Source organism: Miniopterus natalensis, chromosome 17 (genome assembly GCF_054644295.1).
Source record: "Miniopterus natalensis isolate mMinNat1 chromosome 17, mMinNat1.hap1, whole genome shotgun sequence".
Classification (NCBI taxonomy): domain Eukaryota; kingdom Metazoa; phylum Chordata; class Mammalia; order Chiroptera; family Miniopteridae; genus Miniopterus; species Miniopterus natalensis.
Genome location: NC_142097.1, coordinates 43,180,304 through 43,459,042, shown reverse-complemented (window position 1 = coordinate 43,459,042; position 278,739 = coordinate 43,180,304). Strand labels below are relative to the sequence as shown.

The 278,739-nt window shown below is 54.2% G+C and overlaps 10 protein-coding genes, 2 long non-coding RNA genes and 3 other non-coding genes across 25 annotated transcripts; 6 read left to right on the top strand and 9 right to left on the bottom strand.

Annotated features, from left to right (window-relative positions):
• Positions 1–12,582: 12,582 nt before the first annotated feature.
• On the bottom strand, positions 12,583–47,219 carry SEC14L1 (SEC14 like lipid binding 1). Of its 2 annotated transcripts, XM_087826374.1 has the most exons (18): positions 47,080–47,218; positions 45,836–45,936; positions 45,487–45,652; positions 44,915–45,007; positions 29,948–30,097; positions 29,710–29,841; positions 28,486–28,614; positions 27,440–27,674; positions 25,937–26,046; positions 25,130–25,319; positions 23,346–23,434; positions 22,195–22,265; positions 21,137–21,308; positions 20,687–20,821; positions 18,626–18,760; positions 16,358–16,609; positions 15,079–15,257; positions 12,583–14,781 (listed from the first exon to the last, which is right to left on the bottom strand). In XM_087826374.1, exons 4-18 carry the CDS (start codon positions 44,975–44,977, stop codon positions 14,676–14,678), a joined length of 2,148 nt encoding a protein of 715 aa, XP_087682500.1. In that variant the 5' UTR covers positions 44,978–45,007; positions 45,487–45,652; positions 45,836–45,936; positions 47,080–47,218; the 3' UTR covers positions 12,583–14,675. The 2 variants fall into 2 exon arrangements, with proteins under 2 accessions (XP_087682500.1, XP_087682501.1); XM_087826375.1 differs by lacking the exon at positions 45,487–45,652 and having other exon boundaries at positions 47,080–47,219.
• Positions 47,220–67,525: 20,306 nt separating this feature from the next.
• LOC107536612 (uncharacterized) lies at positions 67,526–69,017 on the bottom strand. Its single transcript, XR_001603165.2, has 2 exons — positions 68,770–69,017; positions 67,526–67,750 (listed from the first exon to the last, which is right to left on the bottom strand). It is a non-coding gene; the product is annotated as an uncharacterized LOC107536612 (long non-coding RNA).
• Positions 68,547–68,733, bottom strand: LOC148091316 (small Cajal body-specific RNA 16). The gene has a single exon (XR_015715939.1).
• Positions 69,018–95,699: 26,682 nt separating the features above from the next.
• On the bottom strand, positions 95,700–132,654 carry MGAT5B (alpha-1,6-mannosylglycoprotein 6-beta-N-acetylglucosaminyltransferase B). The gene is made up of 17 exons (XM_087826373.1): positions 132,436–132,654; positions 128,933–129,045; positions 125,409–125,556; positions 119,127–119,242; positions 118,517–118,590; positions 117,456–117,626; positions 116,580–116,744; positions 115,250–115,419; positions 107,493–107,624; positions 106,126–106,259; positions 101,291–101,421; positions 99,716–99,871; positions 98,927–99,073; positions 98,634–98,750; positions 97,262–97,336; positions 96,649–96,905; positions 95,700–96,193 (listed from the first exon to the last, which is right to left on the bottom strand). The coding sequence occupies exons 1-17, from the start codon at positions 132,501–132,503 to the stop codon at positions 95,995–95,997; spliced, it is 2,373 nt and encodes a 790-aa protein (XP_087682499.1). The 5' UTR covers positions 132,504–132,654; the 3' UTR covers positions 95,700–95,994.
• A 17,136-nt stretch (positions 132,655–149,790) lies between these two features.
• On the bottom strand, positions 149,791–162,828 carry MFSD11 (major facilitator superfamily domain containing 11). Its single transcript, XM_016212392.2, has 13 exons — positions 162,682–162,828; positions 162,123–162,178; positions 160,434–160,541; positions 159,750–159,829; positions 159,531–159,627; positions 158,396–158,454; positions 157,741–157,885; positions 156,796–156,836; positions 155,561–155,626; positions 154,528–154,653; positions 153,364–153,538; positions 152,575–152,710; positions 149,791–151,441 (listed from the first exon to the last, which is right to left on the bottom strand). The coding sequence occupies exons 1-13, from the start codon at positions 162,775–162,777 to the stop codon at positions 151,277–151,279; spliced, it is 1,350 nt and encodes a 449-aa protein (XP_016067878.2). The 5' UTR covers positions 162,778–162,828; the 3' UTR covers positions 149,791–151,276.
• Positions 162,829–163,735: 907 nt separating this feature from the next.
• On the top strand, positions 163,736–166,925 carry SRSF2 (serine and arginine rich splicing factor 2). Its single transcript, XM_016212387.2, has 3 exons — positions 163,736–164,336; positions 164,521–164,831; positions 165,868–166,925. The coding sequence occupies exons 1-2, from the start codon at positions 163,975–163,977 to the stop codon at positions 164,822–164,824; spliced, it is 666 nt and encodes a 221-aa protein (XP_016067873.1). The 5' UTR covers positions 163,736–163,974; the 3' UTR covers positions 164,825–164,831; positions 165,868–166,925.
• Positions 166,926–167,154: 229 nt separating this feature from the next.
• On the bottom strand, positions 167,155–171,570 carry METTL23 (methyltransferase 23, arginine). Of its 2 annotated transcripts, XM_016212389.2 has the most exons (5): positions 171,241–171,570; positions 169,318–169,422; positions 167,803–168,040; positions 167,640–167,724; positions 167,155–167,487 (listed from the first exon to the last, which is right to left on the bottom strand). In XM_016212389.2, exons 2-5 carry the CDS (start codon positions 169,399–169,401, stop codon positions 167,322–167,324), a joined length of 573 nt encoding a protein of 190 aa, XP_016067875.2. In that variant the 5' UTR covers positions 169,402–169,422; positions 171,241–171,570; the 3' UTR covers positions 167,155–167,321. The 2 variants fall into 2 exon arrangements, with proteins under 2 accessions (XP_016067875.2, XP_016067874.2); XM_016212388.2 differs by lacking the exon at positions 171,241–171,570 and having other exon boundaries at positions 169,318–169,522.
• Positions 171,571–171,915: 345 nt separating this feature from the next.
• Positions 171,916–177,225, top strand: JMJD6 (jumonji domain containing 6, arginine demethylase and lysine hydroxylase). Of its 3 annotated transcripts, XM_087826372.1 has the most exons (7): positions 171,916–172,107; positions 172,544–172,932; positions 173,397–173,683; positions 174,533–174,630; positions 175,141–175,229; positions 175,914–176,052; positions 176,818–177,225. In XM_087826372.1, the coding sequence occupies exons 1-7, from the start codon at positions 171,979–171,981 to the stop codon at positions 176,947–176,949; spliced, it is 1,263 nt and encodes a 420-aa protein (XP_087682498.1). In that variant the 5' UTR covers positions 171,916–171,978; the 3' UTR covers positions 176,950–177,225. The 3 variants fall into 3 exon arrangements, with proteins under 3 accessions (XP_087682498.1, XP_087682496.1, XP_087682497.1); XM_087826371.1 differs by lacking the exon at positions 175,141–175,229 and having other exon boundaries at positions 171,949–172,107; positions 174,533–174,668; XM_087826370.1 differs by lacking the exons at positions 175,141–175,229; positions 176,818–177,225 and having other exon boundaries at positions 171,928–172,107; positions 173,397–173,757; positions 174,533–174,668; positions 175,914–175,999.
• A 4,623-nt stretch (positions 177,226–181,848) lies between these two features.
• On the top strand, positions 181,849–205,680 carry MXRA7 (matrix remodeling associated 7). 2 transcript variants are annotated; one of them, XM_087826368.1, is made up of 4 exons: positions 181,849–182,118; positions 194,315–194,378; positions 197,784–197,874; positions 204,532–205,680. In XM_087826368.1, the coding sequence occupies exons 1-4, from the start codon at positions 181,849–181,851 to the stop codon at positions 204,644–204,646; spliced, it is 540 nt and encodes a 179-aa protein (XP_087682494.1). In that variant the 3' UTR covers positions 204,647–205,680. The 2 variants fall into 2 exon arrangements, 1 of the variants encoding a protein (XP_087682494.1); XR_015715891.1 differs by lacking the exons at positions 181,849–182,118; positions 194,315–194,378; positions 204,532–205,680 and adding an exon at positions 201,764–203,022.
• On the bottom strand, positions 205,641–267,088 carry LOC107536600 (uncharacterized). 6 transcript variants are annotated; one of them, XR_015715894.1, is made up of 7 exons: positions 266,955–267,088; positions 266,462–266,539; positions 265,894–265,992; positions 264,579–264,641; positions 264,338–264,408; positions 206,997–208,090; positions 205,641–206,515 (listed from the first exon to the last, which is right to left on the bottom strand). It is a non-coding gene; the product is annotated as an uncharacterized LOC107536600 (long non-coding RNA). The 6 variants fall into 6 exon arrangements; XR_015715893.1 differs by having other exon boundaries at positions 205,641–208,090; positions 266,955–267,082; XR_015715895.1 differs by lacking the exons at positions 205,641–206,515; positions 206,997–208,090 and adding an exon at positions 257,261–257,281 and having other exon boundaries at positions 266,955–267,082.
• Positions 219,366–229,299, top strand: ST6GALNAC1 (ST6 N-acetylgalactosaminide alpha-2,6-sialyltransferase 1). Its single transcript, XM_087826462.1, has 10 exons — positions 219,366–219,496; positions 225,627–225,906; positions 226,453–226,815; positions 227,345–227,513; positions 227,648–227,819; positions 228,002–228,140; positions 228,385–228,488; positions 228,599–228,688; positions 228,770–228,869; positions 229,129–229,299. The coding sequence occupies exons 1-10, from the start codon at positions 219,366–219,368 to the stop codon at positions 229,297–229,299; spliced, it is 1,719 nt and encodes a 572-aa protein (XP_087682588.1).
• ST6GALNAC2 (ST6 N-acetylgalactosaminide alpha-2,6-sialyltransferase 2) lies at positions 247,365–262,710 on the top strand. The gene is made up of 9 exons (XM_087826366.1): positions 247,365–247,515; positions 250,958–251,018; positions 253,610–253,784; positions 254,652–254,817; positions 255,220–255,358; positions 256,843–256,946; positions 258,678–258,761; positions 260,323–260,422; positions 261,101–262,710. The coding sequence occupies exons 1-9, from the start codon at positions 247,391–247,393 to the stop codon at positions 261,308–261,310; spliced, it is 1,164 nt and encodes a 387-aa protein (XP_087682492.1). The 5' UTR covers positions 247,365–247,390; the 3' UTR covers positions 261,311–262,710.
• On the top strand, positions 257,615–258,678 carry LOC148091315 (testis-specific serine/proline-rich protein). Its single transcript, XM_087826367.1, has one exon. It carries the CDS (start codon positions 257,823–257,825, stop codon positions 258,675–258,677), a length of 855 nt encoding a protein of 284 aa, XP_087682493.1. The 5' UTR covers positions 257,615–257,822; the 3' UTR covers position 258,678.
• Positions 264,738–264,821, bottom strand: LOC148091314 (small nucleolar RNA R38). Its single transcript, XR_015715925.1, has one exon. It is a non-coding gene; the product is annotated as a small nucleolar RNA R38 (small nucleolar RNA).
• Positions 266,080–266,157, bottom strand: LOC148091313 (small nucleolar RNA R38). Its single transcript, XR_015715923.1, has one exon. It is a non-coding gene; the product is annotated as a small nucleolar RNA R38 (small nucleolar RNA).
• Positions 267,089–278,739: the final 11,651 nt, after the last annotated feature.

Genomic DNA, 278,739 nt, shown 5'->3' with positions numbered 1-278,739 from the left:
GACGGTGGCCTGGTTTCTTTGTTACATGTTTCTGTGCTTTTTCTGTATAAACATACGTTGCTTTCACAATCTGAAAGAAACAGACATACGTGCCACGTTTACACACAGGGAGAGGAGCACAGCAAGGGGCAATGTTATTCTTACCCATGGACGCCGATTTTTGAGGTTAATGTAGGTATATTTTAAAGCCTCCGGTTTATCCTGAAATCTTTTACAATTCACTTGTCATTAGGGCCTGAAGCAAGTCCCTTCTTTCTGGGTTGGGGCGGTCTGGCTGCCACTTTTCAAAGCTGAACATTCGTCCCGGGTGGGCAGTCTTCATGTGAGCGGGCATTACTCGGCCTGTGTGACACGGAGCCCGGGGTTGCCCAGCACACACACTGGGACCCCATCCACGAGGCAGGGCTCCGGACCTGTCACTAACTGAGGCCCACAGAGGTCTGAGCTGCTCCCAAGACCACGAGATCAGAGAGCCGGGGCTGCCCCCAAACCCTGAGAATCAGAACCTGTTTCCAGACGAGGCCTCAGACAGTGGGGGAGCCTGCTCTAGAGAGACACCTGTCCTGGTTCATGCAAAGTGCTTCCCCAGAGAAGGCAGAGGCTTTCCCCCCTCAGGGCAGCCTGGGGAAGGGGTGGCTCCTCCCCAGGCTGCCCTGGACCTCACAGGTCCTAATGGCACCCGCCTTTCCCAGCTTTGTTAGAGAATCACTCAGTGGGGCTCCCAGGACCCTTGGGGGGCTACTGCCTCTTTCTGGGGTGTAATCCATAATGCCCACTGTTTTCATGGTTATGCTGAGAACCGGGCTCTGGAGTCACAAAGTGGCAACACTTAGAGTCAGTAAAGCTTACTAGGCTTCTCTGTTGCAGGACTTTTCAGAGCCTTTACCATGCTCACGGGTGCTGCAAGCGTCCCACAGGGGCATAGTGTGCCCCGTTTCCCAAAGTTTTTGACTCCAGGACTCTTTCCTCCCGAGGCACCTTGCAGTTCACGGGCACTCAGTCAGGTGGGGGCGGGGAGGGGCACGCAGCAGCCAGGACTAGACTTGCACGGTGCCCTCTGGCTCGGCACGCTCTGCTCAGGCCCCGTGTCCTGACAGTGTCCCTCGGCCAAGCTGCTAGATAAAGCACAGGATGCCAGCTCAGATCTGAACTTCAGATACGCAACAATGACTGCTGTAGTATAAGTATGCCCCATGGGCATTTGGGATATACTTACACTAAAAAAATAAAAATTAAAAATAATTGTTGGTCTGAAATTAGAGTTTAACTGGGCACCCTGTAGTTTTACTTGCTAAATCGGGACTCCAGCGGCCACAGCCCCCAGACCTCGACCGGTCCTCCTGGAGAGGAGCTCGACCTCCCTCCACTCAGAGTCACAAACTCCAGGCTGGGGACTGGGCCAGCCCGTGACAAGCCCTCACCTGTCAGAGGCAAAGCGAGGCAAGTGAGGGCAACGCAAACAGTGGGGTTTCTTATTTGCGTTGTATGTACAACGCCAAACACATTCCAAGGACTGCTCCTTGTTCTCAGGTTTCCACTTCTTACACGTATAAAGGCCCCATGTGAGAAAATGTCCCTAAAAGTAAAACAGTGGTGATGGCAAGTGTGTGTCGTTTAAAATATATCTTTTTGGCAAAATTAAAACATAACCACCCATCGTAAACTCTCCATTAAACAGACAGACAGAACTGTACTGTGACACCCCAGAGCCTGGGGCAGGACGATGGCTGTCCCCACACCGCGGTCAGAGTGAGTGGCGAGGGGGCGCAGGGGCGAGCGGGAGGGAGGGGTGAACTCACAGCCCCCCTGCTCCCACACCCTCCCGGGTCCCTTCTCACCTCCGTGTTTCTGGCTCAGCCGCTCATTTCTCTGCTCCCAGCTGGCACTTCCATCTTCCCAGCCTCCACGCCCCCCACCCTAACCCCTCAGCCCCCCACTTGCAGCCCCCAGCCTCTCAGGCCCGGCGCCTGGCTGCACCTCCCCGCTGTGTCTCTGCCCAGCCGTCCCATCTTCCCTCTCCTCTCCGTGGGAGGGAGACATCGGCCACCCGGGACGCGGGGTCGCCCCCTATCGGGTGTGTCCACGCGTGGACGTTCGTCCGGCTGCACACTTATAACTCGTGCGCTTTCCTGTGTCAGTGTCATAATGCAATAAAACAGTTTATCACAAGTGAACAGCTCAGTCCAGCTGGCAGAGGGGCTTCCGGCAGAGAGAAGCGGACTCAATTTGTCCCCCAAGGAAACGTAGCTGGCTCCCACTTTTAAGTGGGGACAGGAATTTATTATTTGTCGCCGGCACGCAGCCTGCAGAGCCCACCACTGGGGGAGGGAAATGTTTGGTGGAGCTCACATTTGGGCCGGTTTGATGAGGTTTTATTTCTTAAGATTAACCTTCAAACCCATTACATTCCCGGAAACGGAAAATTTACACTGGTTTTCTGTTTTTAATGGGCTCACAATAAAAGGAAATATTTAAAGCTTAAAACATAGATGGCTCTTTAAAGTTCAGTCATCCCATGGAGCAAAGACAAATAAACTATAAAAAGAGAAACTTAAAAGACATCGCCGTAATAAAAAAATAAGATAGCCATCTCTGCGTAACAGGCACTAAAACAAACGGGGCAAGACGGGGAGCCCCGCTCTGCAGAGGGACTGGGGCGGGCTCCCGGCTGTGCGCCTGGGCGAGTGGGAGGGAGCAACTATGACCCCGAGCCTTGACCCCCAGGGACTCGATGAAAGGGTCCCCAATACCCCCAATACTCCCCCAGGAGACGGGTGCTCTGAGCCAACAGCTAACAACTTCATTTTTCTGGGGTGGAGCCACCAGGAGGCCAAGTGGAGGCAGCTGGAAAAGAGGCTGGGGGGGGAGGGAAAGAGGGGAGACTGAGGGGAGAAACACCGACTCAGGGTGAACCTACCAACCTGACCCCCAAACACGAGCAGCGCCCCTGCCAATACAGACAATCAAGGAAAACCAACCAGGGAGCCGTGAAATCAGTCCAGATGCAACGGAAACGATAGAGGAACCTGAAAATCATTTTCAGATAAAAATGCTTAGGATTGTCAAAGAAAATCAAAATTACGAAAGCCGAACTGGCTGAAATGAAACAAGCACAGATGGTCATTGAAGGGGTCCGGTAGAAACCCGGAACCGAAAGGCGCGATTATTGGAATTAGAGACGCGGCAGGCAGAGCGCGGCTGGCTGGACACACGGAGAACAGGACTAGGTGGGGGAGGTGGGACTGAGCGCGCGGCCCAGGCACCGACGGGGAAGCAGACGCAAGCAGGAGGTCACGGCCGACTCGCGGCCGGGCCGGCGGGGGAATGGCGGCAAGAGGCAAAGGTGCGTCCTGGAAGGCGACAGCCGGAGTCTCTCCGCCGCTAAAGGGACATGCAGGTCCTCAAAGCAAAGCTCCGCGGGCCGCGCAGACAGCAGTCCCTACCTGCGCTGCACTTCACGGGGACACCGCGTCACCTCCGAGGAGAGAGAACCTGGGAAACTGAGGCGGAAGACAGGCGATCCACAGAGAACTTCTTGGCGCCTGGAGCAGGATGCTGAGGGCTAAAGGAACACAGCGTCCCCCGGGAACTCTGGGGCCAGCGACACCGGCTCAAGAGCGAGCCCGCATGCGGGGTCCAGCGCGGGGGAGAGGCCCCTCCGACAGCCGCCCCGAAAGGTTACCCAAGGGGGGCCTCGAGAGGCAGGGGCCCGGCAGGGGAGGCTGCCAGGACAGGCGCCGGCCATCTAGCCGACAGCGCCTGTGAAAACCGCAACCAACTCCGAGCGTGAGGGACAGCGGGGCCGACGGTCCAAACGCAGTCACAAAGACGGGGTGCGCTCAGGGGAAGGAGGCTACAAACACCGAGCCACGTCCGACTTTGTGGTTGCACTTCATGGCTAAGTATCTGTATTTCAACACCTGCCGAGAGGACGCGTCCCGCAGCTTCCCGACCAACAGACGAAAGGCGCTGGAGCCCCCGCCAGCCCAGCGGGAGCCAGAGGCCGGGGAACGGTGAACAGGGACCTCGAACCGCAGCAGAGGGGGCCCGGCACCCGGCGCTGCGGGCAGTGTGCGGGGCGGACTCGCACGCGTTCTGGGGGCTGCTCGCGGGCCTTTCCCCACGGGAAAGGGTGCAGATTACAGGTGTAAGGGCTGGAGGAAAGGACTCGCTCTGGGGGAGGGGTGCTGGCGAGTCCTGCGGGCGGGCGAGGGGGCTGCAACAGTGGTCAACCCCTGTCCGGACCGTCTGGTTTAAAGGCTTATTCACAGGCAAGGCCTCCCGGGAACGGGTCTCCGGGCTGCTCAGCGCCGGGTGCGGGCCCGCAGCTCCCTTCCCTGCCCGCCCGCGCCCGACGGCTCCTGACCCGCTCCAGCCGCCCGCAGTGACTCAGCCCGAGAAGATTACAGGCTTCCAGGCCCGTGGGCGCCTGTCAGAGGGGTTGGCCCACAAGGGCCCCGAGTACACTTTTGGGGCAGGAGAGCAGGCGGCGCTGGTAGCAAGCCAGACGTGGGGGGGGGGGGGGCAGGGCCTCTGCCTAGGGTGACCAGGTCACACCTCCCAGGAGCCACAGACAGGCCCCAGCAGAAGGGGGGAAAGCGGACAGACAGGCCCCGGGAGGTAGGAGGCTGGGGGTCCAGCGCGGGCCCCAGAAGTGTAGGAGGGGAACTGTCAGCTGTGACTTTTAAACCTGGAGAAACTGTCCTTCAGGAGCGAAGGGAAGAAAGACGCCCTGTGACGAAGGCAGGCAGAGGAGTTTTGCGAGCTGACACTTCCTTAAGGAGCAGCGAGAGGAAGTTCTTAGCACAGAAAGGAAGTCATAAAAGAAGGGGCTGGAGCGGCAGGCGCAGGACGCAGGGCGCAGGAGGGAACAGAGCAAACGGAGGGCGCGGAGATGCGGGCTCGTAGGAGCGACCCTCCTCCCGGGTTTTCCAGACCGCACGTGATGACCCAAGCAGGCTCTAGCACGTCCTGTGCTCAAGGCACTTAAAAGAGGCCAGCGGCAGGAACTGCCAGAGGCCGTCCCGGCGGGAAAGGCCACGCCAACCCCGGGTGCGGCGCTGGGGTGGTCCGGCAGGTGGCGCTGTCGCCTGTCAGAACAGGCCTGTCGGGCGGCTTGGGCCACGTCCCCATCTGAAAAGTGGGAGGAGTGATCCTTTCCTGTTCCCCAGGCCACGGAGGAGGGAGGAGGGAGGAGGGCCAACAGTACTCAGCGGTGGGGGCAGGGGGCAGCAAGGGGACCACATGGAGAGCAGTTATCCTGGGTCACCTTGGCCCTGTGTCCCAAAGCCATCTGCTGCCAGACACACACACATATATGTGCACGCGTGCACACACACACTCGCATACACACCCCAGACCAGAGCACCAAGCAGGTCCCTCCAGGCCCACAATCACCCTTCCTGGGTGCCAAAGGACCTTGATGACCCATCGTCACCTCCACTCAACTGCTCCCACCTGTCACACGTTCCTCTGGGCCTACAGCACTGAACATAGCATGCACGTGAGGCCCCTGAGCTCATGGGGTGCGAAACAGGCGGGGTAAGACCTGGTCACTGCAGAGGAGAGTGTCACTGGGAGGCAGGTGCTGTTTAGACAAGGTGGTCAGAGAAGGAGCCATCATGCCAAGACCTACAGGCAAAGAGATGGCAGGTGCAAAGGCCCTGGGGCAGGGACCAGCCTGACTTGCTCCAGAGGGAAGGGAGGCAGGGGAGAGACTCTGAGAGGATGCTGAGCTGATGGGCAGGGCTGGTGGGTATGAGCTGCTCACAAACCAAGTTCTAGAACAGATCAGACATTGGCAAGTATCATCTTCCACCTCAGCGCTGGGCAGTGAGCACTGTTGCCTCCACTCCGCAGGTCAGGGGCACGAGCTTCTGAGAAATTCACTTCCCCAAGGCCTTCACCTCAAAATATTAAAAATGGAACTGCCTTAGGACTCAGTGATTCCACTTCTGGGTATTTATCGGAAGAAATCCAAAACACCAATTCAAAAAGAGATGCACCCCTATATTCACTGCAGTGTTATATACAGTAGCCAAGCTATGGGAGCAACCCAAGTGCCCATCAACAGACGCATGGATAAAGAAAAGGTGGGACATTTATACAATGGAACATTACTCGGCCATAAAAAAGAGTGAAATTTACCATTTGCGACAACACGGATGGACCTAGAGGGTATTATGCTCAGTGAAATAAGTCAGACAGAGAAAGACAGATACCACATGGTTTCACTTAAATGCAATATCTAAAAAACAAAACAAACAAACAAAAACAAACAAAGTCATCGATACACAGAAAAAGTTGATGGTTGCCCAATGAGAGGGGCATTGGGGGCCTGGGTGAAAAAGGGGAAGGGATTAAGGAGTACAGATCGGCAGTTACGATACAGCCTCGGGGATGTAAAGTACAGCACAGGGAACAGGGTCAGCAATACTGTAAACACTGCATGTTATCAGATGGGTATTTGATTGATCAGAGTGACCACTTCGTAAATTACACAAATATTTAATCGCTATGCTGTACACCTGAAACTAATATAATATTGTATGTGAACTGTAACTGGAATTTTTTTTTTTAATCTATCTTTATTGATTTCAGAGAGAGGAAAGTAGAGGGAGAGAGAGAGAAACATCAATGATGAGAGAGTCATTGATCGGCTGCAGCCCGCAACCCGGGCATGTGCCCTGCCCAGGAATCGAACCCTGATCTCCTGGATCCTAGGTCGACGCTCAACTGCTGAGCCACGCCCGGCCGGGCTGGAAATTTTTTAAATTGGGGGTTAAAAAAACACACCACCATCCTGTAACCCTGAATGAAATGATCAATTCCAGCTCATGTCATCAGCAGAGACTGGTGACAGATTAGATGGCAACTTGGGAGGCGGATCGAGTCCTAGGCGACAGGAGACCTAACAGTCTTAACAGCCGACTACAAGGCACCGTCCTTAACCGGATCCTGGTGTGGACAGGCCAGCTGCCAACAGACGCGAGGCTGAGTAGAGACTGGCCGTTGACTGACAGGGAACTGCTGTTACTTTGTGAGCCGTGATTGTGGTACTGTATTAACTAGGAAAATGGGCTGTTGTAAAGATACACAGTCAGATACTTTGGGCGGAAATGTCACGAAGATGGTAATTTACTTTAAAATAACTTGGGAAAAGCCAGATGAAGCCAATATGGTTAAATATAGACGATGGATACACAGGCATCCCTCACACTGCTCTCTGTACTTTTCCATATGTTTGAGATTTTTCACATTAGGGCTTTTTTTAACTTTTAATAAAAACCGAATAGAGAGCCCATGAAGGACGTGGGCCTCAGAGGACACACTGTACAGAAAGTAGGGTGGCACCTACAGAGGGCGGTTTGCGGCTCTTATGTAAGGGAGGGAGGGCTGTGTTGGGAGTTCCACGTGAGGGCCTGGGGGACCGTGGGCTCTCAGAGGACAAAGCCCTTGAGACCTCGGGAGTCCCTTTCTCCACGCCCAGGACTCACCCACTGCGCGGGCTGCCCAGGGTCTGGGGACCTGGAATGGCTCAGAGCAGGGCCCAGGCCCTGGAGCAGCCCAGAGGACTCTGGAACTGTGGGGGAGGCCCCTGACCTTGGCCAGCCACCCCTCCCCCCGAGACCTCTGCTCCCTGCATCTGTCCGCTGCACGCACTGTGGGGCCAGCCAGGTGCAGTCCACCTGCGGAGGCTCCTGGCAGCGTTCAAGGCCTTCCTCAAGTCGCATGGCCCTGCGGACCAGTCCTGAGCCCTGCTGGTCACCCCAACTCACCTCCGGGCTCACAGGAGGACTTGCTCCATTTCTGGAGAGAAACCATCATTTGAGGGCACAGCATGGGCACTGCAGACGCTCCCTGAGCGACTTCCACTGAAGAGGTGTTTAGGTGCCAGTTAGGTGCCAAAGGGCCGAGGTGTGGGAGCCTTGCTAGAAGTACAGACAAGCTGTTGCCTCTGGGAAAGTCGCTGGGCCGGTGCACAGCAGTCTCATCCGCAGGAGCAGGCACGGCAAGCTGCCCCCCGCCGGCCCAGGCTCACAGAAGTACCGTGGGCACACGGGCAAGCTGCCCCCCGCTGGCCCAGGCTCACAGACGTACAGTGGGCACACGGGCTGACACCCTGGCTCAGGGCGGTTCATCTTCTGAAGTTCTCCCGAAGGCTCAGACATGCTGGCGGCTGAGAAGTCTGGCGCTGGCCCTTCGCAAGTGCCCAAGGCATAAATCAAGGGGGGCCGGCCTATGGGGCGGGTTCGATGATTTTCAGTGGCCTAATGTAATTCGGAGATAGACGCCGGAGAGTGCAGTTTAACATTGTTATTGGGTTCTGTAGCTGGTCTCTCAAATATCAGGCGACCGGAGCCCCTGGCCTGGAGGAGCCCACCTGTGCTGGGCCCCGAGGGGTTACAAGGCTGCACGCGTGGGCACTGGGCCACGTTCCCATCCCATGGCCTGTCCAGGACCACGGCCGCTGGACCAATGGACTCTCCGGGATGCGTGGCCAGGCTGAATGCCTCATCCAGTGTTCTGTCCTTCCTCCCTGGGCCATGAAGGCTGGAGCGAGTGGGACAGCACAGCAGACAACTGTGACCACACCCAGTGGGGCTGGAACTGCAGGACCAAAGCAGCTTGGGCCTGGCGGATGGATCGGCGCGATCACCACCGAGGTAGGAGCTGAACCCCGAGCATGTGATCGGAAGGGCTGGGCACAGCCATGACTCACGGGCATTATCTGTCTCATCACAGCGGCTAATGCTTATAGAACAATTGCTATGCGGGTCCCAGGCTTGGTGCTAACACGCTGAGCACACCAGCTCCTGTCACCAGCGAATCACCCTCTTCAGATTTAAAGAGCTGATAGCTTCCCCAAGGCTGTGCCACTAACCAATGCAGAGCTGAGGACTGGAGCCCCGTGCCCAGCATTGGCCCCTGGCAGGGAGTCAGCCAACAGCCAGGTCACCTGCGTCTTGGTCTGCAGATGCCCAGCCTGGCTTCCAGGACAGCTGCACTCCAGGGGCAAATCACAGCACTGACCTCGGCGCTCAGGACGCACTGGGATGGAGAAAGAAACCCAGCTGGCTCTGTCAGATGCCACCCCTGGGAGGCAGAACGGGCTGAAAATAGAGCCAAAGTTCCGCTCATTTGCATGCAGTTTCCATCCGATTTGCATATCGTGTGCCAGAGTCGCTAACTCCAGGATTATAAAATCAAATGCATGAATGAACTCGTGTACCCTGTTCCAGGACAGACAAGACATAAAACCTAGAAGCTATTAAGGAAAAGAGAGTAAGTTTGACCTCATGAAGATTTAAATTTTCAGTGCAAAAAAAAAAATAAAGTCAGAGCCAAATGACCTGCCCACCCATGGCCAGCGCACGTTACGTCATTGTCAGGCCTCTGAGCTAGAGCTACAGCTCCCTGAGGACAAGGCTTTCCTTTGGTGGCCCATCTGAAATCCCAGAGCCCGAGGCCCGTGGGAACATCAGTAGTCGACAAGGAGTGAGTCATGGGGAGCCGAGAAAATATCTGCCATCTAGGAGGGCCAAGGGGCACTTTCCCTAAGACGTAGAGTTTTCAAGTTGAAAAGGTTGATGGCCAAATCAAGAAATGGACTGAAAAAAGAAATGATTTGAATCCCCCCACCCAGAAAAAGAAATCGGAGGAGATGGACAGGCAGTAAAGCACACAGGTGGGAAGACGCTGAGACCCCGGGGAGGGAGCGAAGCAGGGGCAGGCCAGCCGCCCGGAGAAAAGTGCGTCACTATACACACGAATGTGCCTCTGTGTGACTAGGAAGGGTCCAGGAGGAGCACCTGACATGTCCCTGTAGATGTCTCTCAGGAGTAGGATGGGTTATGGGGGGAGGGAGAAGAGTGGGAGGGAACGTTTATTTCAACTTTATTTTTTAAAAATATGTTTGTATTGATTTTTAGAGAGAGGAAGGGAGAGGGGGAGAGAGAGGAACATCAATGAGAGAGAAACATCATCGATCAGCTGCCTCCTGCACGCCCCTCCTGGGGACCGAGCCTGCAACCCGGGCATGCGCCCTGGCCAGGAATCGAACACATGACCTCTTGGTTCTTGAGTCAATGCTCAACCGCCGAGCCACACCGGCCGGTCTACTTTACTCCCTTCTCTTCTGTTTGAAATTTCACCATGAAGAAGTATTTTCTTATGATGAAAACCAGTTATTTTTTAAAAGTGGCTCTAGTTCACGAAATCTGTGTTCACTGCGCGGCCCAGTGAAATTCACACATCAGATTAACCAGCCCGCCCCTCCCGAGGCGAGGCTTCAGCACACACGAGGGCTGGAGAACTTCCTCCCGGGGCTCTGACTCCAAGGACTGAGCTGAAGGGACCCTCTGACCAGCTGGTGAGGGGTATGCACATCCCCAAGGAGGCCACGAGGGAGCGGGCTGGGCAGGCAGAGCTCGCCCGTGCTCGTGTCCCTCCACCAGGCTAGCATCTGCGGCCTGCAGTGCATCCTCAGGAAGGGCTTGTGGCAACATTCCCCCCGACCTGCTGCACACTGGCACCTCCATGGGCGCCCTTTGCTCTGCAGAGTCAGTTTTGCTGGATTCAGTTCCTTGCACAACAGAAAATCTTAATTATTCCATTTCCTCCCATCTAAAGCCCAGCCTTTGAAAAGCATGATTTGCCCCCATAGATACCTCAAGGGCTTTTTCCTCTAAAATCTGGTATTTTTACTACAATGTTCCCTGGTGTTGGTCACTCTCAGGTACTTGCCCCTTGCAATGCGACCGTGTGTTTGGTCTTCTCTGATTTAATCTTTTTCATTCCTCTTATACCACCATCTGCTGTGTGTTTCGCTGTGTTCCTTCTGATTTAGTCTTAATTCCCAAGGTGGTTTTTTCATTAATTTCTAATCCTTTGGGTTCTGTCACCTCATCTCTGAGTTTTCCTAAGTCTGTGCTTTTCTTCAGGTCTTGGTTATTTCTGCCTGTTTTGCAGGCACATCTCTGGCTTTTTCTCACTGTCTGCAAGCTATTCTCAGCTTTGTATGAACTCAACTTTGATACCTTTCTGATGCTTATTGTTTAAAAAACATGTCCCCTTGCTTCAGCCTGGGTCTTCTTTCCTTCCTGTCTCCTGTCCTGCTTAATTCTCTTCCAAGTTTTTCTTTCACTGGAGGGGAGCCCCGGCAGGTCAGTTTGGGGACTTTGGAAGAGCTAGGCTGCTCCCACCACTCAGACCTCCCACCGGAAGGCGACAGCCCCGACCTACCCAGCCAGCAGGCTGACTGGCCATCCTGCCCCCCAGTGGGCACCTGCCAGCTGTGCCGGGGCCCCAAGCTCTGCTGTTTCACATGTGGGTCCTGTGACTACTGCCATCTGTCCTCTGCTTGGAGCGTATGGGACACACTATCGCCTAGTTTTGCTGGTGGAACACATGTAACGTAACTGCTATTTTCACCGTTTTACACACACAGCTCAGCCGTCCACAGGCCACAGGTTTTGCAATCAAGTTGCTGTTTCCATGTGGGGACGCCACCATCACCTTCCCAGAGTCCCCAGCTGTGCAAAGCCCCAGCTTTTCCAAACACACTGACTCACTGGTGTGCTCACAGCATTTTAATGAGAACTGCTGCCTGACCCGGGACCAAGACACCCCGTGGCTTGGGCTCTGTCAACGTTTCGTAGAGACCCGCTGGGAAACATCAGGTATTTAAGGATAAAGGTGTATTAGAGGCTTGATGGCCCCATGTGGAGACACAATGACCATCTGGGACACTCCATCTCACTGCAACACTCTTGGGCCGTCAAGAAATGCACAATAGGTAACAGACCTGTTCTTCAGGCTGCCTCTGCTGCCACCACGAGAACCTGATGCTGACCCGAGGCTTGGGGAAGCAAGCCTAACGGAATGACAGGCGAGAGACACTAGAGCACGAGGGATTCGCGTAAGAGACGCTTCCCTTCGGGACAGATCGGCTACGTCACCCGTGGGTCATTTCAGTGCCAAGTAGGAATGCAGCCCGTTAGCTCTCTAGATTCCTGGTGGACAAACTCCTAGCACAGGCTGAGCCGGACATGCGGGCACACTCAAGGCATCACCTGCTCCCTGCCCCAAGTCCCGGCCGGTCTCCTCAGCCAGTCCCCCACCAAGGACAGATGCTGACTAGGAGAGCAGATGAGCTCACAGCTCCTGATGGGAGGCAGGCAGGGTGCCCTGTGCTCTGCCCCATGGCCACCCCACCCCTGCAGGCCCAGTGGGGGGCTGGGGAGAAGGGGCACTCAGCCCATCTGATCTGCTCTGAGGCCCCCTGATTAAAGGAGCCATTGTGTCACTGAAAAAATATCACAGCGGGCATCAAGCCATGATTCGTGTTGACTCTGATCGTGCATTTAAGAAAAACTAAGCAAGTCTCTGGCACCACGGGAAGAGGCCCCGGCTTCACTTCCTGCTGGGCAGTCTGAGCCGGTGAACCATCCACCCAGGCGACCTCACCTGAACTTCTAGAACACCAGCAAACACTCGGGCCCCAGGGTCTTGCCTTCCTTCAATCTCTAGTCTCTAAAGAACGACACTCTTCCACGGAGACTCCACAGTAAGAAAAAGACATTTTTTCTTTAAACAGTTCACATTTATTATTGATAACAATAAAAAAATCTTGTAAAGACTATCAGTATTGTATTACCAAGAGTGAGGTAATATGTTTACAAAACATTTACAGAATCTGATATGTAAATAATGCATTTAGGGAAAAGAGAGAATTAAGAAACTAGTAATAGAGGGAAACCAAAGGATCATTAGTGCTGGAAAAGGCAGGGGGACAGCAGCTTAGAAGGACATAGGGCATCGAGAGGGGACGGGACGTGGTGTCACCGAGGCACAGGCCCACGGCTCCACATAGGAGAGCAGGCGTCACTCGGGAGCAGCTGCAAGCACGTGCCAGGCCTGCGCTCTGGGCGCTTACAGATGCACTCAACCCTCCAGGGGTGAAACACTGCCTCTTCCCAATCAACTTAAAAAGAACAGATCTGCAGATAGGGGAGGAGGGAAATGGCTGTGATTCAAATAGGTCTACAAACATCCCTGGGCTGCTGTGGACTGGTGCCTGGAGCGTTTTCTTGGCAGCTGTCAGCAAAATCGCCATCTGAGACACAAAGAGAGAGAGAGAGAGAGAGAGAGAGAAAGAAGGGACCATCTTCAGGTCCTTATAACTTGGAAGCAAGAAGCCCCGACTGGAAGCAGCACTAACCCTACTCTGCATTCTGGGAAGAAGCCTTTAGGTGCCACTGACTACAGTCAGGAGCTTCCCCTTCAGAGGAAATGCACAGCTGTTCGGAGGGCCAGCGACCACGAGGAGCCCACGGCCCCGGCTGGCAGTGTGAGCAGGTGGGAGGGCTGCTCACTGCTTCTGCACCCTCCCGATGCCTCCACAAAGCTCTCTAGCCCCTCGGACGTCCAGAGCAGACTGAAACCCACGTAGCCCCGGAGGTGTGTGCCCCTCACACAATGGCATCATCTGTGGGCTCCAGCACCCAGCTTCAAGGGCACAGCATGTGCCGCACCCATCACCACACAGCATGTCTTTACTAACTGCTCTTCCCATAAAAAGCCAAAAACCGAGGGCAAATATAAGATAGGCTAGTCATCATGAGTGGGCCTAGAAAGAAAGCGTGAGACAAACCAAGCTCCTACCTGCTTTGCTTCTATGAAGAACCTGTTACATGGACAAGGTCCTATGCACCCAGCCCAGCAGGCCCCACACTGCCACACGTACTCCCACAAGTCCTTTGAGAGACGCAGGGCTCCTACACGCCACACAGTACCCTGAAGGGGCCCACCGTGAGGTTGCTGGTGAGCAAAAGCGCACATTGGACAGTTTCAAAATGGCAAATGCGACCGTCTTCCAAATGCCCTTCTAGAGACTAGCAGGACCACCTGGGCTTGAATGCTACGACGCTCTGAGGAGTGTGGGCAAGACAAGTCTGCAACGAGCTCAGAACTAATGTGCAAGCAGGAAGAGCCACACGCCAGGAGAGAAAGGATGCCCGGAGCTCACTCATGCACAGGGAAGTCCTGCTCGGAGAGTACCAATGAGATTAGAATGGAGAGAAGCAATCGTGTTTAACGATGGCGGTGTTTTCCTGATGTCACAGGAGCCCGGACCCACCAGCGCCCACTTGAGAACCATGGATCCATGTGGCCCAGGGGCCGGGCTGTGGTTCCCACAGGCTGCCTCTCAGTCCTTGAGAGTTAAGCAGCATCTGCTCTTAGGGAGCCAGCAGCTTCACGGTCACGGACCAGGCCGACTGGCAGCAGGGAGGTAAGGACCGCGGTGTGGGAACAAGATGCAGCTCCGCTCCAGCAGGAAGGTGGGTCACCTCTGAAGGACGGTGTAGGGTTCACGGACAGTGCGAAGGTAACTCGAGACTTTCTGCATCAACATCTGAGACAAAGTCAGCCTCTTAACTGGTATATAAACTACTTTCCTCATGACAGCCCTTGTGCTCTGGTTTGATTTTGTGCACGCTGTATACAAAATCTATGGCTATTGAGTTAGAGTTAAAACTACCTGCCGAGAGAGTTCAGGATCAATGGCTACATTTACCATCTCGAGAGCTATCTGCTACCTAGGGGCGAGAGGAGTCTGCACACTGTGGCCGCCGGTGGAGCTCGGGCTGTCCGAGGAGGATGGCGTCGCGGCACTACCTGGAAATCATGGAGCTGGAGTGGGACTGGCTGGAGGAGGTGGTGGCGGCGCTCAGCTGGGAGAACCCGCTGTGGCTGGACTCCAGGCTGGTCATAGAACCTCTGCAAACAGACAGCGAGGGGACAAGGCATGAGGAACCAGAGTCACCCAGCTTCCCTTGCTGTCTGCTAACTTCCCGCCAGTCCTGCTCTCTACACCCCCCCTTCAGCAACCTCCCTCCCTGGCAGCACTTACAAAGCAGGACAGCTGGGCAGGGTCCCCCAGGATGAGGTTCCCCAAAGCCTTGCTCACAGATGGCATCAGGAACTTCAATGATACATGGCACAGAGGCCACTTCCACCTGCCCCCGAGCCCTGCTGTCCTCACTGAGCTTACCCCTGCTGCACCAGGAGCAGTACCTGAAATCCTCGGACCCTATCACTTCGGTGTAGTACATCACTTTGCACTTGTGCGAGGAGACCTGCAGGGAGGCCAGCACGTCGTCCACGCGGGGCAGGTTGGTGGCAGCGCACGCCGGCATGCTGTGGAACTTCCACTGCAGGATGTAGAAGCCCGGCCACCGTGTCACATGGGAGCCCTGGAACGGGTCAAGCAGTGCCAGCTGAGGAGGTCTCCCTTCCAAGTGCCTGCCTACAGGGGGTCTTCTGACAGAGCCGAGGAAGCTGTCTCAGGTCTGCGCAGATTCAGCTGTGGTCACTGACCATCTGGATGAAGGACCTACTACTCTGGTTCATTACCAGGGTTGGTCCCAGCCAGGCCTCTGCTAGGGGCTGGGAAGGCCATGGGGAGCAACACCCTGAGTCTGTCAGCCCCAAGCACCTGCCTCGGCCTTATGAGGAGGAAGGCCAGGATGGATGACTTCAAGCGGGCCCCTTCACTCGGCCTTGAGGGGGTCAAGGTCATATGGACCAGGCAATGATCTCAGACACCTTCCAATGATCTTACTACTTACTGTATTCTGTGTTAAAAGGATATCCATCTAAAACCAAGTGTCAAGCTGTGAAAATTACCGCCTCCATTAATTGTGGAATTAAATATTTTGATGTAGATTAAAATGCCCATTAATTTAAAGCTGAGTAAGATATTCTCCCGTACTCTTCTCCTAGACCACGAAGACACTGATATGAAAGGCTTATCCCCAAAAACTGTAAAGGGGGCAAAATCACACATCTGTTATGAAAGCCCAAAGCACCAAGAACTACCGATCTGGACACAATTCTCACAATAACTGGATAAAATTTCCTGATGAACTGGCAGAGCATTTTAAATAAACTAGAATGCCCAGTAAGGACAGTTTTAGTCACTTCCCTTCAGGGTGGTCTTCCTTGGAAGGAAACCAATGGCACGCGGTCAAAGGCACGTCGGGGGAAGCCTCTGAACCCCGCTGTGGAGCACATTCACTTTTTCCTTCCTCCCAAGAGCGTCTGTGAATATTCTTCTAAAGGAAACTCACACTCCTTAGACATTAAGCCACAGACCCTGCCCCAAACCACTGCTCAGGCCTGGGCCCTTTGTCTGCTAAGACTCACTTGGATCCCTGAGTCATTCTGATTGGAACTAGAACCAGACACACCTATCTGGTCCTGCAGACAGTACCGGCCATGCAGGGCAGGAATGAGGTGACAGACTCCCTTCTCGAGACCAAACCACCGAGCTTAGAGTCAACGACAATTTTACCTGCACACTCTCTCCTTCCTTGCAGATCAGAGGCGACTCCACCATGCTGTAGTCCCGGCCCAGCTGCCAAACTCTATCTATCAGCTGCACGTTGTTTCCTCCCGGGGAAGTAATGCTGTGTGCCCCCAATGAATCCTTTTTGGGAGGCTGTGGCGACCTCTTCGAGTGATAGATGTTAAAGACAATGTCCCCTTTGCACACGTCAAAATCCCACGTAATCACCGAAGAGGCATCCACAATCTGGACGAGAATCTGGAGGAAGGAGAGATGGCGTCAACAACCAATGTAATGAGGGCCCCATGCCACCCCTGTGCTGCCGCTCGGCCCAGGAGCTGCGTCCTATCAGCGGGTCTCACAGATTCACAATCGACCATCTGGGTTCCCACTCACCCCTTTCGTTCCTTCAACCCCTGGTTCCTGCTACGTGCCATGGGCCCTGTCTGTGGACTTGGTCAGCTAGACCTATAGCCCAAGATTTCCCATTACACCATCCTCAGACAGTGCTCTAAAATACTGGGTCCTGGATGTAAAACATGTCTCAACAATACAAGATGGACCTAAGTGAAAATGGTACACAAGTGGGTGGGTGGATTGCACTGGGCTGACAAGCTCAGGGAAGGCTCAGAGCAGGTGGAAGTTAAACAAAGAGCACATGGAGGAGGGAGGAAGGTCCCGCCAGGCAGGCTCCTCTGCTCACAGTGGGACAGTGGCAGCTGGGTGGGAGGAGGGGAGCTATGTGGCATGGGGGTGGGAGAAGAGCCGGGGGCTGAGTGACAGTCTAAAATCTGAACTGTATACGGCACCCATATAAAGCTTCTCAGCAGGGAATGATCAAGTTATAGTTTCAAAAGATTACTGAAAGAGGGACGTGAAAATTAACACCAGCTGTGGAAAGTTATGTATTCACTAAAAAATTCCAGCAGAAGCCGGGGCCTGTGCTCCCCTCCCCGAGCGCCTGGGGGCCCACGCTCCGCCTGGTCTCCAGCACTCTGCTTTGTCCAGCAGGCTTCTTCTACCGCACCACAGCCCCCCTTGCTGCAGAAACCACTGTGGAAGGTCTTGAAGAACAGGCCCAGAAAGCACAAGGGTCTAACAGCTAAGAACAGCAGAGCCCTAATGGCTTGGCCCTCTTTCTCCTCTGCAAAGTGCTCCTAGGACGAAGCTCTCCTGAGACGTTAACCCCTCAGCTGGCAGGCACCTCTTTCCTGCCTTCACAGTGGGGACATTTATTCAGCCTTTATTTTATATGTATCACTGTCCTTGATCTGTGATTTACCTAACACCCAAAGCAGAAATGAAGTTTTCACTGTTCTGATATAAAAAACCAGGCTACCCATTTTCACAGATACCCTGTGACTCAAGGGAAACATTATGCACTAAGTTCTCTACCCTGCACAAAGCGACTGCAACCTCAGGAAGGACAAACAAGAGCTCGGCCTCCTTGAGCTGCCTCTAAACAAGAAATACACTAATCCTCAAGACAGGTCGAAAATCAGAGATCCCGACAATCTGCCTGAGGCACAGCACATTTCTATCCCCACCTGTTCAAACCACGGCTACGGTATCCACCTGCCCACAAGTAATGGGCAGACCGTACCAGGAGACCCAGCAGCAAGGACGAACAGCGGTGGCCAAGCAGGACAGCTGCTGCGGCTGAAGGCAGCAAGGGCTCAGCTCCTGGCCACCGCCACAGCCCAAGCCAGCAGCCCGCTCTCTGAACACGCAGAATGCCGCTGTCCTCTCCACAGCGGAGCCACCACCCCTGCGCTGGGGTCAGGAAAGGGCAAGTCGGCTGTGAGTCCCTCACCTCAGACCACCCATGACGACACAGGACACACAGTGCATGTAAAAACACAGGAGCACCCTTGCTCCTGCACCACAATGTGACAGCAAAAGGGCAAATTTCTCCTCACTCTATTAGACTAACAAAAATGGGGAAATTCCTTTGAAAATATAAACAGCCAAAGCCCAGTCAACAAGAAAAAAAATGAAACTAGTCTTGTGTAATTATTTAAAAAAACTAAACCTAAGCATCAGCTTGCTACGCACACCTCCACGTCCAGGCCTGTGAACTGAAGGCGAGACCGCACCTCCTGCCCAGGCACTGACTGGGCGCAGCTCCCCCAATCCCAAGATGCCTGCTCAATGAAAGTCTAAAGAAAAGCCCAGTGCACACATTTGGTTCTACACTAACTCCTGCTGGGAAGACCCGTGATGATCTTCGTGGGGAGAGGAGAGCCCGCACCCGTGCTTGTCCCAAGGGCGCACCTCATGTGGGGCTCCTTTGAAAACGCTGGCGGACTGGTAGATGGTCTCGGTCCAAAGCTTGAGGTCCTCGTTTTCTAGCTCCTCTGCTGTCCGGTACAGGGACTTGGGCACCAGTCCACCCTCTGGCACTTCACACTACAAATGGAAACAGGGAGATGAAAGCTATGCAAACACAGTCCCTGAGAATCCAACGCTATGCCAACACCCGCCCGGCAGGCCGCCTCCCCAAAGCTGCTGAGGAAACGGAAACACTGGCGATGTCATCAGACACGGCAGCACTGACAGCGTGACTCGTAAGGCCCACTCAAATACACGCGCTCGCTTTACAGACATGGGAACGAGCTGAAGCTGGTTTACCGCAGAATTCACACTAGTGTATGAGGTACTGGGCTCAATTACTAAAGCTGGTTTACATAAGAATTACAAGCATTTACACTGCACTGTAAAGGGAAAACATTAACGTTAGAAAAGGGTTTTACTCTCAGCAACTACAGGCATTATTTTTACTACCTGGAATTACGTAATCAATTGCGAAAGCTTCATGTCTACCTCAAGTCAAGTGATCGGCCGCAACATCAGCCAAACAACGGTAAAGGGGAGCTTCTCCTGAACTGGCCTGAAACAGGCTATACGGAATCAGCCGCTGTGCATTTCACAAATTTCCTGACTGACCGTGAGACCACAGCTTGTAACATCCAGGTGCTTCCTGTGTTATCAGCCCTGCGAGGCGACCACACAGAAAGCAGACATGACGGACACCTGTCACAGTGGTGACGTCATGTCAGAAGACTGCACACGGACGTGTGAGCCGCCTCTTCCACCCCAGCCTGGACAGCAGTTCAGAGGGCGGAGAGGAAGCCTCGAAGGCCAGAGTGGGGCAACCTCCATCAGTTACAAGGACCCTCCCATCGTGAACACATCTCAGGGGTCAGAGTGACCAACTCGGCACCTCCGGCCATGAGTCATGTCTTTTGCTCCAGCGTGATTCTTCCCATCATTACGAATGACCGCCTGGATGGTTCTCTTATGCAGCACAAACTGTTTGGGCTTCTACAAATCTGACCTCAGGGTAAGGTCATGGGCACTTGGGAAGTTAGGGGTGTATAATTTACTTGCTCCTTTGCACAGCACTGTGATACACCTGCAATTCCTTACAGCACAACTGATGAACCTGGAGCTGAATCTAAATGCTATTTAAATTCCTCTAACCATCCCAAGAGACTTTCCTAAAAACCCAATTCGTTAACTAAATACACAAGTCAAATCCATGTGTACACATTTTAAGAAGGTAACTACTTACTATGAAGACTGAGAGAGAGACTTTCTCTAATAAGAACCCAACTTACAAAGCCACGACTCCCCGTGGGCTCCAGCAGGCGCTCCGACAGGTCGCCGGGCCTCTGCAGGCATGGGCTCCTTCCACCCTCCCATCAGGCAGGCGAGCGCCCAAGGCTGTAAGGTCCTCGGGGACTACACTTCTCTGATTCCCTCATCACAGTGCAGGGTACAGAAGTGGAGGCATTTCCCCTATAATCTAGCAAGTCAATGTGCTAAAAATTCCAAGTTCATAGAAGAGAATGGCGTCCCTAACATATCACCTTTACAATGTTACCTGACTTACTGTCAATGGTGAAATGTTTTTGAGAATCACTTTGATGTTTTAATGGTGTTTTTAAAACATGCACAGCTCTTCCAAAACAGCTAGAGCATCTGATTCGGGGGACAAGCACTGTATGATCTCACTTACATGTGGAATCTAACAAACAAAGTAAACTAACAGATATCTGACTCTCACAAAGCTGAGTGGATAAAGCAAGCTGCAATTAGATTAGACTAAAACAAGTTCTCATCAGCATTTAACAGTGAGGAAATGGCATGTTATAAAAAATTACCTTTTGATTAAATTACCTCTCTAGCCATGGAGGACTAGAGAGAGGGCAGCCAAAAACAATAGAAATAAAAACAAAAACTCTAACCCCGAAGTTCTGAAACTCACTCGTGCAAACCAACATCCTCTCCTCCCTGGTGAGCAGCCAACGTGCAGGATCCCTGGGTACATACCATGCACTCCCCGCCCAGGAAGTCGGGAATGACCTCCTTGTCTATGTAGTCCAGCAGGCCCCCTGGGCCCTGGTAGTCGTTCCCAGCATAGATAAGGAACTTCCTCCTGGTGTTGTCATCAATGAATGGACTGACCTGCAAGTAAGAGAGATGCCCACAGTCATCTTTGCTTGGCTGCCTGATTTTCAGAGATTAAATTGCAACGTGGTATTATGAGTGGGGGAAAGGGAGTGTGTTTGACATGCTTTTTTTGTAAATTCCATTTGCATGACATTAAGACACTCAGGAATTCTTTCTTCCCTTAAACAATCTAAGAAATGTTATGTCTTCCCATGCTAATTTTGTTGTTTCCTAACTAGCTAGGACTTACAGCCACAGGCACAAGGATATGAATACAATTGTGTGTGCCTCACAGATGCTAACAGCTGCTGGAAAGAGCATCCAACCCACCAGTGTCCAGAGGACGGGAAACACCCGGGGAGCGCGCAGTATCAGCAGGCGGCCCAGCGTCTCGGGGTAGTTGGCCTCCACCACCTCGATGATGCGCAGCAGGGCCTTGACACCAGGTCTCCACAGGTGGCGCATGTTCAGTCCCTCCAGGTCCACCAGGCAGGTCCAAGAACTGCAGGTGCACAGACATGTTACTGCACAGATGGCACACTTAGCAAACTAGGTCCCATAGCTATTTTTTTTTATATATATTATAAAAGTCATTTATATCCCTTTCTGGAAAATATTCATTTTTAATATCACAGTGTTATGAACCAGACTTACGTCTGCTTGCACAGGCATGTAGGATCAGGGTGGCGGGAACCCCTGCACTCCCAGAATGAACAGAGCTAATGGACAATGAACAAAGCCTTCAGTCTAACACGCTCAGTGGTCCAGCAGGTAAGGCGTGCGCTGTGCTCACAGGCCAAGCCGCTTCCACTGACCCCAGGGTGGTAGCACTCAGACTTGAAGCCAGACTGAACCACAATAAGCTCTCCAACAAGTGTTCACTGAGTCAAGCGCTGTCTAGGGAGCTGAGGCTACTGCACGAACAAACCCTCAAAACCCTGCCCTCAGGGACTCCGCTCCAGTGACCCACCGCACGCACCTTCCAGGTCAACCTGACTCACTGCGCGTTTTCAAAACAGTTCCCCATAATCAGAAGTATGATTTAGGAACACAATTTTTTCCCCACCCTCCCCACCAATAAAATAAAACAGACACACCAAAATCTGCAACCCTGGGCTCCCAAGGGCCAAGCAGACCAGATAAGCCAACCCACTTGGCCTGAGGGATGGCAACGCCGAGGGTCCAGAAGTAGCAAAACCTACCAGCATCCCTCATAACTACCACTTACATGCTTATCTGCCTTCTACCCTTTAGAACACTATGAAAAACAGTCAAATATTTAGACTTGGTTCTAAAAATCAGACCAGATTTGGGTTCTCAGAATCAACTAGAAATATTTAGGTTATAGTCTCAATAAGCTGGAAGAAAGAGCAAAATTGCATGTCTACCTGATGGGCCGGCCGAAGACTTTCGTGTTTTCTTCACACCGCCTTAGCCCTTCCTCATTGATGGAGAGGACCTACGTGCAAGAGGCCACAGAAACCCTGTGTTAGTCCAGATGGTGACGCTGCAGCCGTAACACAGCACACACTGTAGGGTGAGCAGGCAAACCAAAGCCATCTGCTTAGATTTCCTGACATACACAAAACATAACTCCAACAGAGAACATCTCGCTCTGAAGAGAGTACTTCCTCTGTGGCAAAAGGGATGTTGAGTGGGGTCACAGGAGGCGGTGGTGCTGGGGGAGGGGAGAGGGGGCATGGCCTGCTGCCATGTCTTCCGAAAGAGTACCTCTGGATCAGCCGAAGGTAAGTGTCTGCTGAGCAGGGGACACTGTGACACCACATGTACCCACCCAGAGAAAGGGCGGCGTCAGAATGATCTGAAGCATGGCTGGAGGGAGCACTGTTTGAAGACAAACCTCCCCTTACGCGCTCTGCCCACACTTTTGTATTTCGTTCTGTGCACGTGTATGTACATGCTTGCACGCACGCATAACCACACACAGTGACAGGGGCTCATGGAGTCCACAGCAAAATGCCAACAGTGGATATTGTAGGATGACTGGATTATAGCTGTGCCTTTTAAAGTTTTGTTTTTTAATTTAAGGAATGCATTCTCCTCACAACTGCCCACCGTGGAGGAGGCAGCAGACAGGGTAAGCCTCAAGTAGGGACGGGGAAAGAGAGATTTATCTCGTCCAGATCAAAGATGCTGGGAGCCTGGAGCAAGGAAGTGCCGGCGGAAAGAATACCATGAAGAGGTCTGCTGTCAGAAACAGCTGAAAAGGAGAGTTAGGGTGGCAGGGGAGGGACCAAGTCCATGTGGGCGTGAAGGTCAAAGATGACTCGGAATCAACTCCCAGGTGGTCATCCTGAGTGGCTATAGTGATTTTGGTTGATGCTTCCCCGTGAAAAACATTTTTATAACTTCTGTGCACACTTTTGAGGTTTTTCACATATACTAATAGATTCTCCTTTCTGATTACAAAAGCAACGCATGCTTGTTATACTGGACAATTATAACATCCCAACCCCGCTGGCAGAGAAAGGACATGTGAGGCCTAAACGCCCCTGGCGCCTGGGCCACGAGCACTTACGTATCTCAGCAGGGCCTCCTCCCCGAGGGCTCTCACCAGGCCTTTGGTGTCCATCTGCCCCAGCCTGAGCACATAGAGGGGCCGCCCGTCTGCAGGAGAGATGAAGGAAGCTATTATCACCAGCACCAGTGCTGCCATGAGGCCGACAGGAAAACATGTCTTATACCCCAGACGAGCTTCAAGCCCTTTCCTACTGAGAAGCAGCAGCTGGCTTGCGTGTGTGTGCAGGAGGCCCCCCCAAATTCTTCCCCAAAAAACTGTAAAAGGGAAAAACAAAAGCCAACAACAGAGCAGCTTAGGGTGGTGGGGACACCTCTGCACAGATGAGGGGCCAGGGAGCCCCACCTCTGTCTGCTCTAACCACCCGCACCGCCTGCCGCGCTGGGCTCGCTCCTCACTTGCACACCGGGCCGAGCAGAGCTCCGCCTTCCAGCGGCGGGTGTCAGAGCACCCACAGCAGCTTTCCTGTGAACAGTGTATTGTTCCTCGCCTCACAGGCTACCAAAAATGTCATGTCAGGATTTGCAAAAAGCCAGCTTCCCTTAATTCTCACCCCCAGAACCAAGACAAATGAGGACTTTGAAGAAACCTTAAACCCACAGCAACCGGCACATGCTGACTCTGCTTCTTTATAGCCGGGACCTAACGGGTGGAGCCTGGGAGGACCTAACTCATCGTGAGCCAGCTGCAGAGGGAAACCACCTTGATGGCCAGTGTGTCCCAGAGTGAGTGGTTCCTAGACCCTGCCTCTCGGTGCCGGAGGAGAGCAGCGGAAAGGACACGCATGGATGCCGCTGTTGAAAGGACACTAAGACGCCAGAGGGTCAGTGCTGCCATCCTGACACGGGCCCACCTGCTCCTTGTATCTACTACCTGGTGAACTCCGCCTCCTAGGCCCTAGGAGAAGGTGGGTCTAGAGCTGTCCTACTTAAGCAGAAAGGGCTTTTCTGTGCTCCCAAACCTTGTTGAAAATAAGATTTACAGAAAGTCTCTCCCAACACTGGTAAGATACATTTGTTACTGTCTTACTACCAAACTTTTTAATCATCTGAGGATCACAAAGTGGAATATATGCTTCTAGTAAAAATTAATAAACAATTAATCTGGAGAGGTACGAAAGATAAAAGCCACGAAAAGGGGCACATCAGAGCTGCTCGGTTGTGAAGGGACCGGTCTGGAGGTGGGAGGGATTCCTGTGGTCTCTCCAGGTTTGGGATTCCCTCTGCCCACTGTCACTCTGAGTCAGGAAACAGGGAGCGTGCCTGGGACAATGCAGGCTGTCCCACACAGCGTGACATATAAAGCAATAGAATGAACCGCCCACACGCCATCCTTGGCTTCAGCTGTCACTGTCTGTGGCTTATGTCTGTGCTCATCCCACAGACAGAGCTGCTGTTCTCCCTGTTCTGGTGCAGAAACTCCGGCTCCATTTTCACAGCTACGTGTAGAAAGAAGTCTCTGAAAAGCTCTTCTCCTAGCACTGCGCTCCTGAAAAAACTGCCTTCAGCATTTTGGTTTTTTAAGTATTTCCAAAAAGTCCACGTAATCAAAAAAGGAGCTGAAGGAATTTTCCTGAGGGCAACATGAGCCATGAGGAAGCAGCAAGGGCCTCAGCCCTTCCTCACCCTGGGTGGGGGAGGGGGTATTTCCCAGTGGGTTAGGAGTGCAGTGCTGGCAGTGATGAACTGGACATCACTTGTTTAGGCTGCGAGAGGGAGGGACAGTGCCCACAGTTCTGTGAAAGGGGGTCTCCGGGCATATCCTGAGTGCAGAGCTCACACTACCTTTGTCGTGATGGTGCCAGCCTCCCGCATAGTAGTCCTGTAGGACCTGGGGAGGGTTCCAGGTATCGAGGATGTAGTCCACCTGGTGCTGCTTGCGCCAGGTCAACGACTGACACATGATCTCCCTGGCTTTGTCGATGTTGAAGTCCCGGGCTCGCAAGAACCGGAGAATGTGCTCATCTTTGGGGATCTATTGGGAGACAGAGACGTTCCTAAGCAATGTTAAAAGTTGCTAACGGAAAAACAAGTTACCAAGGGACTAAGACTTTCCTCCTCTCACTTCTTATCAAGAGTGGGCTGCTTTATGGCACTGTTTAAAATCAGCCCTCCTAAACTTCAGAAAACCAGCATTGCGAGTCCAAATATCTCTACAGTATTCCATTTAGTTTAGTAATGCCGGGAATGAACGAGACACACAAATATGCCTCTGCTCGCTGCTAGTCCCCATTAGTCTGAGGCTTATTATAAAAACCTGATTCCTTATGAGGCTAAAATTCTACTAAAAACCTCAAAATCAAAGCTCAAACAGTTCTAATTTCTCAACAATCTGTGAACTCCTTCAAACCTTCTAGACATGTAACTGTTGTCAAGTGAGATCATTCTCTGTAAAACTCCAGAAAAACACAGCTAACTATACACAGAACAGCACCTGCCACGAGGGACTTGGTGCCACACAGATACAGATGCAGCAACTTTTAGATCCGGGCAGTCCCAGCTATGGCAATCAGGGCCAGGGACTCTGAGGAAATGTGGACGGGACCAGGCCCTCGGCTCCCACAGCAGCATGCTCGTGGGGCTGACTCTCACTTTGCCCTTGTGTGTTTCCTGGAGCCACTGGCGAAGCCGGATCAGGCAGCTCTCCTGCAGTGGGGTCAGGTCACCCAGGTATCTCTTGATGTAGTCTGCGTCCAGTTTGTCTGGAATAGAAGTCACACGATATCATTTACAAAAGCACACAGGACCCGCAAGTACTCCAGAGCCCTGCTCAGTGAAGCTGACATGGTCCAATCTCAGAACTCAGTGACTCTACAGGGACCACAGATAGAAACCGGCCACCACAGGACACCTCAAAGACAGCCTTTAGCATAAAACCACTGACCACGCCACAGGTAAACGTGCTGGATCTATTCTATTCCCTAACTGCCAGCAGGTCCCCTCTATGTGCAAAATCTCAATACTGTTCATGACACAACAGCCATAACAGTTATTTAATGACTTTCAATTCAAAGTTATGTAAAGAACTTGTGTGATATAAAACTATGAAATGAAACAAATGGACCTAAACCTGTTCTGAATATAGCTGTGTTCAAGAATACAAGAAATCTTTTCCACGATAAAGTAACATAAACTGCAAAAATTAGGTAGGAAATTAAGTAGAGCAAAGAAAACTGACAAGGTACAAAAACAGAGCGTATCCTCAAACCAATGAAACACCGGCCACCTGCCTCCTGTTGAAAGCAGCGAATGGCACAGGTCAGCTCTGAAGGAGGAACATGGGGAAAGAAACACCAAAGGTTTAACACAGCTCCTGTGGGAAAGTTTTCTTGTTTTATTTTACAATGGGCATCACTCTGAGAACTGAAAAAGGGGGGGGGGGGGGGGGGGGGGTGTGTGTGTGTGTGTGTGTGTGTGTGTGTGTGTGTGTGTGTGTGTGTGTGTGTGTGTGTGTGTGTGTGTGTGTGTGTGTGTGTGTGTAACACACACGAAAGGCAGTGCAGTGCAGCAGCTGGAAGCAGACTCTGGAGCCAGCCCTGCGTGTGTGTGTGTGTGTGTGTGTGCGTGCGTGCGTGTGTGTGTAACACACACGAAAGGCAGTGCAGTGCAGCAGCTGGAAGCAGACTCTGGAGCCAGCCCTGCCCTGAACAACTGTGTGACTCTACGCAAGTGACTCAGGTTCTCTGTGCCTCAGTGAAGCATTTCCTACCCCACAGGAACCATGATTAGATGAGTGTTCACAGAGGCCTAGAACAGTGCCTGACACAGTGAGCATGAAAGAGGTGATGACAGTGTGTTAAAAACATTAGTTGCTACCCTACATTCAAGAAAGATGCCTTCAACTGAAATAAATGGAAAACACTTCCTGGTGTCATAACTTCACATAAGCCTTCCTGCCCAATAAAAAAAATTCTAGGTCTCTTCATTCTGAGAAAACATCAAATGAGCGTGTTACATAAGCTAGAGGCAGAGGCCAGCACTGAGCTCCTGTTTCTTACGTAAGATCTAATGTCCTAAGGGACCCAGAGCGGGCAGAGTAACCAGGGAGGAAGCGACTGCAGGCACTGGCTGGTCCTGCTCTCAGAATGAACCCACCGTCGGGGGTTCCCGCGGTGGCAGGCTCAGAGGCCCCGCTCGGGGTGCTGAGAGCCTCGCTGCTCAGCCCTTCCTTCTGCGCAGCTTCTGGGACCACAACAGCCAGCGACGCTCGTTTCCTGCACGAGGCGGCCATCTCTGCTGAGGGCGCGAGGGCGGGAGGGGTCCAGCGAGGCACAGATGTGATGCCCTCATCTTCTAGCTGACGGAGGTAGTACTCAATTATCTCCTTTCCCTTTAGACAAACCAATTTGAAGGTGAGTATATATGCAACATTCCAGTTTCTCATCCCTCACAGGTTTTTGTAACACTAATAAAACCTGAACTGTGGAATAAATAGGGGAAAGTCAAATGCTTGTGTGTTTTTGTTTTTTTATTTCACTTCCTCCTCTCCAAAGGTCTAGGAAATACTACCTGGAGAGAGAATCTTGATGACTGACTAAAAGCACTGCTTTACCACACTTGCACTCGATATGTGCTGGGTCTCAATCCAAACTCTTTCCAAAGCCCCCAAAATAAAACAAGCCTTCAAAAAGCACTCATAATCCCAAGCAGAGACGTTTCAAACCCAAAATCCCACAACAACCACAGCAGCAGCAGCAGCAGCAGGAGGAAAGCTCTCCCACGGCAGATGGGCAGCCGAGCCGAGGCTGGGCCCGAGTGGGTTGCCTGTATGCGCCTCCTCCCAAAGCAGCGCCTTCAGCAGCAGGTCCTGAGCAGGCACCTCGGGCTGCTGCTGTAAGCGAGTGGCTCCTGCCTCACCCCAACTGTCACCTTCCCGGCAAGTCCAAGCCAAGAACCCATGGCCCTGGCCTGTGGCTACACGCTCCTCCTCACCTCATTGGCAACCAGCATTCTCTGAACCCGAACCTAAGCCTTCTGCTCCCTGGGATCTAAGGCACGGGAGAAGGTCAGAGCAGTTCCCCTCGTAGAAATGGCTGGGATCCCTGCCTACCCCATCCCCAGCCTCCCAGAAAGACCACCAGCTGCAACTGTCCCAGGGACACCTGACCATCCTTTCCCATAAAATCCTAAGATAGACTCACTTTCTTAATGTTGCTGGTATATTGTTTCATTGCAATTTTCTCCACTGTACTTTCAAAACCAAAGAACGATTTAATATCTAAACTTGCAGACTGTTCAAAACAAGTCCAATCTTCATTTTCGGGGTGAACCTGCAGATAAATGAGAAAACAGTCCATTAACTCACTGACAACCAAGAATATGATCTGCTCCGTCCACTGGTCACAAGACACATACTTTACTGATAATATGATCACCAAATGGAAACACTACAAAGAGGTTCAAAGTCAGGAAAAGAGCAAAATAAGATTTCTAAAATATTCTATGAATTACTTTACAATGAAAGCGTCACTGTCATTCTTGGTTCACTCATTTATTCACCGTATTTACTGAGCAGCGTTCTCTGTGGTAAACAAGACAAAGATCCCTGGCTTCTGAAGCTGACAGTCTCACAGAAGAAGAAAGACAATTGGCCACAACGTAACAGGCAAGAAACTATCACTGCTGGAGAATAAGTGTTATGGGGAAAGAAAAGATGGAACAGGGTTGAAACTGGCGGGGTGCAGGCTGCAGAGTTACACGGGGTGTTCGGGGCTCTTCGTCAAGGGGAGATCTGAGCAAGGATGAAGGAGGTGGGGGCGGGAGCCAAGCAGAGGACTGGGGCAGAAGCTCCTGGCAGAGGGAGCACCTGGGGCGAAGGTCCCCAGGGAGCACGCCTATGTGACCAGGACAGCCAGAGGTGCGGGCTTGTACACAAGGCAGGCCGGCTGGCAGAGGTATGACCTCTGAGTGCAATGCGGAGCCACTGCTGGCTCTGAGACAGAGACATGATCTGACACAGTCGGGGGATCGCTCAGGACTCAGTGTGGATATTCTGCAGGAGGGTTAGGGAGAAGCAGAGACCTGGGAAGTTATTCTAACAATCTGGTAGGAGAAGTTCTGGAAACGCTGGTAAGAGTGCAGCTGTAGGCAGATTAATGCTCTCGGCACCCTGCTCAGAGGTCACGGTTTCGTGGGTCCTTCAATACGTCTCTAAAGTGTGGGCAGGGGCCAGCAACGCAGCAGCACAGTGAAGCAATCTTCACTCACAGCTCAAGGCACCACTTGGCCGCCTCCACTCTGAGTAAACCACGCCTGCTGCCTGCTGCCCCGCTGCGGGAAGATGAGTGAGTGTCTGACGAAGAAGCCCCCAGATTCAGTGCGCGGCGTGGAGCGAGGCAAGGGTGCTCGCCGACGGCGGTACTCACGGTGTAGCAGCAGTGCTCCTTAATGATGACCCGATTCGCAAACGTCTCGTTATGAGCCTCAATGTGCAAAGTACGTTCCCGAGAATTCAGTGAGTTCTTCTGGATGAAATAAACATAGTCAACTCCTGCGATCTTTAAAAAAGAAAGAGAAAGGACATATTAGTACCACCTGACTACAGGAGCAGCCGTATGCAGGGTTCTCTTTGGCTGGGCGCCTCCTCGGGCCTGGGTCACCTACCTTTTTCAGCAGCCTGGGTGCGTCTATGTCCAGCTTGCAGCGTCTTTCTATGACGTGAATTGCCCCGTCCTCACTCCGGAACTCATTCACAGTGTCACTGTCCACAAACATCGGGATCAGTGGACACGTAGGAAACCTCCTTTCGTAGGCCTGGGGACAGTGGGGAAAAGAGGAACTGACAGTTTCTCACGGACATTCTCCCATGTAAAAGCATCTCTTACGCCTCCATCTTCACACCCTCAGCTTCCACTAAGAAAGAGGGACTATCCGTTTTCTCTGGTCAGGGACTGGATGCTCAGCACAGTGAAGAGGCCAGTTCTCCCCATGTGGATACAGAGGTTTCACATAAGTCCATCCAAATCCCAGCTAGGCTGTTATTTGTAACTACAGACACGGTTATTTTAAAATTTATATGGAAAGGCGAAAAAGCTAGAACAATTCTGAAAAGGAGTGAACTGGGAGGAATCGCTGTGTCCGGTACTCAGGCTCACTCTACAAGCCACAGCGAGGCAGACCGTGCGGAGCTCAGAGACACTCGCAGACCAGTGGGCAGCGCGGAGTTATACACGGACTCTGACAAAGGTGCAGAAGCCATTCAAGGGCGGAAGAATAGCCCCTTCAACAGCAGGGGTGGGGAGGAGGGAACTCGGCCATGTGACTAGAGGCACCTTTCTAGAAACTTCACGTGAGAATCAGTACACAATGGTCTCGAGGGGGTTGCAAAACCCATGTGGAGACAATTATACTTATTTTCACAATGTTTTTACTATGGGAGTTGAACTCCCTTCCTCCACTCAAACAGTATACTCTGGATCCCATGACTGCTATAACCTGGATAAATCAAACAATATCTGTCTCTTAATGCATTTTATAATAAACAACATTTAAGAAGTTTATTCAGTTGCTCAGATCGCACCACGGATAAGTCTCCATGAGGCCCTCAGACGCAGGAGTGCGCAGCACTGCGCAGGAGGACGATCACAGGGAAAACTCTGACTAGCGCTTGTCCTGACACCGAACACTGAAAACTGCCTAAACGGACTTCTCAATTGTACTACATAAAACCCTGACTTTTACATTCCAGCACTATGACGCACTAAGAAACTGAGAGTACAGGGCTTCAAACAAAACAATTCTTTCTAAGTTACACAAGGACAAGCAAGCACTTACCAAAAAACAACCTCAGCTAGGCTCTCTCCTATCTAAGTACCTACTGGATCATTTTCAAAATACCCACAACATCCTTTAAATCCCCAAAAGACAGAGAGCACAGGCATCACTCACACAGCCTAGCCCTGAATCCAAAACACAGTAAAAACTTTCCATTCCCTGCAGATGGAGCCGTCCCTGTAGACTCACATTCACGGACACTCGCTTCTGCCTTGGCTGCCCCCACCAGGTGGCACCTAAGGTATGCAGGCTACTGAGCAATTGGCCCAGGGAACCAGCAAGTTTCTCTCCAAAACTCTGTGAGTATAAAAGGTGGTCAGCAAGCCGCTGCATTCCTCCCGCTTGCTCCTGTGCCTGCCACCAGGGGCATTATCCAGAGTCCTGTATCCCCAGGAGAACAAGGACCTTCCCCGAGGCCTGAAACAAGAATGCTGTTCTTAACATCTGTTGGAATATGGCGTAAAAGGTTACTAAGTAAACCAGGAACCAGCCTGCTTCTGCGCTCACGCTCACTTGCCGCGCTGTCTTTCAGAGACCTGTAGGGCTAATGAATTCCGCACACTGTCAGCACAGAAAACCCTCCCTTCCTAGAGAGCTACGGAAAAGGAAGGCTGTGCAGAGCTGACCTCACTCTAATCTTTGAAATCCTTATCGGTACCACTCCCCTCGATTTCCAGCAGGCACTACAATGTATGAAGTTTCTGCAGCCTCTGAAAACAGAAACATCCCAATCATATTAGAAACATTAATACACATTCCGGCTCTTTCCATAGGAAGGACCAAGGCGCAGCACCACCTCAGCAGCATCCAGATCTTGGTTTCTGAATACCACTCTCTACTAAGAAGGACCCTCTTGGAGAAACGGCTGATTACAAGTCTGGAGCAAGGAAAGGTCGAGGGGAGCCTGAAGTGTCTGTTACCAGAAAACGACATGTCCAAGGCCACAGGAACCAACCTGAATGGGGCTCCACTCACCAATTCTGGGATAATTCGAGCACCAGAGAGAAAAAAGGTGGTAAAGCCCTACAAACCATAGTGATACTCCAGGAAAATGGGCGGGAGGAGGTTTTGCAGAAACTGTTCCCTAATGGCCAAAGGAGCAACAGAACCGGGAAGTCACTGTTCACAAGTGGTCCAGACAAGGGTCAGCTACGGCTGCTGCTGAACTGAACGGTGGCTATGGAGGAGACGCCACCATTTCCAATCACCACCCTGCATATTATGACAAAGAAAAGGGGCAGTTACAAAGGGACACAGGTGCCTCTATAATGGAAAGATCTAGCAGACATCACCTTCATCAAACGGCAGGCTTTAGGACAACTGACAGCCTGATGTGAGGTCACGGGACCACACACAACCGATGTCCTCACAGCAAAAGTGAGGAGATAATCAGACAAATCCAGGTTACGGAACATTCCGCAAAACAACCAGCTGGGGCTCTCAGAAAAGAGTGTCAGTATCTCGGAGATGAACTAAAAGCAGGAACGGTCTAGAATGAAGGCAGTGAAGGCAACAGAGCTAGCAAATGAGATGCTGCACGGCTCTTGCGGCGAAATAAAAATCACCACAAAGAACGTTCACAGAGATGCGAGCGTGCGTCACACAGTGAATAGTTTAGTCTATTGGTGTGAAACTTCTTGGGTGTGGCAATGACTTATCCAGGAGAGAGTTATGATAACAGCAGGTTACTTTCAAATGGTTCTGCAAAGAAATGGGGTGTGTGTGGGTGTGTGTGTGTGAGAGAGAGAGAAAGAGAGAGAGAGAGAGAAAGCAATGTGGTAATTCAACTGGCATGTAGACAGGAGCTCACTCCGTCAACTTTTTATAAATAGAAATTTCTCAAAATAAAAAGTTGGGGAAAATGTTAAGAAAAGGTAACCCAGGGGAGGGGAGAAGTCCACACATAAACTAATTAACTGATTAAATATGACACTGTCACATTTTATACATGAAAATTTATACAGATTTTAGTTTCACGAAGCTCTGAGACCAAGGGGGCCAGCCAGGTGTGCCGTTCAGCAGGGACCTGCACCTTCTCGCAGGGCCACCTGCCAGCCAGCTCACTGTAGCTCTGAGGAGGTGCCAGCCAAGAGTCCAAGCTTCTGGGTTTTTAAGAGAAGCCAGCAACCTGGGTTTTTAGGTGAAGCTTCCCTATTTTGCAAACTCTGTTTGGGCCACAGAGCGCACATCAGCAGGCCTCGCAATTTTACCTCTGCGCTGAGAACTCTCTAAAAGAGGAGCCCATGTTCAACTCCTACAGGATCCAATCACAGCATCAGGAGATAATTTCCAAACGTCTTCTCATTTTTCACAAACTATCTGCAGTGTTATCACGTCATTTCCTAATCATGCTCAACATTTATGAAATCAAGAAAAGGCCAAACACAATGAACTCGCCCAGGAGTGATTTGGTCAGCGGGGAAATGTTCTTTGCTTGGAGTCATTTGCTCAGTCTCTCTCTGCAGCACAGCGAGTGTCTCAACAGTAAGAACGAGACTAGGGCTCCCCACCTGCGCAGAGAGGAGAGCGGCCTTCTGGGTAACTCGCTTCCTCCCACCTTCCTTCGCCCACTCTTCCTCTTTCAAAAGGGATCTCTGAACTGGCAATTTGGAAGCTTGGCAACAGTGCCTTCAGTTTTTTGCCAACCTTTGCATGTAACTTTGACATTAAAAGCTTGTACTGTGCGAAAAAAACCCATCTTTTAGCAAAGACATTTCAACTTCAGAATTACTGAGCTTAATACGCATCCTGCCAGGAAAACCCATTTAGAAGTAGTTCCATTTAAAGAACCTACCTTTAAACTGAACTATGTTCACATCAATTTAGCCAACAAGCTAAGCCAGCTGCTTTCCATATAACCACCCGGAGAGTCTAGGGCACTAGACATGACCATCAACTCACTTATAAGCCACTCTGGCTTTGCTCTGGGAAATCAGTACATGAAAAGCTAGCAATGTCTTCAGTCTCTCTTACAAGTTGCCAGTGGCTCAAAGAAACAATACAACATATCAAGAAAATGTGGCAAGTTGACAAAAGTCTCAGTTAAAATTCTGTAATTTGTTTTGTATTTTAAATTAAGTAATACATGCACATGACCAAGACAATCATAATTTATGAAAAAAACACACAAGAAAAAACAACACACTTCTGGCATCAGTAAATTTGTTAAAAAAAAAAAAAAAAAGAGCGGCCTCTGTCTGGGCTCACAGCAATCCTAAAGCTAATTTAAGAGTAACCATTAGTTAATTTTCTCAAGGACAGCTTACTGAGGTGGCTCAAAGGCTCTTTGAAGAGATTCTGGTGGCAGAGGGGCCACCATCAGGCCACACACACATCCCTGCCTCTGGAAGCCCTACCCCACACCCCACAGGCAAGCTCCCTTCCTGTACAACTCTCTCTACTCATCCCTCCCCTCTCTTGGATCCAAAATTCACAGATCTAGTTTTGTTTTCTGCTGGAATATAACTTTAGTAACTGCTTTTCTTTTCTGACAGTCTGAAAAGTATCCATTTATTTTCTAGTTTACAAATATTAATACAGATTTTAAAATAAATTATAGATTTTACTCAATTCTAACAGATCCAAAATCTTAGAAATGAAATCTACAGAATGAAAAAGTATTACCTTTTTTTAAAAGCCAATGTTTTCTGCTGCAATATATATAAATAAATCATGGTATATCCAGCCAATGGAACGTTCGTTAGCGATACAACATAACGAACTATGTATTCATGCACACATGAATGAATCCAAAATAACTATGGTGAATCGGAGAGACTAGGCAAAGAGAAAGAGAGGACGTATGATTCTATTTCGGTAAAATTCTAAGACAAACTAACGTATAGTAAGAGAAATCACTGGTTGCCTACAGGTGGAGGTGTATTAGGAGTAGGTAGAAGAAAGTACAATGGGGCAGAAAGAACTTTTGGGGTGGCCCTGGCCAGTGTGGCTCAGTAGTTAGAGCGTCGGCCTGCATACCAAAGGCTCGAAAGGTCAATTCCCAGTCAAGGGCACGTACCTGGGTTGTAGGCTGGATCCCTGGCCCTGGTCAGGGCGCGTGCAGGAGGCAACCGATCGATGCGTCTCTCTCATCCGTGTTTCTCTCTCTCCCCCTCCCCCTCTCCCTCCCTCTCTCTCTAAAAATCAATGGAAAAAACTTCCTCGGGGAGGAGTAGCAACATAAGTGTGGCCACTGTTCCATGAGCACATGAGCTTCTCAGGGGGAAAAAGGGACAAAGGCTAAAGACACTGCCACTCACAGTCCAGGAACCAATGAGGCTACGCACAGAACAGAAAGGGAAACTTCCTAAAAGAAACAGCTTCAGAAACTAACATTTTTCATTTGATGTTTATCTTTTTTACTATACTTTGAAAATGCACCCCCAAAAAATGCATGTGTTCACCAGACTAAAATGATAATTACATTCCTCATGGCCCTAAAAACATGAGATATAAGCCTCATGAGGCTTTGCTGGAAACCAATTATTTTGTTTATTATTAGCCAACTTAAAAAAAAAGGAACTAGTTGTAAATAATATCATAGAGGTCTCCTTCCTTCTATACGGGAAAGAAAAGAGACAGACATAGAAATGACCTTATTTCAACTTAGGTATTAAAAGTAAAATATTCCCTTTGTAGTATGAAATAAATACAAGAAATGTATGACTGGTTCGTTACGTAACTGTCAGTCAGCTGCGTGCTCAGTGCTGGGAGCAGACAGCATGGCCCCGGAGCCCTCACAATGAGGGGGGCTGAGTGACCACTGGCCTGACAGGTTCCGGTTGCAGGCAGCCTGTGGGCTTCATGCTAATGGTATTAACATTTTCCACAGAGAGGAGAAACAATACACTGGGAAGGGAAAGACCTCCTGTCAGGAAACTAATCGCTCGGCTCCCATCCTGGCCGGAATACATGTAAACATTAGCCTGCTGTTCCCACAGGCCTGGGAGCTCAGCTACTGTTCTAAGGACAAAGCCTTCCCGGGTGACCTCGCTGGCGGCCCACCACGGCCGCACCCTGCACCAGCCCCTAGACGGGCCAGTGCAAGCTCAGCCTGCGGGGCTGGCCCCCCCGTTAGCACGCCTGATTCAACAGTGTCCTTCCCTCCACTCCCGGAGCACTGTCACTTAGGGCTAAGGCACAATTAGGCACAGAGCAGAGCCACGGGAGAGCCCGAGTGCCAAGAGGCCTGGCCTCACCTTGAACGCCAGGCTCCCATCCAACCCTTCTGTGAGCCACCAAAGATGGGGTACTGCGGGGGAAGGTCTTCTCCCCAGCAGGCAACCAGGTCACAGGCAGATCAGCGGGAGAGTGGGGTTGGGGAAGAGAAATGGGGAGAATTCTAAAGCGAAGGCTACAAACTGGCCCTGTCCAGTTAGGAAACCAGGTCTGAGCGCAGCTGGCTGACTGCAACGATCGGTGTGTCTGGAGGCGGGAAGCCGCAGGCGGGCTGTGGGACCCGGGCAGTCTGCGCCGTTGAGCAGGTGAGGCGGCAGGTCAGGGACGGTCACTGCATCGGCAATTCAAACCTGTTTCCTCATTTGTAAAGCAGGCAAGACAGAAGTCTACAAAAGGGTCAAGCTTACAGTTACAAGTAAGTCCTGGGGATGTGATGTACAGCATGGTGACTACAGTCAACAATACTGTACATTTGAAAGTTGCTAAGAATAAATCTTGAAAGTTATCACACACACGCAAATGTGTACCTATGTGCGGTGATGATGGTGTTAACTAAATTCGTGGTGATCGTTTCACAACACGTCAAATCATTATGTTGTACACCTTAAACTAATCCAAACTTACATGTCGACTGTATCTCAATAAAGCTGGGGAGAGAGCCCACCCCACAGTCGGTGCGCGCAGTGAGTGAGACACTGGCACGGAAGCACTCCATGAGTGCTCGCCATTCCCAGACCTTTAGAAGTTCTCTAAGTGTTTCGTAAATCGTGGCTCCCCAGCAGGACCCATCTATCCCCAGGGGCCTGGGGCACCAGGCCTCCCACTGGACTGCATGCTGGGCAAGAGCAGAGCCCACAGGCACGGTTCGGTTGCAGCAAGCTGATGCCCCAGAAAGCCGCTCCAGGAGGTAAGGCCTCTGAAGGCAGAACCTGTTAATTTAGAATCATTTCCCACCCCCTATGGCATCCAGACCTACTCTGCTTCCTGTGTACACGACCAACATTTTCAAACTGAATGGCTCTACAAGTTCTACACTGTTAAAGACCCGATACAGTTGTATTTAAGGACTATTTACAAAGGACTCAAAAATTTCCTTCACGAAAAGAAACCAAGACCAGGAGAATCACAAACGTAAAAGACTTTTCCACTACTGAAAAAGCAGTCAGCGTGTGTGCACTGTGTTAATCTCCAAGGATCAGCCAGACCTGGAAGCTGAAAACAGACATCCCTACTTTCCACTCTCACTTCACCATCAAAGCTCAATGAAAACGACTATAAGGCTATCCCTGCTCATTCACGGAACAGAAGGGTTGCCCATTAAATCAGCTGAGCCAACCAGCCTCTCAAGAGAAGCACAGAGAGTAACACGAGAACCTTTATCTCTTCCCCCGACCTCTGGTTGGGTTTCAAACAGAACCTGATCTAAGGACCTGGCTGACTAGGGCTAATCAAAGCAAGCAAATCCTCTAACTCAGAGAAACTGCTTATAAAGCTTGACCACCACACAAACCCCTTTCAAAAGAGAAGTTTTCTTGGACCTTTAGTGTTGACCAGTTATTTTTATTATAAATTTAAACAGACTAGGTAAAACTCATACAACGGTAAAACGAACAGCACACATTTAACGGGAAGGATGAGTTTGCTGAAGACGAGTCGTCACCGTGTACAGAGCTGATGGGCCTCACAGCTGCTCTCAGGCTTGGCAGGCCCAGGCCAAGACAGGCGCCACTGACTCACTCGCCCACCTCTTCTCTGTTTAAACCTTCATTTGTACAGTTCCCTGTGTGCAAAGTAACTCAGCCTATACTTGCCCAGCACAACATTTATATATCAACTCCACCTCTACTCTCCTTGCATTCACTTTCAACCATTAAAGTGGTATCATTTGGTGGCCAAAAAATAAACATGAAAGCAAACCACATACTGTCTGATGGCTTAGCTCTAAATATGATAGGCGTCCAGATCTCCACGTGTCTATATATGTTTTCTATTGCAAAAATAAAAGCATTAACCCACCCCCATCAGAGAAGTCAAGGACACTAGCTGGAAAACCCAGAGGCATGCACATCTCTAAGGAGATCTTGATACTTAAGACACCTTGTCAATAAGCCTCGAAGGTCAAATCTTTCAGGCCAGTTTCTTAAAGCCCCAGGCAAACAAGACAGTTGGGAGTGCTTTGAAAGGTCTGTCTTCTCTGAGCTTTTCATAGGCTTGTGTCTTTAAAGCAACTATAGAACTGACCCAGGATCCAATGAGATCCACAACATGCCATGATTTTCCAAAACCGTTCCTTACCCATAAAATTTTTTGTCTAATAAAGAGCAAACTTCATGTGACAACACACACAGCAGTTTCACATACTCCTCTTCACATCGAGTGGAGTTGGAAGAGAGCTGTTTTACTTTCCAGTGTAAAAAATAAACTCGTGGACTTCAGAAGAGCATTTGGTGTCCCAGGGAATTGCAGCTGTCAGCTCTTAAAGCTGTCATGTGTTTGCCCACAGAAAAGAATGTAATGAGCTATGGCAATATTATCTGGCTTTGTGAAACAGAATAAAAACTGCACTGTCAATGGGCTGACAGTGGGAGTTGGTTTAACCCATGAGGAAAATATCGATCATGTACCACTGTTTCACCACCTCATATATAAACTGTACCTCAGACCATGAGGCGCTGGTTCTACTTCCTCTGCCACTGCCCTTCCCAGGTGGCAGAAGCCCACATTTGGCTCCAGCGGATCACCCCTTAGCACTCATTCTATACCTGCCTTTAGATGCTGTTCTCTTTATTAAGAAACACGGCAATTATGAGATGTAAATTAAAGATATATTCTGACTAGATGGAATAAAATACATGGTTGAATTCCTCAAGGAATATGTCTTTTAGATCTGAAATCTATCAAAAAAATAAATAAATAAACCTAAAGAAATATGCAATAATTTTTGGTTGGCATTATAGTTAAAAACTAGATGTTAAAAATGTATAGTAAACATAATGGCCCCCAAAGTGGACGCAACCCAGGTGTCTACTGACCGATGAATAGATACACAAAATGTGATAAACACATACAAAATGAATTATTCAGCCTTTAAAAAAGAAGGGACTTCTGACACACACAACATGAACAGGAAAGACATTACGCTAAGTGGAGTAAGCACGTCACAAAGGATAAATATTGTGTGATTCCTCTTTCATAAGGAACAGTCACAGTCATAGTCAGAGACAGAGGAGAAAAGGGGGGGAGGTGTTTGCTGGGGGCAGGGGGATGGGAATTGGTGTTCAGTGGGGACAGGCTTTCTGTTTGGGAAGGTGATAATATCCTGGAGATGGAAGGCGGCGACAGTTGCACAGTCATGTGAATGTATTTGTTAACACTGAACTGTACACTTAGAAATGGTTAAAATTGTAAATTTTATTCTATGTATATTTTATAACAATAAAAAAATAGAATACAAACCTACTCCACCTGAAAATGAGGGAATGAAGTCACACAAATAATTGAGATAAGTCCAAGGACACACAGACTTGTGCGTATAGCGTTGGTATCACCAACTAAACTCAAGAATAGCAGTCTGGAGAAGCACAGAAAACAAGCCAACCGACTCCTTCAGTAGATGGTAAACCCTTCGAAAGGAAGCACAATGTAAAGAATCTGTTCTTTTCAAACACTTTTTAAGAAGCTCTAACTGAAACTAACCTCCTTTCTTCCTATTCCATCAGCCACAAATTCAAATTGAGGTGAACTGAACTCGTGGTCTCAGACCTGAGGAGGCACCGGGCTCACGGGGGGCTGAGAAACCGAACTGCTAGGTGCACCCCAAGAAATCCCATTCAGCGAGAAGCAGAGTTCAGGACTGCTGGAAGGTGCGTCCTAAACCAGCTCTGTGCGTAACAAAAGTAAATGACGGTAACAGGTGTCTGGGGCAGAGCTTTCTAATTTTAACAGCATAAACCCTGCAATACAGCCAGCGAGCTCTTAAATCAATGTACTCCTTAAAATATGCACCTTGCGGATTTTAGTCTGCACTTGGTTTTTAAAACATACACAGGCATTGAACTAGGGGAAGGAAAAGAAACACATATTTTATGATTAGGACTACCTGGTATCTGGTGGGATAACTTACTCATTAAGACAAGAGAGTCATGTAACAACCAGCCTCTCGGGTTTAAACCTACAGACACCTCAAAAAGAAAAATTAGGAAGGATACTATCCTATCAGAGTGAAAATTTTCAATGAACTTTATGTAGCATAGGAGAACCAGGAAAACCGAATTTTTAAACCCTAGCTATTCATTACCATGGGAGAAGAGCCCCTCACAGCACCCGGTGGCACATAAGCCAGGCCCGTTTTTCAGTCAGCTGGAGTCCCAGTTCACGGGACAAAAATGTGCTTCACTCACAAAACATCATCTGCAGCAGATTCCTTCCCAGCACGATTTAACTGCAAGTAGGAAAAACCTCTAACCGAAAGGGTACATTCCAGCGAGACCCTCCGCCAAATCATCATGGTCAGAAGTGAGGTGCGGGGAACAAAGGCACACACTCCGACATTCACTGGCTCTGTAGACTATTTTTCAGGGCTTACTAAGTGCCCAGGTAAAAGCAAGACGGTTTGATCCCTACCCTCCAGACACTTGCACGGAGGGCAAGTCAACAAGCCTAGCGACCTCGACGAGGCAGTGACAGTGAGCAGCAGAGCACAGAGCGAGAATTCCAACTAGGAGAACGGACCTGACCAGGTAATCTGAGCAGTTAGACAGGTGAGCAAGAGGGGAAGGTATCCCCAGCAGGTTGGTGTAAAGACATGGAGGCCACGAGAAATCATGGTGAACTCAGGACACTGCCCGGAATCCCACATAACTAGGTGGTGGAGCAGGCGGGGGGCCCTGCAGGTGGTCTGCAGTAGTAGAGAAAGGTGGGAGGCAGATGGGAAGGGACCTGGGGACCAAGCCCAAGAATCTGAACTTCATCTTGAAGGTAAGGTGTAGCCACCTAAGAATTTTAAAGGAGCAAGTGGCATGTTCAGATTTACCATGGAGAGCCTCTGGGGCAGCAGCTGAGAAAGAATGGGCGGGTGAGGTGAGGCTGGGGCTCAGAGTCCAGGGGCTGCTCCAGGGACAGGAGCCATGAGGGGCCACCTGAGACAGCAACACCTTCAGAGGGGCCGGGCCAATTCAAGGACAATCCAGAGGACATTCTGGCCGCCACTGCAGCTGAGGGTCAGGAGGGACGGCTGCCAAGGAAGCCAGGTTTCCGATCTGAGGGCAGCCACGTGATGGAGGCCTCTGTCAGAAGGGGCAGCTTAGAGAAGATGGAGCTTGTGAGTGGCATCTTATTGGTTTTTGTTTTTGTGTTTGTTCTCTGCTAAGGTGTGTTCTTTGTGCGGGCAGGAGGGGCGGAACCCTTTCAGATGTACTCAGTCTGCCTCGGAGCAGTCTAATGGAGATGTCCTTGCAGGCAGCTAGATAGGAGTCTGGAAGACCCGAAGACCATAGGCTGAGGAAAAAGCTCTGAGATCCTCACTGCATAAAGCGACAGCTGAAGCTGCAGGTTTGAATGAGGCAGCCCAGGAAGTGAGGCAGGTGAGAGCGCAGAGTTATTTCTAAAATAGCATGAACTACCCATTACAACATCTCTTACGGCCAGAAAACACAAAATATACACCCGGAGGTCCCAAAACAGCAGCAGTCATCAGAGAAAGTCCACCTGTACCCAAGGCAAGGAGGCAGGTGGGCAGAGAAAGGAAAGCAAGAGCAATCAGAGGGGAGGCAGAGGCCTGAGAGGAGGCGAGCTACCGTGCAGCCATCTAATCAAACACGTACATTTACAAACTGGATGCTTATTGCATCCAGAGCTGAAAATGTGCACAATGGACATGCTAGTGCACAACCACGCGGGAGATCTTTGAAACACAGATGGCAGGCTTTTTAGTGGAAAGGGGACTCAGTACATATCAAGATACATATAACAACTATCTTATATGGAGAAATAATGCCACATACATAAAAACTTTTCTAAAAAAAAAGGCTAGCAGTCTTAACATTAAATTGTACCTCTCAAGAGAATTACAATGCAACTTATGCATTGTTATAACTGTAAAATTACTCCCCTAGAAATATACGAAACACTGTTTCACTCTTGTACAGGTTAAAAATCAAGAAAGAAGGGATCGATTATGACCATGGCCAACCAAAACCCGCTCTTCAGGGAACCATGTGGGAGCCTCCGTGGGAGCCAGACATCCCCACGGGCCGTGACTGGCTGAGCGAAGGAATGGAAGACAGTGCCAGAGTCGCTCTATTATACCATTGCCCCTCCTCAATGAAAAAAAATAAAGCAATGTGAAGTAAACACTGGGACTTCCTGTCATACAAGCACATCGGAAAAGTGGCAAATGACACCACACAGCAATCACTGAAGACTTAACAAGGGCTCTGGGTTCTTTCTGATTCTGGAACAAAAAAGATTACATCATTTTCAGATTACAAATACTTTCTAACAATGCAAAAAAAAAGTATACTGCCTTAAAACAAAGCAACTTAAAACTGAGTTCGTTTTAAAAGATTGGGGGAGTGGTTTTGAATTTCAGATTCTTCTGAAATCCATGCATAAAATCAGCAGGGCAAACGTCACCATTCTGAAAATAGTAATGTAAGAAAAATACGGAAGTCCAACAGCAATCAAATGCCTCTTTATTAAGCCTAGTCCCTGCAGAGGAGGCCGTCCCAACCTTGGCTGCAAACTACAGAGGTTGCATCAAGCTCTGAAAATCAGAGCGAACATTTTGGGAAACACAACGTACCAGTGATGGTGCCCCCCACGCTGCCCCTCAACCCCGCCCCACGCCAGCTGCCTTTCTGCCTCCACTGCCAGGCAAGTCATTCCCAGACTGGCCAGTAACCTGGATCCTAGATCCAGGGGAGAGATGACCAGATCGTCTCTCTAGAAGCTGAACTAGGAAACATGACAAGAACTGGCCACTTAGAAACTGAAAGAATGCAAACAAGAAATGCCACAAAGTTGAACTGGGGCCACAGGGCTTGACCAGCTAGCTGACAGGGCACGTGGGCTGACACCCCAGGGGAGGGAACACCAGGAGTGAGCAGAGCGGCCAGCTCGTGGTGGGGAGAGAGGCTCGGACAGACACATAGAGGCCCAAGAGGTGAAGTTCCAGGGACAGCTGCTGCAAGGCCCCAGCACTGCAGGAACCCAGCCCATCCCAGCTGCATTCCTGCATTTCTGCACCAGTCTTATCCCTGTTCCAACAAGAGGCCTCCCCGGGCTGAGCTCACTGGAGTGGTCTTTGCTCCTACAGCCAAAAGCCAAACCAGCACACGGGACCGTGCAAACAGGAAACAAGCTGCTCAATGCGCCATTACCGTAAAACACTGAACAGTTCTGGCATTTAAGGGAAATAGAGAACTAAAAACCACCACCTCACAAAGAAACAAAGAAACAAACAAAAGCCTCACCCTGACAGAGGGGCACAGGGGAACTCTCTGAGGGGACTGGACGAGCAGAGAGGGTCTGATCCTGGCAGAGGTGTGGTCACTCTGTTGTCAAAACAGATCAAACTGTACACCTACCACATGACCACTTCACTCCAAGTAAATTATACCTCAATTAAAAAAAACAAGCTCCCTAAATCTAAATTATTCCCTTGAGAGCGCTTGAGTTTTTGTTTTGTGTTTTTAAAACTAGATTGATCTGGATAAACCTCACAAACGATGAAGAGCAGAGGCCAGATACTAAAACACCTGAGTTTCAACTTATATAGAACAAAGAGAGAATATCCATCCAGGTGCTCAAAGTCGGGGGGGGGGGGGCTGAAAGGGGCCTAGTGGACTTCTTCTGGGGCCCATATGTTGTGACTCCTGACTGTGGTTCAATCTGACTCTTTCCTCCGGGTGCATGTTCATGACGGAAGCATTTCCTGTGTGTGTTATACAATAACAGTAACACAGAAGAGAAAGGAAGGGCAAGAATACCCTAAGGTAATCTAAAAGTGACTGGAAATGGGTTTGTTTTGTTTTGCATCTAAGTGAAATACTTATTTTCAGCCAAACTCTTTGGGTAAATAACAAAGACTTTAGTGACCCCGTTATTGGAATTCTAATATGACTCATGAATTTGATATTAAGGGCAAAAACTAATTCAGCAGAATTACCAGAATAACATAAATTAAGCTCCATCCTATGGTGCCCAGTTCTAGGTAAAATGAATCACCCATGGCCACAGCTCTTCCAAAAGGGCAACAGAGGGGAAAACCACACTCCATACCCCTGTTCTACTCTAACAATCACAAAACAGAGCAAAATCCAGAAGAAGAGCATTAGTCAGAATCCCACTTCTGTGTTTTCAAAAGGAGAATTAACTCAAACTCAGACATCACCCTGAGGGGCATGTTTAAAAAAACAAACATGCAAATTTTGATTTTCAGAGACTTAAGAGTTTCAAAACATTTCACAGAATCTAGACACAGTTCATAAGCATAAAAAAAAAGTCTGAATGGAGCAATGGAGACAAATAATAAAATAAACATCAATTTATAGATCATCAAATCCAAATACTCAAAATACATAAGAAGCCAAAGAGTAAACTGGAAAGTTAAGTACTTACAGCCATAATTAACTCAAAGGGGTGTTTATACACCCTCACTGGGGACTGGTATTTTTGCACCATGATTGTAATATAACTGCAATCTTCTCACACCTGCAAAACACAAACATATGTGACAAATAACCATGACGAGGAAAAAATTACGTCTGCATATACACATCACACTATAGTCCAAGGGTAGAGAGAAACCTCAATAGGCCACAATTCTATGCACACGAAAACCAAAAGATGACAGCCAAGGGCAGGGGGAGGTAGTAAGACAGTAAGAGAAGGTGAAGGAAGCCCAAGTGGAATGAGGGGAAGAGCCCTGGTCTGAGGCCTGAAGGGCTCCGTTCCTATCTCGCCTTGCAGGGCCTCTCCAAGGCCTGCCCTGGGTTAGAGTAATTTCCAGCAGTGAAATGTTATGATCTGATTATTCTGATAACCGATACAAATAGTTCTTGAATTGTTTTCTCTTAGACAACTTCTACTAGAAGCCAAATAAAAATGGTGGCCCTTTAAGATATTAAGTGGGGGAGGGGGAGAGCACACAGAAATTTAAGGGTGGGAAACAAAATTTTAAAAATATATACCACTGTTATCTCAAATAGAGGAGCACTCTTCAAGAGCTAGCTTCACGGGAAACCTGTCAATCCCCACTTTCGAGGCGCACAGACGACTTCAGAGACCTGTCTTCAAATGGCAGACACACCAAGAGCTCTGGCCACAGGCTCCTCTGACGTTTCCAGCCCCAAACAGCTGTAACATCGGTAAGTAATCAAGTAAATGCTGGCACCTACTTCACACGTCAAGAAATTCAGGCTCCCGTTCCCGGGCCCGCAGGGGTTTTCCTGAAAGCACACTTTTCATCTGGAGTCCCTCAGTTGTGGCTTTACTCCCCTATTCAACAGCGAGAAAGAAAAATAAACCCAAAGCACCTACCTGTCCAGCAGAGGATGATCATTAAGAATGTTTTTTTTACGCTGGGTATGGCAAGAGGATATTCAAAAGCAGAGAGGGAATATCCTCAAGGAGCCCAAAGTCTAGATGCAAAAAAAAAAAAAAAAATTGAATTACAAAGACTTCATTTCGGAAGATTCCTATCTACGATATTGCACTTAAACGGGTCTGGACCGTCCTCTGGTACGTTTGTCCGGCATCCCCCGTGGCAGGAACCGGCTAGGCTCTGGTAGAAACGGGCACGATCCATCCCACACCCCGAAAACTGCTCAAGATTAATGAGTGACCTCAGGCAAGTCATTTGACTTCCCTCGGATGCAGTTTCACCCCCATAAAATGAGGTTTGTGGTGAGATAATCTTGAAAGATTTCCAGTTCTAAAATCACGAGACTCGGGGCCAAACTCCTCGAGTCTCCACCACGCTCGGGGGGCAGCGTCGTGACCCCCAGCGCGGGGCTGGCGGGTCGGGGCGCTGGCAGCGCGTTCTATTCAGCTGGTGCACAGCTGGGATTCCATCACCTTCTTAAAATGGAACCGGGGGGATTATTTTAGGGTGCCTCCGGACGAGGAGGAGGGTGCTATCGGGGGTAAAAATCAGTGCGGGGGTGAAAAGAGCAGAGCGCTCGGCTGAGGCACTGTGACATCCACCGGGACCCCCGGCGACTGCCCAGGGCCCTGCCAGCTCCCAGGCTTCTGAGCTGCTGCCAGGACGCAGCGCCCGATGCCCGGGTCCAGGGGCACGTCCGACGTGGGAGTCCGGAGGTACCTCGGCCAAGCGGCATCCCGGCCCCGGGCAGCCTCTGGAGCACGACCATTGGGTCCTTAAAAAACGAGCCAACGGCCTGACCCGGCGAGTCCATCCCGACCGGGCGCGAAGGGCCCCGGGCCCTGGGTCAAGGGCTGCAGCGCGGCGGCCCCGGCAGGCCCGGGAGGTGCGCCAGGGACGGGCTTGGCCCCCCAACTCTGCGGCCCGCAAGGAGGGGTCGCGGCCAGGCCCGGCGGGCGGGGTGGGGGCGGGGAGGGAGCGGCCTGGACGGAGGGAGCGGCGAGGGCCCCGGACGAGGGGCGGCGGGCCGGGAGGAGGGCCGGCTCGGGGCCGAGGGGGGCCGAGGGGGGCCGAGGGGAGCTAGGGGCCGGGAGGGCGGGCCGGGCGCGGAGGCGGCCGCCGGGGGGAGGGGGTCGCGCCGGGGACGCCCTCGGAGCCCGCCGCGGCGCCGCGCGCCTACCTCTGTCAGAAGGGCCGAGCCCAGGACGCGAGGCGGCGGGAGGCGCTCATCCCGGCTGCTCCGCGGGTCCGTCGCCGCTCCTCTGCTCGCCGCCCGAGCTCCGCCACCGGTTCCGGGGAGTGGGCGGGCGCGGGCGGGGCGCGGCGCGGCGCGGCTCCAGTGGTTGTTACGGGTGACGGGGAGGGCGGGGCCGAGCGGCCGGAAGCGGCGCGCGTGCGCGAGCGCGGCCGGCGGAGGTGGGGGAGGCGGGCGTGACCACGGTTGCTAGGGAGGGGGTGGGGGGCGGGGAGAAACGAGCGCGGTCGGGCCGAACTGCGCAGGCGCCAACCACTGGCCGGCGGGCGTGGGAGGAGCTCCGAGCGGGGTCTGCTCCGAGGTCCGGCCGGCCTCGCCCGGGGACGCTGGCCCCGCCCAGTTTACGTAGGGGGCGGGCCCAGCGCGAGGGGCGGGGCGAGGCGCAGCGGGCGGCTTGGCGGCGCTGGAACCCGGGCGTCCGCGATCCGGCCCGTCGGCTCCGAGCCCCCGGCCCCGTCCGGCCCGAGCAGCCGGTCCCCTCGCGCTTCCTCCTTCCTCGTTGGCCCGCCAGGAGCTGCAGGCTCCCGGTGCAGCGCCCGGACCACATTCTGGGCCGTGAGGCCGACGCCGGCGCCGGGGAGGGGCCCGCAGCCGCCCGCCCGCCCGCCCGCACCTGGGCTGCACGTCGGGGCTGAGCCGCGGGCCGGGTCGGCCCTGCGGGACCTGAGCGCCGCCTTGCAGCGCGGGAGCCGTGGCTGCAGCTCCGGCTCTGAGACGCCGGTGCGATGCGCGCTGGGCCGTGTCGGGGCCTCGCGCGGGGCCGGCTCCTGCCCCGAGCGCGACCCCGCGGCGAGGCTGGTCCCGCAGCCCGCGTGCGGTTTCCCGTCGGTGTCGCTGTGGCTGCACCCGCATCAGGCAGCCTGGGCACAGAATATTTTTGGAATCTCGTCCAGGGACAGTTGGCCGACCTCACAAGAAAATCATTCATTGCTTGTCCCCACCTTTTCGGCTCGAACCACCGTGTTCCAGCCCCACCCACCCGCACCGCGCACCAGACCGCGCGGCCTGGCTTCGGCCTGGTGTCACCCTGGGAAGGTGCTTTGGGGAAAGGGGCATCCTGGGCACCGCGGGCCTGCCGATGGGCGTGAGCACAGCATCTGCCAAGCGGCCGCGCCGAAAGCCGACCCGATCAGATAAGCCCCGCGACGCCACCGCCGGTGCGCAGGAAAGAGCAGGGGCATGTGCCAAGTGATACCGCGGACAGACAGCCGGCCGTGGGCCGTGGGAAACCACCTGGCAAACAGAGTCTTTACCAAATAAATTCCAGAGGGAGAAAAGAGGCTAAGCACCAGACCTGTCGATTAAAAAAGATTGGGAAATGCATTGAGCCATGCACTTGCGATTCGTAGGCTTTTTTCTTTATGTTAAAAATTTTAAAGAAAAACAGACCTGAGACATCAGCCAATTGCAACGTGAACTTTATTCCCACCTTGATTTTAAATAAAATAGTAAAAAAATAAATTTAAAAAAATTATGGAATAGGAAAGTTAAAATGCAATTTGATCGTATAATGATGTTAAGAAATTATTGTTAATTTTTAGGTGGGATAATGGGATTATGGCTAATATTTTTTTAAAGACGCTTTATCTTTTGGGATAGCTGGAATATTTCTGAGTGAAAAAATGTGATCTCTGGGATTAGCTTAAAAGCAATCCAGATGGAAAAAGGAAGTATTAAGGGCCTGGATGAAATAAGATTTGTCTGAAGTTGATAACTGCAAAGTATTATTCTGTCCACTTTTGTATCTGTTTGAAATGACCCATGATAAAAAGTTCTTCACAAAAAGATGATTTGTCACCACTGAGGATGGGAAATCAAGACGTAATTACAAAAGAGGTTTTCAAATGTGTCTCAAGCAATAGCTGCATCATTAAGATACGTGAGCAGAGTCCCAAGGTGGGTAATTTGAAGGAAACAACACTTGTTTAGATATAAAAGTTATGATGTGTTTGAGTGTTTTTAAAACTGTTTTATCAGGCAGGTGTCCAAAGTCTACAAGACACTACTGAGCACCATACGGCACAAACAGAGCTCTTAGCATGTGTCAGACACTGTGTGAGGCAGAAAAATGAGCATGGTATGGGGGGTGGAAGGGGAGGAAGAGTGCACTGGGCCAGGTTTGGCTGCCAGAAGCCCAAAGTAAAAGTGCCATCACAAAACGGAGATATATGCCCCTCTCGTGTGGATAAAGTCTGGGGCTGGTACGGTGACTCCATGATCACAGTCAACTGCCAACTTCCCCAAAAGACCACCAGAAAAACCTACCAATGACCCAAAGCTCGGGTGATTAACCCAGCTGCAGCAGAGAGAGCACAGCCTTGACCAGAGTCAGCCTGAAGACACTCCCGGTGGTCGGAAGGGGGAGGTCGAGAGGGGGTGTGGGGGGGTCTCAGCTCTAGTGTTCAAGGCGGGTCTCAAGGCTGGGATCTAAGAAGGACCAGGCCAAGTTTGTGATGTAGCAGTTTAGGCCGGGTGGACATCTCATCATCAGGGACAGAGATGCCTTCTGTCCAGCCGCTTAGCCATTCCCACAACGTATCTCCTACTTCCAGGCAGCCAGTCTGTCCCGCTGGGGAAGGGACGGCTTTCTCATTTGGTGCTAAAGGGTAAAAGCCAGTCTCGCAAGACACAGCACGTTCCCCTGACATGGGCCCTGTGGCAAAGTTTCCAGCTGCAAAAGTACCGAAAATGTAGGTGACCGGACAGGCACAGTGTCCTCACTGAGCTCTGGCAGTTACCCAGTGGCCTGAGGTAGGACCCATTCATCATTCCCAGCCTGGGAAACATCCGGCCAAGAAGCCCGATCTGCAAACGTTACCATCCAGGCTTACATATTTCTAAAATATTCCATTTCAGTCTGGAGAGGCCAAGCTCCCCGTATCTTATTTGGTTTCCCTGCCTGAAAGTCTTCCCTCTTGCAGGGCCCTTTGCACCCTGCTGGTGGGGTTCTCTTTCAAAAACACAAACACAAACTCGCTCCTTTGCCTGAAAACTACGCTGACGGTGAAAATCAGTGGAAGCTTCCAAGCCCGCCACCTGAGGGCTTCTTTAACTCTCCTTCCCAGCTTTCCTCTGTCTAGGATGATTTTATTTTCATCTCCACTTTGTCCATTCACTTATTTGTTCCCTTGTTAGCTCAGCACACATTTACGTAGCCCCTCCGTTGAAGTAGACACCATATCAAGCCAGGAGTGCAGGGAGATAAGCTGTATAACGTAGATTTTCCTCCAGGTGCTCAGCCCACCGCACAGGTCGGTAAACAGTGAAAACGCAGCCTGTGAAGTTCGTGCCCTGCCCCCAGTCTTTCCTCACCGCCTCTTTCCACGTGCCTGTGTGCCGGGCACTCCTATTATAAGACAGCTTCCTTAAATGAGATGGTAAAAAAATCAGGTCTGTGTAAGCTGCTTACCACACCCACTCATTTTCTTCTACCCATAGCAGCACTTGGCATTTTTCCAGAACACTAGTCAACACTGACTATTAGTTGGGCTGAAGTGATGAGCCTGAGATTAGGCCTTTATTCTGAATGCACTGAACAGGTCTCTCCATCCCATGGACTGAGCTGAAACATCCTTGGGGGTGACACTCTCACCCCCTCTGCTCTGTCCCGTGTCACCATGCTAGGAGGACACTGAGCCTAGGGAAGTGGCCGGGATTAGGGGGCGACTGGCTGCAGCACACATCCCAGGAGATCTGGGACGACCAAGGGTGACCTGAGGCCTTTCAGCTTCCGGCTCAGAGAAATAAAAATAGCCAACCCCATAGTCATGCTGCTTTGTGGCTGGTTTGTTTCACGAAACACAGCCCTGCTTCCACTACGAGGGCGCAGCTGTGTGGCACTTTGCAGGCCGGATAGGGACTCGGGTTAGCAAGTCAGCAGTTGGTCCCCAGCTGCTCCCCTGCCAGTCACGCAAGCTGGAGGTGGGGTGACCTGCAGAAGGAATGGAGCACTAACAAGGGACAGACCAACGGCCACATTGGAATGAGGAACAGGGAGCCCTAAATCTGATCAGTAAAGCAATTTCCCCACCAGTAAACATTGACCGAAACGTCCTCTGTCACCTTCGGTCCTGTGGGCACGGCCTGGACCATGCGGGGGACAGACAGGGGCCCTTAGAGCCCTGAGCTCCCCCACTTTCTTCTTGACACGGGTGATAGGGAGGGTCACCTCCGACCTCAAATCTCCTGGGTTCAATCTCCTGGGTTCAGTTCAATTCCTTATTTAGGGTACATCCCACAGCCAGGCATCCTGCAGCTTGGCCTCTGGAATGTTCTGTAAGTGTTCCGTCTCCGCCTCTGGTTGGCAACCAGCACCCTTCTCTATCTATGTAGACAAGTCCTTCCCCATCTTAAATTTCCTCTAAACAGAAAAGTAATAGGAGACTTGATCCAAAACCCAGCCCACACTTGGACAGCTGTACACACAGACCCACTGAATAAACACAGGGCCTTTCCTGGTAAACCACCTGCTATAACTACAAGCTACACAGGACAGGACTGGAAGGGGTCGGGGAACGCACGCAGGGAGGGCCACCTTGCTTAGCTGGGCACAGCAGCCTCTGCCACCCTCCCAGTTCAGAAAGCTCACTCGGCTCTACATGCTGAAGGCTGAGGGGCATGGCCTGCCAGCCCTGCCTCCCACAGTGGCCTCTGCTGGGCACTGTGCTCGTACCCAGGCATGACCACCGCTGCCTCCGGGACATTAGCTGGGGTGCTACCGCTCCCAGAAATGTGCCACCACTCTGACCTAAGACCAGGAGCCTGCACAACCCTCTCCACACGCCCCGGGAACAGGGAGCACCTCTGAACCTGACACAACAGGGAGACTTTGCAGCACCCAGGCTCAGGCAGCACCCACGCTGGCGGCTTCGTTTCCTGGGGCTGCCGTAACAAACTGAGTGCCTTAACGCAGCAGAAATGTGACCTCTCCCAGTTCTGGAGGCCAGTTCTAACGGTGAAATCCAGGTGTGGGCAGGGCCGCATCCCCCCTGAGGCTCTAGAGGAGGGTCCTTCCTGCCTCTTCTGGTTTCTGAGGGCTCCAGGCATCACCCCAGGATGTGCAGGTGCCGTGGTGACAAGCCCGTCACCCATAAGCACAGAAGGTGTGGGGAGCGCCCAGGTGATGCCCAGTCGGCTGGGCGCGGGCACCTGATAAACGCAGGTGCCTGCGCATCCTCGGACCCCGCTCAGCACGCAAACCGGGGACGCACCTGGTATATTTCCATACGGCCGCTGTGAAAAGGTTGAATCGGCTTGACTCATAAATTCTTTAAATAGCAAGTGGCAATAACCCGTGTGACTTTTTAATGGCCCATCTACTCTTTCATCCGTTGACGGTTCTGAGACTTAGGATAATGGAGCCCCCCCTTGCCCGGCACGTGGCATAATGGAGGGAAAACCCTGAAACTTCGAAAGCCGGGGACCAGGGTCAAGTTCTAGAACAATGAATTCTATTAAAGGTAGCCTGAGCTTGGTGGAAACAATGAAGTTGGGGGGGGGGGTCTTTCTTTTTCTTTAAATCCACTTATGGTTACGTCCTGGCAGCCAAGACAGCGAGGTCAATTTGGGGCTAAACACAAAGTAACGCTAATTCTCTGATGGAGACACTGAACCCACTGTCTTAATCTCTGTGTTCCTTGCTCTAGACAGTTGCCAACCGTACAGCCGCTGAAAGGAGCCAATGCATTCCCTGCGGCTGGTCCCGACTTTGCCAGGAGGAAAGCGGAGGAAGTCTAGGGACTCAGGAGAACCCGAGGTGCCTCCAGGTGGCTTCCCTGCCCCCCACCCCCCTTCAGAGCTGCAACACTGGGACCGGAGTCACCTTCAAGAGCATTTCTCTCTCTCTCTTTTTTGTTTAGCTAATACTCACCTGAGGATATGTTTTCCATTGATTTTTAGAGAGAGTGGCAGGGAGAGAGGGAGAGAAACGTGGATGTGAAGGAGGCACGTGGATGGGTTGCCTCCCGCACACGCCCCAACTGCGGCCCAAGATCGAACCTGGGACCCAGGTACGTGTCCTTGACCGGGAATCGAACCCTTGAAACTTTGGCGCACAGGCCGACGCTCTAACCACTGAGTCACGCCGGCCAGGGCTCAAGACCATTTCATTCATCCTGGCCAAGCCCTTGAGTGTGTAAGAATCTACATCAAGTCATGTCTGACAAAAGCTCGGCACCCTCCATGGCTAAGGACAGAACTTAACTTTGAGCCACGACGGCTGAAGAAAGGAGCTCACTGGCCGAGGCAGGGAGCCCTGTCAGCGGTCTGGCTCCTACGACCCATGGGACAGATGTACCTAAAGAGTGTGGGCCCCGTGGCTGCCAGGTGAGACCCATTCGGCTCCTGCTGTTTCCCAGAGATAAAACCAAACCCCACGGCAGAAGCGGGACGGGTTTTGCCCCGCTTGGCCACGTTTATTTCCCATCAGGAGCAGGGAGTTTTCGTGAGTGAAGGAGACCCACCCGTCAAGGCAGCTCCCATCAAAGCCCTCACCTGTAGCTCTAAAAGTACCACAAACGGTACTTTTTCAAGGTTTAAATTATAAAATAATATACGCACAGCAGGCTGTCTGCATGGCACCCCTTTCCCCACACCTTCCCCCTCCCTAAGCCCCGACGTTGTTCAGATGCCCACCCGCCTCACAGGCCGAGGGCTCCGGAGAAAGCCGGCCCTGCCCCAGCTCCAGCAGGTGGCCCAGGTGAGCCTAAGGCACCCTTCTCCCAGGGACCGTCAGGTGTGGCTGTGAGGCCCGCAGGGGCTTCTGGAAGGGTTCCTGACGTCTGAAAGAGGAGACACCGAGAAAGAAGGCACCACGTCCGTGTCTGGGCGCTGCGTGCCCACTGACTCCTGGGACCGCGCAGGTGTGGGTGCCTACGAGGGGACCCGGCGTGCCTGGGGGGCAGTGCTGGGGTGCAGAGAGGAGAGGTGGAGGGAGTGGGGCGGTCTTTGTGACATCTCATCCCGACACACCTGGGGCCTCCTCTGCTGGCCCCCGCCGTGTGAACTCCGTCCGCGTTGTGTAATCCAGTTTGAGGAAGGACTGTGTGTTCCTTGTAGCCTGAAGCAGCCTGAGCACATGCTCATTTTAGAAATGCTGAAAAGAGGAAACTCTTAAAGAGGAAACCTCTGCTCCCATCGTCCAGTAATAACCACAGTTTAGTTTGTTGCTTTTCTATCCTTTTAAACCACTGGCTTGGTGGTGCTTAGTGTGATACGTAGTCACTGTAAAAATTCGAACGCACGACTGCTGAGTGTAGAAAGGATCCCTCCCCGCAGCGCAGAGCGGCCTCTGCACACCCGGGCACCTGCCCAGAGATGCCCACTCTATTGGTGTTTCTACCGTGTAGGCTGCTCCTGACTGATGATGAATGACCGCATAACCTTCTAAGCTCAAAAACAGGTAACCTGTCGTGTGACTCAGACCAGCTAGACGTCTGCGAAGGGAAGCCGAGAGGAATGGGGAAGGAAGTCTCCACTCCCACTGCAAGCCTGGCTGGCCTGGCCAGGGCCACAACGGGCAGAGACCCTGGGCCTTGAACACAAAGCACCTGGGTTTGAATTCCCGGTTCACCACTGAAGGCCGCGTGGCCTTGGGCAGGCCCCCTAACCATTCTGAGCCTATTTGCCCATCTGTGCAATGGGAAGAGTGATGGTGAACAGGGTCGTTGTAAGGGTTATAGATAGTGCCCCAGGTACGGCCTCGATAAATGGTAGCCATGATTCAAAATATTTGCCAACCTCCCACATCTCTTTCTGGACTCTTCTACCGCTTCCTGAGTGCCCCTTCCCCCGTCCCGTGTCCTGGCTCCCTCTGCACTAGCCAGGGGGTTCCTAGCTGCAGACAGTAGGATCCCTGGGAGCTAGTTTGTGCCACAGTGGGTTAGGAAGGGGTGGCGCTCACAGACGCAGGCCCTGGTCAGGCTTCCAGGAACCGGGACAGAACTGGCTCCCGGAGGGACCTGCCACCTCACCGGGGTCAGGAAGCTGCCAGGTCAGGATGTTGCCGCCTAGGCCCCCGCGTCCAGACCCGAGCTCACTCTGGCATGGCCCGCGCCGACAAAGCGGTGCCCTGTTGCCCGAGTCTGTCTCGCGGACGTCGGCTCTGAGTCAGTCTCCTGCAGGAGCGTGGGATCAGTTGAATCTAAATCGTACATCTGACCCCAGCGGGTCTTCCGTTTCCACGGTGGAAAGGGGACACCCACAATCTGGACATCCGATTACAACCAGAGTGTGGAAGGAAGGGTTGAAACCTCCAGGGCAGCCCCAGGCTGTGGGTGGGAGCAGTCGGGGCATGCAGGTGCGCCCCTCAGTCCTTGCCCAGCAGAGACGGCCTGCGACTTGCTCCAGCGACTGCCTAGCCGAGCTCGGAAGGGAGGCCACAAGCCATCCCTCCCAGGGGCACCCGTGTGGTGTGTCCTTCACATTTGACTTTCAAGAAGATGCGTGGGATGGGGATCAGGGCGCGCTACCCCCAAATATGGCACCTGGCATACTGAGTACTTCAAGCTGAAGGAGTTTGGCAGACGGCACAGACGGAAGGTCACGCTGACCTTCCCTCCCAACCCCCTGAAACAGGTCGAAAAACCCTCAAGGGAGAGGTGCCCTCCCTACGCCCCGAGGAAAGGAGCATCTTTATTTCCAAAGACGAAGGGACCCAAGAACCCAAACAGGCCTTGCTCGGTTTCCCCGCCGACTGCGCGTGGCTCCTGCTCTCTGACCTCGGATTCCTCGGGCCGCGCACCCCACCAGCCCAGCAGGGAAGCCCGGGGTTAGCTGCCCCTTCCCGTCTTCACTTCCTTCTGAAGGCTCCCTGTCACCTAAGGCTTACATTACATAAATCTGTGTGCTTTCCTCTCGTTACCCTCTCCTTGCCAGTTTAGTTTTCAGACCCAGCCGAGGGCCGGCGTGGCCTGGAGAAGCGCCCGTGGTCAGGCTCCTGAAGCTGTCCCGGGTTTTCTAAGCTGCCCCTTTTCTCCGCGCGGGATCTGAACGCACCTGCACGGGCTCCGGTTTCCCCACCATCCCCGCCCTTGCCCTGAAGTGAGGGGCCAGCAGGTGCGAGCCCGGGTGGGTGTGTGGGACCTGCGGGTGACACACCTACTGGAAGCCTGAACTAGAGGGAAGGCCCTCGGAGACAGGCCAGGCCACAGGCTCTTCCTCCGGACGAGACGCTGATGCCCTGCGACTGCAGGCGCTCTGTTGCAGTCACCGCGCCTCCGGGATTCCATGGAAGACTCACCGCATTAACGCTTTATACAGATACAGATAAAAGAAATGGTGCTTCTTGCCTGCCAGAGGGCCAGCGTCCTTGCCAACACCCCAGCCCGCTGCCTCAGGGGCGCCGGCGCCATTGGGAGCTTTTCCTGCAGCGACTGCTGTGACCTGACCCAGCACCTCCTGGAGGAAGCAGGTACTCTCTGCCCAGAGCCCTGAGGACCAAAGCCTAGTGACCTCCCCGGTCACTGTGTGCAGAGTCCCCTCCTCCTGAGGTTGAGCTGGCTCTTGGGACCTACATTGGAAGCAGCAGAGCCAGGCTGCCTTCGACGGCCCGGGGTGGTGGGCCGGTTACTGGAAGGTCCTGTTACTTCTTTCCCCCCTCAGCCCCCTGGGATCCCCTTGCCAGTCAGGCTGTGCTCCCTGCGGAACGAGACAGGAATGCGGAGCGGAGGCGACACCGAAGGCAGCTAAGGATAGTCACAGCTTCCGGGCCACTGCCCTGGCCCGCCCGCCCCCCACCCAGCATCACGACAGTCACGGGAAGGAGGCGCAATTATGACACTGGCCTGGGAAAGGCAGAGCTCCGGCGGGGCCAGGGCTCTCCTTAGGTGAGTGACATTCCCAGGCTGGCGGCTGGAAATGCTCGGTCCCCTTGTTACCTTTGGACTTGGTGGCGCCCAGACTGTATTACATAACAGAGAAGTGTCCACTGTGAGTTGGAACGTGTGGGGCTCAGGGGACAGTCCCACGCGGGTGTGGATTCACAGGCCTCCCTCATGAGTCACATTCCTTTCCTTCGCCATCCCTTTTAATTAAGGTGACAGACACGCCAGGTGGCCCGGGACAGTTTCGGTTTATGCCTGTTGGGCCAAGATGCTTATTAACAACCCTCTTCTCACTCTCAGACTGGGGGCTGGTGGTAAATTCTCGGGGCTCTGGTTTGTAACGCGGGAGGGTGAGGAAGACAGAGCGCCTCCGCGGGCGTGGACCCCGAGAACCCACCGGGCTCAAAGGGGAAGCAGGAACAGGGGGACGCCACATGCCACGCCCTCGAGAGGGCTGACTGCTGGGCCACCTTAGGGGCGCCGAGCAGCCACACGCCCGCAGTTGCGGGGCCCTGGGTCAACCAGCCGGAGCCAGGTGGACCTGTAGGCCACTCAGGATGGCGCGACTGATAAACTCAAATTTCTTTCTGCATCCGGTTGACCCTGAAGCTGACTGAGACGAAGCACTTGCCTCGCTGCCCTGGCCTCCAAGCCTTAGGCCTCCTGGTCGTTGGTTTGAGAGAATGGCAGTAGCAGCCTGGGCAGGGGCCCCACCATCGGCCAGGCTGGCCTTGTTATCAGGGTCCTCTCACCACTAGAGGCCGTTCCACATAGCTGCCCACCTGCAGTGACAGGAAAGAAGAGGGAAGCACTGGGCCATAGTCTTAAGGAAGCCTCAAAGATCTGATGCCCCCAAATTAAACCCGCTCCCTCCAAGTCCGCTGTAAATAAAAGGGCTTTCTAAATCCCTCAGCCCTGCCGAACATTTCTGCCTGCACATGGCCAGGGCCACTACAGGGCTGGGTTTTCTTGAGCAATTTGTTGGTGACAGGCCAGCTCCCGGGAAAACTCTTACCCAGGACTTGCTCTGGGAAGTCATTCCATAATCCATCAGCTCTGTCTGAAAGCTGCGGACCTCATCGATCACCATTAGGCTGTCAAAACAAGTCACTCAGCCAGTGAGAATAGCTTCTTGGAGCTTTTAAAATTACCAATCTTTTGCAAAGATGCCGGTTGGGTTTCTGCATTACCCCCAAAGTGCCTGTGCATACAGACTCCTTCAGTGGCATTTACCGCAGAGGACAGAGGAAGACTCGGAACCGCTGGGTAGAGGGCCCTCGACAGACCCAGAGGTAACCAGTTATGGCAGATGAAGAAGATGCGTAAGACTTAATTTTGTCAAGATGGGGCACTGGCCTGGAATCCCTGTCCAGAGATTCCCAACGCCGAGCCCAGCCCCCACACACATCCACGGTGGGTGGGTGAGCAGGGGGACGAGCCTTACAGTCGGCGACTGAGGGCCCTGCTGGGTGGCTCCTTGGAGACGAGAAGAGGCTACGGGAAGCCTGTGAACTCCGAGATCATTGGAACACGCTGTTACCGACAAAAGGGTCCCTTCAAATTCTAAATCGAAAGCCCTGACTTTTTAGCAAATTTATGGCTGTGCTAGTTCTCAGACTTGTAAACACGATGTAGGAACGGTGGTAAAAATATGAGATTTTCGTTTTACTGGGGCCCAGGAACCATGGGCCGAAGACCAGGCCCATCAGGCAGCCACCCGAGGACTCGGTGTCCTGGACACACGAGCCTCTCTTGCTCGCCTCCAGAGCTTTGAGCTGCTTCCACCTGGAATGTCTTTCCCCAGCGTCCACCCTCTGGAATCCTGCCCCATCCCTACTTGTTAAGTTGTACTGGATGCAAAAGTCAGCAGGAATTCCTTCCTCCGGTTCGGGGGCCAGGTTTGCTCAGGCTGTGACTACAGCTCCCATTACTGCATGGTGCAGGGGTCCCTCGGGCGCACCAATTCCCTCCAGCAGAGCCCCCAAATGCATCCTGCAAGTTGTTACAGGGCTTAAGAACATGTAAGGTCGAAATGTCTTCATTCCTTTCTGTTACTTTTCTTTGCCACCCAATGAGCCGACCCCCACGCAGGCCTTGATTGAGGATTTCAAATCCAGTGTTCTGCTCCATCTGCCAAGGACGCTCAGATACTTGGAAAGTGTCTCCTGGGCCCTCCCCACCGGGATTTTGTTCCTTTTTACTTAGGAAACAAGGGCTGACTTTCTGGGTTTTGGGAAGAGGACACACTGCTTTGGTTGCAACAACAGGCAGGGTCATCAGAGCGGACCATGTCCCTTTTCTTGGAGGTGGGCAGCCTCAGTGAAGGGCTGTAGCTCCCTAGAGTGAAGGCCCCGAGACCCCTCGACACGCACACACTCAGCCAAGGACAAGGGTGTGATCCTCAAAGGGGCCTGAAACAAGCAGGGCCACCGATGAGCTTGCCCTGATGCAAATATAGCTGCCAAAGGCCAACCCAAGGGACCTGGAGCTCTAGGGAAATCACACAGCTGTGCATACACCCTGCCTGCCGTTCCCGATGGAAAAAACCCACATTCACATTTACCAGTTTATGTGTAGCTGGTGGACGGTCAGACGTGGGAAGGAGCTGGGAGGGGGCAGTGTTCTGGAGTGAATGACTAAAATAAGTGACAATGGGCAAAGCAGGAAAGCAGCTCCGCACCTCCACGGTGTGTGGCTGTGAGCCCGAGACGGCTGCAGGGACTCGCTGGTGTGTCTGAAGTCGGAGCCTGACTTCTGGAGGGGGCGGCTTCTGGGATGGCTGTGACAGTGTCATTTACCACAGATATTCAGGTGGCCACACAACCAGCGTGGTAAAAAGCTCTCTCAGTGAGATGGCCCGACACACGCATCTACCTCCTTGGAAGGGCTTTTGCCAATTTTATCTGCACCCACACTTAGCAGCCAGGACTCTCTCCTGGAACCAGGGAGCTTGTGCCCAGAGCGTTGCAGGCCTATGGGGAGCAGAGGTTGTGTTTACAGCAGAGCCAGGGGCAACCGTGGCATAAATAAAAATACAGTAGAAGAATGTCTCATGTTTCACTCTGCTGCTCTCACAGGAAGCACGGGGGCCTTAAGCATCTTCATTTTCATGTTGGTTTTTTTAAATCTTCATTTTTTAATTAGTTTGTCCCAAACACAGCAGCCACCTCGGCCCGGCAGGACGTCAGGGGTGGGCGAGTGCAGAACGCTCGGGTGTCCCTCTGCTTCCAGATCCAGCCTATGACCCAGAAGGCGCCCCCCGGAGAGCTGGGGGGGAGGCGAAGGGGCAGGGAGAGAAGCTGGCGCGGTTTCCCAGCTGCGTCCCATGGGCAGGGGCGGCGCTGGCCTCTCAAGGACACTGGGAAGGTGACGGGGAAACCCTGCTGGGAGAGGCAACGATAGCTGGCAAGTCGCCCGTACCATTCCCAAAACATAACTCGTTTGTTTCACGTATTTTTAAAATTCCAACATAAAGCCTCCTTCTATGTCAAAACTTAAAGTGTGCTGAGGTTTAAGCACCAATTTTAGGCCTGTTTTTACACATGTAGACACCGATATCCACCCTGTGGATAGAGATAAGGACCTCTCCCCAGAGCTCCCGTACCCCTGCCCCACCTGCGTCCCAGTTCCCAAAGAACCCATTTTCTGACCTCTGTCACCAGTAACCTTGGCCTGATTTTGACTGTATAAACGAAATCACAGTACGCCAAAACCTGCTTCTCCCTCGCTCATCAAAACATCACAAGCTCCTTTCCACTGTACCGTAATTTATTGATTTACCCTTTTTGTCTCTGATTACTTCCAGTTTGGGCTAATTTTGAGAATTAAATATCAAGGACACAGCAGGTTTGCTGCTGGCTCCCCACACACCATCCTGTCCTCACTGGCCACTTTCATAACCAACTGTGCGTGATCAGGGCTCTCTGACAGGAAACCGAACACTGTCCCCACCGAGACAATTGTTTTCTTACAGTCCCATGATACAGGCCACTTCCTCTCCCTGCAGTCTGGCCACCAAAAGGTATTTCCTCTTGGAGCTCAGTCAAGGGTCTAATTACCCCCACAGCCCAGCGGTCCGGAGCGCCGTGTTCTCATACAGGAACCCTTCTTCGGTCCTCCTTGGAAGACAAAGAATGTTCCTCAGTGGGAGCCAAGTAAACAAGTCCACTCCTCTATTCTGGGTAGCACGACAGGAGTTAAAAGGCGAGGCAGTTTGCAGGAGCCAGTTCCAGCTATTGTGCTGTTTGTACAGGAAGTTCGGGACCGAGGAGCACAGGGTACGCCAAGGAAAATATCTGCAAGCTGACGAATGGTGAATTACGAGACCACTTTCCAAAAATGTGCAGGTTAGGATACCAGTATTTTATGCACTTGGTTAATACAGTGGCTGACAATCTGCTGACCCACAGTGAAACTGGGGACTCTGAGGGCTGGGAATGAGCAGTGCTAGAAAATCAAACAGGCCAAAATGGAGCCCCTTTTGCTCAGCCACGTCAGCAAACCAAAGCTTCATAACCAAGCTAACTGCTATTGCAGCCTCTCCCAGGAGTGGAATTCCTAACCAATTAGTCTGGAATTTCTTGATCAATACTAGTTAGGTGACCTGCCTGACAAGGCCCCTGCCATTCCCTTCCCTGAAGACCTGGCCTAAAAAGATATCCTTTCTTTGCTTTTGCTAATAACTCCTCTGCCCCACTCTCTGCCTATAAAAACCTTCCAGTTGTCTAACCCTCAGAGCTCTTCCCAGCTGTTGGATGGGATGCTGCCCAGTTCATGAATCACTTAATAAAGCCAATCAGAGCTCCAAATTTACTTGGTTGAATTTTGTCTTTAACAGTAGACACTAAAAAAACAAACATAAAAAAAAAAAAACAGTAGACACTAAGTACTTGTGGATTACTGTTCCTTTTAGAATACGCCACGTGGCAGCATCCACTTCCAAGGCCAGGTACAAAAAATAAATGCTACAGGAAGTAAACAGAAAGCAGGCTTTCAGCAGTTAGTCTCAGCTCGCTCTCCTTCAAAGGGAAGCAGAGAAACAATCTGATTAAACATCCTTTACTTCAGTGTCATTTTTTTCTTGGGATGATCATGGTTTGGACAGAATGGAGATAAAATGTCATTTGGAATGTGAAACGACACCTCTATATAATAATCTCCTAAAACTGGGGCCCCAGGCCTCTGACCCTGCTTGATTTCACTCACCTGTGTGTGTGCAGGCAGGAGTATGTGGGGCAGAGGAGTGAAAACAATGACATGAGTGTCAACCCCAAGCTGTCAGGTTCAGAGGTTGTGGAATGAAACCGATCAGCAAAGGCCCTTTCTCAAAGGGCCTTCCAGGTGTCACTGACACAGCTGGAATGCTCCAAAGAAAAGCTTGAAAACCAACTCAACTGTCTGCACATATAAGACCTTTATAAATACTGCAAATTAGCCTGTATGCTGCTAGCAAGGAAGTAAAGAGCAGCACCTTTAATTCCTGGAGTCACCCAAGACCCTCAGTACGAGGTCACGGCTGAATCCCACAGCACTGGGAGGGCTTCTGGCCTGGTTTACAGAGCTGTGTTTCCCTCTCTCTCCTTCTATGTCTTTACTAACTGGGCATTACAGAGAGTGGAAACATATACTCTGTATTTTAAATACTTTAATATTTTTATGTGTTGTTAACTTAAAACCAGCTGAACAAGACTCATTTCATTTTATGTGGTTGTAAGAGTCAGGCATGGCCACATTCAAACGCAGCACTCTCTGGCTGCGGGACTCTGGCAGACTGTCCCTATGCCTGGCCCTCTCTACCTGTGAGGTGCTGAAAAGAATGACAGCGGCCGAGACACCTGTTCTGAGCAAATGCAGTGGAAGTGAAGTACCGGGCCTCACCTTGCCCGGTGTGGGTTAGGTGGTCTTTAGGGAAAGCTAATTTTTTTTTTAACCCTCACCTGAGGACACGTTCACTGATTTTTAGAGAGAGAAGGGAGAGAGAAACATCGACCCGCTGCCTCCTGGACCCACCTGGGGCAATGCTTCAACCACCGAGCAACACTGGCCAGGACTGGAACCTGATTTTTTTGGTAACTCTGCCCCCCCACCCCCACCCCCGGGGGTCTACAGCTCAAGTGGCTGAGTAAATTGAGTCTTCATCCTGCCCCAGAATCTGGTCATTAAAACTTGCCACACCAGCTGCTTTCCCGAAAACACAGGTGAGGACTCCCTGGTGGGTACTTACAGGCCTGGGGGATTCAGGAACTCGCAAGTGATGCGAAACCACCTGCTGGCTGGACAGAGTACTCACAGGGGACCGCCGCTGCCCGGAGGCGAGGGCGGAGCGGGAAGCTCAGGACTGAGGGGAAGTGGGGTGGAAGCTCAGGACCGAGGCCGGAGCCTACTTCTCCCGACTCGGGCCGGATCTGAGTCATTTCAGCTTCCCCTTCTTTGGGTGATTCCCTTTCTAAACTTAGATTTAAAAAGGCAGGTAACAGGCTCCAGAACGAGGTCTTCTTGTTTTGTCTTCTGAACTCCCCTTATCTTCCTAAAAAGCAGAACCTCCCCAAAGAACTCAATGTCATAAATCCCCTCTGGGAGGACTGACGCGCCTCACTGGAGAAGACACAGGTACCGTCACAGAACAGCCCGCACCTAAGCCCACCACCTGAGAAATGTCCAGAGCAGAAAGTGCCCGTCCTCACTCCTCGGTGTGGTCCCCAGACCAGCAGTGCTGGAGCTGGTGAGAGATGCAGAGTCCCAGGCCCCGGCCTAGCCTTGCAACCCCAGAACCTGCACCTGATAAATCCAGGGGATTCATGTGTACTGCCTGGGAAAGCAATGAACTCGGCAACAGTTTCATTTATGTTCTTAAAACAAAATGCAATAGGACGGGCCTTCTCGACCAAGTCAGATGGGACATAGGTCAAAAAGAGGGGCCATAAAATAAAAATGTCTAAACCAGGCTTGGGACAGCCCTTTTTGCTTGACATAATTCATACCCTCCTTCTGGCATGAGACTGGCATCCCTGATACAATCTGTAAGTTTTCTGGGAAATGAGTTACCCACCTGCCCAGAGGACTGTCAGGATCTTTAGCCAGCAGTTCTTTCTGTTTAGCCTGACAATGATAATCCAGCCTTTATTTTCCTATAAAACATCCCTACCTAAAAATGAACTTCTGGGTTCGCCTACTGGGGCCTTTCCCCTGACACTCGAGATCAGAACAAAACTTTAACATATACTCCTAACTAAATGCTCCAAAGTCCTCTCTCCCTCATAGAAGGAAAAACTGGGTTAGATTGCTCACTGTGGTGGACTCAAGAGCAGTTACGCCGAGGCTACCAGGACATGTGGGAAGAATTAGTGGGAGGTTCAAAGAAAGCCCAGCCAAGAAACAGCAAGACAACTGAGGGTAACAAGAAGGAAACGCAGAGAAGCTGCCGCGCCAGGTGCTGGGGGTCCTGCTGGATGCACAACATAAACACTGACTGCAACTGAAACAGACACAGTTGGAGGCTGTACTGGGAGGATGGGGAGGGGAGGCAGAGGGAGGCCAGTGGAGCCCAGCCTGAATCCACCAGAAGGCAAGTCAGCAGGCAAAGGTGAGATGAGTCAAAGGGAGCAGCACATAGCCTGCTGCTTGGAAACGGGAAAAACAGTGAACTTGGAGACTGAGCTAGCGAGCTGAAAACGACTCCCTGCGGGGAGGACTGCAGGACACGGGGTGGGTGGAGCAGGCGACTGTTCACTGTCAGGCTCTGCATCCTACGAACTTTTAGCACTAGTGCAGTGTTACTTTAGGAAAAAATTATAAACAACAAGCAGTGGTTTACAGTTAAAACCACCAGAGGAAGTGTTTCCTTCTGACTTAATATCTTTTTACCTCCCTCATTACCTTTCAAAGGGCTGGAGAAACTTGGAACAGAGATTGCACATTCGTGAAGGCCACTTACAGAGCTCTGCCCGTAATTCACAGGGACGCAGGCCAGAAGTTTCACTTAAAAAACTCACTGGGGACAGACAGCCTCCAGTGGAAATCAGCATTAAAAACCGACTCTTGGTTTTGTTAACAAGGTTCTGTTGTTCAAAAGAAGTGTGCATCTTATTTTAAGTCCGTGCAACATCTAAATGTTTTGCTGAGAGTGGATACAGGGTTTCGTAACCACCACACAGCTGCATGGGCCAACAGGCCCGAGGGACACGTGACCTTCCAGCGACTCATGCGGCTCCACTTTAATTTGCAATGAAAGGACTAGTTTTCTGCTGGAGCTGCATAATTCATCTGAAAAAACATTAGGACGAATAATTGTTTTAAATGCATTCATTATGTGTGACCACATAAAACTGAAACAGGCTTCTACCTTGTAAGGGTTATAGGAGAATGTACTTCTTCTCTAGTCCTTGGATAGCAGTTTAAATAGTGACTTCAAAAAAACTTATCTACTCTGTTGGAATGACAAGCAAACACATGGTTCCTCCGAGGTGGACAAAGGCAGGAATACAAACAGTGCAGGAGGTGTTCATGGCACCACGGGGCTGAGGTCCCTGCCACTCTGAGGCAGGTAGGCACTCAGCAATCTCTCTGGCTTCACCTACAAGGTGAAGGGCACAAGTCTGCAGGAACTTTACCTATCATGCCTAAGTGTTGTTTTTCCATGTCATTCACCCAAGTTAGGATTCAACAGAGCCAAGAATAAGCCTCCTACAGCTGCCAAGGGAAAAAACACACTCCCTATGCAGAAATCTGGGACTGGCTCAATGGGCAAATCTGTCAGCACAGACAGAAAATCTTTCTAATGTAACCTACACTGTCAGGGGGAAAAATGGCCCTAAAAGATGAAAAAATGAGCTGACACTACTCATTGTAAAAGTCAAACTTTCCTACAAGGCCCTGCAAGACCTGGTCCCGTCCCCTCCAACCTTCCTTACAAACATCTCTTGCTCACACTCCTCTGTATTGGCTGGACTGGCTGCCTTGCACTGGCTGTTCCCTCGACCTAAAATACTTTCAAGCTGTCACATGACTTACTCCCTCACCTTAGGCTTTGGGGCCTTTCCTGACTACCCTACCTACAACTGTACACTCCACTGCGCCCCACCCTAGCCCTATGGTTTCCTTTTTCCCAGAGCACCCATCGTGTCACCTTCCCTGCACTGGAAGGGAAGCCCAATGGGGCTTCAATTTGACATCTGTTTAATCCATCAGAAAGCTGTCACCCAGGCTCGTAAACCAGAGAACTCTGAGCACTCCACTAAAAGTACACTTTCAGAGTCATAACCCTTTTTCCAGATCAACAGCACTTTCCTAACGTACGGCAATCAGGATTCTAAACAGTGCTGGCTTGAACAAACTTTGCTCGGTGTTGATACGTACCTTTCAAGTCCAAGTATGAGCAATGTCCTGGCCACCCTTAAGCCCTCTTAAACCCTTAACATGCTGGCCAGGACTTCAAATACCGGTATGTGTTGCATCGGACTCCTTACTCTCTACTCAAGCCGCACTGAGTGAAACCAGCTGTCGCCACCGGCAAAGAATCTCAATGAAAAGCTGCATTAGAACGTGCTCTCATCCCCCAGTGCCATGTCCCGGCCACGTCCCATGACCACATTTGGTTCACATGACACAATATGAACCATATGACACAATAAACACTTCTCAAGAACTGTATGCCACTGAGACACCCTGGCAGGTTCCAAAGAAAGAGCCCAACCCTGCAGATTAACTTCCTGCATAACTTTCCAGTGAAATAAGATCTTGGCTAAATTACCAATAAAAACCAAAAATCTTTGTACCAAGTTACAAGAGAGAACAGTCTGGTAACACTGCACCCTCTGATGGACAAAGAGAGAAGTTCAAGATTTTGACTTGTTATAGCTATCCTTTAAAATTTCACGTTTTCTACTCCAGGCTTTGTGTGTCCCATAGCAAATTTTTAACATTAAAAAGACTACTTCTGCCCAGCCGGTGTGGCTCAGTTGGCTGAGTGTCGTCCCACACACCAGGAGGTCACTGGTTTGATTCCTGGTAGGGGCACATGTCCGGGTTGTGGGCTCAATCCCCAGTAGGACTCATGCGGGAGGCGGCTGACCCATGTTTCTCTCTCATCGATGTTTCTCTCCTGCTCCCTTCCTCTCTCTAAAATAATACGAACATTTTTTAAAATTACTTCTTAGGGACCACACATTTCATTACCCGTTGCTACCACTTCTTTGAGAGACGACTCCTGTGTGCCTCAACCCTCCAACATAATCCAGAGGAACAAACATCATAAATGCTATGGCCCATTCATGATACACTGCAGCCTATTTTAACATGTGGTCTTTGGGGAAAACAAGTATGCCATCACCACACCCACACCAGTCAGGGAACATTCCAGGAGCCACACTTAGTGGCATCAGCCACATGAAAGATTCCCACGAGTCTCCTCCTGTGGGTTTTAGCTTCCCACCCACCACCCAGGAAGGAACCCAGCACATTGCCTTAGTGTGCAGGCAAATCAATGAAGACTGTGTCTTGGGGTGTGGTCCCGGAGAAAAGGGGTGGAGGTCAGATACTGGGCACAGAAAACATAGTGTGTACAAAGTCTCCTTAGAGTCTGACTCCATTTATTCATAGCCATACAAAACAGGGTCTTATGTAGGTCAGCCTTCAAAAATTATGTGGTCAGTGATTAAACCAAACAAACCTGGAAGGTGCTAAAACAAAACAATGACAGTTCAGGCCCAGAGGACCAGGCAGAATTGAAATTGGCAGATTTTCACCCAGTGCACAGGCCAATCTTCCAGTAAACTCACCTGCAAAGAAAGTACCCTTTGTCAGTCTTCATCCCACTTTGGAGTAGCCCAAACACTCAGAGAATGTACCAGTTAGTGCCACAAAGTACCCTCCAAAATCTAAACTCTGCTTTCCACCCAGAATACGATGTGGAAGGTGCCCTGTGGTGACCCTGCTTCCACCAGCCCCTTTTTTGCAAACATTGTTCTTTTGAAACTACAGATTTTCCCATGTCATTCTCATTTAAAACCCATGACCTCCCGTATATCCTTAGGAAAAAAACAAAATGCTCACGTGAGCCACAGGCCCTGTGCGACCCAGGCCCTTCCCTACCTTCCTTTTCAGCTTCTTTCCACACTGTTCTCCACCCTGCTTTCTCCCCAACCGTGGCCTTCTCTCAGTTCCTCCACCAGCCACACTTGCTAGACCACCGGGCCTTTGCACGTGCTGCCCCCTGGCCTTCCCGCCAAACTCCTATTCATCCTTCAGAGTCTAGCTCAAGGATCCCATCCTCAGGAATGCTTTCCCGTCTCCATCAGGCTCCTGGTGAGACCTGTTCTCATGGAAAACTGTGCCTTCCTTCAGAGGGTTCTCCTCACCCTCTAGAGCGCGGTAACCTACCCTCCTCTCTCCAACTGGGCGTAGCTCCGAGAACAAGGGACCGCAGGGCTTTTGTTCATCCGTATCCCTAACAGTTACTGGGGTGCCTGGCCAAAATACCCATCAACGTTTATTAAGGCCAACTCTGTTGGCAGATTTTTGGAAGCCACCTGCTCACTGGGACGGGCTACACCAGCCTCCGCCTCCCGGCGCCGGCCTTGTTTGCAGTATCATACATGATCATCAAACTGCTGCTAGGATGTTCACACCTGTTACTGCAAATTCAAACCCAGGAGGAGCTTCTCCCGGGGATTTGCTTTAGGTCAGGGGAGGGCTGCCTGGTACGAGGCCGCACCCGCGGCTGGGCAGGTTCAGCAACACAGGCGCCTTTCCCCCAGACCACGCGCCTCACGACACCCCGTCCCCAAGCCTCGCATACCTGGCTCCCCCAACCTGCGGCCACTTGGAAGGCTGTCACCGACCAGGAGTAGGACGCATTCGCGGTCGCACGCCTCGGCCCGGCGACTTCTCATCGCCTGAGGACCCCCTGCGGAAAGAAAGTCGTAGGAAGACGAGTCTCCTTCGATGTTTACACGCTCCCGGGGACCCGAGGCCTTTCTGGCGGCTGCGGCGCCTCCTGCAGCCGCTCACCTCAAACCTGGGGCCCCCCGCGGTCCCCGCCCCGCCCCAAGCGCTCAGCGGGCAGCCGGCCCTGAGGGCCCGGGCCCCACGCTGGGGCCTCCAGCCCCCGGCGGAGTTTCGCTGCCAGCCCGGGGCGGGGCCCGAGGCCGCCGGCCAGCGCCGGGGACAGCGACAGCCCCGCGTCAACCTGCGCGCCGGGACCCGGGACACGCGACCCGCCTCAGCCGAGCTCGAACATCCTCTCAGATTCAGTGACCACGCGACTCCCCATCCCGCCCACCGCCGGGCTCCTGGCGGGGAACACGCGCACTTCCGGCCGGAAGTGACGACTCACCATAGACGCAGCAAGCTAGAGGGTCGCTCGCCGCTTGGAAGCTGGGTCCTCCAAGGCCGTCTTAAAGGGCCGCAGCCCTCGAGATACTGGTTCATGGAGATGAACCCCTAGGCTGAGGGGAGAATCCTAGAGCACGAGAAGCAGCAGGGAGACGCGGTCTGTCGAAAGCCTGCTCGGTGCATGCATCAGAAATAAGAGGCAGGGAGGGAGGGACAGATGGACAGATGGAGCAAGAGCAGTAAATGTTAATGGTAGAATCTAAGTGGTAGGGATATGAGTGTTCCCTGTGCATTTTCCCCAAGTTTGCTGTATATTTGAGAATGTTCATAACAAAATGTTGGGGGGGAAAGAGTGCGGGAGGGGGGGCGGGTAGGCTTGAGCCCTGAAGGCTTAGTGAGCCTCATGGGCGTAGTAGAGGGAGCAGGACTGGTTGGGCTGATTTGGGCTGGTTCTGATCGCCTCCAGGTTTGGTCCGTGAGCTGCAGGGAGCTCCTGATGGGGAGGACAACATTTTAATCTTGCAAAAATATTTCACAGCAACTTAAATTGCCTATATTATGTCCACTCGGAGGTAAAAGAAAGAATGAAAAACTGGTCTGCACTCACACAGATCCAATTTCAGCCTCGGCCCTATGACTTGGGAGCTGAGCTGCCTTAGGCTTGTCGCCGAACCTCTCTGTTCCAGTCTCAGCTTCCTCACGTGTAGAGTGGGCGCAGCTGTGCTCGTTTCATAAGTAGGAATGAACGGGATTCTGCGCCTGGTACAAGGGAGTTCGCCGTAAAGGGCAGTTTTATTCCTCTGCACAGGTGAGCAAAGGCCTACGCTTGCCGGGAAGCATAGGCTTTATCTGGAACAGCATTCAGGAGAACAGTAATTGTAGGGGTTTGAACCCAGAAGACCTCTCGTCCAGAGCAACACTTCTGACATGTGATTTTTTTTCAAAGACCCTCCACGTCCACTGTTTCACAGTTTCTTTGATTTTCAATGGAGCTTGAAAAGAAAATCTACCCCAAGTGGCCACGTCCTACAAACACGCCAGCGTCGCCATATCGGTCGCTACATTTCTATTCTTCTCACATCTTCCCTTCAAAGCAGCAGCTACCGAACGAGTGGCTGGTACGTGTTTTATAAATTCTCCCTCCCTCCCGTGGATCTCTTGGCAAGCCTCCGATTCCACCGTGGCACGGAGAACCAGCCTGGGGCGGCCGGAGGCCAGCTGAGCCGCCGTAATGCCTGGGCATTTATTCCTGGTCCTGTCCCAGGCTGTCGCTCAGCACAACAGCCTGTCACTCAGCACAACAGACACTCCCCGGGCTTCACAATTCACAACCATGGCGGGGGGGGGGGGGGGGGGGGCTGCTCTGGCCGCCCTGGAGGGGCTGGGCGCTCAAACGTCTTCCCCTTGTCAGCTCATCCCTGGCCACCAGGTGTCATCTTCCCCGAGGCTCCGGACCGCCTGGGCAAAACATTTCTCTAACATACTAAAAGGCTGGCCACTCCACCCAGGAAGGCCTGGCTTTCCAGAGTATTCCTTGACACCCAGAACAACTGGACGCTGCACAGCATCATCTTGAAAGCCGGTGGCATTCTGGTCTCGGCGCCGAAACACTCCTCCTGGGCTGAGTTGGGAGCCACTAGATGGCAGTAAAGACCGAGCCTGGACCAAGCCTGTAATCGTGAGGGGATGGAAGGGGGGGCCCAGAAGACCCACAGCAGGAGATGGGAGGGCACTGCAGCCACCTGTCTCCATGAGAGACCATCGGAAGGGGGACCAGAGGGTCAGCATGCGGCGAGGATGGGCTGGGAGCCCGATGTTCCGATGCACAGGATCCTCTGGTAAGAAGGACCCTTGGGGAGTCGGGCTGGGCCCTCCATTTAGAAGTAGATGGTTTTCCAGCACCCCAGGGGGTCCTCATGGGTGTCATAGGGCCAGTTCTTAAAAAAATAAATACCACCATAACAGCTAACGTTGATCACGTGTGCCGGCTGATGCAGGCGTTCCGTGTGCATTACCTAGTTAACGAAGGCCCTCTGAAAGAGGAAACGAAATGGCAACACCCATCTCACCGAGGAAGAGACCGAGGGTCGGAGAGGCTGAGCCGTACGCAGAGCCACAGTCAGAAAGTCTTGGAAGCAAAATAAAGAGAGACCCATAGAGCAGGCGGACGGCTCTGGTTGGGGCAGGGCGGGGGGGTTGGAAAGGTTGAGCAAAAAGAGAGACATGTCCTGGGCATGGACGACAGTGTGCTGACGGGGGGGCGCGAGGGGGAAGAAGGCCCAGCTGGGATCAGTGGTGATGGAAAAGATAAAATAAAAAGGAAGTCTTGGAGCCGGGGCTGAAAGCGGGCCCTGGCTCTGCCGAGCCCGCTCCGTACGGAAAGGTGCTCACCCAGGGCCAAGGCCCGCGTCAGGCCGGCGGGGGAGGCGTCCGCCTTGTCGTGAGGATGGAGCCAGAAGGAAGGCTTTGGGTTGCGGAGGCTGCAGGAGATGGCATAAGGAGGGCCCCGTGGGCATGACAGCTGGGGCAACGCTGGGCTGCGTGAAGGGCGCGGGCTTCTGGGCCGCAGGATCCCCAGGCTTCCGTCAAAGCCCACGTGGTCTCTGAGAAAGGAGGGCCAGAGGAACCTCGGCTCCCAAAGCAGTCTGGCCAAAGAACCCCAGCACAGGTGCCTCACCACCACCCGCCTGATGGGGCCTGGGTTCCAGACGACACGCTTTGGGAAACGCTGCCGCACTGGAATCTGGAGGCCGACCTCACGGGTTGGCAGAGTGGTGGCCCCCGAAGATGCCCACCACCTCTCCCAGACCTGGTACATGGTGGGCAGTCGATGAATCTCAGCCAACAAGAGCCTCGGTCTTTGCCCTCCGCTCCTGGGAGGTCCCCCCGAGCCCTCGGAAGGGCCTGCCTGATACGAGTGTCTTCGTTTACCTGGGGGCCTTGGGCCGCCCCGACAGTCTGTGCTAACGGTGTGATTTAGGGCCGGCCGGGGGGCCACTGAGCCACGTGTACCAGCGGGACCTCTGGAGGGGCTGCAGACCGAGGTCAGCCGCCTGGGTGGTCAGTGATCTCTACCTGACCGAGACCCAATAAAAGCTCTGGCCACCGAGGCTCAGGTGCGCGACCCTGGCTGGCGATGCTCTGTGGTGGTGGTGTCCATTGTTGCTGGGAGCACTGTCCACACCTGTCCACCCGGAGAGGACACCCGGAGGCTCACGCCTGTCTCTCCTGGCCCCTGCCCCCCGCACCGCCTCCCTTTGCTGATTTACTCTTTGCCCTTTCACTGTAGTAAATCATGACTGTGAGTATAACAGAATTTTGTCCCGAGTTCCGTGAGTCTTTCCAGTGAATTATCAGACCTGACGGTGGTCTTGGGGACGTGCAAACTTTGCATATGGCAAAAGGGCCTTTGCAGATATACCCAAAGTTAGAAATCTTAAACTAAGGATCTTATTTGGGATTATTGGTGGTGGGTGGGGGATCTAATCACACGAGCCCCTGTATGGGGAGAACTTTTTCCAGCTGACGTGAGAAGAGAGAGCAGAGAAGTCTGAAGCGTGAGGCCTCCGCCTGCCATCGTGGGAGGGGGCACGTGGGAAGCATGACAAGAAAAGTCAGCCCACCTGAGTGACCTTGGAAATGGGCTCTTTCCGGAGCCTTCTGACGGGGCCCAGCCTGGTGGGCCCCTTGGCTTTGCCTGTGTGAAATCCGGAGCAGGGAGACCAGGAGAGCGCAGCTGGGCGTCTGACCTGTGAGCTGAGACGTTCCAGCTGCGCGAAGCTGCTGCATTTGTGGCCATGTGTCACCGCGGCCACAGGGAATGAATGCACGGGCTCATCCCGCATCTTTCCACCCCGTCTCCTAGCCCACATCGCATGACCTCTGGCCCTCAGCAGCAGGTCCCATCCTGCAGGGTCTGTCGCTTTCCCGCATTGCCAAGGGTGAGGCCCCCGTGCCAGAGCGCAGAGTCCTTTTGAAGTCCTCTGAATAAAACAGGGTCTTTGAAGCCAGGCGGGAGAGGCAGGGAGGCGGGGAAGACGTGCCGGCCCAACAAAAGCTAATTCTGAATTCCAACACAAAGATGCCGCATGTAGCAGCCTTCTCCGGCACACAGACTGCATGAAATTAAAGTCGCTTAAATGCAATTATCTGGCTCTATGCTGACTTCAAGAAGCCAGACACAAAGGAGCTCATTCTGCGTGATCCGACTTTGGTGGCGGTCTAGAATAGGGGAACCTAATCTGTGGTGACAGAAGTGAGAATAGCCTCTGGGGCTGGGAGGTGGGGACGGTCTGAGAAAGGGCTTGGGGGAACTTTCTGGAGTGAGAGAAATGTTGTATATTTTCATAAGAGAATGGGCGACACTGGGGTATGCGTTTATCAAGTCATCCAATTTATACTAAAGATATCTACATTTCGGTGTATATAAATTATGCTTCCGTTAGAAATTAGAAGAAAATTGCTTAGAAAAAAATAATTGAGTACTGTGACCGAGCCTTTTAGACACCAGTCCTTTCCTAGTTGGCAGCCTGTTTTTTCCACTGGACTTTCACTGTAAGCTTCTCAAGGGCTGGGATGGTGGCTTCTTCACCCGTCCCCCCGAAGCCTGGGTTATATCAGGGACTTGGCACAGAGGAGGAGGTCAGTGTTTGATGAATGAATGTTTGAGTGAATGAACTAATATGAGTCACGTCTCAGGCTTGGTTGCACAGTTGAACACCAAAGGGAGTTTTTAAACCTTCTATACCACGCAGGGAGCCTTTTAACCTGGGTTTTGATACTGCTGGTCTGGGGACCCCACTTTGAGAACCACGGGTCACTGTGATCCTGGGAACCCTGTTTCCAGGACCAGCGATTGGCCCAGGAATGAGCGCTTACTCCATTCTGACAAATGAGTGCGGGGAGGAGCCTGCTGAGCGCTGGGCCAGGCCCTCAGGGCTCGTCCTTCGAATGCTGTTTCCCCGGGTTGGGTGCCTGGAGCTGTCCCGGCCACCTAAGGGCCCTGGGGGGAGCGAGCCCGGGGCCACAGCCAGCACCCCGGGGAGGGCAGAGCAGCGGGGAAGAAGCTGGGTGCTTGTGACACTGCTGCTCAGCTGACACCCGCCTGCTCCCTGCCCTTCCCCCACAGCGCCCGCTCCGGGACAGCAACACCCGAACGATAAAGCCAAACGGATTCAGGGTCTCCGTCGCTGCAGCTAAAAGCACCCAATGGGAGCTGCCTAAGCACTTGCCTGCACAGTGTGGCAGATGCCAGGCTGGAGCCGGGCACGGCGCCCAGCCGGCTCACCGGGGGCCTTCATGCAGCTCTCCGTGGCCGGAGCGGGCTGACGTCGGGGCTGCTGCCGGTGTCGGGGTGCAGATGTAGGCGTGAGGGAGGGAGAGAATGCTAACCTCCCCCTCGTTTCAAGGTCAGGGCGACGGGACGCGGGGACTGCTTGACAGGCAATGTTAGGAGTGTCGTGTGCACCAGCGGTGACCAGCAGTGGGACCGACCGGAGCTCTGGCTTCCCAGTAACCAAGACCCCTGTTACTCAGAGATGGAGGGGAGGGCTGGCGAGGGGGGCTCCCCAAGCTCTTCGGAGCACTGTGGGGGGCTGGAGGAGGTGGGCTGCTTCCTAACGAATTTCACGTGGGATTCTACAGTCTCCAAGGAGACTTAAAAGGGATTTACGCTCCCGGGCTGGCTTAAGGAGACAAACCCTCGGTTGTTGGAAGGTGTATCCAACTTTCCTTCAGGGGCTCCCAGAGCAGGACAGAAGTCGCAGAAGCACTGGCCATTGTCCAAACCTTGCCCCAGGCTGCTTGTTCCTTTTGGGCACGGTCTAAAAATAAAAAAGAGGGTCCAAAGTCCTCCGCACAGGTCATCCCAATCCCACATTGTGACTGCCATCCATTCTCTGGCACATACAGGTCCCAGAACTGAGGGGGCGGGGGGAGGGGGGAGAACAGGACCATGGAGCCAGTGTCTGCAAAACAGGCATCTTCAGATACACAAGGTCAAAGCCCCAGCTGCCCAAGGTCAGAGCCTCAGCTGCCCAAGGTCAGAGCCTCAGCTGCCCAAGGTCAGAGCCTCTGCTGCAGGCCTCTGGGAAATGGGCAGCAAAACCAGAAGGAGCGTTTGACTACAAAAGGGTAACTTGTGTGAGTCAGGCTTGAAAGGAGTTATTAGTGTGACATTTTTAAAAAATTGAGGTGAAATTCACGACATAAAATGACTATTTTAAAGTGAACATTTCAGTGGCATTTTGTACACTCACCATGTTGTGCAACCTCTATCGGATTCCAAAGTCTTTGAAAATAAACCCCATCCCCTTAGCAGTCACCCTCATTCCTCCTCCCCACTCCAAGCGCCAGTCCTCTCTCTGTGGACTTACCCCGGACATTTCATATACATGGAATCATGCGACGTGTGGCCTTTCGTGCCTGGCTTCATTAATTTATAATGATGTTTTCGAGTTCATTCCTGTTGTAGCATGTGTCAGTACGTCACTCTTTCTGTAGCTGAGTACCCTTCTGCTGTCTGTGTGTCCGTCATCAGCTGATGGACACTTGGGTGCTTTCCACCTTTTGGTTATTGTGAAAATGCTGATTGAACATTCATACACATGTATTTGCTTGAATGCCTGTTTTAAATTCTTCTGAGCATATTCCTAGGAAGTGTAAGTTCTTCTAGGGTAAGTCTAAGCATGTGGGTGCACGCATGTTCACACATGTGCCTGCACACCTGTGTAAACACACGCTTCTGAGATGCCCACACATGGGGCTTTGGGCAAATGTTACTGCTCTTACACCCCCCAGTTGATAGACAAGCAGCTAAAGGGCTGGAGCAAGCGAACCCCATGAGTTGGCTCCCACGCTGGGTAAAAACAGAATTTTCCCCAAGAAGGGTCAAGTGATGGTGCATCTGGCAGATGGAATACTATGCAGCCACTGAGGCTGCCCCCGGGACTAATGGCCTCGGGTCACGAGCCGATGTGCAGCAGAGCAGGCGCTCCGGGCACCAGCTGGTCAAGAATCCAGGTGACAGGTGAGGCGCCGGGGAAAGTGCTGTGGGACGGTGAGCTTTCTTTTCCCTCCTTGAAAGTTTGCATCTTAGGAATTTTTTACATTGTGTTAGGAAGACTCAATGAGTCAATGTACCTAAAAGACCTAGGACAGGAATGGTTGCATTCAAAGGTACTTGCTCTCATTACAATGATTTCTGCTTACAATCAGGGGATGTCTAAAGAAACAAATATTTCCTTCTTTCTGCTCTTCCTCAGGATTGGGGCCTGTGCCGGTGAGCCAAGGGGGCCCTGCCGGGCACCGGAGGGCAGGGGCTGGCCGCAGGGACAGAGTGGGAGAGGCAGCACTTCCTGTCCCAGCAACTGTCCCAGGGTGGAGTGAGAACCCCCACCCCCCACCGAGATCCCCCTCGGCTCCAGGAATTCTGCAGAGGGCTTTGAAGTGCTCGGGGCAGATTGTTGCTAAGAAAGGTATAGAATAGCACCTGGCTGGAGTCCAGGATGACACCTGAGGATGGCTTTTGTCCTCGCGGAGCTACTATTTCCAGGTATTCAAGGGCCTCTGCCTGTGAAAAGCACTGCACTCAAATTCGGGTTTCTTCCCCATCGCCCAGGCCTCTAGGGGGAGGGGGAGGGCCAGCGCTGTCCCCCCTCCCAGTCCCCCCCCTGCAGGTGTCAGGAAGGCACCTGGACCCCAGGTGTCCGGATGCTGCGCCTGCGCAACTTTGCCACAAGGGGGAGCTCCGGGCACCCCTAGGAGTGAATGGCCTGGGAAAGGGGGATCATCTTGTCCTGGGGAGGGCCCCAGTGGGCAGCGGTGGGTCTGTCCTCCCCGCCCTGGCGCTCAGGGCTGAGGGGGGCTGGGAGCAGGTCGGGAATAATTTCCCTGCCTGTTCAGGACAGGACCCCAGGCGCGAGGCTGGCTTTCCCGAGACAGCAGGGCCTGTGGGGCTGCGGGCGCTGGGAGGCGGGAGGCAGAGGCTTCAGGCACCCAGGGGGGCTGCAGTGAGCCCAGAGGGTCAGAGCCGACCCCTCCCAGCCTCCCAGCCTCCCAGCCTCCCAGCCCCGCTGCCCCGAGGCTCCCTGAGGGCAGCAGCTTGGGGGTGGGGTGGGGCCTGAATACCTGCTGGAGTGGAGGCCTGTCTGCTGGGGCTCCCAGAGCCTATGTCACATGGCACTGAATACCCAGCTGTATGCGTGCGTGTGTCAGAGTGTGAGTGAGTGAGTGTGCGTGGCTCTGCGTGGCTGTGCGTGCATGGCTTGAGTCCTACCCACCGAATGCCCGGCTGGTGGCCAGGGTGGAATGTCCCTGCCCTGAGCTTTTCGAGGTGAAACCTGATCTCATCCCTACTATCAGATACCCAGGCTACAGCCCAGAGCGTGTGAACACACACGCACACACACAGCCATGCGCACACACGGATGCACACACACAGGCACACGCACACACTGACACAGATACACACACCTCACCACTGGTTGGAGATGATGCGACGAGACACTCCAGATTTACAAAAAAATTCCGAGGCTGGTACAGCCAAACCTCCAGGCTCCCGGTCACCTGGAGGAGCTCTGCGGAGCCGTGACTGAGGCCGAGTCCCAGCGACCTGCCGCGGCCCTGCTGCCGAAGCGCCCCTCGCGCCAAGTGCTCCTAAGCGGGGCTGGCTGTGCTTTTCTGGTGACTGAGCAAAGGTGGCAGTGGGGGGGTGGCCCCCTGGAGGAAAGCAGGGGGGCGGTTAAGAAGGGAGGGGCTGGGCTAGGGCAGGCTGACTGTGCTGGAGATCCTGGCACAGCGGTGAAGTCCAAGCCACCGCCCAGGGAGGTGACAGGGAAGCAGCATTACCTCCTGAGGGCCTGCAGAGCTGTGACCTCTGCCGGGTTCTGCGTCATGACCTTTTGACCTTGAAAACAGAGCCGGGAGTTTTCTGTTTCCACTCTGCATGCTACGGGGCCACCCCCCTACCCCACCGCCTGGGGAAGCTGCTGTGCTCACCAGCCTCTTGGTCGGTGGGTTTTGGAGAAAAGCCTACTTTATTTAGCCTTAGCCAAAGCACTTCCCAACCTGGGCCCCCCACCGCCCCTTCCAGTTCCGCTCTCCAGCCCCTACACACCCTGTGATGTCCCTCTCGGACTCTTCCGCCCCTCCCCATCCCAGAGTCCTTCCCTGTCCCCTCCGATCCCTCAAAGTGCTGCCCTCCTACATTTTTCGTAAAGAGCCTTTTTTTGCTGTTGTTAATCTTCATCAGAGTATATTTTTCCATTAATTTTTAGAGAGACTGGAAGGGGAGGGGGGAGAGAGAAACATCTATGTGAGAGAGACGTCTCCACCGGCTGTCTCCCACACATGCCCTGACCAGGGAGGGCCAGGGATCGAGCCTGCAACCCAGGTACGTTCCCTTGTTGGGGAATCAAACCCAAGACCCTTTGGTGCTCGGGCAGACACTCTAACCACCGAGCAACACCAGCCAGGGCAAGAACCTTTTTTAAAAAAAATTAATTTTTTGGAGACCCCTCTTTTTGCTCTGACCCGGAGCCATCCTTTCAATCATGCTTCCCTTCGCCATCGTCCTGAGACCTCCTCTCACTGTTTTCCTGTGCTTGGAGCGCCCATACCTCGGATCCTATGTTTTGGTGTAACTTGGTTTATGTTCTCATTTTGCTGGGGCACATCCTCCAGCAGCTTCCACAGAAGGGGTGAGTGGGAGGTGAGGTCCTGGTGGCTCTTAAATCCTTCTACATAAAAGGTCCTACTTGGTTCAGTCCTGAGATTGGCCCCATCCAAGATCCAAAGAGACAAAGTCGTCCAGAACCAGATCCCAGGCCAGAGCCAGGTGAGCTCCAGGTGTCACAAGAGGAGAACAAGCTGTGGGTCATCAGCCTCCAGAGGAGCCGGCCTCCTGCCTCTGCCCGGGGATCGCCCCAGCGGGTCTGGTCTGGCCGGGGGACCCCGCTCTCCCAACCCACCCGCTCAAATGCCGAAGTCTGATGTCATGATTTGTAACCTCTGCGGGACCATCCGGAAGGGGCTCCAGGTTTGGCTACCAGCCTGGGTGTCCAGCCTTGGGTGAGTCTCCTACACTCGGTGGCCACAGGTTTGCCCCAAGTCCTGGTGCTCTTTTTCTGCAGAAAAGAACACCCGCTCCTGCCCCCATGCAGCCTAGTCCCCTCCCCGGACCGTCTACCGTGTGTCATAAGGCAGTTCGGGTGGAAAGGCCCAGAGCTCAGTCAGAGATTTGAACCCCAATCCCAGCAACCACGAGCGAGTCGCTCGGCCCCATTTGCAGATGAGGGAGTAGACACTCAGGATCCACAAATGCTTCCCTGTGGCCGCGTTCAAGTGAGAACATGTACCGAAGGGTCCGCGTGGGGTTTCAACGCACCAGAGTCTGGAGTGATTATTATTTGCGAAGAAAATGAAGCCACTCCTAGGGGCCCAGTCTATCGGGTAACTTGCCAAGCTGCTGAGATCTTCAGGGTTAGTTTTGACCGTGTGCAGATGCTATGCCAAACTGAGCCGCTTCCTTAAAGTCGGGGAGGGGAGGCAGGGTTTCCAGGGGCTCATTGTAAAGCAAAAAGATAAAAAATGTTTAGAGCAATGTTTCAGCCTTGGCTGAACATCAGACTCACCTGGGGAGCTTTTAAAAATCCTGCTGCCCATGGCCGGCCAGTGTGGCTCAGTGGTTGAGTGTCAGTCCATGCACCAGAAGGTCGCAGGTTCGCTTCCCGCTCAAACCCCAGTGGGGGGCAATAGGAGGCAGTCTATCGATGTTTCTCTTCCTCCCCCTTCCTCTCTCTCTAAAATCAATAAAAACATATATTTTTTAAAAAAATCCTGCTGCCCAGGCTGCCCCCAGGCCTGTTAAATCGGGATTCCTGGAGCGGGCTCCTGGCATCAGTACTATTTAAAGCTCCCAGAGGATTCCCACTGCAGCCGGAGTTGAGAAACCCCTGCACCATAGGTCCCCTTAAAGAGATGATTCTGGCCTTTGGGGCCACCCCGCCCCCCACCCCCAGTGCCCTGCCACCTGGAGCCAGGACCAGGCTCAACAGGAGGCAGGGGCATTCTGCTGGTGCCTTCAGTCCCTCTCCGTTGACATCAGACTTCACGGGTGGTGGTTTTCTCTCCTGTCAAATGGGGTAATAGCTGCTTCAGGGGGACTTTGTGAGGCTCAAATGTGATAATGTGAGTGAACTGGCTTTGGAACACACTTGCAAGGCATACAAGCAGAAGGGATTAGAGGGCGAGGTCCCCGCGGCTGGGGGGAGCTGTGAAGCCGAGTGCACAGCCCCGGGTCCCTTGCGGCGTCGGGGCCTGTGGAGTTCATCGCCCTTGGGGGCTCCATTCGCTGTGCGGGAGCAGGGCCTGGCCGCTTCCTTCGCAGGCAGTCGGAGAACCTGAGCCCCCCAAAGCCATCATCCTCGGAAAGCTTTTTATAGTCTTTCAAAACTTATTCCAGCTCACACATCACAGGCACGCGGCTAGACGGGGCTCCTTAAATCCTGAGCTGAGGCGGGGCCTAATCAAATGCTGCTGACACTTGTCCCCGTCGGCCGGGCCGGCCGAGTCTGCGAGGCCTGTGCGCCTCCGAGAGCCTCGGTCCCCGCCGCCCTGGGGCTGCGGCGGCGAGTTCGCGCCCCAGGAAAGGGAAACGCTATCAGAAGGTGGATTCGATCCTTAGCTGATTTCCAATTTAAGACACAAGCTGTGGGGATTACTACAAAATTACTGCAGTTAATTTAAAAAGGGGGAAAGCTCCGAAGTAATTTACTGGTGTTTATGCATTTTTGTCCGCGAGTGCTCTCTGTGGATATGCTGGATTCTGGGGCTGCCCTTTTCACTGCCTGCAGCAAGGAGTCCGGGAGATTAATTATTGACATTGATTTTCTTTGTCATCCGATGAATCCCTCAGTAACTCGAGCATCTTGGTGAGCCAGGCTTGGAAAGCTGATCAGCTGGTTTCTCTAGAGGAGCCCCTCTCCGCCTCCATTAAACACGTGACACGTCCATTTTCACGGTTGACGGGAGATGACTTCTCATTACGTCCCTCCAATGTCCTGTTTCTCTCCAGCTGCAGCCTAAGCCTTTCCCGTTAATTGATTTTCATGTTTGGATTACGTTCCAGGAGAAAGGAACCAGAAACCTTTTATTCAGAAACAGTGATGTGTCACTCTAGTGAGGTGCCTACTTTTCCCTTAATAATTTTTTTTAAAAATATATCTTTATTGATTTCAGAGAGAGGAAAGGAGAGGGAGAGAGAGAGAGAGAGAAACATCAATGGTGAGAGAGTCATTGATCGGCTGCCTCCTGCATGCCCCCGACTGGGGACCGCGCCCGAAACCCGGGCATGTGCCCTGACCTGGAATTGAACCCCGACCTCCTGGTTCATAGGTTGACACTCAACCACTGAGCCACGTCAGCCAGGCTCCTTAATAATTTTAAGGGCTCTTGATGTAGCCCAGACACGGCTTCCTTGTCACATGTATGTACTGCACACACATCTCCTTCCACTCGGCGGGTTGCCAATCCTTAATAAGCAATCAACAGCTGCCAGTCTTCCGAGAGAGAGACGGGGGCAGGCATTACAGACCACGGACGAGGACCACTTAGAAAGTAGTCTCACCAGCACATCAAGCCCGAGCCTCACCGAGCTGCCTAACTACTAATCAGTAGGAAATAGGAGGGAGGGAGGAACACAGTCAGTGGCACCACCATGAGTGAGTCAGCTCAGGGGGATCTCGACAGCACAGATAGTCTCCTTTCAGCAAGGACACTTGGTAGATTAAAAGGAAGCTAACATAAAAAATAAAATAAAATAGAGACATTTAAGAAAATTTAAAAAATAAAGCAACACAACTTAAAAAAAAATAAAAATAGAAGGAGCCTAAGAACCATCCCTACCAATGACAATGTCTGGAACTTATTTGGATCCTGATTAAACTAAAACTGTGAAAAAAAAAATTATGACATAGGGAGACAGTTAAACACACTGGATAGTTGATGTTTTGAAGAAATTAAGGTTAATTTCTTGAAAGAGAGAAAATAGTGTTTTTTTTTTGGTTTTGCTTTTTAAGAGCCCTTCCCTGCCAGGGACGCCCACTGACATACCTGTGCACGATGCCGGGTTTGCTTAAATACAGTCCCACGGCGGGGGTGGAGCAGCGGGTGAGAGATGAGATCAAACTGAATCCACCGATAATTATAGAAGCCTGGTGATGGGCCCATGGCTGTTCATTATAGTGCCTCTCTGTATAAATATTTAAAATGTTCTACTAAAAAGAATGTGGTTTGCTTCAAGCCCAGGGCGTGGGAGGAACCGTCACTAAAGTCTTGAAAACGGCAGAACCCTGCGATTGGGTTCCCCGGTTTTACAGGCCGAGGACCCTCCGGGAGGGCCCCTGTTCGCAGCTCCTCCCGTCGCCCGAGGGTGGTGTGAAGGCTTCCAGTTGCCTAGCAATGGCTGGCAGCAAAATCGACCCGCTCTTCTGTAGCGCAGTGGTCAAAAATTGATTATCTGGGCGATTTGGAGATTTGACGCCGGGTGAACCATTTTCCCTCCTGGGTAATTGATCTGGTCTGTGGTAGGGGGCGAGCGGGAGACGTGGGAGAGAGAGACTGGGCTGGGTGGCGACACAGGCAAGGGAAGGGCAGAGGCCAGAGCCGGGAGAGCAGCGGCTGAGCCCCAGCCGGCAGCCCTGCGCTCGGGGCCTGCTCGCCACTCAGCAGCTCTGACGCCGGACAGCGCCCCCAGGAGGCCCGGCTGCTGCACCCGGCGTTCCCTGAGTGGGCTGGGACGGTCCCTGTCACAGTGGACAAGTTCAGTCGGTTAGCACGTGAGGTTAAGGGGGACAAGGCCCCAGCCTGGAGCCTGGCACTGACCAATTGGCTTGAGCAGCTGAGCTAGCTTTGCTCTATTTATAACCACATCGATAAGTAATGGGGGGGGGTGTCCTGGGACAGTTTGCTGGGGAGCCTGGCCAAGATAACAGATCTGACTCCATGTAAGACGACCTCCACTCCTGGCAAATCTACTCCAACTTCATACCCTTCTTTGGGGCATATAATCAGCAGTGACAATTTTATAGTCAAAAGAACAACTAGAGAGAATGTGGAAGGAAAGGAGGCCTGTCCCCTAGAGAGAGTCCACAATTCTTGCTTAACAACCAACCGCAAAACCCAACGGCATCTGTTACCTGCTCGTTTGTTGCCCAGTGGGGATTTTGCTGATCTGGTTTGGGCTCAGCTGGAATCGGCTCCGAGGTGTGAGGGGGTCTGGACCTGCTCTGTGCGCTCCCACCCTTACCGGACCTTGGGTTACTCGGGCACATGCCAGTCACAGGGGAAGGCAGGTGGGCAGGAGGGCGAGCCGGCTCCCACAAGCATGCCTCAACCCACTGCTCCTCTCGTGTCCGCTAACATCTCATTGGTCAAAACAAGTCCCACGGTCAAGCTCAGTATCAGAGGGGCAGGGAAGAGTGCTGTGCCCACAGGGCGCATAGAGAATATTTGCCGAACAGGAATGTGTCACACCCCACCCCCACCCCCACCCCCACGCCCACGCCCACGCCTGGAAGGTGGTCAGTGTCCTAACTGGAATAGTCCTGAGAGAGGCCTTGCTGGGAGGGGACACTCAACAGCACCAGTTAGCAGTTGCATAGCCAGGGCCTGGCTCTGGACCTCCTGCCCTCCATAGGCCCTTGAAGGTGGTGTAAAATAGATAATTGATATTATATAGGAGCCCAGGGGCTGCTGGCTGCTGTCCTGGGGACGAAGGGAACCCTGGAGGCTGGGGAAATGCATCTGCAGTTTTTTTTTGAGCTCAACAGTTTTGCAGCATTAAAGTTCTGTGTGTGTGTGTGTGTGTGTGTGTGTCTCCCTCTATTTATAGACTCCCAAGAGGGGCAGGGATAAGTGAGGCCTCCATCACCACCAGGCAAAGAAGGCAAAGGGACTGTCAAGCCTGTCAAAGGTGTATGGAAGATGTGGTTGTGTTTGTGCAGAAATCTCCGGCGCGTTCATAAACGGCTGGGAAGAGCAGAGACTGAAACTAAAACACAGGCCTGCTAGTTACTAAATACAGTGTTTCCGGGGAGGTGTAAGCAGCTGTTTAAATTGCAGAGCATGAAATAGCATGTGATTCTGTTTTACTTACATGGCAAGTACACAGGGCTCTGTCTGGAAACTGACGCGGGGTGACTGGGAGGCAAAGGCGCTGGCATCTCACGGACTCCGAGGTGGGTGCACAGGACGGGGGGCCCGCAGAGCCCCCGGCTGGTTCCCTCGGCTGAACCTCAGGGAGTGGGTGACAGTCGCCTTCCGCCTTCCACGAAGGGGGTGAGGAAATGACCGCTGGTGGGGCGTGCAGGCCAGGCAACGTGAGCAGCCGGGACAGGCCTCTTGGGCTCCAGCTTGGGGAGTGCGGGCACTGAACCCCTCCTGAGACGCCAGGTGGAGGTGCTGATCTGAGGAGGAACAGCGGTGTTCACTTCAGCGTGACCGTGCCCAGGCGTCCGGCCTTCTTGAAGGGAGCCGGCCGCTGGCAGAGGAGCACCGTGGGGACCCCTGCCTTGTCCCCCCTGGACTCAGTGCCTCACGCTGTGGCCGGTACCCTACAGCCACTCAGGACGCAAATGTGGCTGGGCTCTGAGTCTGGAATTCAGGGGGGACCCTGGCCTGGAGCCACAGTGTGGGAGCCATCCAGACCCGGGTGGGCATACAACTCCTCCGTGGCATCTGTCTGCCTGATCATTGTGATCGCCGTGATCACTGCTGGTTATTGTTTTTCTTCCAAGTGTTTTTCCCCACGTGGAGAGTCCCCATTCCTCCGGCGTGGCACTCCTGGCCCTCTGCAAGCTGCGTCCTCCCACCTTCCCAGCCCCTCCCTCACCACCATCCCCTCTCCACACCAGTGGCCTTTCCCCGCGCGGGGGACTCTCAAGCCCTGCCTCCCCCAGGCCTCCCCCACGAAGGTCCCACACCTTGCGTGCCCTCTCTTTCACTTTGCAGGAGCTGAAACGCCGCTCATCCCTCACGGCCAGCCTCGAATGCCACCTGCTCCATGGAGCCTGCGGCACCTCACTGCTCATGGTTCCCACCTCTCCTCACCTCCCGCGGTTAAGGCTTGGACTGAACCTGCCGTATTAAATGCTGCCTTGACCTTGGAGCCCCCCAGGACCCCAAAGGCCTAACGGAGCGCCGCTGCTCTCACCAGATGTCCCCTCACCCGGCAGAAAGGGTTCCCCCGCCTGCCACCCAGACTAGCTGCACCCCACCCCCGCCTGGTTCTCAGACTTGTGGATTTTTCCTCCCTGCCACCTGCAGAATTATTCAATTACATTCTCCAATGGGAACTGGGGTCACCTCACCCTCTTGTTACTACAGAGCCGCCTCCCGCAGATCCCGGTGTCTCTCTCTGCTCCCGGGTGCAACCCCTTGTGGCCTCACCTGGCACATGGCGGCTTCCTTCCCCAGGCTGTGACTGTCTGTTTCCTATAAACTGCCGATGAGCTCGCCTGTCCAGTGTCGGTGTCAGGCGCTCAGCCGTCTCATACTATTTAATGTGGGGTTCCCTCCCCACCAACAGGGTGGAGAGGAAGGACCCCCTCCCTCCTGCTCTTGTCAGCCCTCTGCCCTCTTTCCCTCAAGGTCAGGGACAGTGTGGCCCCCTCTTGGTGGCCCCAGAACCTTGCTTGGCCCATGGAATTGGCTCGGGAAATGTGCGGGGACTAGAAGCTTCCTTCACCTCCCCCTGCCCCACCCCACCCTCACCCCAGCTCTCCCAATGCCCCTCTTCCACGTTCCCCATCCTTCCCGGCACCAAATAAATGCTGTTAAATTGGGGACCATATCTCGCTTCCCAAGTCTTCTTTGTTCCGCGCCTGTGCTGAGTTTAGGAATTCTGGACAACGATTCATAGACCACCGTGAATCTTTGCAAAGATTTCCTCCTGAATCAATACCCCAGGGCCATTTAAATGCTGTCTGAAACCAGGCCAGTCCGCCGCTCATCCCCATGCTCGGCTCCAAATGATGTTTAATTTTTCTGTAAATTAACTTGCGCGGTGTCACACCGCATTAACGCACCTCGGAGCCTCTCTGCTCCGATCCGTGAGCAGCGACATGCCGAGTGACGCGGCGATTCTCTGGGGACGCTCCCGTAATGCAGCTGATTAAAATGTAGCCAACTGCGGGGAGCGGCAGGCGCCGCGGGGGGCCGGCCGAGCCGGGGTAATGGGTAATGGTTTGTGGCAAACCTGATGGTGCGCCCGCTATTACATCGACCGGGGCTGCGGCTTCAGTTGATGGTGCGAAATTGCCATGCTGGAGCTGCGCTCTGCCCGAGGACTGGCTGCCACCATCCTCTTCTGAAGATGTCCCTTCGTCTGCAGCAGGTCCTTGTTTCTCCCTCTGGAGCTCCATTCAAATGGGATGGCGATTTTTGCCGGCGGCCACCCGTGGGAGTGCATCGGACTAGGGGCTTCTTCCCAACGGGGGCTCGTGCCCCCCAGAAGCTTGCTGCCCAGGGCAGGCGACAGACACCCCACCTGCAGTTTGGGTGCTGCCTTTTAAGGGCGATGTGTTCAGCTCCGTGTCCAGTCTAGGAGTCAGTTCCAATCCCGCCTCCTCTATTTTCTAGCCATGCGACCTTGAACCTCAGCCCCAGTCTAGAAAGTAGTGACCCTCCGGTACCCACTTCAGAGAGTCCTGGCATTAAACGGACTTGAACAGCCTACAGATGGTGCTGTGGTGAGTGGCGCTGTGACCCGCCTCTGCCCAGTGCAGGGAGCAGGAGCCCAGCCCCGGGACAGGGCCTCTGCAGGGGACGCCCCCTTGAGCTGTGCAGCCGGCTGCCCACCTCTCTTCGCCCAGCCCTGCCACGGGCGATGGCCCCGAGTGAAGGAGCAGCTGCCCAGCCGTGATTTCCCCGGGGCCTTAGCGATTAGTCATCCCCTTCGCGGCCCGGAGCCATGGATGGCTCACAGCCAGCTCTGCACAATGCTGCTCGGCCCTGAAGCCCTGACCCCAGGGAGAGGGTGCCCCTGGAGCGGGCCTGCGCCCCGGAACTGCCCCTCTTGGAGCCCACCGTCTCTTCCTGGCCCTCCGCTCCCCCACCCAGGCCAGGGAGCGGGTCCCAATGGCCCAGGCTCGATCCTGCTCAGAAAGGTGACACTCTCAAGGGGGCACTCGGGTGACCCAGAGGATTCTCCCAGGGCTCCTTTGCCAGGGCCTGTGCGAGCTTTGAGGCTCTGCTGCCGCGGATCTGAAATCCTTAATCATTGTTGAACAAGGGGCCCCGCATGTCCATGGGCCACCAGGGTCTGAAAATCACGTAGCTGGTGCTGCTCTTCCAGTATCAGAATTTTCCGCTTTCTCCTTCGTCTCGCCTTCCGACTGCAGACACGTAACCCTCAGCCTGTTGCGTTTGCGCCGGTTTCCAGGAGGAACCTGCTCTGTCGCAGACCTGTAAGCGTAGCGGGACAGACAAGCTGTCCGACCAGCTGAGAGCAACCAGCAGAGGCCGGACGGGTGGTCACAGTCGGCTCTGTCTTCTGGCTCCAGGCCAGCTGGTCATGGGAACGCCACTCCTGGGGGAGGGCTTCACAGCTGGGTTGGCATTTAAATACCCTAAAATTGCTACTAGGAGACTGGTCCAGGGTGGATTCTCATGAATGCAAATGAACGTTACTTTGCTCACGGAGAGAGCTTGGCAGGCTGGTGTTTGGGGAGCAAACTGGGGGGCATGCGGGAGAGTGGAGCTGATCCAGAGGCCCCTGGCCCAGCAGGAGCAGCCCTGTGTCCCCTCCTTTGGCAGGTGGGGCAGGGCCTGCTTTTCAGATACAAACCAACCAGTCCAGATCCCACTCCCCAACGACCTCCCTAGCCAGGCTCACACTCCCGGCCACTAAATCACTCACTATATTAATTCCCTTAATCACCCCAGGATTAAGGACCAGACGACTAGGGGAGCCCCTATACCTAGAGCACACGGAACTGATTCAAAGCAGCCGATCCAGACCCGCTTACCCTCGCCCGCCCACTCCTTCCTTCAAAAACCATAATACAGGCGCTTTCCCACAGTTCTCTCCCCTCCCTTGGGCTCGTGACCCACCCTGGTGCCTCCCCATGTGCCCCCGCCCGTGGCATGGTAGGCCCTCCCTGTCTTGGGAGCTGTAACAGCTTTTCAATGGCAGTCATCTCAGATCTGTTGTCCTCACCGTACCTCACATTTTCTATTAATACACTCTATTTTAAAACAGTAACAAACACCAGGCTTTCTGCCCATTGCTGGGATAGGCACAAGAATTAAACAAATGCAAATACCTCTCTCGTCACCCACTCATTCCCCCTCCCTCCCTCCCTCTATCCATCCATCCCTCTATCCATCCATCCATCTATCCATCCATCTATCCCTCCGTCCATCCAATATTTATTGAGCAATATGGTGATTTTAAAGCATCTCCCAGAGCGAAGCTTGTCTTTGTACTTTGTTACCTTTTCAGTTTAGGGGCTTTACATTTTACTGTTGTCAAATATACTAATTCTGCATAATTTGTGCTTTTTGGATCTTAAGAAGTCTTTTTCTAGCTAAATGTTATAAAGAAATTCACCTCTATTTTCTTCTAAAAGACATGAAGTTTTGCTTTTTCATGTCTAGGCCTTTAATCCATCTGGAGCTTATTGTCACATGTTATAGAGGCAAGTGCTAATTTTATGGATCCTACCCGGATAAGCTGGTACCATGACTGTGTGGCTCTCTCTTTCCCGCCACTGATTTGCACTGATCCCTCTGCCGTTGCCACATTTCCACACACTGGTCGCCTGCGTCTGGTGTCCCTGGCCGGGGGAGCTCAGCTGGTTGGAGCGTCACCCCAGTGCACCAGGGCTGCAGGTTCAGCCCCCAGTCAGGGCACATTCAGTGGGGACATGGATGGGCGAAACAGCCAATCGGTCTCTCTCAAAGTCAATCAATCAATAAAAAGAAATACCCATTTTGTGGAAGTCACTCTTGATTTGCATTTATATCAGTTAAACGCAGCCAAATATTTACCCTCAGTAATATTTTTTTCTTATTACGGCAGCTGAAGATCTTGTTTAAAAATTGAATCAGAATGATAGAGCAGGCATCCTAATCGTGTTGGCTTTGAGGAAGATAATTTTGGTTTTACCATTAAGTACGATGCTTTTTCGAGGAGGTGTTTCTTACCAGTTTAAGAAAATTCCTATCTATTCTCAGTTTGCTGAGAATTTTCCTTAAGAAATCATGAGTGGACACTGCACTTTATCGAATGCCTTTTCTGCATCTAATAGATGATCATATATATGGACTCTCTCTCCCTTAATCTTTTATTTATTTATTTATTTAATCCTTACCCAAGGATGTATTTTTATTGATTTTTAGAGAGAGAGGAAGGAGGGGGGGGGGAGAGAGAGAGAGAGAGAGAGGAAAACACTGATCGACTGCCTATTGTCTGCGCCCCGACTGGCGATCAAACCCAAAACTGGGCATGTGCCCCGGCCAGGAATCTAACCCCCCACCTTTGGGTGTACGAGACGACCCTCCAACAAACTGAGCGGCCTCCCGGGCTCTCCTTTAATCCTTCAATGCGGTGAATTACTCTGGCAGATATTTTAGTGTTAAACTGCCTTCGTGTCCCTGCGGTAGGCTCCGTGCTTGGGATGGAGCAGTTATATATAGACGCTGGATTTGGTTTGCTAATTCGGGTGCATCTGTTTGTGTTTTCCTGCGGGGCGCTGTTCACGCCTGCGTTTGGCATCCAAGTTCTGCGCCCGTATCAAGGGAGCTGGGGGCCCCTCCTCCCGCCGCCCTCCCGGGTTTCCATGGCTCCGAGATGGTTCGGCAGCCCTGGCCCGTCCCTCGTCCAGTCTGCTGTCCTTTCTGTAGGTAGATTTGGGGTCTAGTGTCCTTAAGGCTCACAGGTTTTCCATTCCTTTTTGAGATAGTTTGATCATTTCTATTTTTTTCTATGCATTTGTCTGTATCATCTTTTAAAAACTTAAAAAACATTTGCTCATGAAATTGTTCCCCCTGCTCTTTTCATCGAGCTCCCCCCCAGCACCCCTCGCAGGGGCGGGAACCGGAGAAGCCGAGCCTGAGACGGTGGGAGGGAAAAATCCACCCTCACTGCCTGTCCCCAGGGCCCTGGGTTACCCGCGGCCACTGCTGTGTGTGGCATCCACAAAGCGCCCCTCGCCCGGCCTGGCGACTTCCCGAACACCCCTCAGTTAGCAGCCTTCCGTCCCTGCAGTGGAGTCCGGGTCTCTCGTCAACTGAACTGTCCTGGAGACAAAGGTCCCTCCGTCCACGTGTCTGGAGGAGAGTTCACTGAACGGCACTCAGAAGAATTCCACGCCTTGGTCACAAAAGCACTGGGGACTGGTTGCTATAGCGACCAGGGATGGGCCGCTCTGTTCATTTGCGGAGGATCAGTGATGGATGTCGCTGACCCGACCCTCCACCCTCGGCGGGAAGCCTGAGGCTGAAAGGGCTCCGGTGTCTCCATTCCCCTCCCATCTGCTCCATGAGGCAGAAGCAACCAGCGAGGGGGGCCAGAGCAGGGTGAGAAAATTGCCCGAGACCGCTCGACGCCCCAGCGTGGCCATGCTCCCGGCTCCCGGATCTTTCCAACAGGAGAGTCACCAGTCTGTCTCCCCCCGTGGGTCGGTCGAGAGCTCTCTGAGGTCAGGCCTGCCTTTGGGAAGCTCGTAGCCTGGCTGGGTTGGGGGCAGGGGCTGGGGCCCTTGGCCTTCCTGTTCACCCCACTTTCCTAGATTCCCTGTTATGCAACTTTCCTCTCCTCACCCACCCCTGCGGCTTAGAGAGGCTCCTGTGAGGTTCCTCTCACACTTTCATTAATTTCTATTGAATAATTAAAACCAGGAAATTAATACTTTCAACCTAAACCCAAATTGCAATGTGCACACTTTTCATAATTGAAGTTCCACTGGAGCATTAAACTTTCCAGGGAGCCCTCCCTCTCCAGAGGCAGAGGGGCCCAGCTATGTCCTGAGGGCTTAGAATACGGGGCTGGGCTCGGGCTGTGCATTCTGCCAGGGCTGTTTATTAATGGGTGGGTGGTGCGTGGATGTGGGTGGATGGATGGATGGATGGACAGGTCGGTGGTGGGTGGATGGGTGGATGGATGGATGGATGGACAGGTCGGTGGTGGGTGGATGGGTGGATGGATGGACAGGTAGGTGGTGGGTGGATGGGTGGATGGATGGATGGATGGATGGACAGGTCGGTGGTGGGTGGATGGGTGGGTGGATGGATGGATGGATGGATGGATGGATGGATGGATGGACAGGTAGATGGTGGGTGGATAGATGGATGGATGAGTGGGTGATGGATAGGTGGAAGTGGATGGGTGGATGGATGGTTGGATGGATGGATGAGTGGGTGATGGGTGGCTGGATAGATGACTGGCTGGTTGATAGATGGGTGGATGGATGGATGGAAACAAGGACCCCAAAGATCAAGTCATCTTTTTTGGAAGCTTCCAAAGTTTAGGGATGACTCCTATTGCTTTCTGGGCTAGAGCCAACTTTGTTTCTTTTATCAAAATGAAATGGAAATTGCAGAATACTAAGAGGCCAAGAACCTGGCAAAAAGGTTTGCTTTTCCTTTGTTTCCAATCCAATGCCAGGTCCCCTCACACCTAGACATTGCCTGCCTTGCTTCCAGCCGTCCCCCAAAGGTTGGATTCTTAGAACAGCAGCACCACACTGGGCCCCAGAGCATGCTTACGATGAGGGGCGGCAGGGAGGTCTGCTCTGCACCCTCAGCGTGGCCCCCAGGAGGACCCCTCCAGCAGGCGTGGACACCCTTCAACTCCCTTTACCACTTCTCCCGCTCAGGGCCAGGCACTGCACTGCAGTTTAAGACTCTGTAGAGAGACTAGAGGGATCACAACTCTCCCTCCCTGTCTTTGCTCCACCCACACTGGCCTCCTTCCTCACCTGTTGCACCTGCCTCAGGGCTTTTGCACAGGCTGTTCCCTTTGCCTAAGCTGTTCCCTTTGCCGGGATTGCTCTTCCTTTTGGCTTACTTCCTCCAGCTTCCTGCCCAAATGCCATCTCAGTGAGAATCTCCCTATAAATCAATAACCACTGTTCCACCACCCACACTCCCTCTCCTCCTTGCTACGGTCACCTGCTTATGGGCCATCTGGTTCCCTCCCTGCTGGTGGCCACAGCTGCAACAGCCTTCTCAGACGTAAAGGTCCACCCTGATCTTCAGGTAGCCACTCCCCAGGGCCCCACCCACACTTTCCCTCGATACACCCTACCCCCCCCCCAGAGGCCCCTCTGCCCACCTTCTCAGGCCCCACCCATGAAGCTGGAGTCAGAGGGCAGTGTGGGGCCACCTGCCCTGGGCAACAGCTTTGTGCTTCAAAGTTTAAAAGAGGCCACTTTTAATTACATTTGAGTGCCTGTAGCCTGAGGCTTTCTGTGGTAAACGGCTCTGAATAAATACAGATTATTCATTAATTATTATTAATTATTTCCTTGAGCTGTGGCTAGGGGAGGAGGGGCCCACACAGCCCACAGGAAGTTGTATGCCCACGGTCAAACCCCAGGAAGATGGGGCTCCAAGGGCCTGGAGGGGTAAGGGAGCGGAACGAAGGCAGAGGGGCAGGGTGAGGGCCACGCTGTGAAAAGCAAAACCTCCCACGTGGGCAAGATGCCTCAGGCCAGCCCCCAGCCCGAAGCTCTCCCAGCACTCAGAAACCCAAAGGCCCAATCCCACCGCAGCCCTGGGACCCTCCCTGGAGAAGACCCCCCCCCCAAGGCTCTCCAGGGAAGCGGTGGCAGGGGTCGGGCTGGGCCGCTGGGAATTCCCCCGGGGAGGGCGGGCGTCCCCGTTCCCTTTGCTTGTCCCCAGCGCGGGGGAGCCAGCTGCACTGTTTCTCCATATTGAAGAGTCTCTGGAGCCCAATATTCAAATACATGTAGAAGCCGGGGCCGGGTTATTTTTAGCAGAGTCAAAGGGAGGTGCTGGAGGCTGAACCCAGCAGGGGGTGCTGTCCCGGAGCTAGGGCAGGGCTTTTGAACACCCCTGATGTGGGCCTTACTCGGAAAGGCTGGTTGAGCGGGTCTGGGGGCAGCCAGGGTGGGGGATGGCTCAGGCGCCCAGGTGTTTCCAAAGGCTGGCAGGGCTTCATCAGGGTGTCTCCTCCCTGGAAGCGGGGAGAAGTCACCCTGCAGGATGATGGAGACCGCCCCCCCGCCTGGATTTCCTCGGCTGGGGGTGGGGGGTGCTGGGGCGGGGAGGCCACCTCGGTTTAGGCAGGAAGGGCTGGAGGACCCCCTCCGCCACCATCTGGGCTGCAGGTGGCCCATCTCCTGCTACCAGCCTGCCCCCCCGCCCCCACCTCGTTAGGATTCAAAAGTAGGCTCCCCTACGAAGAACTCCTAAAACTCAGCCTGGCCAGTGTGGCTCAGTTGGTTGCAGCATCACCCTGAACACGGGAAGGTTGAGAGTTTGATTCCCAGTCAGGGCACATACCTAGGTTGCGGGTTGCAGGCTCAGTCCCCGGTTGGGGTGTGTAAGAGAGGCAACCAATTGATGTTTCTCCCTCTCTCTCCCCCTTCCTCTCTCTAAAATTGATAAACATATCCTCAGGTGGGGATTAAAAAATAAAGAAGTCTTAAAACTCACCAATAAGAAAACAAACCTATTTAAAAATGAACAAAGACCGGACCAGACACCTCACCAAGCAGGCAGACGCAAGTAAGCACAGGAGATGTTTCACGTCCTATGTCACGAGGGAATTATAAATTAAGAGTCAATTAAAACCAGCTGAAGCACCTACCGGTAGCTGCGTGGTCCAGCCCAGCGGTGTGCGCCCTGGGCCCCAGAAGCAGCACCCTTATTAAAGACCCAAACCCCAGGCCCCGCCCAGACCTGCTGACTCAGAGCCTGGGGTGGGGCCAGCCACCTGGGCTTAACAAGCTCAGCACCATGTGACTGCTGCCGCCAACACCTGAGACCCTCGACCCAGAACAGTTTCTCCACCTTGACTGCCGACACTGGGCCGGATGGTCCGTGTGGGTGGGGACCGGCCTGTGCGCTGTGGGGTTGACCAGCATCCCGGGCCTTCCCACGAGAGGCCAGCAGCAAGCCACTTCCTCACCTCCCAGGTGTGACAATCAAAACTGCCTCCAGACAGTGCCACCTGTCTTCTGGCTAAAAGGAAGCCCCTGGTTGTGGAGCTTCTCAGACACAGGATCACCTAACAAAGTGGAGCAGGGGCCTGGGGGCCCCAGGTACCTGCCCCCACGGCTCCCACCTGACTGCTTACAACTCCTCGCTCCTCCAGCCCTGGGCATCCCAGAAAAGATGAAAAATAGCGCGGCTCCTTCTCTGCACCTCACATCCCAATAAAATATTTATTATTTCAAGAAATAAATCTTTAAAAAAGAGAGAGAAAAGAGAGTCTCTATTGCTTTCCCCCGAAGGTCAGGTCCTTGGTGACTGTTGAGTTTTTGCGGCTGCAGGGGTGGCCCCGGCCAGAGAGGGTGGGAGGCATCCTGCCTTTAGCCCCGAGCGGGCTACCTCCTCCTGACTCTCAGGGCCCAGGGGCTGGCTCCCTGGAAGGGTGGGGGGGCAGCCCAGGAGGGCGCTGGGGTTGCCCAGGGAGGGAGTGGGTTATAGAACAGGACGGGGTGGCAGTGTTTGTGGGGGCCTGACCTCACTCAGGCGGGACTCTGGGTGGGGGCGGGAAGGGGCGTCTGGGGCGGGGCAGGCATGCCACAAGGGTGCACAGTTGGATCCAGAGGTGGTTTGAAGCTGGAGGGACACGGACGCAGCATCGATGGGGTGGGGGTACCTGGGGGCTAGCGGGCCTGGGCAGCCAGGAACCGGGCCAGGGGTGCAGTGGGGCAGAAGCTCCGCCCCAGGCCTTTGCCTACAATAGATGCTGGGAAGGGATCCAGGGCCTGTTCTCAGAGGCTTAGGATGTGGGTGGGGAAACTGAGGCTTTGGGAACAATCCATGGTCTGGAATCGCAGTCATGCCAGGATGGGGTTCGGGAGAAGTCCAAAGCGAAGAGAGTTGAACAAGCAGGAGACAGACACAGTTCAGCCATGGGTCAGGTGGTCCCTGCGCCTCCATCCATGGGCCCAGTGCAGCAGGGAGGCGAGTGTGGGAAACGGGAGGGGCACAGCTAAGAGGGAGCATGAATGGGGTCCCTCAGCCTGGCCTTCCCCCAGTCCCTGCCTCTCCTGGCCACACCCCTAACAACTCTAGAGGGACAAAGCTGACCCCTCCCTGCCCAGGCTCCGCAGTGAGCCATCCAGCAGGCATCGCCCCTACTCCCGATCTTGTGCAGTAAGAGGCCCCATCCTGGGCCCAGGAAGGATTGGACCATCTGGTCCAGGTGTGGCTTCGCACAAAGCAAGGGGCCTCTGACCACCTGGTCCTGGGCCAATGGGACCCTCGGACAGACCCTCGGACAACCCCACAGCTGCTCAGCCCCGCCGTTGCCATGAGCCCCCAGGATGAGGGGAGCTGCCCTCCCCGCAAACTGGGCAGGTGCCTGTTCTGCTGGCTTCCTGGCCCAGGAAGGAAGCTCCAGCTTGGGTGTCAGGGGAGGGCGGGTTGCTGGAGCTCGGGACCTGTTGGTGCCCTCTCCTCCCGCGCACGGAGGGCCAGCGGGCGGGCGCCCTCACAGACAATCCTGGCACAAGGCCACCTGGCCCTTGCGGAAGTCCCGGCAGGGACAGAGCCGGCGGTACTTGGCGCTGGAGCCAGCGCAGCTGAAGAGCAGGGGCTCCTTCTGCAGGAGGCACTCCTGGCCCAGCTGGGCGAAGGCTGGGTACAGGTGGTTCATCTCCGACTCGGTGCTGTCACAGGGCACCTGCAGCCTTGGGGGGCACCACGGGCAGCAGTCACACAGCGGGCAGGGCCCAGGCTGCTCCAGCCAGGTCCTGCCTGTTCCCCCACCCTGGCTGGCCCGGCCCGGCCCAGCCCAGCCCAAACTGGGGGAATTTTCTAGGAGGCTCCAGGACAAACCCTGGCCTGCAGCTCCTTCTCCCACCTGCTGTGTGAGAGGAGAAGGGAGAGGCCAGGAGGGTGGGGCCTCCTGGGGAAGATGCTGGGGGAGGGATGGAAGGCAGGGACCTTCCCTCAGTGGTTTGGGGCTGAGGCTTTGCTGAGAGTGGATACCTGCCTGGCAGGTCCCTTCTGATATTTCCTGACTCACCAGAAAGCATCCCCCACCCCCCACTGCCGGCAGGGCTGGGCCCGGTGTTTGGGAGTGAGAGGCGACAGGAGGCCTGGCTGGGCCAGCTGAGGAGTGGGGGCCGGGGGGCTCACTCACTTCCGGAAGGCGTCCTGGCTGTTGAGGAAGGGAAAGAAGGAGGGCTCGCAGACCAGCCCGTGGTCCAGGCAGGCGTCGGTGCAGGCCCTCCCCGCAGCCGCCAGCCAGGCCCGGAGGGAGCGTGCCGGGGGCCAGGCCCCAGGGGCCAGGCTGGAGTTCAGGGCCCACTGGAGGTGGGTGGCATTGGGGGCCAGCACGAAGGGGCTCTGTGGGGCTTGGGCCCCGGGGGGAGCGGGGCCTGGGGCTGCGCAGAAGTCCTGCAGGGAGGAGAGCAGTGTGAGAAGGGGAAGGGAGCCACTGGCTGACCGTGGGACCAGGCAAACCAATCACCGTAATCGCATCACCGTCGGGAGCTTCCCGATGCCGGTGGCCTTCCAGGCATCATTTCATTTATTCCTCACAGCAGCCCCACCAGGTAGATACTGATAGGCCTCCAGCTGGTTTATGAGGGAGGAACGGAGGGAGGCCCTGGAGGTCAGGAACCCGCCCAGGGCCTCAGGACTGGCCGACAGAGGCCGGACTGGGACCAGGGCCTGTCTCCGCGATGCCCACCCTGCTCTGTGTGGGTAGGGCCCACCCCTGGGGAGGAGAGGAGAGGAGAGGGCCCGCCTACCTGGTGCTGGATGTAGGCATGGATGCGCTCCAGCATCCCCTCACAGGTGTACTCGTAGGGCAGGTAGGGGTCTACCTGAGGGAGAGACAGGCAGACACAGGGGCAGACACCTTGGAGGAAACGGTCAGCCGGGTGAGGACACGGGGTGGCCCATGGGGAACTCAGAGGAAGGCCTGTCTTAGCCTTCGACCTCCCAGCCCAACATGTGTGTGCTGGGGCCGCACCCAGCCCAGTGCATCCATCTCGATGCGGCTGTGGCCCTGCCGCGGCTCCAGGAGCCCAGCAGGGTCAGCCCAGGCAGTTCAAGGCAACAGTGCCGCCCAAGCCTGCTGGCCTCTCCTCCTCCTCAGAGGCGGGTGGTGTCAGACGTCAGGGCCTCGCCGTGTGGGGCGTGCTTCCTACAGACCCCGCCTTGAAGGGCTGGAGGCCTGTCCTGGGCCCTCTGGTCAGCGGGACACCCCCAACACTCATGCTAGGAGGGTCCCAAGGGAGCAGAAGCTGCCGCTGTCCTTGAAGCTGGTCCTGGCCACCAGATGACAAGACCCCAGCCATCAAACCTTGTCCCTGGTTCTAACTTCACTTGCGCTGCGGGGGGGGGGGGTTCCACATCCCCAGAAGGCCCCAGATCCTGAATCCAGCTTCCACATCACAGCCCATCAGCGGGGGCAGCCTCCAGCCCTAAGCTCAGCACAGCTGGCTCCACCCGGCCCACGCAGGCGCCCACGCGGGCCCCGGCAGTTCCAGGATGCCTCTGGGGGACGTCTCTTGGGGACAAGGCTTCAAGCCCTGGTTATAAATAAAAAACCCCGAAGAGACTCTGCCTCCACATGTCACTCTGTCTGCTCCACACAAACCCACGTCACATGGCGATTCAAAGGCCCCCGCAGGAGGAGTGCGCTCAGCCAGCAGGGCCCACCTGCCACCGATCTCCCGCCAGAGGCGGCCGCCCGCCTGGAAAGTACCCACATTAGCTCTCATTACAGGTGCGCACAGTGACCGGTCTCGACCGAATGGCAGGCGCGGGTCCTGCCAGGAATGTGCGGCTGAGTGGAGGCAGCCGGAGGTGCCCGTGTGGCCCCCTCTCCTCTCACCTTGAACGGCCTCCCCCTGGACAGACAGGTGCCAGTGGGCAAACCCACTGAGGCTGAGAGGTGACTGAAAGAGCCCCCACCCCGGAGCTGGGGGACAGCTGGGCTGGTGCATTAGGCATCCCTCACGTGTCCTCACCTTTCACACGCGTGCTGGTGAGGGGGATCCGTGGCCAAACCTGCCAAGCCAGGCCTGGGAGTCCACCAGGAAGGGCATCTTTTCCTAATTACAGCGAAGGCCCACAGCACGGGCTGGTGGTGTCCCAGCTGGCCCTGAGCCTCACCTGGGTCCTCATGATGGCCTGGATGGCCGCCTCAAACTCCTCCGAGTTGTTGTAGTCCACGGTCCACACGTGGGGCTTGCCGATGAACTTCTCCGCGTAGGGATGCTGGGAGAATACCTGGGGGCAGACGCAGGCGACTCCTCCCAGTGCGGGCCAGGCGGCTGGGCTAAGGCGAGGCGCCCCCCATGTGTCCCACCTCTCCCTTCGCTCCATGCCTCGGTTTCCCTCTTCCAGGACCTGTGATAGCCCCATCCCAGGCCCTCCGGATCCGGGTGGGGGTCCTGCCCACTCACCTCTCTGGAGGTGGGCTTGCCTCGGAAGAACTCGTGGTTGAGGGAGCTGTGGGGCGGGCTGAAGCGGGACTGCAGGAAGACGCAGCCGTTGGCGATGGCCTCCAGGGGCGCGGGGCCCTCGTAGGGGAAGCCGAACCCTATGAAGAGCTGAAGAGGCGAGGCGGCGATGGTCGGTGGGTGGTCAGGGAGGGCTAGGACCACACAGCAGCCCCAGGAAGCCAGGGGCAAGGTGGGGTTGGGACATTCACCCACAGGAGGCAGTGGGCGTGGGGGGTGGGGGCAGGAGAGACGGCCCAGCCCAGCTGGGTGCCACAGCCAGAGCTTCTCCCTCTAGGCCTCAGTTTCCCCATTTGTGACATGAGACTGGTTAGGTCATATCAACGGCCTCTCCTGCTCTATCCTGCTAGGATTCAGGCGGGGAGGGAAAAAGAGAGGCTCTCAAGTTCAGGCTTCAGACCCCACCTCAGCTGACCTCAAAGGACTCGACTCATTCATCCCACAGACATGAACTCAGCACCGGACTTGTGCCAGGAGCGCTCACGGGGCTGACTCCGGGCAGGTGCTCAGCAGATGCCTGAGTCCACCCAGGGCGGCCATGGGAGGTGTCCAAGTTGCTCAGTGTGCAAAGGGGCCCTTTCCCCCAACACACACACATGAACAGCAGAGCACTGCACCTGTCCACACGTGGAAGGGCCACCAGTGGTGCTGGCAGGAAGGGCAGGCACGGAGGGCCACCTCCCCGGTGTCCTGGCGGGAGGCTGGGGGGAGGCGGGGGGGGGGCGGGCTCACCTTCGCCCTGCGCAGCAGCTGCTGGAACTCAGGCTGCGGCAAGAGGCCGTGGTTCTTCACAAAGGCGGGGACCTCGGGGGGCCGCTGGCTCTCGTAGTACACGGTGCCGTGGATCTCCATGTACTTGCTCAGGATGCTCAGGAACTTCTCCTTCCCCTGGAAGGCGAGCAGGAGGGGGTGGGAGCCTCGCCCCAACCATGGAAGGCAGAGCCAGCAGGAGAGGGGGCCCTGGTCTGGAGTCGGAAGGCGTGGGGCCGGTCTCGGGTCAGCCGTTAACCAGCTGTGTGACCCTGGGCGAAGCCCCTCTCCTCTCTGACCCTCAGTTTCCTCATCTGTGTGCTGTCCAGGTTGGACTAGACCAGAGGCTTCAGGACTGTTTTTATCCATAGAACTGTTCTTTCCAAAGGGACCCTTCGGGGCCAACATTTAAATGCATCCCGGTGGGGCTGCTTGGCCTCCGCTGAACCCCTGACGACCACCAAGGACCTCTGAGGAAGTGTGGAACTCTCTGGAGGCCAGATCGTCCGCCTGTCTATCCATCGCTCACCCACCCATCCTTCGTTCTTCCCTCTACCCACCCATGGATCTGCCCATCGACCCTCGGTCCCCTCATCCCGGCTCCCCTCCACCCTCCCGCCCTAAACGTGGCCCCCTCGGCCCCCCCTCGCTGCTGGGTGCACGTGGCGTGGCTGAAGTGTTTGTGGCCATCCTGAACCACGAGGCAGGACTGGCGGGTCAGCGAGGCGAGGAGGCGCGGGGAGGTCGCTCGGGCCCTGGCCTGACACCTTGAGTTTGCGAATGGGAGGAAAATAGATGCCGTCTTGTCCAAGCTCCTGCTCGCTGACCCTAACCCAACCACTACAGTGTGAGGACCGTCACATAAGACGACCCCGTGACAACAGGCCCGACACAGGGTACAGGTGCTGCTCAGCCCGTGATTCCCACGGTCAGCGTCTTCATGATGACCCTGCACCCCTGCACCCGGGCAGTCAGTGGCCTGCCCTAGGAGCCGGCCCGAACCACGCCCAGGCGGCCGCACCACCCTCCCGCCACCTCAGTCCATCCACAGGAGCCACGGACCCCAGCGAGCACATGGGGAGACAGAACAAGGGGGTGGGGGCAGGAGGGGGCACAAAGCAAACAGTCGCCATACCTGGAGCTGCCTCGTTGCCAGGGGGGCAGAGAACAGAGGAGAGAGAACAGGTCAGTGACCCGGTGGGCAGGCAACCCCCCACGGGCAGCACTTCCCTGGGACCCCCCCTGAAGGTAGGGTTCCAATCCCTGGTCCTCTCCTGCCGTCTCCACGGCCTCCTGAGCCACGGAACCCCCACGTCCAGCCTAACCCCCCTTCGCCAGGCTTACGGCGTCTGTTGACCCATCCTGGGGGGGGTTACGTCACAGTCTCCATAAAGGACACTTGAGTTTGGGGCAGAGTGTGGGCAGGGAGGGGGCAAGTTACCCGCCCCCAGGCTGGTATCTCCTACGGCAGCGGGGGACCTCCTTTCTGACCCATGAGTGGGGGCGTAGGTGGGGCAGGGCCCTGCAGGTGGCAGTTCGCGGCCGGGAGGGGCTCACCTTCCAGATACTCGCCTCCTTGCCGTACACCACGGCCATGTTGCCGGCCTTGCCGCCTCTGATGAGCTGCTTCTCCGTCTCGCTGAGCTCCTCGGACGCGAAGCCCATGAAGGAGTTGTCCGGGGTGTGAGCTGCAGCCAGACCCGGGCCCCGAGGGAGTCACCAGCCAGCCAAGGACACACCCGGGTCCCCCGGCCGGCCCCACGGGAGGGCTCCCCGTTCGGCAGGAACGGGAAGGGGGCTGGGGGGGGACGGGTCTCGCGGGGAGAGGGGACATATTTCCCATCCGTGCCCTGGGCATCTCCCTCTCCCAGAGACGGTCACAAAGCCTCGGGGCGGAAGGAAACCCAAGAGGGTGCCTAGTCCCGTTGGCTTGTTTTCAGACAAGGAAACTGAGGCACAGGACGGGCACAGCCAAGGGCCCGAGTGACCTGGACAGGGCCCTGTTCTCCCCCGTCCCCTTTCCTCAGTTTGCTCCGGCCTGAAGCTTAGGCTCCTCCGTTTCTCTCACTCCACGTGCTCCCGTCAGCGGAGCCTGCTAGCCCGGGGGGATCCCTCCCGTCACCTCCATCCCGGCCACCCTGGACCGGACCACTGTGGCCGCTGCCCCCCATTTCCATGGTTCTCTCAGCATCGTCCTTTCTCCTGAGAGAGCCTTTCAGATTCAGAGGCGATCGGGTCCCCGCTCTGCACAAAACCCCGCAGCGCCCAGAAGCCCGCGTACCCCCGACTGTCTATAGCATCTCACCCGCCCCACCTGGGCCCTGCCAGCTCCCCCTCGGCAGCCCTCTGCTCACGCGGCCCGGATGAGAGGTCTTTGCTGGCCCCATCGCTCTCTGTCCCTTACCTGTATTTTTCGTCATGGCTGCTGACCAGACAGTGTATTATACCGAGTGTCCCAGAAAAACATATACACACCTTAACAGCTGATAACTCGCTTAATTTCCACTCCTTTTCAGGTTCAACTAATTTGAAATAATGGGTGAAGCCAGACTAAGTTCTGAACAAAGAAAATTTATCCTAAAGTGACCCTAGACTTTTTTATGGGGATACATAAAAGATAGAGTTCCCGGTACAAAACTGGCAACAGCCGACGAATTGAGGGCACGCAAGTATCGAATGAAATGATTCCTGACGTTTGCGATTCCATCGCTTCGCATTATCAGCAGGGCCTAGACCAGAACCGTCATCAGTTTGAAAACAGGCATTGACAAAAAATTATTCATTTCTGTAGGTTCTTTTACATTTTGAAAATGAGCTGTATGTTAACAAACACTGACTTTATAATTCAAAGTGCGTATACATTTGGGGGGGGGACACCCTGTATATTTATTTGTTTATGTATTATTGTCAGAATATAAGCCCCAGGAGGACTGGAGCTCTGTTTTGTTTACTTCTGTGTCCCGGGCACCTGGGAGCACCGAGCCCGCTGGTTCACGGATGTGGACACATCTCCCCTTCACACCTGCCGTCACCTGCCCCTGCTGGTCCCTCCGCCTGGGGTGCCCACCTCCCCTGTCTGGGGTGAGAAAACCCTACTCAGCCTTCAGGGCCCCGCTCACAGGACCCCCTCTCTTCCTGGAGCCTCCTCTGGGGCCCTCGCTTCTCAGCCCAACCTCTGTGGTCATGTGGTCCGGTCTCTAGAGAGAGGAGTGAGCTCTGGCTTCTGTGTCCCCGGAGCCCAGCGCCCCAGGGCAGGACACTGGTTCTAGCTCCTGATCCAATTTCCCGGCCGGGCTGAGTGCTGCCCTGACTAGCGCCTGCCGTGCCAGCGGTGGCCATGTGGGCACAGCGCCATCATTCACAGGTCCTGGGGTCCCTCCCTCCCGCGTAGAGGACCTTGAGTAGAGTATTTCTTGCAGCCCATTAAGTCTCTTCTACCTTCCAGGAGGCGGAGGCCGTGGCGAGTAGGTTGGTGGCAGCCACACAGCCTTCCCAGAGCAGCCCTGACTCCAAACACCCAATCCCTTCAGTTCAGACGCATGTTTTCCCCATTCGGGCACTTCCGAAACTGGGACGTATACTTTAATCAAACGTGTAGATTTCATGTAGTATTTCTAACCCCACCCCGACACCCACAAAGAGCCGTAATCAATACTTGTTGCATCTGAAAAGAGGTGATGGTTTCCTGTCGAAGTGCCCAGAGCCCACGCTCCTTGGGACTGACAATCCGACCACAGTAGGGTAGGGGGGTGCTGGTCACAGGACAACAGATCTCTTCTCTAGAGCTTCAGAGATACAAGGAGGCGCCCCGGAGGCCTGGAGCTATTTCTGTGATGGTCAGGGCACCCGCAGCTCCCCCGTCTCAGGAGGCTCTGCCCAGGCCGAGAGAGGCCCCAGGAGGGTGGACCGGACCCTCCGGACCCCATTTGCCTGCCCAGGGCCCAGCCTCTCCCCCTCCTCTGGCCCCGGCTGGGGCTGCCATCCAGGCCTCTTTCCTGATTGCTGTTTCCTCTCTATTCTTAGAGCTGAAGAATCCCTCACTCCTCCAGCTCCACCAGAAGGGCCGGGTTTGGGACACAATCAGCTGAACGAGTGGGCACGGGACCCGAAGTACTGCAACCAATTAAAATAACAGGGACCATTAAGCAGAGAGCTCCTGGGGCAGGGCAGGGGTAAGGCTGGCCAAGGGTAAGACCGAGCCAGGGTAAGGCAGGGAGAGGCAGCCAGCCTCCCGGTCAGCTCACTGGGAAACCGACGGACTAGATGGGGAAGGAGGTCTGCTTGTGAGTTCCTTCCTCCACTTGGCATATCCTTAAAACCCACAAGCCTCTCTGGTTTTTGTTTTTTCTTTCTTTAATTTATTCAACCAATTAACATTTTCTAGGCTTAGGGAAATAAAGATAAATTAGCCAGTGGCTCCTTTTTCAGTGATTCATAATCTATTGGCGGAAGTAAGTGTATTAGCAAATAACTCTCATGTAATTCAATATATGCTTTCACAGAATTAGGTGTATTTAAGAGTTATAAAAACATTGTGCCTGGAATAGGAGATGAGAAGATCGGTGAAAGTGATGGCAACGAAGAAAGATTTGACTTGGGGTTTTGGAGGATGCGTAGGAGTTTGCCAGGTTTCGACCTCCACATGTGCAGGGCTCCACCCCAGGACAAGTCCTCGTTTTCTCGATGTAGATTATGACAGAAGCCTCTTAACCTACCTCCTGCCTCCCCCTCCTCTACCACTGCCCCTGTGGTCTTTGGCAGTTGGCCAGAATAACGAATAAGCCTCAAAAACCCTTTTCTCCATGACACTTCCTAGCTCAAGAACCTACAGTGAACCTTGAATTACAGTATCCAACGTAAACTCAGGAACCTCTGCTAGAAGCCCCCACCCCTCTGCTCCCAGGGCCTCCCCCTCCCTCTTACCAGCCTTGAAGCTCATTGCTTCCCTCTAAGGGAGGAAACTACCCGGGGCTCTCAACTCTGTGGTTTTCCTCTCTGCCATCACATACGCTATTTCAGCAGCTGGAGCACCGCCACTTCCTTTCCCTCCAGAAATCTGTTCCTTGGGGCCCACCCCCCTCCAGTCACTCTCCTGGGAGCCCAATGTCGCCACATGACCTTGGAGAAGCCTCATGCAGCCTTGCCATGGCCCCTGGGAGAGGAGTCTGGTCCCTACAGAGCAATGTGACCGCAGCTGCGACGCCCTACCTCTCTGGGCCTCAGTTTCCCTATCTGGGCTGCAAGGAGCATTCCTGCCTTCCCAGCCTTCTGGGATCCAATCGAACCATGACCTATGTACCCAGAAACCACATCTAACAACAAAGCCTAGAACCGGAGAGCAAGTCAAAAGAAGACCAGAAGCACCCAGAAGAGACGTATTCATTGGACAGGCAGAGTAAAGATCAGCTGCTCTCCTTCTAGCAAGTTCCTCAGGACCCTGCTCAGAGCCGGGTTTGCTCTTAATTTAGATGCAGCCCCGGTGAGGGTGCTTATCTGGCTTCCTGACCCAGCGCCTTCAAAGAGCCGCAAATTAGACGAGGGAGCTGCTGCTGGAGGCAGACACACTGACGCCAATTCAAAGTGACAGCTGATGGCCTCCCAACAAGGGGCAAGAGCAGGGCTTCTAACGGCGGCAGGAGGGGCGGCTGAGCCAGGGACACAGCTCCCTCACCTTGGCAGCCCCAGGGGGCAGGCCCCACGCCAGGGAGGCAGAGGCCTGGCCCTGAGCTGTCCAGAGAAGGTTAATTCCGTTTCAGCGCGCTGCGTTTAAGAGGGAAACTCTGTCTGTCTGTATTTCAGTCTCACTCAAAACGGCTCAGCTCGGCTCTAACTGCGTCGGTTGCCTGAAGCCCAGATCGGAGGATTTCCACACACAGGGGCCCCAGCCTCTAGCCCTGGCCTCGGTCCCCACCATGCCCAATGTCTGAGCTCTTGCATTTCCAGAACCTTCCAGTTCTTTCCATGTCTGTTTCACTGCATCTGCTCCCTTCGAGTAGGAAAGCCTGCCTGCCTGTCCCTTCACCACCCAGTCCACCTGTGGCCTCCCTCTCTGGAAGGCCCTGGAGGGCAAAGGCCAGGCCCTGCGGGTGTTGGAAAAGGCACCGCAGCTCTCCAAAGCCAGGCTGGGAGCTCCACCAGGCTGCCCCTCCGTGCTCCCTGCTCCCCAGGCACCGGCAGGGGCGTCCTTTCTGGCTCACACGTTTGCTGGAGGGGGAGCGAGGCTTTCCTGGAGGAGGCCAAAGCCTCCGTGTCCCACCCCGCACACTGGGGGAAGGGAAGAGAGGGAGGCTGAGAGCCTGCCTCCTCCAGTGCCGCCCCTGGGAACCACGAGAGACCCCATCTGTCCCGCCCCCGCCCCGCCCACGCCCACGCCCTGCAGCCGGGACACTCACGGAACATGGTCATGAACTGCTTGGGGTTGAGGTTCCAGTAGCCCCAGTTGGTGCGGTAGCCGTGCAGCGTGGCGTATTCCTCGTGGTTGTACGCAGGCTCTGTCCCGAAGGTGTCGATGACCCGGATGCGGCACCTGCCCGGGGGACCAGGAACCAGTCAGCAGGATGTCCCTGGGCTGGGGTTGCCCCAGCCGTGGGTGCTGTGACCGGCCAGGGGCTGGTCAGGTTAGTACAGTGTGAGGTCAGAGCGTGGGCCAGACACCACCTCGCTGTGTGACCACAGGCAGGCACCTTAACCTCTCTGGGTAGCTTCCCCGTCTATCAAGTGGGGATAAACAGCCCAACTACCTTGGGGCTGTGTGGACACACCCAAACCATGGGCCACTAACTCAGAAATTGTCAGTTATTATGGCTCCCCAGAGGGAGCCTAGGAGGGGAGGCCTTGCCTGGGGTGAGGTCCCTCCCCGCTGCCCCAGGGATCCCCTGTACAATTTATACTTTCCAGGGAGGAGCAGTCGCTCGAGTCTACAGCTCCTCTGCCCAGGAGCGCCCCCCCCCCAGGATGTGCCTGGCCTACCCCAGCTGAGATGCACAAGGGCAGGGCCCTGGGGACAGCCACTGCTGTGGGCACCCCTTTGGGCAGGCAGTGCCTCCAGGTCCCCTCTGCGAGTCTGGCCACTTCAGGTGGACCTGCCAGCTCGCAGGCCCTCCATCTATCCCACCCCCGGGAGCGGGCACCTGACACTCAGAAGCCCCACAAGGAGCTCCCTCACCGGCCTCCCTCCAGGGGACCCAGACTTGTCCAGACTTGTCCAGACTGCTGAGATCGGCACTATTCCCCCGGAGAAGGGACAGGGGGGAGGCACCGGGTGTGTGGAGAACACACATTAATAATAAAAGCAATAACGCTGCCTGTCACTTCTTTTTCCTAATAAAAATCATGTGGGACAGTCATTGAGACTGGAGCAAATGTAATGAATAGCCGGCTCCCGGCGCTAAATTAAATCCGCGGCCCACTGTCTGCAGAGACCAGAGCAGCGGCACTGGCCTTCCTCCAGGGGGCAGTGCTGAGCCCCCTCACAGCCGCAGCCCACTGTCCCCTTCCCTTCCCCCCTCCCTGCAACTCCTCTCTGCCCCCCACGCCCCCCCTGCAGCCTGCCAGGCAGCGGGGGGCTATCAGCGCCCCCCGGGTTGGCCAGGAGGCAGAGCTCCTTGGGGGGGGGGCAGAGGACAGGAGATAGGGAGGCCTTCTCTCCGCAGCAGAACCTGGGTGCAGGCACTGTCCAGGCACGCTCCCAGCCGGCCAGCTGGCAGCCAGGCGTGGGCAGGGCATGGGGGCTCTGCGCCTGCCACCCGCTGCCCCTCACCGGTACTTCCTGAAGGACAGGCCCATGTGCTGCTTCATCTGCTGCAGCCCGTGGTAGTCGGTGTAGATGAGGTCGAAGGTCAGCGGCACGGTGAGGGGGCAGCTCCCCCGGCCCGGCGGCACCCCTAAGTGACTGAGAGAAGAGCCTTCAGGGCCGGAGCCCCACAGGCCCCACAGGCCGCACAAACCGCCTTCCCGGCCAGCCCCGTGTCCCGAGGACCCAGAACCCACCCAGCCCGGGATAAACACGGGGGTGAGGGGGCACCGTGGGGACGGGGCTGGCACAGGAGCACTGGCCAACCCTGGGACGTGAACAGGGTGGCTGCGCACAGGGGTGCGGGCTCTTCACCGCACAGAGGGGCAGGTGGGGCTGAGATCCAGTCCGGCCACCTGCCAGGAGGAAGGGGCACCTCTTGCTAATTCCCACAAACGTGCTCCCTGCAGGACTGTGTCCACCCAGAGGGGCACCTTTAATGTTCCGAAGGAGCCATAGCCCCGCTTGTTTGGAGCTGGAGCATCCTGAACACACACACACACACACACACACACCCGTCCGCCTCAGAAGTATAATTCTGCTCTGCTGACTGGCACCTCGCCCCGGAGATGCCCGGCCCTGCCCCCCAGGAGCATCTGTCTGCCAGACATTCATTCACATGAGCATTTTTATCTGGGACAGAACTGCCTCTGGTGCCAGAGCCTTAGGGTCATCTCGCTGGAGCCTGAAGGACACGGCCACAGCTGCCGCTTAAGCTCCTTTTGCAGGACCCCCGGCTGGCTATGCCGACACCCCACCCGCACCCCCCGCAGGGGATGACCAGGCCTAGACCACTCCCTCAGAAAGTCTGCCCCGATCCCTGCGCAGGGGGGAGTGGTGTCAGCCCCTATGGAAAACCCCCTTCTCTGGGGGTCCCACAGCAGCCGCCCATCTCCCCCTATTCCCATGCCCCCGGTTTCTTAGTCCAGAAGCCGAGCTGGAAGGCAGCCATGAGACCCCCGGGGAGCCCCTCGGGGACGCGTGCCCGGAGCACTCGGGTGGGAGGGGAGCCTGGCACCGGGAAAAGCATTCCTGGGCAGGAGCTCGGGCGCGGACTTGCTGGCGGCCTTACACAGACACGCAATGTCCTGGTGCCGCCTCCACTCCCACGTGCGGTGCCCGGGCGGCTTTCTACGGTCCCTTCTCGGCTAAACATCCTTCAGCTTTATTTCTCCCTGTGCCTTTGGTCCGAGGCTGGAAATAACCTCTCCAGGTAGAGCTCAAAGCCTGAAACAAACGATCCCCCCCTTCTCTGTGGGAAGGACCTAATTAAAAAGACTTGTTACAAAATGCTCCGAGATCCCTGGCTCCGGGTGCTAAAGCGTCCCCGTCCGGCTCATTACAGCGCAGGCTGCTGTCCCTCTGCCCATCCGGGGCCCAGCCCAGCACAGTGGCCCTGCCCCGCTCTCCCAGGGCCCATCACTACGGCAGAGCACTGCCTCTTCGACGACAGCAGAGGGGACACAAATAAAGCCGGCAGCCAGGGAGTTAGCTGGGCCTTGAATGAGCTGCTTGGGGAAGGGCGTGGGGTCACTAACGAGGCCTTGAAATGATGCAGTTTCTTTAGGTTTTGCTCACGAGCCATTTTTCCTATCACTGGGCAACGTCATGGACGCCTGAGCTCAGGTGCCATCGGCTGCCCAGGTGCTGTCTCCATCCTGAGCCCCGGGCCCGTCCCCCAGCTGCCTCCACAGGGGCACCTCTAATTCAATGCTGTCTGAACCCAAATTCAAGGTCTTCCTTCCGCGGCGCTTCTCCCCCCTCCCGCGCTCAGGGGGTGGCCTCCCCGTCGCGCAGTGGGCGCTCTGAGCTTGCTTCAGCCCGGGCCAGGCCTGTGCGGGCCGGTCCCGGTGGGATCCGAGTGGGTGCCAACCCCGAGGCCCGGCCTCGCGGGCTCCTCGGAGGGTTTAGCCGATGCAGCGTGGGCGAGCCGGGCTCAGCAGGATGGGGTCCCTGCCTCGGTCGTTCTCTAGGGACCCTCGCCGGTATCGCCCTCAAACATTGAACCAGGAAAAAGCCAGGACGCCGATTTCCACCAGGGCTGCGTGCTGGACAGCCGAGAGGTTCCGCTCCTTGTCCCCCTCACTTAAACAGTCTCCTCTCCAGCCCGGGCCTGTGTGCTCAGTGGCTAGAGCATCGGCCCTCGGACTGAAGGGTCCCGGGTTGGAGTCCGGCCAAGGGCACGAATCGATCAGGGCACATTCGGGAGGCAACCCACCGATGTCTCTCTCACATCGATGTTTCTCTCTCTCCCCCCTTCCACTCTCTCTGACAAGAAATGGAAAAAATACACTTGGGTGAAGATTTAAAGCGGAAAAAAAAATCTAAAACAAAAAAATTAAACACGCTCCTCTCCAGCTTCCATCATTTGCCAGTTAAGTCAACTAATTTTCTACCCAACCCAATTTCACTCATGGATGGAGGAAGAGCTCAGTCATCTCCCCTCGCGCCGAGGACCATTAATGATGCTGGTAATTATGCAAACAACGTGGATGGGCAGAGCCAACTCCGGGCGGCGGGACCCAAAGAAAGGCTTAACGTGCCCGCTGTGGATGGGGCGTCGTGAGGGCGGCCTGGGGTGCAGCAGCTGGGGGCCCTGGCGTCGCCCCTCCTCCCACCTCGAGCACCAGAGAGGGCTCTGGCCTCACCTCTCCCAGCCCGAAGCCCCTGCGGCGGCAGAGCCGCGCGGAGTCTGCACTGGCCCCGACATCCCTCCGGCGCGGCTGATTAAACGCCGAAGCGCGAGGGCAGCCCACAGCCCCTTTCCGGGTCAAACGGTCACCATCTCGCTGCGGGCTGCAGTGTTCCCCCCTCAAATCCGTATGTTGGAGTCCTAAACCTCAGCACCCCAGAATGTGACCTTATTTGGAGATAGGTCTTTACAGAGGTCGACATGTTGGCATGAGGTCACTAGGGTGGGCCTCATGCAACACGATGGGAGTCCTTATAAGAAGAGGGAATTTGCCCAGCCGGTGTGGCTCAGTTGATTGGGCATCAACCCACGTGCCAGGAGGTCACCAGTTCGATTCCGGGTTAAGGCACATGCCTGGGTTTCGGGCTTGATCCCCAGTAGGCGGTGCACAGGAGGTGGCCAATCTATGGTTCACTCTCACATCCATGCTTTTCTCTCTCTCCCTCTCCCTTCCTCTCTCTGAAATCCATAAAAAATTTTTTTTTAATTTTAAAAAAGAGGAGTCCACAGGCATGGGTCACCGGTTGAGCGTCAACCTAGGATCCCAGTTCAATTCCCAGTCAGGGCACATGCTCGGGTTGTGGGCTCGATCCTCGGTGGGGGGCGTGCAGGAGGCAGCGGATCAACGACTCTCATCATTGATGTTTCTCTCTCCCTCCCTCTCCCTTCCTCTCTCTGAAAAGCCGTGGAAAAAATATGCTCAGGTGAGAAATTAAAAAAGGGAGTTTGGACACAGGCACACACAGGGAGAGGCCATGTGAAGAGGAAGGCAGAGATCGGGTGACGCTTCTACAGAATGAACCCCAAAGGCCACCAGCACACCCCCAGAGCGGGGGGGGCTGAGACAGAGCCCCCGCACCGCCTCGGAAGGAACCGACCCTGTCGACACCTTGATCTCGGGCTTCACCTCCAGAACCGTGAGACAGTAAACACTGTTGTCTGAGCCACCAGCCGGTGGTACTCGGTTCCAGCAACCATCGCAAACGCACACACATCTGCACTGGAACCTCCACCGCGAGGAAAGGGTTGGCCCTGGCAAAGAATCAGGCTGAGGAGCCCCCAGCCCCGGCCTACACCTGTCACAGGACAAAAGGACACCCGAGGAGGGTGTGGCACAAAGCACACGCCAGGTCAGCAGGTGCCTGCCTGATGCCCTGGGAGGGGCTTGAGAGGCCCGTTATCCAGGCACCTCCCAGGGGCGGCCCCACCCCTACAAACAAGGGGATCCTGAATGCTTTGGGGTGTGCGCATGCGGGCTGGGGAGGAATCTGCACACTCTTTCTACACGTCTTCTGGGGCCCTGAATCCCTACCCCAGGCCCCAGGCCTGTCCCTCAGGACCTGCACTGGGGACATGGAGAACAGCTCTTTTGGTTTTTTGGTGTTTTTTTAAGGGGGAGAGAGAGAGAAACATTGATTTTTTGCCCTACTTAATTGTGCATCCCCTGTTGGTTCTTGTATGTGCCCTGACCAGGGACTGAACCCGAAGCCTTGGCATATCAGGACGATGCTCTAACCAACTGAGCTACCAGCTCTTTGAATAAGCCATGGGGACTAGTTCACACATTCTCCAGTGTCCCAGCCCCACAGCTATCCCCCCACCGGACGAGTATGTGGGGGAGGGGTGCTGAAAGAAGCCACAGCCTGGACTTCTCCAGTCTCAACCCTCCCTGCTCATTAGATCACCCAGGGAGCTTTGGAAACTGGATACTTGGGTCCCACCCCAAACCAATTAAATCAGAGACACTGAGAGTGGGGACCAAACGTGGGTGTTTTTGCAAGGCGGCTCTGCGGCAGCTGGGCTTAGCATCCCCACCTAACACGTGCTCCAACCACAGCTGATGCTGTTAATTTTGTAGACATAGCTGTTTAAAGTCCTCCAGGGAAGGTGGTTTTCTTTCATTTTTTTCCTTTTTGTTACTTTAGTTGTTTTAAAATGATATCTGATAACCCATTGTGAAAGCACCTTCCTGAGGCTGTTCCCGAGGCGGCTGAGCTGTTCACACAGTCCTGCCCTGTCTGAGCAAAGCCTTCGTTTGTTCCTACACCTCACAGAGGACCAGGGGCAGTGCCGCCTGGGCCCAGCCCCGCGCCTGCCCATCTAACAAGCCGCAGGCCAGAGATGGGATGGCCTCCCCCGGAGCCCCGGCTTCTGGGAATTTCTGATCCACACAAGCCTGGCAGGAAGTGAGGCGCTGGCAGGAAGACACAGATCCTCGTGGGGGGTGCTGCGTGCACAAGTGCAGTGTGGTGCGTGTCACACACGGGGGGGGGTTATGTGTGTAGAGCTGTGCATGGATGTGCCTGTGTGTACATGCATGGGGCAGGCACAGCATGTACATGCACATACATGTGTGAATGCATGTGCGGTTGTGCACAGGTGTGCATGCATGTGCATGTGTGCGTGCCCGTGGGTGCCCGTGTGTCGTGAAAGAAATGGCAGCAGGGAGTATTTCGGGTCTTGGGACTTTCACCAGGGCCTCACTTTCGGGGGCTCCCGAGCGCAGCGGGACCGTGTTCGCTGCTCTGGCCCCGGGATGGGCAATGGCAGCCTGGCCCACGGCTGCCCACAGCCCCTGGCTGTGCCACCCACAGCTGCCCACGGCTTCTTTGGCTCCCTCACGCTCACCCACTTGACCTCCCCGCAGGAAGCGTGAGGCCAGGGGAAGATGCCTCTGCCCGAGGTTCGCAGGCGCCAGCGGCCCCGCAGCGCCCGCCCGCAGCGTGGCCTCCCCGCTCGGCGCAGTGAGCAGCGGTGCCGCTGGCGGGCGGGCGGCGAGTGGGCGAGCCTGGCTCCGAGCGGCCACCGGGGTGAGAGCCAGAGTGAGCGACGGGCGGGTTCCCTCTCCCGGCCCCGGGGAGCCAGGCTGCAGGGCACAGCTCCCTGCCCAGGTCCTTCCAGCCCAGGTGACATTCAGCCAGAGGGGGGAGGTGCTATTTCAAGGTGGCCCTTTGTCCCCCAGAACCTGGGACTGTGCTTCCCAAAGCTGCCGCAACAGCGCAGCCCCCTCAGACCCTGTCGCCACCCTCACATGTGAAGACCACGGGAGACCAGTGACTCCAGGGGTGTGAATTTCAAGCCACGGGAATGAAAACCTTCATGTCACCAGGTCAGTTAGGGCCTCAGAGCACAGCCCAGTCTCAGCCTCCTCTGGCCCGGCTCGATCTGGCTGTTTGGTCCTGGCACCTCCCTCTGACTGAGGTCACGAGTTCTACCGAAGTGACCGAAGTGACCGGCTCTGTCCCCATCAGCACCCCCTCCCCCAGAGCATCCACCTTGTGGCCAGGACAAAACGCTGATCAGAAAGGGAGAGAAACCTAGAACTGACAGACCATCAGGATGGCGGGTGGGCTCCGGACACAAATCACATTTCAGCTTGAAAACCACCCGAGTTATCTTAATGGGCTGATGAAGAAAAGTCGTTTCACAGGCCAGCGACTCGGGGCCTTCCTCAGTTAGGCCCTGGGGCAAAGTTAGAACACAGTCCTCTAAACGCCAAGGAAAGGGGGAGCAGAAGTCCACCGAGCACCAAATCCCTGACCATACAGAAAAAGAGGGAGAACTCTGGTGGCGTGAAAATTAAGTCCATCTGTTCCTCCAAACCAAAATAAAAAAATAAAGACAAAAACACCACCATAAAGAGATGACCAAGACACTCCACAAGTCTGAAGGCTTTTAAACGCATTTAACTCGCACAGGATTTATACCCATGATATAAAAAGAGGTCCTGCAACTCCACCAGCACACAGTGCTCAGCCTCACTGGCTGCCAGGGCCTCCATCGGGGGCCTCCTAAGGCTGACCGCGGGCGAGACTGGGGCCCACGGGGAACCCACGCGTGGTGGGCCTGAATTAGTGCAAGCTCTTAGGGAAACGATGGCCTTATCGGGTGAGGCTGAATTTTCACACGCCCGACAAATGTTCACCTGCGTTTATACCCAAGCGAAACCCTGACTCGGGTACCCCAGGTAACACACGCAAGAACGTCCGCCAGAGGATCACCCGAGTAACTTGTGAAACCAGGACACAGCGTCCACGGGCAGGAAAAACTAGCACATAGTTACAGCAGAGTCACCCACGGGGATACCGGGTGGCGGCGCAGATGCGTGAAAGGGAGCTACACGCAGCAACACGGGCGAATCTTGGGGATATGATCACGGGTAAGAAAAGCAAGTCTCAGGGGGGACGTACAGTAGGTGCCGTTTTTACAAAGCTCAAGAGCTCAGCACCAAACCACGACACAGCCAAACCGAATGCTACTCATGGGTGCATGAGTATGTTACAGGCAAACACAAAATCCAAGGTCCAGTTTCCCCCAGGCGGAGGCGGAGGGAAAGGGGAGAGAGGCGCCCCCAGGCGAGCAGGCGTCCTGGTTATTCCCTCGCTCTTAGGCCGCGTGGTGCAGTCATGGGACGTCACCTGTTCTCCTGCTTCCTGTGTTACAGATTTCTTCGTATGTATCAAATTATAAACATTAATAAATAAAAGAAAAAATCATACGTATTCTGCATCCCACAGACCTAGTAGTTAGAAATAAACCTAATCCCACTGGCTCAGGCACACACAACCCCACCCTCGCTAATCGCCAGTGTCCTGCCCCCAGCAGCAGCAGAGGGACCCGGAGAGGCAAGCGCTGGGGAAGGGGCGGGCGCCAGCAGCCCAGCTCACCACCCTCCAGCCTTACGGGCCGCCAGCCCCGAGACAGGCCCAGGAAAGAGCCCAGTTCCGGGAGAGAAACGGCGAAGCTGCTCTCAGGCCACCAGGATGGCAGGCAGAGCGGGGACCCCACTTCTATGACATTCCACAAGCCAGTTATTTGTCAGCCTTGCCCACAAACACCGGGGAGCCAGCCAGCCCAGAGATGGAGGACTTGACTGGAGAATCAATGCTGTGAACAGCAAGGTGTGGATATGCTTCCTTGGTGCATCTCAAACGTGACCAGGTGTCCCCATGGGGGAGGAGGGCTGGGTGGCAGATTGAGCACGTGGAGCAGGAGCTCCAGGGGGTGGGCCCCCCCCTCCCCTGGCACTCACCTCTGCAGCTCCTTCAGGGACACTGTGATCCGCAGGCCGTGGCCCAGGACGTAAAGAGCCGCCAGGATATCTGCCCACTGCACCATCTCCCCCAGAGGCCCGCCCTTCAGCACCCTGGGGCTGAACACGTCTCCGGACTCCTCCGTCAGGAAGCCAATGTGGACAAGGATCTGTGGGGGGGGACACAGGGGTCAGCACGGAGGAGCACTCAGCCCTCAGCACTCAGCCCTGCCACCCCAGGGAGACCTGGCCAGCAGCAAACGCTGTCTCCAAGCTGGGCCTGGGCAGATGCTTTCTGGCACAGAGGGGGAACCAAGAGTCCAAGTGACCGCACTAGGGACTGGACAAGACAGTCACATCCTGTCCTCATGGCGCTTACGTTTCAGATGGAAGAGGAGACAACAGTGAACACAGACAAGAGAGAATTTCATGAAATGAGAGGGACTCTGAAAGAAACAGACAGGTGATGGGAGAGTCAGGTAAGTATTTACTAGATGGATGGATAATGGGTGGATGGATGGATGATGGATGGATGGATGGATGGATGGATGGATGGATGGATGGATGGACGGATGGACGGATGGATGGATGGATGGACGGATGATGGATGGATGGATAGATGGATGGATGATGGATGGATGGATGGATGATGGATGGATGGATGGATGGATGGATGGATGGATGGATGATGGATCGATGATGGGTGGATAGATGGGTGGATAATGGATAGATGGATGGATGGATGGATGGATGGATGGATGGATGGATGGATGATGGATGGATGATGGATGGATGGATGGATGGATGGATGGATGATGGATGGATGGGTGGATAATGGATGGATGGATGGATGGATGGATGGATGGATGGATGGATGGGTGGATGGATGATGGATGGATGGATGGATGATGGATGGATGGATGGATGGATGGGTGGATGGATGGATGGATGGATGATGGATGGATGGGTGGATAATGGATAGATGGATGGATGGATGGATGGATGGATGATGGATGGATGGACCAATGAACCCTCCCAGAACAGGCTACATTCTTCCCAACCTTCCAGAGAAAGGCCATGACATTCTGCTCAATAAGAACTAGATGTCTAAAGAATGCAGGACCTTTAAGGGGTGAGGGTGAGAGCCCAGGGCCACTACATACCTCCAACCTGACTTTGCCTCCCCTCCCCCTTCTGGCTCAAATTCAAATAAATTCTATAAAACTCTTTTGAGGGCAGACCCAGTGTCCACTTGGAAGCCTGCGGCCCTGTGCTCACTTCCTAAACTCTCTGAGCTCAGCTCCCTGAACGCACAGAGAGGGTGATGTACCTGTTTCTGGTCCCTCTGGATGTCCCCCAGCTTCCGCTCCAGGCGCTGGGCAGCCAGTGCCCACTGGGCCATGAGCCGCCGGGTCCGTTTCTTCATGAAGATTAGAGACTCCTTCCCGCTGCCCATCAGCTCCAGGAGGTGGGACAGGTTGCTCCGGAAAACTGCCTGGAGGAGAGTCCAGTCCTCGGCTCTCTAACCCTCAGACCTGCAGCTGCTGCCCTGAGGACAGGGGCTGGCACCCTCCCTGTGAGGCTGGGGCCCGCTCTAGCTCCCCTTGCCCTTTCTAAGAGGCCCACCGGCCCCCACAGTGGGGATCCCTGCTCTCCCTCCCCAGCCAAGTTGGCCTGTCCCGAGCCCTCCAGGAGGTGCTCAGCTGTGACAGTCCCGAGGGATCCCAAGTGCTGCCAGAGGGCAGGGAAGGTAGTGCTCAGGGCAGGGGCTCACATGCCAGGGGGGCTGGGCTGCCTTCCAGTGGAGCCAGAGTAACTGCACCTTGAACTAGCTCAGCTCAACAGACCTCCCATCCATCATCTGCTAAACATGATTACATAAGGACTGCTGGGAAGTTCAAGTACAAACAAAGTATCTGGCACACAGGAAGCCCGCAAGATGTAACAGCTATTGTTACTGTTACTCTCGTCCATTAAGGGAGCGCCTCCAGGGCCCCAGCCGCCCCTCAGGTAGGCCCAGATCTGCAGCATCCCCAGAAGGCGGAACGGGCACTGTCAGGACGGCTTCCCGTCCAGCAGGCAAGCTGGGGCCTGCCCACCCCCCAGGCAGGGCCGGCTGGCCTCACTGTCCCGGGGGCAGAGGGGTGTCCAGCCTGGGGAGGCCAGGTGATCCCCCCCCACGGACCCACCCGCCTCTCCGGCCTACCTGGACTTTGGGGAGGGGTTTGGGGGCCATCTGGGTGGCCGTCTGGTTCCTCCAGGGCAGCGGGGGACAGAACCACTCGACCTCGCTGAGGTAGATGAGGAAGGAGCACTCTGTGCCGTCCACCCCGAAGAAGGCGTAGCAGGGGTCAGAGGTCCAGCGGGCACGCATCCACTGCAAAGAGGGAGGCCTGGGCCAGGGGGCCGGTGCCAGCCAGCCCTCACCCTCCAAGGTTCCCCTGCTTGCATGACCCTGGGGAGCCCAAGGTCCCCTAGGACGGGGCTTCTGGGGCTCACTCTAGAGACGCAGCAAGGGATAGAAACAGGGAAGAAGAGACCCTGTCCTGGCCACTGAGAGCCTCAGGGAAGGCCAGACTGGACCACTGTCCTCCAGGCTCAGAGAGAGGAGGGCAGGGAACATAAAGCCAGGTCAGGTCACAGAGGGAGGTGACAGCTCAGGGCCTGGCTGGAGTCGCCTGCGGCCAAGGTCAGGTGCAGCCTCAGAGGAGGCAAGGGCTGGGGCTAGGGCAGGACCACCCACAGAGATCCCGCGTGGCTGCCGAGGAAGGGAAGGGTCCGCAGGGCCGCCGCCCGACCCCCTTGGGGAGTCCAGGACCAGCGAGGAGCTGCCTTTTATGGCCACACACTGGCCCCGATGGACAGGCTTCCTGCAGCCACAGGTCCTGGGAGGTGGGGCCTGAGGGGCTCTCGGTCCAGCCGGTTAAACCACCAGGGGTGAGGAAGGAGACTCCTCGTCTGAATTTGTTGGGAATCAGGCGCTGGCACACGAATACTTAACAGCTCGTGTGTTATAAAAAGCACTGAAATGAGCATCTGCCTGGGAATGTGGGCTGGAGGGCCAGGCAGATGGCCACGCAGAGGAGCAGTTTCCCTGAGGTTGGCCTCTGCCAGCCAGTGCCAGGGTCAGGGGCCTGGGCACAGAGGCCCTAGCTAGCTGCCAGCCCTGCCAGCAGCGGAATCCCAGAGTTAGCCTGGGGCACAGCCCCCGTGGAGGAGCCCCCTCTCCTGGTCACCCGCACCCCCAGCCTCAGCCCCAGGCCTCACCTCCACCTTCCCTGAGCAGTCAGGGAACTTGGGGTCACTGGGCGCCTCACACTGGTCCCGCCGGCCTTCAGACACTGGGGACAGAAGGTCACATTGCTTAGGGCCTGGGTCCGGGGCAGAGCCCGGTAGAGAGAGGCGTGAGGAGTGGAGGGCCTGGGGAGGAAGGGTCGGGCTGGAGCTGGAGCTCAAAGGCCTTTAGCCTGTTTTCTCACCTGAAGGGCCACCTGCTAGGAGGTGCCCAGGCCTGGGCTGCCCTCCTCTGCCACCATCCCACCCTCCTTAGGGGGTTCAGGCCCAGTGAGGAGGTAGCTTAAATGGCTGTGGACCAGCTGCCTGGACAGGCAGACCTCATGCACCCACTCAAATGTACCTTCACGTCTTTCAGGGGGCAGTGGTTGGGTCTGTAGCCCCAGACTGCTGCTCCCACATCAAGGGGAATGGAAGGGGCCACCTGAGTCTCTAGAAACCTCAGCTGCTGTCCTTAGCACACCCTCACACCAGGTCGGGATGGCTGAACCTTGAGCCACCCTGCTGTGGGAGAAGTCAGGGCCCCACCCCGGGTGTCCAGTCCGTACACTGGCCCTGGGGTTGGAGGGTGCCCCCGGCCCACCCTTGCTGTGCAGGAGCAGGCTGTGGTGCAGGATCTGGTCCACCTTCACAGCAATGTCCGAGACGTTCTGGGCGATGGCCTGGATCCGCTCCATGAGGTTCGCCCCAGGGGGCAACCTGCTGGGAGAAACCAGGGCTGAGCAGCGGAGCCTGCCGGGGTGACCTTCCCAGGAGGGCCTCCACCCACGAGCAAAGCAGCAAGACTTCGGGGCTCCCAGTACCCACAGGCTGCCACCCTGCAATGAAGGGAAACGCAATAATGGACACGGCCGGGCCAGGGGGTGGAGGCATCCGCCCACCCTGGCCTGGGCTGGAGGGGCTCTCTAACCACCAACACAGACGTTACACCACACGCTGAGCCCCATCGGCAGGCGCCAGTGTGTGCACGTGTGTCAGAGGGCAGTGCCCGAGGCCAGAGCAGCCTGAGAAATTCCTTCAGGAAGCAGGACAGGGTCAGTCCCAGGACCTCCAGGTGGCAGAGGCCCTCTTCCCAGGCTGCCCCGAGTCTGTTTCTCTATTTCCTTCCAGAAGGACTACATCATGGCAAAATAAATTCCCCGCAAAGCAGCCTGGGGACTTGCCAACTATTAAACCTCTAGTAAATTATGGTTGTGTTCCGGGAATGAATTCTTCCCAGGATCCTAAATGTATTTACTGCCACCAGCATCACAGCCCTCCACCCTGCCATCAATACTTGCCCGGCCTTTATTTTGGGAGAATTTATTTCCTCGCGTAGATGACTATGAACTGTGGGAAGTGTACCAGACAGACACCACGCAGCGTTTATCTCATTGCAAACGCTCCTGCTGAGACAGTCCTCACTCTGCGGGCACCCGGGTCGAGGTGCCGGGAAGACCCTGAGGCCCTCCTCCGGGAAGCTGGCTGCTGTTCTGAGCACGTTAATTCCTTCCCTTTATTCTCACCCTGTCCTCTGGCTTTGGAGGCCCCGTTTAAGCTCCACTTATCCCTTTACAAGAACCAGGTCTTTATTGCCACACATAATGGGAATTACATACGTATACAAAGGACTCGTCCAGCCTGGGCTCCTCTCGGCTCTGGACACCCCCTTCCCCTCCTCCTCTGGGCTGGAGACCTGCCCACCAGGGGAGGCCAGGAGCCTGAGGTCAAGGTGTGGGCAGGACTGGTTCCTTCTGGAGGCTGCCGGAGAGGATCAGCTCCAGGCCTCCCTCCAGGCTCCTGGTGGGGGCGCCTGCAGTGCTTGGAGACCCTTGGCTGTGGCTGCATCAATCCAATCTCTCTGCCTCTGTCTTCACTTGGCCGCCTCTGTCTGTCCAAAGTGCCTCCTCTTCTAAGGACACCAGTCACCCGGGTCAGGCCCACCCGAGCCAGTACAGCCTCATCTTAACTGAGTGACACCTGCGAGGACCCTATTTCCGAGTAAGGTCACGCTCCTAGGTGTCAGGCGTTAGGACTTCAACGGGTCTTTCTGGAAGACACAATTCAATCCACGATAGTCTCCTACGAGACTGCAAATAGGAACGAGACTGGAGTTAAAAGACAAACGCTCCTTTCGCTCAAAAGGTCCCCAGGCAGGAGGAAGGAAGAGTCTTTCCCCTGGGTCTGCAGCTGCATCAGGAGAAGCGCCGCCTGCCTTCGACTCACAGGAACACACGGGGCCGGCTCCGGTGAATCCCAACAACCCCAACGGCCCCGCGGAGCGGCTGTCGGATCAGACGTCGGGCTGAGTGTAAGATGCTCCGCACACAGTAGGCCCTCGATAAGTGCCTGAGATGCCGTCACTCCCCACCTGCAGGCGTCCCCCGGTCCCCGAGAGGAAGGGTCAGGAGTCTAACCGCAGAGCCAAGCACTTTGCTTTTCGGGGGATTCAGCATTTTTCAAGCATTTCTGCATGAAACATATCGCTGGCTCGGGCTTTAAATAGTGCAGGTGGCATCTGTCTGATTTCACAAGTTCATCTTGTTCGAAACAGCTCCCGGCGTCACTATTATTATACTGGACTTAGCATTCGGGCACATTTTCTATTTTCAAATAAAATATGACCTTGCTTCTCTCTCTCTGAGAAGCTTTTTTTACAGAATGAGAATAGAAGTCGATGCCGTGAGACCTCAAGCCTTAGCGCATCCATGACTGGGAAGAGCCTCGCGGGAAAGATAAGTGGGGGGACCGGTGAATGCTGCCAGCGAGGGGGCGCTGCAGCCGGAGAGCCCCCGGGCCCAGGAGGGAGCGCTCCCAAACCCCAGGGCCCGCCCCTACATTAAGGAGGGGAAGCTGGCCAGCGGGTAAGCCAAGGCCCACGGCGCCAGCCCTCGCCCAGCCCGCTGCATCTGCAAAGCAGTTCCATGTTCTCCGGGCACGAGGCCTGGGCCTGGATGTTTTCTGCACACCTACTAAGCACCAGAAATTCCACCACAGTGATTACGTCTTATTTGGAAAGTAAACGAAGGCCAAGCCAGGCTCTGGTCAGCCCACTCCCCACCGGGGACCACCCTGGGGTATCCTAAGTATCCATGGTTTTCCCAGTTCTCCTGCCGGAACATCCCTCACCTCACGCCCACAGACCACAGTGGCCTCCTGGAGCCGGCTGGCCCCCAAGGCTGACCTGGTGTGGCCAGCATCTGGGCACTGCCCCAGCACCCCCCAAAGAGGCAGCCAATGCCACAGGCCCCCCTCCGGCCACAGGACACTCTGGTCCCAACCCAGGACCAGGGGCTATGACCCAGAGGCCATGGGCCAGGGCCGAGCAGGGAATTCTAGCTCCTGTCAGTGGCCAGTGGCCACTTCCTCTCCCAACACCGGGCTACAGGCTGAGGCCCTGTCCCCCCAGCCCCTCGAGGCAATCGCCAATTCCAGCCCTCACTCCCCGAACCCCTTGAGGAGCTCTCCAGGACACCTGGGGGGAGGGGGGGAGTTTAATTCCAAGCTCCTCCCATGATTTATGAGGGTTACATTCAATTAACGGGGGTATCGATTTCCACACAGCTGGCCAGCGTGCTTACCGGGAGTTGTTATTTTATTAGGAAACCGGATGCTTTCCTTTAAAAACACGGAGACTCCCGCACGCAGGTGCCCGCAGACCCGCTTACCGAGAGACAAGAGCACCTACAGCCAGAGACGGGGCGGCGCAGACGGGACACGTGCTCTCTCTGGGTGTCCGTCTGTCTGTCTCTCACACACACTACACAGGACACAGGGAACCCCCACCCTGCACTTTCACTGCTCCCTTCTCAGGCCTTTTCACCCCCATCTCTGAAGAGGTGACCATGACCTGCCCATCCCTCCCCAGCAAACAATATCCATATGCACAGCCATACCTGTCTATTTACGACAGAGAGACGACTGATAGGTAGACAGATGATAGATATCTTTCCACTACTGACAGGAACAGAGCTGGAGCTGGGCTGAAGACGGCTAGAAGCATTTTTGAGTTTTTAAATAAAGCTTCTTTTGAAAACAAACATTTTGGGGGGGGGACCCTTATCTCCTTGCCCACAGACAAGAACTGTGATGTGTCTCCTTTCTGCCACCTTTTCTGCAGCAGTTTATTTCGATTAAGTTTTACACGCTATGTAACCCAGCTCTGTAATTACAAAATTGCTTTTTTCACATTTCTCCTCGCCATTAAAATCCCTGCGTTTCTGCCCTGGCCAGACGGCTCAGTAGGTTGGAGCGTCGTCCTGTGCACCGAAAGGTCATGGGTTCGATTGCCAGTCCGGGCACAGGCCAGGTTGGGGGCTTGATCCCTGGTCAAGGTGCATATAGGAGGCAACCGATAGATGTTTCTCTCTCACAGCGATGTTTCTCTCTCTCTCCCTTCCTCTCTCTCTAAAATCAATTAAAAAAAAAAAATCCCGCATTTCCCCGCAGTGACAACACACTTGTCAATGGCTCCCTGAGCCGCTGAGTGGAGGTGCCGCCCTGAGCCTCGCCGCTTCCTCACCAGCGGGCACTGACATCGTCGCTCCAACTTCCTAACACTATTAAAAAGGCCACAGTGACCGCCATGGCAAACCCACGGTAGCCAGGGCCCGGGGGCTGAGGCGCGCGGGGTCCCAGGGGCGGCCCAGCACCAGCGGGGGGCGGTGGGGCGCACCGTGGCCATGCCCACCACGCCTCTCTCTGGGACAGAAGCATCACTGGTTCTGAAATTTATGGCTCTGCCTGCGGGGCTTGATGGGCTCCGTTGGTCATGATGGATGGTTGCTGCTTCCCGGGATGGAGCTGGGAGGCGGCGTGTGCTCCCCCAGGAGGAGACGGAGGGCAGGGCAGGGGCGGGGGGGACAGGCCGGAGCCGGAAGCCATCCAGACGCGCACTGCATGTGCTGGCGATAGCACCCGGAGCCCAGGTACGCCTGACCCTCCGCCCTGCTGCCCACGGCAGGGTGCTCAGCGACAGCCAGCTGGGTCCTCTGCCCTCTCCCCAGTGACCAGACCTGTGGACAGCGGCTGGGGCAGTAGCCCAGAGAGGTGGCCACGCAGCTGGGCTCTCCATTCCCAGGCTCTAAGGCTGCACTTTTAGTGTCTACATTTTCCAAACCAGAAAATCAGAGCATAGGTCTAACAAAGGGTTTTCTTCCTGAGTTGTGCATTAATTGATATGAAAAGTCTTGCTAAGAAATAAAAAACTAACCAATGAACGGCCACCAAGGGTGCAGGTGGACTCTGGAGCCAGGCCCAGGCCCTTCAGAGCTGTGCAATTCTGAGCAAGCTCCTGCACGGCTCTGTGCCTCAGCTCCTTGCTGGAGGTCATCAAGAGGACATGACCACGGCTGACCTGAGAGCTGGATTCGGGCTCCCCGCTGCTCCCCTGCCCTCGGCATGTACACTTTGCCCGTTCCCACGGTGGGAGCTGTTTCAAGGACACGGAGCCTTGAGAGAGCCACGTGTTGCTGAGACCATCTGGACGGCCTCTACATAAACCTCCAAGATCCTGGTGGGCGGCGGGGGGTGGGGGGACCTGCTTGTCGCACCGCCCAAGACAAGCCTCCTAGGCTCCCCGGCTCCTTCAACCTGCCGCCTTGCAGGCTGAGTGGCTGCTTCTTTCTTCGGAAACACCCGGAGCTTTGGCTTTTGCATCACATACACTGGCCGAGATACAGCTTTTCTGCAAATTGTCTCAAAGTGCGGATTTCAAACATATTTTGTAGCAAGAGAACACTTTTAGCAAATCACACTGGCTGAGGTTAGCTTTCCCCAGACTGTGTCAAAGTGTGGGTTTCCAACAAATTCTTCAGCAGTGACAACACACTGAGCAAATGCACCTCGTAACGGACCCCAGCGCCGCAAAGGTCAGGGGCCGCTCGTCTCCCAGGGGTGGCGGGCCCAAGCCCCTCCGCCATAGCCATGTCGTCATCGGGGGGGACTCCCAATCCGGACACCCCGATTTCATTCTCTGGGACCCGGAGACCATGGACGATTTGGCTGTTCACCACCTGGGTTCCTGGGGACTCCGCTGCGGTCCGTGGGACGGGGCGCAAACTCTCAGGAATCTTTGCACTCTGACCTCAGCAGGAGAAATACTTAGAATGAAGAAACCCAAAAATTATTTTTGGCAAAGGCGGTGCAGGTCCACTGGTGGAGGACAGGTGGCCATCGCAGTCCATGTGGGCGCCCACACAGGCCCCTCAAAACGGACAGAGCTCCCAACCGCCACGCTGAGCGAAAAGAGCGGCTGGGAGGCCCCCTACGGGACACCGCACACACCGCACGCTATGCACGTAGGACTCGTGCGTGCACAGGACGCGGGCGGGAAGTACTCAGAGGGGACCGAGAGAACGTACTCCAAGCTCAGGAAAGCACCTGCCGCCAGGAGAAGCAGTTAGAGGACCCCTCGGCTTTCATCTGTGATGTTTCATTGCAAAGGAGAAAAGAAAGACAGGCCACCAACGTTAACGGCTGTTGAACCTGAGGGTAGAAAGGAGCCCTGGGCTGTATTACCCTGTGGCTCTGTGTAGTCTTCTTTTGTTTTTAATATGTTCTTATTGATTTCAGAGAGAGGAAGGGAGGGGGGAGAAAGGGAGAAACACTGAGGAGACATCAACGGGCTGCCTCCTGCAGGCCCCCTGCTGGGAACCGAGCCAGCAGCCTGGGCGGGGCCCTGACTGGGAATCGAACCGTGACCTCTTGGTTTTAGGTCGACCCTCAACCACGGAGCCACGCCGGCCGGGCTGGCTCTCTGTATTCTTCAAGTTTTCTCCAGAATAACAAAAAAGGGGGTGACGGACGCACCACCTCGCCGAGCCCTAGGAGTGCATTTTGAGGCTGCATACCTGGGGCACCGCCCCCGCCACCCCGTACCCCTCACCTGTCCAGGGCCAAGTGCCCGTGCCCGGCAGCCCGGTGCAGCTCGCTGCTGTTCTCCAGTCTGGCCAGCGCGTCCATGCGTTTCACCATCAGCTCCAACAGGTCACTCATCTTGCGGAGGACGCCTCGGGACTCCAGCCCACCCGTCACTGCGGGCAGAGCGTGGCCACAGTCAGGCAAGGCCCCAGCAGCTGGAGGCCACCTGGTCTCCAGGCCAGGTGGCTCCGACCCCAGCCCCGCTCCTATCTTCCAAGGAAGAGGAGGGGTCAGGAAAGGGAGCCTGTCCCACCCACCACCGCAAGACAGGGATCCAGGGAGCGAGCCAACCCTGCTCCCTACCAGCTGTGTGGCACCGGGAAAATCTTTCAACCTCTCTGGGCCTCAGTTTGGTCGCCTGCCAAATCGAGCTTTAGATGTAATCTCTGGTCTGTGAGATGACAGAGAAGGCCCAGCAGTGGGACACCCCCTACTAGGAACCGAGCCAGCAACCTGGGCCTGGGCCCTGACCGGGAATCAAACCGTGACCTCTTGGTTTATAGGTCGAACCTCAACCACGGAGCCATTCTCTCTAAAAAAAAAAATCAATGGAAAAATATCCTCAGGTGAGGATTACCAACGACTATGAATAACAATAATAATAAAATGAAAAGTTAAAAAAAAAAAAGAGGTGCCCAAGGAAACATAAGCCTGAGAGTCTGGGGAGACTTTGGGCTCTGGATTGCCCTTCAGAGGCAGGATTAAGCCAGGTCTTAAAAATGTCAACAGAGCGAGTGGCTCCCGAAGACTAGGGGCTTACGGATGAGCTAAGGAGACAGATCCCCCTCTCCCGCAGATGGGTCCACACGGCCACCTCCATCAGACTGGACCAAGACCCCAGGACACCTCCCCAGCTGCGGAGACCCAGGGGCCACTCTCGTTATATGCGGGGTGGGTCCCTGGGAGGGAAGCCGGCCTTCCACAGCCAGCCTGGCCACCCTTCCCGCGTGACGTGCTCCCTGGGCGCACGGCTAGCGGAACTGTCAGCAGAGCAAGCTCCTGACGTGCCTGCCCAGAGTCACCTCGCCGCGCTTGGCGGCAGCTAAATTGAAATTGTACTTAATGTGAGGCCCCGGTGACACATCTCAGAGCTCACACATGCTCCCTCCACATTTCCATATAAATACAGCAGCTGGGACCCGAGGGACAAATGGCTCCTCATGTTTACTGACAGGGTGTTTTACTGCCCACCGAGGCCCCATCCCCTCTGCAGACAGGAGCTCTGTTCCTCCCTCCCCTTCCTTTCCTGTCCCCACCTCCACCCTGGAAGCTAAAGGAGCCCCTGGAACCCTCCCCTGCTCCCCCTCCCCCCGCAACTCCGCTCCTAGGGATGCCCAGCAGACACCCAGCAGGCGCCCACCGGACGGCTCACCAGGGAACGAGCACAGCAGTGAAAACAGTGTCAGCCACACCGCGGGACGACGCATCTCACGGATGTGACACCGAGAAGGAAGGGCACGAACAAAGGTCACCCGCCACATGACCCCATTCTCATACAGTCTGAAAAGGGGCACAGCCCTCTGCGCTATTACAGGCGCGGTCCTGACGGTCTCGGGGAGGCAGTGAGTGGGTGGGGGTGGGAGGGCACTTCTGGGGCGGGTCACGTTCAATATTTCCTGATCTGGGTCCCTGGGTGCCTGGGCATGTTCAGGTTGTGCATATTATACTCCGATGGACAGTTCGGGCACACCCGTGCACACACACACGCACACGCACACACCCCCCCCTCCAGTCTAACTGCATGACCTTGGCAAGTCCTCTCCCCTCTCTCACTCTGTCCGCCCCATAAGACCTAAGATCGAGGTTAGAGGTGGGCTCCTGCCCCTGCTACCAGGCAAAACCGCAGAGTGCAGTGCTGGGCAGGGCTCCCACACGCCTCTTGTACTCTGGGCCGCTGGGCCCACCCCTGCCAAGATGGGGCCCCAACCCCTCAGGGAGACGAGCAGAGGAGCCCAAACACCCAGTCACGCACCCCTCCTCCCCCGGCCCCTGACTGCCAGCTCTTGGGCCCCTGACCTTTCTGGAGGTCCAGCTTCCTCAAGCCCTTTACAACATGCCTCCCTCCCCAGGGATGGCACCAGGTAGCTAGAGCATCACTCCCTACACCCCATCTCCCCATGACCCCCAGTATGCCACCCAGCTTCCCCTCCAGGGCACCTTCACACCTGGCCCAGCCGCCCGTCCAACCTCAGTCCCCAAGCCTCGGGCATCTCCTACGTAGAAATCCCAGAACCTCCTGGGCTCTTTTCCCTTCTCTGCAACGTCCCCATCTCACTCGACACCCCCAGCAAATACCGATGGGGCTTGTCCTAGTTGCCAGGTGCTGCCGAGGCCCTTCGTGTACGTCCTGAATCCCTCCCCATGACCACGCTGGGAAGCAGCCGCTACTGACCCGCCTATCAGAGGAGAAGGCGCCGGCTCGGAGACTGCGCAGTCCCCGCGAGCCAGACATGGGGTAAATTAACTTACATCCAGGCGTCAATGGCTAATACATGTGAGATCCTGCTGGGAGCCTTTGCAAGTTTAAAGAAGTGTGAAACCAAAGGCATGAATCTAACGGTGGGACACAGGTGGCACAGTAAGTGCCCCCCCGGAGCACCCCGCTAGATGACAACCATGGACAGGGGAGCCAGTCAGCTGAGTCCAGGGGGCTCAACAGGGTGGGCTTCCAAGAGAGACTTCCCAGAGGGGCAGGGAAAGCCCACGGAGCCAGCCCCTGGACAGTTCCAGAAACCCCATTTGCCCCAGTTTCCCCACTACCCTGTGTTCCCCTTCCCGTGTTGACCAGAAGCGCCTCTGTGACACACTGGGCCGGATGCAGTACTATTCCCCAGCCCCCCTGGAGCAGGGGGGGAGCAGGACCCGCCTTCAGAAGGAGGTTGCCCGGGTCACCACCCATCACACCCACATGCCGTGTGAGCTCATCCAACCCCACCCTGGATGTGGTCACTACTCTCCTTCCCTGTATGTGGGTTCAGTGGCCCGGCCAATGGCACACAGCTGGGAGACAAGGAGCCAGGGTCCATCTTGTCCCCATGCCCATGCTCTGAACCTCCGCTCCACTGCCTGGAAAGCATCATGTGGGCAAAGAGCCGTGAAGACCAGACTGTCCCAGGAGCTCCAAGATGAGGCCGGTGAGCTCACAGACAGGCCTGAACTCTGCGCCCTGCTGTGGCCACAGCCTGGACCAAAGGCACAGAATACATGGGTCTCAAAGAGATCGGTGTCATATTCAGACACACACACACACACACACACCCCGACTTCCACTAAAGAAGCAACACAGGGAGACCCTCCCCTGGCCTGAGAGCCCAGGCGAGAGGAGCCCTGGAGACCACGGCCAGGACTGAAGCCAAAGCAGCCCACGCCCAGGCCCCTCTCCACACACATGTCCACTGGCGAGGGGCCGGGATGCCCGCAACAGGGCCTCCCTACCCTCACCCACAAACTCCTGCGCTGCTTCCGACTCCCCTTCCCCCAGCGAGATACCTTCCGTCCGGATGGTGAAGGGGGAGTCCCCGGGGCGCCGGGCGGAGAACTGGCCTCCCAGAGACGTCATCAGGAAGCAGAGTGAGAAGAAGCCGATGCCCAAGATGAAAAGCCTGCGGAGACAACAGGGCGGGTCAGGGCCGTCAGCGGCACACACCGTCCAGTGAGTCTCGCGGAGGACTGGGTGGAAAAGGGGTGGGTGGACGGGAGAGGGAGAGGGAGAGGGAGAGTCGGGGGGCTGAGCGCGGCAGGGCTGCCATGGGCGCAGGAGAAAGACAGATGCACTGCGAGGAACCGGCCGCGACAGGACCGCGGGGCGCAAGGACGCACACCTAAGTGTGAGCTGCTGGCCCCGTCAGCCGAGGTCCCCCAAGTGTGGTCCCGGACCAGCAGCGTGGGCATCCCTGTGGAAACGCTGGGGTGTAAACCCCCGAGCCCTGCCCTGGGGCTACCGGATCAGACACTCGGGGGGTGGGGCAAGCACTGTTTTCACGCGGCCTCCAGCAGTGCTGGGACACACTAAAGTTTGAGGACCGTTCGTGTGGATGGAGTCAGCGGGACCCGATGCCAGCTGGAGGGCGAGACGAAACCCACCTGGCTCCCGCCCATCCCCAGCCTGCTCTGCGCTGTGGGCACAGGCCTCGCCTCGGCAACAGCCATGGGTGTGCTCGGCCGCCTCCCTACCATGTTCGGGTGGAGGGGGGGTGTATCTGTCGCTACCAGATGGTAAGATCTACAAGGGCAGGGTCGTGTGGCGGCCCTCTGTGCCCAGACTCTCCCTAACCCACATCTTCACCAGGTGGGCACACGGTGGGCTGTCGGCCTGTGCCATGGACTGGTCACTGTGAGTCAACACCTGTTCGTGGGGTGTCATACAGGTGTGTGCCGTCACAGTGGTCAGGAGAGCTGGCCAAAAAAATGACTGTTGTTCTTTATTTCGATACAGTTACTGATTATTTACCAGGTGCCAGGCACTAAAGTAGCCCCAGGGGGACAGTAGGGAACCACCCTCAAGTCCCCAGCCTCAAACGCCTGCTGCTTCTGTACTAGATCCTGGGCCCCAAACGGGGGAACTGGGCTCCCCAGCATGGTCTTGAGGCGGCCAGAGGTGGCAGCTGTCCTGGGACTATTAAGTGATCAGAGAACTTAATGAGCCAGCAGAGCTGAAAGGGGATCCCTTCCAGGTCAGGGTGAGGAACCCCATCTGACAAGGAGCCAGGCTCACCAGGCCCCACAAGTCATGCCAGAGACCTCCAGCCCTCTCCCCGCCACCCCCTTCTCAAAGCCCCCATTTGTTTGTCTCTCCATGCAAGACTTGCTTTATGCATTTTAATCTTCACTATTTGAAACTGCCAGAGCAGTATTTAATTAAAATCTGGTCCATTAAAGAAAACACATAATTGCAGAAGAAAATAAAAGCACAACAAAATTCCCAGCCCATATTTAACCAAGGCTGTTAGAGATTAGATCAGGGAGGGGGCAGAACCCAGAAGCAGAGCTTCCTCCAGGAGGTGGCAGGGAAGATGGGTGAGATGGCACAGGGACACAGCTCCCTCGCCTTCCCGGGGCCCCTCTCTGAATTCCACCAAGCCCAGGGTGGGGCTCAGGCCCTGGGACCCCCGAGGTGAAGTCAGGCTGGTCTCAGTCAGGACAGCAGCCAGAGGGACAGTGTGAGAGGAGGTGGCCACACACCCGGGAGGGCCCTGGGGACAAGGGTGGACCCCTCCAGTTCCCGCCCGTCACTTCCCCCCTCCCTTCCCCAGCTGTGGGGTTACACACAGAGCGGGGAACCAGGGGCAGCTGCCAGGGTCCAAAGACCTGCCACTTGGAGGTATCTAAGCCTTTAGCCCAGAACCTGAAGTCCCCAGCACACCTGGCCTGCATGACTCCCGGTCCTGGGGCCATTCCCCCTGCCCTTGAGGACTTGGAGGAAGAGTGACCTGGGTGGAGGCCTGTCCCCAACCCCATCTGAAGGGGACGCAAAGCCTCCACCGAAGCCTGTTGGCCTCCGGCCGAGGGAGAGCCTGAGGGGAAGTTCTACAACTTGGGGGGAGGGAAACCTACGCAACCCCGGAGCCTGAAAGACCCGGGGCGGGACCCCAGAGCGCGGGGCCGGGCGCTGTCCGTGGTGCTGGAGCCCCGCCGGGCGCCGGCTGCGCTCGGAACCGTCGGGCTACGCTCCGGTCGGCGGCGGGGCCCCTGCGGCCTGGACGGCAGGTCCCCGCAGGTCCCCACGGCGTGGGTGACACAGGGTGAGGACCCTCTCAACGGGGGGCCGTCTGGAGACTAGAGGGTTCCCTGCAGGGGCAAGACCCGCTTCCTTCGGGAAGCTTATGTCGGGCCCCCCCCCAGCGCCTCCCTCCCAGGCACCAGCTCGGGGTCAGGCCCGGGGTCCCCAGCGCGAGGCTCCTCCCGCATCCAGGCGGCTGGAGGGGCTGGACGTGCTGCGAGGCGGGAGCCGCCTGAGCCAAGGTCTCCTTGCCGGGAGAAGGGGGAGACGGGGGGGGCGCCCCCGACGGAGGCCTCGAGGGGAGGGGCTCAAACTCGGCCCCGCCCACAGCCCGAGCCTCGGGAACGTCCCCCTGCCCAGTTCCTGCCCCTTCGGGCCGAGTCTGGAGTGGCCCCCGCCCCCCGCCTTGCGCCCCGCCGCTGCTCCGCCTGCGCCCCCGCCCGCGCTCCTCGGGAGAGGGGCCCTCGGACCCGCTGGGCACCCTTCGCGCAGCACCTGTTCCGCGACCCCACCTGCAGGCCCCGGCGCTGGGGGGGCTCTTGGGAGAGGAGGGAGCTGCGCCGCACCCCAGGCTCTGGGGGCCTCGGGGTGGCTCCAGCAGAGCCCGACCGGCCCCACGCGGCCCCAGCACCGCCTGGCCTTGGCCGTCGGAAGTTGGGGCAGGGGGATGAGTCTTCGCCTCCGTCCTGCCTCCAGGCTCCCGCCGCGTTCCCGGCTCGCGCCTCCCCCCCCCCCCCCCCCCCCCCCCGCCTCTCCGTCCAGTTGAATCCCCAGCAGAGGGGGTCCTGGCCCCGATCTCGGACACCACCCCCAGGTGGAGACAGCCCGCACCCCGACGCGAGAGGGGCAGTGCTGACAAGGGGGCGGGGAGGGGTGGCACAGGAGGGGGTGCGCGGGCTGACCCGGGGCCCCACGGGCGGCCGGGGTGAGGCGGGGTCCCACTGAGTTTGACGCCGGGGTGGGTCCGTCCCCGAGGACGGGAGGGACCCAGAGGGGCAGGGAAGGGGCCCCCTGTCGGGCGACTTCCGGAGCCCAGGACTCCAGCCCGGGTGCTTCCTGCCCCCCATCGCCCCCTCCGCACCCGGGGTCCTCTCCAAACTACGCCAACTTGGGACAGGTCTCAGAATTGCACACCCCTCTCCACGGGAACCGAACCCCCAGCTTCCATCGGCTCCTCCAGCCCCGCGGGCCCTGGGGGGGGGCGCACGACCCGCCCCCTCGGCCTCCGGCGCGCCCCCTGCCCCGCGCCCCCGCCAACCCGAGAGAACTTTACCGAAACGGTCTCAGGGTGACCAGGCATCTCCTGACCATGATCTTCCCATCGGGGTTGACGGCGATCATTGTTCAAACTTGTCGGGGCGCCGACCGCGGGCGAGGCCGGGCGCACCTCCCGGGGCCTGGCGCCCGCGGGCGGGCCGAGGACCCTCCAGGGGCCGAGTCCGAGACCGAGTCCGAGTCCGGGTCCGGGTCCGGGTCCGAGTCCGAGTCCGAGTCCGAGCGCGGCGGGGGGCGCGGGGCGCGGCGGCTTCCTGCTCCGGCCGCGGCCCGCGGGGTCGGCGCGGCCTCGGGCGCGGGGAAGTGGGGCGCGCGGCTGCCGGAGGGCGGCGAGGGCGGCGAGGGCGGCGAGGGCGCCCGGCCGGCCGGCTCTGCGTCTCCGCCTCCCCGCTTCACATCTTGGGGGCCGGGCGGCGGCGCGCCCCCAGACCGCCGGCTGCGCGGCTCGCTGCTCCGGCTCGCTCGCTGGGCGGGACGGCGCCGCGGGGCGCAGACGGGCTCCCCGCCGCGGGCGCCCTCATCGCCGGGCCCGCGCCCTCGGTCCAGCTAGAGGCGGCCCCGGGCCCGCGCCCCGGCCCCCCGCGCCGCCCGCCCGCGCCGCTCCCCGCCCCGGCGCCGCGCGGCGCCCATGGCTCTCGCTGGGGCGCCCTGCGCCCCGCTGCCGCCCGCTCGCTCGGGTGCCCGGGTCCGGCCGCGCCGCGCTACGCGGGGAGGCGCCGCATTGTTTCCTCCGAGGCGGCGGCGGAGCCCGAGTCGCGCGGCTCCGGGGCCGCTGCCCGGCTTCCTCGGCGCGTCGGCGCCACCTCGCGGCGGAGGCCCGGCCGCGCACCCTCCCGGCCAGGGCGGGGCGCGGGGACCCGCGGGTGGGGGTCCCCGCGCCTCCCTCCAACTTCACCTGGCCGGCCTTTGCGAGCGTCCCTCGGCCTCCTGCGGAGCACAGAGGAGGTCAGCGCTGGGAAGGGACACCCCTCCTGCGGGTGCCGGGACCCCCCTCCGCCTCCGCCGCCCGTGGGCTTCTGCACGCCCCGCGCACCCCCTGATTCTGCCCCGCACCCCTCACCATCCCCCGCTCTCTCTGCTCAGAGGCTGCCAGCGGCTCCCGCGCGCTTACTGCTCTGAGTTCAAGCTCGGTCTGTGACGCGCAGGTTCTCCCACGGAGCCCGGGAGGGGACCGCGCAGCGTGGGCCCGAGCTCCAGTCTCAGCTCCTCCGAAAGCCAGTGGGTGACGGGTGCAGGTCATGGGCCGCGGTTTCTCCACTAAGAAGTGAGTGACCAGCATTCGCCAAGGCCCGTTCCAACTCTATAAAGCGCTTATGTGCCCTCCTCCCACCCACCCCTCCACCTCTTCCTTTTGGGGGACTGGGAAGCCCCACGCTGGGAAGAGCCCAGGGCCTCTGGCCGTGTGTCAAATGACAGGGACGACCCTAAGGGCCTTGCATCCCAGGCAGTGACTCTCCAGCCTGGCTTAGGAGAGGGGGAAGCCTTTATTATCGCCCTCCCAGCCCTGGCCCGGCCAACCAGGCCCGGCCGCAGCCCCTGTGCCGCCCCGAGCCCACCGCCCAGCCCTGCCCGGAGCCCTGTCCCACCGCGGGGACTCCCGCTCCCGCATTCCTGCTTCATCAAAATCCACGTCCCGCGCTCCAGGCGCTGGTCACCGCGCCCTGTGGATGCGAAAGCCGATGATGAATTGGTGCTGGCGGACTAATGTCCTCCTCCAGCAGGTAACAAATTCTCTCTGCACAAGGACAGGCTGACCAGGCCTCTGTGCGGAAGAGTGACGGGCGGTGGCGGGAAAGGGGAGCCTCGTGGCAGGCTGGCCAAGGAGCTCTCCGAGGGCAGGGGACCCGCCGGGCTCTCAGTCATACTATGTGCCTGGGCGCCTGCATCTGCCACACGGCTGCGGCAAGCATTCCACCCGCGGATGGCAGGGCAAAAGCCACGTCTACACCGAGGGGCGAAATGGCCCCTCCAGTTGTGTGTGTCGCTCATGAAAGCTCAGGGGGTCACATTTAGGATATGTTTTTATTGATTTCAGAGAGAGAAAGGGAGAGGGAGAGAGAGATTAGAAACATCAGTGATGAGTCATTGATCGGCTGCCTCCTGCACGCCCCTTACTGGGAATGGAGCCCGCAACCCGGGCATGTGCCCTGACTGGGAATTAAACTGTGGCCTCCTGGTTCATGGGTCGACCCCTGAGCCACACTGGCGGAGCAGGGGGTCGCATTTACACCTGGTTGGTTGGCGTTTTAGACCAAAGGGGAGGGGAGAAGATGGGTCTCCCCCAAAGTCATGGCCACCTGCAGTGCGGCTCATCTGGGGAGGTGGCCTTCCCTCCCCTGGAGGCCAGAATTCAGAAGGTGGGAGGGGGTTCTCCCCACCCCCTCTGGGCCTTGCCGTCTGGGATGTGGGCTTTGAGGTGGACAGGGGAGACCGCAGGCTGCCATCTGACCACAAGCTCGGGCCAGGCAGGGACGGTGAAAGCCACCTTCTGAACCAGCCTCCTCCCTGCCCCCCACCCCGCCCCGCCGTCCCCTCTCCGAGTCCATTTCCTTTAGCATCCTCTGGCCTGTTGCAGAGTTCACACCTGCTCGCTCTCCACTGTGCGTAGATATTAGGAGGAAAATTGAGAATCCTGTGTCATGCGGCCTTGGGTACCACCTCCCCGTGCCTCAGTTTCCTTGGCTGTAAATCGGGCTGGTTATAGCCCCCCTCACACGGGGGTTATGAGAATGGAGCCTGGAAATGCATGTAAACCGTCTCCTGCCTGCACCTGTGGGCCCTCGCAGCACGGCGGGGCTGGCTTGGCTTGTTTTTGTCTACCTGCGGCAGATGCCGTGGGTGCCCGCCTGGCTCCCAGGGCATCTCCTCCGCGTGCCAAAGGCAGATGACTGAGAACACATGGGACACGCCTGAGGCTTATGTTTCTGGCTGCGGGAATGTGCTCGAACACGCGGGGGCAAGACAGAAGTGCCAAGGAATTAATGGCCTGGAAGCAGGCCTCGAGGAATGAATAAATACCCACCTCCCTCCCTTTGGTGGAGACTCTGGCATGTTCCACGCCGGCTCCCAGAGCTGCCCTGCGACAGCCCAGCTGCCTGCGTGTGACCGGCTCTGGAATCCGCCGCATGTTGGCTTCCTTCCCTTCCCTGCCTCATTCCCCCTCCTCTGCCCATGTGCCTGGGCTCACCTTCCACATAAGCTCCCGGCACTTCAGTCCTTGTCTCAGAATCCACTCCTGGGGAACTCAAACCAACACCCTACGCCACAGGCTAGTGGTCTCAGCCCAGGCTCACAGCACAATCGCCCGCAGAGCGTAACAAAACAGTCTCTACCTTGATTCGGTACCTAAGGGGAGGCCTGGGCACGTTTGCTTTTGACTGGCCAGAGCGGAGACCCACTGTTCTAGGTGAACCCCGTTGCCGTCTGACATGGAAGCGGAGTCAGCCAGGGGAAGGTAGAGGAGAGCAGGGAGCAGGGGCCGGGGGCACTCCTGCCCCGGGGTGCGTCCAAGGGCCGGTGGCATCAGGTCACACCAGGTTCCAAAACCTCCCCTTTCGTGGTTTTTCTCTTTTGAGGCTATAAACAGAGCAACAGGCCAGGCGCTCTGAACGTGGCACAGCCTGGCTCTCTCTGCTGCCCACAATGGACCTGCTGGCCTGGCCGAGGGGTCAGGAGAAGCCCAGAGCCAGCAGGAGCCCTGGCTGAGCAGTGCAGGCCTCTGTCCAAAACGAGGGAGAGGATCCCCAGGGAAAGGTTTTGGAGGAAGTGGGAAATACACAGCTATCCAGGGGTGTCGCACTCAAAACGCCCAGAGGGCAGGCCAAGGAAGGGGGCTATGGCAGTGTCTTGGGGCTGCCCTGAGAAACTGCAACAGACTGAGAGACTCCAGACAACAGAAATGGATCCTCCCCCCAGTCTGGAGGCCAGAAGTCCGAAATCAAGGTGTAAGCAGAGCTGGTTCCGCCTAGAGGCTCTGAGAGAGAATCCATCCCACCTCCTCTCCCGGCTTCCCGTGGGGGCCGGCGGTCCTTGGTGTCCCTTGGCTCGTGACCCGTGGCCTTCTCCCTGTGTGCATCTCTCTCTGTGCCCTCTCCTCTTCTTATAAGGACACCAGTCATTGGATCAGGCCCACCCTAATCTAGAATGATTTCCTCTTAACTAATTACATCTGCAAAGACCCTATTTCCAGATAGACACAAATTTGGGGGTGGTTCCCCCTAGGGACCTGCTGGAAAGGGATCAGAGTAGTTAGCAACATGTGAGGACAGGACACACTTTTTATTTTATTTTTTATTGATTTCAGAGAGAAGAAGGGAAAGGGAGAGATAGAAACATCAATAATGAGAGTCATTGCTCGGCTGCCTCCTGCACGCCCCCGACTGGGGATCGAGCCCACAACCCGGGCATGTGCCCTGACCGGGAATGGAACCGCAATCTCCTGGATCCTAGGTCGATGCTCAACCACTGAGCCACGCGGGCCGGGCCAGGACACGCTTTGAGTGAATGTGAGCCCAGGTATTTCCAGGGAGTCGGAAATCTAGGCCTCTCATGTGCAGTCACCTAATTTTTAAACGGAGGCTCAATTTTTTAAGCTATTGTGCAAGATAATAACATCCATGGGCAAGTCAGGCATCCGGGTCCCCTGTGGGTGTCACCAGAGGGCACAGCAGGGAGCCCACCAGCCCTGCCCACCCAGCAAGTCCAGCTTTCCTGACGCACACCCCCTTCCCCTTCCACTGCACAGACACCTCCCACAGCGGGGAGGTCAACACTCCCGGGTGCGCTCTGGGGGCTCCCTGGGGCCTCCTGGTCCCTCGCTGTCCCCCTCCCCCGGCCTCCCTGGGCACCGGAGCCTTGGCTGCCACCCCTGCCTTCCCAAGGCTGCAAGGTGGCTCCTGGAGCTCACAGATGGAGCCTGGGGGGGCGCAGAGGCAGGAAAGAAACAAGCAGTTTGACGGTGTTTGAAATCCTCATTTAATGTGCTCGACTCCGGCAGCAGACAGCACATTAAGAGGCAATAGGCCATCGTCCTTTGCTGGAGTGCGGAGCATTAATAATGTCACAACAGCGTTTACTGACACCACGCACAAATCATCAACAGCCTTGCGGGGTGGGAACCAGCAGCCCCAGCAGGAGCCGCCGCCTCCAGCCGCGGGGAGGCCGGGGCGGGCAGGGCGGCTTCTCCCGTGCATATTTCATGCTTCTGTTTCACAACATTGAGGCTAATCCTCCGACTGGAAGGCAGCGGCTGGGGTTTATTTCTATTTATGCCAGAAGGCCATTCTGCTGCACAGCTTGTGGGTGCCGGGAGCACAGCCAAGGCACTTGCCCTGCTCTGTCGGGAAGCTGCTGTCAGACACTGTGCCGCTCGCTGCCCCCCATGAATGGGCCCGTACCTCCCCTCCCCAGATGAGGACACTGAGGTGCACCGGTGAGTGTCTCACGCAAGGGCTCACCCAGATCCAGGCTCCGGACTCAGGCCCCGCAGGCCTCAGGGCCGCGCTCTTACCTGCTGTCACTCATTAGCTTCGAAACCCTGGTCCCGGGGTCAGAGGGGCAGACACCAGCAGGCATCCCCTGGGGAGTCTGGGTCCCCAAACCTGGTTCCTTTCTGCAAGTCCCCACGCACTGTGGGCGCCGCCGGCCTGTGAGGGGATGGGCAGCTCAGAGGCAGCAGGGTGCCCACCCGTGCACCGGACCGGCCGCGGCCGGGGAGGGGCCTTGTCCGCTGCTGGAGCCTGGAGTCCGAGGGGCCTGTGGCCAACCCTGCCTCCCCCTCCTGCCTGTGGCTTGCGCCCAATTACTCCTGTAGCCTCAGTTTACTTATCTCTAAAGTGGTGATGGCACCTGAGGGCTTCTTGCAGGGCCTGAGATGCAATGAGTGCTGATTTTTTTTTTTTTGTCTGTCTTATTTTGTCTGCTAAATTATAAGGTCCTGGAGGACTAGCTTCAGGCAGAGAGAAAGACAGAACCCACTCGCACCAGGCACCAATCTCATCCATTTGTCCTAAACCTGTGAGATCACGACTCCTGTTTCACAAACAAACGCCGAGACCCAAAGGACAAGCAATTTCGCTCTTAGGCCTGTGCCGGAGGCTCGGCCACACGAAGCCCGTATGCGGGGCTCACAGAAGCGTGATTCAGAGGGGCCAGGAGGGGAAAGCAACCGGCCGTTCATGGTGGATGAACAGAGAAACAAAATGCGGTTTGTCGTAGGATGGAGTGCTAGTCAGCCTTACAAAAAAGGAATGGTCCTCAAAAAATTAAAAACAGAATGGCCCTACGATCCAGCAGTTCCACCGCTGGGTAGGTGTCCCTAAGAATGGAAAGCACAGTCTCAGGAGGCCCCTGCACGGCCACGTTCCTACAGCGTTGCTCACAGTAGCCACGCAGGTGATGGGTGAGCAAAATGTGGCCCATCCATGCAATGGAATAATATCCAGCCAATAATATTCCGAAGGAAGAAAAGCCCGGCCGGCGTGGCTCACGGGCTGGGCGTCGTCCCAGGCACCAAGGGGTCCCCCACCCGTTCCATTCCCAGTCAGGGCACGTTCCCCGGGGGGCGGCTCGGTCCCCAGCAGGGGCAGTCGATCAATGACTCTCATCATTGATGTTTCTCTCTCTCCTTCTCCCTCTCCCTCTCCCAAATCCATAAAAACATATTAAAAAAAAAAAAAGGGAAGGAAAGAGAGCCTGACACGTGTTACAACATGAATGAACCTCGACACGGACACTATGCTCAGTGACATAAACTAGACACAAAAGGACAAATACTGTGCGATTCCACTCACACGAGGTCCCCAGAGGAGTCAAATCCATAGAGACAGAAAGTAGGAGGGAGGCTGTCGGGCTGGGGCGGAGGGGAGCCGTTTACCGCGTAGAGTTTCCATTCTGCAAGACGAGGAGGGTCCTGAAGGTGGGGGCGGTGACGGCTGCACAGGAATCCGAATGTGCTGCCCGCCGCTGAGCTGCCCGTCTGAAAACGGTTACGGCCGCAACGGTTATATTATGATGAGTATTTTTCCACAATTAAAATTTTTTAAAAAGAAAGGGATATTGCTATCTGCCATAAACATAGATGAAAATATTATGCTCGGTAAAAGGAGCCGGTCCCCGAAGGCCACACGCGGTCCGATCCCCTTGCTGAGAAATGCCCAGAACAGGCGGCCCGCACGGGCGGGAAGCGGACTCGCAGCCGCGGGCCGAGCGGGATGAGCGCGCTGCCCTCCGGAGGGTGAAAACGCCTGGGGCTGGATAACGGGGGTGTTTGCCCGACCTTAGGAATATACTAAAACCCACTGAATTGTACACTCTGAAGGGGTACATTTTATGGGAATTTTATCTCGAAAATGAAGAAACTTGCCCAGGAATACGTGCACAGTCAGTGCGGAGGAGACCCGGGATTTGAACCCGGGTCCTGCCCCCGAGCCCGGCCTCCCTGGTTGCCCTGTGCTCTCGCATATTCGCACACGGGGCACCGAGGACGCCCGGTGGCCCAGCCCTGGATGGATGCCGCCCGTCTGACTGGTGAACCCTTCAAGGAGAGAAAACGCTTAAGGGGCACAGGACGGGGCCCGCCCCGGGGTTCCCACGCGAAGACCACCCTGTTCCAGCCTGCGACCCGTCACGCCCGGGGAGGGCTCTCACGTGTTATTTCGGGCATTAAAAACCTTCCCCCTAGAATACGGTTACCAGCCCTCTCTCCCCATCTTCTCTCCTCCGACTGATGAGAAAAAATCTTAATTAAGTGTCCCTGGCTGCTGGTTTAATTTGATAAATATAAAGTTGAAGCGTGCTAATACAGCCATCCATCATCCCCGGTCTCAGCAGTTCTTCAGCTGAGGGCTCTTTTTGTAAATCAGTTTTTAGGATGATAATGAATTGGGTCTTGTTCGGGAATATCAGCAAAAAGCGGCGGCTCAGTGAGGTGACACCGAGGGAAAGGGGACACCTCCAGGGATGTGTCACCTCTGCACCAACTCTCTTACAGGACAGGGCCTCAGGGTGCCCACCTGACCCCATCCCCTCTGCCTGCTTCTCTCCCACCTCCTGGGGGCTCCAGAGCGGCACCCCGTCTTTCTCCCCCACTTCATGGGAGTGGGGGGTATTCTGTGTCACTTTCCAGGAACGCGCTGAAAAACCGGTGGATCAATAAAGAAAATATGGTCTATATACTGTATCTGCGCATACCGTGGAATACCACTCAGCCCTGAAAAAGGAAGGAAATCCTGCCATTTGCAGCAACGTGAACAAAAGTGGAGGGCATCATGCCAAGTGAAATAAGCCAGACAGAAAAAGACAAGCCCTGCGCGGCATCACTTCTGTGTGGCATCGAAACACAAAGTGGAACTCGGAGCGACAGAGCAGAAGGGGCCGGGGAAACAGGGAGAGGTCGGGAGGGGGGGACAGACTCCCAGATAAATGGTGAATTGTTATTCGAGGTGGAAGTTCGCTGAGAACAGAGGCTCAGCGTTCTCTCAAGGAAAGGTGACCATGAGGCGATGGATCCACTCATTAGACGTGGGAAACTTCCCAGTGCATCCGTATATCAACTCACCACGATGTACACTTTAAAATATTGCCATTTTGTTTGCCAATTTCCCCCCGGTAAGGCTAGAAAACGGTGCCTTGTGTCTTGATTACGGTGTTGGTGGCAGGTGAATACATTGGCTGTTACACTTAAAACGTGCATTTTCATTCTGAAAACTATACTTCAATAAAGCCGATTTTTTTTAAAGGAAGGGCCTGCTGCGTGCGCCGTGGGGCGGAGGGGAATTCAGCCCGAGGCCGAGCCTGAGGGGTCTTCCCCGGCTGTGGGCACACTGGCTCCACACGCCCGCCGGCCAGGCCCAGCCCCCAGGAGGTCGCCTGAAGTTCCTGCACCTTGAGGCCCGAGAAGGCTCAGCTCCACTTGGCCGGCGCCGCAGGTCCTGGGGCCTGACCCCTCCTAGGTGAGCCGTCTGGGGGGCAGGAGTGTTGGTCCTGCTGTGGGGCAATGGCACCGGGAATCTCCCTGGCCGAGGGCATCAGGGCTGCCGTGAAAATGCCACAGGCTGGGCGGCTTGACCGACAGAAAGATGCTTTCTCACAGTCCTGGAGGCTAGAGGTCCGAGGTCAAGGCGTGGACAGGGTCTGTTTCTTCTGAGGCCTCGCTCCTGGGCGTGTGGGGCTTCACGTGGTCGCCCCTCTGTGTCTGCCTGTGTCCCAATTCCCTCCAGTCACACTGGCTCAGGGCCCACCCCACGACCCCAATTTACCTTAATTACCTCTTATAAAGACCTATCTTCAGATAGTCACATCCTGAGGCCCTGGGGTTAACGCTTCAATGTGAGAACCTGCGGAAGGGGCACAAGTCAGCCCACCACAGGTGCCCACTCAGAAAACTGCCCCCTCGAAGCCCCGGCCGGGTAGCTCAGTTGGTTAGAGTCTCGACTGGAGACACCAACTGTTAATCCGTCAGGGCACATACAAGACTCAACCAATGATGCACGAATACGTGGAACAACAAATTGACCCGTCTCTCTCTCTTTAAAATCAATAAATAAAAATTTAAAAAGAAACAAAGAAAACCTACCCCCTAACTTTAAAGGGGTTAAAGTTAGAAGCCAGGGTGTGGGGGGAGGGGGAGGGTGCGTCTGCATTAAGCAGATTAAGGGGGCAGCCGCTGCTGGGGTGTCAGCTATAATTAGCGAAACTGAAGTGGGGCTGGGGAGGGAGGAGCCGGTTCTCCTGCCTGATAATTAGGGTGGGCTGTGCTCTCGCAGGGCCCCGAGGTTTCTTTGGCTTTGAGGCTGCAGCTCAGTGATAAGAAGAGGGGACAGTGGCAATAGGCCAACTCCAGCCACGGTCCTCACATTTGGCTCAGGACACACCTGGTCAAGGCAGGACTGTACTGAAGTCCCTGGATGGCCCCCGGTCAAAGGCACCCCCAAGTCTCCCCTCCGCCCTCTGACAGAGCAGAGCTGGCCGCCAGCTCCTACCTGGCGAGGGCAGTGGGCCCCTCTCCCGGGGAACAGCTTAATTAACCAGGAGGAGGTGTTTGTTTGAGACGCCAAGGCGCCGAAGGGCCCACTGGGTCCAACAGGAAATATTCCTGAAGATTCTTCTGGTGGGGGTGGGGCCAGGCCACGGGAGGGAGCATAGAGGGGGACCCCCTGTGGGGCTCAGCATGAGCACCCAGCCCCGAATTCAGCTTGGGGCCCATCATGTGATGCCGGCTTCTCTGGCTCCGGAATTCTGGTTTCCCAATTCCTTCTACCTTTCGCCCAAAGACGGGAACCAGGGGAGACAAAGGGAGTGTGGGGGTGGGTGGCAGTGAGGGCAGAACCAAGGACAGACGGAACACAGCCTGCTACACGGACAGACGACACTGTCTGTGGGAGAAAGGCCTTGTCTTACCTCTGAGCACATCTCTTTCCTCTCTGGCTGAGGTGACTCCGGCCAGAGTCCCATGTCTGTCTCTGCATGTGGCCAGTTTTCACGGAGCCTCATGGGACCCCACTTTGAGCAACGCTGGCTTACAGGGAGCCCGCCGCTGTCTCCCTCCAGCACAAACAGGCTCTGGATAAATGCGCTTTCCTTCCCGCGAACAGGGCCGGGAGGTGCCTATTTTGGGTTCTCCAGGAACACAGGACGGTGCAGGGCCTGTTGCTAACTGGGCACCACAGGGGTGGAAGCCACAGGTTGGGAGGTAGTGATGAGAGGGGACAGGATCGACCCAAAAGACAAAACCTCGATTTGCTAAAAACATCTGTAAGTTAGGCAAGTGCTCCCCCCCCCAGCACCCCTCCCAATTCAAATCTGCAAAAAAACAAGTGCTGGGCGCCAAGTCGGGATTGGTGTCCGGCAATTAGAGCGTTCAAGGCGAGAACTGAGGGTTCAAGACGAGCTTTCAGAGCCCAGGCTCCAGATGCTCAACTGCACAAAGAAACCGTGAGCCCTGTGGACACAATGAGAGCAAATCGTTTTCCATTTCTGTTCCCTGCTCCGCCCCGGCTCAGACAAGCGATGGGCGAAAATAGGCTTCATTCAGTGCAGATAAGACGAGAAAATCAGCTTAGCAACTAAGGGGACATGTTTTAGGGGGTGCAGAGCTGATGCGGCTGTGGGGTGGGGAGCAATGCCTCCCCCCTGCTCGGGTACAGCAGGCTGGGGGCCGCCTGGCCCCTGAGTCCACTGAGGCCCTGCGATGGCAGGGGCTGGGCTGGGCAGGGGGAGGTGGCCCTGGCCCTGCTCGACGGGGGAGGGGGGGTGCCTAAGGTAACCCACTGGGCAGAGAGACCTCTCTCTCTGGTGGTCCTTGCTGCAGCCACAGGGATCAGTGAGAAGGGTCGACACCCTCAGGTATCAGAGATGAGGGTCTGTCCACCACCCCCGACCTCTGCTAAAGGACAGGCAACCTCTCCCTAAGAAGGGTGCCTCTCGTCCACCCGAGGGCATGGAGGTCATCCAGCCCACTCATTTAGAACAGAAACGTCCTCAAACACGCGTAAGGCACACAGAGGGGGACCCCAGGCTTCCCACGCCTTCCTGCCGCGTCCCCGCATCCCCTCCTCCTGAGCCGGTCACCTCGCCCTAATATCCAGGCTCAGACTCAGTGGGGTGCACCCCTTGGCCCCCCTCCTCCTCCTCCTCTGTGCCTCTTTCCAGGACCCAGGGCCAAGAGGGTGACCCTTTGGGGTGGTCCAGCGACAGGACCGTTTTCAGCTGCAGAAAAGGAGAGACCGAACCAGACGATTTCAAAGGTCCCGTGCGGCTCAGACGTAAGTAAGCTGCCTGGCTGTAGACTGAGCTGTGCCCAAGGTCACAGGGCTTGAATGTCCTGTAAAGTGATGCTGAGTGGGAGGCACCGGAAAATGGGCCCCACGCCAGAACCGGAACAGGGCCTCCTACGGATCGGATCGTCTGCTGGATCCCCAGCTGTGGGGCGGCCCGGTGACCCCACCACCTTTCTCATCCCGACGCCAGCCCTTCCCCACCCGCCTCAGATCCAGAGGCAAAGCCCACTCTGGGGAAAGATCGACGGCATTTCCACTTGGCCAGCACTTGTCCACATGCCCCCCGGGGACAGCGGGGACCCCGGGCTCAGTATTAAATGGCTCTGAGACAGAATACACGCCTTCCCGGCCTACCGAGCGCTCTAGGGATTCCGCGCCGGGGAAAAGGCCTCCCGGTGAAGAGTGACTCTATACATTGGTTTCAGCTGCTCTTCCCGGGCTCCGGCCTGTGTTCTTAGGTCGAGGGCAACAGGAGCTAAGTGGATCCCCGGCTGGAACTGCACGTTACGTTTCTCGGCAAAACCACCCTCAGAAGACTGAGGCCTGGCAAGGTTTTCACTTTTCCGCCAGCTGAGTGCTCAGTGCGTTTCAGGAAAGGACAATCTGTGAACTCGGGTCTAAGTAGGCACATCAGCACCTAGGCCTCGGCCCCGGGACAGTGGCGATGCCTCCACACCGAGGAGGGGCCGAGCTGAAGCTTAAACCGCATTCGAACTGACTGCCCCAGTTTTGTTGGTCTTCCACCCCCGCCCTCCCTCGGTGTGGGCGGCACCAAGAGGAGGCAGCTACCGCCAGATGCCCACAAATCCACCGTCGAGAGGGCGCCCTCTGCAGGGCGCGGAAGGACGGGCGCTCGCTTCCTGCGTTCCTGGGATTCTTTCCCGCAAGACTCCAAAACCAGTGCAGTAATTCCCACACTCCCCGCGGCTGGGGAAACAGAGCTGAACAACCTGGCCCAGCAATTTACAGCCAGATACAGAAGGTCACCTCCCCAGAGATAACATCTAGGGCTCGGTTGTATTTCAGCTCCATGCCCAGAAAAGCAGCAAAGCCAGGTGGCTGATGTCAGGACCAGCTGCAATGACTAACGACCCCTGAGGGCACACACCTGGGAAACTGATGCCTGTTCTGCGGAGACCCTCCCCATTTTTCTTTGCATGAAATAGAATTCACTCTGCAGCCCCCCTCCAGGTCATTTCCCCTCCCCGGTGACGCGGGTGCAGAGAGGGCCACGAGACCCTTCTGTGCCAGGCTCTGCCAGTTTTCCCATTCCCAAGCCTAAGTGTTAATATTTGCAGGCTCGGCTGGGTTTAAATTGGCTTTACTGTGGACACCTTGCAGCTTCCAATAACAGAGAGACAAGCGATAAAAAAAAAAAAATCTGCACAGAGAGCATAATTCGGGAGAGAGGGACAAACGAGGCTGAGTCAGCAGATGCCAGACCTTCGGGCCGATCTGACCGGCTCTGGTCTCAGCCCTGGGCTTTAGTCCAGAAGCCCTTGGCCACTGTCAACAGCGGACTCCCTCCTGGGTGCTTCCGAATCGCCCTAACCCCCTCTCCTCTTCTGCTGATTAATATCCCAAAGTCTGCGGGCCCTTCAATGAAACCTCACCGTGGGGATCTGTGGCGATCTACTCACTGTGTCCTGATAAGAGCAGGGCCTCCCCAAGCTTCTCCCAGGGGCTCAGGAACTCAGTCCTCTTGGACTAGGTCATAGGAAAAATATGCCATGTGCTCGGAATATGACTTCTAAAATTCTAGTTAACCCAACCGTTTAATGAACACCTAGGCCACGGCTATGGCGAGAGGCAACTAGGCCACGTGCGGTGGAGAGAAGGCTGTTCCCAGCTGGCCGGGCGCCTCCCTGCCCTCCCTGCCACGTCCCTATTTCTCTGCCCTCAGCTGAGCCATATGTGGGGGTGCTAATCCCTCTCTAACTTCTGTGCTGAGCACTTGGGAGGCTCACGTAAAACCCACTTGAAAGGGCTCTGCAAAGTCAGGTTATATAAACCCCACAGGTCAGGAGGCAGGAGAGGAATTTTCACGCAAAAGCACAGGCAACAGGGAGCCTCAGGGCCGGACCCACGAAGGATCCAGGGAGAGGGTTCTGCCCAAACCTGAGCTGGCCTGAGGTCTAACTGCAGTTTTGCCAACTTGCTCTTTTTTAAAAAATATGTTTTCATTTTTTTTTTTTTTTTTTTAAGAGAGGATTGGAGAGGGGGAGAAACATCGATCTGTTGTCTCCCCCACACACCCAGACCTGGGATCAAATCTGCAACCAGGGTATGTGCCCTAGACCGGGAATCGAACCAGTGACCTTTTGGTGCCCTGGTCAAAGCTCCAACTGAGCCACACTGGCCAGGGCCAACTTGCTCTAACTTGGGTATTTGTCTGTTTTAAATATGTTTTATTGATTTCAGATGGAGGAAGAAAGCGGGAGAGAGAAACATCAATGATGAGAGTCATTGATGGGCTGCCTCCTGCACGCCCCCTACTGGGGATCAAGCCTGCAACTGGGGCCTGTGCCCTGGCCGGAAATTGAACTGTGACCTCCTGGTTCACAGGGCGATGCTCAACCGCTGAGCCACGCCGGCCAGGCAGCCTTTGTGTCCTCGCGTGGTAACAGGAACAGGAGCTGCCCCTCGCAGTTGGGGTGAGGCAGGCCCGCTGAGCGCAGTTGCAGCACTGCGCCAGGGTGAGCAGGCAGGTCCCTCATATGTCACCTGGCCAGAGCCCAGGTCCTGCCCACTTAGCCCGTGGGGGTGAGCCTTCCTCTCCCCTCATTACCAATATCCACGCATGATGAGTCAAGAGCTGACGCCCGGGTTTCCTCGGGTTATTCGTGGTTTGGCCCAGGAGCTGCTGCATGTTTACAGGTCTGGGTCAAGCCTGTCCGAGGAAGGAGAACCAGCCTGCGGCTGAACATGAGAGCTGGAGGGGGGAGATGGGGAAAACAAGTCACATCTGCATCCACAGATGAGCACTTAATGGCCCAGCACGGAGTCCATCAGCACACACAGTGCTCATTCCCTCCCCTGCGGGGAATCCATCCCGGTGCCCTGAATTCCATTTTCTGTAAACATTCTAACAAAAGGGACAGAAAAGTACTTGTTTAGGACAATCTGTCAGAGGCAGTCGTAAAAGCATCTCAAGTATCTAACAGCTCCTCCTTTAAAACAATTTTTTTATTGATTTTTAGAGAAAGGGAGGGAGGGAAAGACACACCTCTGTGAGAGAAACGTCGATCGGCTGCCTCCTGCACGGTGCCTCCTGGGGGTCGAGCCCGCAACCCGGGCACGTGCCCTGACTGGGAATTGAACCTGTAACCTTTGGGTGCACAGGGTGACACCCAACCCACTGAGCCGTACCGGCTGGGGCCAGCCCCTCCTTTTTACTTTTATTTTTTTAAATCCTCACCAGAGGATATTTTTACGGTCGTTTTTTTCCAGAGAGGCTGGCCAGAATGGTCGCTAAGTCAAAGGGCCTGCTGCTGCCAAGGCGACAACCTTCGGTCTCAAGCCAGTGTTGGGCCCAGAACAAGTCATTTCCCGCAGCGTGGAGCACGCAGGGTAGCTGTGGGCCCAGGCCGCCCTGCGCGCCTCCTCTGACAGTGTCACTGAGGCGGCGGGAGGCCTTCCCAACCCCACTGAGAACGTTCGTCTGCTCCGTGTCTATTTAACTGCTTGTAAGCGCACAGGAGGGGGAAAGGCGTCGGCCGGCCCCTCAGTGCTCGGCCCACGTGACAGATGACCTCATTGGTGTTGACCAGAAAGTTCCAGGCCGGCTGATTAGGGTCCTGGGAGAGGTTGGAAAGCAGCTAGGTCAGGTATTAAAACTAGGTTTGGGGTCACAGGCGAGTAGCAGGAGTGACGCCACTGGGGGCCTGTGGGTTTTCTCTTCAGCTCCCCCCTTTCCATTCCTACTCTGTTTAACCGAGAGATGCAACCTCAAATGAAGGGCTCGGCGTCCTCGGTTCCCCGGGCAGCCCCTTGGATCCTCGGTTTCGCTCGATCTCTGTGACCTTCACTGGTCAGGGTTCCAGGCTCACAGTCCTTAAAGCCAGCCAGCCACTCTCTCCCTCCCCTTTCGACTTCCCAGGGAGATCGTCTGCTCGGCAGTTGGCAGATGCAGACATGAATTTAGAGCTTTCGAGGGAATACAATGCTGGGGAAGATTATTACGACGTGGACGCGAGGAACGTCCAACCTGTCGCATTTTTGTGAGCGCACTGGAGCCAGACTGAGGACAACTGCTGGGAAGCACAACCTCAGAGGACCGAAAAAAATGCTCCAGAGAACGGCGGTTTGGCAGCTTATTTTATACATTAGAATAAAGGAGACAGGAGGGGGGTCACGTGAAACCCACTAGCGGTAGATTAAGGGCTGAGAGGAAGCAAAGCAGGGAATCCGAAATGAACGTGGAGACACGTGTGCTTGACGTTTACGGCACATGGAGACGGTACGTGCGGAAAGGTAACTACCTGGTCCCGGCTCTGGCTCGGGGGGAGGCGGTGCCTCCCAGGGCGCTGGAAACGAAGATTATGCCGACACGTGAAGGTGTGTTCTCTCAGACGCACACAGACAAGGGACAACTTCCACGGTAAAGGCTGACCTTTGTCAAGGAAGCTACGGGCCTAGGACAGGACTACCTGCCATGACCCATGTTGAGTTAGGCACTTTTACATTCAGATCGCCCTGTGTGGTTACTGTCCGTCTGAGTTTGAAGGCCCATCTGCGGGCCTCCCTGGGCTTGTCGGGTTTGGCGTGTGGGCCCTTTCGTCCACACTGAAACCCTAAGCAGGATAATGCCCAGTGTTTGGAGTGCAACTTGGAGCCACAGTCCCCAAGACCCAACACCATCCAGCAAAGACCCCATTGAAGGAGTCCCCCTTTAAGCCAAATGGCTTCCTTGGATTAAAGTGTCCAGTGTCACTAACAGGCTATCAACCCCTTGCTGCCAGCCTAGGTCTGCAGATCCATTAGGAGCCCACGAGCAAGGGCCTGGGAGTGAGTGACGTGGGAGCGCAGGACCCGGTTCTCAGCTTAAATGTGGAACCGGTGAGCCTGGCGTGATGAGTAGCCTTGTATGACCGCCCCAAGGGGCCCCGACCCTGGCACCCACTCCCTTGGGCAGTCCTGACCCTCGAGTGTGGGGATCACTTTGGAGATTGAATTATGAGACTGGGACTCCTGTCTTGCTAGCGCTCCCTCTTTTCATGCTTGCTTTCCTGGGTGAAGACAGTTGCCATGTCCTAAGCTGCCCTGAGGACAAACAGCTCCATGTAGCAAGGGACAGATGGTGGCCTTCAGCCAACTGCCCTGAGATGCTTAGTCCAACAGCATGTGAGGACCCAGCTCCCGCCAACAGCCACAGGAGTGGACAAGTGGGTCCACCCCCCACCCAATTGAACCCCAGCCAACACCTGGACCACAGCCTTGTGACAGGCCCAGCTCGGCCCAGATTCCTGACCCAGGGAAAGTCTGAGATGACAACTGTGTGTTGTTCCAAGCAGCCAAGTTTTAGGCTACTTTGTTATATGGTGATAAAAGCTCATACGCCTGTGTGAACAATAATGTGCTTATTAAATGGGTAATAAAATCATTTAATTATTTCTGAAATAGCATCACAAATCTTTCCAAAGGATCAACTAAGCCAAATGAGCTTATCTCAACTTCAAGAAAGAAAACCTAAACTCTAGAACATGGAATAAGAGTTCAGTGCCCCACATACATGGAACTCTCGAAGGGTTCTGGCCACTCCAGGGGCCCCTGACTCCCTGCACTTACCCGCGAGTCTGAAAATCACGCTTTATTGTATTTCCTCAGGTTTGTAAACCAAGTATACCGTTTCTAGCAGATTTAAAAACAACAATGGAAAACATGGTATGTTTGTCCTCTTGGCTTAATGTACTTTGCCATAAACTTCATTTGTACAGTTAAAAATCACATTTAAAAGCAATCTCTCCCATTTATATTTTTGTCCAGAACAGACAAGTCCATAGAGACAGAAAGTGGATCAATGGTTGCCAGGGCAGGACAGACACTGGGGCATCTGCTAACAGGCATAGGTTCTTCTTGGAGTGATGAAATATTCTAGAATTTAAAAAAGAAAGCACACAAAAACCCCGCCAAATTGTACACATTAAAAATTATGAATTTCATGGTTTCTGAGTTATATGTAAATTTCAAAAAAAAAAATGTTAAGCAAGCTCTTATGGAAGAAAGTTAACATTTCCACGTAAACATCTACCCTGAGTAGTCACACTGCAGCCCCAGACTCCAGATGTGTGGAATGGCGCCAGCTCCATGGAGCAGCCTGCCACTGGCTCAGAGCCCACTTTTTTTTTGTATTATATTTTCTAGAAGAATTACCAGCAAACATCTTCCTCCAATAACTGTGTGTGTGTTTTGGTGTTTTTGTTCATTTACAAATGTTAGATTCCTGTTTTAAGACTGAGGACAATTTTTATCTCACTCTACAATCATTAGCTGGCCACTCCTCACTATGAACTGCAAGGTAAGAACACTTACCAAACAAAACATTTAAAGAGGAAGACCGTGCAGATCGTTTCAGAGATAAGATTCCACTCCAGCATCTTGCCATTTATTCGACTGTCACGCCCAGACACACATGCGGGGCAGCATATGCTCCCTGTTACTACGTAGAAACACACACTCGATGCCCAGCGAGAATCTCTACTTGACATATGGCCTTGTATTTGCATCCAGGCAAGATCTTTCAAGGAAACAGGAGGGTAGGAGAGGAAAACATTTACATTCGATAACATGATTATAAAGAACTTGAGATAGACGAGTTAAAAACAACATCTTTGAGCAATTATAAGTGACAGGACAAGTTTCCCTTTTCCCACTTGTTTCAAAGAGCGAATGTCTGTAAACTTGAGTACCGGCTCCAGCAGGTGTAGGATCCTGCTTCCGATTTTTCCACACTGAACACCATCCACACACTGAAAATGAAAGGTGGCGTCTCCGCCACGCTGTCCTTGGGCCCCGCTGCCCGCTGCAGAGGCTCGGCCTCCCTCCTCTCGCTGGCTCCCTGGATCAAATGCTTCGGTAGTCAGAGCCCCGGGCGACAATGGCGGCAGCTTCCCACTCCACAGTGAAGAATGACACAGTTCCAAAAAACCCAAAGATCACCATGAGCAGCAGTTGCCAGTGGAGCAGAAGGTAGTTACTGTAGAAAAAGGCCACGGCCGCACAGATGGACTAGGAAAAGAAGACAAGTCACGGCAGGCGCACAGGTGCCGAGCTCCGTCATGAGCCCCATGCGCTGACCCACAGCAATCTGTGCCTGGCAGGGCGCTCTGTTCTCCCTGTGTCTAGACAACACTTCACGGGTCACCAGCTCACAAACATGCACCAGAAACCCCCGCCCAGAGCCGGTGACCATCAAGTAAGCTAGTCTGTGGTTTAAAACAGTAATCTGTGAAAAACTGGAGTAGCAATGTGCACACAGTGAGGACTGTCCACACTGTGAGTGAATCCAGGCCTCTAAGAAAGTGTCTAACCTGAGTCATAGAGGCCAGAACATAAAATTGTGGGAGGCAGTTACACAGACATGAGCAGAGCAAGGACCGGGGGGCCAGGCATAGAAGGTCACCAGGGTGGAAAGCTCCAGGTACCTAGCAGCGGACAACTGCATGATGGGACCGCGCCCCCAGGGTGGCGTTTCCTCCCCTAGCATATCTCTGGTCATTCGGTTTGGACCCCGTGACCTTTCCTCCCTAGAGATAACATCTAGGCCTCAGTTGTGTTTCAGATCCAGGCCCAAAAAACAAGAAAACAAGACCATAGGCCCCACAGCTGCCCTCAGGACCAGCGGCATTGACTGATGACCCCCTGCCCTGGCACTGACCAATCAATCAGTGGAGACCCAGGCCCTGAAAGGACACGCCTGGAAAGCTGTTGAATATTCTATTGAGCTCTTCTCTGGCGACCTGCCCAAAATCTCCTCCCTTAAAACCCTCAGGACGGCTCTCCCTCCTGGGAGCACGCCCTTGTCTTTCCCTTTCCCTTCCTCCTCCCTCTCCCGCCGAAGGCAGGCGACCATTAGCTTCCCAAATACATGTCTCTTACAGTTCGGGTCTTGGCTCTGAATTCTTTTAGCCAGAACTCAAGTACCGAGGTTGCAGAACCCCGGTCCGGTCAGACCCCAGGGGTCTAGCACCTGGTGCCGTGCCCGCCATTCCCCCGCCTACAACAAAACCCCTTACACAAGTGTGCGGGGAACCACACTGCGCACTGCTTCCTGATTCTAATCTCAAATCCCTTTAGAGGGCGTCCCTCACGTTCCTGAGAAAGCACTCAAACAAAGGATGCACAATTTGCAGGCGAGTTACCTGGACAAACTTAAAGACTGCAAACGCGGGGGCACTGTCTTCGGAGTAGAGAAAGCCCAGAATACTGAGCAGCTGTGTATTGAAGCAGCTGTCTCCGAGACCCAGCAGGAAGCTGCACAAGATGGCCACTTCTTTGCTGAAGACAAGAAAAGTTAATTTAGGGTGAGAACCAGCAGTACCTGCCAGAGCCACTTAAAACGTAAAAGCAACTCACCCACAAGGGCATTTAACCCTCCAAGTTTTAAACACTGTGAAACCACACACACCGGAATTTCCAAAGGAAGGATTTGTGCTCAAAGGCACTCGGTTCACAGCCTGGCAGCCTCTAGGCTGTGGCGTGCTGGGCAGTAAGCGCTGCTAGTGTCAGGCGCCGGGCAGCGCAGAGGCTGCTCTGGGCTAAAGGCCGCGTCCCGCGAGGCTCTCAGGTCAGCACAGTACACGCGCAGCGGGGCCAGAGGACCGGCTGCCCCTCGCGGCGGCCGCACCCCTGCGTCCTGGCTGTTCTTCCCCGAGGCCCTAACTAGGCTTCACTGCTCAAAAAGCAAAAGTGAAAATTCAAGCCAGGTACTTCCGTGCTCCTTCCCAGATGGAAAAAAAGATTTTGTTGGGGGAAAGGTTAAAACCAACTATAAAAATAACTCCACTTTCGACAGATTTCCATCTAAACTCACTGTGGCCCCATGCACACCTGTAGAGATAACGGCCTGCCCAGGAAAGGACTAGCAGCTCCCCTTTGAAAATCTCTGACCCGACGCCCCCCCAAAATCCTAGAGAATCGAGTCTCTGTACCTGGGCTTGATGTACGCACTGCTGTCGGTCCCCTCCAGGGGAGCAATAGGGGCGTCCCCGGGCATGTTGAGGAATATCAAGTAAAAAGCCACGAAGTGTACCAGGATGCCCAACAGCACAACTGGATTTCTACCAAAACGGTTATTCTTGCTCAGCAGGCCAAAGAGGCTCCCACCTACAAAACCAAAGAAGTCGAGAACAGAAAGCCCCAGATCAAGTTAGCAAACCAAAATCTTGATTTGAAAAAAGAAAATGGACAAATAGCTCATTTAAACAAGAAAAAAAGAAAGCTCAAACATAAAAAAATAAATAACTACTGAAACAGAAGAAATACTACAAATCAGAACAGACTTCTAGGTAAGATGGGATAACAGGAATTGGCTTTACTCTCTGCCTTAAAAAATGCACAAAAAACATGAAGCAATGGATTTGACGGCGGGACGGGTACCAGGCATCAAAGGGCAGCAATCCCCGGGACAGGAAACGAAGACGTGGGCCCAACTGCCCCGATGGCCAGAGGGGAAGGCAGGTGGAGGCGCTGCCCTGAGCCGAGGAGACAGAGCTGAGAGTCTGGGGACACCCAGCTCTCGAGTTCCCAGGAAAGGGTGTCAGACAGACAGCTGCTCAGAAACAATTCCGGACATCTGCAGGGGTCCCCTTGGTCTCTACTGAGCACTGACCAGCACATAATTTGAGGAAATTAGCAGAGACCTGGGAAAGAGGCCACCCAAAAGGATTAGAGGCATTTGTGCCCTGCCCTGAGGGCTGGGGGAGACCCTCGAATTCGTAGCCCAGTAAGACAGAAGTAGAGGTAGTCTGGGGAACTGGAACTTACTACTGGCATATGAAGTAAGGACAGACGCCCCTGAATCTATGGAGTGTGACGCTAACTCTGCAGGCGGTGTCAGAATTGGACTGGACTGTTGGACACCCAGCTGGTGTCAGAGAGAGATGAGGCAAGTGCTGGATCCCAAGACACTTTCCCTGAGTATTTTAAGAGGCCCTGTGTTTTCCCATTTACAGTTTTGTCTGTGAATTTTTTGGCAAGTGTCTTGTAACTTAGTTATCTTAGAATAGTGATAATAAAAACACAAAGACATAGCCATTTGGGTAAAAATAAGCAGAGAAACGGATTTAATGCCAAACCTTTTTTTTCAAACTAACCTAAAATTTCTCCAATTCCGATGAAAATGCCAGAAAGCCCAATGAGGCTCTTCTCTTCTGTCCCAAACTTATTGACGGCGCCGATACAGGTTCCGTACACACCAGAGAAGAAAGTCAGTTCCAGACCTGCAGAAAAAAAAATCAGATTTAAATGAGACCCTCCCTCCCTACCTCCCTCCCTCCCTCCCCTAGGTTTTCTTCATGTCTAGCAGTATTTGAGCTGTGTACGTATCAAACACACACACACAGCAAAAACTCATTTGGGCTGACATGTTCCTCCCAAGCAGAGCCTAAGTCTACACTACATAACTGATGAAATGGAATTAGCCACAAGGTGGCAGATGTTACGTATTTCAGATAAAAATATACAACTCAGAGGAGAGGCTTTCTTTTGTTAAAAACAGTCACTCTGTGTATAGGCAGGGGACAGGCAAGGACATACTTAACACAGTCTGTAATAGCTTTCCAAGAAAATAGGAGCACACATTTGGAAAATCAATACATACTATTGGACAATAACATTTTAATTAAACCCTTTTTCCCAGGAAAAAAAAATTCAAAAAGTTAGTGCCGCAGTTTCAAGCCTGTGGGTGGAACTGTCCCACACTGAACGTGGGCTGGCCCTGTGTGCAGTGGAGGTGACGCCGGGCAGGTGCCAGGCTAGCTTTAGAGTCTGCTCGTTTCTGCTTTTGCCCTTTTCGGAGCCCAGGCCACTAAGAAGTCTGGCTACCCGCTGTGAGGGAAGGAGGGGCTCACGGGGGAGGACCTGCAGCTGGCCAGACACACCAGGAGAGGGACCCCGCCTGAAAGCCTGGATCGGGCCCCTTCAGACAAGCAAGTGAAACCATCTGGACTATCCCAGCCCCGGCTGCCCTCTAACAGCACCCACAAGAGACCTCCGAGGACATCAGAGGCACCCCGCAGCTGAGCCCCGTCAATGCCCAGAACTGAGAGACGGAACAACGTGGTTGCTGCTGTCATTTTTCAGCAACGGGAAACCAAGAAAATGACTGAATCCCTTACAAGCACTTACCTGTATAAGCAGTCGTAATGCTAAGAAGGAGCATCTCCTTGGTGACACATAATTTAAGAGACCTTTCTGTAAAAAAAAGAAGACAATTTGGGAGTACTTAACTCGATGTCAATTAATCAAACAAAAACTCTAAAACATTTATTCACCGAAACACCCCTTGGTCAATAATGCCAGTAAACAAATACACTGGGACAGAGGCTAGTGATGCAGATTAAAAGGCTGCAGGTATGAACTATCTGCTCCATAAATAAAATGCTTATTTCAGCTGTTCGAATATATTCCAGAGTCGTGTTTTTCCAACACGTTCTCCAGCTCTAATTAAAAAACAAACAAACATGAAACGGAGAATAGAAATAGAATCAAACAAGCAATAGAACAGGCTTGACGAAAGGTTAGGCTATTAAGAGCCAACAGCCGGCCCAGTGCAAGCTCCCCGAAGAAGCGATCATCGCGGAGCAGCTCTAAGGCTGGACTCGGGTCAGAGTCCCCGGAGCTTTCTGGCCGCACAGCAGCTGGAACACACTTCCTGAGCTCTCCCCACATCTGAGGATGAAACTAGTTCTGCACACTTGTTTATGATCACTGTAGTGTTTGTTTTCCTGCTGCTCAATTTAGTTAAAATCTACAAATCTACAATGGGAAATGCATTTCTAAAGTACATATATAAAATATATATAACTTGTTAATTCAACCCGGCTACATGTGCTTGACCAGGAATCGAACCCTCAACCCTCAGTTTTCTCTTCCATAAAATGGAGAGATGGATAGGTCATATCTGCAGGTCATATCACACACATTCTACAATATACCTGAGTATGTTGTGAGAATAAAATGAAACACAGAAAGAGGGTTAGCCAGGGAGAACCCTCAACAGATGAGCTCGACTGTTCTTACAAACTACTGGGGCTCCAGAGCCCCCACTCCGTTCTGAGCAGAAGGGGTGCCTGAGGAAATGGTCTGTGTCCTCGCTTTCCCATGTAAACTCCCAGCTCCCGAGTTCTCCGCAGCCCCCTCATGCCTCCCAGCGTGGGCGGGGCTGTGGGATCCTCACCCCTCCCTGGCATCCCCACGGGACAGAGGTATCTATGGAGAAGACTCATGGCTTCAGAGCGGCATTCCTGGAAGAATGAAAATCCTGGGGTACTGTCAATGCAGTTACCAGGGAAAGGGAGGGACAAAGGCTGGCGTGGTTCCTGAACAGTTAGTTCCTGCACTTCAGATAGGAAAACACTCACTGAACGCATCCACTGCCTTTGTCATGTTGCTCCGGGCAGACCTGGTAAAAGAAAAAAATGTTTTTACCCCCTGGGGACTGAAAAGCAAACAAAAATACGATCACATTTTTACTGAAGCTTGTAAAAGTTCTGTCGCCCACGTGGTCTGGCAAACATTCCCAGTGCCCCTCGGTGCTCCCTGCTCCTGGAGGTCCCTCACGACCCATGTCCTTGCTGCAGAACGTGTGGTTCAAGTGTCACCTGGGTGGCTCTTTATTAACAATGGTACACAATTCTTTCACTCAATTTACTGAACATGTTCATGCATGTGTGTTTCAGATAAGACAGCTTAGGCAGGACAGGAATCTCCTCTGCCCTATTTTCCCCCATAAAAACAATTTGTGGTAACTCAATTTTCTGACACTCCTACTATGTAAAATGTCAGCGTTAAAACTCTTCAGAAGCAACACCACCACCTGTGGTTCATGGTTGGAGGCAGTATAATCTATTGATTAAAAATGTGGGCCGGCCAGCCGGTGTGGCTCAGTGGTTGAGCGTCGACCTAGGAACCAGGATGTCGCGGTTTGATTCTCGGTCAGGGCCCGTGCTTGCGCTGCGGGCTCGATCCCCAGTAGGGGGCGTGCAGGAGGCAGCCTATCAATGACTCATCATTGATGTTTCTCTCTCTCCCTTCCTCTCTCTGAAATCAATAAAAAATAAAAATAAAAATAAACGTGGCCATTTCTAGCACAAGAATTCTGAAATAAGCCCCCCGGTCCTGTAGGTGTGGGGTGGGGCAAAGCTATCTCCCATTCCTTTTCCTTCTTCCTCCCCTTACTTGCTTTAAAACCTTCCCCTCACGTCTGCCTAGTATCAGGTATCAGGCTATAAAAAGGCTGGTAACCTCCAGACTAGATCCACTCAAAATATATTTTCAAATAAAAAGGAACATTTCCAACTTCTTACTCGTTGACTTCCAGGTCCTGGTCATCAGAAGACTCATCTTCTCCCAGGATGTTTTCGGAATCTGGTTTCCGAATGAGAAAGAAAAGAACTGTGCCCACCAGGCTAATCACTGTCAGGGCAATGAACACGGTCCTCCGGTCACTCTCTGGGGAGAAAGGAGAGTAGACAGCACTGGCCACATAGACAACTGCACAGTTAGCACGATGCCCGGAGCTTGTTTATAACATCGAAACACTTCCTGGTTAAATTTTTACTCTACTGCATCAGTAAAATAGGATATCTCAGTTTTTCTGTTTTTCAGTTCGAAAAATACTAATAAGCAAAAAAACAAACAAAAAAACAGCACAGGAAGTTAATCACATTCTTTTAATCAAAGAAGCATATAAAACAATTAGGTTCAAAACTCCGACAACTGACTCACATGCTCACACACAGCATAACCCCTTCCCACACCAGGGTGCCACTTGGAGTCATTAGCTATAATCCCAGCTTAATAACCTCATGCAAGGGGAGAAGTTACTAAAGCTAAAATCTGAGAGGACTTAAGGTGCTAAGGTGCATCAGAACAATTCTGAGCAAAGCAACAAGGGTACTTTAGTGAAATGGCTATGGTGCTTTGTGCAGACTGGAGTAAAGCAAAAGTAACAGAACCAACCTGAGATCTGCGTTTTCCCTTGCCAAGCGAAATATATGTAGAGGTTTCCAAAGAACAAGCTGGGGTAAAGAAAAAAAAAGGAAGGAAACAATGTTGGGAAGTTATTTTCATATTTCTAGTTTTTTAAACAATTTTTCCATTGCTTGTTAAATAGACAGAAAGCAGAAGGCATATCTAATTTTAAAAGTATCCACCTGCCCTAGATGATCCACCTGCCCTAGATGTTGACACTCCACCCTGACTCTTTCTGAAAAACGTAGCTGCCTTGGCTGGAGTTCCACCTCCCTCCACGTGACAGTAACCTGACTCAGAACCGCCCTTCACAGAAGCCTTGACTCACGCCGAAACATGTGATTTATTATTGGAACTCTGGAGATGACTCTTTGGAAACAAGTGTATGCTACTTCTAGAATCATAAATTTCAAAGAATCTATGAAAATATCCATGACTTCGTTATCTGCATCTGATCAGATATTTTATGTTTCAAACTCTCCTAGAGAAGAAATCACTCATACTCCAGTTTCTTAATATCCAGCCCCTTAAAACTAAACGTTTGCACTTATTAAGCCTTATCAGTGCCAAAAATTTAGGCAAGATCCATGAGGGTAAATCCTCAGGACAAATGCCAGGACAGAATGACTGTGGTTACTTTTAGAAAATATATAACATGCTGTATTGTTCAGTGTTGATAGTCTCACTTTTGAACTTAAATACGTAATTGTTAATACCTATCCGGTAGGTAGGATACCTTGGTCAGAAGGATGTGGCCTTTGGAATCCAGATAATGATGGTTTAAATCATTTCAGTTACTTAACTTTTAAGCCTGTTTATCTGTATGTTACCTCAGGAGGTTGTGAGGATTACTGAAATGAAGTAATGAACTCAATAGTCCCTGAAGTATAGCCAATACTAAATATATTATGGTTAATATTGGTTTCTATTTATTAATCACAAGTTCCAATGCATTTGAGGTAGATTTATGCATTTTAAATAATTCTATAAAAGTTTTAATCTATATACAGTTAGGAACTTAAGTCATACGATATGGAAGATCTGAGTTTTCAATACAATAAAGATCTAAAAATATGATCTGACAAAAGTTGCAGGAAAGACTGAGCTCCAAAAGAATTATTACCTCGACTGTAAGAGTGCCCAAAAAATTCCACTGTTTCTCCCAATAGTGTGCTCATCTGAATTTATTGTGAGGCAGTTTCCTTGTGCTGTCCAAAGTACTAAAATTCAAACCAAAAGGTTAGCAGGGAAATGAAATCACTCAGCTTTACATATTAAACGCACAAATGCTACTCTTAGATACGCCCCAGAACACAAAGAAAACAAGCATCGAAATGCTCACCAGCAGCTGCAATTCCGATGAAAACAGAGGCTGTGTAGAAGGACCATGTGAAAGGCTGGATAAAAACGGCAATGTACATGCTAAAATATAACAGGTCAACGTATTACAGTCAAACAACACCTGAAACAGAATGCCAATTATGCCTTCTAGGAATCAGTGCTGAGGAGTCTCCTCTTTTAAAATTCAACCTGTAAAGGACTCCTCCAGTGTTGAAAACAAAATAATAAATGGGGACAGATGTGACCTACTGGTTTCTTAATTGACCAGTTCAAATTTGTGAAATCAGACACTGAATGAAGGTTTGCAGTTGGTCTTTGCCAATTGCTTAGCCCACGATGGGACCATAGTTCTACAGCCCACGAGAAAAGTTTAGTTATTTCATTTGAATTCCTGTTAGTAAACTTGATATAAAATAAGATTCTTTCCCAGGAAGTTCTTTTCAAGTCTTGTGGAAAGAGATATTTGAATGCTGTTTTTATTAATAGTAAAACAAAAGCAAGTATACACAGGTCCAATTTCATTAAAACTACATGGTGTCCCTGAGCACCAAGACGACCACCAATCCCTAAAATATCACCTCTATTCTATTCAAGTTGGCAAGTTCCTGTTAGAAGTCTACTATGTGCCTGAAAGATGCTGAAGGCATTGTAAATCAAATGAATGAAAGAAAATTACGCTACTCACCTGTAAAACAAACCACTAGCAAACATAGAGAGTGGAGGTCCTACAATGGCAACCACTGATGGCGTGATCAAATTTGAAGCAGAGAACACTCCATAAATAATTGCCATGCTGTACACATAACACACAAAAACAAAACAAAACAAAACTGTCTCAAAAGTCCACTTTTTCAAATGTGAAAAACATCTACTTAGTCTATAGGTGTTTTACAATAAGCACTCACATTCTTTAAGTCAGCATTTGTGATAATTATATCCTTAAACTGAACGCCACCTTAAAGTTTTCACTTGCACAAAATATTGAAGTCTCATCAAATGTTTCTTTGAATAAGTTTGCCTTGAACGATATGGCTTTTGATGTACTGGTAAATTATAATAACAGCCAACACATAACATGTAACAGGCACTGTGCTGAGTACTTGACACATGTTTTTACTCTTAATCCTAAAAGCTCTGTGAAGAAGGTATTGTTATTTGTCCTTGTTTTACAAAAAAGAAAACAAACACAGAAGGGCTAACTAACCTGCCCAAAGTCCACCTGGACACCTGGTGAATGGTGGAGCCAGGATCCCATACCTGGTAATCCAACTCCAGAGGCCCTAGTCAACCAGTCTGTCCTACAAACTTAGTCTACAACTCCTGGCAACTGCATGCAATTTCACTGCTATAAATAACAAGGCCCACAGTTATAACTTGCTTAAACCTGAGTGTATTTAGCTCAACCTCATGGTCTCACTGAACATTATTCAGCTACTATAGACCCAGCCCTACCTAGTATGCATGTCTTGTGACTAAAAGTATTTCGAAGGTTCTGAATTCATTTACTACTTATAAGTCCAATGTAAATTATTCTTTGGCTTTTATGACTCTCAAACATCAAATATGTCCTTTCACTTACTCTTTAGGATGTGCAAGAATACCAAGCACTGCAAGGAGTTGTAGCAATCCCTTAAAATGATGCGCATAAACATCCCTTTACTCTCGAACATCATATACAAGGGCAGGCTGAGGACAGGTAATAACCAAGTAAGACGTGGTGGGGAGGGGTGGGGAGAGATGACGAGAGGGACTGGTGTTGGCCACGATCTAATACCTGACTATAGTGAAATTAAGAAACCTACTTGTGATTAGATAACTGCGCATATTACATTCCCAGCTCCAGGCCCAGGGCACTAGTGACTTATGAAGGTCTTCCCACTTCATTTTCTCTATGTGCAAAACTGGGACCAAACGCCTTAATAAAAATCTAAAAGCTCCTGATGACAGCATATGAATCATTGTGAAATTACAAAAACAGAAAGACCAAACGTTTCAGGAGTCATATAAAACGCCCTTGGTTTAAGATCGGGAAGATGTAACGTGACAACACTTTAGTGCTCACTAAATGCCAAGTACTGTGCCAAGCACTTCACAGGCATTAGCTGAGCAAGGAAACCGGGCTCATGGGAGCAACTTGCATAAGACAACGCAGCAGCGAGTTGTGAAGCCAGGCGCTCACGTGCGGGGTCTAATTGTACGTGAAACCTAACCCATCACCTTCATTCTATTACATTCTCCGAAATAGTCTAGATACAGAGAAAAAGAAAGCAGTCGCTACTAATTCACTCGTGGTATATTTACAGCCCATGACTTTGACGGCGATTTAAGCAACCACTGTAACACATAAAGTAAAACCGACCGTACGGTACCGTACCTGGTGTATCCACTGCCGTGGAAATCAGTGCTGTTTAAGCTCCTGATGACAGTTTGCTGTGTGGAAGACAAAACTAATCAACAGAAGGAAACGTTTTTTCCAACCCCTCTACCCCCTGGACAGTCTCCAAGCCAAGTACTGAGAATAAAGAAATAACTGAAGGAGCTCAAGACTTAACACTGAAAGTGACTATGAAAGAAGAAAGAAGAATTACGGGACAGAAGAAAAACCAGTGACAGGGAAGGGGAGGGAGCGACCTGCTGAAACGATGCCTTAACTCTCCAAGTATCATGCAGACCTTCATACAGACAGGCAATAAAAACAAAACAAGGTCAACATCCGAACCCCAAGTCAAATCACAGACACGCACGGCCATGCTCCACACCCCCGTGTGTCCAGAAGAAATGCCCGGTACAGGAACTCAAACCTAATCCTAAGAAAGCGAGGACGACTGAGAAGCTCCAAGGCGCAGACCGCAGCGCGCGCTTGGACACAATGAACGTGTATTCTCATCCCTCGGAGGGGCGCTGCGGGGGAGGGACGGCGGACCCCAACTCACCGCCACATTCCCACAAGTTTGAAAGGCGGTGAACATGAACATAAAGGCAACGCCTAAGACAATGATGTTGAAAAGCTTTTTAGATTCCGGGGACATTTTGGCTCAACTCTGCCGGAGGTCAGCGGCGGCGGCGGCCCAGGGCAGTCGGCTCTCCTCGGGGCGCACCCACGGCCAGTCCTGGGGGCGGGAGAGGGGGTGAGAGGAGGCAGATCCCGGAGCAGGGCAGCCAGGCTGTCAACTTCCACGGCGCGGATCCGAGTCGCGGGCTGAGGGTGAAGTTCTCCCCGCGGGCACAGTTAGGACATTCCCAGGATGAGATCCGAGTAGGGACGAGTCCGACACCCAGAGAAGCGCCAAGAACTTGTCGCCCCAGGTGGAGGGGCCCGCGGGAGGGGGGAGATTAGGGGCCAAGGGCGAGCTGCAGAGGCCAGCGCGGCCCCGCCCGCCCGCCGGGCCCTGACTCAATGCTGGTCATGCGACCCAGTCACGTGACCGCGGCGCGGCCCAGGCCGTTCAGACCGCTGGGAAATGTAGTCCCCGCGCTGCCCGAGACTGGCAGGCGCACCGCGAGAGCTCGCTCGACCCGAAGGGAGCGGGGACAGGCCGGCGGGGGGCTGAAAGCGGAACCCAAAGGGACAGTGGGGAATTCCGGGAGGGGACCTGGAGGCTACGTCGCGGGGTCTGAGGCGGCTGGAGTCACAGAGGCGCAAGTGGGGGAAGGAGTGTGCCCTCTGACCGAGGCGGGGCTGACGTCCACGCTGGAAAGCTGCGTGGAACCCGGGTACTGGCGCGGAAAAGAGGGCGGAGCCCAGCAGGGGAGCACCTCCTCTTCCTCCTGCCCGAGAGGCCCCCGCCGGAAGAAGCGTTTCGCGGGCTTTCCAACTGCCGGCAAACGCCTCTCCCTCCGCCCAGCCGCAGTGACTCCGCGCTTTTCGGGGCTCTGCGCAGGCGCGCCGTACACGGGCGGGGCACGCGTCGGGGACGTTGCGGGAGGAGCCAATCAGAGGGTTCATTTCTGGGTGGCGCGGGCGCCATTTTGTGAGGAGGAATATAAATGGGCACTGGGGCCCGACTCTCGCCCAGTTGGTTCTGTGCTGTGGGGGCCGGTCGTTCCGTCCGTCTGTCGGCCTTTCGGGACCGTTTCCACGCGGGAGCCAACTGCCAGAGGAGAGGCGCGGCGTGGGGCCGAGCTAGTCTGAGGGAACCGCCGCCGCCTCTGCGGAACGCGCCGGCCCGCCCAGGGCGTTCGTTTTTCGGCGCGCAGTCGCAGGGCCCGGCCGACCGACTGCGGCCATGAGTTACGGTCGCCCGCCTCCCGATGTGGAGGGCATGACCTCCCTCAAGGTGGACAACCTGACCTACCGCACCTCGCCCGACACCCTAAGGCGCGTCTTTGAGAAGTACGGGCGCGTTGGCGACGTGTACATCCCGCGGGACCGCTACACCAAGGAGTCGCGCGGCTTCGCCTTCGTGCGCTTCCACGACAAGCGTGACGCGGAGGACGCCATGGACGCCATGGACGGGGCCGTCCTGGACGGCCGCGAGCTGCGCGTGCAGATGGCGCGCTACGGCCGTCCACCAGACTCGCACCACAGCCGCCGGGGACCGCCACCCCGCAGGTACGGGGGTGGCGGCTATGGACGCCGGAGCCGCAGGTAAACGGGGAGGGGCCCCGGGCTGAATCACAAAGGTCCGCGGGGACACGTGGTGGCGGGCGGCCCCGGGCCTGGGCAACCCCGGCTCGCGACAGGGAAATGGCGGCGGCGGCGAGATAATGGCGGGCGGGCGGGGCGCGGCCGGATCGCGGGGGCCTGACGCTACTCTCTCTTCCGCCCGCAGCCCTAGGCGGCGGCGCCGCAGCCGATCGCGGAGTCGGAGCCGGTCCCGGTCCCGGAGTCGGTCTCGCTACAGTCGCTCCAAGTCTCGGTCTCGCACTCGCTCGAGATCGCGGTCAACGTCCAAGTCCAGGTCGGCGCGAAGATCCAAGTCCAAGTCGTCCTCGGTCTCCAGGTCCCGCTCGCGCTCCAGGTCCAGGTCTAGGTCCAGGAGTCCGCCGCCCGTGTCCAAGAGGGAGTCCAAGTCCAGGTCGCGATCCAAGAGCCCCCCCAAGTCTCCTGAAGAGGAGGGAGCCGTGTCCTCTTAAGCAAACGGTAATGTCCGCGGGGATCCGAGACACACGGCCCGAATTCAGAAATGGGGTGTGGAGTAGCTTTTCTGATCCGTATTAGTAGGAAAGTGGCTCCTCGTGTCGGGAGCGCTGCTCTGAGCTAACTCAGCTTTGGGAGTAATTCTGAAGAGGGGTCTGCAGAAAGGATGTGTGTAAAGCTTAGATAATAATGGCTGTTTCGTAAACTTGTTTGAGACCTATTAATGAAAATGACTATTTCTTGCTGTTTTTATCCAACGTCTGCATTTTCCCCTTTAAAGCTGCGGTCTCCTGTTTGATAAAAGAATATTGGCCAGTATTGCAGATTTTAACTGATTTGGCTGATCCTCCAGGGACCAGTTTCTGTGGGCGTGTATTGGAGCAGGTTTGTCTTTAAATGTTAAAGATGCACTATCCTCTTAGAGAAAACAATCAGTTCAACTATTGTTGTACTGACTGGGACTTCACTATTCTAATGGATGTGGCAAAAGAATTGCAAAAAGAAGCAATGAACTTTTGGAACCCAAAAAAAGTTTGCAGGTATTGCACTGGGTGGGGAAAGGATAGTGTGTCTTTAACTCTAAAATTGTTTGGTCCTATTTTTTAAAAGGAAGGGCCCTAAGTAGCTCAGATATTAAAGCACTATTCTCAGTTGCCAAATGTTTTGTTTGAAAACGAAATTTATCTCAAAATATAGGCTAATTATCTGATTTCAAGTTTTTTGTTTGGACATTTGGATACAGCCCTTTTTTTTTTTTTTCTTTCCTTTTTTTTCCCTTCCCCCTTTTCTTTTTTCTTCCCTTTACCATTTTTCACCTTGGTTATTTGGCCAAGAATGCACAAATTTGTAAATGCTGATGTGGACATTTTCTAATTTGGGCCTTTAAAAAATTGTGAGAATGGCTGGGTGGAACCTTTCTGTAACCTACTTGTTTCACCAGAGCCTTAGTAAGTACATGCCTGAAATTGAAACCATGTGCACTTTGGGCGACCTCACAGTAATGGAGGGCAAACTGAACTTAATTTCTTTTCAAACCTAGATGTGTCGACAAGCAACATAACAGAAAACATGGAGGAAAAGGACCACATGCTCAGTCCATCAAAGAGTCCTTGGAACAAGCAACTGGCTATTGAAAAGGTTATTTTGTAACATTTTGTCTAACTTTTTACTTGTTTTAAGCTTTGCCTCAGGTGGCAAATTCCTTTTATGTGCCATTTTGTTGCTGTTATTCAAATTTCTTGTAATTTAGTGAGGTGAACGACATCAGATTTCATTATTGGCTTGGATATTTGAGGTAAAATTTCCTTTTTGTTTATATAGTGCTGACTTTTTTTGTTTGAAATTAAACAGATTGGTAACCTAATTTGTGGCCTCCTGACTTTTAAGGAAACGTGCAGCCATTACGCACAGCCTAAAGCTGTCAAGAGATTGACTCAGCATTGCCTTCATTCCTTAGAATTAAAAACCTACAAAAGTTGGTGTAAATTTGTGTATGCTATATATCTTCAGATCTAAATGGTAATCTGAACCTAAATTTGTGTAAAGACTTTTCAGATGAAAAGACTTGATTTTTTATTTTTTTTTTGAAAGGATTGTTTACCAAACACAATTCTAATCTCTTCTCTTATGTATTTTTGTGCACTAGGCGCAGTTGTGTAGCAGTTGAGTAATGCTGGTTAGCTGTTAAGGTGGCGTGTTGCAGTGCAGAGTGCTTGGCTGTTTCCTGTTTTCTCCCGATTGCTCCTGTGTAAAGATGCCTTGTCGTGCAGAAACAAATGGCTGTCCAGTTTATTAAAATGCCTGACAACTGCACTTCCAGTCACCCGGGCCTTGCATATAAATAACGGAGCATACAGTGAGCACATCTAGCTGATGATAAATACACCTTTTTTTTTCTACCCCCACTCCACCAAATGGTAAAAATGATCATCTTCGCGTATGAACTTAAAATATGAAAAATGTTAAGGAAGCAAATGGTTTGTAACTTTGTAAGTACTTAAAACATGGTGTATCTTTTTTGCTCATAAATATTCTGTACTATAACCATTGTTTCTATAGTTTAATTAAAATGTTCCTTGGTGTTAGCTTTTCTCAGAATATGTCTTGGTCTTTTTTCCTCCCTTTATTTGAAAGACCTGTGCAATTTTCTTGTGAATGTTACTGACTGTATAGTATGAAAGTGAAATGCTTAGCTGACTTTTTAAAGTGGAAAATGCCAGTTCAGCACCCACTCTCTCTAAAATTGATGCTCTGTGGTAGCACTTTGAGGTTGTGGGTACTCCTTTCATAACCTAACTTATGCCCTATTTTAATGACTTAGGAACAATTTTAGTCCTTTTCTTAATAGGTGTTTTAATTTTTGTTTTCATGGCTGTGTAGTCTCCATGAACATTGTCTAGGTTACTCATCACAGTCTTAAGGCCAACAGATCTGACCATCTTCAAATCCACTGCTTGTACTCTCAAGCTGAGGTGGTCAGCTTGTAGGTATAATTCAGAGAGTGTCCTTTGCCAAGGAAATGACCAGCATTTCAACAGTATGTCTTCCTGGAAGGGCAGATTCTGCTATATCTTCCTTGTCTGCATCAAAAGACGCCAGAGGAATGTGGACACATTTCATGTCCCACTTGTAGAGCAAAGCTTCAAGTGACCAGTCAGCACTGAAAAAAATAAACTTTTTTAAAATTATGATTTTCCTGTTTTGCTTTAGGTATTTTTTTTTTTTCCCCCTCCATTTTATCCTTTGGCATTGCGTTAGTAAGGCTTAATTTAACTTAATAAAGTTGAGTAAACCAGGATTAGTTGGTCTTACCTTCTTACCTGGTAAGTAGACCACAACTGGACCTTGGGATTCTTCTGCATCAAAAAGTACACTGTAGTTAAAATGTCTTCAAAATCTGGGAAGGAAGGGCTTATTAATAGCTTCCTACTTACATTGCATCTGGCTAAATTTACTATTAAGCAAAAAAAGTTACCTTCTGGTTCAAAGAACACATCAGATGCAAGAATAATATCTTGTGGTGGCAAAGCCAGAAGGTCCAGAGGTAGGTGACCCCACGTTAGTCCTACAACACGCACCTGTGGCAGGTGGTTCATGTGGCAGCTCTGCTGACAGATTTCTAGACAGTGCGGCAGCTCTGAACTATCTGACAGGATTACTTCAGCGCCACATTTTGCAGCTATAATTCCTGGAAGGCTCACTCCAGCTCCAATCTAGTAAATTTGAAAGGTGAAAATTTTTTAGTTTCTGCCTAGAATTGCAAAGAATTTGGATCTTAGCAGATAGTTCCCCATTTCATCCTCATGAGTAGAGACTCAACATGTATGTTCTTGAGCTTATGTCTATAAAACGTGTCATTAAAATGCCTTAACCTGTAGGAACCTTGGGCTTTGAATTTGTGACAAGAGTTCTTGTGATTTCTCTTAATTGGGTCAAAGTGCAGTTAGTCCCATACAGGGCCTGTATTCTGCAACCAGCTGCTTCCAAGCTCAATGTGTGTTAGGCCATTTCATTGCTTACTATGTCCAGAGAAGTAGTCTTGGGACACTTGTTCTGTCATTTTTAGTTCTCATAAAGGAGTTAGTCATAGGGTACAAGTCTCTAGAAGCACCATGGGGGACTTAACATACACAGCCAGTTGCTGATTTTAACTGTGAATAAAGCCTGACGGGTTTATAACGTGGCTCTCTATGAAGAGATTTTCCAGTGGTTTAAAGTGGCATGGCACTTCATAAGGAGTAACCAAGGAACGCCTGTGTTAACATTGATGGGACCAAAAGCTTCCCTTGTCCAGTTTGAGGATAGGATGGGCACTGAGTCTCAACCTTTTCTGAATGCCTAACAGTTGCCACTATTAGGGGGCAGAAGTCTGCCAAATGCCTTCCCTACCCTTCATTGATAGGTTTTGCAAAAATGAGGTTCTTAAGCTTCTGATTTGTGTTTAGCCTTCGGGTTTAAGCATAGTACTGCAAGTTCTGCAAACTTGACAAGTTTATTTCTCCAGGCCTCCAGCAGTCTCAAATCCAGCAATGATGAGAAAGAGCCTGGGACACATTTTAAATGTAATCTCAAGATTATGTAAAAAATGTAAAGCCTACTTTGTGAGAAAGACAAGTGTTAGAGCCCAAATGACCCTATTGGGACACCCTAGGAAAGTGGCCTTAATTACTGCTTCTGTGCCAAATTAGTCAATGGGCTTCATTCACTTAGAGTAAGGGCTTCAGCAACAAACTGTAAATGGCCAGACAGTAAATATTTTGGTCTTGGTGGGCCACTTTAACACTTTACAAATGTAAAAATCATTCTAAGCTCTCATGCCTGAATAAGCTGGCCACGTTACCCAATTTTAAAATACAGTATGGGCAAAAAGTGGATTTACACTAACTGTAAACCTACCTTAGGCCCCACCCTGTATTTAACAAAAGCCAATAGCAAGCATGTAGACTTATATCTGAACACCGGGGATTTGAAGCATCAAGGGCACATGTACCTCTAAGATAGCCTTGCCTGGTAGAGATCTTCTGTGAAACCACAGGTACTGGGCCAGGACCACAGCACAGGGCCAAACATACATTCCATACTGAAGATGCAGGACCTGAAAAGAATTTTTGTATACCATAAATATCTACTGGAAGTGGAATGCTTAAACTTGGCAATTACTGAGTGCCTGGCGCTGGTATCCATTACAAAAGTGACAGTTCCCTGCTCCAATCCACATCCTATGGGGGGATATGAAACTGCTATACCATGTGGTAAGCACTGTGCAAACATTTCATTCAACAAGCACTTATTGAGGGACTCAATGGCTTAATAGCTATTCTAGGCTGAGGCTGTAACTCTAACGGAACAAATATACCCTACTGGGGAGAGACAGGCAACAGGCAAGCAAGTGATATTTTTGGTTCGTGATAATGCTATAAACAATACAATGGGGTAATGTGAGAGTAGTGGGGGGGGGGTAGGGGACAATGACCACAAGGTGGCTGCACTAGATATGGGGAGAGGGTGATTCAGACAAAGGCCCTAAAGCAGGAACTGAAGCCTCTTGGTGGACAACAGCACAGACATAAGGGTTGGAGGCAGGTTTGTGTCCTGCAAGCAGAGCACACAGGAAAAGGGGGCCAGACATGAGGGCTTACAGGCCACAGGAGGTTTAATGCAAGAAGATATTGGAGGGTTTTAAGCACAACCATAACTTGGTATGCTAATGGGGAAACAATGGTCCTAGGAAGACATCCTAGAAGAGGTGTGAGTGGACCTGAATCCTGAAGGAGTTAGGAAGGCAGGCAGACAAAGACTTTGGAAAGGCAGGTAATTGAGAGTGTGTGGTAATTAGTGAGGCAAGATAACATAGCTCACAACTCCGGAATGAGCCTATTCGAGTTAAAGCTCCAGATCTGGAATTTACTAATTGTGTGACCAAGTTATATAAATCTGTGCTCAGTTTCCTCAATTGCAAAATAGTATCTCAGAGTGATTAGGAAGAGTCAATGCCAACTACTTAGTATAAGGCACAAAATACGCATAATTATTAAACAAACTGCAAAATCACAAATCTTTGTTTTCTAGAGCAAAGGGTGCCCCTAGTGAGGTGGTAGAAAGGCGCTGAAGTTACAAAAATAACAAAGGTGAAGGAACTGAGGTCTGAACTTAATCCATTCAACAAAACTATTAGTGCCTAAAATATGCTACGTTCTGTTCTACCTGTAGAGGGCGCAGCGTGAATGAAAGACAAATGCCTGCCCTGGTGTTTTACCCAGGAGGACAGAGGATTTCTGACCAGAGTTGTGCAGATTTGGGTGTAAAGAAAAGGGGCCTCTATTCTCACAGGGAATATCTTCACTCCCTAAGTTTGGGAAGAAATCCAAATGGGTATTTCAACAGGAAGACATTAGAAACTATCAGAAATGGGTTCCATTTAAGGTGTTTTTCATCCTTAAGCTGCTATTACTAATGCCTACGTCACAGGCTGCTGTTAAAACCAAATGAAGCGCTGCAACGTGAAAGTGCTTTGAGAAACTGGGCGCATATTAGGTACAATTATTGAGCTCTGAGGCAGCCATGAGCTGAAAGGAAGAAGTGTCAACCCAAAGACTTTATTTCGCAGTGAGAAGGGTTGGAAGCCCCAGTCCCAAATCAAGCTTAATTAAGAAGCCCTTCAGCAACATCAAAGAAAATATTAGGCATCAAGAATGCCACTTTTCTGGCAGGAAATACTCCGTGTGGGGAAGCTCCCTTCCCGGTGGGGTCCTCGCTGAAAGACATGTAATAGGCCAAAGACTTCGTACCAAACCCCTCGCTCTGCGGTCCATCCTAAGGCAGGGAGCCGGACCCCATCCCCCCCCCCCCCCACAGGTGGGCTGAGCGCCGCTCCCGCGCTAGGGGGCTTCCGGGCGGGTGCAGCTGCACGCACCTGCGGGACGCAGACTTCCAGCACGGCCCCCTCCGCTCCCAGGCCCGGCTCCTCCGTGAACCGAAAGCGCTGGGCCCGGAACACATACCCTCGGAGGCCACGGCCGCCCAGAGGAGAATCGGTGGCCCCCGGGAGGGCGGGCAGCAGCGGAGGGCGCCGGGCCGCCAGGCTGCGCGGGGACCCTGGGCCAGCTGAAGCCGCTTCCCCGGCGCCACGTGGCTCTCGCGGGCCCGTCCGCCCTACAGCAAGGGGGAAAGCACCCCTCGGGCGACCGAGTGGCAGCACGCGGGCAACAGACCCGAAGCCAGGCCTCCGAGACGCAGAACAGGTGGCCGCACCGCTCGCCAGCGGAAGTTGGCTGCGGAAGAGCGGCGCAGCCGGAAGTGACGCGCCGGAAGCAGGCGTGGGAGTGCGGGCCGCAGGGAGGCGGCTTCCAGCTGGCGGGACCTTCTCAACATGGCAGAAACCCGGCGTCAGTGAAGGAGGACCCTGCAGGCGCCGAGGCCAATGGCTGGCCGCGCGAGGCCGGGGGCCGGTGACGACGGCAGCCGCACGCCCAACCCGAGGCCCGGGAGGCGGCCGGGGAGTGAATTTTCTGGAAGGCGGCTTTAAAGGCGCCGGGCTCGAGCGAGAGGGCGTTGCAGCGCGGCGGTCGCCGGGGCCGGGCCGGGGGCGCGTTGGTGGCAGGAAGCGGGCTGCGCCGAGGTCGTTGCGGAACTGGCCGGTGACCCTCGCAGGATGAACCACAAGAGCAAGAAGCGGATCCGCGAGGCCAAGCGGAGCGCGCGCCCGGAGCTGAAGGACTCGCTGGACTGGACCCGGCACAACTACTACGAGAGCTTCTCCCTGAACCCGGCGGCCGTGGCGGTGAGCGCGCGGGGCCGCGGGCGCGCACCTCTCCCGGGGCCCCGGCCGCCGCGCCCCGCGGAGGGAGGTCGGGGTCCTCGGGGCCGGGATTCCACGGAGGGCCTCCTCCCCCTCCTGCCCGGGCAGCTGGACTCTCGCGCCTTTGGCGCCCTCAAAGAGGCGGCCTGTCGCCCCTTGATCCCCTTGGACGGCTGCGGGGCCCTCGGGGACCTGGCTGTCAAAGGCCGCAAGTGGGAGATGCGGAGCCACCCTTGGAGGGGTGGCTCGGGCGCGACGTGCCTGCGCGCACGCGGGGCCTGCCCCGCCCCCACCCCGATCGAGCCAGAACAAAAACCTGGCTCTTTAGGCACGTCCTTGCTCACTGGCCCTGAGGACACCCTCATTCGCCTGATTTTTTAATTTTTTTAACTGGATAGGTCTTTTTTGGTCCCCTCAGGATAACGTGGAGAGGGCAGACGCCTTACAGCTGTCGGTGGAAGAATTTGTGGAGCGATACGAAAGACCGTACAAGCCCGTGGTTCTGCTGAATGCCCAGGAGGGCTGGTCCGCGCAGGAGAAGTGGACTCTGGAGCGCCTGAAAAGGAAGTACCGGAACCAGAAGTTCAAGTGCGGGGAGGACAACGACGGCTACTCGGTGAAGATGAAGATGAAGTACTACATCGAGTACATGGAGAGCACTCGCGATGACAGCCCCCTGTACATCTTTGACAGCAGCTACGGGGAACATCCCAAAAGGAGGAAACTTTTGGAAGACTACAAGGTGCCCAAGTTCTTCACTGACGACCTTTTCCAGTACGCGGGGGAGAAGCGCAGGCCCCCTTACAGGTAAAGCGCCGCCACAGTCTTCTCCACAGCAGCACGTGTCAGCCGGCTCAGCGAGCTACCCTTTTATGGAACAGTCAGTGGTTTTCCCTTGGCTGCACCGGGGACTGACTTTGGGGGCTGCTGGTGCCTGCCTGGGTCCAGAGACTGTGCTTTAATTGGTCTGGGTGCCCCCTGGGCATCAGGATTTCTGAAAGCTCCCCAGGTGATTCAAATGTGCAACCGAAGTTGAACCACCGACCATGTTAAGGGAAGTTTTTTAAGTCGAGCACTGGGCCATGTCAGTGGTTTCCTTTTTTCTATTAGGGATCAGTCCACAATTCATGCACAGTTCACTCTGTGTCCCAAAATGTGTGTAGTCTTTGAAACAAAGATGACACAATGTAGTGTGTGAAACCACAAACTTGTTATTTTGTGATGTGTGTGTGTAAGTTACTCCTCATATCTTGGGTGTTTCTGCCCTGTAGGTGGTTTGTGATGGGGCCCCCACGCTCTGGAACCGGAATTCACATTGACCCTCTGGGAACCAGCGCCTGGAACGCCTTGGTGCAGGGCCACAAGCGCTGGTGCCTGTTCCCCACCAGCACGCCCAGGGAGCTCATCAAGGTGACCCGCGAAGAAGGGGGGAACCAGCAAGATGAGGCTATTACTTGGTTCAGTATCATCTATCCCCGGACACAGCTTCCGACCTGGCCACCCGAATTCAGACCCCTAGAAATCTTACAAAAACCAGGAGAGACTGTCTTTGTGCCAGGTACAGATGAACTGAAACACAGTACTCTCTTTGAATTTAGTAATTTGTCGTTTTGGAGCAGAACTACATATAAAGTGAGTCAAAGAAATCCCTCCGCATGCCGGCTTCTTGAGCTGCCCTGTGCCCACCTCTGACAGTGGAATGTACTGTACTGTCAGGTGCTTAGGGGGCTGTTGTCCTCATTTCTTATATAAGGACCTCAGTATATAAGGACTATTGGGGAACTTTCTGTATGTAAAGATTCTATTCATTTTTGTCCTTAGTTTCCCTAGTGACTTGTGTATGTTCTGTGACTTGTGCATATTTCTATAACTTGGGGTTTTGATACAATGTAGCACTAGGTGGGCTGAGTCAGGAAATAGTGACTTAGAGCCTAGAGGCCAGAAATCAATCCTACCCCCTGATGCCTCTGAGAGGTTAAGTGTTGGGAATAGGTGTCTTCCTCCTAGAAGCTAAAGAACTTGCACCCTTTAGTTTGGGTCACAGCTGTGGATTAGCAGGAGAGGACACACTTTCTCTGTAAAGGGCCAGAGAGTAAATATGTCAGGCACTGTGGCCAGACAGCCTGCTCAGTTGCTCAGCTCTGCCCTTGTAGCAGGAAAGCAGCCATAGATGACCCAGAAGTGAGCAGGCACAGCAGTACTCCAGTAAATCTTCACCTAGACAGGTCCTCCGGGACTCCTGGATCAGGGGAAGCATGCCTGCTCTGGGTCCTGTCTCCGCAGCTCTCCCTGTGGATAGGAGTCCCCTGCTTCCGAAGTTCATGTGAAATGTTAGATGAAGTTGACGTTGTAGAGCGATTGGGTATGGAACCCAACCCTACTCAACTATTTACTTGTTGGATTTCAGGAGGCTGGTGGCATGTTGTTCTCAATCTTGATACCACCATTGCCATCACCCAGAATTTTGCCAGCAGCACCAATTTCCCTGTTGTGTGGCACAAGACGGTAAGAGGGAGACCAAAGTTGTCCAGGAAATGGTATAGGTGAGAGCTGTTTTTTTCTTATTTTTGCCTTGTTTCAATGTCTGCCAGAGAGATAAAACGTACAGAGCCCACCACTGCAATGGCGTGCACTGAGCTCAGACGGACCTGGCAAAAGCTGGGGCTGCCAGAGCGCTCGAGTACAGGAGAGTGGGTCAAGGTCAGGGCTCGCTCTCAGGATGCTCGCCAGCCTGGAGGTGGCAGGGTAACTGCATGTTCCGATCAGAGCGTCCGTCAAAACATGCTCATCATTGGGGTCGTTTCTCGTTTTGTTTCTTTGTTTTTTGTTTTTGTTCTCCCAGCCCCCACCCCCAGAGCTAGCACTAGCAAAGGAAGCCATTTGGTTTGGGTTTTATTTTGCTTATTTCTTTTTCTTACCCAGAAGCATTAGTCCCGTTTGCACTTACTACCTTCAGTTCTTGTGAGTGAGGTCACTGCCCTGGAGTCTTAGCTCCTCTGTTTATCCGCAGAACAGATACAGCACGGGCAGCGGCAGTGCCAGCCACCCCCAGCCACCCCGTGCCACTGGGTCCCAACCCTGACCTGGAGGGACCGGCTCTCGGGGTAAGAGGGATTCTGGCTTGTTCAGTGCTCAGCCCCCTGCTGAGGGCCAGCAAGGGTGGTGGCTCCATTCTCCAGACTCCCGGCATCTGAGGCCCACTGCTGCCCTCCCGCAGGCTGCTGTGTGCTCCGCTGGCCGCTCTGAAGGCCTTACCTCGGGGCAGGGCTGTTCCCGTCCCAGCGGATGCCAGGTCAGGTGCCTAGGCGAGGGCAGGGCTGCTGCCGCTGATGGCCCAGTTCAGCTTGATCCTCGGCACTTCTTACTTCTTACAGATCTAATTATTTTTACTCTGACAAATAGAATTTCGCCAAGTGCAACTCCAGTCATTAGGTGCTGTGCTGTGGACAGGAAGGTTCAAAAAAAATCAGCTAGGAAAAGTGCAGGGAACAAATTAGGAAGAGAAGCTGTTTCTCCTGAGGGGACAAAACTGAGACTAAGTCAAAGAAATGGTGCCTCGCGGTGGTGGGAGCTCATGTGGGGCTCGTGTTCCCCCCAGAGAAGCCTGAGCAGCAGGCAGGGCTCCTGCTCCCGCCGGTGGATCCGCGTCCTTGCCACTCGACAGCCCTCGCTCCCAGTGGGCTCCGCCATCCCTGGATGCCTCTGAGAGGGACAGGTCTGAGCTCCATGACTGTGTGTGGCTGTTGTTGCCCATCCTGGCACTGAGAACAGCGTTTCTTGTCTCCCAGGATCTTGAAGCAAGAGCACCCTGAGCTAGCAGTCCTAGCTGACTCCGTTGACCTCCAGGAATCCACAGGGATCGCCTCCGACAGCTCCAGTGACTCCTCCAGTTCCTCCAGCTCCAGCTCGTCCGACTCGGACTCAGAGGTGAGGCCCTGCTCCCCTGCAGGAGGGAGAAGGAGGACATTTTCACTCCCTTCTAAAAACTGCCACTGCCACCGTCCTGCTGTGGCAGGACTCTTTCCCGTTTTATAGCTTTATGTGCATGTGAATCGTCCCAGTAACCTTGAGAGGTTAGAGGAGTACCTGGGGGTTTCAGTAAGTAATGGCCCAGGATCATGCGGCTGGCAGACTGTGGTGTCGGAGATTCAGACTCCGGGCATTCAGACCTCACAGACCAGGTTGCATTTTCCCTGTGGGTGGCAAACTGTGAGCCTAGAAACCCAGCAAATTCAGTGACTTGCTAAAAGCTAACATAATAATAATATTGGGTGAAAGGGTTCTACGCCCTTAGCAGATGAAATTTATGTCCCATAACTGCACACCGCACTGATTTCACCTTTCCTGGTGGCGGGAGGTGGTGTGTTCTACGTATGTTAAGTGCTGTGCCCACCTTCACGCATCAGGTGAAATTCTACAATGCGGCCTCAGAACGATGACTAACTTCTCAGGGTGGGCGTCCTGATTTCAAGTATCTTTCCCGTAGAGAACATGGTGGGGGGGGGACAGTGCCACCTGCAGGAAGGTGGTGATTCTTTGGAAGCCAGAAACGTCTGCGCTGGATACTCGGGCTGCACTGTGGAGCCGTCACATGTGGCTGCTTTGCTCCTGGGGGAGTGGATGGTACGTGTGCTGTCTCCCGGGGGCAGAGGCTCCATCTGGCTGAATTCTTGTTTTCTGTCCCATGTCCAGTGTGAGTCCGGTTCTGAAGGGGATGGGACGATGCACCGCAGGAAGAAGCGGAGGACCTGCAGCATGATGGGAAACGGGGACACCACCTCCCAGGACGACTGCGTGAGCAAAGAGCGCAGCTCCTCCAGGTGACCATGGCTCTTGTCTGTGTCGGAGGACATCCCGCAGCCAGGGGCAGGGCCCAGTGAGGGTAGCCTGCTGGATCTGCGGACACGGGGAGGGCTGGCGAGAGCCGAGAATGAGGACAGTCCCGAAATGAGTCCACTCACTTAGCATTTGCTACAGTAGCTTTTTTGCCTGCTACCAACGCAAATTAATGTGGCTTGTTTTATGCATAAAGGCAAGAATCGATGTGGATGGTGCCAAGGAAACCCTTTACATTATTTAATAAAAATTAAATGCATTTTATATATTTGAAATTTTTTTCTTTGAGAATACCAGAACTTCCCTGTGTCACTCCTCTTGTCTTGGTCTTGGGGGAAAGTAGTGACTGCATGGCACAGTGTACCTTTGATGGAGAAGACATAACAGCAGGGGAAGTGCTGGGAACTCCCGAGCATCATCTGCAGAGCCTGAGGCCTGGCCCCCTTTCTCCCACTTGGCCATGGCTGCTTTGACGGGCAAGGCCGGACAGAAGCAGGGAATTTAAATTTTTTATAAAATCTTAATCATGTCTTCAGTTTTTTAAAAACCAGATTTGATTTAAATAAGTTAAAACTTAAAATCACTAAGAATCTGCAAGCACCTGCCCTAGCAGACTCCCCATGGAGCCCGGTGACTGACTGGGGCACCCAGGTCTTTAGATCCCAGAGCCCTTTCTTCGACATGTCAGCATGAGGGGTGAGGGTTTGGGAAGACAGTGAGATACTGGCATTTGTAGGATTATAAGCGTCTGAAGTCCTTAGCCGCTCAATAAGTAATGTTTCTGTTAGGTTCTCCGTGTCTGTGAGCATCTGAGTGTTTTCTTAAATGTGTCATAAAAGTTCAGGGCCCACATTCCTCCTCTCATTTCCTCTCACTCTGTGGTCCGCCTGGAATTCCATGGGGAAACTTGGGTGTCTTCCTCAAGTGAGTGTATTGGACCAGAATGTGCGTATCTCCACTCGAGATGTCCTTTCCACAGCCAGACTTAGTCTCTGTTGTTATAGACTTGTGTCTGCCCTTGAGGTGTGACTTTGTAATTTGTACAAAAATCTCTTGAGGAAGCCCAGCTGCTGCTTCAACATGGGGGCCTGGGGCTCTGCTTTAGCATCTCCGCCCTGCTCTGCACGCAGCCACGCTGTCTACGTGCCAGTCCCAGGCAGGTGTACTTTCCTTGGCAGGATTAGGGACACTGGCAGAGGCTGCGCTCACCCTGAGTGGATAGGGACACCCTGAGGTGGCTCTCATGTCGACAGCTGGCAGCCACACCACTCAGTTCCACGTCTTGTGCGCCTTTGAATTTGTATCACCCTTTTCTGGTCCGAGCTGCTGTCTTCGGTCAAATGCTGTTTTAACTGCTCACTAATAATTGATTGCCGAGAAGTTCAAACGCTCGGCAAGCTCCGGGAGCCACTGAAACCCAGAAGGGGCCGTGAGGCCAGGTGAGAAGGCTCTGTGCCTCTCCTCTAAACTGAGCTGGTGGACCACAGGCCGGAGGGTGTGATGTGAGCGTCTCGCTGCATCATCTGTCACTCACTGATGCTGGTGAGGAACCTGCACTGTCCCCAGCTGGCAGCGTACGCACAGACACTGACGGGCGAGTGGACTTGGATTCATGGGTGAGCCAGTTACGTGTGAGGCGTGCGGTGGGTGCTACCTCCCAGCATATGTCAGTCACCATTCGTCCAACGCACCCAGTGGCAGTAACAGATCGATTAGCGTTCCTCACGCTGGGTTGATCATGAGACTTTTCTCCACGAGGCCTGTCCCTATTACATCTTAGTCCAGTTTTCTGTGCCTTAAAATGCCAACCTAAATACATGGCTGGGTTGGGTGGAGAGCTGCTCCCTTCCTGGCATCTGTACCTGGCACTCTGCCTCCCACGGTGCTGCTCTCCCCTCCCCCACCAGCCAGGGTGGCCAGACCCACCTTTGGGCGAGAGGGAAGCCAAACCCTGCAGCCATGATCTCTCCTGTTAATATCTGAATGGTGTTCCTTCCCCTCCTTTTTAAAGAACTTTCCTTGCCGTCCTCAAAATGCTTTTATCTTTCCCCAGTGTTGCTACTGGGCATGCTAACTGCTCCTCGCTAGACATCAGTCTGAAGAAAACAAAACCCAAAGCAAAAGGCTATTTCCCACCAGGGGGCGCGGTGAGGTCGCTGGGATGGCCCAGCAGCAATGTGAACTTGAGAGAATTGCCACCCCACGTCCTTTCCCCAGGCGCCAAAAGTGATTCCTGTTTGGTAAACAGTATCCAGAAATAAGGGGTCAGGGATGAGGTGGGAGACAGAGGCGAGGGAGTGGAGCGGGGGCAGGGTGATCAGGACCAGGTAGGACCGGGAGCCGCCTGTTCTACCCGCCCAGCTTGAGCTGCTCCTTTGGGGCCAGCAACAGCGAGTGGAGGTACAATGTCAAGCTACTTTTAAGGATTATTCTCCAGCTAATTTTAAAACCAACAAGCTGGGTCGTGAGAGAAGGGATGTCAGACTAAAGCACTATTGGGGAGGAGCAGTGGGGTGTGGCAGGAGTGGGGGGCCCAGGACAGCAGGACATCCAGAGGGCTCTGGTCTTGGGAAATGAGAGAGGCACCAACGGCTTTTCCATCAGCCTGAAGAACACAGGTGCCTCCGGGGTCTTCAGTAGACTGCGATGTCTAAGGTGACACCTCTGAGAAGAGTCACCAAAAACAAGGAACACTGTTCACACTCGGCTCACGCTTGCAGATGCCCGTTTACTAATCGAGTGTTCAACACACGTCTGAGTGCCAGGCACTGTCCTACGGGCTGGAGATCCTGACCTGACAGAGCCGCGTGGGCAGCGAGGATGCTCTGCTCACAGGGGCCTCTGGTCAGGGGTAGGCAGAGCTGTGCACACAAGTCCTTACTACACACAAGTGTGTGAGAAGCAAGAAAAGAACACGGTTATCGTTGCTGCTCTGTTCCTAACTCAGTGGTGGCTTCTCTGTAAAGTAGCTGCAGGTGTTTAAGGATCAGCAAGCACGTTGCCCGTGTCAGCGCTTTACAGGCTTATTGGAGGTTCCGCGTTGGTGGGATTTAGGACCTTAGGCAGGAGCGTGGGATGGAGCAGGAGTTTTGCATAAATGTGAAAAGTGCCGTCCAGGAGGCAGGCGCAGAAGCATTCGGCTTAGGCTCCTTGGCTTGCGTGTAGTCCTTCCACAAGCAAGTCGTTTATCCCGTGTTCCGAGCGCCGCCCGTGGCTCCCTGGGGAGCCCGGTTTCTCCCCCATGCCCTGGCCTCTGTCAGCTTGTTACCTTGTGCACAGCAAAACAACACGAACTGTGCTCTCAGCTTTGTCTCATCCTTAGTTCAAGCACTGGAAGGAGGACGGGCCCTGCCTGCTGTGTCGGGTGGCGGCCGCTGGGGTGTCGCGCAGGCCTCTGGGCCGCCTCCCGGCTCTGCTGCCTCTCGCTGTGGGGCCCACCACAGAATGCCAGTGGCTCTGCCACTCAAATGGTATTTTTAACTTTCACTGGGGTGAAACTGGTTCATCGTTTTACATAAAGCGCCCCGATTTGGAGTTGGGCTTTTTGCATTGTTTTATCCCTGTTTCTTTTCATGGTAACTGAGTTCTCACCTCCACAATAGGATCTCTTAAATATATTTTTTAAAACAATAGGGACAAGAGACAAAAGTGAGGCCTTAAACACTGTGGCTGAAAGTGGGCCCGCCCCCAAAGTCAGTAGCCAAGAGGTACACCCCACTCCACATGTTACAGCTGTGGGCCATTTTTCACCAACCACCACTAATTTATTTTTTTGCCTGTTCCCCTTAATATTATGGGATCCAGCAGGACTAAGCTCACCCTGTTGCGGAATCCTGTTTGTCACACTGGAGCTCATGAGGAAGCCCCAGGGCGTACTTTCATTAACAATAAAGATACATTTTAAAATAAAATAAAAGGAAGCACTCCATCCAGCATCTTGGTTTACATCAGATGTCCTCTCAGGCACTGCAGTTTTTCCAAGAGTATTAAATGCATCCTCAGCAAAAACCAGGACCTTATCTTTTTCAACATTAGGCCTTATGTTTGCCACAGTACCTGACAAACTTTGCCAGCCCCGTGTTTGTTTAAAATAACTATGGTGGGGGGTGGGGAGATGTAAAGAAATGATGTTTTTGGTAACAACATATTTATCGCAAATATACACTGTTTGGCCACAGGCCCTGGAAGGATCTGAAGAAACAAAACCAGTAGCTTCCTTTCCTTCATTCTGCCCCCAAATCCAGAATTACACAGGGTTTGAAACGGGAGAAGCGGAGTGGACCCCAAGCCACCGCAGCTGAGTTCCAGGACCCTGTCTTTGCCCAGCAGCCACCTTACGCAGGCTGCTGGTGTTGCTGCTGCTGGGTGTCACCCCAGAAGAGGCGTCCACGGGCCGGGAACTGGAAATGGCCGGTGTGGCCATGTTAGGGCAGCCCTGTGGAGTAAGAGCGGCTGTCCCGTCCACCTGTCCACAAAGTGGCTAAACCTGGGCGGGGTTGGCCTTGGGTGTCCATCGTCCTACAGGAAGGGCAGGGCCAGTTTCCATGAGCCCTCCTGGCTTTACCTGACCCAAACCAGCACTTACGCTTCCAGAAGGCTCTGAGATGACCTTCCGGACAGGGCTAAAGTGATGCCCAAAGACAAGGGCATCTGAGTAATTAGTATTTCCAGCCGGTTTTCAAAGCATCAGGCCTGCGCGGGGCAAAGAAGGGCTGACCCTCCTGGGGCCTCCGATGCGCTTCCCAAAGTGCCAGGGCTCTTGTCCCCCAGGCCTGTCCCCCCAGGGGCGGGGGTGAGGCAGGGGCGGGGCGCGGCGGGGCTCCGCCCAGGGGCGGGGCGCGGCGGGCTCCCTCGGGTCCCCGGGCGCGCACTCGGGCGGCCGGCGCGATGGAGGCGCTGGCGGAGCTGCTGGCCGCGCTGGCCCCCGGCCTGGCCACGGCGCTGGCGCTGCTGCTCGCCTGGCTGCTGGTGCGGCGCGGGCCGGCCGCGAGCTCGGACCCCGCCGGCGCGCCCCCGGAGCCCGCGCCCCCCGCCGGGGCCGGCGGGACCCCCACGCCGCCCGGCCCCGGAGCCCCGGAGAGAGTGGCCGCGCCCGAGGAGCCGGGGGCGCCCGCGGGACCGGCGGAGGCGGAGGCGCAGGCCTCCGAGGAGAAGCAGGTACGGGCCCGGCCCGGCCCTTCCCGGCTCCCGCCGCCCCGGGCGCCCCACGCGGACGGAGCCGGGAGCCGGGAGCCGGGCCGCCGGGCTCGGGACGGGGACCCCGGGAGGACCGCGCGCCCGGCCGGAAAGGCGGGTCGGGGAGCGGACTCGCCGCCACCCTCCCCGGAAAGCGCCGAGGGCGCGGCGGGGGCGCGCTCGGCCGGGGCCCGTCCCCTCGGCGTCTCCCAGCCGCGCCCCCGGTGCCGCCGCTCCGCCCGCGGGACGCGCCCCACCCCCGCCCCGCACCCCGCCCCGCACCCCGCCCCGGCTCCCGGCCCCACGTGCAAGGGGCTCATTTCCGGGCGGCAGCCGAGTGGTCTTGCTCGTGAGGAAAATACTTAAGGAAAAGGAAAAGGAAAAAGGAAAAAGGAAAAAGGAAAGGAAGGGGAAAGGGAAAGGAAAGGGGAAGGAAAGGAAAGCCGCCTTTTCTTTTCAGGCAGTTTGGGTTCCAGACTCCGGCGCGAGTGAGGCCGCGCTGCACGGGGCGGGGCTGAGCGGCGGGCCCCGGGGGCCGCGGCGCTTATTGTTTCCAAACTGCACCTGCCCGGCCGGCTCCCCGGGGCAGCGGGTCCGCCTGGGCGCCGCCGTGGGGGGAAGACGCGGCACGGAGCCCCCCGCCCGCGGCGCCCCTCGGCCCTGTCCCCCGTCCCTGTCCCTCAGCCCTATCGGCCCTGTCCCCCGGCCCTATCAGCCCTGTCCCTCGGCCCTGTCCATCAGCCCTGTCCATCAGCCCTGTCCCTCAGCCCTATCAGCCCTGTCCCTCGGCCCTGTCCATCAGCCCTGTCCCTCAGCCCTATCAGCCCTGTCCCTCGGCCCTGTCCATCAGCCCTGTCCATCAGCCCTGTCCCTCAGCCCTATCAGCCCTGTCCCTCGGCCCTGTCCATCAGCCCTGTCCCCCGGCCCTATCAGCCCTGTCCCTCGGCCCTGTCCCTCGGCCCTGTCCATCAGCCCTGTCCCTCGGCCCTGTCCCTCAGCCCTATCAGCCCTGTCCCTCGGCCCTGTCCATCAGCCCTGTCCCTCGGCCCTGTCCATCAGCCCTGTCCCTCGGCCCTGTCCCTCAGCCCTATCAGCCCTGTCCCTCGGCCCTGTCCATCAGCCCTGTCCATCGGCCCTGTCCATCAGCCCTGTCCATCAGCCCTGTCCATCAGCCCTGTCCCTCAGCCCTATCAGCCCTGTCCCCCATCCCTGTCCCCCGGCCCTATCAGCCCTGTCCCTCGGCCCTGTCCATCGGCCCTGTCCCTCGGCCCTGTCCCCCGGCCCTATCAGCCCTGTCCATCAGCCCTGTCCCTCAGCCCTATCAGCCATGTCCATGAGCACTGGCCTGACCGCTCCGCTCTCTTGCTTCAGGGCACCCAGAGGTGTCCGGTCTCCCCTGCCCTCGCCCCCCACACACTTTCCCAAGCCCCTCTTTAGACTGGAAGCCTAGTTCCAGGCTGAAGCCCAGGCACCCTCCCGGGATTTCAGCCCGCGGGCCTTCAGGCCGCCACCGAGGGTCCTGGGTGGGAGCAGAGCGCCGTCCTCACTCCTGGGCTGTCCTGGGAAGGGAGGTGGCCAGGGCGATAGAAGCCCAAGCGAGCGGCCCCGGTGCACTGTCAGCTGTCTGCAGTGCCCGCTCTGAATCTCTCGGGACACAGTGGTTTACACTGGAGACAACCCTCGGGGGGAGGAGGCAGGGAGTCCAGCAGAGGCTCCTGTTTGCTGAGCGGGCCAGCCCCGTGGGCAGGTGCTTTGCTTGACAAGCAGGGGCCTAGTTATGTCCTTAGAGTGGATTCTAACCAGCCTGAGGCGGGCTGTGTGTTCCGGGATCCGGTTTAATGGGAACTAGTGCTGTCCGGAGAAACCGGCCCCGCTGCTCTTGCTGACCTCACCCGGGTGGGGGCAGGTGGGGTTTGCCCCCATATTGGGGCCTCTGGGAATGGGACGGAGAGGTGTGCCAGCTCTCAGCCAGCCCAGCTCCTGCGGTTTACATGGGGGCCCTCCACCACCCAGTGGCAGCTCCTGGACCAAAGTTTAAAATGCCCATCAGTGGTGCCCAGCCCTGCTTGGCCTCTGGTTTCCAGCACCTCTGAGAACTTTCTACAAGGCCCACGGCCTCTGCCTGGGAGAATGCACATCCTGGGAAGGTGGGTGGCGCTTCCAAGGACAGGGCACCTTGCAGGCTCCCATGGCAGGTACAGACTCGGGTGCCCCTACAGCCGATGCCAGGCCTCCCTCTCTGACACCTGGTCCCGAGATAATCCACCCAACTCGAGAATTTGAAGTCAGTTTCCTCACTCAGAGGTCTCCCCCTTCCCTTTTGGGTTCAGGTCCCCCGCCTTTTCTGAGTTGTTGAACCCCCTTAACTCTAACTGGCAAACATGAAGTCACTGCTGTGTGTGAGGGCCTGGGGTCAGGTGCTGGGGGACACAGCTATCCACTGCCCCCCCACACCCCTGCCTTCCAGTGGTGAGGTTACCCCTGGAAGAAGCTGCTAAGAAACTGTCTGGAAAGGGACTTGGGCATTTCCAGAGCAGGCCCCGGTTCTGTCCTCTGACGTTCCTACCACCTGAGCCTACAGAGCTGGCGGGAAGGAGCCCTGGGGGAAATGACTGGGTCTGGGGAAGCCGCCGCCAGCCTCCAGGCCGCTAAGTGAAGGGGGGGGAGCCAGCGAGCGAGCGGTCGGAAGTCACTGCCCCCAGAGAGCAGCACTTAACTCGCCTCTCCCCTCCCCCCTGCTTTTCCATTAACCGCATCTCTTTTAATCCCTGCCGGGCCCCTTCGCTGCCAGCCCGGGAGGCCTGGGCCTGGGGCAGCTGCTGCCTCCACTCACAAAGCTGATTATTGAGAAGGATCTGGAGCCCAAAGCAGCAGCCTTCTGATGGCGCGGGGTGCTGGAGAGTGTCCCCACGGTGCTGGGGAGCTAATAGCCTGAGGGCCCTCCATGGGCCGGACACTGAGCCTGGACTAAGGAATGCGGGTGATCAGCGGGCCAGGCCTGGGAGGCTGAGCGGAGGGCAGAGTTAGAGTACCAGAGCCCCTTTCTTTCCTTTCCTCGGGGACTGGTGTGGGGTGGGCTGTGGAGGAAGCCACAGGTGTGCCCCACCCTCACAAAGAATTACGGTGGACAATGTCCAGAGCTGGCGGGCCACGTCCAGAGCCCGAGCTGGTCCCTTTTAAGGCCAGGAAGCTGCCTTTCCGTGCTGATGTGTAGGCTGGGACCTCAGGATTGCCAGGCTTCTTACCTAATGGAGCGTGGGTTCCAGTGAGGCTGTATTGTAGGATTCCTAAACAGTGGTCAAGGGTGAAGGGTCAAGTGTCATTCAAATAGCACCAGAGTTAAATCTCTCCTTGTCTGTGCCAGAGCTCAGACATAATAGCCCTCGTGTCCTGGCTCCACTCAAAAACTGAGCAGGGGCTTCCTACAAGGCAGCTGGCCCGTGTTACCAAACAAGCAAGCAGGGAGGCTCTTCTCGATGAAAGGAGACACCAAAGAGCCCTGGCCTGCGTGGCTCGGTTGGTTGGCACATTGTCCTAGGGACCAACGGGTTTCGGGTTCGATTCCCAGTCAGGGCACATGCCCGGGTTGCCTGCAGGAGGCAACCAATTGGTGTTTCTCTCTCTCTCCCCCCACTTTCCTCTCTAAAATCAATTAAAAAGTTTTAAAGGAGACACCAAAGAGTCCTAACAGGCAAGTGCAGCGCCTGATCCTTGACTGGATTCCGGACGTGGGTGGGGGTGAGAGCGATGAGAAGAACATTTGGGAGGTAATTGGGGCATTTTTCAAATGGATGGTTTATGAGATCATTGTATTGTATTTCTTGAGAGCGATGCTGGCGCTGTGGTCTGTGGAAAAAAGTCCTTGTTCTTAGGAACACGGGTGCTGGGACATTTAGGATGATGGTTGAGAGTCAGTCACACACAGGTGTGGGGGTGTGGAGAGAGCAGGAGACGGTGAGGGGTGAACAAGCCGTGGGTCCAGGTGAGGGGGTGAGTGGTCGTTGTATTACTCTCCCGGCTTCTCTGTAGGTTTGGAATTTTTCAGAATACAGTGCTGGAAAAAAAGAGCCCCGTGGGCAGTTTCCCAGGAAAGGGTTTGGTTTCTTGGACATTCTGGTGCTGTTGGTCTGCTCGGGGTGCACAGCCTCGTCGCCTGTCCTCGCCACGCAGCAGGGCCCCCCTCGCCCGTCTGGAGTTAGGTCCCACCTGTGACCCTCGCCAGCCTTGTTGCCCCTCTCCAGGTGCAGAGCCCCCAGCCTTCCCAGAACAATTGAGGAGCAGGTGAGTCCCCTCCCTCATCAGTCCTGACCTTGCTGATGTTAGCACAGACTCACTTTCCATTCTCTTAACAAAAGCAGGAGCCAGACAGTGGAGGGCCGTGTAAATATTTGGCAGCTGTTCAACTCACTGGAATCTGGTCCTAGTCAGCTCAGCCTGTACGGAAATGTTGCAGGCTGGACGGCTGGAACAACAGACATTTACCTCTCACTGTTCTGGATGCTGGACTTGGTTCCTGGTGGGGTCTCTCTCCCTGGCTTACAGACAGCCGCCTTCTTGCTGTGTCTTTATGGCAGCGACAGAGCTCTGGTCTCTCCTTCTAAGGGCCCTAATCCCATCACAGGGGACCACCCTCCTGACCTCATTTAACCCTAATTACCTCCCCTGAGGCCCCACTTCCAAATACCATCACATTGGGGGTCTGGAGTTCAGCATATGAATTCTGGGGGACACAGACATTCAGTCTATAGCAGGCCTAGTTATTTGCTGGGAGAAAAACTGGGAATAATCTAAATGTCCATTGATTAGGACATTGGATTAATTAGCAACTTGGACGAGATGAGTAAGGGAGAAAGCAGATCCCAGACACAGCAGTTACGATGGTGAGCGTCAGGGACAGAAGGTGCTGGGGGCGCTGTGAACAGGGGGCTGTGTTCAGTGGTTCGAGAGGGGGTCCTTTGTTTGAGCTCACAGTGTAATTTGTTTTCATATGAGAAAAATCCGAGGGCTTTCCTATTGGCTAAACTTTATTCTTTCTCTCAGAGATAAAGCTTAGCTGTCAGAATTTTCTTCTTAGAATACATTTTTAAAGAACATACCTTTTTTAAAGAGCTGCCTGGCTTTGGAGAGTTAGAAATAAAATGTGGCGCTTGGTGACTTTTTGATTTTTTTTTTAGCTGGGCTCCTTCCCAGACGGTCGGCCCAAAGCACAGTGCAGGAGGGGTAGGACCACTGCGACCCTCAGTGGACGCCCCTCCGGAGAGGTGCCATGCCCCTGGTGTCCAGAGCATCTCTGGACCGACCGGAGTCTGGCCGCACTGGGTGTGCCGTGCTAAGGACAGAGGAGTGGAGCAGGACTCCGGTCAGGGTCAGAAACCTCCCAGAAGGGCACTGAGGCGTGGACAGAGCTCTGCGCTGCAACTGGATCGCTGCTCCCGGTCAGGACTGAAAGGAAGCCCGAGAGGCTGCCACAGCCATGCCTTCCCTCCTGCCCGGGAGTGAGACACCCGGTCCTTCTCTCCTGGCCACGGTGGCTAAAGAAAACCCGACGAGATCAGACGGTCCAGAGGAAGGCCAGGGCAGGACCTCCTGGACCCTGTCTACCCGATACTTTGCCCCTGAATACCACTGAAGGGTTGGGGAGGGTGGGCCGCTGCCCTGGGCTGTTTTTTATGAGGCTTTTGGTGTCTGATAAATCCTCTTTGTAGAAATGAAGCCAAAACCCGTTAATCTGATAGGATTGAGTCTGGCACACCACAGCCCGAGCGAGAGGCAGCTGCTTAGGGCTTGCGAGCGTGCCCTCCACGGGGACATGCGGTCGGAGACCAGGACGGTCCTCCATGGTCTGGACATCTGAGCACGTGGCCCTGCGGGCTGGCTCCGCACTACCCCGGGTACTGCACAAACACAGTCTCAGCCTCCCAGTCCCGGAGTCAGGCTGACCCCGAGCTCTTCCTCTATCTGCCCCCTAGAAGAGCTCATGCCCATAATGTCAGGGGAGGCCTTGCTTCCGGACCTGACCCCTGCTGCCCTCCAGAGCACACTGGCCGCCGAGCCCTCTCCCTGAACCCCACCTCCTAGGGCCAGCTGCACCCCTGGATGTTCCCCTTGGCTGCCTAACGAGCACCTCAGACCACCGAGTCTGAGTCTTGATTTCTGTCCCCCGTCCCACCCTGTGCTTGTCTTCCTCTCGCTCAGAGTTCCTCCACTGCCCCTCAGCTGCTCAGGCCGAGCCCAGCGTCGCCGTCTCTCCTCCGCAAGTCCTGGCACCTCTGTCTGCAGAATGCCCCGAGTCCGGGCACTCCTCTCCACCTTTCCTGCTACTCCTCCAGTTCCACAGCCCACCCGGGCTGGTTAGGAGCCTCTGGACTGGTCCCTGCCTCCCCCACCCCCCCTCCCTGCCCACGCCGCACCCAGCAGCCAGCGTGACTGTTACTGCATAGGAAACGCATCTCGTCGTCGTGTCCCCCCCCCCCCAAGCCTTCCGGCAGTGTTCTCAGTGGTTAGAGCGTCGGCCCGCACACCGAAGGGTCTCGGCTTTGGTTCCCAGGAAAGGGCATGTACCTGGGTTGCGGGCTCGATTCCTGGCCCTGGTTGGGGTGGTGGGAGGCAACCAGCCCATGCGCCTGTCACATCGATGTCTCTCTCCTGCTCCCTCCTCCCACCGGGGTGCCAGGGGAAGGCGCTGAGTGATGGTGGCAGGAGCATGAATAAGAGGGTGAAGCTCTCAGAGGCAGAGAGCTGGGGAGCCCGGAGGGGCAGGAAGCATGAGGCTCCACTCGGCCTTCCTGGGCCAGGGGTGCTGTGACCAGAGAAAAGCTGACGAGTTGAGAGGGGGCCAGTTTGGGACAAGAAGATGTAAGTCCCTTGTCACAGGGATGTGCCTTCCAGTTGCAGTTACAGATTTAGAGCTGGCCTGAGTGCCCTGGGCCTGAGCTGTCATTTGGAGCCTGGGGAGGCTGAGCTGATTTGATGGTCTGCGTGCAGAGACCCAGCCATGACCTCTGCCGCCTGCCCTCCTGCCAGCGCCACCCTGGCGCCAGCTCTGCCTTCTTTGCTCACCCCCTGCTGAGCCGATCCCCCCCCCAATGCAGAAGATGAACAGCTGATTGCCTAATGGGATCCTTCAGGAAGGAGGGGCACTGTTGGGCAGCCAGCCTGCTGTGAGAGCCTGGAGGCAGCCCTGCCCCCTGCTGTTCTCAGTACCCATCTGGGAACCCTCCAGAGATGGTGGGGGTCTCCTGGACCCTCTCAGGCCCCTGGGCAGTATGTGCAGCCCTTGAGAGTGACCTATTATCTCTGTCCTTGCCTGCTACAGGGGAAGCAGGGCAGGCCTCCCCCCCTCCCCCGCACCTGCCTAGTGGAGATGTGGTCCTCTAAAACCATCCCAGATTAAACGGGGATGGGGGTTGGGGGGAGCAGGCGGTTACAGTAGGAGGCAGCTAAGGTGGCACAGGGTCCTAGCAACCCCGTTTGCAGGACCCGAGGGGAGAACCAGCTCCTCATCAGGCAGGCAGAAAGATACCTGTATCTATCCCTCTCTCTGTCTCCCTCTCCCTCCCCTCCGCCTCCGTGCTGTGGATCAGCCCAGATCCCCCAGGGCAGCCATAAATGGCAATGTGCTGCCTGCAGGATGCATGTCCGGCTCTCAGCGTGTCCTAGAATCCTCCCTCTGAGTTCCTCTGTGCCCTACAGCCACCTGCCTGTCCCCTCAGCCACTCCTCCCCTCTTGGTCTCAGAGGGACCCAGGTACTGGGCTCCTGGCATTGGCGAGGTGTCAGAAGGCACTTCCCGGTGCTTTCCCCCCACCCCACCCCCTGCACTGGAGGAAAGAGCTGGACATGTGAAGTTCAGAGCAGTCGCTACCCAGTAATAGAGTAGGGGGACTGGTCGGTGGGGTGGCTGGGTTGGGCCTGCTTTGGGGACCAGCCTGGATGACGCCAGCTATCTGTCTCAGAGGGTGTCACCAATTCACAGTTGCCATTAAATTGATTTGCTTTCACTGGAGCAGGGTGTGTTCCTCTGCTTGGGCTGCCATAGCCAAGTACCACAGACGGTGGCTCAAACAATGGACACTGCCTCTCTGCAGAACTGTCAGGTCCAGCTGTCAGCAGATGTGGTTTCTCCAGAGGCCTCTCTCCGTGGCTTGCAGTTGCTGTTTTCTCCCTGTCCTCATGTGGCCTTTCCTCTGTGCCACACATCCCTGGTGTCTCTCTGTGTGTTCAAATCTCTTCTTCTTGTAAGAACTCCAGTCTGATTGGATCAGGGCCTGCTCACTGGCAGCTCCCACTGGGACTGCAGGCTTCAAAGGGCATCTTCTGAAAGGGGTTTCCGTGCAGACAGGAAACAATAAGTAGCCACTTTACTGAGTCTTCTGAAAACTTCATTATGTCTCACAATGAAAACCTGATTTTAATTTGTGGATATAGTCACAGAACCCACCAGAAGTTTTATAAAACACTATCTGCCTCTACCACTAACACCACACTGTTTACCTTTCATTTAACTCTAGGATTCAGGGGTGCCCTCAAAGTCTCAGTGCAGTTTTAAGTTTTAATAGCGTTAAGAGAAGTGTAAATGCTACAGACCTACAAAACACATCAGTTGAATGTTTACTTATTTAAACGTCTTTTACACTTAGCTTCCTGACATGTGAATGCTAAATTTTCCATTTTAATTCTCTGCGTAGGTGAAAATCTGGCCAGATGGGCAGGGGGAAGGGGCCTCTCCCATGGGCACCTCGGCGAGCTGGTCAACCTCTCTTGAGGTCACCGTGTCCACAGTCACATGTGCATCAGGTCCTCATAAGGCTGAAATGACACAGGCAGTCCCTTCCGTCACTGACCATGAATGTGTTTCCAAAGTCTGAAAACCAACTACAGCCACGTATAGCACTAGGTGGTGGTCTCAGGAATCTGAATATATTTAAAATGTAAATGACTAACCTTTCAAATGCCGGTTTTTGGTATGTTTTGTAGCATTTATGCTCCTGAAGTTATTCAAGTTTAAAACCGCACTAAGACTGGCTGCACATTTTCTAAAACAATAGTAGCGATCGCCAAATTACTTTCGGGACCCACCACACGGGTCACAACCAGTTTAGAAAGCACTACACTCAAAAGTCAAGTGCAGCCCGGCCAGCATGGCGCAGTGGTTGAGTGTCAACCCATGAACCAAGAGGTCACGGGTTTGATTCCCAGTCAGGGCACATGCCCAGGTTGTGGGCTTGATCCTCAGTAGGGTTTGTGCCAGAGGCAGCGGATCAATGACTCTCACCATTGATGTTTCTCTCTCCCTCTCACACCCTCTCTCTGAAATCAATAAAAACATATATATATTAAAAAGAAATCAAGTGTGAAACCCAAATGTAGACCAGCAACAGCCTTTCCCAGGAGGGTGTTGTCAGGCTGACCACAGCCATGTCCCTGTGGGATGACAGGGTCTGCCGCAGCTTTTTTTTAATTTTTATTTTCTATTTTTGTTTAAAATATTACAAATGTCCCTTTTTCTCCCCAATGATCCATTCTACCCGGTCCCACCCCCCTCCCAAACATGTTTTTATTGATTTCAGAGAGAGAAAGGGAGAGGGAGAGGGAGAGAGAAACATCAATGATGAGAATCATTGATCGGCTGCCTCCTGCAGGGCCTCAACCCCGGCAGGTGCCCTGACCTGGAATCTGACCCGTGACCTCCCGGTTCACAGGTAGACGCTCAACCACTGAGCCACACAGGCTGGGCTCTGCAGCAGCTTTTGAATGATCTGTGTCTTTCCCACTGGACACGAGTTCCTTCAGGACAGAGACTGTGCTGGTTTTTGTTGTTTTCTTTCAATCTTTATGTCCCCCGGATGTAATAGGACGACTGACCTCCTCTTTAGTCTCAGTATTTAGCGATTTCCTGGGGCCTAGCCCTTACTAAGTTAATGGCTGTTTGTCTCTTTTTTTAAACTAAAGAAAAAAATATACAGTACCCCATCTCACTGTTCACAGACTGCGTGTAGCATTTAAAAAATATGTTAAGAGCAATTCATGCATATTTATAAAATCCAAGTTACACTGCAGCGTGTAAGATGGAAAGAAAAGGCTGCCCCCGCCCCCTGGGGGTAGCTGCTGTCCTCGCAGGAAAGGTTTTCTCTGCATTTATGAGCATGTGTGCTGCTTCCATCCGAGCCAGGAAGACTGCGCCCCCCTCCCGGGCTGCTGCTGGGGGATTTATCTGGATGCACTTTCCCACCACGACGGCAGGGTGCCTGCCTTTTCTTAATCCTGATCCTAGGATGTTTACTGATTGGAGGAAGGGAGGAAGGGGGGAAAGACAGACATCCACATGAGAGAGAAACATCAGTTGGTTGCCTCCCAGACGCTCCCCAACGAGTGATCAAACCCAAAACCCAGGTATGTGCCCTGAGCGGGACTCTAACCTTTCTGTGTACGGGACGGTGCCCCACCCACCACAACGCCTGGCCGGGGCGGGGTGCCTCCTTTCCGTGCTCGCTGTACGCGGTCTGCGTGCACAGTAATGTTTAACCTGTTAATATCTGGCAAACATATTAACCAAATATACTTAACTGTCACATACTTAACCACAGAGAAAACATTTAGTTGTTTTGTGTTGTTTCTGAGGCGCACATCGGAGTCACTGTATAAAGCCCTAAGTGGATGGTTTTCTAGTCCAGAGCATCCCTAGAGTGGGTTCGCAGAGTAAAAGGCTTGTCTCCTTTGTGGCACCCCCACAGCCACGGGGACGGTTTGTAGTGCAAAATTCAGGAAGCCCTGGACACGGAAACCCCAGGTACCGACCAGTGCTCAGGGCGGCACTGCCCACATTGAGATGGTGCCGAGGCTACGTGAAGAGCCAGCTCCCATGTGCTGCCCAGCTCCCCCGGCTATGTGTCGTGTGGTCCAGGAGGGGGGAAGTCCTTAGCTTTTGGGCTTGTGCAGATGTTGCCTCCCAACTCCGCTCATTCTGTTTAGTTTGGCGCCTGCCTGACGCTCAGTGCTCCTGCGAGGCCTCAAACTCTGGCTGGACCCCCAGAACCGGAGTCCTAGGCCTGGCTTTGGGTGTCCACTGTGCTGCCTTCTCCACTGCGGGGCAGCTCGTTCGTGCCCGTCTCCCAGCTTACACCTGCAGGAATGTCCGTATTTGCCCACTGGGCTTCAGGCCACAGGCCCCTTGCCACACCCTTCCACCCCTCAGCTGGAGCAACTGGCGCTTCCCCTCATCCGCCACATTCCCACAAGTTGAAGTCACTCCTTCCTTCCACCAAGGCCATCCCAGGACGTCCTTTCCAGCCATCTGCTAGTTGTGTCTGTGCGTGGGAGAGAACCGGGCTGAAAGAGGCAGAGCTCCAATTTTGGGAGAACCACGCACAGACTTGGTTAGGGATAGGGACGCACTGACTTGGTCAGGGATAGGGACGCACAGACTTGGTCAGGGATAGGGACGCACTGACTTGGTCAGGGATAGGGACGCACTGACTTGGTCAGGGATAGGGACGCACAGACTTGGTCAGGGATAGGGACGCACAGACTTGGTCAGGGATAGGGACGCACAGACTTGGTCAGGGATAGAGACGGCATTACCGGAAGCGGAGACGGCGGAGCCTGGGACCCTGGCTGCAGGTTCCGTGAGGCCCAGCGTGGCCTCAGAGAAGCTGCCTGCTTTCCTCACTTTCCTCGCGCACCTGCCGCTCCACTCGCTGCAGTGAGGCCGCAGGCGCCCCTGTCCCGTATCAAAAAGGCATTCAAATGCTTCAACCAGCACCCACCTGGAAAAGGGACTGAGGTGCAAGGTCAAAACTACCGTTCCCTGGCCCGGAGTCCCCCCATCATCTCGGCCAAACGGTGTCTGCGCTGACGTCGTACACTTTCCACCCACTGCTGACCTGGCCCCCACTTGGTCCTCACGGGCAGGCTTAAAGGACAGGCGTCAGGGCTGTGGTGGTCAGGCTGGCCCTTGGTGGGCCCTCCTCTCTCCCCCATGTTCTAGCCACCACTGCCCCACCTCACCAAGGTGGTCACCTGCTTCCAGTCCCCACCTGCTGCAGGACGTCTCTCCAGCAAGTGGGCCCAGGGGTCAGGTTGCTTCTACCAGGGGTCAGACACCGAGTGACTGTGTCACAGAGTGAACCGTCCTGAGCTCCCGGCACTGATGTCCCCTTGTCTTGCAGGAAGGGAAGCAGGAGCAAGACCAGGAGCAAGACGGTGAGGAGGGCCCACCCCCGGCAGAGCCTGAGGAAGAAGATGGTGAGTGAAGGGTGGTATCCAGGCCACAGGCCTCTGGCCACAAATGCTTCACTGCGCTGTGGGCCCTTGGGATCCCCAGCTAAGGACCTGAGTGGCAGGCAGAGATGGGGAGAGGGTAAGGGAGAGGGGCAGAGGTGCCGAGTCCCGCACGGCCCCAAGGACGTCCAGGTCAGAGCCCACTCCCTCCAATCCCGCCCACCTTCCTGCACCCTCCTCCCTTGCTCTTTGGGTCTCCACCTTTCCATCTATAAAATGTGAGCTGCCTCCAAACACAGGCAGCCCACCTGGTAAATAAACCGAGCACCCTGCCTGCCTGTGCCCGAGGTGCCTCCTAACCCCGTCGCGGCTCTGTGCATTTCACGTCTCTCCAGTAACTGCCCTGCTCTGAGGGGACTAAAGCCACTCACAGGGCTGCTGCTCATGCGCTCTGCAGAATGCAGGCCCCAGGGGAGGAAACCCCCGACTTCTGCGCAGCTCTAGCTAACTAGCAGGCCCTCCCTGGTCATCAGATTCCCGGCGGCCAGGGCACTGAGGACACCGATCCAGGCAAACTGGACCGAGTGGAAGGGGTGTTTGCCCTGGACACCCATGGGGCCAGTGCGCTGGACAGACAGACCCAAACGTGGTGTGGGTCATCTGCTGAGTTTATCCTGTTTATTTCTCTTTAAAAAAGAACTGAAGCAAAAATAGCAAAACTTCCACACTTGTTAAATCTATGCGGCTGGTACTTGGAGGACCTACTGCTGCCCTGTTGTGTACGTTTGAACTATTTCATAATTTTTACAAAGTGTGGCTGTTGCTGTGACTTTAAGTCGATAGCTGGCAGGAGCCTGGGAAAGAGAGGGTTGCAGGAATGCAGTAACCGAGGCTCGCATGGGCCGGCAGGGCAGGGCCAGGCTGGGCCGGGGGCCCCTTCCCGTTGAGGCCCAGCAGAGCTGGGCTGTCTGCTCCTGTCAGCACAGCCTCAGGGGAAGGGTAGGTGGCTGCAGGGTGTGTGGGTGCGGTGGAATAGCCCCTTCTGGGGGTTCTCCCAGACTGTCTGCAGGAACCGTGGCCCCAGGATCTGTCCCTCCCACATTAGTGGGTCCTGTTAGTGACTTGGGGAGACAGAAACCAAAAGCTGAGGCTGCTGGAGGCCCCTCGACCAGGACAAGGGCCATCCCTCTTTATCTGACCGCTGCCCGGGACACCCTCCACCCCTGGCCGCCTCGTGCCAGCCCTGACAAGGAGGGAGGAGAGGCTTATGGCCCCAGCTGGCAGGAGAAAACGTGAGTGGGCTCCCAGGCCAACCGTGAGCAGCTCAGCGCCCGGGCTAATGGATTTGTGTCACTCAGTGAAGCACTCAGTGGATTCACATAAGACCGCAAGAGAAGTCCCCCTCCCCAGGGGGCTGTAGCAGGGAACCCCCCCAGGTCTAGCAAAATTGTAAGTGGCTGTGCCTCCCTTGGTACAGGTGTGATCACATGAGAGCCTTTTTAAGCCTTTCTGCTTGGAAACAAACCCAATCAGACCTGCCCCATAAACTGAAACCTAGAGCAGTACCAGCTGGCAGCATTTTGTTTCTCTGAAACAGCAAGTGACCTTGATGAGGAGGTTAATTGGTTTCTTTATTGCCTCTTTCTGAGGTCCACAGGCGAGTACTGATGGCCAGCTTGTTCTACATCTGCAGCTCAGTGTGATTCTGCCCGTGGCAGGCTTTTTGGGGCTTTCCTGGTGACCACAGACTCAAGCCCATCAAATAGGGGCCCCAAGTTACTCAGCGGAGTTCCCAGACCCCCAGACACTGGCATCCAAACCCTGTGCTGAAAAGCTCCTGATTCTGAGGGCCCAGGAAGAAGGCTGCTTCCTGCCCCTTTAACGGAAGTGGGGTCTCCAGTGAGGAGGGAGGGAGAGTGATTCACCCTTTTTCTGCACAGAGCCCCATCTCATCTAGAGGAAGAACCAGGCCTCCCCCGGCCCCTCACCCCCGGCCCCTCCCTCTCCCAAGCTGTCTTCTGCTGAGCACTAGGCATTGTAATCTCTTTGCCTGCTGTGTTTTATTGACTGCGGAGGCCCCGGCACCCAGAACAGTGCTCGCTGTCTGCTGAACGAATGCAGAGCAAGTTAACTAACCCGACTGCTCAGCCAGAGGTCTCAGCCCTGGGCAGAGGGGAGGGTGAAGGAGCCGCTGGAACACGTGTGCACCAGAGCCAGCCTCCTCCTAAGTGAGGTGTTGGTGGGACGCAGACCAGCCCCCACAGCATAGGGTCTGGGTTATGAATTTGCATCCATGAACCTTCTTGGTTTGGCCGAGAGAGAACCAGAACCAGGGAGGCTGAGGCTCTTCCTCCCCTCCGGCCCTTATACGCCTGTCTGATCACGTGGATGTCAGGGCTGGAGGTCAGGGTGGCCCCGAGGCGGGCAGGATGTGGAGGTGACACTGGAGAGAGGTGAACTCGCTGGAATAGAACTGAAAAGGGCACATCCGTGCGGGAGGGCTGGTCTCTGCGTTTCCTGTACTCAGTTCTTTTTGGGTTCATGGAAATTAGATAAGACAAGCCCTTCAGCCTCTGTCCCTGGCTGCCCAGAGGCCACGTACCCTACGCCTACCCCACTGAAGGCCTCGAGGGTGCTGCTCCCCAGCAGGGCTCCCCCCTCCCGGACACTGCTCTCCTCTGTCCTTGCAGCACTTGGCTGTATGTGCAGCCTCCCTCTGGCCTATGCCCTGCACCTGCATTTGCTTCACATCACAAGTCCCTGCTTCCCTCTGTCCAAGCCCCCGGTGTCTCCTCCTTGGGCCAGAGAACTGCCCTTGTTCTTTCGAAGGCAGCTGTGGGCTGGAGAGGGTGAGCCTGGTGACAGGACACCCCTGGATGGTGGGGCATAGACTCCAAGTCCTGGAGGCTGGAGGACCTCAGCAGGAGGGTCAGGGGTCCCGGTGCAGGATCTGGGGCCCTAAAGAGGAGGGAACCCAGGGCCTTAGCACAGCCTACTTCCCAGAGATAAGCTCCCTCCGTCTGACTATAATTAGCACAGCAGAAATGAGGGGGCTCAGGGGAGGGGGGCCTTGCAGACAGCAGCTTGGCCGATGGATGGCTCAGCCTGGGAACCCTGTGGTAGAAGGAGGGGGTGCTGCTTTCCCTCTGGCTGTCCCATTTTTGTCTAGGTCCCCCCGTTCCCAGTTCCTAAATGAGCTAAGTTGCTGTAGGATGTCATGGAGGGTGTGGGAGGAGGACCTGGAGGCGCAGGTGAGGGATGAGAGGCTGGTCCTCTCCAAGGCCTGGGCTGCCCGAGTTGGCACTGGCCTGCATGGGCCCTCTACCCCTCTTTGAAAAGGGGGCCAACAAAGGAAAAGGGGACTCAACTAGTGGGAGGGGCGCAGGCCCAAACCTCCCCTGCTCTTACTGGGTCCCCTCTTTGCAGGAGGAGAGGCCTTCTTCAAGTACAGCCCCGGGAAGCTGCGGGGAAACCAGTACAAGCAGCTGATGACCAAAGAGGAGCTGGAGGAGGAACACAGGTAGGCTGCCTCCCTCCTGGGGCTGCCCGCTCCCTGCTGGGGTCTGCAGGAGCCCCTGCTGTCTCACCCGACCCCTGGTTCAGGAGCTGGGAGAGGAGGCCCACCCCCTGCAAGATGCACCCACCCAGACCATTTGCATCTCCATTTCAGGGGTTCTTTCCTGTCCTGGCAGAATTCATCCAGGCTCAGTTGCCCTGGAGATAGTCCCCTTGGGGCACCTGGGGGGAGGACGCTCAGCCCATTCCTTGCACCCCACCGCACAGAAAAGAAAGGGAGATGCCAGGGAAGGGCCTGGAGCAGATCCGGCTGTTCACTCACACACGGTGCTCATGACAAAACCAATCTATCATTCAGGGCAGAGCACAATTCTTCATGCTCATCTGCTTGGCAGTTGCCACCCCTCCCAGCCCGGCGCCCGCGGTCATTTTTTATCTGCTCTGCTTTATGGAGCTTCTCACTTAGAACTGGGCTGTTCCCCCACCCAGCGGGCACCCGCTGTGCACCACGGGGGGGGGGGGAGGTTTCCACATTTCCTGTCCAGCCCAGCCTGCCAGAGGCTAAGGAGCTCTGGACAGCGCCAGAAGGCCATAGGAGATCTGGGGTCTGACCCCAAGCCCAGCTGTCCCCGCGCGCACCATAGCCTGTGAGGAACGGAGGGCGTGTTATCCAGCAGGACAGAGCTCGGCCACCCTCTCATTACCCCCACCAGCCACCAAGAACCCGTTCCCCCTCCTGCAGTGGTCCCTGGTGGAGGCTTTGCCCCTGGGGGCGGAGGGTGGCAGTGTCATCCCCGCGAAGGAAGACCCTGCTCAGGGGACAGTGGCCGCGGGAGCACCCACTCCTCCCTGCGATGACGCTGCCTCTGGTGTGACCCAGTTTGCTGCCTTTATATTTCAGGATTGAGCTGACCTCTGACCTCACTTCCCTGTAGCAAGTTCCTTAGGTCCTGAGCCACAAATATTCTTGCAAATCCTTTTGGTAAGGAGATTGACTTCTTAGACTAGTGGTGCTTCCCTCATCCTGTCTGTTAATGTGTCCTCAAAACAACTGCCGTGGTCTAACCGCCCCGCCGCCTTCATCACGGGTGACCACAGTTCCCTGCACCAAGCCTCTCGTTCTTCTGGGGCATAGGGGTCTCTGGGAGAACGGGCCCCTTTCCTAGGGCCGCCAGGTTCTCTGGTGAGCCTACTGGTCTGGGCCGGTGTGGGGCTGATGCCCTCTTGTGGGGACCACCCAGGCCTGCGGGAAGGCACACGATGTCACGGCCGGTTTTAGTCCTACCCTAAGGTGAGGCAGTGTAGAGAACAGTGCGAGGCAGAAACCCCGTGCTCCCAAGTTTCTGGACAGGCAGGTTTTCATGACCAGAGTGAGGGCTGGCCGACCACGCTTTGTTCTTGTAAGTCCAGTGACGGAACAGGGCTGGGCTCCTTTCCTGGGTCTGTGGAGGCTTTCGTACTGCACTGGCCAGAGCTGACTACCTGCAGTAGAGACCAGGTGGCCCACTAAGCCTCAAAGAGCCAGCTCTTTACAGGAAAAGTTTGCAGTGCCTGGATAAAGAGGGGTTTACACATGTGTTCCCTCTGATGTCCCTCTGGACAGAGGCTGTGGCCAGGACTCTATCCTTCGTGTGCACTGTAAAGGTGAAGGACCATTAGAACAGGAGAGACCAGTTAGTGGATGGATGCCAGGCCTCTGGTGGGGGTCAGGCTGCACTGCCACTGGGTTCAGAGCTGGGATCTCGGGAATGCGAGGGAGCCCTTCTCTGTTATTCTTGGACAGCAGCCTCTGCGTTGCCCAACAGGGTCTTCGCCACAGGATCTTTGGGAGTCTCTAGATCACTGACTCACACTATTCTGTGAGGTGGGGACTGTGCCTGGTGCTGCTATTGGGGTGATGGAGTCCTCACTTCCTCACCTGCAGGCTGTGGTTACCACTGGTACATCTGAGTCGAGGAGGGTCAGGTGGACTTCATGGTCCTTGAACAGGGTTCCTCACAGGGTGGGGCTGGAGTTCGTGTTCATTTTCACCCCCGCCCCACCCAGCATGCTCCCTGTGGCTGCCCCACACGTCTGCTTGCTCCTCTTGCCCCTGCATGTGCTCAGCCCCTGTGGTCCTGTGTGGGGCCCCCAGGTTCTCACCCCTCTTGCGACTGCTTCTGTTCCGGGCAGGGAGATGCTTGGGTTGCAGAGGCTGGCACATTTGGCTTTGTCTTTTCATCTACAGCAAGATAGTTCTGGTGGGGACAGGGGCAGCTGATGGGTGTGAGGCAGCTCTGGTCCCAATGGAGCCCAGAAAACTGCCCTGGGAGCACTGGTATGAAAAATAACATGCATGTGTTTGCCAAGCCGCTAAAACTGCGAGCCAGTGAAAGTACACTCCTTTCTTCGCCAGTCAGGTTCTAACAAAACTCGGCCTGTTTCTAATTCCTTTCCTGGAGCTCAGGGTCCAGTCAAGTTGCAAGCTAGTGAAATAAATACTGCAAGTCCCTGACTTTATTAACTCAGCCAACATGCAGTATCTAGAGCCTGACTTGTTCATGGTAACATGACCCAGCACTCCCCAGAAGGCTCAGTTTACAGGTGTTCAGACAATGGCCCGTAAGAAGCAGGACTGAAAGCAAGAGCCCCCAGATTTGTCCCTCCATGTGTTTAACTGGGCATCCCCACCCTTGGGACTGCTCACAGATCCAATTCCTCTGCCCAAGGGGCAGAAAGTGGCGAAATTTGTAAACCCAGAGGCAGCTGCTGCTTAAGACCTGCTTCGTCACTGGCTGCCCGCCTCTTCCTCACTGTCTTCTGGGCCTGGGGTTCACGGCATTGCCTCTGCCTGGCTGGGGAGTCCCTGGTTCCCACCACAGCTTCTCTGGGAGGTGCCACATCCAGCCTGAGTGTGGCTGGGACAGTGGTTTTGCAGGCTGGTGACTGTGCCCCCAGCAAGACATCCCCCTTACCCCAGAGCTAGTGAAGATGGTGGGCTTGGCTGGCTCCTAGGTTTGGCAGGAAAAAGATGAAGCGCCACTATCCACTCCCCTTCTTTCACTCCACCTGCGCCTCCCATCTCTGGTCCAGAGGGAAAGTGGTGTCCAGGCTGTAGACCAGGCTGGCTCTGATAGATGAGGACCTGGGAGCCCAGTGCCCACCCCACTCTAAAGGTTTGCAGGACTGCCCTCACCGTGCTGGAATGGGCACGACTCTAGTGGAGGGTGTTTTGTGTGGCATGATGGGCATAGCTGAGAAGAGGCAGAGAAACCCTGGCTGTGGGATATTCCCCTAGTTTCTGCTGCCTGACCTGTGAATTTCTAAAAACATGCACTGACTCTGACCTCCAGAAGAGGGCGCCAGAGGGACAAAATTGAATCCCTGCGTTCCCTCAGTGTGTCTGTTGTGTGTGTCATTTAGAAAAAGGGGGTACACTGTTGGCCTCATCTGGGGGACCAAGAGTCCTAAGCTGCCAGTGTTCCCAGAGGAGACAAAACCCAGCCAGTGGGAAGAGGAAATAATCTAGAGTGATAGTACCTTCCCAGCGCAGCCACAGGGTCAAAGATCAAAAGTGCCAGGACCCGACCTGCCTACCTACCTAAGGGTGGTACCTGACCTGACCACCTAAAGGCAGGCTTTGACCTGACCACCTAGATGCCTCGCAGACTCAGAATGAGAGTTGGTGGGCTGTTGAGCTCCCGTGCAGGGGCCCGCTGGCTTAGTGGAACAGACTATCTTGCTGAAGGTGCTCAGAAGCAAACTGCCCCTCACGTGTCTTGAGAAGCCAGTGTCTGGCCTGGCTTCTGCAATTCCAAACATTCTCCTTCCTTGACCCATTCCCGCCTTCTCCATGGTACTTGTAAGACAGAATGAGTAAAATCAATGCTCTTTTCTCCCCGTTTCTCTTACAGAACCGAAGAATAATGAAGTTACCCTTAGCACCCCCTAAAGGCTTTTCCTTTGGCATCTTTAAGTCTTGAGAGATAAATGAAATACCTAGAGAGCAGCCTGCGTCTCCTGGGTGCATCTTGCCTGCACCGTGCAGGGATGCAGACCCTCAGGCAGGACTTTCCCTGGCTGAGGACCCTGGGGCGCCTGTGCTCTGGGTCTGGGGTGTTCCTCCTTGTTTGGGTGGATTGCTTTGTTAAGCAGAAGGGTTAAAGAGTTTGCTCTCACTCACTGAACTTCAATTTTTCTTATTGCTCAGCCCTGCCCACCACACACCCTTCACACCTGAGATGGCCACAAGGTCATCACTTTAAAAACAGTGTAGTTGATTGCAGCCCTCCTTTTTCCTTCCCTGAAGCCAGACCATGAAAGACTTTGAGGTGTGATGGACAAATGGAGCTGAGCTGCCCCTGCTCACCGGTGGGTCAGGGATGGCCCACTGCCCTCTCACTCTCCGTCTGGCTCAGTTGGGGGGATGAGAGATGCTATATGGATGACGGGGCAACAGAGCACCAGGGCCATCGACAGACCGACTGCCCCTGTGTTCCTTTGGAGGAGGCTTACATTGGCCTCTTGTTGCTCTGAGGCATTTCCGCTGACACTCTTACCAGCTCAGCCGCATCGCCACCTGGACTTTGGCTGAAGCAATAATAGCGTTCACTTGAAATAGATTTCTCACCATGCCTTTTCCTAGGAAGTGTCAGAATGAAACTCATAATCAGATTGGTCCCAGATTAGTTTCTTGGAATTTTATACGTGACAATATTTATACTATGCCAAACTAGTCTAGTTTTTAGATGTGTTGATTAAAACTTTTTTTTAAAGCAATAAGTTTATAGAAAATTTTTTCCGTTTAATGGAAGGCTGGGAAATGTACAATGTCAGCCTCTAAGGCATGTTATGTTCCCAGGGGCCTTCTCCCCTGGGTCCAATACTTTAGGTTTAAGGGCCTGCGGCAGAACAGGCGACGAAGCAGCAGCCACACAGCCGCGTGACGATAGATGTCCTCTTGTGAGCACACATGACCCACACAGCAATAGCAATGTCCTTGTCCAGGCTGGGAGCTATTGATACAATAAGCAGGGGACTCCTTCCGGGTTAGTTACCTAAATCTGTCCTGAACTTCCTGAACCGTGGGCACCAGGCCGCACGTGCTCTTGACGGCGTGGATCTGTGTTTTCAGCCTCTGTTCAGCCCAATAAACTCTGAGTAGATGATCATGGTTACTGTGTGTTTTTTCAGCTTTGCTCTGTTCAAAATCTCCTTTGAACCCCTTCAAACTTGAGATTTCTCTCACTTTGGTGCCTGGTACTCCCCAGCAGGGTGCAGTCCCGTGTCCACCCTGTTAACAGTATGCAGGTGTCAGCCATCAAAACACAGAAGAGTGTTTGCGTCCACTGGGGGGATGCCCGCACGTATATCTGGATGTGAGTCCATCATCCAGGGAGCTCCCTACACACCCTTTCCATTCCTAGCACTGCCCTTTCTCCAAGCAGCAGGGCACAAAGCACTTTCATAGGCTCCTTCTCCTCTAGACAGGAACACACTGTGGAAATAACTTTTCCAGGGTGGGAAAGAGAGGCTAGGATTGGGGGCTTCAATACTTCAGCTTCTAGATGCCACTCTAGTGAGAAAACCAACTGCTGAGGGGGAGAAATGGGGTTCTTGCAGAAGGAATACATTAGGACAAGGGTAAGACATGACATTGGGACCCCCCGCCCAGGAAGCGCTGGGGTGCTGGCCCTGCGGGCAGTGCTGCATCTACAGGGCGATGGTCACCGGAGGCTGTGCCAAAGCCCTGCTCTGCTGGACCTGCTGTGACCATAGCTGAAAGGTCCCACCCTGCACTCGGGCAATATCCTCTGAAGGTGGCCAGTGTCAAGCCAGTGGTGTGGTATGGAGGGATGAACCGCCGAAGCCTGAGGCCAGAACAGTGAGCGGTGCTATCACGCAGTGCCCAGCCATGCCGATGGCACAGCAAACCAGGGCAGAGCAAACAAACCACACTGTTCTGAGTCTTGCTACAGTTCCACCCCACCTGTTCTGTCTTCACCTGTGGGAGCTGCCCTGTGCCAGTCAGATAACGTGCCTGAGCCTCAAAGATAAGAGACGTGCTCCCAGCCTGCGTGTTAATGGAGCCTATCCCCAGCCACACTCCAGGGCCAGGGGCCCCACTGGCCATCAGATGTCTGTGCAAATCAGAAAGAGGTGCCCCTTCCTCTGAGGAGCAAAGCCCCACACCCAACCCTGGCCCCTCGGCCAAGGACCCTGTATGCACCCCTACTTCCCAGCCCATAGTGTTTTTCTTCCTCCACTTGTGGCCCCTTTCTCTAAGCTAAGGCTGTTTCTAACATATTTCTGCACAGAATCTCCAGCCTCTTAATGCAACCTGGCTTCCTCCTCGCCTCACTGGGAGACGTGTGGTCAACAGTAAAAAGAGGTCAAGGGGAAACTGAAGCACCCAGAACCTGAGCGATAGCTTGGGGGTCACCGAATCTCCAGGGTAAACCCAAGACTTAGAACTCCAGTGTTTAGAACCCTCTAGTTGGGTTTTTTAGACCAAACCAGCTTCATGTTTTGCGTGGGTTCTGCTGGAGTTTGGTTTTCCTCCTGTTCTGGACCCTGGCGAGTACTGAATGAGGGGAGTGTCCCGGTACACGGAGGCTCACTGCATGTCTCTCTGCCGTGGGTCGGGAGCATCTCTTTCCTCTGTGTCCTTTCTTCCCGACAGAGTTCAGAAAGAGCAGCTGGCGGCCATCTTCAAGCTCATGGAGGACAACAAGGAGACATTTGGCGAGATGTCCGATGGCGACATGCAAGAGCAGCTCAGGCTCTACGACATGTAGGCTGCCACCTCCGCCGCCCCGCAGGACGTCCACCGCTGCTATGCTGTGACAGCCCTGACCCGACCCCAGCCCTTGTTACTTTCAGACTTTCATAGGCTTCACTTGATCTTACACCTACAGATGTAGCGGCATGTTATGTACAGATGTGCTCAGTTCTTGCAGTTTCTCTATCACATTATAGGTCAGGACTGTGGTGTTCAGAGAATGGCCCGGACTCCTTTGGCCTCCACCTGTGGGTGAGGTTCCAGCTGTTACATAGGTAACCCTCCCAGACTGTCCCCAATCCCGACTAAATGCTCCACACAGACCCAGGGCAGTCGCGGGCGGCAGCTGGGAGGGATGACGTGAAGGCTCAGCCCCCGCCCGGGGTGTGGAAGGGATCCATGGTGCTGGGGGAAGAGGAGCATCGGGGCCTGTGCCTGCGTGTCCAGTCTAACAACACTACACTCGCACTCTGCCTTAGAAGGGTTTCTGGAAGCTTCCAAACAGTATGGAAGCAAGTAGTAGGGAAGCACTCTTTTAGCAAAAAGCCCATTTCAATCTCATCCTCAATCCTGGAACAAGACAACTGTATCAGAGTCGAGCCCCTCTAAGAGTTTCCCTTATTGATGCATGAGACTTACTTTACATATAACTAAAACACTTATTTGCGTGCTCATAATGCACCTAGAACTAGGCTAGACACTACAGATAGCAGAAACAAACCATGGGGCGTGGTGTCTGCCTTCAGGGAGATTAAAGCCCTTTAGAGAAGACAGGCCATGTGCAGGGAAAGAACCTCACAGAAAGCATCCATAAAATGCCAAAGTGATCTCAGAGCAGCATCAAGGACACCTCACGAGAGCAACACATTTCCATGAGGCAGGGAGTGCGTAACAGGAAATAGCCGTTTCTCCGTGCTGCACAGACCTCGTTTCCGATCACCCCACTGGCAGAAAACTTCGCAGCCAACTGAGTTAGGAAGGACCCATGACGTTTTTATATTTTTTATTTGCTGGAATAAAACAAACAAAATTAAAAGCCGTGGCATTTGACGCCCCTCGATTAGTGACAATGGGGACAGCTGCCCTCTTTTACCGTCTCGTGCTCCCAGGACTTCTCTCGGGCTTCCTCTCCATCTGTTGCTGTAATTCCTTTCGCTTCTTGGCTGACAGACTGCGTGGCAGGAGGGTCTGCTCTCTGTTGTTATATCCGAATGTCAGTGCTTTTTACTTTTTTTAAAATTTATTATCTTTCTTGCCACACCTTTAAAATTTTTTATGATTTGAGATTGTTTGCTCCCTTTCCGGGGTCTCAGGGTCCCACTTATGTTGTTTGTTCTCGCTACCCCCTGAATGCACATGGCAGGTAGGGGCTCCCGGGCTGCACTGCGGAGCTGCACTGCCCCCTGCACCATACTTCCCTGTGCTCTCCTCCTGCCCCCAGTCCTTCGCGGATTATACCAAACAGGAGTGACTTATGGTACTTGTCAGAACTCGCCTGGCGATGGGAAAAGTAAACTGAAGGGATGTTTGTATACTTGGGTCAGCTAAGATGTTCCAACTGCAAAGATCAGCAAACTCCAACTCAGTTATCTTAACTGTGAGGAGAGCTCGGTCTCCTGAGGAGTCCATGGTGGAATGGCTGTGGGCGCAGGATGGCCAGGCTCAGGCTTCAGTTCTCTCAGCTCCATCTTCCTCGCGTTGTGGGCTTCTCTTCCCAACCACCTCTCCTCATAGTTGAAAGGTGGCTGTAGGAGTTCATGTGTCACATCCAGAAGCAGGAAAAGGGTCATTACCTCTTGCTGTATCTCTAGGAGTGAGGGGACTGGTCCTGACTTCAGGTCCCAGTTGGCTAGAATATGTCACGCATCCATGCTTCAGCCAGTCACTAGCAAGGAGATGGGGCCACTGTGGTTGTCTGAAATGCCTGGGGCTGGGGACAGGTCCCCTGAACACATGGCTATTCAGAGGAGGGGGTAACAATTCCACTGGGGCTCTGTAAGGAAGGGGCGCAGTGGGGTTGTATTGGGTAGACACCAGGATCACTCTGTCACCTGCCAGGGACTTGGAAGCCAGTGTCTGAAGAGCCCAGCATATTCGACACCCATTCTGGGCTTCCAGTGCTTCAAGGAAGCCCTGCTGGCTCCCTGCAACTGTTGGGTGCTCTAATGCCATTTCCAGATAAGCGACCTCCTCTGTTTATACCATTTCTGTCACCCCATCTGCCTCATTGGGACACCCTCAAGCACATCTGTGGTCAGAAGAATCGTCTTAAAAAGACCCATTTCAAACTGACACCCCTATGTCCCCCCAGATTATCAGCATTGCTACAGGTCAAGAAAATCAAAGTGCCTTAAAGAAGTAAGTACCTGCTGATTCAAACCCATTCTTAGAAGATTCCTGGAGTCGATGGCAAGAACTTAACATACAACCATAAGGTAACACCCCACCCTGGTATCTGAAACCAAAAGGAAACACCTTGTTTGTTCACAACTGTGGAAAGACAAATCCCATTAGGGCCACTAAAAAGCATAAGGTAGGGGAGAAAAAAAAACAAGCAGGAGGGGGAGAGCAAACAGAAGGAAGACTTCCACAAGGCAGGCCATGGTGGGCCACCGCCAGTACATCACTGCCACGCGGGGCCTAGGCGCCAATCGGAATGGAACCGTCTCCAGGTCTGGAGGTTCAGAGACTTTCAGGGCTCAGTCTCCCCACAGCAATAAGAACCATCTCAGGGCATCTGAGTTCCTACGCTCCCCCTGCCCCCCATCCAATCACCACCCTATTCTGCAGCCTACTCCAGAGGCACTCACACAAACAGCTGTGGCTTGTCACTCATCACACACCTGCAGGGGGTTAAAACTATGTCCACAGACAGCCCATTTCTGTTTAACCAAACTCTCCTTGGAGGCTTTTCAAGACCTCCTCCTTCCCTAAGAGCGCGTTGTCACTGCCATCATCTGGACAAAGTCAGGTGTCTCCTCCCTTCATGTCCTTAAAGTAACTTATTTTCCAGTGGCTGTACTGAAAACATGCAATCAAAGCAGCGTTCAGAGCACCTGAAGCTAAGGGCCAGCTTGCTGTGAACTCCGTGCACACAGCTCTTCCCTCCCTTAAATCTGGACATGTAAATAGTTTTCCTAAGAACAGATCACTTTAAGGTTGTTTTGTTCTTCCTAACTTGACTTAAAAAACACACTTGTCCAAAGAACCTCCCTGTACTCACAGTTCGAGAACGTTTATCTTCTGGGCAGCCGTCTGGCCTGGAAGCTGTCAAGTGCAAGCATGGCTGGGTGGACAGACCTACGGAGGCGGCCTCCTGTGTTCTGAAGGCCACTGAGTCACGTCTGGGGTGCAGTCAGGCACTGAAGAGCAGCAGCAGGAGGCTCTGCTTCTATGGGAGCCACCCGCGTGGCCCCACCATCCCCGCTGTCTGGGACCCAGGTCCAGGCTCTACTTCCCACTGTGGAAGGAGAGTTTATATGAGCTTGAAGCAGGAACAACTCACTTCCTTTCTTCCCGCTTCACTCCAAAGGGCAAAACAAGGCCCCAACAGGAATAACTTGAGGCCCACCCAGCCAAGCACGCCCGTCCTGCAGGGTCTAGCGCTGGGTGTCTGCAGAACAGTAGCCAAGCTGAGCAAATGCCTATAGTCACAGATTTTCTCTTTTAATCCCTCACCAGAGGGTATTTTTTCCATTGCTTTTTGAGAGTGGGAGAGACACACACTGACACACTCACACACACACACACATCCACCGGCTGCCCCCCGCACGCACCCCGCCCGGGGTCAGGGATGGAGCCTGCAGCCGGAGGCACGTGTCCCTGACCGGAACCTAACTCGAACCCGAGACCCTTCCATCTGCGGGCCGACGCTCTAACCACCGAGCCAAGCCGGCCGCGGCCATCCTCTCGGACTTGTTTCCTGTTGCGGTCTCTCTTTTGATTTCTTGTACTATTATCATTACTATCGCTTTAGTTTTATTCTATTTCCCCTCTTAAGGCGCCCGCCAGATTCGCCACTTACCGCTGCCGCCGCTCCTTGCATTTCTCACCGGTTCTGGTTTGGGCCCTGCCGGCCCTTTTTGCCAAGAGCAGCAGCGCGCGTGCACCGCCTGCGGACACGCCGCCGGCGCCTCACACTCTTTAGTGCCGCGAAGCCTGCCGGGTAGCGAGTGGCACGAGACACGCGGCACGAGACACGCGGCACGAGACACGTGGCACGTGACACGAGTGGGGGCCACCGCGCCCTTTTTCCCGCCGTTTTCCTACAACGGACGGTTGCGTTGTTTCCAGCCTCCCGCTAATTCACGAACCACCACCACGAGTGAAGCTGTGCGCGCCTCCTTGTGGAAAGGGGCTTCCAGGGGAGCCGCCTGGCACGGGCGGGGGTCAAAGCTCCACTCAGGCCGTTCTGTCCGGCGCTACTCCCCACCCGCGCCCGGCGCCGCGCCCCACCGACCTTCACCCGGCGCCGCGCCGAGCGCTGGCCCTCTCTCTACCACTCTGACGGGTGGGACCGTTACTCGCGGGAAGTTTTAATGCGCTTACTTTTTTTAATGAGAAAGGCTGAGCACCCACTCTTATGTTCCAGGGCTCCTCACGTTTTCTGTCCCCCTGGAAACGGCCCGTCCCTGCCTCCTCGCGCTTCCCACTGACCGCCACCCACCCGCCTCAGCTCCCCCCGCCCCCGGCGCCCACTCCCGCGCACCTGGGCCGTCGCCGCCGCGCAGCCCCGACTCCGCACGTGGCAGGGGCGCCTCGCTGAGGAGTCCGGGGGACCTAGGGAGCCCCAGGAAAAAGCCACCAAGCTCAGGAGCCTTAGCGGAAAGCCAAATCACTAACTGGAACACAGACACCCTGCCCGGCCGCAACTTTTCATTTCCGCGTTAATTGTCCAGTTTATACACTGAGAGGAAACACGCACAAGCACAAACTAAGCCACGAAGCGCGGACGCGTCTCTGTTCACAGCTCGTATCCCTCCGCGGTGCCTCAGTGGCTCGAGCACCTGCCAATCTCCTGCGAAGACGAGGCGTTTGATTACCATTGGGTGCTGCATCCTCCCGCCGTCCCACCCCCCACCCTATTCCCTAGCCCACCTCGCTCAGGAGGTGGGTCGTTCCGGATGTCCGGTCTCCTCCAGCCGCGGTTCCTCAGTGATTGACAAGGACCGCTGTCCAATGAGGAGCGCGAGATGGCTCATGCTGCCCACACACACCTCGCGCCTCTGCCGTAGAGGCTGCCTGGTGTTGGGGCCTCGGTGCGCTGTGCGCAGGCGCGGCGGGAACCACGCTTTCCGGTTCGTCTCCGGAGCTGCGGCCCAGCCCGGCGGCGCCAGTCTCGGTGCAGATCCGGGGATCAGGCCCCCCGCGGAGTCTCGCGCCGCGTCGGGGCGCGACCTGGCGATCGGCGCCGCGCGGGGCGGGCTCCCAGGTCCCCGCTGAGGCCGGGACAGCTCCGGAGCGCTGAGCTAGACCCCGCAGTGCGGAGGTGAACTCAAGCCGGCCGTCCCCAGGACCCCGCCCTCTCCACCGCCCACCAGCCGCTGGCGGCCCTGGAGCGGCGCAGACCGCGGGCCCGCGGCCGGACCCGGAACCCAGACCGCGGGCCCGCGGCCGGACCCGGAACTCGGACCGCCGCCCTGCAGCCGAACCCAGAACCCAGACCGCGGGCCTGCAGCCGGACCCGGAACCCGGACCGCGGGCCTGCAGCCGGACCCGGAACCCAGACCGCAGTCAATTCGCCTCCCGGCCCACCTCCTTGTTTCTCACATTCCCGTTATCCACGCGCCTAAGGCAAAAATCCAACAAGTCCTTCTGGTTGGGCAGCTGCACGCACCCATTTTCTCACCGAGGTGTCTTCGGTATCGTGCTGAATTAAGGTGCCAGGCAAACGGGTCACACCTCTCACCTGTACTTGCCCTTTCAGTTACGCCCGGGCACCTGTGAGTAAGTGCGAAACCATGTGGGACTCACCACCGGCCTGAATGATCCAATTGTTTCCATTCCGCCACCCAAATCCGGCCCCCTGGAGGCTTCGCACCCCTGGAGGAGAGAAGCACCAACCTGGGTTTGAGGGGGCCTGACGGTGGCCTAGGTCCTCTACAAATGAGAAAGGGGGCCGTGCCTCGGGCCAGGCTGGGTCATCAGGGGTTACTGAGCAATGTCAAGTAGCTCTACCAATCTGCAATCAGGTTTTTTAAACACCTCATTTCTCTCCAAGCACTTTAATTACTTTTGTTGAGCTCTCCAAAAGGGGACAGGCTGTTTTGACAGGCCGTCAGTCATTTCGCGCCTTCAAAGGTTTATCATTCACCTCCGAGCCGTGTTAGGCGGTGTCTGTAATCAGCTTCCATGATCCTGCAAGTGAAATTTCAAGAGAGGAGGCAGCTGGCAAGGGGAATGAAATTAAGAAAATTGTTACGGGAAGAAAAGGTTCAATATAAGAAATGGGGAGTAAGGGGGCACAGCACGTAAGATTGAAATTTGAGTACTGAATGGTGTGAATTGGCACATTATACTTTTCAGACGTTTATGGAGCCTGTCTCCACGCCCAGCGCCCTGCTGGCTGATGGAATGCAAACGAACGCCACGGGTTTGCTCTGGAGGCGAGGGGAGGTGAAGCGCGCTAACTTTCCAGAGCCCGTGTCACAGGCAGAGCGCGGTGTGCCTCGCCAGAGTTCTCTCCTGAGTCTTCACAGCTCTTAAAAAAGTAATGTTCTCCTTTTACAGACTCAAAAATTATTCCGTATAATCCAATTTAAACCAAGCAGAGGACGTGAATATCGTTTCTGCAAAGATATACAAATGGCCCTGGCCAGTTTTGCTCAGTGGTTAGAGTGTCAGCCCAAGGACTGAAGGGTCCCGGGTTCATTTCCGGTCAAGTGCACGTACCTCAGTTGCAGGCTCGATCCCCAGCCTCCGTTGGAGTGATTGCAGGAGGCAACCAATTGATGTTTCTCTCTCCCTCCCTTCCACTGTCTCTGAAAAGCAATGGAAAAAATATCCCCAGGTAAGGATTTAAAAACATTTTTTAAAAACATTAAAAACAAAATAAAACTGAATGCTGCTGCTGTTCCTATTGACTGGGATAAGATGTGAGTGGGGCCTGTGTGCGGGTGTGCAACACTTGTCTCTCCAACTGTGACCCCCTCATCCAGGGGAATAGCAGTTTCAAGCTGGCTTTTGTGGACCAGTTTTTGCAACTAGGAAAATCAGGGGGCATCTGGCATGGCTTTGGAGGTAGCTCATCCCAAAATGAATTTTCCTACTCATTTTTTCAGACAGACTTTATTTTATGGCTTGGGAGGTTTATATTTGTTTTTTCTCACCTAACGTTATTAACACTGGAGGGAAAGACACACAGACCTGGGGCCTTAGAAGGGTATTGAGGAAGCATCAGAACACCTGTATAAAGAGGTATCAGAAAACTGAACTCCTTTGATAATTAACAAACACAGTGCCACGGAACACTGTCTCTGTCCCAGGCCGCCCAGCACAGCTGCGCCTCCCCAGTGGCAGCTGCTCCTGGCAGCCCTTCCCAGGAGATCATGGTTCCATTCCCAGTCAGGGCACGTGCCCAGTAGAGGGCAGGCAGGAGGCTGCCCATCAATGATTCTCACTGATATCTTTCTCCGTCTCCCTTCTAAAATTAATTTTTTAATTGTATATTAGCAAAACTATGCTGATATTTTAGGTGTCTAGAAAAATAGTACTTTCTTACCAGGCATGGCTCAAATGGGAAGGGGTTCCTTCCCATGGCTCAAGTGGGAAGGGGTTCATACGAAGGGGTTCCTTCTCTTTCACAGACACCCTCCTAGTTTAAAGGCCCTATCAGATGCACAAGTGTGTCAGATAAAAGACCTTGGCTCACCCTTTATCTTCTCACAAGTCCTTGTTAAGGGACTGGGGATAAGCAAGCTAGTGTAACACAAAAAATGACCCTAAGGAATATGAGATGCGTGGAGTGGCCATGTCACTGCAGGTAACTAATGCGGAGTTTCCACCTGGTAGGAAGTCTGGGGTGTCCAACATAAGTAACAGGCCCAGCGGTTTAATTCCCTCTCTCCGCAAGCCCTCCTCCTGGACTAGGCTGAGCCTCATAGGCTAGCCGGGGTCTTGGAAGGCATCTAGTCAACCAGCTCATGTTACAGATGATGCTAAGATTCCACTTAGCCCTGTGGCCACAGAGCAGCGGCGCAGGTGCCCAGACTCCCTGGGTTCAAATCCTGGCTGAGTGGTTTCAGGCAAGTTACTGTGTGTCTCTTTCTTTACCAGTAAAGTGGAGGTTTTAACGACCAACTTCATTGGGTTGTTAAAGGAGTAAGAAGGTATATGTTTGAGTGCTTACAGTCGAGTCTGTGCCCTGTGCACTCTTTTTCTTTTTTTCCTTTTTTTAAATGTCTTTATTGATTTCAGAGAGAGGAAGGGAGAGAGAGAGAAACATCAATGATGAGAGAGTCACTGATAGGCTGCCTCCTGCCACCCCCTACTGGGGATCAAACCCTCAACCTGGGCATGTGCCTCGACTGGGACTCGAACTGCGATCTCCTGGATCATAGGTCAGTGCTCAACTGCTGAGCCATGCTGGCCGGGCCCCTGTGCACCCTTAGTATTACAACCATTAGTGAGTGATTTGCTCGAGGTTATACAGCTGAACAGCAGCAGGGCGTGATGACGGAGCAGGAGGCAGGTGAAATGCATTCCACGTGGTGGCAGAAGGAGCCCACTCGCTGTAGAGCCCACTGATGCCCAGGGGGAGCCCTGAGCTGCAGAAACAGTTTCCCCAACCTGAGGAGCTCGAGGACTGCCCGAGGATTAAAGGACTCTCGTTCCCAAAGACACCCGAAGGTCCTTCTTGTACGGATTGGGAAACAGTTGCCTTTATTGGTGGCAGGGGTACAGTCCGGTAAAGCACCTGGGCAAATGTGGTTCCTGAGAGCCAAGGCCTTGCTAAAACTTAAAGACAAAACAAGCAAATATTTCTTTAGATGCAGAGAAAAGATCCGATGAACTTCTTGTTTCTGAACAGCAGGCCACCTATGGCCAGAGAATACAGTGCCAAGCCCCCCGCGGTGCGTGAATTCAGGTGAGCAGCAGCGGCTGCAAGTGGGTGGGAAGCTCTCCGGGCGCCCGCGCTCGACTCTCCCCGCGCTCTGCCCGCGAGCGCGAAAGGGGCTGTGTGCAATCAGTTTGCTTCCTTCCAGAGGCCTGTCGGGTTAAACGGCTCTCCTCCGGCCCATGAGGGACAGCGCGGTGGGAAAGCTGGCGGAAACCTTTCGGCCGCTGTGGGGGGCACACCCACGCCCTGCCCCACGCTGCCTCCAGCAGGCCGTCGCCCGCCTCAGCGCGACTTTGCCGCTGTCTTCCTTCGCATTTCTTGACTCTCTCCGCATCGTTTGTGATTTTTGTATTGATATCGGAAAAATAGCTCCTCAGAGTTGGTTTCCCGGAGCACATTTTGGGCATGATAACAGTAGATACACGCAAAACAGCAGATCAGCCATAAGTTTAACAGACCAGGGAAAGAGACAGTCAGAGTCCCCCCAGGGCCCCACGCATTCCTGCGGGTCCAGAGAGCATGTGCGTGTCTGCGTGTGCATGCGTGTGTGTGCGTGTGTGTGTGTGCACACGCGCTCGGCCGCACCCACGCAGGAGCAGGCAGAGCAAGTCCAGAGCGGGCTCGAGAGCGCTCCTCGCGCCACACAGCCCCATCAGGAAAGGGCAGGAGCCTCCCTGCTCACGGGACTGGAGCACAAACTAACTCAACACCGGCCAAACAGTAAGCTACTCTGCCCTTGGGGCGACCTCTAAGAAGGCAGACTTAAAAATAAAATTACACTCATCCTTGGGGGTCTGCACCCCCTCAAAAGGCAGCACCTTTAAGCTCCTAGTCCCGGGATCAATATGGGGCAAAACCGTAAACTCTGAAGCGTGAAAGCGTCGCCAAGGCATACACACCCGACGGGAAGGAAAGAAACATCTAGCTGTCCGGGGGGCTTAAGCACAACCTTTGACTAACGGGTGGCTTCTGCTGACCTGGGGTGACCTGTAGAGAGCCAGGCTAAAAGATTAAAAAATATTATTTTTATAAAGAAACATCTGAGCCCTGGCCGGGTAGCTCAGATGGTTAGAGCATCGTCCCCACAGGCCGAGGTTGCAGATCCAATCCCCAGTCAGGCACATACAAGAAGCAACAAGTGATGCATAAGTAAGTGGGACAACGAATTGATGTTTCTCTCTCTCTCCCCCCCCCAAAATAAAATAAAAAACAAAACTAATCTGAGCAGAGGCAGCAAAAGCTGCACACAAACCAGGTACTAGACTCCACAGAACTGGGTAAGAATGAAAAAATAAATGTCCAAACAAGTTATAACGGCAAGGCCCAGGGCAGGAGGAGATTCAGTATGTAGTGTTGCTACGACGTCTGAGTTTCAACAACAAAAATTATAAGACATGCAAAGCAGCAGAGAAGTGTGATTCACACACGGGGGGGGGCGGGGGGAATCAAACAATAGAACCTATTATAAATATGTTTTAAAAACCAAAGGAAATTATCTTCTAAAAAATAAAGGAAGGTATGATAATAATTACTTGTGAAGTCGAGAATGTTCATAAAGAGATGAAAATTATTTTTAAAAATCAAATGAAGATTCTGTGGTTGAAAAGTATAATAAAAAGGGAAGGAGCAGAGAGAAAAAAATATTCAGAGATAATGCCTGAAAACTTCCCAAATCTGATTTTTAATAAACACTAATCCACAAAGTTCAAGTAGGATAAATGCGAAGAGATCAACACCCAGACACATTATAGCCGGAATGCTGAAAGCCGAAGATAGAGAAAATCTTGAAAAACAAGAGAAAAAACTATTCTGATACAAGTATTAACAATAAGATTAACATCTGGTTTCTCTTCACAAACGATGAAGACCAGATGGCAGTGGGACAACATACACAAAGGGCTAAAAGAAAAATCCTTTATCAGGCCAAGCTATCAATGAAAAATGAAAGTAAAATAAAGACTTTACAAATTAAACAAAAACTAACTGAATTATTTGCTCACTGACTTTCCTTACGAGAAATCCTAAAGGAAGTTCTTCAAGCAGAAAAGAAAGAACCCCTGACGGTAATTTGAGTCCAAATGAAAAATGCCAAGAATTCCAGTAAAGGCAACTATGTAGGCAGCAATAAAAGACAGCGCACTTACCAATTTGTTTTTATTCTTTCCTTCACTGATTAAAAAGCAATTGCATAAAGCAATATCTATAAAATTATACTGTTGGGCCTATAACATACAGCTACGTTAATATACTTGACAATAACATCACAAAGGAAAGTGGTGACAATGAAGCTATACTGGAAAAAAGGAAATGACACCGCATGGTAACACAAATCCATCCTCAGAAATGACAGTAAGATGATTAAGTTTTGGGGTATTTTTTTTCCCCCAGAGAGTGGAAGAGGGAGAGGGGGAGTGGGAGAGAGAGAAAGAGGAAACTCCCATGTGAGAGACACACGTTGACTGGTTGCCTCCTACACTCGCTCCAACAGGGCCGGGGGTCGGCCCTGCAACCGAGGTATGTGCCATGCCCTTGGCGGGGCTCAAACCCGGGACCCCCAGTCCAAGGGCTGCTTTTCTAACCACTGAGCCAAACCAGATGATTAACTTTTTTACTCCATAAATAGATTTGTGCTCTTTTTTCCCCTTTGCTTCTTTACAATACCTGAGATTCTATGTAACGATAATTATAACAATGTATCGCTGAGTTTATAACATACATAGATATAACATGTATGAAACAAGAATGTCACAAAAGAGGGAGGAAAGGGAGCTATATAGAAATAAAGTTTCTATTTTTTTTTTTTTTTCTGGAATTAAGTTCGTAACGTCTTAAGAAGTAGATGCAAATAAGTTAATGTGTATATTGTAAATTCTAGAGCAATTTTAAGTTTTATAGCAACCAGTGGGAAAACAACAAACAAAAAGCCAGTTTAAAAGCGTGAAAGGTAATCCAGCCGGAGCGGCTCAGTTGCCTGAGCATCGTCCTGTGCACTGAAAGGTTGCGGGTTCGACTCCCAGTCGGGGCAGATACCTGGGTTATGGGGTTCGATCCCTGGTTGGGGTACTTATGGGAGGCAGCAAATCAATGTTTCTCTCTCTCTCTCTCCCCCTTCCCCTCTCGAAACATGTCCTCAGGTGAGGATTGTAAAATAATTTTTTCTTTTCAGTATTAAAGGTAGAATGGTATGTTAGAAAATATCCACTTAAGAGGAAAGGAAATAGTAACGGACGAACAGAGGGACAAAGTAACCAGGAGACATAAAAAACAAGGAGCACAGTGGCAGATATAAATCTAATTGTCTCAATAATATCATTATTCATCCACGGCTTAAACAATCTAATCAAAAGTCAGAGATTAAAAGATACACATTAGATCCAAAGACACAAAGTGGCTGAAAATGAAGGGTGAACAAGCCCCGCCACCCGTATGGCAACTGTGTGAGGGCCCTGAGCTTACCTTTCACCAAGAATCACCTAACAGCTCCCCTCTGCGTTTAAGCTCTCACGCATCCTGTTGGCTGGTGTATATTTATATATATATGTGTATATATAAAAGACTCAAGTCAGAAGCTTTAGCTTAAAAAGGAAGAAGAAAGTAGACGTGATCATCAAACGTGAAAACTGGGTTGACGCTTAGAAAACTATGAGAAAGTCAGTTTCCACTAACGTCTGGGTGTGCCTCTGCGTGTCACTCTCTGCCCAGGCACACGGTGGCCGCATGGGCAGGAACCTGAGAACCAGGAAGCGAGAGCTCTGGATGACCAGCCTCCGCCGGTTGGCTTCAGCCCACCCCCAGGGGGTAGAGGCACCGGGCTCACAGCTCAGCCTGCGCCCGGCGGCTGACTGGCTCCCCACGCCCTGCGGAGGCCTGAGCGCGCCCACCGGGAGCCTGTCTTTTAGTCAAACCAACGCCGGGGGTAAGGACGGGCCTTCCTGCTGTACACTTCCGTGGCCTGGCACTGCCAACGGGCACCGGGGCGGAGGGAACGCGTGGGCCAAGTGTACAGGTGCACTGGAGGCAAAGGGTCAGGTAGGGCAGAGTTTTGCCTTGACGGGTCTACCGAGAAAATGCCTGGAGAGCCCACGTGAGCGCCGAAGGGCAGGGTGTGCGGGGGAGCGGCTCAGGCTGAGTGGGTCCGGGGAGGCTTCTCTCCTCTCCTCGCGCGGCTCATCCCCTGGGCTGTGCCACGTGGCGCGGCGGGCCCCGTGGGACAGAGGAAGCCCGTCAGAGGCCGGGATTGCTCTCAGCTGCTCAGAAACACGTCCGTGCCTTCCTCGCCTTCCTGGGGAAGGCGGTTTGAGCACTTACTGGTGCGCACCTGGGCGAGGGCCAAGGCCTTGGGCCAGCTTCGGAAGCGGTGCGCGCAGAGGAGCGGGCGCGGCCGGGCGTGGGCAGTGGACCCTGCAGAGCCCCGCCTGCCGCACCTGCCCCCCACTCCCTGGACGACCTGCCTCCCTGCGCCTGTTCAGCGACCCGTGAGCAGCGTTTCTAAAGCTGATCGCCTGCTGCTGCTCGGAATTTTCTGTTTCCTGCAACAGTGAGCCTCCCGGTCCCCAAGCCAGAGGATCACTCCCCGGTTCCCGCCAAGCCACTCACTCCCAGAGGCCATCTCCTTGAGTGTGAGGCGGGGCAGCTCCAGGAGGGGCTGTGAGGTCGGCTCGAGGGCAGGGGAGGCACCTCTCGGTGCCGGCTCCGAGCTCGCCCACAGACGTGCAGGTCACGGCCCGGCTCACGCCCGGGGCGAGGAGGCTGAAGGGAAGGCCAGCGCCTGCTCCCCAACAGCGTCTTCGCCATAACCCCACGCACGCGGTCGATGCCTCGCTCTTCCCATCTATAGGTGAGGCGGGAAGTTGAAGGAACACGTCCAAGGTCACGGGAGGAAGGCAGCCGAACACGGAACTGGAAAGTTCACCAAGTGCTCCTTCTGGGCGCCAGGCTCTGACAGGCTCACTGTGTACAGAGCTTTGTTCGTTTAAAACCACTGCCGTGGCAACTTCCCCAGTCCCGCCCCCATGCCCTTAAGTCAGTGGTTCTCAACCAGGGCACGCAGCGGAATCACCGGGGAGCGGACAAACCGCCCGCACCTGGAGACGTGCCCGTCCCCCGAGATTCTGGTTTAATTGGCCGGGGCACCACCCGGGCGTCAGGATGTTTTCAAGCTTCCCGGGTGACTCCTGAGAACTGCTGCCCTAAATACTCAGGATGGTCTTTTAGGGAAAGGTTTCTAGGGGGCCTGGAACCTAAGGGGTCCCCTGATTTTCCTCATGGAACTCACACGTGTGTGGAGGCCTCGAAAGGCTGTCCCAGCCCGAGCACTTGTCCGGGGTCCCCCAGGGCGTGGAACCTGGTGAAAGTGAGGCTCCTTCCATCTAATGCCTGTTTGTCTCTCATAAAGCTTTACACTCAGAAGCTGGCTGCGGAGACAAAGAAAAGGAAGGGGAACTTGTTTGGACAAAAGGAGTTTTTTTCGAGCCACGCCAGCCTGGGAACCTCGATAAGCAGCCGGGGGCCCCTCCTTCCCCTGGCAGACACCTATAGGCTGGGCGGGGCTCCCCCGGCGGCTCCATGAGGACGGCGGGCAGGCACTGCCTGGCCAGCACACCCAAGCCGGTCACCTCGCCGCCGTCCCGGTCGGGGCGCCGGGACATGCAGCAGTGTCCCGAGGGCCTGCGCCGCCATGAGGTCCTGCCTGTGGAGACTCGGCCGCCTGGGCCTCGCTGTCCGCTGGCTCCTGCTCGCGGCCGGCTTGGTTTTCTTCCTGCTCACTCTGTCCTCCTACTTGAGGGAGCCGAGTACGCAGCCCAGCAGGTGAGATCCTGACCTTCTCCAAGCCCGTCATCATCTGTTAGAGGAAACTGAAACCCGAGGGAGGGGCGGGGAACTCGGACACCCCCGTGTCCACACGGGGCGTCGGGGACCAGGAACGCTGTCCAGGGGAAGCCTGGGGTGTGTGGAGGTGGCGGGGCGGGGAGACCAAGGTGCCCCCGATGCCACAGGGCGTGCAGGCGGGAGTCTGAGCCCCACGGGACTGGGTCTCCAGACGGCAGGGACAGAAAACAAGACTATTGCCCCCCCGGGACTGTGAGTTATCAGGGCAGCTTTGGGGTTACTTCTTACCTGCCCTTCTCCGCGTCCCGGAGCAAAAGACTCATCCAGTGTTTTCCGTTCATTTCAAAGTCACACTGTCCCTAAGGAGCTTGTCACTCAGGCAGCTCGAACGGGGCCCCACGGTAATCCTTCCAAAGGATCTTCCGGACCAGCTTCCTCGTAGGACAAACATCTCCGGCAGCGGGAGACCCTGCTCTTTCTAGACGCAATTTTAAAAATCCTGTTTCACTCTTCTTAAAATTTGAAAGCAATGCGTGCTCTTGTGAAGGTGGTTGTTTTTAATTCTCCCCCCAGGATATTTTTCCCCCCATTGCTTTTCAGAGAGAGTGGAAGGGGGGAGAGAGAGAGAGAGAGAGAAACATCGATGTGAGAGAGACTCATCGATTGGCTGCCTCCCGCACGGGCCCTGACCGGGGCTGAGACCAAGCCCACAACCAAGCTACGCGTGCCCTTGGCTAGAATCAAACCCAGGACCCTTACAGTCCACAGGCCGATGCTCTAACCACTGAGCCAAACCTGCTAGGGCTTTCATGACAGTTAAAAAACATGTACAGAAAGCGGAGGCGAAAAGGGAGGGTCTCTCTACTACACCCCATTTCTACCCACTCTTCTGGGGTGACCGCTCTTACTACCTGGGTGTACGTGTAACTATTATATTACTGTGGCTGACACTTCCATAGCATTCACTAGGTGCCGGGCAGTATCCTAATTGCTTTCTGGGCATTAACTCGCTCGTTCTGATGGTTACGAGTATCCCGACGCGCACACAGCTGACGCGAGTCGCCCCGTCCACCCTGCCAGCGCGGTGCAGGGCCAGCATTCAGGCCCAGCGCTTTGGTCCTAACCCTTCTTTTTCATGGCTGTATAGTATTCCAAAGAATGGACGTAATTTATTTAATTCCTATCGACTGACCAGCGTTCAGGCCCAGCGCTTTGGTCCTAACCCTTCTTTTTCATGGCTGTATAGTATTCCAAAGAATGGACGTAATCTATTTAATTCCTATCGACTGACGCTTGGGTTGTCACTCATTTTCCACATGCCTTTGTGTGCTTACGTTAAGTATTTCTGTAGCTAGATTTTTAGAAGTGGAACTGCCAAGACAATGGCTATGTTCACATTAAATATCGACGAGACCGTCAAACCGTCCTCTGAAAAGGCTCCATCGACAGGTGTGAGAGTGAACCTCTGTTCTCTGTGGCAACACTGAATATCATTACTGTTGAAGTTTAATCCTCTGATAGGTAATTTTTTAAAGTTCATTTTTTTTTAAATACATCTTTATTGATTTCAGAGAGGAAGGGAGAGGGAGAGAGAGAGAGAAACATCACTGATGAGAGTCATTGATCGGCTGCGTCCCGCACGCCCCCCGCTGGGGGTGGAGCCGGCATCCCGGGCATAGGTCCATGCTCAGCCGCTGAGTCATGCCGGCCGGCCAACAAGTAACTTTTATGTAGATAAAATCTGTCTTTTCTTTATGGCCACTGGACCTTGCTCAGCAGTTAGGAAACTGCACAAAGTCTAGTGGCCATAGACTGTCCCAGTCCAAAATTATATAAATTGTCTTCTATGTTTTCTACTACTATTTTATGCTTTTGTTACTTAAGCTTAAATAGTTATTCTATCTGAAATTTATTTTTGTGTAGGTGTAAATATGGGTTTGTATACGTTGGAAATCTTTTGATTGCAAATGACCAAAACTCAACTCAATCTAGTTTAAATAAGAAGATAAGGGGGGGAGAGAAGCTCAGAGGAGTACAGTTTTGGGCGGGATCCTTTGGGAGTGGGAGCGAGTTGCAGGAGAAACGGCCGTGATCTGGGCACTTGATCTCCCTCCCTGCCAATGTTTCATGTCGGGGGGTTGAAGGGAGCTGCAAGTAGCCTGGTGCCTGTTTCTGACCTAGAGATTTCTAAAGGCGGAAGGTGGTTGGAGTTGGCCGTGGTACAGTGTACCTGGAAGAAGGCCAGTGCCATCCTGCCCGCCCCGGGGTCTTCACGCCCAGGATGCTGTGGAGGGAGCTCAGTGCGTTCCCCGGGCCACGGAGGGATCAGAGCCCCAGAACGGTCCGGTTACCTGTTGGGGCCAAGGAGCGGGACACCCAATCCAGAAAAGTGTTTGGGGACACAGAATGCCGTTGGGGCAGAGAGCCTGCCCCAGGAAAAGCACATTCCCTGACCCTGCAGAGAGCACTGTAGTGAGCATCAGACAGAAGCCCACGGAACTTCAGTGGGAGCTGGGACACTGCACGACCCCCCCTCTACCCCTACCCTGCCCCAGACGTCATGCCAGGAGAGCTAGGCTTTCAGAGGGAAGGGACCGTGTCCTCACCGTCTGAGCGTGATTCTCGCTGCCCCCTTCCAGCTTCCCCAACCTCTCACCCACCAGAGCCAGGGTCTTAGCTCCGGCCTGGCTGGGAGGTGGGGGGCATGGGTAGGAAAAGAGCTTCGAACCGGATAAGACATCTGGAGGTTTAAACTGGATTAGACTGACTTGGGGGCTTTAAAACAAAAACAAAAACCTTTCCTTTAACAGCACCCAGATCTTTCTACTAAACAGTGGAAGGGAGAGAGGGAGGGGGAGAGAGTCTCAAAGAGAGAGAGAAACTTCGGTGTGAGAGACACATCAACAGGTTGCCTCCTGCACCTGACCAGGGGCAGGGAGCAAACCTGCAACCCAGGTACGTGCCCTTGACCTGGAATCAAACCCGCAACCCCTTCAGTGCGCAGGCAGACGCTCTAACCATTGAGCCACACTGGCCAGGGCCATTACCCCCCCCCCTCCCCTTTACAGATAAAAGAGGTTAGGCAACCTGTCCAAGGTCACCTGGTCACTAAGTTCAAACCCAGGAGGGCTAGCCCCAGTGTCCATGCACTCAGCCGAGACCCCAGGCTGGCAGCACACCACCCTCTGAACAAGAAGCTCTTAATAGAAAAAAGATCCCCCCCCTGTCCCCCCACCGCAGCCCAGCCCAGCCCAGCCCAGCCCATGATGCATAAATGTACTCAGCATGTGGATGGAAGCAATTTAAATATTTGGTAAACACCACACCTGAGAATAGGTATTTCCTGTATAAACACCCACATCCTTAGCAATCACAGGTGTATTTAATTATAGGGAATTGAAATGAAGTGTAATCACACAATTTTGTCTCTACCTGGGTCACTGCTAAGACTTCCTGCAAAAGGTAAATGAGTCAGAGAACTCGTGGCATTTGCAGGCTGAGCAGTCCCGCAGGGGGCGCTGTCCTCTTGCCCCAAGATGGGACTTCGGGGCGGGGTCCTGTGCTGTATTTCTTCAGGGCCCACAGGACCGCCAGGCAGACGGTGCAGCCCACCCGTCTGACGCGTGGAATGTACCAGGCAACCCCGCCTCGTCCCCTCCCCACAGTCACATCAGGTGCCTGAAGCTGGGGAGGAAAACTTCCATCAGCCTCCGGAGGGTTGGGGACAGGGAGGTGGAGCTGAATCCACTGAGAGTCACGGCCCAGTGACAGGAGCTGTGTGCTATGCGGCGTTAACACCTAGGCCTCTGTGTTGCCCTCGGAGCTTAAGCTCAATTATCAGCTTAAAGGGCAATTCAGCGAGTCCCGTCCCCAAGCTCGTGGCACCCAGGTCTTTCTACGAAACAGGCGGCACAGATCAGTGGGGAGCGTGTTCCTTCCACACCAGCTCTGCTTTCCTCAAGCGCTGATTGGGCGGCATTCTTTCAGAATGAATATTTTGGGGGCGCCTGCCAGCTCATGAGCCGATAACCCCTCTGTCTCTTGAGACTGTCCTCCTACGCTCAAGAGTGGACCCCAGGATGTCACGCACCATGTTACCCAGACCCCTGGCCAGGGTTGGAGAAAGGACCCAAGTGGGTGAGGATCTCTCCCCCCACAATTAGAAGCCGAGAGCATAGAGAGTCAGTAGTCCCCAGAACCGGCGGTATGGGGTGGCCGTCCACCACCACGCGGCTGCAGGGCAGAGGGAAGGAGAGAGGAAGCGGACTTGGGGAGCGGAGGCCAAAACAGAGCCGAGTCCCCGAGACCCCCGGTGCTGGGTCCTTAATGATGCTCAATCATTTCTTGCTCTCTGGTTCTGCAAGACACTTTCTAAAATTTCCACCTAGCCGGTGCGGCTCGATGATTGAGCATCAACCCATGAACCAGGAGGTCAGGGTTCGATTCCCGGTCAGGGCACATGCCCGGGTTGCGGGCTCGATCCCCAGCAGGGGACGTGCAGGAGGCGGCCGAGCAATGACTCTCACCATTGGTGTTTCTCTCTCTGCCTCTTCCTCTCTCTGAAATCAATGAAAAACAAAACAAAAAAAAAACAATAAAAATAAATATAAATTTCCTTTTTTTTTTTTTAAACTGAGTCAAAAATGGAAAATGAAAAAAGAATGAAAGCTGGAAGGCTGTTAGTCTTTCCAGGTGGCTCCACAGTCTGACCCTGTCCCGTGCCTTTTCTTTTCCTGGCCTGAAACATCTCTCCTTCGTCTCTGGAGCCATGTAACAAAGGCAGAGGCATTTTCTACTCAAGGCCCCTTAAAAACTGTGCATGTGCCCAGGAGGAAGGAGCCCTGGGAGGTAAGAAGCAAGGACGCCACTGCCAGCCCTTCGCTGACAACTGTAGAGAATTCAGGTCCTCGCTCGGTTGCAAGGTCTCCCTCCCGGAGGACCCCGGCAATTGTGCCTCCTCGGGGCGAGGGGGGCAGGAAATACGGTATCAATGGAGAGGGTTGGCCACACGCAGCAGGGGGGCCGTAAAGGGGGCTGGCGGGGGCCGCCCCGTGTTTCCGCAGCAGTGAAAGGTCTGCCTTTGCGGACGGCAGCTGTGTGTCATGACCCACGGTCTTGCTGTGTTCAAGGGGTGCTCCCAGGACCTCGCCCGGCAGAGCAGACGTTTAGCAGGCGTGTGCCAAGTGACGTGTTCTTTCCGATGTACATGCTGCACATGACACTTTGCTTTTGTCCCGTCCACCTCTTTTTGGGACCCGAAAGTCTTTCCAAAGCACCGATAGGATGTGGCCCTGGGAGAGGGCTGCCTCCTCGCCTCGGGGTTTGTCATTTAAGAAAGTGATGACTCTGCCATTGAGCAAACAGGACCCCAAGAAGAGGACGGATTGGGTGACTTGAGCGGGTTTTTAAGCAGGGTCTTGACCTCAAAATCAAAGTTGGCAGCTCTGGTCTCGACATAAATGTGTCTTCCCGGCTTCCTCTGAACATGGTTACCCTTGTTCCTCTCACTTCATTTAAAAAATAATAATAATAATAAAGGTCAACTGACTGACGCAGCCACGTAGATATGAGGTGACAGGGCTAGGGCCACACAGGCTCGTTCTTAGAGCTCACAGTCGTGGCTGCCGCAGTGGGGACCATCTCCGCTCTGCTCCCCACAATCCATTCAGCCCCCAAACTCCATGCAACCAGTGAGGTTTCTTTTTTTTTTTTTTTTAAACCCTCACCCGAGGATTTTTTCCCCCCATTGCTTTTCAGAGGGGGGGGGGAGAGAGAGAGAGAGAGAAACATCAATGTGAGAGAGAGACATCGATCGGTTTGCCTCCTGCATGGGCCCTGACTGGGGCTGGGGATCGAGCCTGCAACTGAGGTACGTGCCTTCGACCAGGAATCGAACCCAAGACCCTTCAGTCTGCGGGCTGACGCTCTAACCACTGAGCCACACCGGCCAGGGGGAAGCTTACTCTCTGTAATGGGTGGAAACACTTTCCCTTCATGGCTCATGGAGGCTGGTCTGAAGCTTACCTGATGCCCAAGAACAGACACTAGTTGTGCTTCTGACCTGTTTCTACCGTCCTCACACTTTCTCAAACGTTCTCTTTGTCCCCAGGTATCAGGGCATGCCGAACGTTAAAGGAAAGGCATCAGAACTGCTGCAAAAGGCCCCGTCCCTGGCACCCAAGGTGAAGAGGTGGACCACCACCCACGCAGGGTCCGCGCGGGGGAACAGCATGCTGGACACCTGCCCTGACGCCACGGGCCACACCGAGGCCAGAGTGCCCAGCACAGCAAGGACAGCAATGCCCAGGGCTCAGGAGAGGAAGGACCCTACACTGGACACGCTGTCCCAGGGAAGTCGGGACAGGGGGGCGGCCTCCAATGGGACAGAGGCACCGTCCCTGCACAGCCAGGGTGCGAGAACCACCAAGGAAAGGAGGGACAAGGGGGCCGCCTCCAATGGGACAGAGGCACCGTCCCAGCACAGCCAGGGTGCGAGAACCACCAAGGAAAGGAGGGACAAGGGGGCCGCCTCCAATGGGACAGAGGCACCGTCCCAGCACAGCCAGGGTGCGAGAACCACCAAGGAAAGGAGGGCCAAGGGGGCCGCCTCCAATGGGACAGAGGCACCGTCCCAGCACAGCCAGGGTGCGAGAACCACCAAGGAAAGGAGGGACAAGGGGGCCGCCTCCAATGGGACAGAGGCACCGTCCCAGAACAGCCAGGGTGCAAGAACCACCAAGGGAAGGAGGGACAAGGGGGCCGCCTCCAATGGGACAGAGGCACCGTCCCAGCACAGCCAGGGTGCAAGAACCACCAAGGGAAGGAGGGACAAGGGGGCCGCCTCCAATGGGACAGAGGCACCGTCCCAGCACAGCCAGGGTGCGAGAACCACCAAGGAAAGGAGGGACAAGGGGGCCGCCTCCAATGGGACAGAGGCACCGTCCCAGCACAGCCAGGGTGTGAGAACCACCAAGGGAAGAAGGGACAGGGTCGAGAAGCCGACAGCCACCAGGACAGCGCCAGCAGAGCCCTCGGCATCCATCGCAAGGACTCCCACTCCGGAAAGTCGGGCTGAGGTGCTGACCACTCTGGGAGCAGGGCAACCGGGCGGGAAAACGACAGGAGTGGCCACAGCGACAGTCCCGCCCACGAGGCCAGCCCGCGCCGCCCGGAGCTCTGCCCCTTCCCCGAGCCCCACCACCCAGCCGGCCCCGAGGCTGCGGGCCGCGAACTTCAAGTCTGAGCCCAAGTGGGATTTTGAGGAAAAATACAGCTTGGACGTGGGGGGCTTGCAGACGGTGAGTTTTACCGCGGCCCCGACCCTGCGCCTCTCTGCTCCGAAGCCCCTCCTGGCCTTCAGCCCATCCCCACCCTGTCCCTCGCCTCCCAGGCTCTGCTCTAGGCTCTGCCTTGTCCCACCGCGTGTGGTCGCCCTGTCATTCTCTACACAGGGGATTCCGTCACTTCCCCTCTCTCCCATTCCTGAGAAAAACACCCACGAGGGCCACACTGGACACAGTATGGTTACACGTAATTGCAACCACGCACTCGGCCCACCGAGCACACACGCGTCCCAGGCTCGGCCATTTCTCCTGCTTACAAAGGCACCTTTCCCTTGAGGGCCAAGAACGCCTGTCCCCTGGGAAGCCTCAGGACCACGGTGGGCCTGCCGAAGGGAGGGGTGAGGCGGCAGAGCTTTGAGGCCCGCCTTCTGCCCCCCACCTCGCCCAGCCCTGGCCCTGGCCCTGGCCCTGGCCCTGACCCTGACCCTGACCCTGACCCGGCCCCTCCCGGCCTGACCTGCCTGCCCTGCCCTCCTGCCTTTAGAGCTGCCCCGACTCCTTGAAGCTGAGAGCCTCCAAGTCACTCTGGCTCCGGAATCTGTTTCTGCCCAACCTCACGCTCTTCCTGGACTCCAGGCACTTCAACCAGAGCGAGTGGGACCGTCTGGAGCACTTTGCTCCACCCTTCGGCTTCATGGAGCTCAATCACTCCTGTGAGTCCTGGCCCCCGGGAGCCCGGCTGTGCCCTCGGTCTGCCTCTTCCTGGGGGCCACCAGCCCTGGGATAGATGATGGGCCGGGCCCCTGGCCCTCCCAGGGCTCTGAATGGAGGGTCCCCCTTGTCCCAGTGGTGCAGAATGTCGTGACACGCTTCCCTCCAGTGGCCCAGCAGCAGCTGCTCCTGGCCGGCCTCCCTGCTGGGAGCACCCAGTGCGTCAGCTGCGCCGTGGTGGGCAACGGGGGCATCCTGAACAACTCCCGCATGGGCCGAGAGATAGACAGCCATGACCACGTGTTTCGGTGAGCCACCCCTCCCCCGGCTGCCCCCCAACCCGCAGCCTCTCCTGCAAACAGAGACAGGCTCCCCTGAGAGCTGACGGGGTGGTCCGAGCCCCGTCGGGAAGGCGGAATTCCTGGGCTCTCCATAGGGCTGCTGCCTCCCGCCCTCATGGGCTCTGTCTGCTGTTTGTGTCTCTGCACAGGTTGAGTGGGGCTGTCATTAGGGGCTACGAGCAGGACGTGGGTACCCGGACATCTTTCTACGGCTTCACTGCCTTCTCCCTGACTCAGTCACTTTACAAACTGGGCAGCCAGGGGTTCCGGCACGCGCCTCTGGGGAAGGTGAGCAGAGGACCGGGCCCGGCCACACACACTCTGGAGAAGGGAGCGCCCAGCTGAGACAGGGAGGCGAGCATCCCGGCTGGAGCCTGCCGTCGGTGCAGGCTCTGTTCACACGGGGGGGGGGGGGGGGGGGGGGGGGGGCGCGAGTCGCGAGCAGGCGGGCAGTCTGGAGTGAGAGCCGGGCCTCCCAGCCCGTGGTCCTGCAGGCAGTCCTCCTGGGCCACTTGCTATCCTTGGTCCCCAGGACATCCGCTACCTGCACTTCCTGGAAGGCACCCGGGACTACGAGTGGCTGGAAGCTCTGCTCCTGAATCAGACCCTCTCGAAACGGAGTCTCTTCTGGTTCAGGTGCCCCCTGCCCCCTCCCCCAAGCCGAGCTGGGCAGTGATCAGCTGGACAGGCCCACGCCAGACGGGGTAGGAGAGCTGGGCCTGAATGAATGACCGTTCCGCCCACAGGCACAGGCCCCAGGTAGCATTTCGGGGAGCCTTGCAGTTGGACAGGTACCTGCTGCTGCACCCAGACGCCCTACGGTACATGAAGAACAGGTGGGAGCAGGAGCGCGGGAGGGGCTGGGTCCCTCTCAGCCCGACAGCCTCCTGACAGCTGGGGGCGGGGGTGCTTTACAGGTTTTTGAGGTCTAAGACGCTGGACACTGCCCACTGGAGAATATACCGCCCCACCACGGGGGCCCTCCTGCTCCTCACTGCCCTGCAGCTGTGCGACAAGGTGGGGCTCTGCTGCGGGCGCAGGGGGCCCGGGCAAACAGCTCTTGGTATCCCCGACCTGTTCGGCATGGGCGGTGGCTGGGCAGGCTGCACCCCCCAGGGGCGGAGTGGGCGTGGGCATGGGTGTGGGTGCATCCGGGGGCCTGCACCAGGCCTCGAGGGATGGAGCGGGAGACAGGGAGCCACCGGCACACAGTTAGCCTGAGAGGAGGCCTCGGAGCGCGACCGCGGGCCCTGTTACTCCTCCAACCTTCCCCCAGGTGAGCGCCTATGGCTTCATCACCGAGGGCCACCAGCGCTTCTCGGATCACTACTACGACAAGTCGTGGAAAAAGACAGTCTTTTACATCAACCACGACTTCAACTTAGAGAGAAAGCTCTGGAAGCGGCTACATGATGAAGGTATCATCAGGCTCTACCAGCACCCGTAATGTCCAGACCCCGGGGCCGACTGGGGCCCTCCCGGGGCTCGGGCCCCTCCGCATGGCTGAGGGCTTGTCTGCACGGAGGAGGGAGAACCCTGGAGATGGCAGTGGCTGCATTTTGGAGACCTTGGGAAGGCGCCCAAGGTTCTCCCAGGACGGGGACAGGGCTCCTTTTGGAGACCAAGGAATTTTAACTAAACGGGTGATGAGTGGCCAATACCACAGACCTCTGCCAAGAACCACCCTTCACTGTTTGAAAGCTACTCACAGAGGAAATAGCCAAATTTATGGAAACACAGATTTGGGTTTGAATTCGAGATCCTTGACTTAGCAGCTGGGAATCCTTGAAGGCCATTACTTAATCTCACTCTAGATTGTCTGTCCCAGCGATTTTCAACTGGTGTCCTGCTGCAAGAATGCTTAAAACATGAAATACCTCACTATGTGGTCAGGGGCACTGGCCTCCTCTCCCTTAGATTGTCAAATTTAAAAAATGACAGCAGCCAACATAACAATAGCTGTCAATTGTGAATGAATTAAAATTATACCTCTTTTTTTTTTTTGTCAGATCAGCAAAAAATACATTTTTTTGGTGTGCTGCAGAATTTTAGTGATTTGTTTATGTGCCATGAGATGAGAAAGGTTGAAAATCACTGGTCTAGTGGACCCCTCCAGGGGTTATCTGATTCTAAAGGGGCCTATACCATTCCTCACCTTTGAAATATTTGACAACTCTCTGGGTGGTAGAAAACTGATGGTAATAAAAAGCCTCGTCCATGGAGATGCAAATAAATTTTGTACAATGAAGACACAGGAAACTATTCCCTATGGATAGTGGCCCGTTTTGCACCTGTCAATAGACGCAGTTTAGCATTCCCGACCGTCTCCAGCATGTGTCTGTACTTTGGGTTCTCCTTGGAACCAGGGTTCACATCTTACTAGTTCACTCATTAATGCGTCAAATAAAATCTTGGACCTGTATTCATTTTACGTTTGCATAAAAGTCACCATTTTACCCTTTAAAAAAAAATCCCTTTTCTTAGGCTACTTTTTTAAGTCTATAACATGACTTTTAGGGTGTCCATTTCACAAGGCTTTAAAAAAATTACTGTGTGTAAAACGCCAGACGCAACAAGGAACTAGTTTTCCTTCCCCTTTCGTTCTCCTGTTCTCCCATCAATCTGCATTTTCTCAACCCCCACGATGAGAATTTGGGCTAAACCGGAGATATTTCTGTTCATCTTACTTCTCCGAGCTCTGTCTCCAGGATTGGGAATGCGAAGCCCAGAGCTCTAAGGACACTCAACAGAATATGGGCCCTCGGCGAGGGCATGGAAGGCAAACTAAAAAGAACAAATAGCAAGTTTCCTTTTGGACAACGCTCAGGGTTCAAAAGCTAATGACTGACACCCATAGGACTGGGCTCGCTGGGCTCGAAAAGGGTGCAGTGCCGCCTCCGGGCGGCAGGTGGCGGCATCTTGGCTCCCCAGTCTCGGCAGGGCCGCAGCTTTGCCTGGTCAGGTTTTCCCAGTTCTTTCTACATGTTTATGCTGCCATGTGAATTCCAGTGTCCGTTTAGGACCTAGAAAAATGTTTTGGTATCTATTTGAATTGCATTAAATGCATCCATTTACTTGGGGAGAACCGACAAATTTATTACATTGGCTCATCTTTTCCAAGAACAGACAGACGACTGCGTTTGTCCAAATCTACCTTTGTGTCTTTCAAGACTGTTTTAATGTTTCCCTCCTACAGCTTTTGAGCATTTTTGGTATATGTATTGCTGAGTATTTTATCTTCTTTGTTGCTGCTGTAAGTGGGTTCTCTCTACATAATGTCCTCTCACTGGCTATTGACTTCTGGATGTTAACTTGATAAACTGCTACCTTGCTACATCAGGCATCTGTAGTAGATGCTGTCCTATACTGTCGTATCAATTCTGCACTCAGATTTCTAATTCTCTAACTGACTTCTCTTTTCTAATTCTTTTGACTGATACCTTCTGAGTGAGCTAATCCAACAGTTTATTCCACTTTGGACCCAGGTGAGTGAGGCTCGGCCTTTATGTTTGGGTAGCCTGAATATAAATTTGAATGGGAGGCCCTGGAGGCCCTCTACCAATGATAAATTTGGTAGATTTGTGTCTTTCAATAGACAGATGACCAGAGGAATGGAATAGAAAGTCCAGAAATCTAGCCAGGTACATACGGAAATCACTGGGTCAAAATAGACTTGTGACTAATGGCGCTCAGACAACCAGATGGCCACTTGGAAAGAGATCAGACCAGGTCTATAATCTGCACCACACACAAGAATGAACTCCAGATGGTTCCGAGACCTAAGTGTAAAAAAAAAATGAAATGACAAGCATATGAAGACTTTATGGGTGAATACCTCTTAGGCTGGGGGTAGGAAAAAGTTTTAAAAATACGACTCAAAGGCAATAAAAGATGGATAAATTTGACTACATAAAAACGGTAAAATCTGACCCAAAAAATCACCATAAGGCCAAAGACAAATAAAAAAAACTGGAAAAAAGCCTGGCCGGGCGTGGCTCAGAGGTTGAGTGTCCACCTAGGACCCAGGCGATCAGGGTTCGAGTCCCGGTCAGGGCACATGCCCAGGTTGCAGCTCGATTCCCAGTTGGGGGCGTGCAGGAGGCAGCCGGTCAAAGACTCTCTCATCATTGATGTTTTTCTCTCTCTCTCTCCCTCCCTTCCTCTCTCTGAAATCAATAAAGATACATTTAAAAAAAAAAAACAAAAAAAAACTGGAAAAAAATATTTGCCACATATATCATGGATTAAGGATTACTATCTTTAATATATAAATGACTCAGTCATGAGAGGAAATAAGACCAAAAACCCAATAGAAAAGTGGGCGCAAACCATGAACAACTCCCTCAAAAAAAATACATAAGGAGCCTTTGACCATGTGAAACGTTCACCTTGACTCATAATAAGAGAGATACAAACTGAAGTTACTTTGAGATGCCGCTTTTTACTTATCAGATTGGCAGAATTTAAGAAGCTTGACAACATTCTGTTGTTGGCCAGTCTGTAGAAAAAACAAAGACGGGAACTTACGTTATAGCTGGTGGAAATGCAAATTGGTACCAGAGCTTTCTGGGGAGAGAGAGAGAGAGAAACATCAATGATGGGCCATTGATCAGCTGCCTCCCGCACGCCCCCGACTGGGGATCGAGCCACAGCTCGGGCCTGTGCCCTGACCGGGAATCGAACCCCGATCGCCTGGATCCCAGGTCGACGCTCAACTGCTGAGCCACGCCCGGCCGCTCTATATAAACTTTTAAGATTTGGTGGGCAGGTGTGGAAATACATCATCCTTCGACCTCCCAAAGTGACCCTCCTAAGTAAGTTCCCTTACTCATTAAACCAGCGACCTACCAATCTAAAGTAGTCTGCCTCTTTTTTCGGTCTCTTCCTGCCCATCTTGCACGGAGAATGGGGGGCTGGGAGGTGGGGGGTTCAGATTACATCTGGGAAGCTCCAGAGAGGTTGCAACCCAACACTGAAAAGAAATGAAGTCTCTTTATCTGGCATTTCTGATGTCGTTGTTCAGTAATCTGAAAGACCAGAAGCAAACCTCTGTCTTGACACGTGTTGGGGATGAAAGAATTTCCTCCAACCCTTCTAGGTTCTTTGGCGGGGCTAATAATTAAATTGAGGGAAGACTGATTAACAGGAGAAAAATAAATTTTTAATTTCGTACGTATGGGAGCCCCATGAAACACTGAGACCCAAGGGCAAATCGGGTAGTTGAGATGTCTGTGCCACCTGAGCTAAGGAATGGAACGGGGCCTGGGCTCCCCAGCGGAGGAGGGGAATTCACAGGGTGATAAGAAGAGCGGGTGTCTGGTAGTCAGATGTTTGCCCTGCCCTACAGATAAGTTATTCAGATGAAAGTTATTCCTGGTAATAGCTCTCCCTCTAAGCTAAGTCCCCATCTAAATTCTTTCGAGAAGTCAAAGTTTCTCTTGAGGCCTAGTTGGGCATGGCTCAGAGGTTGAGCATCGACCTAGGACCCAGGTGATCCGGGTTCGATTCCTGATCAGGGCACATGCCTGAGTTACGGGCTCGACCCCCAGTTGGGAATGCGCAGGAGGCAGCCGATCCATGACTCTCTCACCATTGATGTTTCCCTCTCTGTCTTCCTCTCCTTTCCTCTCTCTGAAATCAATAAAGGTATATTTGAAAAAAAAAAAAATGCTTTAAAAAAAAAAAGTTTCGCCCGGCCGGGCGTGGCTCAGCGGTTGAGCATCGACCTAGGATCCAGGCGATTGGGGTTCGATTCCCGGTCAGGGCACATGCCCGGGTTGCGGGCTCGATCAATGACTCTCTCATCATTGATGTTTCTATCTCTCTCTCTCTCTCTCCTTTCCTCTCTCTGAAATCAATAAAGATATATTAAAAAAAAAAAAGTTTCTCGAGTCTGCTGGGTCTTGACTACCTCCAGCTCAAAATAACACACATACCAAAGTGGGTAGCATATTCTGTCCCCTTCATATGAACAGTGAACTACTGTAGGGGACACACCCAAATCCCTGTCATGGGTCAGGCTATTGGCTGACACCCGAGTCCTTCTGGAGGACCGCCCTTGGCTGATGGGAGCCCATCGCCCTGACGAGCTTGGGATACTCCACCTCACCCCTCACTCCCGGAAACCAGTGCCTCCCTGAAGGGGTGCAGAGGCCCTCCCCTTGCCTTAGGTCAGGCCAATTCTGTGGTGACACCTACACTTGGATCCCTAAGCCTAGACTTTACCTGAGACCTCGCCTTGTCTGTCCCTAAGCTCTCCCCCTCCCAGGTATTTCCTGGGAGAGCCCTCCTTCAGGAAACCACATGCCTGCAAATGCATGTGCCTTTCCCGGGGGGTCTCGGCCCCTCACGGCTGGCTCTAATTCCGGGGCTAAGCCTAACACACCTTTAACCAGGCGCCCCTTTCTCACACCCAGCCTCACCGTATTACCGAGTCATTTTTTCCTACGATAAAGACTGTCACCCAGGAATTTACATTTTGGGCTGGCTTTCTTGGAAACCTAGTTCTTTCATAAATCTGAAATAAAATCTTGTCAGGAACACACAGTTCAATGAGAGAAGTTTTCGTACTAAATAGCTCCCACTCTTTTCCTCGACCCAGTCCAGCTTGGACCAAGAGCCCCAAGTGTTTCCCACCAGGAGTGAACTTGTAAAAATTCAAAGCTTGGCCCCAAAAATAGAGTCTGTTACCATTTGGGGGAGCCACAGTGTGTCCGTTCAAGGGTGCAGCGTCGTGTATCTGTCACCAACCACAGCCCCTCTCTTCCTGCCTCCTTTCAGGGGTCATCGATCAGGTGAGCACGCGCTTCCTAACGGATCGGCCGTGAGTCAGCACTGTCCCTTTCTCACATTCCCGGGGCCCTGTTTCTAAGTCGGCGGACTTGGAGAATTTAACAGGTTCAAGCACAGCTCCAGCACTGCCCACAACTTTCTGCCTGTCCACCTCTGTCCCACCCTGTAGCTTCTGGGTCAGCAGTTTTTCTTTTCGCTCTCTTTGTGGGGAGGAGGCCTTTTGGGATTCCTGAAGTTTGTGCAAACGAGAGTAGGTGACAGGGTGCAGAAGGAATCCCTGGGCCGAGAGTGCATTGTAGACACAGGGAGGGGTTAAGGAGTGGGACGGAAGCCTGTGCCAGTCACCGGAGGCCTGGCATTTGCTCTGGGGAGGTTGGCGGAGGGCCGTGCTCCTCGCCAAGCAGTTCTCATCTGTCCTGTCCGTTGGTATGTATAGGAAAGGTCACATAAAGGGAAGGTTCACGTCAAACACCTGTGTTCCCAGGAGAGCCACACAGCGTACCAGGCCTGAGGCTGTATACTGTGTCCTCAAAATTGTTTGCCAATCCCTTTACATTAACACATGGAATTTTCTGGATTGTCATGTTCTGGGCAGGCACACACAGCAGCAGGGAACCAAGCAACAGAGGCCTTGCCCTAACCCTTCACACACACACACCAGCACCCACAAGACCTGAAAGCAAACAGCACCCCCAGGGTGACGCATGACACAGTTTCCACCGCGAGCTGAGCTTGGGCGCAGGGAAGAGCATGGCCCTGCACGCCCTCCCGTTTTGCGTAGGCACCACGCTCCTTCCAAACGACAGGCAAGCTCTGGGCACAGCCACGCCCTGTCGTGGATGGAGAATTCCTTCCCGGCAAGGGCATTGTCATTTGGATCTAACATTGCTGGTTGTTTTGGGGGCGTCACCAAACTGCAATGACTATCAGAATCTCAGAGTTAGAGGCAAAAGAAAGTTGTAAAAACACATCCAGGTGATAGGATGTGAGCCTGAAAGAGACGCTTGGCAAGACAGGTGTCTGGGGTGAGGGAACAGGTAGGTTTCTGACTTAGACAGACACCATTTGGACAACCCAGAGCAGTGTCATTAATCCCAGAGCTCGGCTGGGCGCGCAGACACAGGTCAGTCACCTCTCGCTGGGGGAGCTCAGGAATTTATAAACTCCCCCCACCGCAGCTCACAGGACCCTCCTTCCCCTGCCGATTGCCCCCCAGCCTCCAGGGCTGGAAACTAGAAGGAGCCCAGTGTTGGGCTAATTCTCGCTCCCTTTTAAGGAACCTGCCATCAGAAGCTTCTTTCTCCTTGGAATTCCAGAGGTTCCCCAGGAAAAGCCTAGATGCCCATCTTCTCAGAAAGAAGCCTACCGGGGTGTCTGGGTCCTGCTGATGGGCAAACCCAACTCTGTCAGATCAGGAACATCTTTACCACTCACTTATTAATGAGTCATTCCCAACCTTCTCCTTGAGGCCTGTCCTCCAAGTCTCTTGTTTGGTTTATAATTTACATCTTAACTTTTTTTTTTTTGCCCCGTGTACCAATCATCTGAATCTTCTTTGTTTCAGATTATCTCACATATTTTTTAATATGTTTTTTATAAATTGATTTTAGAGACAGGAAGAGAGAAGGAGAGCGACAGAAACACGGATGAGAGAGAAACATCGGCCAGCTGCCTCCTGCCGGCTTCCCGGGGATGAGCCCGGAGCCGGGCCGTGCCCTGGCCGCGGAGGGAGGAGGCGGAGAGTCAGGGACCCGACCCCCACGCGGTCGGGAGCCCGGAGCCCCGGAGCCCGTCCCCGGGCATCGGCTCTGCTGCCTTTGCTGGGGCTGCTCCAGAGGCGCCCTCAGGTGCCGCCTCCTCGGCCTTCCCGCCCCCTTCGTCTTATCCAGGGGCCGCGCTCGGGGTGGGTGGGCGGGGAGGAGGGTGGCGGCTGCAGCTCCCCCTCCGCCTCTGCCTCCCCCAGCCTCCTCTCCGAAGCAAACCCGCAGCCAGGGGGGCAGCAGGCGGGGCCTGGCAAGGACGCCTGGGCTCCAGGGTCCCTGGGAAGGAGGCAGGTAAGGACTTGTGTTGCGGGGCGCGGGGACCGGAGCAAGAGGGAGCCTGCCCGAGCGTGTGCTGGGGGGCAAGCGCAGCCCACGGCTCTCGGGGGACGCAGCCGGGGCGGCGGGAGGACGGGCAGGTCCGCGCAGTTCCAGGGCTGCGGTTAGCACTCCCGCACCACGCCCGTGGGCGCGCACACACAACACAGGCGCGCGCACACAACACAGGCGCGCGCACAGGCACACACACAGGGGCGCACACACAACACAGGCGCGCACACAACACAGGCGCGCACACAACACAGGCGCGCACACAACACAGGCGCGCGCACACAGGCACACACACAGGGGCGCACACACACAGGCACACACAGGCACACACAGGCACACACAGGCACACACACAGGCACACACAGGCACACACACAGGGGCGCACACACAACACAGGCGCGCACACACACAACACAGGGGCGCACACACACAGGGGCGCACACACACAGGGGCGCACACACACAGGCACACACAGGCACACACACAGGCACACACACAGGCACACACAGGCACACACACAGGCACACACACAGGCACACACAGGCACACACACACAGGCACACACACAGGCACACACACACAGGCACACACACACAGGCGTGCACACACAGGCGCGCACACGATTCCAATTAGGTCTGCAGTGGTACCGGGCTTTCTAACGTGACCCGCTCGGGAAGACCCTTGGAGCTCTGACTCTTTGGAAAACCAAGGGCTCAGCAGCCGACAGCTGGGCCTCAGCATCTTGCCCTCAGCCGAAGCCGTGGGGCCTGTTCGGCTTCCGAGGCGTGTTCGGAAACCGGAGCATTTCCTGCCGGGTTTGCTCCTAAACCAAAAGGCTGGTCAACAGGAGACGCTGGAAAACCGAGGCACCACTGCATTTGTTTTGAGTCCACCTGTCAGATGGTGCAGAAAGTTAAATAAGCGGTCCTGCGATTCGACAGCTCGGACTGTGTCCAAGCTCTTGTCACTGTAACTGTCCATTGGGGACAATACTGCTGTGTTGCTGCCACCAGGTACTATTTGCAAAAGGATTTGTACAAAATGTTTACAACAGACGCGTTCGTAATAGCTAGAAACTGGAAACAACCCAAACGTCCATCACTCAGAGAGTGGATTAAAAAATGCGGGGTATATTCATCTGGAGGAATGATAAATATTTACATTAAAAGGGAGCGGAGCGCTAATGCGCACGTACAGACACATGATGACATCTTCATGAAGTTTGAGAGCAATCAGAACTAATTTATATATATAAGAAACTAGAACAGTGGTTTTTACCTGGAATGGCACACTGTCTGGAAGGGTAATGAGGGAACATTTTAGGGTAATGGAACTGTCTATATTTTGCTAGGGTGTGGGTTACATGGGTACAGGCAAGTACCAGGCTGCATTAAACTATCAACTAAGATCTGTGTACTTCACTGTCCATAAATTATTCCTCAATTGAAAAATAAAATAGGGGGTGGTAAAAAGCAGCCCCTGTGATTCACATTAACAGAGAAAGAGAAAATTAACATGATAATCTCAAATGAAGCAGGAAATGCATTTGACAACTTTCAACGCCTATTCATACTTTTTAGCAGATTAGGATGAGACAGGAGCTTCTTTAACCTGATAAAGAACAGCTGCCAAAAAAATTAGGTCAGCAATGATATCATTCAAAATGGCAAAATATTAAGAACTTTCCCCTGAGATTGGACAAAAGGTAAAGATGTCAGCTATCGTCATGGCTATTCAATGTGACCTGGATGTCCTGTCCCTTCAATAAGGCAAATAAAAGACATAAAATGCACAAGGAATGGAAAGTCATTATTGTCTAGTGACATGATCACACACATAAAAATCCAAAATAATCTTGAAACTATTATAATGAGTTTGGCAAGATCTCTAGATACAAAGTCAATTAAACAAGCCATTGTGCTTCTCTGTGTCAGCAACAAACCGGTAAGGAATGAAAAATTTCAAACAACATTATTTTGAAAAACAAATGTTTCAAATAACATCAAAAAGCACCAAACAGGAACAAATCTAAGGGGAAATGTGCACACACATCTATACTGGAAACAATGAAATGAAAGACCCCAAGTAAATGCAAACAAATGAAAAAATAAATAAAGTGCATGTGGAAATGCAAAAGGCCAAGAGCAGCCAGGGCAATACTGAAGAAACGCCACAGGGCAGGAGGCCTGACCCCACCAGATGCCCAGATGTTTACCCAGCAATGCTAATTAGGGTGACGTGGTGCTGGCCCAGAATAGACCGACCAAAGTCACGGAGCCCAGACAGGATGGAGAAAACAGGACTTGCTGCCAGCGGAACTGCCCTGAAAGAATGCCCAGGAGAAATTCTTCAGACAGAAAGGAAAGGATCGTAGGAGACTTGGAGCACTGGAACAAAGGCAGCCCGCTGGGAAGAGTCCAGCTCTGGGTAAATGGAATAGATTCCTTTCTCCTCTTGAGCTTTCTCATTGATGTTTGATGGTTAAAACAAAACGTGTAACACCGTCTGATGTGGTTCTAAATGTATGTAAAGTAAATATTTGAGATAATTGGGAGCATTCGAGGTCTTGCTCCCAAGCATATGTCGTCAGCTTGGCTCAAAAACACTCTTATAAACGTTTAAAAAAAAAGAAAGAAAGAGAGAGGGAGGGAGAAATATTTAAGGCAATTGTATTATAATGGTGGAGACTAAAGGGACCTAAACAGAGGTGAGGTTTGTACATTTGTACAAACTGGTAAAGGGTGCGAGGCATAGATTGTGACGAGTTACCCATAGAGAACATAATGCCTAGAGCAAGCACTTAAAAAGTTGGACAAAGACACAGGCTTGAAAGCACTACAAATCAAAAGAGAATGCTGAAATTAAAACAACCCACAGGAAGGCAGGAGAAAGGTGACAGCAGGGCAGGTGGGGGGTGGGGGGCATGGAGAAGGACACCAGTGTGAGAACAGCGTGCATAGTGAGACCTCCGAGAAAGGAGGTGGCGCTGTCTCGGAAAACATAAGGCAGGAATATCACTAGAGCAGAAGGCAAGGTCCAGACCATGGCCAGCCTTGAACGAGAAGCGTGAGAGCTTAGGCTTGTTCCGCAGGCACTGGGCCTGAGGACACAATGCAACCTGTACATTCCCCGCGAGGATTTTGTTTTTCAAAATCAGAGGTCCCCAGCCACTGTCCTCCTGCTATTTCCTCTTGTACAGAGTCAACACTTTCAAGTCTTCCAGCTGAGCCTTTTGGCACTTATCTCCATACTTTTTTTTTTTTTGGTAATCCTCACCCAAGGATACTTTTCCCATTGCTTTTCAGAGAGAGTGCAAGGGAGAGGGAGAGAGAGAGACAAATCGACTAGTTGCCTCCCGCATGGGCCCCAACCAGGGCCAGGGATTGAGCCTGCAGCTGAGGTACATGCCCTTGACCAGAATCGAACCCAGGACCCTTCAGCCCATGGGTTGACGCTCTAACCACTGAGCCAAACCAGCTAGGGCTACCTCCACACTTTTGATTTTAGGCATTACCTACTGACATCCCATATGTGTGGAAGTTAACCTTCTTAAACAGATTTTCAGTTATTCCAGGTCTTGGCTACCTACCCAAGACCTGCCCCACCACACACATGCACATTTCCTGCCTCCCAATTTAATCATAGCATTATTTAGGTTATTTCAGGATTCAGTGTTCACATTATTACAGTTACGTAGATGCTAGCCACAACTGGGCCATGTAGTAAACTATAATTACTTTTCCTGCACAATGTCCCCCTACCTTGTCCCAGCATTGACCTTGTTATGTTTGGGGTTTGCTTTGTTTTCTATATAGTCACCAAAAATTTTATCTCAAATTTTCTGCCAGTTGCCTAACTGTCCACTCAAAGTGTTGATTCTTGCCAGGGATTTTATCTGTTTCATTATTTTGAGAAAGAAATCGTTCCCTGAGCTTCTGACCTCCTGCAGTCTGGCCTGGTTGTCCTCCTCACTTGGCCCATGTTTCCACTATCGTCTCAGCAACTCTTTTCTGTGTTGAGTCTCCTTTATTTACCCTATACCTTCTTTTTCCTAGTTTATACTCTCATTTTGGTGGAGCAAGTCCTCAGGAAGCTTCCTTTAGAAAAGAAGTAGAAGAAAGGAAAAGTGTTAAAAGACATTAATGCTGAAAAAGCCTATTCCTCCATTGCATGGATAGTTTGGCTAGGTATGGAATTCTCGATTAAAATTTGTTTTCTGTGAGAGTTTTTAAGACATTGCTCCATTGCTTTCTGGCCTCTACTTTTGCCTTTGAGAAAGTCAGGGTGATTTTTTTTATTTTTATTTTTTTATGTAACCTGTTTTTCTTTTTCTGGAATCTTGTCAAAACTTCTCTGGCCATTGTGGGCCCTTTCATGCTGGAAACTCATGTTCTTCAATGCTGGGAAATTTTATGGAATTATTTTCACTGATGATTTGTACCTTCCTATTTTTTCTCTTTCTTTCTGGAACTCTTATTATGTGGTTGTACCTCCTACATTTACCCTATAATTTTTCTCAATTTTTCTATCCATTTATCTCCATTGCCCTCGTTTCTGGAAGCATTTAGTATCCACATATTCCTTTACCCTGCCTGACGTCATTAACATACCACATGTTCAATGCTGCCTGGTATCCTCCAGACCAAGCAAGACTCCATGGAACTCTCCAGTGGGAAAAACCTCTGGTCTTTTGCCAGGGTTGGGAGGGGCAGTCAAGTGGCTGAAGAGTATGTAGAAGTGAATCATCTTAAACAGCTTTCTACCTGTCCTTATTATAGTTAACCCCCTCATTTCATTTCCAAAATGCCACATTCCTAACCCTTTCGAAGTCTCTATAGTAAAAATTGATTTGGTTCTTGGCTTCTCACTACAAGTTGAGTATTCAGCTATCTTGAGATATTAAATCCGTTAGCTTCTGCTTTCAATTTCTGGAATTGTGTTATGGTCTCCAGTCCTCTCCTCCCTGACTTTGTGGGTTTATGCTTTTAAAAATCCCTTTATTAGCATCTTAGTGGGGTTTCAGGAGGGGATATAATTGGATGCATGTGTTCAGTCTGTCATCTTCATCCAGAAGTCTACGAGGAATGTTCAGTTCAGTGTTTTTAGTTTAATGACATTCTTTTAAAAGTTTCCTATAAGCCTTCTTGGTCACCTGGGCCCTTATAAGCAAGTATCACCGTGTGGTCTCAGTGCCCACATTTGTACTTATGATTATTTAAATGGTCATACTTTGACTTCTAACACAACACTTCTCAAACTGGAGGGCAGGGCTCTCCTTTACGTGTGTTCTCACGCTTGAGAACTTACTGTCAGTGATCTGGACCCATAAAAAATTTTCAAACAGAGGAGAGAAATGGGCAGGTGTCTCCACCTTCTGTAAATCACAGTGGCAGTTAGCCGAGTGAAAGTGAACTTGGAAGGACAAAAGGGCAGACAGGGAGGTGAATTAGGAGACAGTTGTACTGCAAGTGGGTACAGCCACCTGTATGTAGTATGGGTGGAGAGATGAACATAGATTTGAAAAGTATTTAGGACTAAGATGGCAAATGGGTTCAATATGGATTCCAAACTAATAAAAAAAGTTTCTTGGAACAGTTTTAAGTACCATAGATTTTTTAAAATTTTAATCAATATGATTTACTTTAAAATAGTTAGTGAATTATAATTAAGACAATATTATGGCAGCACAATTGAGATTAATGATAAAATCATTTTAAGTTTTGTAATTTTAACACTTTTGTTTCCTATTGTTACCAAGACCAATTATAACTGCACAAAACTTTATCAGTTGCACTGGATAATAAAAGTGGGCAAATAAATTATCTACTGTCAAAACTAGTTTCTCATTTCTGACAAATATCATTTATCTTTTTAAGAAACTGACATTTGTAAGAGGCTGAAAAAAAACCTTCCCAATAATAGGTCTGTAGACAAAAGTATTAAAAAATCCTTTTAAATCTTGAAAAGCTTTGGGCTTTAATTGTTTGAATGACAAGCACTAATCCCTACTCTGCCAGATCCAGAACATCCCAGCTGAAATTCAAAATTCAGTCATCAACTGTGTTTTCTTTTTGCAAGCTCAGTTTCTACTCAGCTTCAATTCAATGCATAAATTTGTATTCTTACAAATTCCTGAAATACAACTGGAACAATCTTCATCATGGCTTTTTTTCCCTCCATAAAATAATTAATCATCTAAGAATGGTTTTGATTGAAATGACAAAACCAGCCTGTGATATATAATTATAGCATCTAATAAGTTTTGGTTAGGAACTTGCTTGAAATTCATGCCATTTCATATAGCAAGAAATACATGGATTTTAGTAAAAAATATATTCTTTACAAAGATGCTTACACAAGATTGTTTCAGAACATGGGACAATTGAGGTTTTCATTCCTCAATGTTGTGAAAGCGATAATCCACCTAAGTGAAAAATATTTACGTATGCTTTTCGAGATTTTAATTCAACTTGATGATGAACTTATATTTCTAAGAAAATCACACGTAGACAAAGAAATAAACTTAACTTTACGTGATGGAAAATTTCAAGCACACACAACGCACATATACAAACGTATTCAGAGTAAAAAGAATAGAGTAACAAGCTGCCATTCGCAGCTCCTATCAATAATAATCTGTGCAATTATTAATATGACATAATAAAGACCAACTCTTCGCCAGTCTTGTCTTGCTGTGGTCCCCACCACTCCCCGCTTATAGCCCAGACTTGATTATTTTAAGCACATCACATGTATCATATTGTTCCACCTGTAAATACTTCGGTGTGTATTACTAACAGGTACGGCCTCCTTAAAATAACCACAGTACTATTATCGCCCCTCATAAAGCTAATACTTCCTTAGCTTCACCAAATATCCAGTTTGTACTCAAATTCCCCCGATTCCAGCGATAGCCTCGGAAGACAAGCGACAGTGCAGCCCCGTGAGGTTAGAACGGCCTGGGAGCTCGGCAGACCCTCTCTCGGGTGACTCTGGGAGCACTGCGAACAGACAACCATTTAAAGAATCCGGAAATGGTCCTCAGGGCAGAGAGCAGATGAAGAAACATCTGGTCCAGAAAATCCACTAGAAGTTCATAAGAATCTGTGGTGTTTGAGCCGAAACTGCTCCCTCTCCCCCCACTCCCAGCTCAGTGAGGAAACTCTCCGATGGAGATGGTGCCCCCCAGAGCACAGGGCCCCTTCCCGAGCACCCTGTCAGGGTGTCTTCCTGGCCAAGGAGCATTCCTCCTCCTTCCCCAGTTACCTGTGGCTGAGGCCAAGTTCTGGACAACTGTGGCCACAGATGGGGACTCCTCTTTCCTGCTCAGCCCTCGTAACAGAGGCTTGATGTCACATTGATACTGAGGCCTGGGTCATCCCTGCCCTGGCTTAGAAAGATGGAGGTTCCATGCTAGGAGAGGTAAGCCAAGAAGAGCTGAGGCTACTGCCTCCACCCACCACCTGAACACGGGTGTCATTCTGAGAGAAGCGCACCATTGTCCCCACCTCAGCTCCAGAGCCCAGGATCAGACATTCAGCCCAGGGCCCAACGCAGACTGTAACACAGAGAGGTGCTAATCTCCTCCCCAAGTCAAGCCTGAAGGTGTTCCCAAACACAGCGAAGGCACTGGGAAGAGTTTGCAGGGGAGACAGGGAAAGGGACTGGGAGGAGCTGTACCTTCAAAGGAGCTTGAGTCTGTAGAGCTATTTATGCCCCAGGGCATTTTTGTAAAGGGAGCAATCAGCAGGCACTGAAAGGAGCTTAAAAGCTGGGAGTGGTCAGGGAAAGAGATGGAGAGAGCCCAGGCCATATCACTGCCATCCCAGGTGACAGTGGACACACCCAAACTGCCCATCCCTGCAGAGCAACGTCAGGGATCTAACATTTCAGAGGAGTGGAGGGTGGGGGTGTCACAAAAACAAGCCAGCCAGTCACCAAACAAACAAGCAAATAACAAGCCTGGGGGTGCGGGGAGGGGGTTACCAGTACTCAGAGTTGCTACAATATATTATCTAAAATGTTCCATTTCTAACAAAAATTTATGAGACAAGACAAGAAGCAGGAAAGCATGGCTTTTACCCTTGAAAATGCTTACTCCATTGGTAATGATGAAGGCCCCTGGTGGCCTCGGTGGGGACAGTTTCAGCGACACGGGTAGGTAAAGAAACCAGATAACAGAGAGGAACGGAGGCAGCATGGACTTCCTCTACCAAGAACTCCGATGAAAAGAAAACAGAGTAGCTAAGAGGGGGGCCAGCTCAACAGAGGTTGCCGCTGGACTTGGTTTTGCTTGTTAGGATGAGCTATCTGGGGCATGTTCACAGGCTGGGGTTAGGATCTGGTGGAAGGGGAGGGAAAGGCCCCCAAGCAAGGCCCGAAGAGGCAGGAGGTAAGAGGACATGACAGAGAGGCTGGCTTTCCTCAGAGGAGAGCCTGGAGCGATGCAGGTAAATACGCGTGGACAAGCTGGGAGACCATTCTCACATTTCTGGGTCTGTCACGTTTCTGCACACGTCATGGGCAGAGGCACTAACTGTCCTTTCGTTCCAGGCTATGTTTTTAGAATGTTGGTAATGCAGACAGTCTTGGGAGATGAAGACAGTGTCCTCCTCTGGAGCAGAGTGAAGATTTTCCTACTGTCCAGTATAGTAAGATAAGGGCAGGGTTGTTGGCAGCCCACTATAAAAAGTTCGGGTTCCCTTTGTCCAGGGCTCCTCAGTTGTGTAGCGGACCCACTGTGCAGCCATTCCTGGGCCCCTCTGCCTCACCCTCAAGGTCATGCAACCCAGCTTCCTGCTATGCCAATAAAGTCTTTTGTCTCTGACCCAGGAGTCTTGTGTCTTCTGTCAGCATCTGTGCAACTGTTGGGCAGTGTGGCCCCTGGAGCTACACACAAGGAAAAGTCTAGTGTGGAGAGCCCAGCTGAAGGCGAATGCGTAGTGGTCCTGCTCTCTGGAATGAGACACTTGCCAGCTAGTCTCAGCCAGGCCACACGCAGGACAGTGCACCACACACATAGATCAGAGCAGGAACCCAGGTCCGAGTTCTGCTGGGCAGAACCCAAGAGAATCTGGGTTACCATGAAAGAGAAGCTCAGATTAGGACCCAGGGGGGCATGCCTGGGTAGCAAAGAAAGCTTTAGGGACAGGGCTGATATGCTGGGACACAGTGGAGGGGTGGAGAGGCTGGAGGGCCTGTGAGGCTGCAGAGCAGGGGTGAGAACTCCAGGTGGGTGGATAGGAGGCTTTGGTCTGAGCAGAATTGCCATTTAGACACTAGAGGTGGACCAGATTTGGGGGGTGGGGAGTCAACCAACACACAGGCGGAGAGCACTCTCCCCACTTGAAGCTGGAGTCCAGGCAGGTGGAGGCTGGGCTGCGGTGGGGGCATTGTTTGTAAGAAAAGTTGAAGAAATTAATAGCGAGTCCCCTTTCCTTCATGAAGTAGTTGGGGCATTTTCTGAGAGCGAGGGGCAGGCGTGGGCTTTGGGGGCTCAGGGAGAGGAGGTGATGTTTCACTAGCCCCAGGAAATGGGAGAAGGCGCTGATCAGGGATAAATAACATCTGCGGGGAACACGAAACCGTCCGTTCTAAGCAGTGCTCATCAGCAGGGCTGCAAGGGGAGGCATTTTCTTAAATGATGAGAACTGAGAGACTAAAGGCCCCATTCCTGGCCCCAGGCACGGCCGCAGGAGGCTTTGCAGGAGGCCTTGCGATTGGACAGACGGACCTGCCCCCCCCAGGTGAGAGCAGGAAGCAGGTGGAAGGGGGACCAGGTCCCCCTGGGTCCCTGCGGTTCCCGACAGTCGGGGCGCTGGCGTATTTCACAGGTTTTTGAGGGCTCGGGCCGCGAACACTGCGCGCTGGAGAGGAGCCGTCTCGCCTACGTGCGGCGCACTGCCTGGGGGCTCCCCTCCGAGAGCACGGGCTCCCCACTCTGCCGGGGGACAGCGGCGCCCCGCCGGGCCGCTCAGGTGCTCCCTTTGCTGCCGGGACCCGCAGGTTGGCCTCGGCTCGCCAAGGGAATGCCCTGCGTTCAGCAGTCACCAAGCGAGTGGGCGGACGGCCTCGGCCCCCCGGCGCGCCGCATCCCGCAGGCCCCCTACTGCTGGGGCTCCGCGGGGCGCCCGCCCGCTCAGCCGTCCGGGTGAACCGGCTCCCTCCTCGCACCCGAATTCTGGAAGGGCCCGAGGTGCCACAGCGACCACCCCTGAGCGTCCTCTCGAGACGCGCGGCCCCCGGCCTCGGGCAGTCGGGAGCCGCGGGTGGGGCCCCGGCCTGGGGCACGCGCACGGCCTCCGGGGCAGGTGCGGCGTTCACCGCGCCCGCAGCCCCCGCGCCCTCCCCGGACGGTTCGGTTCGGGGAAAGCGCCCGGCGCAGCCCCAGGCTCAGGGCGTCCGGACACGGGCGGGAGCGCAACCGGGTGCGTCCTGTCCAAGTGCCTCGGGGAGCGCGCAGCTCCGGGCGGGGCGACACTCCCACCTCCCCGGCCCTCCGATTGTGGGGCTTCCGGCGGCCGGGCCGGGGCGGGGAGGTGCCGGAGACGCGAGGGCAGGGCAGGGCCGGGCTGGGCAGGGCGGCCCCCTCTGGGAGGCCCGCCCCGCTCCCCGGGCCCGTCCCATCGGCAGACCCGGAGCCGCCGGCGGGGCCGCATGGGGCTCCTGCGCGGCCCCCTCTTCTGGCGGCTGCTCCTGCTGGCGGCCGCCAGCTCGGGGATCCTCTTGACCCTGCTCTCCTCGGCGGGGAAGCCGCGCCCGGGGCCCCAGGCCGGAGCCAGGTAGGGGCTGCCGCGCGGCGCCAAACGCGGAGGGCGCAGGGGACCGGCCGCCAGGGCGCGCGGCGCAGGGGCCCCGGGCCGCCTCTTGGGGGTGACTCCCCGCGGGGGCTCCGGCTGCGGCCCTTTGCGCCCTAAACGCGCGCAGCCGGGGGGCCCTACAGCCCCCGCCCGGGTCCGAGAGGAGCCTCGCTCGCCCCAGGCGCACGGGACCTGCGGACCAAGTCCCTCCGCCCTGATTGGAAACACTCTCTCTAGTCCGGATTTGGCCGGGCCATCCGAGTCCGATCAAAACAATCCTGTTTTTGTTGCTAACTCTCCCTCGGTAGCGTTACCCTTTTCGGACTCTACTTTTGGGGCAGGGACCCGAGTCTTCCGGTTCCAACTCTGGGGGCTCCCCAGCGCGGCGGCGGGGCGCCGAGGCGGCGCCGTTCCCGCTGGCTCCGTCTCTGCCCCCCCGCGCCGCTCCCTCTCGCCTGGCGCTCGGCTCGCTGTTTGTTTGATAAGCGCCATCTGGGCCCCACCCCACGGAGAGGCGACTCCCTGGGGACCGGCGCCGAGCTTGGGCTCCCTTCGGGGTTGGCTCTCCGCGCCCCTCCCGAGCTCTGCGCCCTCCCGCTCGCCCGGGGCGCCTTCCTTAGGTGTGTGCCCCACGAGGGGAAACCCGAGAGCCCGCCTTGGGTAGGTGATGGTTGCATTTCCAAGAGGCCTCACGAGGGTCTAGCTTTGCTTCTGGGCAGAGCCGCCCCCCGAGCCTGGATCTGGGAGGCCGCGGGGTGGCCCACAGCCCCCGGGGGGGCCTCTGGAACCTGTCCCTTCCTCATAAACTCCGCTCCAGGTATAGTGGCCCTGGATGGAAAGCAAAGTTAGTGTCTGCTCTCAGGGGAACAAGTTCAGGGGGCACCCAACTTTGCAAAACAAGTAAGCTCGCAAATGACTGAGCGGGGCCCCTTTAGAAGGAAGGGTGCTCTAACCAGCGGGGGAGGTGGTGGGATCTCCTGGCCTGAACCCGCTTAAGGAAGAGGGCTGGAAAGGGTGGAGGGTATTGAGAAAGGGAATCCTCGTGAATTGTATGTAACGATGTTTTAAACACAGGTAAACGTCCTTTTGAGAGTGTCCAATACGACTTTAAGTAGGAGGTTTGTTGAACATCCAGTATAGCGCAACAAAGCTTTTTTAAAAAAGATCTTTCTTTTCTTTTTTTTAAAAAAAATCTAGTACAACTCAAGAACCTGTCCATTTTCTTGGTGTTTCCCTGACTTTCTGTGCTGTAGCTAAATCGCAGGGGGCAGGCCGGGACTTGGCCTGCTGGGGGTGGCAGGGGGGGAGGTGGGATGGCATCCTGGGAGGGGAGGGCTGGCTGTGGGACCTCCCCAACTGCGGGCTGGAAATGGGCCCGCCTGGCTGCGGTGGAGAGGTCAGGAGACAACGGCTCTGCGGCCAGGTCTCCCGTCCAAGATGGGAGTCTCTCAGTGTCGGTTTTTACTCACAGAAGAATCTGGATCCGTGGTTCTCAGGCATGAGGATTTCTAGACTTGTAAAACAAACAACAAAAGCTGGCCCTGGCCTGTGTGGCTCAGTTGGTTGAGCATAGGTCCCGTGCACCAAAAGGTCGCCGGTCCGATTCCCAGTCAGGGCACATGCCCGGGTTGCGGGTTTCAGACTGGAGGCAACCCACTGATGTTTCTCTCTCTATCTCTCACTCAAATCAATTTAAAAAACAGATACTAAAAAGGGACTTAAAAAAAAAGTTTTCTTTACGAAGGAGGGGTAAGGATAGATATAGGGACCAGTTACCATCCATTGTCGACACTATTTTGTAAAAGAAAGGACATTTTAGAGCCAAGAATTCCTAAGAATTTGATCTGAGTCGAGTAAATTTCGTTTTATGAAACATGCACTGCATTTTCCTTCCTAATTTCTCCTGGCCTGGGGAAGCTTCCCAGAGGGGCTCAGGGGGGCTGGCCCTTCCTTTGGTCTTTCCCTCACTGCTGCCCGACTCCCCAGACAGGTGTCTGGAAGCCCTGGGAGTCCTGAGAGCAGCAGGGGACTGGGAGGAGTCCCTGAGGACTGAGGGTGCCCTAGAGAGGAGCAGGCCTCCCTGAGACTAGGGGAGTTCAGGGCAGCAAAACTGAATTGGGGGGAGTTCCCATCACCTCCCCGGAGACTCTCTTCCTCCTGCCTCCATCCTGCCCTGCTCAGCAGGTTCTCTGTCAGGCTCTCAAGTCAGGCTGCAGGTTAGAATCACCTGGAAGGGGCCCAGACCAATCAGATCAGAATCTCAGGGATGGCGCCTGGGCCTGGGCCTGGGCAGTTTTTCAAAAGCTCCCTGCGGTTTCTAGGCTGAGTGATATGTCCCAGTTCCTCCTCAGAGGGGGTCCTGCTGTGCTCAGGGACAGGAACTACAGGGCGGTGTGGGTGGACAAGTGACCAGCTCTTTCTGCCCCGCCCGGTCCCCCTTCCCCCCCAGGGTCCTACAGAAACCTGAATGGGAGGCTGGTCACGGGCTTCCCTGTGACTCAGCACCGAGAAGCAAATAACAAGAGGCCTTTGTTTTACCTGCACACTGCCCATCCCTGATCTCCCCACCGGTTCCCTTGTGGCTGTGGGGAGACGGCAGGAGTCTGGGAGAAGACTGACACCCTTTCCAATGGGCAAGGGCCCCTCTTCCTTCCTTCTTTTCAGGTTGCCCTTTGCCCTGACATAGGGGCTACCTGGGAGGAGGGGGTGGGGCAGTAACATTAGCCCCTTACCTCCCTGCAGAAGGGACACTGTCACAGAGGCTGTCACAAAGAAGTCCTTTCACCTTCCTTAGGTAGCCACAGCTAACATTTCGTTAGAGGACACTTGTTGTGTGAGATAGCACAGATCCTGTTTGAACCTTGCAACAATGGTGTGATACGTGATCATGGTTATCCCTGCTGTCCAAATGCACACTCAGCTTCTGAGTTTAGTAACTTCCTGGGGTCATGGGCTACAAAGCCAGGGCGTCAGCTTCAGACCCATGCCCTTTACCTGGACCCTGAGGGCAGGAGCCAGGGTGATCCAGCCACAGTGAAGGGGGCCCAAGTCACCCTGGGGCTGGGGCACAATGCCTGCTCTGGGGCCTTGGCAGGGAAACCCCTTGTATGGTCACAGTTCCAGGGCACAGGCGAGCTTGCCTATTTCCATCTTTTAACCTCTGTGCCTATAAACTCCACTTTTCTGCCACTTGCCAAGGGGGTTCTTGATTTCTGGGTTTATACAGCTTGTCAGAACATAATTATGTGACAGTCTTTTGTGTCTAAAGAGAGAAGGATGGGCAAGAATCAGAGCCTAGAAATAGGATCAAAGGAACGGACGCCTTTGACCCTGCCAGACTTCGTCAGGCCCTGGAGCTAACGGAGTCAGACAGAAGGGTCTGAGGGCGGTCAGACCCCTGCTTGACCTGTGCCTTCCCCCCCAGGAACATCACGGCATCTCACACATTCTCTGGGCCTAAGGCTGCGGATTCCGGGACAAGAAAGGTACTGTGGTAGACTACTCTGTACTTCTGAGCATCCTCACGTTAGGGGGTGGAGGGGAAAGGAAAAAGCAAACAAAGGGGGGCATTCTCACGAGACTGCTGTGCAGGAGCTCTTTGGACCCCTAACCCTCAGAAGGAAGCAAACCGCTAAGCAGCCAGCCATCGGGGCTCCTCAGACCTGGCCACCGGGGTTCTCTGCACCCCAATAGAGGAGCATGGATCAGTATGTTCCCTGGGGTACAGCCAGTTGAACGTTTCTTGGAAGTCCTGCGATTTATCTTTAAAAGGCTTGTGAATCTGACATTCAACTCCCCAAAATGTCTTCTTACTACAAAAGTCACATTTAAACCGCTTGCCATAGAGTAGACACCAAACCCTGGGAAGATGATCCGTGTCTGCCCTGAGGATTTGAGAACCTTCCGGGTCCTGCTCCATAGCTAAGAGTTGGTGGTGACTGTGGGCCGAGGTGCCACCTCCAGCACGTTCCCTGTGTCTCAGACATAAGCCTCATGGCCACCCTGTTGGGTAGCTTTGACAGTTGAGCATAATGAGGCGCCTTGCTCAGGGTCACTCAGGGAGAAGAGGTGGCATTGGGGTCTGACCCCAGCGCCTGGCTCTGAACCACTGAGCAGCAGAGCCAGGAGGACAAGTGTCCTCGAGCGTCTCAGGAGTGCTTGGCCAGGACATCTTCACATTCCTCAAGTCCTTCCCGCCTGAGCTACTGGATGCTAACTGATATAAATCCCTACCTGGTTTAAAAAAAGGACTTGAGGTAGCTTTTAGGTACATATAACAAGGCAAAAACATAAAATGGAATAAAATAAACAAGTGAAGGAAAATAAGATGTCAGATAAGTGCACGAAAAATGTTCCCCAAGACATAAGACAGGCCATACATATATCTGGCTCTGAGCTTCTTGGTGGCCACAGTGAAGAAAGAAACTGTGCCACCAGGCCCATGAGATAAATGCCAGCCAGAAGGCCAAGTGAAGCACCGCCTTTCCTGATGCAAAGACCTGGAGATTTTTCTCCTGGAGCCTCGTAAAGAAGTCCCTGGAAAGCATGATAAACTAAATAGCAGTGAAACTTACTACGGGTATGTTCTGCTAGAACGCCTGCTATAAAAACAGGAATTTGCAAGGTTCCAGCAATTTTCAAAGTTCCAACATCAGTCTCAACAAGACAGGTATCTTAGCAAACAGTTTGAGCATCGCACACACTTTGTGTTTGCTGCTGAGTGACCTGTCAGCGAGAATGCTGGCTGAAGTGCAGAGAACCGGCCCAGGCGAAGGGAGCCCCCTAGGGATACAGAAACCGGTGCGCGCCCACTTTCCCTAGCGAGCTGCCACCCTCCTGACGCCCGCTTCCACAGCGCACGGCCCGGGCCAGGAGCACTTCTGTGCAGAACCACTGGATGGGTAAAGAACAGTGCTCCCGTCTTCCTCGGGCTCCCCTTGCTGCATCACTGACCAAGTTTCTGAGCGCCGTCCCACTAACCCCGTTTTCCCAAAAGCCCTGGGGCTTGGATGGCAGTTCTGCACAGTGGGGTGATTTTTAGGAACTTCTATGTCACATGATAGAAAAAAGCACACGCAGCTCTCCCCTGCCTTGTACTTTCATAAAACCAGCACCTTAAAAAAGGCGCCTCTTGAGTGGTGAGCGCAGCCCCACCTGCCCAACACAGGGCCTGGGCCCAGGCCCAGACGGCGTGGGATTCTGGGGGAGGAGGGGTTGCAGGCCAGTGGGGCAGGGTCTGTTCAGTACTCGCCTTCCTTCAAGGCCCCTGCCTGCAGAGGCATTGCAAGGTTTCCTAGGGCTATTGAACAAATGACCAAAACCAGATGGCTTAAAACAAGAGGCATTTATCTCGCACAGTTCTGGAGGCCAGAAGTCTGAAATCAAGGCGTGGGCAGGACCCTCCCTGGCCACTTCCACCTTCTGGGGCCTCCAGGCATCCCTTGGCTTGTAGCTGCACCACTCAATCTCTGCCTATCATCACGTGGCCTCCTTATAAAGACACTGAATGTAGGGCCCACCTGAATGCAGGATGACCTCATTTTAACAGCTTACATCTGCAAAGGCCCTATTTCCAAGTAAGGTCGAATTCCGAGGTTCTGGGCAGACGGGAACTTTGGGAGGACACTATTCAACCCAGTCTAGGCAGCGACTGGAAGACAGACACTCACGCTCCCCCTGGCCGCCCTTCCTCTCGAGCCCCACAGTGAAGGCTGCCAGAGCTTCCCTGGATAAATCACAGGACTCGGATCCAGGCCAGTCATTCCAAAGCCCACGCTGGACCACCTCCTGCAAAGGGCAGGCAGGTCATACCCATGGGGGGGGACGCCCCAGAGTTTCTCCAGGGGTGAGGTGCAAGAGCAGGAGGCCAGAGCCATCAGGCCACAGAGGTGTGGTGTCCAGGAGGAGAGCTGGGCAGGGCAAATCCAGAAAGCTCTCTGATCAAGTCTGGAGGAGGGAAGGCAGCTCTTCCCTACCAACTCTCCAGTGGGGTCTTCAAGCTCCTGGGAAGACTCCCACCCATCCCCACCCCGCCCCCTCCCCCCGAGCTCAGCCCTCTTCTTCTTCTCACCCACAGCGTGGGCCCTGCAGACACCCCCTTGCTCAGACCATTCAGCGGCACCCTCACTTCCGGGCTCTGTTCAACTTCTCCAAGCCAGTGCTGCTGTCTGGGGGCCTCTTCTCCCAGGAGCTCTGGGACAGCCTGAGCCAGCGCAAAGCCCCCTATGGCTGGCAGGGGCTCTCCCGCCAAGGTAACCGCAATCGCTGCTGCCCCTCGCTCAGTCGTCTGGCCTTGGCTGGCCCCTTCCTCTTGCTTTTGGCCCTGATGCAAGCCAGACCCCCCTGCCCTCAGTGCAGTGACGTGGGACCCCCCATGTCCCTTCCTCTCAGGAGGGCCTCAGGGCTCTACCCCCAAGCTGTGAGACCCCTGCATTATTTTCCTGCCCCCACAAGCACCACTGCGTCAGCAAGAGGGTCCTGCCTGCCCTCTTCCCCCCACCAGCAGCTCTCACAATCCTGGGGCCTCCCTGGCATCAAAAACTGAGGAGCCAGTGTCCAAGGTGGCCAAGGACAGGGGCTGGGGGCCGCAGGCAGCTTGCTGACCTTTGCTGCAGTGGGAAACCGTCCAAACCCCTCCCGGTCAACTTTGCCCCCACCCTTGCAGGGCTCGGATTATTTCCTTCTGGAATAGTCTCCAGAAGGCCAGTTATTTGAGTTCTTGAGGCACTGCAGGCACAGCCAAACCCTGTCCCTCACTGCCCCCTTTTCCCTTCTCATGACCCCACTGACATTACTTTCTTTTTAAAAAAAAAAAAAAGTCCTTATTGATTTCAGAGAGAGGAAGGGAGAGGGAGAGAGAAACATCAATGATGAGAGAGTCATTGATCGGCTGCCTCCTGCATGGCCCCTACTGGAGATGGAGCCTGCAACCCACATGTGCCCTGACTGGGAATCGAACCGCGATCTCCTGGATCATAGATTGATGCTCAACCGCTGAGCCACACCAGTTTGGCCCCACTGACATTTCATTTCCCTCCCACCCTCTGTGCCTCTTGGGAGGGGCTGGGGTCCCTGATGACAGCCCTCTGCATAAAATCCCACCTGTCCCCCACCCACAGACATTGTCTCCACCCTGAGCCTTCTGAACAGCTCCGAGAACGCCCAGCTGCTCAGCTCCCGGGAGCTGCCCAGGGACTGTGTCCGGTGTGCCGTGGTGGGTAATGGAGGCATTCTGAACGGTTCCCGTCAGGGCCTGAACATCGATGCCCATGACTATGTGTTCAGGTATTCGGAGCAGGGGCAGGGAGGAGTGGGAGGCCAGCTGGTCCCAGCTAGCCTGGTGGGAGCATCTTCCATGGCGTTGGCTGCGGCAATAGCCAGCAGCGGTCCCTGGCAGCTCTGCAGTTAACAGGCAGACAGGCATGGGCATAGGCATGTACAGGCAGGCATGCCACAGGGACCTGGGAGGAAGGAACCATCAGGGCCAGATGTGCCCATTTCACAGGGCTCCCCCCTGAGGCCTGGAGGAGTGGGGATAGGAATGGCAAGTAGGTGCTGGTGCTGCTGTGAGCAAAGGGAATGGTCCATAGAGGCATGGGGACAGGCCTGGTGGAGCCCTGGGGATGAAAGTTCCACACACAGCATGGTGGAACTGCCAGGAGGCTCATGGACCTCTGTTCGGACCAGACTCAATGGTGCTGTGACCAGAGGCTTCGAGGCAGACGTGGGCACCAAGACCTCCTTCTATGGCTTCACTGTGAACACGATGAAGAACTCGCTCATTGCCTACAATACACAGGGCTTCACCTCCGTGCCACAAGGACAGGTGAGGCCTCAGATGACGCCACTGTTCCTGGAGCCCTCTCCATGGGGGAGCCACAAGGTTGGGGAGCCCTGGTCTAGTGGATACACAACTATGCAGGGATCCTGGGTGCAGGGATGGAGCTCCTGAGGAGGAAGGTCTGGGCAGGGATGCCCCACTGTTCCAGGCAGCACCACACAACTTCGGACTGGAGTGTAAACGGCTAATATTTAGTGAGGGCATATGGGGTGCCAGGCAATCTCTGTGTCAGCCCCCCTGTACTGGTGAGGAGGCTAAGGCTCCGTGCCTTCAGTGCCTGGCAAAGCTGCAGCAGGGCTGGGGTTCAAACCCAGACTCCCATCCCAGAGCTACGCAGGGGAACAGCATTTACTGGCTGTGTCCTCTTTTCCCAGCACTGGCCCACACAGCAGCCCATCTCCAGGTGGCAACTGTCCTAGGCCACCACCCAGCTAGAATCTTCAAAAGCTCAGCCCACCTGGCTGCATACCTGGGGTTGTTTCCAGTCTCCTATGCTGCCCTCAAGAATAGTGTGTGTGCCTCCTGAATTCTCCCAGCAGCCTGTGCAGGAAGCTGAGATTCATGAGACCAAGGGATATGCCCAGTCATGGCTGGGTTGGGAGCATCTGCAACCTCCAGCTTCCTTCAACCACACTCAGTTTCTATAACAACACACTTCCCCTCAAGAAGGTCTGGGTGCCCTGTGCAGGGTTAGGGAGATCCCAGGATAAGGGGTTCCGTGATGCTCAATAGGGCTGGGTTGGGTTTCTAGAAGTTTCCTCCTTTGAAAAGGAAACTAAGGGGTGTCCTAGCAACAGTGTCTACGCACTGAAGCCTCCCAGTAGAACCTCTTGGCTCATGATAGAACACAATGGGGCAGCTTCATTTCTGGTGTGGCCAACACCTGTATGAGTTATCAATGCTGCGTAACAAAATACCCCCAAACTTTCTCACTTTAAACAACACACATTTATGATCTTACAGTTTCAGTGGGTCAGGAATTCAGAAGCAGCTTAGCAGAGTGGTTTTTGGCTCAGGGTCACTCAGGTGGCTGCAGTCATCACAAGGCCCTTGTCCCATGGGCCCCTCTATGGGCTACTAGGGTCTCCTCATGACATGGTAGCTGACTTCACGCAGAGTGAGTGACCCCAGGGAGCAAGGAGGCAAAGTGCCTTCTATGGCCTGGTCTCCAGAGTCAGGCATCAATCACTTCAGCTGTTTTCCCATTCATTAGAAAAACTAGATTCTTAGTCATTCCTCTGGCCTGTACTCAAGCAGATGGCACGTAAGCTCCACCTCTGGAGCGGAGAGCACCAAAGAACTTGTGAGCGTGGACTGGAGCCACCACAGTACCCGAGAACGTACAGGCACATAAGTGAAATTCGCCCATCAGGACAGTGGCAGGACTGGGTGGAAGGCTGTCCCTTCCCAGCAGGAGCTAGACGTGGGCTCTTTCTCACCCGGGTTCAGTGTGTCTGTTGCCCCAACAGGACCTGCGTTACATCTTCATTCCCTCGGACCTCCGCGACTATGTGATGCTGAGATCGGCCATTCTGGGGGTGCCTGTCTACAAGGGCAAGGACGCAGGGGACAGGTGAGCAGCCAAGCAGCAGCAGGGCGTGGTGATGCTGTGGCTATTGCCTCTTGCTCCCAAGACCCACTGTTGGGTAGGGAAGGTTGGCGAGAGCAGCAAGCAAATCCCCGAGCACTCAAGAGCTTTGGGGAATGATGCTCCTTTCCTCCGGGAAGGCCCAGGGACCCTCCTGGGCAGGTTGGCTGGAGGCTCCAGGGTCTGATTTCTGAACAGAGCAGGCAGGCTTGGCTTCTCAGCTTCAGACTGCTGTCCCCAAAACCAACCCCCGCACCTGGCGGCAGCACTCTCGGGGCCTGTCCACAGCTGGGTCTGCTCACCTGTTGAGTACATGCAGTCTGGAAAGTAAGAGTATAGGGCCAGGCTCCACACTGCTCCTCCTGGCGGGCAACTCCCAAGACTGTGCCCATGAAACGGGAGAGTGGGCCATGTGGCCAAGTGTCCTGTGCAGTGGGAACAAAGGGCACTCTGTCTGGTCTCCCACCTTCCTGGGCAGCAGGCCTTGTCTCAGCCCTTGAAGCACGTCCTGGCCCTCAGCCGAACCCTCTCCCAGGGCTGCAGAGACAGTGTTTCCCCCCGACTCAGGTCCTTAGAGATCTACACCACACCTGGGCACACACTGACCAGCCCTCCTGTCTCAGTTTCAATGCCGCCAGCCAGCCCTTAGAAGCTGTTTCTAAGGGGGTCATTGGGGATTAACCCCTCCAAAGCCAGGCCAGCACCCACAGGCAGGCCCTGTGCCCCGCCCTGTGATTACCCAACAATTGCTCACAATGCTGCAGCTGGTCATGAGGGTGGATTCTGTGACATGGGCGGGGACTGGGCTCCTGGGGAGGCTGCCTCAGAGACATCGGGTGCACCCAGGCCTCCCCAATACCAATGAGCTCCCCCTCCCATACCCCTAATCTGTCCCCTACCCAGTCCCCTTCCCAGTCCCGGACCAACCACAACAGCAGCCCTGCCAACCAGCAGCCCAACTCCAGCTCAGGCGGCTCTGCCCGTTCCCCAACCCCATCCCCCACCCGGGGAGGATCTTCCTCCCGCCCCTCCTCTCATCCTCCCACCCCCAATATCTCGCAGCCCTCCTCCCGGACATCCTCCCTGAACCCCAGCCCTCACGCACCTCGAGCTGCTGCTCCAAACTCCACTCCACCCACCTCCAAATCTCCCTCCCAATCTGGCCTGAAATCCGTCTCTCGAAACTCTTCCCAGACTCCCCCTGCGCCCCTCACCAAGTACCCCTCCTACAGCCCTGTCCCCTCGGCCTCCTACGTTGGGTCCATGCCGAGCATCCCCTACCACATCGACCCCTACGTGCCCCGCTTCATGAAGGAACCCTTCTTCCAGCCCCCCACGTCCTCGCTGCCCCTGTGCTCGCCCCCCAAGCCCGAGCGCCCCTCCTCCCCCAAGTACCCCACGCCGCCCGAGTCCCTCTACTTCCCTCTGCTGCCCCCGCCGCCGCACCTCCCGAGCGTCAGCTGCACCTACCGGGCGCCGCCCGGCCTGTTCATGCCGCCCTCCTCCCTGTCCTACACGCCGCCCGCCCAGGTGCTGCTGAGCACGCGGCCGCCGGTCGCGCCCTCGGTGCTGCCCGCCACCTTCTACACGCCCTTCTCGCGCTACTACGCGCAGCCCCGCTTCTACTACCGCACGCGGCCGCGCCGCCCCAGCTTCGCCCTCCCCTCCGCGCAGTACGAGGGCCTTGGCCGCTCTGTCCGCTTCTTCTCCAAATAGGCCGCAGACCTATTTTGGACCCGAAGCCTCTGCCAGCCGATTCAAGCTGCTCCACCCGGACTTCATCAGCTACCTGACGGCGAGGTAGGCGGCGGGGCGGGTGGGCGCGGGCCGGGACAGCCCCCGGCGCTGCAGGCCGCCCTCCCCGGGCGCCTTTACTACTCCTACTACGATACCCGATGGAGGGGGCGTCGGGGCCGCAGGAAATGCACAGGAAGCTAGGGAGAGCTCAGGTTTATTTACTGGGGCTGTTCAGGCAGGCGCAGGCTGGCCGGGGTACCACGAGGTGTGGGACCCTGATGGGCTGGAGGCAGGGCTGCCATCTTCAGGCCCAAGGCGAGCCCAGAGAGCAGCCCCAGCTCAGTCCCCGCTGTAACCTCCTCCCGGTGGTTCCCACTGGTCCCCGGAGACATTTTGGTTGTCACTAGGCAAGTGCGAGTACCACTAGTAGGCAGACGGCAGGGCTGCTGCCGAACCTCCTGTAGCACACAGGGAGTCCCTGCAACCGGGTTACCTGACCGGCAGGGCTGGCATGGGGCTGGCATGGCTCGGATTGAGCATCGACCTTTGCACTAGGTCAGATTCCTGGGCAGGGCACAGCAGGAGGGTGCACGAGGCAGCCAATCAGTGACTCCCGCCATTGATGTTTGTGTCTCTCCCTCTTCCTTTCTCTCTCTGAAATCAATAAGAACATATTTAAAAATTAAAAAAAGTTACCTGGCCCTTTAAAATGCCAACAGTGCAGCGGTGAAGTGAGAAACCCTGCTGCAGCCAAGGCTAGCACCCCCAAGAGCAGGTGAGGGTGTAGGTGGGTCTGGGCAGATGGGAGCCCAGCACTCACAGCTGGGAAACAGGACAACACCGGCTGAGGCCAGGTTTGGCTGCAGCAGCTCAGAAGTGAGTCCAGGGCTGAGGTCAGGGCCCGTGGCCACCACCATGGCCTCACTTCTGGACTCCGAGAGGGCCTGCACACACGTGCCACCTCACCAGGGACTCCAGTCACAGGGCCTGTGCGCCCTGTCCCTCATGTGGTTCCTATTTGGCCAAAAGTCTGAGAATAGAGAGAAACAGGTCTCAGACTAAATGCAGGCCCTATGCCCTCAGTGTTGTGGTTACTTGTAACCCAGGGGTGAGGGCAGGAAGCTGCAGAAGTCAGGATGGACTCCAGCTTCTAAAGAGAAAGCAGGATCTTACCTGTGGTTCTCCTGGATGCCTGCTCCTTCCTCACCCCACCCCCTTCTTCACCCCACCCCTCTACTTCCCCTTCCTCACCCCACCCCCCTTCTTCACCCCACCCATTTACTTCCCCTTCCTCACTCCACCCCAACCCCCCTTCCTCACACCACCCATCTACTTCCCCTTCCTCACCCCACCCCTCTAACTCCCCTTCCTTACTCCACCCCCACCCCCTTCCTCACCCCACCCCTCTACCTCCCCTTCCTCACCCCATCCCCTTACCTAAGGTGTTAGTTCAAGTGGAGATTGTTGTATTTAGGGGCTCATTTGGTTTTCCCCCAAATAGGGATTTGATGGGGGTAGAAGAGCCAGAAATGTCCCGACCTTTTGAACTGGTCCTTGTAATGGCACAACCAAGCTGGTGTGGGAGACCTAATGTCTGGGTTTCAATGTTTTTTTTTGCTTCCAGGTTTTTGAAATCAAAGCTGATTAACACAAATTTTAAAGACCTATATATGCCTAGTACTGGGGCCCTCATGCTGCTGACAGCTTTACACACCTGTGACCAGGTAAGAGGACCCACAACAAAGTACAGGTGTGAATGGAACCTGATTTGATCCATGAGATCCCTACACAAGGCCTGTCACCACCACCCCTCACCTGCAGGAGGGACCTGGTCTAGGGAAGGAGTGGGAGGGAGAACCACACCCAATACCCAGGGTCCTTTGCAGGACAGCCCCGGGGTCAGAAGGGTTAGCCTTCCACACAATCTGGTCACTAAGTTTCTGATGGGAAGTTGCCCACAGGAGCCCCAGGGAAAGGCTGAGAAGCAGTTTTCAAAGCAAGGCAGTGGCCCGAGGAGGCCAGCCACTCCACAACGCTGGTCCTCCACCTCATCCCTGTTGTAAAGCAGAAGCCTCCTTTGCAGCCACTGGTAGAATGGGAAACTGGTAGCAATGACATTTATGATCGTGGCTTTAGTCACAGACTTGGGTTCAAAACTCAGCCTGGCCACTCACTAGCTTTTGACTGGGGACACGCTTGGTGACCTGAGCCTGTTCCTCCGTTTGTAAAACGGGGTGATACCTATGTAAGACAGCTGTAAGGCTGGGTGAGCTGCAACTGTTGTTCATCTTCACCCAGGCATGAGGAAGGGGGGGCTGTGCCTTTCTGACTTCATGTCACTTTAGACAAGTCTGCACACAGCAGTAGCTCAGCAAATGCTCACTGTGACAATCTTTGTCCAGGTTAGTGCCTACGGATTCATCACAAGTAACTACTGGGAATTTTCTGATCACTACTTCGACCGAATAAAGAAGCCACTGCTGTTCTATGCAAACCATGATCTGACCCTGGAAGCCGCCCTGTGGCAGGACCTGCACAAAGCTGGCATCCTACAGCTGTACCAGCGCCAGCTGAACTCCGGGCCCGCTATTCTCACCAAGCTGTGGGCCTAGAACCATTCCAAGGGGCCAAAGCCGCCACTTTTATCTTTTCAACAAGAGGGACTCCAACTCCCCTAGACCCACTCCTTCCCTGCAAATGACACCAAGGTGGATTTGTGACTGTCACCAAAGCCTGTTCATTGTGAAACACCCCATCTTGTCCTTGGCTCCTCCAAGAAAACTCCCCTCTGGGTCTGAGATGGACACTCCAACCCAGGTCAACGGGAAAATGGACTGCTCACTAGACTTGATAACACTCCAAAGATGTGATCCTCACCCTCACTAGTAAGGGGCAGGCGTATCAGAGCCGAGCCTCGAAGCCAGCAGGCGGTACAGTACTGAGCGACTTTAGAAGTCGGCGGCGTACTCAACCAAGATCAAACATTACAGCAGCCACACGTTCCCAGCCAGAACACTCCCACTAGCAAGCACAGCCCCACAAGAACACCAAGGCAGTTCAACACAAGGACATGCCTTACCCTTTCTGAGAACACAACTGACGTACATCTGCCCCATGATGAAGAGGGAGCACAAAGGCAGAATGTAATCTGAAACCAGACAACTGCATAAATGATGGACGACCATTTTCTGTGTGTTGGAGAAGTAGTACACTGTGCTGGGGTGTGGCGTGGAGATCAGAGAATTCAAGAACCAGGGGATGGTTCTGGTATTTGAGGGGGGCTAAGGGCACAGAGGGCTGCCTGCCTCTGAGGGGGTTCCCATGACAGATGTATTGCCACTTTGTCACCAAAGGGATGACATCAGGCAGTGAGCCCTCTTTATTAGGTATTGAACATTACTGCTCCAACAGTTTAAACTTAGTTGACAGGCAGTTTCATTTTAGACAGTATATAGGCTTCTGTTGGAAGCCAAGGTATCACCACAAAGCCCTTAAGGCAGCCCCAGGATTTCACACCCGAGGACTAGTAGCTTTCCAGACAGCCAGACGTCTACACTGCCCAGGGCAGGGGGCAGGGAAAGGAGGGGACTGGTCTCCCCTGGGCTGGCTGGCAAGAGCCTCCCCAGGGCAGCATCAATCACCACTGCTCAATCCACTGGGGCCAAGGACCTGGCCTCGGGTTCTGGAAGGCTGAGCCTGTCACCATGTGAGAGAGGGACTGTCAGTCACTAGGATCAAAATGCTGCTACTTTAGAATCATGCCTATAACTATCAGAACCTGTCAATCCATTAGATTTGAGAAGTGCTAGTTATATTTGTTGGTGGCAACCCATTAAAAGGGTATAAAATCAATTTAGTAGGAAACAAAAAAAACACACAAACACACCCAAAACACCTGATTGCATCCAGTGTACTGTTAACCCCAATTATTATCCTGTGAAACTTTCATTTATGTAAGGACATACTGAATCACAGAATAAAACACCGTTCTTACGTGGGTCTCAATCTGAAATCCACAATGCTAGTCATTTCAAAATATTTTTATTTGTGCTTCAAAATTTAAGCCCAAGACACACTGACTTAAGAATTCCACTCTGAGAAATGTTTTTCTAGGCTGAGCACCTGTTTCCCACAGAAGAGCATAGGCATGTGAATTACCTCCCATTTACCATCACTGCAGTCCTGCCGCCAATACACAGGTAATATACCCAGATCACCTGAGCTATGGCGTTCTGAATGTTCTTAGTTACATCCCGATTTCACTAACTGCCTGAGACTTTCTAGGATAATCGCATTGTCATGCGATTTGGCTACTTTTGAAGATGAAGTCTGCAGAGCTCTGAAATGATTCTCCTTTGGGGGGAACACTATACGCATTAGCAATTAGCAACAGAGGCTGTGCTGATCCGCTGGCACAACTGGGAATTCACCTGTAAAACCAAAGGAGAATCATTTGACCTAACAGTCAACAAAGTAACTCACATTGAAGGCTAAATTTAAAGAATTAGCTAATTTAGAGAAAAGCCAACCACAGAGACCCTCATTCGAACCCAGCACACCTATGCACATGTAGAGGGCACAATGGGTGTCATCAGATCGTTCATGTGGCTGGTGAGGCTCCCAGATTACCTGGCAGCTTGTTTTCAGGAGATAGCAAAGGGAGGGGAGGGCAGTGTTCGGAAGTGACCAGCAAAGACCAACCATGATGCACTAGGGACATTTGTATTCAACCCACTCTGTCAGTAGAGCCTTATAGATTCCCCCTCTTGCTAACACGTTTCAGTTTGTTGGGCTGTAAGCCACTGGGGCCAGTTTTCAGGCTCACAGAATCTCACCCCAAATACAGCTTCCTTGGTGACCAAACATGTGACTATGAATATAAAGAGCCCATACACACATCCCGACTTCAATCTGTGCCCACTTCAAGCCTGGTATTTAAATGGGAACAAAGCCAGATATCCGCTCTGTCCAGAGCCACTTGGCTCCCTTCTTGCCCACATGCCAGGCAACCCAGCCCTCTGCTGTCCAAGGAGCAAGGAGCGACCCCATGCCACTGGGAGATCTGAGCCAACCTTAGGAGAGCCCCCTGGTGTTAACAAAGCACCTAGAAACCAAACAGCTCTGCTAGGGCTGTGGGTGCCCTCATTCCTGAAGGTCAGGATCTGGTGCAAAGGCAGGAAGCCAGGCAGCCCTAAGAATTCTCACTGCCACAGCTGGCAGGCACTTTATACTCCCGTCTGTTTCAAAGAGCACATTCATTTTCTTGAAATATGTGACAAGCACTCTGTCATTCCACAATAAGAGCCTAAATCAAATCTGGACTACTTGCCCATTTCTGCCACCTCTTATAGCTGGTACCCTCAGAGACATAAATCAAGGAGCCTAAAGCATGACAGGGCAGCCACACCACTGGTCGTCAGGTTGCAGAGGGATGATGCACTAGCCTTGGGTCTTATGGCGTATCCGCAGTTCCCTTAGGAGTCCATTCAACTGGATTCCTTGTAAGAGCACAGGGCTGACCACCCTTAAGCCTCAGAACAGATTGCTTCCCTCAGTCAAGATGTTCAGACAGGGATAACGACCATCATAGGCTTGTGGGGCCTCTTAGGGACATGTAAGAGGGAAATAGGAAAACTTACAAACGACAGGAGAGAAGTCGTTTCACCTGCTTCAGGCAAAGCAGCTCAGTTCTGTCTCACACTGCAGACATCTAACAAAGAAAACAAGCCCGTGTTAAAATCTCCTTGCCATTTGGCATAACCCTAGTCCAGGGCAGGGAAGCAAAACGAACACCCCACCCACGCCTGTTCGGAAAGTCTTGTGACATATGTGAGAAAAATCCTGCTTTGGCTCCAGGGCAGCTGACACAGGGCTACTTACTGCTGCTTAGTGTCCTCTTCTGGAGGGTCCATTTCAGCTCAGAAACCAAGGCTATGACTGTCCCTGGCAAGGAGAAAATGCAAAAGAAAAACCAATTCAAGAAGATATATGCAGGTATCTCTCAGGTAACTCTCTTTCTTCTATAAGAGACTTGGGAAACTGAGTCTCAGACATCCAAATTCCACACCAAAAGGCCTTTTTTTGCCTTCAGACAGGGATAACTTGACATCATCATGGACTCCGCTCCCATCAATCTGCCAGCCCACAGCGCAGGCAAACTATTTTTTTCTTACCAAATTCTGCTTTACTCCTCTCATGAGAACTCTTACTCAACCATGTCTCCTATATGAGGATGTACTTTCCCTCAAGGGCAAAAACTGCCCACATCTAGTGCTAGATGTACCCAGTGTCCCAGACCTGACTGACAGTTCCTGCCCTTTTAAAGAAAGGATCTCCCTCAGCACCAAGTGTCTTATAGCTGAGCATGGAGTATATAGTTTAGTGTCTTTCTAGATCAGTCAAGTGCAGATTACTCCTTTCAGCAACCGCACAAAGGGTGCCTGACGCCAAGAGGCGGCAGCATCACACAAGGTCATTTCTCTTTCACTCACCTCTGTGTAGGAAACGATCTTGCAGAGCAAGCACGTGGCTTTCAGTTTTTTAAGAGAGGATTATGGATCTGCCCTGAGAGCTACTTAAAAATAGCCAGTCCTATAATCTTGCTGTAATAAAAAATCTGAGCTAAAAATAGATTGGATCATCCAATTGTTCTACGTGCCTGCTCCCAAACTGCCACACTAGATTCTCAGGCCCCACTCATCCATGGCTGGAGGTGGGGTCCAGGACTCTATAGTTTAACACTTTGTAGGCGGCTCTGATGTAGAGCCAGGTCTGAAAAACCACTAGCTCTGTTTTACAAATGAATAAATAAGGCTCTGCTTCAGTTATCCGGTAATTGGCTGAGGCTAGAGCTCAGATCACTCACGTCAGTGTAATATAGGGTTTCAATCTCAACTCTAATGGCATTCTGGGTGGATAGTTCTTTTGTCTCCAGAGCTGTCTTGGAGCAGCCCCATTAACACCCTCTGCCCCCAGCTGAGAACCACTGCTTTAATCTAATTCTTGTAACAATTGTTGTAACAAATACTGTTTGTGAGACTGCTTGGCAAAGAGCCTAACAAAGAGAGTTCCTTACTACTTCCCTCACCTGGGCAGTAACAATCCTAGAAGGCCCAGACCTCTGAAATCTAGAAGACCGATACTTAAAGAGATCATGACCCTCCCAAGACTGTGAAGGAGCTAAAAGTCTTCCTACCGTTTATAGAAATTTCATCACGGGGATCCTTACACCCAACATCTTAAGACGACCGTTTTCATGGCACTTTTTTCAAAGCCCACAGCCAACACCTTTAACCTGAAAGGGGTAAATATGGATAACATACTTTTCATTCTAATAGAAACAACCTTAAGGCATTTATTCTCAAGACTGGTATTTACAAGGCTGAGCCTCAGCAAGTCAGAACTCTTCACAAAGGAAGTCCTTTCCGACAGGGATAACTTTCCATCATCCTCAGCTCAGCCTGTAACAAACGCTACCAAATCCCAGCCACCCAAAACTCTTCCAAGGCTCCCTGTCACCCCTGCAGGCAGTGGTTTCCATTTTGGTTTCAAACAGCGACACCTAGTGGCCCCCAAATTACACTGGCACTGACCCTTTCCGGATTCTAGATTTATGCCCACATTAGCCCCCAGAAATGAACCCTGTTCTGAAGCTAACTTCAGAACAGAGCATTAGGCCGCTGTATGGGACAGGCCTTCGCACCATCTCGGCTTTCTCATTTTTCGGTGCCTAACCGATCCTGCCTGCACCCATCCACTCTTACTCATTTCGGGGCTCCATTCATTACTTTTAAGCTTCCACCTGCAGGTCCGCTTCTCTCTCTGCAGATGCTAAAGGCGGGCTGTGGGGAAGGAAAAAAAAAAAAATGACCACGTAAGGTTCGTCGTAAAAAAATGCAACTTTCCAAAGTCTACAGTCCCACTGACTACTACGTGTAGAATTAAATAAAACTGCCTGGGGTCGTTCTCAGGAGGGAGTCAGGGTAACACTGGCGACGGGAGTTACGAGCAGCCACCGCCCGCCCGCCTGGGAGACTGGCCCGGGAGGCCCTCGGGGCGGCCGGGGCTCCAAGCTCGGCCCCCGGCGGCGGCGTGGCGCTCGGGCCGGGGCAGGTCCGAAGGCGCTCCCTCGCCCAGAAGGTGGGCTTGAGCTCGCTCCCTCCCATCCTAAAACCGCGCGCCGTGAGGAAAGCGGCTTCTCATCCAGGGCCTTAGCTAATCCTCCCGCCCACCCTATAAAGAGAATGCGCGGTTTACCGTCACCATGCCGCCTCTGAAAAAGGAGAGGTCAAGTGTGCTAGCGCCCAAGGGAGACTCCGTTTCCCCACCTCCGCCGCCTCACCACTGCCAAAGGCCTGAGGCTGCTCACTGAGGGGACCCGGACAGAACCCGCCATGACTTCCCGCCATGCGGCCGGCCCCGAGAGAGAGGGCGGGGCCGCGCCTGCGCGCAAGTCTCGGCAGTCTCGCTGGAACTCTCGCGATGACGAGAAAAGGCCGATGGGAAACGTAGTCTAAACAACAGCCCGCTCGGGGCGGTCGCGTTTTCGGCGGGGACTCTGGAGCTGAGGGTAAGACGGCGGCCGCCACCGGGGGCAGTAGAGGGCCCGGGGGTAGGAGGCCTGATCCGTGCCGAGCCACGGCCGTTAGGAAATGAAGGTGGACGGTCGCTTTAGCTACGGAGGACACAGGTGGTTCCTGGCCGAGGCTGGGGGGGGGGGGGAAGCAGAAAGTGTGAGGGGGCTCACGAGGGCCACCGTGAGGAAACTGAGGCACGGCTGCACCTCTTCTAAACTGCTCTGTGGATTTCATCGGGGGCGGGGAGGCGTGGTTGGTTGCTCTAGTGAAGGGGAGGGACACCCCCGGAGCGTTGTTCCACCTCCCACTCGGCTGCTTTTACAGGCGGGGCCGGAGCGGTGAGGCCCGGGCGGCAGAGGGCGCCCGAGAGACAGGGGCCGGGGCTGCGCTGCAAACCCCTGAGCCCCGGGGGGGCCTCGAGCCTGCGCCGGGGGTCCCGCTGCCAGTGAAAAGGAAGAACAATTACATTGTGAAAAAGAGCAGAGATAATGTCACACCCGCTGGTGCTTCTGAATGTTGTTTTTCAGGCCACCACCCTGGCCTCATTTTTGAAACAACAATAGGGCAAAACAACAGCTAGAGCCAGGGCCGGCATTGACACCTACCTGGAAATGAGGTTGAATTTGCAGGACCACGAAGCCCTGTCTGGATGGCTGTCTCTCGCGGGTTCCAGGCAGCTCTTCCGCGCTCTCAGGGGTGTTTAGTCTGGACTGTTCTGTATACAGTAATGCACCGCCGGTGCTTATCTTCAAGTGGCCACATTTGTTTATGTTTGACTCCCTTAATTTGATTGTGAGCTCTTGGAGGCAGGAGAAGTCTCTTTTAATTATTATTATTTTTTTCTTTGTAATTTCCTCGCAGTGCCTACTTGAAATTCCGCTGCCTCTGCTCACGGTAAGTACTCAGCAAATAATCATTAACCCAGCAATAACTTCTATCTTGTGAAATTGGTCGTTAAGTTTCTCTGTCTTGCCCTTGGGGACGGTATTTTGTGTCATGCGGAGAGAAAGGATGGGTTCTCTCCCTGCAAACTGAGCCCCTTTTATTTCAGACCTAAAGAGGAAACTAAGTGTGGAATTTTTTTTTTAATTTTTTTTTGTTGTTGATGTGGAATTTGCCCAAAGCCCTTGTGAAACTACAGTAGTAGGCAAATAACCTCCTGCAGGCAAAACAATAATGATTGCTGATATTCACAGCACTTTCTAGGCACCATTCACTACTGGGTACTTATAGCCCTGTGACGGGCTGTCACTGTCCCCACTTTACAGATGAGGGAATGGAGGCAGGGCTCCATCTCAGCCTGCAAAGTCTGTGTTTTTACCAGGAAGTTGTATATATGTAAATGGATCTTCTATATAAGGGATTTGGGTTTGGGGGAAGCGGAAAGCGGAGGGGAGAGGGTTTTTATGTGTTTGCAACTATGGTTAGGGATGAAATTAGAGATGGGGCTGCAAGGGGGGCGGGTGGGCACCTGTTTCTGTATTTTGAGCCACTTTATGGCAGGATGAATGGGGATGATGAGAGGCTGCTAGAGCTGCTCTGTGGGCGCCTGAAAGGCTCTGGGCTCTAACAGGGCAGTCCTGGGACCCAGGCTCAATGCCAGTGTGCAGTGAGGGCCATTTTTCACAGCTCAAGAAGGACCCCTGTGTAGCTTTAACACCTGACAGGGCACTTAGTGGGAAAGCAGCAGGTTCACGACCAATGGGGGTGTCCCAGGCTGCTGGGCAGTGGCCGGGAGGCCGGAGCAACATGTCAGGTACACTACACATCATCAGTCGGCTGCCTCCTGCATGCCCCCTACTGGAGATTGAACCCACAACCTGGGCATGTGCCCTGACCGGGAATCGAACCATAACCTCTTGGTTCCCAGATCAACAGTCAACCACTGAGCAATACCAGCCAGGCCAGGTCTTCATTCTTGTGTTGTTTCTTTTTAACTCTTTAAGTCATCTTTATTGAGGTATAATTTACATACCATTGCATCCATTTAAAATGTACAATTCAGTAGTCCAATAAATGTATACACCCATGTAACCACGACCCCAGTAACCATTTAGAACATGTCATCACTCCAAAGAGCACCTTCAAACCATGTTACAGCCAGTCTCCATATCCAGGCAACCACTGATCTGCTTTCTGTCACTATAGATTGATTTGGCCTGTTCTAGAATTTCATACAAATGGATTCATACAGTGGGCATTCTCTTATGTCTGGCTTCTCTTAATTATCCACATTATGGCTTACATCAGTAGTTCATTTCCTCTCCATTATTCCATTATATGAACATACCACAGTCTTTTATGTACTCACATATTGATGCATATTAGGGTTGTTTCCAGTTTGGAAATATTAATAAAGCTGCTGTGAACATTTTTGTACAAATCCTTTTATGAACATGAATTTTCATTCCTCATGGATAAATCCACAGGAAACTGCTAAACTGGTTTGTTTCCCAAGCAGATGTAACACTGTACACTCCCCCAGCAACGTATTGCAGGGTCACAGTTGCCCCACATCTTTGCCAGCACCTATTATGGTCAGTCTTTAATTTTAACCATTCTGGTGGGCATGTACTAGTATCTCGAGATTTTGATTTGCATTTCCCTGATGACTCATCATGTCAAGCATCTTTCTGTGTTTATTGGCCATATGTATACTTTTTTGTGATCTGTCTATTAAAACCCTCCCCCTTTTTATGGGCTGTCTTTTTTATATTAAGTTGTAAAAGAAGTTCTTTATGTATTTTGGATACTGGTCCTTCCTCAGATATTTGCTTGGCAAATATTTTCTCCCAGTCTTTCCAAGAGTTTTGATAAAGTCCAATTAATCTGTTTTTCTTTTATGGATAGTGCTTTTTTGTAGTCTGTTGGGAGGACTTTCCTTTCTCCGTTGAATCACCATCTCATCTGTTTGGGATCCCATCAGTCTGTGTGTATATCCTCAGGAACACCATGCTGTCTTGTCCAAGCTCTGACTTGTGTCCTCACCTTGGTGTGACCTGTGGTCTGCTTGGCTTCCCCTCCTCAGAGCCACAGGCAGCAACTGCCTGAGGCAGACACCGAGGCAGTCACGGGTCATCTTCCTGGGTACCGCCTGTTCTCAAGTGTCTGTTTCTGGTGTTTTGCCCTGTATTCTGCCTGTTTGTGGAAGGAAGTCTTAATTCATTTTGTATCCACAGTAGCTGGCACACAGGCTTCCAAAATGTTTGGTGAGTAGGCGAATCTTTGTTAGCACCTCTGGACATGATCCACTGTAGTCTCTTTTGACTGGGGGAGTCTATGGAGTCTGAGAGGTCCATCCTTCATTTGACTAGACAGTCCTTTTCCGAAGATGGTCATTAGTTCTTTACATCCTCAGCACCAGCCCACCTGGGTTCAACACATGCTTATTAAATGGGGAAATTGGGGTACAGAGAAGGAAAGGTCACATGACCAGGCAGCTGCTAAGCAAGCAGAATTGGGCCTCCTATGTGGGGAGATTTCCACTGTACTAACTAGAAGGCAGGCACTGTCTCTTTCATCACTGGGTCACTCCCAACACCCCCAAACACTCTCTACAATGTACATTGAAGGCTCTACAATGTACATACTTGTTAAATAAATGACCAGAGGAATAAATTAAATCATTTTATTAAATGCTTTGGTCAGTTGGCTCCTACGTGTGGTATTAAGTGTGTGTGCATGTGTGTGTGCATGTGTGTTCACAGAGACAGGACTGACCATTCCTACCCAGGCTCATGGGTCATAATCCCTCAGTAAATCTTTTTAAATTTTTCTCAGCTGCCCTCTAGTCTTAATCCCCACTAGGGGGCACGTGTGTCCCACAGAGAGGGTCAGTAGTCACTGGGCGCAAGGACTTGTTTCCAGCTTAAGGCAATGGGTCCTTCTTGAAGCTGCCTCCTTGATCCCCATGTTCTGCGTCCCCCCTTTGCAGAAATCAAAACCTTTCTCCTCAGGCTCTCCCCTCCCCCTCCCCCTCCCCAGGGTAGAGGGAGGCCACAGAGTGGCAGTGGCTGTGAGTGATGACCTCGCTGTCTGTGTCCTGCCTGGCCACTGCTTCCTCCCTGAAGGGATGACAGATCCTGGAGAGGCAGCTGCCTCGCTCCCCTCACCGGCGGGCGGTGGGTGGCGGGCAAGGACTAGCCCTGTGTGGCCCTGAGCCTGGTCTGCCCTTGAACCATAAGTTCCCGAAGAAGAGCCCTGGGAATAACCCTGGCAAACCCCGCCCAGCCCACCTGCAAAGGCAGCATCCAGGTAGATAGGTCACACCTGACTCTAGACTCGGGTCCTTGCGTCCCAACAGCTTCACAAGCTTTGGCGTCAGGCTGCCTGTGCAGTCCTGGCCTTACCATGGCTGTGAGCGACCTTGAGCCAGTTCTGCGAATCCCACTTTCCTTCTTGGGTAAATGGGGGCAGCGGTCCCTGCCTCATACAAGATGCATTATAAGTGAAGCCCTTGGCACAGTGCCCAGCACATACTAAATGTCTGAGACATCAGCCATTGTTAATAATACTAGTAGCATCACTACGTTATATTTGTGTAAAACACAGTGGAAGCCACTTGGCCACTCTCCTTTGAAGGCTCCCAGAGAAGCATTACTCTCCTCCAGCTCAATGTCCCGGGCTTCTTCCTAACAGTGAGGCCCCTGCAGAGGGGCCCTGGGAGCCTGCAGGACCAGTGGGTACTCTGCTCTCATGCCATTGTGCTTGCCTCATCTGGGGCTAGGGCCTCAGCTATATACCCTCCAGGACCATCCAGCCCACTTTCACGAGAAGCACACGTTTGGATGGGCAGGTACTCCCCAAGGTGGCATCTGCATCTAAGGTGACACAGTACAGCAGCTGCTGCTACGGCTGCTTCCCTTGTCCCTCACCTCATCAGCTCTCTGGTCATGTTCCGATCTCCAGGAGAGACTGGCAGCCGCCCCGAGTCTCAGCCACAGAGGCAGCAGACAGCGGCACCTCCCTGGTCCGGGTTGCTGCCCTCAGCTAGCCTGCAGCTCGGAGCAGCCTTTTCCCTGTCACTCAGGCTCCCACTAGCAGAGATTAGCATTCAGACAGAGGATGGAAAGCAACAGGGCAGCCACCTCTTGTCTCCTCTGGGAGCTGAGATTCACTCAGAAAGTAGAGCCAGTTGCTGGGGAGGTGTCCAGGCCAGGACCCCACTGGAGGGTGGCACGGGGTTCTGGGCTCACAGAGGCTACCCTAGGGCTCTCTCATACAGTCTTACTGGGTGCCGGGTCTTCCTAGGTGCCTCCTTCCCAGCAGTCACACCCTCTGCTGTTCTCTAATTTGGTTCAGACTTTCCCACGGCCCAGCTATGGTGTACATGGAAAGACAGGGCAGGGCGGCCATGGGGTGAGGGGGTGAGCAACACCAACGGTTAGGAGCCTACGAATTGTTCTGAAGTTACTAATGTTCAGTAATTGACGATGCACAATCACCCTAGCTCACATGTGTGGAACACTCGTTATCCAGTTGAACCCACACAGCCGCTCTATGAGATGGGCCAGGCGTGACCCAGCTCTCGCCTCAGCTCGGCTCTCCACTTGCCCTGACTCCCTCCCTCCTGTTATGGTCAGTCTCCCAAGCTCCCGGACTTCCCTGCTCCCATTTCCAAGCAGTGGCTCTTTCCAAGGAAGTGGAAGGGGAGGAGGACTCTGACTCTTGGAGACATCGGGTCCACCCCCATCCATGGGCTTCACACCAACCCCTGTGACAGTGGGCCAGGGAAGGGGCTCCCAGTCCCAGGCAGCCTTCTGCAGCGAGTTCTAGGCCGAGGGTAGCCACTTTCTGTGCAGACTGTACAGACAGCCTGGGGCTGCGAGGCCCCAGGAAAAAGAGGCGAGCGTGGGCCGAGTGTGGGGGAAAGGTGTAAACAATCTGCTCCCACTACAGCAGCCTGCACCCTAGGGAGAGCCCCTCCCTCCCAGCCCACAGGGCCTCCGGCTGCCAGCCCCCCCCCCAGCAACCTATCAGTCTGGGCAGACCCATCCCCCCATAGCCCCCAGCCCCTTCCTTTCCTTCCCTCCCATCATCCAGAATGGATCCCTGGAGGAGCTGCCATCTCCTGAGCAAACAGTGCTGCAGAGGGGTGTCACTCCGTGGATGTGTGTCTGGGCTGTGAGCCAGCCCCGGTACAGCTAGCTGACCTTGGCCTGAAAATTCCTCAGACCAGTGGAAGGAGAGGGCAACTTGGAGATGGCAGGATGCAGAGGCAAGGGAGAAGTGACAGGGACATGGCAAATAGTTAAGAGAGGATCAGGGAACACAGACAGCCCTGGAACGGTGCCCTCTGGCTGTCAGCCTGACAGTCCTGCCACCAGGAAGGCCGATGCCTCCCAGGAGAAAGACAGGCTGACAGGAGCTGAGACAGGTGGTTCCAACTCAAGGGCCCTGTCAAGTGGGCAAGGGGGCTCTGATGTGGTCCCAGCACAGAGCGCCTTCCCCTGGTGTGACTCCTCCCTGCCTCCACCCGCCCTACTTTGGAGGCTCCCACAGAACTGCCAGGCTCCCTACAGGATCGGCAGCCCCTCCCCCAGGGCTTCAGTGTGGTCCCCTCGGTCTCTCCCCCTTTCCTTCCTCCCCTTCAGATGTGAGGTGCTGCTGTCTAGAGAACTCTTCCACCCTCTGCTTCCTGAAAGTCAGGGGCAGGGCCAGCCGGGCAGAGACCTGGCCGCTGGGTGGGCAGTGGGGGCCGGGTGGGGAGGAGAGATGCGTGGGGGGCTTGGCAAGATGAATGGCTGCGAGAGACAGTCGGGAGCAGCTGCCTGCAGGGTCTGCGCCTGGATCTCAGGGAGCAGAAGCGGAAATCTGCTTTTATCTCTGCTCAGGATCAGGCAGGATTGTAAAGAGAGAAATGGCAGAGCAGCTGGGGGCAAAGGCGGCCTCCAGTTACTGAGCAGTCAGCAGGCTGACAAAAACAAGTGCCATGCTTTCCCTTCCCACATGTTACTGCCCATTTGGAACACATGCAGGCATGTACACACACACTCAGAAAACACTCTGAGGACAAGCTGGGGTGGTTCCGTCAGCTGCAGGCACACATGTCGCAGACCCAACCCGTTGTCTTATTGATCATTTCAGCAGAGCAGACGGTGACGGTGAGCTCTGGGGACCAGGGAGAGGCAAACGCCATAGGCAGTGAGAGTCACCTTAGCAAACTGCCACCACACAGCCTGGACCACAGCTGAGGGTTAACAGTGTAGCTCCTGAGCTGCCAGAGCGGAGGCCAGGCCAGGAAACCCCTCCTTCCCCAGCAACTGCGAACTTCCAGGTGCTTTTGGGGGGGCCTGTGCAGCCGCTGTGGGGCCTGGGGTCCCCCGCTTACCAGCTAAGTAGCACTGGGCAAGCTAGTTAGCCTCTCTTTGTTTCCTCATCTAAAATGTGGGTAACAGTGGAACCCGTCTCTTGGGTTATCGTGAGGATTGCATTAGCACGAATGGGAAGCCCTCCCTTAGTAAATGTCTCCCACCCTCTCCCACCAGTTCCTGCCCTAGCCTGAGCCGCTGGGGCTGCAGAGGTACCCGAGTGGACCCCACTGAGACCCCTTCTCTTGGCCTGCCTCAGAGGTGCTTCGGGGACTCAGAGGAAGGGAGTCCATCCCACAGCAATGAGCACCTCTGCCCCTCCTGCAGCCCCAGCCAGGCCTGGGGAGCAGTGAGGACGGGGTCAGGGGCTGAGAGGAAGGAGTCCACCTTCCCAACTGCAGCTTTTTGTCATTCTCCCCTGCTGCTGCTTCCAGCACAGCATCCTCCCAGGATGGGTACGGTTAAGGGTCAACCAGGACCTGCTGACACAGACAAGCTAACCAGACTGTCCCTTTTTCCCATGCCAGGGCGGGGCTTGTACTGCCAAGTGGACATTCCAGAGCTGCCCTCTCCCTTAGAAGTCCTCTAGCTAGCGCTGCCCCAGGCCCCCAGTATGGCCACTGCCTCATCCCAAGCCTAGAAAATGCTGTCAAGACCACAGGTGGTGCTTGTAAAACTAACCCTTGCCACCTGACAGCGAACACACAAGTTCAAGGAAAAGCTGATGGAAGGAGTCCGCCCTCCTACTCTCAACCCAGGCGATGGCCACAGGGCTGGAGCTGGCCCCTGCTGCCCCCCCCCCCCCCGCGCCAGCCTGCACAGCCTTCCTCCCCGTGCCCAGCCTGCCCTTGGCCCTCGGGGTCAGGGCTTCCCCCAGAGGCTCTTTCTCCCTAAACAGAGAAAAGCATGGGAAAGGGGTTGGAGGGATGGCTTTCCTGCATCTCCGGCCTTGCTGACCCTCACACCCCAGGCCTAGCAAGTCACCCCACTATTTTTTTTTAACTTTCTTTAATTCGCTGTGTTAGGAAGAGAATACAGTTGACTCTACATGAGGACAGGCTGCAGTGATATAATCAACCAACAGCGCCGGTCAGGACAGGCAGGTGCGGGCGCCTTCCATCACCTCACAGGCCCGGAGGCCACGCGCGCGCCCCACGTGGGGCAGCGCAGGAGGGCATTTGCCTGTCCTCCCGGCAGTGGCTGAGGGGCCTTCCACAGCAGAGGGAAGAAAGCCAAACGGGGTGGAAAGCCAAGGCCTATAGGCCCGGTCCTGTTCTCTCCCAGGTAGAGGAGATTGTTCATCTGGAGAAAGGTCTTTCTTAAAATGTTACCTTTGAAGACTAAGTAGGCTGTAAGGCAAAACTTTCTCTCCAGCACACAAGAGAACTAAGTTACTTGTTGCCCAAAGGATGCATAGAACACAGGTGGGGCCGGAGGAGAGCCAGCTGGTCTGCAAGAGGCTCCAGGGTCTCACATTGCGACCTGGCCACCATTCACCCAGCATTTACTCCGTGCTGACTCTGTGACGCATGTTTCACGGCAATTCCCCATTTGCACCCCCCCCAACTCTGCAGGTTGTGCTGTCATTACACCATATTAACAGAGGAAGTGTCCAAGACATCCGGAGGTTATGTGGTGGGTTACAACACAGCTGGCAAGTGAGTGGACCTCAAACCACAATTAAACCTAGGTAGTCGATTAGTGGCTAAACTAATTAGTGGTTAAACGATTAGTCAAAATGTTCTACTTCTGCCCCAGCCAGTTTTTCCCAGTGGTTAGAGCGCCAGCCCTTAGATTGAAGGGTCCCAGGTTCGATTCTGGCCAAGGGCACGTACCTCACTTGCAGCCTCGATCCCCAGCCCTGGTTGGGGCGCATGTGAGAGGCAACCAATCAGTGTGTGTGTCTCTCACACCCATGTCTCTCTCCTCCTCCCCCTTCCACTCTCTCTGAAAAGCAGTGGAAAAAGTATCCTCCGATGAGAATTAAAGAACTAAAAATTCTGCTTCCTCTCAATATGCTTGGAAATAGGTACGGTCTCTCATCACACAGCTCACTTCATCCTGTTTGCAAGACCTTTCCCTGGCTCTCGAGGGGCTATTTTCAGAGAAAATTCTGAGAAAAACTCCCGAGCAAGCTCTGCTCTGTGTCTCTCTGCTCCTTGGGCACAATTTTCAGATGAGATAAAAATCTCATGACATTGCCATGTCCACCACGATGAGCAAGTGGGTTGCAGTCAATGGCAAAGCCCTTGCCACCCACACCATGGGGTGAGCGTGGGTCATCCGCAGACTCTGGAGAGGTGATGAGCATGGTCTCACCCTGAGCCGAGGGAGGGCGGACCCGGCTAGAGTTGCATGAGGAGAGTCTCACCCCACTATTGAGGGGCAGGAGCACCCAAGAAACCAGTTGGAATTTATGACTGTGGAATTGGAGAGCAGAAATCTCACCCCGTCTGCTCCCCTAGGCCAGCCCTCCCTGGCAGCCACCAGCAGCAAGAGGTGTTAAATGTTAGGCCAGTTTTTCCAGTTAGCTGGGTCCCAAAGAGTTAATAGGCAACTGCTTCCTCCTGGCTGGGCCACGAGGCCAGGCCTGGCCAGATGGTCCCAGGCTTGGCCTTTTCCCTCCTGACAGGAGGTCCAGGCCCATTTCAGGGAGAGGAGATGGCCTCCCTAAAGTCAGGGACATGTCAGTACCACATCAACCACAGATTGGATGGATGACCTTGAGCGGGTCATTTAGGCGTCTCTGCCTCTCAGTTTCCTCCGCCATTCACATCCTGCCAACCCTCTGGTGCTACCGAGACTTCCAGGTGACTGAATGTATGAGAAACCCTGGGGAGGGTAGAGTGCTGGCCGAGTGCAAGACACCGAGGAGAGAACCGCCGGTGTGGACAGCACAGCGCCTGTACAACACGCTTTCCCACAGTTCTCAGTCATACCTCACAGAAACCTCACAACCACTGTTATTAACCCCAGCTCACATAAAAGTAAAAAGATTATATAGTTTTCTGAGTCTCTCAGTAAAAAAGGAGCCAGCATTTAAACTCTGACTGCCCAACACCAGACCAAACTGAATATCAAGGACCATTCAGCACATGAGGGCCTCCTAGGTGTGAGGCCCTGTGATGTCATTTTATAGATGGTAGCCCCCTCCCACAGCAGCAATCAGGCACTGTTGTGACCACCCCAGCAGGCCTAGATGTCCAGGAAAAGGGTCACGGAAATGCCTCTCTTTCCCACACATGCCCAGGACTTTGCAGTGGGCCTTCTGACATTTGGAACCTGGGGAATTGGGCTGAGACATAAAGACCCAAATCCCCTCAGCTTGCCAGTCTCCACTACATCTAAGAGGTGCTTGGCAGGCAGGTTCCTCAGCCTGAAGGAGACACAGGAGCACACGGACATGCATGCATGCTGGCTGTTTCAGTCATCTGAGCCCCTGGGGAGTCACCACCTTCCAGGGGCCTGGCCCCCAAGGGCCTCATGTTTTGTTGCACTAGGAGGGAGAGGAGCAGTGCCAGGGCCAGCATATGCTCCTGCCGGAGAGAACACCACTCTTCGGATGGGTCTCCCATCAGGTGGGTCCGTAGGCACAGTATGTTCTTAATAAACATTTGTTGGTTTTTCTGTGTTTTGTTGGGCATAGGAGCCCCTATCATCAAAGGACACTGGTCACCCAGGGAAGGAAAAGTGGAAGGTCCCAAACTTCACTGAGCCTTGGAAAGGCCACACGACTTCCGCCCAAGGAAGAGTTAACTTTCTAGCCACTGGAGACAGCGTCCTGCCCGCAGGGGCTACACAGCCAATGACACTCAGTGGTGATGATGTCATGTGCCTCCTGCGCCTTCTATTGGGGACTGGACAGCGAATCCTGCTGGAGGTTCGGGCAGTGAAGCCGCTGAAGGTGGGTGGGGGCAGTGGGAGAGGGAGGGAAGGGAAGGCAAGCAAAGCCTGCAGAGCTGCTCATCCCTCTCTCCAATCCCCGGGAGCCTGCTACAGAAAGGACTCTGGGGCCACCCTGCACTCTCGGACGAGCAGACCAAAGCAGCTTTGGTCCGGAGGAAGGCTGGGAGCTCCCATTCCCAACGGGAGAACACAGGCATTGAGCCTGCCCACCAGGCATAGAGGGGGCGAGGGGCCAGCATGCAGTGGGAG

Excerpts from the sequence above, each read along its gene's own strand:
- ST6GALNAC2 (XM_087826366.1), top strand. The coding sequence starts at position 247,391 with ATGGGGCTCCTGCGCGGCCCCCTCTTCTGGCGGCTGCTCCTGCTGGCG. Across the intron at positions 247,516-250,957 it reads GGGCCCCAGGCCGGAGCCAG|GAACATCACGGCATCTCACA; the intron begins GTAGGGGCTGCC and ends CTTCCCCCCCAG. Across the intron at positions 256,947-258,677 it reads GGCAAGGACGCAGGGGACAG|GCCGCAGACCTATTTTGGAC; the intron begins GTGAGCAGCCAA and ends TTCTCCAAATAG.
- LOC148091315 (XM_087826367.1), top strand. The coding sequence starts at position 257,823 with ATGAGCTCCCCCTCCCATACCCCTAATCTGTCCCCTACCCAGTCCCCT.
- METTL23 (XM_016212388.2), bottom strand. The coding sequence starts at position 169,446 with ATGGTATACAAAAATTCTTTTCAGGTCCTGCATCTTCAGTATGGAATG. Across the intron at positions 168,041-169,317 it reads CAGGCAAGGCTATCTTAGAG|ATTGGAGCTGGAGTGAGCCT; the intron begins GTACATGTGCCC and ends CAAATTTACTAG. Across the intron at positions 167,725-167,802 it reads TGTGTTCTTTGAACCAGAAG|ATTTTGAAGACATTTTAACT; the intron begins GTAACTTTTTTT and ends CTTCCTTCCCAG.
- SRSF2 (XM_016212387.2), top strand. The coding sequence starts at position 163,975 with ATGAGTTACGGTCGCCCGCCTCCCGATGTGGAGGGCATGACCTCCCTC. Across the intron at positions 164,337-164,520 it reads TATGGACGCCGGAGCCGCAG|CCCTAGGCGGCGGCGCCGCA; the intron begins GTAAACGGGGAG and ends TTCCGCCCGCAG.
- MFSD11 (XM_016212392.2), bottom strand. The coding sequence starts at position 162,777 with ATGTCCCCGGAATCTAAAAAGCTTTTCAACATCATTGTCTTAGGCGTT. Across the intron at positions 156,837-157,740 it reads CAGGACCTGGAAGTCAACGA|GTCTGCCCGGAGCAACATGA; the intron begins GTAAGAAGTTGG and ends TTCTTTTACCAG. Across the intron at positions 155,627-156,795 it reads AAAGGCAGTGGATGCGTTCA|AAAGGTCTCTTAAATTATGT; the intron begins GTGAGTGTTTTC and ends TTTTTTTTACAG.
- ST6GALNAC1 (XM_087826462.1), top strand. The coding sequence starts at position 219,366 with ATGAGGTCCTGCCTGTGGAGACTCGGCCGCCTGGGCCTCGCTGTCCGC. Across the intron at positions 219,497-225,626 it reads CCGAGTACGCAGCCCAGCAG|GTATCAGGGCATGCCGAACG; the intron begins GTGAGATCCTGA and ends CTTTGTCCCCAG. Across the intron at positions 227,820-228,001 it reads AGCCATGACCACGTGTTTCG|GTTGAGTGGGGCTGTCATTA; the intron begins GTGAGCCACCCC and ends GTCTCTGCACAG.
- SEC14L1 (XM_087826375.1), bottom strand. The coding sequence starts at position 44,977 with ATGGTGCAAAAATACCAGTCCCCAGTGAGGGTGTATAAACACCCCTTT. Across the intron at positions 28,615-29,709 it reads AGGAGCACTGCTGCTACACC|GTTCACCCCGAAAATGAAGA; the intron begins GTGAGTACCGCC and ends ATTTATCTGCAG. Across the intron at positions 18,761-20,686 it reads TCCTGGGCGGGGAGTGCATG|TGTGAAGTGCCAGAGGGTGG; the intron begins GTATGTACCCAG and ends TTCCATTTGTAG.
- MXRA7 (XM_087826368.1), top strand. The coding sequence starts at position 181,849 with ATGGAGGCGCTGGCGGAGCTGCTGGCCGCGCTGGCCCCCGGCCTGGCC. Across the intron at positions 182,119-194,314 it reads AGGCCTCCGAGGAGAAGCAG|GAGCAAGACCAGGAGCAAGA; the intron begins GTACGGGCCCGG and ends GAAGGGAAGCAG. Across the intron at positions 197,875-204,531 it reads GAGCTGGAGGAGGAACACAG|AGTTCAGAAAGAGCAGCTGG; the intron begins GTAGGCTGCCTC and ends TCTTCCCGACAG.
- JMJD6 (XM_087826372.1), top strand. The coding sequence starts at position 171,979 with ATGAACCACAAGAGCAAGAAGCGGATCCGCGAGGCCAAGCGGAGCGCG. Across the intron at positions 173,684-174,532 it reads AGAGACTGTCTTTGTGCCAG|GAGGCTGGTGGCATGTTGTT; the intron begins GTACAGATGAAC and ends GTTGGATTTCAG. Across the intron at positions 176,053-176,817 it reads CGTCCGACTCGGACTCAGAG|TGTGAGTCCGGTTCTGAAGG; the intron begins GTGAGGCCCTGC and ends TCCCATGTCCAG.
- MGAT5B (XM_087826373.1), bottom strand. The coding sequence starts at position 132,503 with ATGATCGCCGTCAACCCCGATGGGAAGATCATGGTCAGGAGATGCCTG. Across the intron at positions 117,627-118,516 it reads ACTGCTCAGGGAAGGTGGAG|TGGATGCGTGCCCGCTGGAC; the intron begins GTGAGGCCTGGG and ends CCCTCTTTGCAG. Across the intron at positions 116,745-117,455 it reads AACCCCTCCCCAAAGTCCAG|GCAGTTTTCCGGAGCAACCT; the intron begins GTAGGCCGGAGA and ends ACTCTCCTCCAG.